This window comes from Zeugodacus cucurbitae, chromosome 3 (genome assembly GCF_028554725.1).
Source record: "Zeugodacus cucurbitae isolate PBARC_wt_2022May chromosome 3, idZeuCucr1.2, whole genome shotgun sequence".
NCBI lineage: Eukaryota > Metazoa > Arthropoda > Insecta > Diptera > Tephritidae > Zeugodacus > Zeugodacus cucurbitae.
The window spans coordinates 17,423,524-17,698,455 of record NC_071668.1 but is presented as its reverse complement, the minus strand read 5'-3'; the positions used below and the strand labels follow the sequence as shown (position 1 = coordinate 17,698,455).

Below are 274,932 nucleotides of genomic sequence, written 5' to 3'. Positions count from 1 at the left end.
ACAAACCTGACGTCACGTGATCCCTCAAAATGTAAACAAACTTTACGTCACGTGACCCCTCAAAGTGTAAACAAACCTTACGTCACGTGATCCCTCAAAATGTAAACAAAATTTACGTCACGTGATCCCTCAAAATGTAAACAAACCTTTGGTGAGGTCATTGACCTTTGGTCGGGGTTTGTTTACCTTTTGGTCGAGGTCATTGACCTTTGGCCGGGTTTGTTTACCTTTTGATCGAGGTCATTGACCTTTGTTCGGGGTTTGTTTACCTTTTGGTCGAGGTAATTGACCTTTGTTGAGGTTTGTTTACCTTTTGGTAGAGGTCATTGACCTTTGGCAGGGTTTGTTCACATTTTAGGGTGAGGTCATCGACCTTTGGTTAGTTTACACTTAGAGATGTCACTTGACATCAAATTTTCAGTTTATTTACAGATTAGAGGCCCGTGAGCTCAAGTTTGTTAACACTTTTAAGGGCAACGTGTAGGGTGGGTTTGATTTCATATCGAAGGGTAACATAGGTAATATGAGGTCAGGCTTGATTACATTTTTAGGAGCCATGTGAGGTGATTTTTTTTTATTGTTTAGCGGTGACCACGTGGGGTAAAATTTGTTCACGTTTTACACGAGGTCTGTTGAAGCCAAGCTAGAGGTCATGTGAGCTCAAGTGCATTAGAAAAATTAAAATTTTAGGAACTTCGTAAAATTTCGTAAAACTATGAAAATTTTCTCAAAAATTTATCAAAATTAAAACTTAGTTTATATCTATAGTGGATTCTCTCATCTATAATTTGCACAAATTACAAATACCGTAGCCTTAATATTTACATAGTTACGTGCAATAAAAGGTTGGAATTGAATTTCTATAATTTCCATATTACTGCATTTTTGGCCACTTTTTTGACGGGGGACAGACGCTTAACTTGAAAGTATTAAAAACTACAAGCGATAAGCTTTCCAACACTGAAGGTTTCATACATATTTTAAAAAAATGTGTATATTGTTGTAATTTGTATGGAAAGTGTCGGTCAAGCTTGGTTTCCAATTTTTCGCGTTTTTTCCAAATATTGATTTCGGGTGAGGTCGATTAGATTTTTTGCACTTTTTAGGAGATTATGAGATCACGCTAGGGTTTACGTGAGGTGAAGTATGAGACATATGAGGCAAGAGTTATTGTTTATATTTCAGGAAGTCAAGTGTAGTGGTAGCGCGGGGTCAAGGGTGGGGCAGATGATAGTGTTTGTTATAAAGGCTATCATATGTTAAGATATCTAAGCTTTCCACTAGCAAATTAAAGTTTTTCACTCTCAATATATGTATATTAAATTGAATGTGTGTGGCTCAATTAAAACCTTGATGGTGGTCAAGTAAGCGAGGGGAAGTTATAACCCGAATTCACTCATTTTTTCATATTACTAGAAAAAAATATTCCCTCTAAACAATTTATTAGAAGCACTGAGGTTCGTATGTTCGATATATGGGATCTTGAAAACTTATAGTCCGATTTTAGAATCGGACTATACAACACTATAAATATAGATATCTTCATAGTGCTTACAACGATCAGATCGACTTCAAAGTTCTGGTATATGTGAAGCACCCGGCCTGGTTTTAAACCGATTTGGCCTATTTAACAAATCATTGGGTTCCCAGACAACTATTATGAATCGGAATTTATTGAAATTGGTCGAGTAGTTTCTGATATATGTCTTTTGACCCATAAGTGGGCGGAGTCACGCCCATTTCTATTGAACCTCAGACACTCTGATATGCAAGACGTTTGCGGTTCGACTTATTCCTTTTGAAGTTCTTCAGATTCATTAGGACTGACAGAGCTTATTTTGGTATGGATTTTAACACTTCAAAAGCATTCCATATAGGGGTGTGATCTTCACACTTTATAAGATCAGTCTCCCGTCTCTTGTGCTCAAAAATAAGCAAATTTTTGGGAAACTTTCTTAAGAATCAAAAATGTCGGCTGCTACAAAGAATACCCAATCTTGAACAAGCATCCGTTGATGTTATGACTTAATTTTAATGTTTCCTTTATACTCTATTTGTGTTTTTGGATTCTATTTGAGCGCCAATTCTACGAAACTATTAACGGGCATTTAATAATAAAACTACACTCAACGAAAAAACAAATTAGGCTCACCTGTTCATTTTGAATAAATTTCCATACACTTCACGCTAATAGCACCAACAAACTTGGTTATTTGTATTACGCTCGTGTTACGACGGCGTTCTAGGCGTAAATATTTGTTGGCAAACACTGGGAAACATAAGGGAAATAGACGAGAAAATCTTACGCAAGGATACATACCACTATGTATGTATGTATGTGTGCTAGATGAAAAAAATTTAGAAATCATGCAACGGAAGCAGGTGCCACACCGAACGACAGCGACATGACTTGACAACAACAAACATACATACCATACATAAAGTTCATATACAAGAACATATGTAAGTGCCTGTGAGCGTATATGAAGAGAGAAGGAGGCGGAAAACATGAATTCACGACAAGTTGAATTTTGTGGAAAATGAGAGTTTATTGACCAACAGCGTGCTCAACACACACACACAAGTGCCTTCGAACTAGATCGGGATATGCATTAGTTATGCATGAGGTGTGGCTGCAATAAGACTTCGAGTCGTGGAAGCCCAACACATAAATATGCAAGTAGCAACAGCAGCAAGAAATCGCATGTAATACACATCGGACACAGATCTACTACACTCTTGTTGGCGGCAGCAAGAATGCGGTTGCAATGGACATGGCAGTTGCGACAAGGGCAACCACCGCATACCATACTCATGAATAAGCTGAACAAAATGTAAAGCGTTTTTTCTCTCTGGTTTGGTAAATGAGTATATTATGGCCAAAAGTGGCACATTGCTGATTTGCATAGGATTTTATGCCAATTTATTAGATATTAACGGCTTCTATTACTCATTAGCTGAGTCACACTAGCTTTTGGCGATTTATAATTGGGAAATAAAATGTGTGAAAATGAAATCAATAACAGATATACATATATAAACATATAGATTTTTCATTGAAAACTACAATCTACTATCTGGGAGAATTCATGGGGATTCTGAAAAATGTGTCTTAAAGGAACGAATACTCCTATACTGTATGTTTCTATTTTTCCTTTGTGGGTATCGAATGTTTGTGAATTAAAAAGTGGGATCCTGAATTTGTTTTTATCTTCATCTTTATTTTTATTATTATTCTTATCTCTATCTCTATCTCTATCTCTATCTCTATCTCTATCTCTATCTCTATCTCTATCTCTATCTCTATCTCTATCTCTATCTCTATCTCTATCTCTATCTCTATCTCTATCTCTATCTCTATCTCTATCTCTATCTCTATCTCTATCTCTATCTCTATCTCTATCTCTATCTCTATCTCTATCTCTATCTCTATCTCTATCTCTATCTCTATCTCTATCTCTATCTCTATCTCTATCTCTATCTCTATCTCTATCTCTATCTCTATCTCTATCTCTATCTCTATCTCTATCTCTATCTCTATCTCTATCTCTATCTCTATCTCTATCTCTATCTCTATCTCTATCTCTATCTCTATCTCTATCTCTATCTCTATCTCTATCTCTATCTCTATCTCTATCTCTATCTCTATCTCTGTCTCTATCTCTATCTCTATATCTATCTCTATCTCTATCTCTATCTCTATCTCTATCTCTATCTTTAACTTGAGTCCCTTTCTATATCTTTTACTCTAATTTTTTAAATTTAACTTATCTGTATTGAATATGGATTTGAATTTCCTGATTGCCCTGAAGGCAAGTTATCTGGATTTCTGAAACAAATGTGATACTTCTTAAAACACTATATCATCTCTTAGTAGATCTCGAATTAAAGATCGCGTTCTTAATTTGAAATGAAGATTCAATATTAATTTAAAACGTGCGATCTTCCAATAATTTTCGTTCAAGTAGTTGTGACTAATTGGATTTGTGCGTGGCGAGATATTCCTGCTAATAAAATAGTCAATTAACAAGTTCTTGTGCGGCTTAAAGTGTTGGACCATACCTGTATTGGTTAAACAAAAAGGCAGTGTGTGTGTAGTCTAAAAAAAACTATAGACCTGCATGAAATTTTCCAAAAACATCGACCGAAAATTGGTAAACGACTACAAATAAACCTGTCACGAGTTGGACACGCTTCGGGGCAAAAGCGAAACTAATTTGCGAGTAGCAATCAGAGTATGGAGATTTCATTGTAACTGGCAGTAAAGAAGTATACAAAAGAACGTTGAAAGGGCAAAATATTTAGAATATCGAAATTGAGTAAGGTCACTTGTAGGCGTTGAAAGCGAGCGGTAATTTAGTATCAGTAAAGCGTGTGTAATGTGGCTGATAACACTGGATGCTGACAGGTTTCGTTTCGTTTTTTGTTTTGGCTTTCAAGAGAACCCTGTGTGGCTTCACTGTAGGTAAATATTTGGTAAAGATAAGAAAATGAATTGGAAATTATTGCTAGATAAATAGTTTACCTACAGCAGCGTTTTTTCCTCTGAAACAAAAAAGACTACTTTGTTGCACGCTATGGCAGAGTTTAGTGGATGAAAGGTACCAATTAAATAAAAACACACACTTTAGGGACCCAAAAAATATTCACTGCAATTACTAAAGAATTTCATGAAAAATCTAAATACACCATAATTAACTTGCTGTTGTCAATTTGTTGTTAAAATAGCGTACTTAAATAGCTTTCACATGGCCCATTAAAGACACCTCTTTTTCAAGAAGTTATTAATATGTTAAGACAAATTTATTTTTTTTTTTAAATAATAAACTACTTTATTTCACTTTATTTAGTACTTTGAATATTTAAATGCATCAAAATTCTGTGAGAATTTGACTTCTCTGTTACGAAGCAAACCAAGTACGTGCGCTCATTTAACGGTAATTAATAAGCTAGTATCATATTTTTGTACAAAATAAATGTGATTGCGTTGACATATACGCGAATAACGTGACTTTTTGATAGCGTGTCGGACGCAATAAGAAATTCGGTTGTAATGGTATTACATACGGTGGTGGGTATAGAAATGTGGTCACTTAAAAGTCGTTTAAATAATTTTTTGGTCAAGTGTTTCGAATGAAATTGGGAAAGTGATCGGTTTAGGTCGAGGTCGAGTTGATGACCCCAGAGTCTGTGGTATTCTCTTTCAAAGGTCTTGGTTTAATCTTCGCGGTAGATAGATTAAGGAATAGAGATCTTGAAGAAATCCGAACTGTTGCTTACTCTATTTGTGATTATTGTATATTGGATCTATAGATAATTCTTTCGGTGGTAAATAGATTATTACTTACAATTTAATTTTCGAAATATATCCGAAAGAGGTTTGATCGAAACCCCATTTGAAAATAAATAAATTGAACCGATTTAAATGGTACCAAATCTAATCATAAATACGATTTAAATGGTACCAAATCTTATCATAAATACGATTTATGATAATAATCTTACTCTGGCGCCATCTATCGGGATGTGTTTGCATTTTTTTCATTACTGAAGTAAAAAATATACTACATAGGAGTTCAATCGGTTCAATCGTGACTATTTTTCGGAAGCAGTCTAAATGTCCGTATTATTCTGCCCGTCACTGTTGAATAAACCAAAAATAATGTACCTAAATTTTTTCCAGGAACTGTTTTTTGTAGCACCTAATTATATGTAATATCAACTCCAAAAAAAAATCTAAATATAAATGTATGCAATATAAAAATACAAAACTTCCAAAGATATTCAAAATAATATTCCCACTTTGATATGTTGGAAACCAACTCAGACACAAATCTACCTATGAAATGTACTAATGCTTCTGGGCTGGGCATAATTAGTATTCCAGAGACAGTCTATGTAATTTTCGTAACAATTGTCAATAAAAGCGCTTAGAGTAGCGGCGACCTTTCGCTTGACACGCAGAAACCCCTTTTGGTATATGAAAGAAATCAAGTTTTCAAACTACAACAGCAAATGTGCAGAGCGTAGACATTGAATGAGTGTGTGTGTAATGTAATAATTTGACTTTTCGCTTTTAATTTTATACTTATACGCACCACAAAAAAACAATAGCAATAAGAAGTCTAAACCACCTTAAAATCCCACGCTTCAGTTGGTTATAGTTAGAGAAGGGGTTACGCACACCATTTGTTGTTTTCAGGTTCTTGTGATGAAAGAGAATGCGAGCAATTTGAATATAATTAATTTAAATTAATAGGAAAATAATTTAAAAATCTACACACTGAGTGAATTTAATATTCAATTAGATAGAATAGGTAATGCCACCTAACCACAAGGGTTAAGAGGGTCGCAGATTTTCGTTAGAAGGTAGTTCATAGATTGAGTACTCGTATCTGTTAAAGCAGTGGAAGCTTTTCCGTAATGTATACTACTAGATAACCGTCTTATTCTGAAGATAATAAAATATTGGAAAAGTCTGGTCCTAATGTTTCCTAGATATTGTTTCCCTTATAATCTCATTTCTCAAGCTAGGCTATTTTTCATCTCAAAAATAATCTTTTAGATGGTAATAAAGTATTCCAGAGAGTGGCAAGTGTTCAACAGAGCTAAAAAGATCTTATGCGGAGAAGTTTTATAAATACCTTTACTCAATTCTCCACCGTTGTAATTTAGGTCTACAACTTTGTAGACTTATAGACAAATATATTTTATTTATGAAACCTCTTCCCATCCACAAAATTCACTGAATCACTCTTAGTGATCATCAGCACTTCGACTATTCGACTACATAACAAATTCGATTTACATAAATGACATGTACATATAAGCCGCTAAGCTATAGATCCGCAAAAGTAAACGATCACTTCAACATCGTGTCTTCGTCACCAGCAGTTTTGCTCTATTTTTTCTATTTAAACATTCGCTTAGATCACTTCACATTCGAAGTGAACGAACGACCTCTGTCAAGGCGACCTCATTTGTTTAAGTGACGATGTTAAAACACTGTTAAGCCGGCATTTTGTGTTGTGTTCAACACGATCGTTTGATCGTGTGTCGGTGAATGGTATGTAAGCTGCTTAAACGCTTGTATGCATTTGTTGTGTGAAAACATATAGATGTTTGTTTTGTAGCTGGCAATTGTGGGCGTGTGTTTTACGTGGATGTGAAGAGAATGATGACTTTTTGTTATTTGTTTTTGTTTTGTAGTATTAAAATAAATGTAATAGTAAATCGGGTTAGAATTTTGATTTTGTTTAGTTTACCATAGACTGATAGCTATACTTTCTAGATTACTTAATTCTCCGTTGTTTTCTTTAATTTGGATACTTTTAAAAACAATCCCATTGTACTATAGATAGAGATAGATAGATTGGATCCTTTTCAAAGGAGAACATTTCTTGGAAATCTCCGAAGACAGTTAAGTGAAAGCATTTGGGTTCTCAATAAACTACCATCTTTGAGTCCAAGTTCGCGCTTGGACAAGGTGAGCCTCCACTCCAAGTGAACCCTTGGGATACTGTTGGATTGTAGTTAATATGCAATTGATTTAAGGTTGTCCACCAAGACTGAGCCTTCTTGGTGCGAGAGGGTGTGAAGGACTTGTAAATTCTAAGTCAAGTCCAATATTAGTTCCACTTAAGAGAAGCAATGTATGAAAATATTCGTAGGGGCTGCCTAATCCGGCTACATAGACTTTGGAACCTAATGGGATCATTATATTAGAGAAGTTCTGTCGCCAGGTTTTCAGCTACTAGTGTTAGTTTGAAGGTATAATATATATAGTTCCGATTAAAGTACTTTGAGTAGCTGCTGGAAAAGATGTAAACGTTCAATTTCTTTCCCTTCGAAAATTTTGGTAAGAGTATTTCTTATAAAGAAACGAGTTCAAACGAGGTCTATCTATACAAAGAAAATAAATCAACTAGTTCGATCTTAAAACTTATATATATTTGAACTTATTACTGATTCCCGTATCTAATTTCTAAAGCATTCGAACTATTTGAATAATTACCACTTTCGAAGCACAAATATTTAAATTGCGGTATCATTAACCGAAGTGCTGAGCAATCAACCTTAACACGCGTTGCTTCCAAGGAGACTTTGGTGAGAATATACGGGTGTGCGCGTCAAATCAAGCGCATAGATCAGAGGCTATTACTACACCGTCATAGATGACCAAAGACATGTGATATGTCAAAACAACAATAACAATAATAAGACGAGATGCAGCTGCAAACGAGAGTGTGACAAAACCTTGCAGAATGGCTCAGTAAGTGACGCTCTAAGACAACGAAGCATGTGCGGAGCAAGATGAGTGCAACAAAGTGGTTGACGCTGGATTATTGTGATGGCGCAGCCGCAATGCTGCTATATAGTCTAGTCTTTATTGCAACATATTTAGTTAAATGTAATATATATTTTTAATGCGTGAATATGTGCAAAGACATCAATTATAATTTATTTGAAACTGAAAACCATAGACGTAGACAATGCACTGACCACAAGCCTCACAGCGATGGAGTTGCTCACGAGTACGGAGCTAACTCTGGCTGGCTTGTTCGCCGCTTTGTTGCAAGTGCTTGGTTGATACTTACTTAGAAGTTAATGTGACAGACACTCTACTTACATATGTACATTGCATTGTGGCATGTTGCAAATCCGAGTCGCCTGCTTATAAATCAAACATCTGCCTTTTCTTTACGCCAGCTTTGTCTGTCGGTTTGTTTTGAATGCATAAAATTGCACATAATTTCGCATTGCGTTACTCTACGCATCACTTTCTGTTTTCTGGTTTTCTTTTTTGTTTCGTTCTTTCGTTTTCACAATTTTTATTTTACTGCAAAATGCATTGTTGCCACACGACACGCATACACATGCAACATCTGCAACTCTGCATGCAGAGCATTTGGCTTCGCTGAGCGAACGTTTCGTCCGCCACACGCTGGCTGGCATGCGTGCCAGAGGTGGCAGCGTAGAAGATGCCACATGCAACAGCTAAATAGCCAATATGTAATAGAATATTAACAAAACCATATTATGTTGCATTTATTGCAAGCACGCATGCACGCACGCTCATGCAACTATTAAGCGTGTAATTCTCAGTTTAATCTTCATTTCATTTTATCCTCTTCCTCTTTGTTTCTTAGTCATAAAAACTTTTATTACTCGTTTAATTAGACACGAATGCTTTGAAGAAATATTTGATTATTCTTGGGGAAAATTTCGAAGTTCTAAGAAATTTTTACATCTTAGATTTTCAAGGTAGTAAATCTAGACATTTTGAGGTTGCTAAATGATAACCCCGAGTTTTTGAGGAATATTTTGATCTTTTTTGTATTTTCGATTTTCTGCAAAGATATCTGAGTTAGCTAGTTCCCAAATCCTATGAATACATATTAGCTCTGAACTGAACTCTGAATACCTACATCCAAAAGACTACCTAGTGCTAGATCGACATCGCACTGTTTCTTTAAAAGCGTCTTGTTGAATTAAGCGTCAGATTCAATTTCGAAGTTGAGGTTGTACCCTACATCCCCTCAATAAAGGTTTATACTCAATGCCGGTCTTTCAAAGAACTACTCTTACAAACCCCAATACGTTTTCCAATTCGTATTCTAAGGAGTATAATAGGCTTAAGACCTAATATATAGATTCTAGAACTACTTTTTTCTAATATGGAAACTATATGACGAAATCACCTTGAATAGAAAAGAATTTATACATGATCTATGCTCAGATCATTTCTATAGAGCAGTAAGCTTCAACCGTACAACATATTAAATTGTTTTTATGTCAGAGCAACTAAACTTACAAGGGGTTATATGAAAATATTTGAGAACTATAGCTAAAAGATATCGGTCGAGATCGATAGACCAGATCAGACTTCGAAGCAACAGGGTTCCTATCTGTAACATCATTTGGAAAAAGATTTTAACCCAACGAGCACCTGACGTTATTTCAGAAAACTATTCCAACAAACTCCAATATTTTTTCATATCGTATCCTAGGAAGTACAATAGGTTGATGCACTAATATCTATATTTCTAATTTTTCAAATAGTTGGGATACGAATGAGCCTTAAAATGAGAAAAGAACTACTTTTTTTTCTTATGCGGAAACTATATGAAGAAACCAAAATGAATTTAAAAGAATTTATGGATGATCTAAGCACGATTCACTGCAACATATTATATAATTTCTATGTCAGAACATCCATAACATTCTGGGACTATGTATATATAGAACATATCAGTCAAAGAGGGAGTTATAATTGGCAGCACTGAGACCTTGAAATAAACTCTCAGCCAGGTTCTGTCGATGCTGAACATTGATAGCTCCGATGGTGGTTAGATACGCTTTAGGATATAGGACGTCGAAACAGAAAGTATTGATATTGCGGGTCATATTTATATGGTGTTCCAGAGGTTCCTTTTATAAAACGATTAAAAGCATATCATCATATATAATATGAAACTCCGATAAGGCTATGCAACCAAGGCGACCCGGATTTAATGAATTATAACCAAACTATTTCTGGAATGCTTTATGTTATGTTTTGTTAGAGCAATAATAATTCATCGAAACAATTACCTTTCAAAATGGTAACTCGGATAGAGTATTGAAAAGATTTCTCTAAGGTCTAATACCATTTTTGGACTGCAGCAAAAGCAAATAACAAAGTGTGTACTTCCAATTACAAAGTAATGTTGAAATCCGTTCCAGTAAGCGACATCTGCGAATCGATGAGCGCCAAAAACTTCCTAATCGGCCTGTGTCGGAATGTGTTAATATGGCATGATGCTGAGCTATTACACATGTCGAGGCGACTTCTCCTTACAAATGCACGAAGTGACCTGAATTGAATTGAATTAGTTTGGATTGATGTGGAACAGGCGAACCGTAGCGCGACAGATGTTCTCTAAACTGTAGGTAAATGCGTACACGCGTAGTTACGAAGGTACTTGTGGCACTTGATAATACATTCTTCCGTACATACAAATAAAGGCATGTAGACAAATTCCTTTCTGCACCGACACAACCGTAAAATGACAGTTTTTCTATGCGGGACCGTAGCCCGCAGGCTATAAACATTTTGTATGATGCTTTGGCGTTTATCCGTAAATGATGAAGTGCGCACATAAAAGGTTCGTGCAACAGCCGCCACTTTGTGCGCCACGCCAAGTGCGGAGGAGCAAAGGTTGGGGCGTAGTAAAATAAGGAAGAACTGGATATAAAGAAGAGCAGTCACAATTATCTACGGTTGTCTCCATTTTTGGCGTCACCGGAGCAGATGTGCAACGACTACTAAGTACTTACACGTCACACAAAGTTGCATACGTTAGACAGGTAACCGTGTAGGAAAATTGAACGATTGGTAGCAGGGGCTCTACTTGTTCGTTTTCCGTTTGAGTTCCAAGAAATTTGACGAGTTAAGCCCCGACAAAATTCTGGGGTTTCACATGTAAGCCTGAGGTTGACCATCCAAAGTAAAGAAAATTTTCACGAGTTTTGATAAGGATAGCACCTTTTCTTCAGAGAAGTAATTGCCAAGTAATCGCAGAAATTGCCGACCTTAAATAGTCCAAATACTTTTCTAAATGGCTCCTTCATTTTTAAAATCTGCTCTTGGTTTAGCTGAGAACCTTTATCTGGTGATTTTCAAAGAGGTCTAATAAAGTAATTCGAACTTTCCTTTTGATAAAAGACGACTAGTCCTTCCTCTTTTGAAACTCTAGATAGATTTTAAGATTTTAGCCGAAGGAAAATCCGGCCTGTTCCGGTTAAATTGGCAGAACTGTCGTAGAAACATAGAACTGATCCTCACTTGGCTTCGTGACACTTCTTTTAGCTCATTTTGAAGTGAAGAAAAGTGTATTGCATTTTTCCATTCCTACAGGGCATGTATCCACATTATATATCCAAGATTGTATATGAGCATAGTAGTAAATATATTAGCAGCTCCTTTAGTGGCGCAATCAGTGAAGGGAATTCAATGCTCTGAAGAGTTCAACGGCAGAGGAAAAATTTACAAAAACAAAACCAAAAACCCGAGGCGCATAAACAATGAAAAGATATTGAAAATTGGAAAATGTCTTCGGCATGGGGGTAGTTCAGCTGCTGGGCACGCTTGTTGTTGGGTGCTAAGTAATCTCAAGGAGTTGCCGCACAGAAGAGCAGCTGCTTTCTAACAAAAAATGACAAAGACTGTGTCTGCGCCTTTGGTTGCAGAAATGGGGTAGTTACTCCGAGTGAATGCTGTACGCATGCTAACTGGAAATTTCATAGCCATGCGCTTGTCTCACACATATTCATGCATTTGTTTATCTGAAAATGTGCGCATATGAGGAAAGTTATTTGTTTTTGTTTTCGTTTATGTGTCTGCAGTGAATCTCAAGGTGCGCCTGCGCATCACATTTCCTTAAGATTCGGGAAAAAATTACTTTTCTTTGTTTTCTTTTTTTCTACATATTTATTTTATACATATACATATGTACATATGGATATGATTTTGCTTGGCATATTGACGTCTCTGCTACGTATGGCTATTTGTAAGCACTTTCATACAGAGTGCATAATTTATTGCTGTCTTCAAAGGACTAGCAAAAAATAATGAAGAAATGGAAATAAAAGAAATTAGAAGTCTGCATGAAATTTGATGCTTTCTATGATGGTCTCAAAAGAAAGTAATGAGATACATACATACATATATTGTATGTGCATATGTATGTATGTATATTGTATGGCAATGCGTATGATTTCGTATACTCCATGAACCCACTTTTCAAACAAAGGTATCTCAGCATATGTAATATAGAACTATAAAATAAACATGTACATATGTATATATTCGAACAACATTGCTCTTTTTGCGTTGCCTTCATCACAAATTATCGTGCGAAAGGTTTGAAAATCATTAATTCAGGAATTTAGTTATATGTATGTATGTACATATGGTGTATATGTATGCAAGTATTATATTTGTTTACATACATACATTCTCGTACATATATATCTAATTGGAGACAAATTTTTGCTTCGCTAAAAAAGTATTATATTACGCAGTATATGAATTAGATATGAAAATTAATAAATTTCCATGTTACCTGTTCAGTTTAGAGCTATATCAGCTCTCTTAAAGAAACGGGTGAAATACGCAAGAGTGGGGATCAGCTTTTTTGAAAACTGAAGGACTTTTACTTTTTATACTCTATACCATTTGAAACCAACCTTTAAGATCTAATACAGATCTCATCGAGTATTAAACTATACGAAAATTATAAGATATCCTCATTCTATTTTTCGATTTTTGAGAAGCTTTTATGACATTTATTTACCAAAATCGTTGATTATAGGCATTATTTCAAATCGTTTCTTCTAGAAGAAAGATGAAATGGCAGCACTTGAATCTCTTCAGATTGGTCTTCGACTCAAATGCGGCAATTTTGCTTGTTTACATACCCGTCGAGCCAGAAATGGGCCTCATCGCTGAACAGAATTTGTCTCGAAAACGTGAGATCTGCTTGGAACTTTTCAAGAGCCCATAGAGCGAATTTATAAACTTTCCATGATAAAATGCCAAATAATACTGAACCAAAATAACATAGCAGCTTGACATGACTCACGCGTAATCTGTTAAAAAAGACTATTTAAAAAAAGTACCACTACTTGGATCACCAGATATTTTCACAATTCTTACATATGTAGTTGTTCGCCTTTTTACATTTTTCAAGACCTTTTAAGACATTCTGATTACTTATATGACTTTTCGTGCTCCATTGATATCTTCACTATGCTAAAAATTTCATAGTTTGACGCAAAAAATATAGTTAGTGGACAAGTTTGAGACTTTTTACTGAAAATAGTTATTGTTCTAAGAACTTTTTGAGAGTCAACTGCCAGCAGACATGTGACAACCATCTGACAGTCAACTGATAATTGGTTTGAAAGTTGATGAATCTTTTTTCAATATCAATAATTATATTATTTTCTTTATTCTTTGCTCAATTAACGATTCATTCTTGATCATAAAAGGGTGCAAAATTTGTCAAACGGTTACTCACCTCTTCATATGTGTTTTCACGTGAGTTCGAATTCGATTGGACGCTGCTGGCAATGGAACGGCGAAACATTTCGCTGAAAATATGTAGAAAGGAAAACAAAAATTGGACACATAAAAAAAATAATGCAAAGGTCGTTGATTAATTAATTTTCTAGGCAGTTAGTAAAAGTTGTATCGAATATTACTGAAAGACTTGTAATAATAAAGTTCGATAAAGTATTTAAAATAAGATGAATAAAATATTTAAAAGGGTAATTGGATAGTTGTAGTAATTTTATGTTTCATCGTAATCATGTTTTGAATAATTATTTTATTATACTCTCGCAACAAAGTTGCTAAGAGAGTATAATAGTTTTGTTCACATAATGGTTGTTTGTAACATCTAAAACTAAAAGAGATAGATATAGCGTTATATATACCAAAGTGATTCGTGTGATGAGTAGATTTGAAATCTGTCCGTCCGTCTGTGCAAGCTCTAACATTAGTCAAAATTTAGATATCTTGATGAAACTTGGTACACGACCTTCTTGGCACCATAGGAAGGTTGCTTTCGAAGATCGGGCGAAATCGGACCACTGACACGCCCACAAAATGGCGAAAACCGAAAACACAATAAGCCATAAATAAAGCTATGAAAGTAAAATTTGGTACAAAGGATTGCACTAGGAAGGGGCATACTTGGATGTAATTTTTTGGGGGAAGTGGTTTTCAATGCCCCATATATGGAAAATTAGGACCTCAGTGCTTCTAATAAATTTATAACCGAAAATATAGATAAATAAAAATGAGTGAAATCGGGTCATAACTCTCACTAGCTCCCATATACCTAATACTAAGGTTTCCAAATTTCAATGGACTTTATACCATATATGTACATATGTACATACATATATACTGAGTATGTGAGTAATATTGAATTAAAGACATAAATTGCGAGAGTATAAAATGTTCGGTTACACCCGAACTTAGCCCTTCCTTACTTGTTTTTGCTCCATTTTTTTTTAAATAAATTATGTTTTAGACCATACAGCTTCCGAAGAAGCAAGTTTATCTTTAGTCTAAATTAGTTTTATAATATAATTTTGATGAAGACATTTATCTGGCCATTCCAAAGACCTTTTCTTAATTTTTCGATTTTCTAAAGGGAAATTTTTGGGATATTCTTAGAGTTTGGCAGACATATTTTTACCTCACAAGAAAAAAGCTTTTATGCTGAGATTTCATGAAGTGCTAATATTCTAAAAGAACCTTGGTTTCTCGGGTCTCAAAATTATCTTTATTTCATTGTTTAATAATTTTTAATTATTTATAACTAATTTCCAAGCATTTTTTAATTTAATAAAATAAAGTAGCTACTTTATACAAAATAATCTACCATTTACATTAATATCTTTCTTTTCTCTTTATTTTACAGTTGCCGCTAGCGGTAAGTAGTGTTGAACAATCAATTTACGAAATCTAATCAACTCATTAATCTTGGCACATTGTATACTGAATTTTTCATTACCCCCAACCATATGCCACAAGATACAATTTAAGTTGAGAGCACAAGATCATCAAATCAAATGTGCGATATCATAAATAACAATTAAGCAGCAACAAGACCAAGACAAGAGCACGAATAAACTATTAAAAAGAATTGGAGAATATTAAATAAACTAGCAGAATAAAGAATATAAAATTTTTTGAAAAAAAAAATAGCTTAAAATCAAGCGCTAATGACAAAACTATGCCTAATTTGTACAGAACGCATTGACACGTTACCGAAAAATGGCAAGAATGCCCATTTTCGTGAAAGATTTCGAATTTCGAAAAATCATAAACAACGCTATCTGAATGGCGGCAGAAGACGCGCATAAAATTAAGCAGACATTAGATAAAAACGAAATTAATATGAAATTAAAGCGTTCAAATAATGTCAAACAGCGAACGCGTAAACTTACCTTAAACGCTGACAGGGCGTAGGCGCTGGATTGGCTAGATTGGACCTTGAGTCGTTCAGATTCGTTGTAGATATGTTTAGTTGCTGATTGCTGCTCATGTTGTTGCTTTTGTTGCTTGATTTTATTTGATTGCTGCTCATATTGTTTTTGTTGTTTTTAGTGCTATTGTTTTTGTTGTTGTGCTGCTGCTGTTGCTGCGGCTGCTGTTGGTGATTATGTGGCATGCCACTAGGCTTGTGACTTGAATTTTTATGACCCAAAGCCATCGTCGACGACATTTTGGAAGCAACAAAAATTCAATTTAGAAGTTCTTATTGTTGTTGTTTAAATTTTTGGATTTTATTTTGTTTTTATTTTTTATATTTTTAATTTGCAAAAATGTCAGTTGTGGTATTCTGTGTCAATACACCAACTCACCAGCTCCAGCTACAAATATGGTTATTTCATTAGCTTGATAGCTTTCTAGATTTCTAAACACTTGTTGTTGTTGTTTTCACTTGCTTCACTGTTTACTGTTAGTAAACGTAGGCTGTAGACACGCGCTGCACGCTTCACAGCGATTTGTTGCGCTCAGTCGCTTTTGTTGTTGTGATTTGTGTGTGCGCTTTTTTTGGTTATTATTGTTCAACTTGGTGTTTGTGTGTTTTAATTGGTACGATTTATACGAATTTTGCAATCTTTGTGGAATTAATTTGTTAACATAACACCTTTTTTGGCGCACTTTTGTCTGTTAAATTGTTATTTAATTTTTTTAATACTTAATGATCATTAAGCATCGTGAAAATTATTGTTGAATTTGTTGGCTGCAAAAATTTTTTAGCAATTTTGCTTTTTAGCATTTTTTTGCAATGAAATAGGTAAGCCTATTTATGGCTTATGTGATTGGTGAATTGATTTTTGTAGATAGTTTCGTTATTATATATCGTTTTGCTCCAAATCACCATTTTAACAAAGCATTATATCAATTTTATTGCATCATAACCATGAACTTGAAACTGTATTTAGTTGTTATATAAATATATCAGATTCCCTAATATTAAAAAAGAGGTTTCATTGAAATCATATGAATCATAGAAGCTTCTGAAATATTAGGTTGGGAAATATCGCTCTTCCGCCTTTTTGTCTTTTGAATTTGCTATGTATATGCTCGTATCTGCCCATAATATACATCTTTGAAAGGTCGTGACATAACCTACAAAACGACGCTATGCATGCTTAGTTTGGATACTGCTTGAACAGTTATAGACGTGTAAACATGGAGTTCACTAACGCCGAAATTCGCTTCGAAATTCCTTCGATACAGGCAAATCCGCTAGAGAAACGTTCCGTGAGATTAATGGTGTTTTGGGGGATGGTACTCTATCACTTCGAACTGCGGAGGAAAACGACACCATGGATAAGACACCCGGCGGAAGACCTGTGACGACGAATACCGATCAAATCATGGAAAACATCGAGTTAGACCGGCATGTGACATCTCGTGTCATCGCCCAGGAGATGGGAGTTGGTCACGAAACCATTTTAAACCAAAGAAAACCTTCTGGACCGAATCAACACCTGCGATATGCTGCTGAAACGAAAGGAACTCCACCCGTTTTTGAAGCGGGTGGTGATTGGCGACGAAAAGGATACGACAATATGAAGCGAAAACAGTCGTGGTCGAAAGTCGGTAAATCATGGCCAAGGTGGGATTGACGGCCAGGAAGGATTCACAGTGTGTTTGGTGGAATTGGAAAGGATTCATCCACTATGAGCTGCTCCCATATGGCCAGACGCTTAATTCTACCATCTACTGCGCACAACTGGACCGCTTGAAGCAGGCAATCGACCATAAACTTCCAGAATTGGCCAACAGAAAGGGTGTAGTGTTCCGCCAGAACACACACTTCGTTGATGACTCGTCAGAAGCTACGGGAGCTCGGATGGGAGGTTTTATCGCTTCCACCATATAGCCCGGACATAGCGCCAAGTGATTACCACCTGTTCTTGTCCATGGCGAACGCCTTTGGTGGTGTAAAGTTGAACTCAAAAGAGGCTTGTGAAGTGTGGCTGTCCGAGTTCTTCGCAATTAAGGAGGGGGGCATTATGAAGTTGCCGTCTAGATAGAAACATATAATCGAACGAAACGGCGCATATTTGAACTAAATCCGATCAGTGTAACAATTTTTTAATGCATTGAATAAGGAGCCAAAAGGCGGAAGGGAGATATTTGTCAACCTTATATTTACTGAAATACTGATGAGAATTACCCTCGAAAATATAAATGTGCTCAACTTGACTTAAAGAACATTCCCACTGGTGTTTTAGATTGTTTCAGCCAGATTTGTACTATAAGAACTATATTGTTTGCAATTGTATACCAGTATAGATAGGTAGTTAGGGATGTCTCACGACGCACTTAAGTCTTTAGAAGGCCTATTGTGACTCTACCGGGACTATATTCCCTCACACTAGCATGTCCTCTCTGAACAATCCCTTGCATTCACATAAAAGATCACTGTCTCCACCACTTCTACATTTTGGCAGATTCTGCAATAGTCATTGTATGGTGTCCCCAGTTCACTGACATGCCTACCAATCAGTCAATAACCAGTTAACACTTTTACAGGAGTCCTTAAGTCGTTTCTTTTAAAATTCAATTAAGGCCACATTTGTCTGCTTGTTGAGCAAGTCTGAGTTTGTTTATACCGAGACACTATGACGTATTTGTCGATTAAATATCTACAAGTAGCCAGAGGCATGTATATTCCCTCTTTATTGGAATTTATTTTTAAGGTGGTACCTCCTTTGGCTAGTTCATCCGCTTCACAGAATGTCACTGTGTCATGGGATCTATTGCAGGTTTATCGTGAAATTAGTAATTTAAAGGCCGTCTGGCTGTCAGTAAAAATAAATATATGTTTTGTTGTTAGCACTCTCTTTGTTAGAAAAAGTAGACCCTCTTTAATTGCAGTAATCTCTGCTTGAATAACACTGCAGTGATCTGGAAGTCGGAAGGCGTTTTTGATATATGACTTTTCTGAACCAGTATAAACAGTGTATAAGATATTGGCCAGAGAATGGAATGGAAAAGAAATTAGTCACTATCTTTACTAGTTATACAATTGCAATATTTTTGTAATTTTATTTTAGTTTTAGTTCGTTTGGTGGTTTTTGATAAAATGCTTTTCGAAAAAATACTTATTTTTTTTGAAAATTTCATAACACAAAGAATTTACCGAAAATTTCTAAATCAGATACTTAAACATATGAAAATTTTTACGTTGTCGATCGATTACATAATCATCAATAGGAAAACTCATTTCATTGGCAATTACCAGCATTATTTTTTCAAAAATATTTTTCACCATATTTGACATGCCGCATGCAACTATGCCTCAATGGATGTTCAATGATTAACGCGAGCTAATAAAAACATAATCGAAAAAACCAACACGAAGCTGTTAGCAGAAATTAACTTGTTGAAAACAAGCAACAAATTACAAAAAAAAAATCAAATGCAGACAGCTTCAGTTTCCACACATAACTGACAATTCATACTACTGCTCTTTGCCACGAGAAACAAAGTAAAATGTTTGTTTATTTCTTGTTTTTGTAATGTTACAAAATTGTTGCCATATTTAGCCAACGACTGGCTGGCACATTTGGAAGATGTTACATCAAAAAAATAAAATCGCACTCAAACTTACAAGCAATTTGGCGCGGCTTGCTAGCTTATGGCTGCCACAGCGAGTTTGTTGCTTAAGTCTTTCGTCTTTTTGCACGATTTTTCGTTTTCTTTCCTATTCACTCGCGTGCGCCTTTGCGTATTATATTTAATCACACGCGTTTGCAGTCACAACACCTCACAACAATTTGCGCCAAATTTAGTAATTTTTACAACCATCTTTCGACAGTACCAATTAGGTGGCAGCGTCTAAGCGAGCCAGTGGGCAGATCACTTCATTAGGCGCTTTCGCTTTTCAATTCACACAAGTTTATTATTTTCTTCTAACTTTTTCACATAATTTCTGTGAGAACTGCACAGCCACTTTGTTGTCCGTTCGCGCATGCGCATTCGCACTGATTTCTTGCAAAACTGATTTATGTCATCCTCATCGACTGGCATTGGTTGGCCAACAACAGCCGCAAAGTCAAAGAAAAGCTGATTTGTAGTATAGCATACGGCAGCGTAAAGCGTCAGCACTTGCCAAGCGAACAATTAGTTCTACACGTCACATACGCTGCAGGAAGTCATTTGAACTTGACGTATGCATGTCCATGCCAATGCGAAATGTGAAATGCGAAGAGCGGCTGGTAGCGATATGGCGTAGAGTAGTGGAGACCCACAAGAAGAAGTGGTACTGGTAGCGGAAGCGCCGCAGCAACAGCAACCATGTCGTAATTGTTGCAATTGTTTTTGCTACCAGCAGAACAACGCAGGCGGCCGCCGCGTCTCGGTGTTCTGCCTTATACGCAACACTGGTAGCCGTATCATCTCATGGCTTGCATTAACTGCATAATGTCATTACCCCCCCTTTTCGATATACTTACACTTGTCCGAGTATTGTATTGTATTGTATTTTATTGCTGTTGTTGTCTTATGCTCATCTTCATCATAATCAACAACAACAGTAACAGCAAAAGCAAAGCTTTTTTTTTTGCTCAGATTCTCTTTCTTCTTTCTTGTTACTAAAAGCGATCACATGTCCTTCTACGGATGTGCGCTTCAGTATTAATGACATCTGCGCGCCACTATGTGCAATGTACTGCTCTGCAGAGGCAGTGATTTGCAAACTTTTTCTCGAGGCATAGAAGAGTAGATGGTTTAATGATGAGCGCATTAGCTTTTAAGATTCAATTTTAGATTTTCTTATGGACTTTCATTCCTCACAAGCCATAAGAAAATGATTTGGAGAACTAGTCTAAAGTGTCGTAAGAGCGAGAGACTTGGCAAGTCATTCAAAGGTCACTGTTACAGACGAGAATCTCAAAAGTGGGGAAATTTCGTGAGAAGAGAAATATTTGCTCACTTTGGCGGTTCTTAATTTTTTCGGAGAGTCAGGTTAGGTTAGGTTAGATAAGGTTTAGTGGCTGTCTGTCCACGCACCTAGGCCTCACACTATGATGTCCTCTCTGAACCACAGTTTGATATGTGCAACTTCCGCCACATCGTCGAGGAAACCGCGTCTGATAGTTACGATTCTTTTCCTATATAGAACCTTACATCTGCATAGAAGATCGGTGAGTCAACTTATTACTCTTTGCTTGGTATTCTGGCGGCTTTATTTATCGTTGGTCTTATAACAAAATACATCGATATGTAGTTGAGGTCGTAAAAGAAGGCTGGTCTTACCTACATGTCATGCCAGTCCAAGTCCTTATGACTTTTTCCTGTTCTCCATGTTTAAATCTTCTGCGGGTGGCAGCCATGTTCAGATTTTTCTTCTTCTCTTAACCGACATAGACACCGCTTACGAGGTTATAGCCGAGTTTACAACAGCGCGCCACTCGTCCTTCCTTCTCGCAATTAAGCGCCAATTAGTAATTCCAAGTGCATTCAGATCCACCTGGTCCACCTGGTCTTTCTAAAGAAGAGGAGGTCTTCTCCTCTTTCTCGGTTTCCACCAGCAGGTACTGCATTGAACACTTTCAAAGCTGAAGCGATGTCGTCGAATAACTCATATCTACATCTCATTGTCCATCGTCTGCGGTATTCGCCGTTGCCACCGTACATAGGACGATAAATCTTTCGAAAAAACCTTTCTCTCGAAAACTCCTCGCCGTATCATCGAATGTTCTGCACCGTAAAGAAGGACGGGAATGATGAGGGACTTGTAGAGTTTGGTTTTTGTTCGTCGAAAGAGAGCTTTATTTTTCAATTGCCTACTCAGTCCAAAGTAGCACCTGTTGGCAATAGTGATTCTGCGTTTGATTCCGAGGCTGGCATTGTTGGTGTTGTTAACGCCGGTTCCCAAGTAGACGAAACTATCTACAACTGCGCTGACTGTTTTTTTATGACGGAAGATATTTCGCCTTGCCCTTGTTCGCCATCAGACCCATAAGCTTGGCTTCCTTATCTTTTATATACCTTAAATACTTGTTTATACTCTTAAGTCTTGGGATTATACTGAAAACAATTGTTATGAAGTTATAAATAAGGCAACTGTGGGTTGTTCTCAATGATCATTACATGGTTCCAATATATGCTAGACATACTTTTGAGGACTCTGGATGTTTTATGCTAGTTAAGGTGTTCTTAGAGTCCTCATTGAGTGGGTTTATCACACATGATGCGCTGAGTACTCCCTATAATTTCCTTGAAATCATACGACCTCGAGCTTAATTAATGCAACGCCTTCTTATAAACAAATTGTTGCTAAATAAATTGTACAATTACCTCAACACTCATTATCTGCACTAAAAATGCTTGGATTACCCATAGCATACCACTAATAATTACGCGCTGGCCACTTCAGTAGCAGCAGTACAGTACAACTAAGAGTACTTAACTAAAAAAGTTTTGGCACCACCTGTTACTTACCTTACAACTTATTGCTGTTGTTGTATTTGTGACTGCAAGAAAAAATTGCTAATACGTGTCCTCAACTCATAATAATAAACCACATTAAAGTCAAAGTGGCTGTGGCTGCTACGTCAGCTGAGCCGAGATGAAGCTATGACTACTGCATTGCACTGCCGATTCTTGGCAGCTACTGATATTACCGTTGTCGTTGTTTTTGCTACCGTCCGCCGTTGATGATGGTGTATAACTTATTGTTTCTTCGCTGTTGTCCGTTGCACCGCTGTCATTGTTGGCCACTTTTCTCGTCTCATCGCTGCGGCTGCTTCCGTCATTGCGCAGAAATGAAATAATAATAAAAGAAGGGCTTCTGTGCCACTGGCAGCTGCTGCTGCGACAACAACATAATATTGTTGTTATGATTGAAGTCTGTATGTTGCGGTTGTACTTGTGCCATGCGTTGAGGGGTTCCAACATATCACGTATTGCTGTTGTGTGTCTGCTACGGACATGTAATACATTTTATTGTACTTATGTATTTATATGTTTTGTGTGGACATATACATATCTTTGTATACATAATCATCAACATAATTAACCTCTCGCACGAGTAAGACTTTGTTGTTGTTCTGCTGTATATGTATAGAGGCAGGTACATATATGTGTGTGTCTGCGGTAAGCGAACCTTATTATGCTTATGCTAATTTCGACTCTTCTAACCGATGTGTCCATAGTCATTATATTATATTCACCAACTCCCCTATATATATTTACGTGATTACTCTCTCGCTCTCTTAGAAGAATTTAATGGGGTAATCTAGGTAGGAACTTATAAAACCAATTGTATCTATTATTTTCTGGGATACAATTACGTAGGTTTCAATGAAATTTTTCTGTTAAGATAAAGTTCCGGTATGACCTTGAACGCCTCTTCGGTTAGCATAGGTTATTCTGGTAAGTCACGCATAGGCCAGTTATAGTCCTTAGCGATACCAGTTGTAATGTCGTCACGTATTCCCTGAGTAGTAGTCATCGTTTAGGATGTCAGCGCTTGACACGAATTTTAGGAGTTTATGAGGCCTCACTAACAATATCTCCTCCAACTTATGGTACAGTGGGCACCCAAATACCTTTTCTTGTTGCCCAGCTCTTGACACTTCCTGCGTTCCTACCGATCTGATAGCCTCATCTTATAAGCGTGCGCCGTTAATATGCTGTCACCAGTAAGAATGTTAACCATGGTAATACAGTCCTTCCCATCGAGTGCAAGTAGGAAACTTGTATATTTCTGAAGATGACCATTGCGGTTTTATAACCCGATAGATTCTTCCAACGCGCTTTGAACGCCTGCCGTTAATGAGAAATTTCGAATATATGGATCGAATGTGGCATTTGATTTTCTTGGAACAATAATCCAAATGTTGTACGTAATGGATTTAATAATGCCAGAGTGTATCAACTCTTTTCTAGATCTCGTATTTTAAGATGTTTTAGGATCTATTTTTCGAAACACTGCTGGAGTACAGAAATAATGAAACAAGTTTCTTCCTCCTTTAGAAAACTTCCATAACTCCCATTGTGCAATGTGCTCTCTAAAGCGTTTTGTATTCTAGATTGGGTCTTATAGCCGATACTCTATTCAACTCACTAAGATAACCCTAAAGCCTTTACTCATTCATCTATCTTCTCTCACTTCCCTTATATTCATCTCCATGAGGATTTCTTGTGTATAAGACTCCAAATTGTACTCCCAAGATTCTTATAGATTCCAAGGTCTACTAGAAGGTTAAAGAATGAGTATGGGAAGATCCAAAAATTTGATACCGTTAAAGAAAAGAAAAGGAAAAATTGTATGGAAACAACGAAAGCCAATACCTAGTATAACAAGAAACAACTAAGGAAAGGCTAAGTTCGGGTGCAAGGTTCTTTGCTATAAACATTAAGGTTATACAGTTAATCGATCTGAGATTATATTATTACTTTCTTCGGAGATTATATTATTACCTTAAGCAGTAATCCATGTCAAATTTCGTGAAGATACCACGTCAAATGCGAAAATTTTCCATACAAGCCATTGATTCCGATCGTTCGGTTTGTATGGCAGCTATATGCTATAGTGAACCGATCTGAACAATTTTTTCGGAGATTAAATTATTTCTATGAACAATAACTCACACCAAATTTCGTGGTGTAATAAAATGCGGAAGTTTTCCATACAAGCCCTTGATTCCGATCGTTCAGTTTGTATGGCAGCTATATGATATAGTGGTCCGATATCGGCAGTTCCGACAAATGAGCAGCTTCTTGAAGAGAAAATAACATCTGCAAAATTTCAAAACGATATCTTAAAAACTGAAGGACTAGTTCGTATACATACAGACAGACAGACAGACAGACAGACGGACATGGCTAAATCGACTCAGTTCAACATACTGATCATTTATATATATATTTTATAGGGCCTCCGACGCTTGCTTCTGGGTGTTACAAACTTCGTGACAAACTTAATATACCCTGTTCAGGGTATAAAAACATATATTTATATCAATATAATTAATAATTACCCTTCAGACTTATGCAGAAGGAAACTTACCGTACGATGCTCAAATAGTTAAAAAATTATTTAAACGGACGTGTCAGTTCATGTCTACATAAACTCTTCTTGACAAAAATATTTCTGTTCTTCCGCTGTTTTCCTAAGGCTTCAACCAATAATATGCCAGTAATTTGAGTTGACAATAAATCTTTGCGACTACTATTGCTTCTTCTCCATATACATAGAGTGGCTCCACTTATAGCATTAAGCCAAGCAAATCTTCTACGCATTCTCGAGCTCATCCTGTCTTGCCATATAAAAAAGGAAGATGACCGACGTTAACAAAACAAATGCGAGATAGCACAAAAAATGTCAATAAAAAAGCGCATTCTACTTCCGTTTCCACTTTGCGGTCGGCGTGTGCTGCGTGTGCGCAGCTCCTTGCCAACTCAAGTAACTTGAGTTCAATCTCAGTTTCGGTATCATTGTCATGCTCTTCCTGTTGCCATCGCCGCGCACTTAGCTACCTTCTTTATTAATGAATTCCTTAATGGAAGCTGTTAAGCCGAGAGGTATGAAAATTTGTTGCATGTGCCGGGTAATTTGAGAGCGTTGCGTTCCAACGGACGGTTGAACCGAAGACGGCGGCGGTTGTGAAGGAGCCAAGATTGCTCAAGGTTGTGTAAAATTTATTTTTATTTGTTTTTTAATTTTTATTTCTTACACACACTTGTTCTTAAATGTTGCATGCAACCTGTGAAGCCGAAACATGCCGTTACTTGTTTATATTTATGTCTAAAAAGTGGCTCTTTTGAGAGCGTGTGTGTATATTTGGAGCTGTGGAGTTTCGGTTGCTGAACGGAAGTCAAGTCGCCGTGATGAAAAAAAGGTTGCTTCTTAAAATTTCAGTTAATCTTCTCCTTTTTTCTTGTGTTGAGTATCTCCAGTTGCATCTTAATATTTTTGCCCTGAAATTTAGCACTTGTGGGAAATCATCGATTTCATGTATTATGGAATTATGAAATTATGAAACTGAGCTTGCATTATAAGCAGCTACTCACTGTGCTTACTCATCGGCATGTGTTGATTGAGCAGATTAGCTGCTGTGTAATGCAGTATCTCGTAGCATCAAATTTACTCTTCTATATTGATTTTCGTGATTTAGCAACACCTGCGTGCAATTTTTCTTCGGCTACCGTGGGTTTGCTTGGATTTCATGAGGCGAAATTTGCATGTTCTTCAAATGTGTGCTTGCATAACTGTGAATTCTGTGCGGTGGGTTTATTTCGAAGTACAGTAATTTTTCTAAATCCCACTCATGATATAATTTCCTTCTTCTTTTTTATCTATTTAAAAATTTTCAGACTTAAGATTAAGCTTAGTTTGATAAAAGGTGCGTTCAAGCGCTCATTTGTTAAGAGTGGAGGTTTACTAGAAATCTGTATACAAGTTGTGTGTATTTTTGTGTGTTAAGTTTGAGCGGAAGCTTAGTTCGACCTTATAGGATTAAGTATGTCTTGAGACCTGAACATCAATGGATTCTTGAATCAAATAAACTCCAATATTGGTTTTGATGAGTAAAGATTGAAATTCAGAAGCTTAAAAGTCCTTGACGCTATTTTCAGGATTTTTAAACGTTGTTCATATTGCATACATTTACATATATTACATGAAATAATCCCATGCAGAGCCTTACTTTATCGGATTAACTTACATATTTGCAGCTCTGAGCTCTGTATGATAAAAGATTTCTAAGATCCCAGCAGATCTCCTACTGAGAACAGTTGTGATTGTCGAATGTGAAATTGTGGAATATCCATTCCATCTCTTCGTCATTGTGCTGAGAGAGAGCTCCATGATATAATGGTTAGCGGTCCACTACAGAGAACCTCAGTTCAGCTCCTTTTTATGCTCTTTTTTATGGAAATATTCCGATCGTATTTTTGTTATGAAAACTTTTCTTTTAGAATCTCTTAGGCACTCGGGAAATCGGAAAGGTCTCGTATACATATTCTTTCCATTCCCATGGAAGGAATTCATAAATACCCTTACGAACAATTCTTTACACAAGATAGCAAATGCTAAGTTCGAATCCCTTACCAATATTCGGGGTATACTTTCTGTACTTAGTACTTTCTTCAACTTCCACATTCCACATTCAACATTCCCCAACATTTGGTTTCGGAACTTATTCTACGTAACTGGCGTAGACACCGCTTACGCGGTTATAGCCGAGTTTACAACAGCGCGCCAATCGTCCGTCCTTCTCACAGTTTGGCGCCAATAGAAATCATAAGAGAACCCAGGTCCTTCTCCACCTGGTCTTTCCAACGTAATGGAAGTCCCTCTCTTTCTCGACTTCAAACAGCGGGTACTGCATTGAACATTTTCAAAGCTGGAGCGCTTCCGTCCATTCGAACAACATGACCTAGCCAGCGCACCCGCTGCCTTTTTATTGGCTGAACTATGTTTATGTTGTCAAATAATTCATACAGCTCATCGTTCGATCGTCTGCGGAACTTCAGAAACTATATTTTATACATAAAGAAGGCGAAGGAATGCGCTTAACTTCCAAAGTGTTCTCTCAGGGCTCTTTCTTGTAATATAAATTATGTTCGAACTTTCTAGGAACTAAGAGCATTTCACATATTGGTTCTGGTTTGAATCCGGCTACCCTCATGCGTACAATTTGGATATGAATGTTATAAGGTTATTTCTTATAGCTTAAACCCTTAGTTTTTCTACTTATATGATCTATCTTTTCTTTAATAATAATAAGCTGTCACCTTCCTTCAAGTAATTAGCCAGTCAAGTCAGGTTAGAATATAGAATAAATCACTAAAAGAAACTCCGATTTCGTTTCATTTAATTGATACATTTCTTTATTGCGACAATTGCGTTCTTCTTTATTACATTTACACTACATCTAAGCTTCAAACTCGACAGCGGAAAACACAAGCGATGACGTGAACGAGTTTTTAAGCGCCTAAATCAGTCAAGTAATTAGAGAAATTTCCCACACTACTTTTTCACACACAACACAGTACATTCCAACAAGTGCATAGAATTTACAACATCAGACTTTACAACATTCCAGTATATCGTATCGTATCTATTCCTTGAAATGTGTCAAATCACCGCTCACAAAAAAAAGTAAGAAACAACAAAAGCAAAAACAACTTGTTACTTGCTACTTGGCTACTGGTTTTTTCGGTTACATAATTGAATTCCAAATGCCAGGCACTTGTTCGCTGCGCCGCCACTGTAAGTAATAGTTGGGTAGCAAAAACTCGCGCCGAAAATATACTTAAATTACAAATCAAAGGAAAATGTAATGCTTCTGCGCCGCTTTTGTGCCGTGTCATCGTAATTATCGTTTTCTGCTATCTATCGCATTATTCTTTTTTTTTTTTGTGTTGACTGTCCCTCTTTTCTTTGTATTCATTTGAGGCAGAAGCGTGAATTGGAATTAGTTTAAATCTAGTTGGGGTTAGTGTTGATGAACCATTTGTATGGGTCTCTGCAAATTTGGTTTGGTGGTTAAAATACTTGGTTTTCATTTCGTTACCCTCGGTAATTTTTCAATTATCTCATAAACACCATGATTATAATTCATTGATGAATTTACTCCCTTTTTATAAATATAAAACAAAGTTTGACTAACGGCAAAGGTCTGGAACCTCTTGAGTAAAACTACATATCGCTCATGAAAACTAGTACATATTAGCATCCTGGTAAAAGGTTTCCAAATCGTCAGATAATTAACTCTAGCTCTCTCTAAAGGGTCGAACTATTTCTTGAGTATATCACATGGCCCATGGTTTTTGAGTATCTATTGTCTTACTAAGTTCCCATTTAACAATCACTGAATGGAAACAGATGTCTCAAAAAATAATAAATGTGTATAAAGAGATCTATGAATAAGATAGTGATAGTGTTCTGGGACCCAGCATAGTGTTAGTTAGCAGTAAGGACTGTAAGGGTTGTATTAATAGTCATTTTGGAGGAATTAAAAGTTCACTTGTAAATATGGTTTTGAAACAGTGTTCTTTTCGGAGACATTTCAGATCTAATACCAATAAAAAATATAGACTAAGTTCCTATTTACAAATATACGATTCAGTTGGCACATCTAGGTTCAGGGTGGTGTCTCTTGAACCCAAATTGAGAATTGAGTTTGTTGATGATTACACAGCCATATTCCTTTTGTTTTTGGGCCCCTGAATCAGAGACCCCGATAACCTTCAATCAATTCCGATAAATTTTTCAAAAAAGCGTCCCTCATTTTGGATCCGTCATTTTGCATTTTGAAAAAAACCGACACCGGATAATCAGCGACCTCAGCGACCCTGAAAACTCTAGAGTAGCGAGATCCATATTGGTTTTCAAGGGTTGTGTCAAAACCCAGATCTGATGAACATCCAATTAAAGTAAAAAGTGAAGAAAGTATAAGACCTTAATGTCATTGAAATTAAAAACTGAAAAACGGGAGAGTACTTCGAAGCTTTCAAGGAGTTGGGTATACCGACATCCGTGGAAGGACTGTGCTTGTGACAAAGCCCTTATCGATTAGCACGCCAATTTTATATAGGTGTTATTGTTGTTGTAACAAAGTTTGAGTACATTCGTTTGATGGTGCTGAGGTCAAAATTTTGGTCGAGTTTGTTTGGTGGTCTTGACTTGGGTAAGGGAAAATAATTCCGCGAATGTTTTAGAATATGAAGATATTTGTATAAAGAGAACCGTCTGCGCGGAGGCATTTTAAGTTTAGCTTAGCACCGACTAAAGTCCAGTCTAAGTGCCAGACTATGGAAAAAGAATCTATTAATATCAATAACAATAATAATAATAATATGTGAATCAGAAATTAGAGCTCGGTTTATCGTCTTTTGCAACACGTCTACGTTCAATAGGTTTATTACAATAATAATAATATCGAGAGTGCAAGCGTAACGCAACCTAACCACACATTATAAGACATATCGTCTACATACATACAAACATATATGCCGATGTCTGAGCAGTCAACGCACCGATGACCATTAAATATATGTGCTTCTCCATAGACTTTTATGTTTGTGCATCCATCAACGTGCAGCTTTCCTCATTACTGCATTTGCAACGCTCCAGATGAGCTCCATACTTCAAATAAATGTGGGGAGACTATCGAGTCGATGAAATATTAAATATATGTGCTTCTCCATAGACTTTTATGTTTGTGCATCCATCAACGTGCAGCTTTCCTCATTACTGCATTTGCAACGCTCCAGATGAGCTCCATACTTCAAATAAATGTGGGGAGACTATCGAGTCGATGAAATTGTTGGCTTAAACGTGTGCACACATGCGCCGTCACGAGCCGTACGCAATCATCGACGAAAGCGCGTGACGAGAGCGCGCGGGGTAACGCGTACATATATGTACTCGTACATAGTAATGGAATCGGAAAAAATGCGCATACGAACGGCAGTCGCACATTTTCTAAGTCACTGATTATATACGGAAAGACAGTCAAGTCGGTCAGACAAACCAGCTGCATTTGTTATTTCACTCGTCAAGCTTCAGTGAACACACTACACATACTCTTTACATATTTTTATATGCGAGTAGCTGAGTACAGACGATTTGCGCTTTCACGGCTGCGCACTAAACACTGAAGGCACACATTTTCTGCTTATCATGCCGGTAATGATTCCTAGCGCTTTTTTCTAGCTTTGCTTTGCTCTTTTTGTTACACGCATACAAAGTTGTAGCGCAGTGTGAAGTGTGACTCTTGCAATGTCTCTCCTTAGAGGGATTTTGGAGCGGCAGAGTGTCAGCAAATGAGTGCTTGTTTGACTGACTGCCGTCATGGCTATGTGGCGAACTGACTGCCTGTCTGTCCAAGTGAACACCAGCCACCAGCCACTAGAGCCAAGCGGCTACAACCAGTCAACCATACGTCTATTCAAGCATTCATCCATCTATTCCGACTCTATGTCCGTCCGGAGTTGCGAGTATCGAATATCTGGTATCTCTAGTTGTCCGTCCGTCCGACTCGCGCGAACTCAAAGCTGCCACACTACGCCAACCAAGCTACACTATCGTCTGTCGTTCTTGTCGTCTTTGTTGGCATAGGCGTTTGAGCTCTAGCCGCCCGCTGATCCATGAAAATCAACCGTGCGCATCCATTCAAGTATTTATGTACTCGTTCATGTATGTTGTTATTGCTTTCTTCACAAATTCTTTATAGAATACAAATAGAAAAGAAAACGCATTGTTGTTGGAAAAGCGTAAACTTGCTGTACTTGCTGTACTTGCTGTTGTCCCCTTTTGAGCAGATTTCAAACAGTTTTACTTCACTTCTTATCGTATTACTCGTACTTTCCATCACTCGCTACTTCTTTTTATTAACAGCTTATAATTATTAACATTTTTGTTGTTGTAAAATCACTAACTGGTGTACGTACGTGTTGGTTGGGTAGAAAAAGTTATTTATCACCTATTAAAATTATGAGTGAAAATCATGAAAGCAAAAGTTGACTGCGTTTTAATGGATTAGCGTTCTGGGATCGTGAGTTTTGAGGGCGGTAAATATGGATAGTACAACGGAAAATGTGTCAAGGAATGGTGGAGATTTATTGAGATAGATTCTAGTATATATTTCAATTATATATTGGAACAAAATTTTCAAAGTCGTGAGTCAAAGATATATAAAGGTGATAGGTTGAGGTGTTTGAATCGACTATAAGTGACAGCGTCCGAAATCAGTCTGTTTTAAAGCAAATGCGATGATATTTTTTAAATGTAAACTATTTGTTATAAATGGCGTCGTCAAAAAGGTCTTTAGATCCTCTAATCGTACATAAGACCAAAAGCTGGACAGAGGAATTTATAAACAGGCTAAAAGTTAAAGTTATGAAGGAGGACGATTCGAAAATTGATATTTTTAGGTTACCACATAGACCTCAAGTCTTCCATGTCCATCGATGTTTTATACAATAAACCTTAGGGCCAAAATATATATCCAAATTTATGCGATCTGGTGATATTTATAGCCGTTGACAATATATTTTCGTTAGACTAAAACTTACCGATCCAAACAGGTCTGGATCGCCGAAATAACAGCCCTTGGTCGGATCCGAAAATCCGACTCAATCCAGGTATTGCAGAATCGACTGTAGCAGACTAGACTCTGACATACTCAATATACATATGTCCTTAACCCTACTCATCTAACACCCCTTTCCCTTTTGTTCGACCCTATCAGCTAGGGAGGCCTAGGAATCCCGTTAGATGACTTCGATGACAATTAGTCTAGGCTTATCGGTTCAGGAAGGTTTGAGTAACCGTTACAACAACAACAATAAAGAAAAGGAAAAATATGAGAGAGAGATTCAAATTAGGAGAGGAAAAGGAGAGAAATGGGAACGAGATAAGTGGAATAAGCTTTACAGAGAAGAAGATGGAACAGAAGAGGGAGAGGAGGAGAGATAGATAGATAGTTAGAGAAGAAGAGGGTGAAAGCTATGTAGTCTAAAGAGAGAGAGAGGGAGAGATATGAATAGAAATGGGAACGAAATAAATGGTATAACCATAATAGAGTTGTATTCCGATGAGTTCTTTCATTTATATCAGTTAGGTTCCAGCGTTATTAAAGCCCTAAGCGGGTAGTGGTAAAGCGGTTTACTAATATTGAAGCTTCTCAGTTGTTGAAACATTACCTGGAATACCATATTAGGCATCTAGTCTTCTAATTTATATAAATTTAAGAGCGTTAATGTTTTGACCTTTGTCGGGGTATTTTTATTACTTGAATTTTATTAATAATTTTGAAGGAACAAACTATTTTAGATATGACTAGATGAAGTTACTTGTTTCTAGAAAGAGAATTATCAGAAAAGTTAGTAAACAAAATCTGCTATTTGCTTATAAGATGTTTTTTGTGCTAAATTTAAGAATAAAATACTTGTCTTCAGATTACCTTCGTTGCAGAAGACTTCCTTCAGAGACAAATTTTATATTCAGGGCCAATCTAACTTATTCGCTCGATTATGTAGTACATTTTACCATAAGAACATCAAACTACACCTACGACCACCCACAACAATTCTTCCATTGCTCACGCGGTGAATCAATTTCCCAGAAATATTATCATTAATGTCATCAAACTACATTATTATCCATACTAAAATAAAATGTGTGTTAATAATTTATGTTGATATGAATCATGTTGTGAATTTTTATCGCTTTAACACCCTTTTGTTGTCATTTCTATGGAAATTTGTGGAGCTTTTTACACAAAAACATAATAAAAACCTACGACAACACAGCTAGTCAACCCCTCACTATATAAATGAATATATGTATGTAAGATATATGGGTGACTCACTTACGCCCACCTCTATCAACCCTCGCAGGAAAAAACCATATCTAATTAGGTAGAACATATTGGAAAAATTTTGTTTGTGCTACTCTTGGGCTATGAAAGTATTTCCGTTCTCATGTCATAGAAATATTAACTAAAGAATTCTAAAATTTATGCGAGCTAAGTAAACATGACTACAAGTATAGCTGATCATTTAAAAACAAAAAAATACAATTTTCGAATTTGAAGAACCCTAATTGAAATAAATGTCTAATTGTACGAAAAACTTAAAAAAGAATAAAAATATATACAGAGATCATTGCCATTGACAAACATACCCACTGCCATATTTGTCATAACATAGTATGCCACAACCAACACTGACACCACCAACCACCATCAGCCATCAGCGCTTGCACCAAATATGGCGGCTGACTGCCTTACGTACGTTCGATCACTACAGCGCTGGCTTTTCCCGCTCACTTTTTGTAGCCGCCTGGCGTATATTGCCACTGAAAGCGCTAAATCACATGTAAATCAACATTGTACGGAGAACAACAACAATAAAAACAAAAAAAATCATAAATAATAAAAAATTAATAAAAACGCGAAAAATACGCGCGCACGTGACTTGACAGCGTCGAAATTGTTTGTATATTTCATTAATGTATCTATCCAGCTAATCGTGAAATTTTGATACTCGTGTGTATGTTTGTAAATCATTTTGGTGCTATGAGAATTTCGCTTTTTTTACTAAAGTATTACAAATGAATTATTGTTAGTAGGGGTATTATGGTTGATCGAAATCAAAAGGGGTGTTGGGAAACTTTTTCCTTCGAATATTATTTTTTTTTGGCTCATATATGTAGTATCATGTGCAATATTTTGCCTTAATTGATATCGCATGCTTTTTTTCACCAATTATTGCAATCGATGTGTTTGCTTAAAAGTAAATTTATGTTTTATTTCCTTAATTATATTTTGGAAATTCATATTCGATAACAATTTTCAGTTTTACTGAACGTGGGAAAGTTGACTTAATCGATATTATGACACTTTTTAATTGGCGACACGCTTCTGATTTACTATGATTTATTGCGATTGACAAGGAATTGATTGAATTTGGTAAGCGGGAAGCTTATGTATGAAATGGATAGTTCCTCCTTTTATATATTCTTCTTCTTATTTCCGAAATCATCATTATGCTATTCATTGCGCTAGTTAGCATGAATTGAAATGAAGTTCCTATCTACATCTATCCACAAAGCAAAGGAGCTCCTTTCTCTTCGTTTGTTACCAGTTAAGAATGCATTTGCCCTGAGTCACTTTACTTTTGCTTACGATGATATTTAAAGTTGTTCCTATGAAGCTATCGTAAACACCGTTCCATTGTCTCAGACAACATATAATGCTATGTTATACTAGCTATAGTACTATACTAGCTAGTACTATACCAGCTGATCAAACAGAACAAAAAACTGTAAAACTTGTATAAACCCATTGACCTATTAGAGAAACGTCTTAGAATATTCGTTGTAAAAGATCGGTCTTTTAAGGCATTTACAAAGGAAGCTCAAAACACCCTATAGGTACCGAGACATCTTATTAAAAAAAATCGATTGAAGTACTGGTTCCCACCTTATTAAAATCAAATATTGTCCAAGTTCACATTTCCTTCTTTTTCGATCTTTGTAAAACTAAGAGTCACTAGGAAAGGTCGAAGATACGTCGATCTGCAAACAACTGAAGAAGCTTATATATAGCTCTAGATTGTAGACGACATTTTCGTAAGATTAGCATTTACGTTATGGAGTTGTCGATCTTTATAGCTAATTGTTGTTTAAGAGCGGAGCCCGAATTAAATGAGTTAATAAAGACCTTCCAGTACTAGGGTTCAATATTCATAGAATTCATGCCAACTTTAGTTCCAGAGCTAAATAAAGAGACCGATCCAATGTTATCTCTACTTCTCCAGATACATAAGTTTCTTTTTTCTATCAAATTTGTTAATTCCTGAGGGTTTGAGAGTTGAGTAAATGTTTGACGGACTAGTAAGTCAATTAACAATTTCTGTTGATTTTGCGCTAAGCCCCACCTTAATCTGTTTCAATCAGAGTTCATTTACATTTTACTATAATAAAAAAAAAAAACAAAAACAAAACAATTCCATTTTACATTCACCACAGAGTCATCCCACACAATAAACCACAAAAATCACTCATTCCTCCTTCATTTCCATGAACCGCATGCGATCGTGGTTATCCACCAAATATGGCCTGCATTCCTTCAGCCATATAAGTCAGTATCGTGTTTTTCGCTGTTATTTTTAATTAAGAATAGTAGCCGACACTGCTTATTTAATGGTAGAACAATTAATTATGAATAAATGCAATAAAATTATTGCTCAGCGCACAGGTAACCGCAAAAAAATATGTATATACATACATATGTAGATATCTGGTGGAAAATCGTGGGTTTGATTTCACATGAAATTTACAACAATGGCATATTTATAAAGATTATCTTATGAAATGTATGTATTATAGTTATAACTACTTTATTAGAGAGTTGTTTTAATCATAGGTATTAGAAGATCATTAGCTAGAATTAATTTTTCCTCGATCTCCATATCTAACGATCTATTAGCTGTGGTTCTCGAAGCAGTCATACCATGAGAGGTCGCTGCAATAAGTACTCAGCCTTGGGAACAGGCTTCGTACAGGCTAAGAAATAGTTAGATAGGATATCTCTGGTGAAACTTTAAACTTTCGCCGATCCAATAAAATTGAGATATAAGATTTCTTCATCGAATTCTAATCAGTTTGACTATAACTCAGCCACCTTTGTTTAGTATATGATAGAAATGTTCTCCCAACAATTTCCTCTTATTCTTATTGAAAGTTAAACTGATCCAGAAATAGGTTGCAAATCAGCGTCAATTGTTTTTTAGAATCTTTATGTCTTCCACTCACATATCTGAGACTTGCTCCAAATAGTTTGTCGAATATCCTATTGTCTTTTTAACTGTCGGAAACTTTATTTGAGTTAGAACTTTCCTTTCCTAATCGGAGTGTGACTTCTCTATCCAGACACCCATCCTCAACAAGTTACTTTTACGGGTTCATTGAAATTTAATGGGGTCTTAAATAGCGAAGAGAGGGAGAGAAATGGGAACGAGATAAGTAGTGTAAATTTCACAGAGAGGCGGAAAAGAGGGTGATGAAAGAGAGGATAGATAGATAGTAAGAGGGAGAAAGAAATAGTGGTAAAAGTGGGAGAGAGGAAAGGAAATGGGATCGAGATAAGCTTCACAGAGGGACATAAAAAGGTTGATAATATGTAGTAGAGGGAGAAAGATAGAGAGGTTTAAGGGAGATAGAGTAAGGGAAATGGGAATAAGATAAGTGGCATAAGGTTTACATAGAGACATAAAAATGTTGAGAGGGAGTGGTAGAGGGAGAAAGTTAGAGAGGCTAAAGAGAGAGTGCGAGAGTAAGGGTAACGAGAACGAAATACGTGTTTTTAGAATAACAGAGTTGTATCCCGAGGAGATCTTTCATTATATCAATTAGGTTCAAGCTTTATTAAGGGACTCAGTGGATAGTAGCAAAACCGAAAGTACTGATCTTGAAGATTCTAAGTTACCAAAACATCATCTGGAAAACCATATTAGACATTTTGTCTTCTAATTCTAACATTTATATAAAATTAAGAGTCTTGATATTTTAACTTTTGTCTCGATTCTTTAATTGTTGGAATTTTATTTAGTATTTTCAACTTTTATGAGGATTCTTCTCTACATATATTAATATGTAAGTAGAAGCCTCTATATGTATATATTCAAGACGCATTAAAGTAATTTAGTATTCAATAAATTATTCACATTTGTAACCATTTCCGTTTTTATATTGGCAGCACACCCTGCTAAAGTGTATGCTTGTAACACCGAGCGTGTTCAATGTGGCTGAGAATTTGCAACAATGTTAATTTTGTGGTCAGCCGAATCGACAATTGTTGTGAATGCGCCACACAGTTTGACGTCTGCCAGCAAAATTTAATTCTTTACCACAAATTCATAAGCCGACACACTTGAGTACATACAAATAAAATTATATAGGCGAATACATACATACATATATACTTAATAGCTTGCGACGCAATTCTGTTTGAGGTTATGTGCGACTTTCTGACTGTCGCACTGACAAAAGCTTTCGTGTATATTTTTTATGCCGCAGTTTTCTGCTTTTTTTCAAATATTTCTACTCATTTTAATCGTCTGTGAAATCAAATGCATTTTGTATGTGCCACTGTGTCTTCCATCAGCGCGTGTACTTGTCTTTGCTTGTTCTGCCGCCTTATCTTTTTCCCAATGTCAATTCGGTTTGGGATGTGGTTGCTGAATACTTAATTTCATGTCTCTTAAAGTCATTCAAAGTGTCTTCATGTGTCTTTCAATGTCTCTTCTAGCTACAACTCTGTTGTCTCATTGCGGATTTTTCGTTGTTGTTGTTGTCGGCATAAATTGAGTTTTAATATATCGTAAATTCTATGGAAGCGCCACACACTCTATGCAAGTACTCGTTGAGTTGAATGTGTCTCAAGTCTGTCAGACGGTCGTGCTTTAGTAAATTTGTGGTATTTAATTTGTTAATGGGAGGCTTGAAAGCGGAATTACACTTTTTTGTCATATTCCGCTAATGTTAGTTAATGGCAATTAATTGTACTGTTATGCTTGTGACCAAGCTAAATTAGTTCGTGGAAAGAATTTAAGTTTTGAGTTTTTGAACATGATATTTTTAATTAATATGTTGACGAATGTAGTCTAATGGAAATATTTTTAGGAAGAAAAAGGCCAATATTTTTTAATTTGTTGGCCCACGTGTTGTAGTTGTTGTTTTGTGTATTTAAAAAGTATCTCAAATAATTATGGAGGATACAGTAGACTTTCTTGGAATGAAAAAACTTTGGTCCCGATTACATAAGATCGTCCTTCGAGGGACCGAGGATAAAAGCTACTTCATGTTGCTCCTTAATATATTTGTTGCCAAATATCTCCCTTCCGCTTTTTTGCTCTTTATTCAATGCTTTAACAAAAGTGTTGCAGTGATCAGATTTAATTCAAATATGCGCCGTTTCGTTTGATAATCTGTTTCCATCTAGACGGGAACTTCATAATACCTCTATCGTTAAAGCCCCCCTCCTTATTTGTGAAGAACTTGGACAGCCACTTTTCACAAGCCTCTTTTGAGTTCAACTTTACACCACCAAGGGCGTTCGCCTTGGACTGGAACAGGTGGTAATCACTTGGCGCTATGTCCGAGCAATATGGTGGATGCGATAAAACCTCCCATCAGAGCTCCCGTAGCTTCTGACAAGTCAAGAAGTGTGTGGTCTGGCGTTGTCCTGGTTGAGCACTACACCCTTCCTATTGGCCACTTCTGGATGCTTTTGGTCGGTCGCCTGCTTCAAGCGGTCCAGTTGTTGGCAGTAGATGGTAGAATTAATGGGAGCAGCTCATAGTGGATGATTCCCTTCCAATCCCACCAAACAAACAGCAAAACCTTCCTGGCCGTCAATCCCGGCTTGGCTACTGTTTGGGACGATTCACTGGCCTTCGACCACGGCCGTTTTCGATTGATATTGTCGTATGTGATCCATTTTTCGTCGCCAGTGACCATCCGCTTCAAAAATAGGTCGAGTTCGTTCCGCTTCAGCAGCATATCGCAGGCGTTGATTCGGTCTAGAAGATTTTTTTGCGTCAAATCATGCGGCACCCAAACCTCAAACTTTTTTGTGTATCCAGCCTTCTGCATTAAAATGGTTTTGTGACTAATTCCCCTCTCCTGGGCGATGTCACGAGATCTTTTCCATGATTTGATCGGTATTCACAGGTCACAGGTCTTCCGCCGGCTGGCTTATCCATGGTGTCGTTTTTACCCGCTCTGAATCGTCGAAACCATTCCTCCGCAGTTCGAAGTGATAGAGTACCATCCCCCATCAATCTCACGGAACATTTCTATAGCGGATTTGCCTTTAACGAAGGAAAATTTTATACTTCTATAACTGTCGAACGCAATATCCAAACTAATCATGCATACGTTGTTTTGTAGGTTATGTCAAGACCTTTCAAAGATGTATTGTATTGCCAGATTCGAGCTCTGTAGCGCTTTATATATAGCCGCGAAATTCAAAAGGAAAAAAGGCGCAAGGGGGATATTTCAGGGATCTCCTGGAGTGGGGTCTACACGTATGGAAGCTTAACATATAGTATTGTAGTTTTCGTTCAGTCTAAGCCGATTCCTGCTTGCGACTAAAAAATATCATGTAATCTCGTTTAGATTTCTTATCGGATAAGCTCTACGCCTGAGACAAATCGGCTAAAAACTATAATTTTTCGGCTTTTCATTTGATTTCATCAAGAATACAACATAGAACTAAGGGAAAAATTAAAAATGTACCTAATTTTCAAATAGATTATTAGATCTTTGCCTAAAACAAAATTTCGGGGTGCAGCTGATTGAGACCTAAAGTGACAGCTATCAAGTTGACAGTTTCCATGACAGCTCGTTTCGCATATTATTAATGCTGTGTGAAAATTTGTTACTACAAAACCCCACTCTTCTCTACACCCTACTCTTATAATGAACTGGGAATTACTAAAGCATTAAAGAAGCTATTTAAAATGCAAGTGGTTAACCAATAAGTGCCGTTTGTTTTTGTACCAAACCCATTACATACACTCACAAGCTCTGATGGTATGTGACAAGCCAGCGATTAAGTGTTTGGAAAATTCTGCCCGCCGGACACATTTAAAATAAATGCAAACTTTTTTGACATAAACACACACACACCAATACATATATACTTACAACATACATAACATTGTAGTTTATGCTGTGTCTTCATCAACTCCAAGTGCTTCTTGTCGTTCTATGCGTTGCATGCAAATCACTTTTGATTTATCGGTTGTGGTGGCAGTACTTCCTAATTTGGTTCCGTTAAAGATAAATATCAGTAAATAAATAGTAACTTTTTTTTCGTTGTTCAAATATAAAATATTCAATAAATATGCGCCTGGTTTATTAATAAAGTCTCTTAGTTATATTTTATATTGCTGCTTGGCAAGACACGTGGCGGAGTCAGCACTCGAATAGTCGCGTAGATTTCACACCAAAACGGTTTATTTGTGTACGAAGGTGGTTATAATGGATTTATGCTGGTGAAATATTGGAAATTTGAATAGATTATTAATAATTTGGAAGGGAGAGGAGAAGGGGCGGTAATAAACTAAGTCTAGAAATCTTGACTAAATAATTTTTAATTGAAATGCACTCTCCAACTACTGGAAAGCCCTAAGTTAGGTCTCATGGAATGCTCTACTATTGCTTTATTTGGAAATTTTGTAAATTAATAAATTCATTTGGGCTCCATTTGACCTCAACCTCACATCTGCTTAACTACATATCTCTACCATTTAATCCCAAAATCTCATCTGGTTTTTGTTTTAGGGATCCCTGCGGGCTCTAAATGAAAAAAATATCGGTAACAAGATGCTCTCATCGGCTTAAATGTCTAAAAACTCCGAGGTCTTAGCGTAAGGTTCACGTCTTTTTACTACTGTTCTGTGGTCGTAATTACTTTTGGTTCGATAATCCATTCTGGTAACTTGTAAAACTTATCGGTAATATAATATTCTCGAGAACGAGAAAACTTATTCGAGGCCCCTGGAATATGAATATGATGATCTTCCTCCTCTCTCTCGTTCTCTGCACGTCTCTTTCAATCTAACTATCTCCCTCTCTCTTTGTCTCTCCTTATTGCTCTTTCTCTCTCCTTCTCTGAGTCTCTCACCCTCTCTTTCTCTTGTACTGTTTATATCTCTTTCCCTGTTTCTCTCACTTACTTACCGATAAACTCCCAAAAACTACAATAATATATATATTCTTCCTCGCTCCGTTACCTTGGAATACCCCACTCGGATAACATAACCACGCCGCGTATTTGTCATTATTAGAAAATTTGTTTTTATTGCATTCGCTTTTGTTGTACATTATTTTATAGCCAGGCGCTACTTAATAAGGAAAATTTAAAATGAAAAGTAATTTGACCCTTTTGCCATGCACAGCGCCGCCGACCACCTAGTCCCAAGCGACCAACGTTGTCATAACATTACTTAAACGCACACATACAACATTTATAAACATAATGTCTTCGCCTGCGTCTATTATGGCCCGGAAGTTCAAGTTATGCGCTAACTGACCATATATACTCATATATGCCCAACGATTGCTATGTGACTTTGCTAGGCATGTCTTTTGATGTTTGTCTGTACGTATTGCTGTATTTTGTTAGTTGTCACTGTATCCACTTGCCGCAGTGTTTGTTGTAGGTGCGCCCGCTGCCAATTATGGCTTACGTGGCCTGGTCAAAATCCATAAAAAAAAACAAATAACCAAACCATTCGAAAGCCACTTCCTTTCCGAGCGAAATGCCACATTAATTGACCTGCTTTGGTTGGTTGTATGCACAAATGTGTGTTTATTTGTTTTCTTCTTTAAATGTTTTATCATAAATTTAAAGTATTTTATTGGCGCTTTTTTTTCCGAGGCTTTTATGTTAATTTCAATGTTGAGTGATTTGGAGAACAAGAAAAAAATTATTAAAAAATTTGAATAATTCTTTCTTCATGAAGAAATTCACAGCATAAATTTTAAAATTTTGTAGAATTATTTTTTTCTTTTCCGAATTAACTTTCTTAAATAATTCTGTCTGCACGAAAAATTTCACAGAATAAATTTTAAAAATATTTAAATTTTTTTTTTCAGTTTTTATTATTTTTTCTAATTTTTTTCGTATAAATATCTTATATTTTCAGATTTATTTTTTCGTCTTTCTTTTTTCCAAGACATAATTTGTAAGAAAAAAATATTTTTTTTTTGTTTTGGTTAAGCAAATAATCCCAGCCATAATTTTGAAGTTGCTTAGTAGTTGTTGTTGTTTTTGTTTATCATTATTTTTTTATGTTTTTGTCAACAAAGCGGACATCGTTAAAGAATTTTAATTTCTATTTACATATAAACGAAATCTAAATGTAAATCTCTTTACAAAAATCCGCAAATAAATCAAGTAAAAATCCAGCTTACATTGTAGCCGAAGAAATTTACTGCTCGCTACTTGAGTACCCTTGCTACTCGCTCCCAGCCATCTTACTCGGCTGTGAACGCATTCCATTCTAGACGACCGCTGTCGCAGCAAGTTCTTCACATCCGTTTGTTGTTTTGTTGTTGTTTGGGAAATTCTCATAACGAAAACTTGCGAGCAGCGAAGAATTCTAACTATAACAACAACAACAACAGCTACGCATGTCTCACAATACTTCTAACACCGCTCTTTACTCTTTGGAATGCACAAATATTCCAGCGAAAACGCATTTTCAAAGCTTGCGTGCAAAGGCAGCAACGAAAGCAAAAAAAAAAACCAACATCTTCTAAACCCCCGAGCACTACCTTACATACTAGAAATGCGAAAATGCAAAAATGTAGGCGAAATAATCGCATGTTGAACATGACTTAGAAAATGACTTTCTCAGCAAACATTTGTTATTTGGCGTTGTGAAAACAATTATCACGCACACACACACACACACACACATACACAAGTTTACAAACAACAAAAAATACAAGCGTAGTGTTGTTGCAAATGTAGGCGAGTTGTCCATAAGCAATTATTAGTCAGTTTCCAGCTCGTAAACAAGACTAATGTGTATGCAGCGCCACGAATTGCCTTTGAAAACTGAAGACTTACGGCACAAACTTGTTCGCGCATTTGCCATTTTCATTTGGTGGGTTGTGCATTTTTGCAAATTACTTACTCGCATTTTAGCATTGTTGCTATAATTTCTTTTAATGCTTTATTGTTTCTGTTTTGCATCTCCTTTTATTGTCACCCTACAATTTGCTTTGAGTTGTGTGCTTGAGAATGGCTCGTAACTCTCTTTTATTTTTCTATTCTTCATTTCTAGTTTTCCATGTCAATTGATAGCAATCGCTTGTCAACGCTATAAGCGTTTAATTTGAAATGTCGAGGTGTGATTTGAAGCATACAGTGTGTTATATAAGTATGTGGACGAAGAGTAAAAAGTGGAAGAATGATGAAGATCCATTTTTTTATGAAATGAAAAGGTTTTTTTTTATTAAAGTTCAAATTATTTGATCGTAAGACACATACAAATTTAGAAACTCTCGAGAAAAATATCTTCAATTTCATATCTGACCCCAAGAACGAAGAACTAAATCAAGAACTAGAGTCCGAAACAACTCTAGCATAAAGAAAGAAAGGGAATTTAAGAAAATTTCGAAAACTTAATCTAATATTATATAATAATTTTGGAAATAATTTTAAGATTGCCTAAAAGATAAAACAACTTCGCATGTTTTTAGACCTCAATGCAAGTTATGTTTCTGGTTTGCTTATATGGTAGTTAAAATAGGAAATTACACGGAAATTAAATAAGATAGCGGAAGAAATCTAAAGCCTAAAAGAAATAACAATTCAAGGGAATATTTTAAAAAATAACATGGATTCTATTTCCTATACGTATACTTTTGTTGTTGAGTATATATTTAGTGAAAAACCTAGAGGCTGGTCTCAACAGAAATGTATTAAATAATTGAATGAAAATGTTTTAAGCGTCGATAGTAATAAGGGTTGCCATGCGGTCTGAAGGATTTTTCTACAATACCTAGACCGATTTCAACTATTTTTGCTACCAAGCTATGTACATTATATTCAAGATTTTACGTTTGCTTAATTTTACTAAGATATCTCACATACTAAGCGATATGGGAAATGTAAATTCCACCGGAAGTTTGAAAGTCCGAATATGTGGTATTGGGGCTAGAGGAAATATTGTCCAGATTTTGCACATTTTTGGCACAGATGCACACTAGTAAAAGTAGCACATCTCCTTTGAATTTATTTAGAAAATCTGAGAGATTTATCGATATTTTCAATAAAAATTTAACCACCAACTTCGAGGTCAGTATGATCGATAACTGGGGCCTAAAAAAGTTATAGTCCGATTTTGATGATTTTTATACGGGCTATGTCGCGCTAGGAATACAGTATTTGTGCTATGTTTTGTTTAGAACGAATCAGTTGGACTTGAAAAGTGTGGTAAATGGGGAGTAGGCGTGGTTGTAAATAGATTTCATTTTCAAACTATAGAATTGGGTTGCTAAGAAAAATGTTGGAAGCAAATTTTTTTGAAATTGGTCGAGACGTTTCTGGTTTATTCAATCTAGATATGGTTTTAGACCCATAAGTGGGCATAAATTTGTATGCAGCCCTCTTGTGCCATCTTTACCATGAAATTTTAAGTTTCTGGTATTTTTCCTTACTAAATTAAAGCATTAAAAAATGTAGGGTTCAAGATAACCTTTGTATGGAAGGGCGTGGTTATAATCCGATAATAATAATCCGTTTTTGGACTGTATATGGATGTAGCTAAAAGAAACGAAACGACGAGAATTTAGTTGATATAGCTTTAGGAGTTTACGAGATATGCACAAAAACTTAGTAGAGGAGGGTGCCAGGCCCAATTTCACAAAAATATTACATCCAAATATGCCCCTTCCTAGTGCGATGCCTTGTACCAAATTTTATTTTCATATCTTTATTTTTGGCCTAGTTATAGCCTGTTGGTTATCGCCATTTTGTGGGTGTGACAATGGTCCGATTTTGCACATTTAAAAAAAGTGACTTACTTATGGTGCCAAGCAACGCGTATACCAAGTTTCATCAAGATCTCTCAATACTCATGTTACAGTCAGACGGATTTCAACTCTGCTCGTCATCCTGATCATTTTGATATACATAACCCTATATCTAACTCTTTTAGTTTTAGGACTTACAAACAACCGTTATGTAAACAAAACTATTATACTCTCTTAGCAACTTTGTGGCGAGAGTAAAAAATTATTAAATGAAAATATTTATCTTCGAACTTCAACACCGAGAAATTCAAAACTTCAGAAATTGTTTGGTTAGTTGATTAAAACGGGAGGCAGAAACGACTGACACCAAGCGGCTGCACAAAAGCCAGCATTAGGGCCATTGTGCTCCCTAATGATGATATAACGAGTCAGAGTTCTTTTACAAGAAGTCAACTAATAGTTTCATGAATATTTGTAATAATATTCATTACATCTCAAACAAAATTTCATTAAATTCTCAAGCAATAGTCACATCATTGGTGTAGTACAACCATATCGAAGGAGGTGGCAAGTCATAACGACATTCTTCCTCGATCAGACCATTCTCATCCAGAGTGCCTTTCAGATTTAATTTGCCACCGCATTGACCCTGGAAAAACAAATAAAAATTAATGTTAGAAAATATATATTTTCAATATTTATTATTTTCAAATAAAAACCTTTACCCGATTCGAGAACTTTCGCCACACATAACTGCCCGCATGATGATTATATAACTGCTTGTATTTATGTTTTATATCATAAATTGAATCTTCATCGCAGACCTTCATCAGCTGAGTGGTGCCGGTGAGCGTGTTGATTATGCGCACGCGCCGATCACGTCTCGTCAGTCGGCCGATGTGATACATGGGATCTTGACTCCAGATTTTGCCACTTGTCTTGCACATTTCACTCAGTGCCGTTTCTAGTATTGGTGGAAAGAGCAGACGTGGGCGTCCCGTTACTGGCGATGTTTCGGTTTTTGGCATAAATGACTCCTCGAAGTAATGCGAAATGTCTTTGCCGCCAAAGGCGAGCAGATATTCGAGGTTCTTGAAGGTGGAGAGTTGATCATTATACATATATAGTTTTATATTTTGATTTTGGTTCAACTCACGCTATTCCAGTGGTCGTAACGGTCTTTTAAAAGTGGCGTCAAATCGAGCACATTTCCATGTATTACAACCCAGAAATCATCCTTTTTATTGTGCAGCACGACTTCGTCGTATAAATAGTAGCGCATATCAGTTTATTCTAAATTGTGGGAATATGTGTACTAAAATATAAGCAATATTGCTTAAAAAGAAGATAGGATGTAAAGAATTAATTTGAAATTTTGCTTTTTTTTGTTTTCTATTTCTGTTTTTGAAAGTTTTTGAAATGGAATTTGAAAGTTGTAAAAATTAAGAATGTTGAAAGCTACAGTGGAATAGGTTTATCGATTTTTTGATGAAATAAATATTTCTTAATTTTGGTTTTAATAATCTGAAGATTTCAAATCTCAAAGTAATATTTTTCAAATCATTTCGTGTGTTCGAAAAATAACGGGAATTTTCGTTTTTTTGAAAACAATTAAATTCAATTAATGCTGTTGCCTTCAAAATAGTCCACACATCTCAAACTCGAAGTAGCTCTTTTAATGATTTCTCATATGCGGAGACGGAGACTCTTTAAGGTTCCACATATTTTTTTTGGAAATAGGAAAAAGTCATACGGAGCCATGTCTGGCGAATATGGAGTATCGTTTCAGTATTAAGATTTTAAAACGAAAATCGCCAAGCTCAAAAAACATGCGTAATGTTATTTTGGAAATTTAAAAATTCCTGTTATTTTTTGAACACACGTAAATTTTGAACTCAACCTAGTACTGTCATGAGAATCGCTTTGATTTTTTTATTAACATAAAATTCACCTAGTTCAAAATAAATTACACCAAAGAGGGCGCTGTAGTCCGAAAGTATTTCAGCATTAAAGTTACTTCTCGATTTGGTTGGAAGTATGGGTGAAGTACTAGTAAGTGATAATCGTGAATTAAATGGATGTGCTGCGGCTAAGTTAAATTCAAGAGTCTCAGAGCTCTTGATCCGCTAGGGTTCTAAGACTTTTTATAATTTTGTTACATCACATGTTTGGATTGCTTCAAAAGAAATACGAAGACCTCCACTTATCCCTCGAATTTTGGTCTCAAAGAACCTATAGCGGATTCTACAAGTCCTGTGGTCGGATGTGAGCCTCTTTCCATCAGAAATAAATTTGAAAAAAAAACGGTATTGCTTCAAAACTAATATTACCCAGAAGGGGAAAAATAATAATTTTCAACGATAGCATTTCATTATTAGTTACGAGATTATCTTAGAGATACAATAAACATTGAAATTCAGTAACTTTCAACAAAGCGTACCCAAGCTAGAAGGCAATAAATACCATGACATTCTAAACTTTATGACAACTCTGTTAAGGACAATGAACCCAACACTCATCGCAACCGATAATTTGGTTTGCAAATGTTAACAAATGCAAATGCATTTCATACAACTCATTCACTACCTGTTGTCATTCTTATTGTTGTAGTTGTAGTTGTTGGCTCTTTTAGCGAAACAAATATTCACACGATGCTTTTAATAGGTAAATAGTAATAAAATTCGAAATGTTGAACGCAACAAACGAAACGACAACAATACACACAAACACCTGTAAAAAATGCAAAAAATATATGTGTGCAAAATAACAACAAAAACAAATGTAAACAAAGGTAAAACGTCTGCCTTGGCTGGCCTCTCCTTGTCAGCAAGTTATAAAGTGAATCAAAAGACTGAGGATGGCAAACGCGAAACGAGTTTAAGTACGTTTGTTTTGCTGTTGTTGTTCTTGTTTTTTTCTTTCCTTGTTGAAATCGTATTAAATTTTGTTGAACTGCGCTGCGTTGCTCTGTGGAGGGCGTAGTGAATTTCGCACGCTTTTGTTGCCTACAATATAGTTGGGCTTTTAAAGATACATATGTCCACACAAACATCATCACATAGAGCTGGAGGTATATAAACAACGATTTTGCACTTTGTTTATTTATCCTTTCCCATAGCCCAGTGGAGATGAATAGAAATCCAATTAGTACCAAAAATGGTTGCATTTGGGTTCAGCGAAGTATTCAAGTAAAATAAATGGGTCTGAGCTAAGCTGTCTTCGATTTGAAATTCCTAGGAGAGAATTCGAACAGAAAACTGGTATAAATGCAATATATTTTTTATAATCATTGGAGATTAATGCCGTATCTCTATACCAGAACAGAGCTTAAGGGGTTATATACAGTTAGAATTTTCAAAAAATCGATTTTTTTTATTTCATATTCTTAATGTACATATATTTAAGAATACACACAGAAGAACACATTTCATATCGTTCCGGTGAATATTTTCAAAGTTACAAGCAAATAAAAAATTTGAAAAGGCGTTTCAGAGTGCTTGGAAGTACAAGGTTTTTCTCAAAATGGTGTTTTCAAAGTCGGTGACCAACATTACTCGAAAACGGCTAGACCGATTAGTCTCAAATTTTAACACGACCCTCTTAAATATATTTTTTAGTAATTAATCGAAGATTTTTTCTCTCCGATAAATATTTTTTTTTTTTTTATAAACAATTTAAGGCCGAAATTTCGGTGAAGAATCGATTTTTTTTTGAGAAACCGCCATTTGCTCAAAAAATTTTATTTTGCTTATTCCTTCGATTAATTACTAGATTGAACATTATTTTAACGAAATCTGTTTGGTTTTTTAATTTCATATCCAGTTCCGAGATATAGTGGTCACCGCAAAAGGTCTTTTTTGACAGGAGCTCCTGGAGATCAGCTGTAGCTCTTTTTCAAATAAATATTTTTACTAGTACTAAGTCTTAAAATACAGTTAAAAGATACCATAAAATGTGTATAAATTTTTGGATCAATAAATTAAAAATTTTTCTCCGAAAAAATTCTGGAAAATTCACTTTTTTCGGCCGTCTAACTGTATATAACCCCTTTAACTTGGCAAACAGTGAGGTGGTTACTCGAGTAGAGGAGGGAAAAGTCTTTGACTGCTCCCATATCTCAAAAGCATCGAAAGGTCTAAATATTAAACTTATATCTTTGATATGCCATATTATGAGAATTATGTTCACTTCCTCTGGCCTCAGAGGAAATTATTCATGATGAAAATAAACGAAATTCGTTTTGGCAGACTTAAAGGCTTTTTAGATAAATCCTCAATTTTGGAAAACATGTAAATGACTCAACTCTCAATTAAATTCAATGAAAAATCGAATTCTTATAAATTTAATTTAATGCATCCAATTAGAAAATTGTATACTAATAGCCTTTTCACACAGCCAAATTAATTGATCAATTAAAATTTTGAGTTTTTGAACTTCAAACTAGCGGCTACTATTAACTCTTAAACATTTTTGTTTTTGCTTTTCATAAGAAGTTGGTAAATTTCTTCAGGTGATTGATATTTTTAGCAGCGACATCCACCGCCGTGTAGCGTGAACAACAACTCGCAGACAAAGAACGTATATATAATTACAAAGACGGTATTGCATAAAATTCAATTAAAAATACATGTCGATTTTTATTTAGTATGGTAAATCGATCTTAATCAGCATTTTAATCGACATGAGGATGGTTAATTGATCAATTAAATTCTGTGTGAAAAGCCTATAATATTATTAATTGACTTAATTAAGTTACTATATGAAACAACTATTAACTGACCGAGGCAATTTAGGGAATTTGGCAATTTAAAACCTTTTAATCTAAAGGGAATCTACATATTTTCAATAATTCATTTACTCAATTAGTAATATTATTAAAACAGAATGCTAATTGACTCAATTAACTCTATGTCTAAAATACGTTTGATTTGAGTAAAAAAGTCTCATATTGCATATGCTGGCTTCTTGTAGCCTGTTAATTCGGATAATTAAGTCGGAAAATTGTCCCTAAGAACAGTTTGTGTTTAAGATGTCTTAATTAATTAAATGACATCCTGGATTATAATTAATTCTTAATTAACTTCATTATATGATCCGATATAAACCAAGAACCATATAGTAACTTTGGGGTCATCACTATCTTCAGCATTATATAGAACATGTCTTGGTATGTTGATTGGAAGAAAAATTTACCATTATTCAATAATATAAAAAATTTAAAAAACGGTATGAAGCACACAAACAAATAATATTTAATTATGCATATTTCTTAATTTAATATTTATTTTAATACCCGAAAGCGTCTACTGGGACATGCTTGCATTTCAGGTGTCTTCTTAAATGCGTAAAAATCAAAACAAATGCAGACTTACTCCTTTTTCTATTGATGCTTGAAGGATGTTATTTTGTACCCTTTTCGTCTTCTTTCTGCGTTTACATTGCTACGTACGTATATTTAAACGCGAATTTCACAACAAACCGGTTATATTTCCCAGCCACAGTGCAACCAAACGCCTCAACTTCAGCTAAAGCTAGAACTGCGCCTGCCTTCGTTCTTCGTGATTAGTCATGTTCGATCATGTTCAGCGATATGCGATGAGTCATCATAATACCTGGACACTATAGGCTTGGGAATACATATGTACATATTAATATTTGTTTGGATCTATGATGATTTTTATATACATATGTATGCAAGTATGTATCTGTGTAGTTTTGTTTGTATGCAATATTAATCCGGTAGTTTTTCAGTCCTGCTTTTGTCTACACGTTACACTTTTGTTACCTTTTTCATCTTGCTTACTCGCTTGTTTTTTTTTGTTCATGTCCTTGATTGTTGTTGCTCTGCTTTCTCACATCTGATCGATTGTTATTCTACCCATAAATATGAATGTATATTTGTATAAATGTATTCATTTTCGAATTCAAGTGTTTAACCATCGCGAGATTCCCATCGTCGATTCGAATGTGTAGCAGTTACCTTTTTTATTCAATATGCTTAGCATGTCTGGTTTTTGCAGAGGACTTGCCGTCATTTAACACTGATTGAGTTGGATTTACATACATACTTACAGTACTTACCTTCATTTCTCCACATATCTTTGCCATTCTGCGCGCGGCTACCTTTGATTTGATTTGTCGATCTTTTGCTGCCACATAAAAATTCATTAATATTCGCCGATGCCTTTACAATGGCAGCCAATCTTTGTCAATGAATTCGCATTACAATATTTGTATTCTACCTGATAAGTCCTATTCTTCAGTATACATATGTATGTATGTGTGCGTGTGCATGTCTCTAGCAAGGTCATTGTATCTGCGCTCTGAAGGTGTGTAATAACGAAATTGAATTTATAATCAATTCGCATTTACATAAATATAGCTTATGCAGTTATGAATACAATAAAAATATATTTGTTTGTATGTATGTACATATGTATGGGTGCCTTTCAATTGTTCGCAGTACACATTATTCACCACCTTTTTTTTGTAGGTTTCCCGTTGCATTGCATTAAGAGAGATAGTAATTAAATATAATTTTTGTATATACTTATGCTTGTATGTATGTATGTTTATTCAACGACGGATATTGTTAATCAGCGACAATTAAAATAATTCGCTACGCTTGCACAAATCCACTGCTTTTAATGTGCCATTGTTTTCGTTGAAAATGTCTGTCTGTCAGTGTCTCCCTTTTTATATATATATATATAGTTTGCATATTGCATTTTATCAACTGATTATTTTTGCCACTTTTTCCCTCTGTTAATTTAACATTGTAGTTGTTGTTATTGTTTTTTGTGATTTTCAGTTCTACATTGCCAATCAACTTGATTTGCGTTAATTAAATAATTAACTGCGCGCGTTCACAAAAAAAATTAATAATTGCAACCATAAAATACTCACGTCAATTAAAGGGCGTCAGCGTTGCTATGTACTTCGCTATGTTTGTAGTTATGTTTGCTTGGCTGTCTCATATGTATATGGATTCACAATTAACCGGTTTTTAATTAATTTGCATTTAATTTGCACTATATTTAATGATTTCTTGACATGGACATACATATGTGACATGGACATACATATGTATATTAGGGTTTCCCTTAGTTGTATGGAGGATAAAAAAAGTTTCTGGATTCTCGATCGCACCCCTTAGAAATATGCGAATAGCCCAAAAACTAGTATATACAAAGTTTTGGGTCAATCAAAAAAGGTTTAGAGGTTGCACAAGGAGCTTGAAATCCTGAAAAAATAAGAATTTTTGCCATTTTTATGTCTCAGACTTCCATATTTCAAAGTCACACTATCCCTTACTGGTTTTCCATACCGTAATAAGATAATACGAATAACATTAGAACCGTTATAACGGTATATCACGAGCATGCGACGCTTGAGAATGCACCACATTAAATATACTTTCATATTTGTATTTCTGTAATTCTATCATCAATCGACCGATTTTTAAGATTGTGGTAATTTTGGAAAGGTAATAAAATACAGATCTTATTACGGTATGGAAACCAGATAGTGTGGCTTTGAAATATGGAGACATAAAAATGGCAAAAATTCTCAATTTTTCAGGATTTCAAGCTCCTTGCGCAACCTCTAAACCTTTTTTGATTGACCCAAAACTTTGTATATAATAGTTTTTGGGCTATTCGCATATTTCTAGGGGGTGCGATCGAGAATCGGAATACTTTGGAAAATAAGGGCAACCCTAATCTATATATGTATAGTTAGTTGACAACTATAAATACATATATATTTACTATATAAGATAATTGTTGGTGGCATGATTTTTCAAGCTGAAAAGTGCATTAAAATCGTGATTAATTTATGGACATCAATTATATTTACCCTCTCCACCTGGTCCTTCCATCGGAGTGGACGTCTCCCTCTTTCTCGGCTTCCACCAGCGGGTACTGCATCGAATACTTTCAGAGCTGGAGCACTTTCATCCATTCGAACAACATGACCTAGCCAGCGTGATTTTGATAGGAGCACAGACAAATTAATTACGCAGAGGTGTTAATTTTTTTCTAGCACTCTGTAAGAATTTAAGCAGATTAAAATATTTCAAGTCGTTCTTAAAAAATTGAAATAGAAAATGAACTGATTTCTAAGTAGCTAGTCTTTATTTAACGAAGTTAAGGTGTTACCATCCTATCTTAAGGGTAACACCCTTACCTAGTCTTACCTGTTCAATAAACAATATATTTTAAATCGAGTCTTTATTTAAAAAAATTACGGATGGCTTGAAAAGGACGATGAAGTAGGGTTATTGTTGTTGTAACGATTACCCAAGCCTGCCTGAACCAACAAGCCTAGACTAATTGTCAACGAAGTCATATAACGGAAGGCCCAGAAAACGAGCTGCTTCGAGAGGGTCGGACCAAAGGGGAAGGAGTGTTAGATGAGTATGGTTTAGAGGGCATACAAAGAGGTGGTTAGTGTTATGCAGGACATATATACATATGTTGAGTGTGGCAGGCACTAGTCCGGATAAGTAGGAGTTTAGTCTGGTACAGTATCTAGAACGAAGTTGCGCAAGTTTCTAGTTTCGCGAGGCAACTCGAGCTCTGTGTCTGTGATAGGGGGTGTTGTTTCTAAAAATACCCCATTCACGGGCAGAGAGTCGATGAAGGTGTTAATGACTCCTATGTGAATGGCGTTCAATGCTTGTCTATAGTTTGTCGCCTCCGAAGTCCTGTCAGTTTAGTTTTGTAGGTTGTCGACGTATTGCAGGAAGGTACACTTGATGGCTCTGGGAGGCGGCTCGGCTTCCAGTAGGTAACTGCAGGGATGATTTCTGCGAAAGCATCCCAACAAAAACTGTTTGGAGAGTATATCGTTATGCTCCTTGACAGGTAGCATACGGGCCTTTTTATGTAGGTTGTTTATTGGTCGTGAGAACTGGTCGACTGAAATTTTCAGGTCTAGACGGTACTCCTTCGTCCAATTAGTGAATAGGGTCGCTGTCGATTTGGTAGTGGAGAGTGTTAGGCTCCTAACAGTAAAGAAGTGAGAAAAGTCGAGGAGGTATACGTTTACTTTCGAACACATGTCATCGATTCCATTGCCCGAAATCAATTACATACGATAATCGGCGTAAGAAGTATCTGAGGCCCCTTCTGGGGGTTGAGGGAGTTTCGAAATATATAAATTTAATAGTAAGGGTGATAAAACATCACCCTGGGGTACCCATTGTTTAGTTCTTCTTTGCTTGGATGTTTGACTTCGAAACGTTACGCATGATTGGCGACCACTCAGATAATTCATGGTCCACCTCTTCAGACCTAGAGGGAGCGGAGATTGTTCGATGTCTTCTAGTAGCGTTGTGTGATTGACTGTGTCAAAAGCTTTTGACAAGTTCAGCGTTCCTAAGACCGTCCTTTTGCGTGGAGGTTTTTGATTTAGACCATGAGTTACCTGTGCGTTTATGATGCTAAGTGCTGTGGTGGTACTGTGCACTTTACGGAGTCCGTGTTGGTGCTGTCAGGAGTTAGGTGCAAGGCAGCCTTTCAAACGAACGGATCGCTGCAGTATATTTCAAGCGGAGGTGTTTGCTTCAATTATACTCGGTAGGCCACAGGGGCATCGAGGATAACGAGGAAGTGTACGAAATCGCCAAGAGAGACGTTAAACTATCACCAGTGAGACCACATCACGTTTTGAAATTCGCGTCAATCGCAGGCATCATTGACTACGTGATGGCACTCTATCTGGTATCGCAAAGGACCAAAATCGGTCCATGTGTGGCTCATCATGGATTATCCTAACCTAACCTTTATCTAAAAAATTTCAAATCCGTAGATAGAGGTAATAGAGGCTTTATTAAATGCGCTATAAGTGATAAAGAGTATTCTTGTTTTGTATTCCAAAAATTATTTTAAATTATTTTAAGAAATAGTCATGCAAAAAAATTAACAGGAATTCCGATATCTGCGGAATATATGATATCTTGCTTTTAAGGAATTGTAGCCAATCTAAAATTCATTAAAGTTTTTATAATTTTTCCTTAGTTTGATAGCTCTTTAATAATCAATCTGTACAACAATGAAGAAATGAAGCATACTTTTAGGTACATTCACTTTTATAATTCCTACATCAGTTTTTCTGTTTTTCAAAAGTGAAGCACTTGTTTGTGTTTTAAAATCAATCACTGGTTATATAGTAAAACACAGCGTGCTACATTTGGAATATCATAAATTTTATAAACAAAACATAAATTATATCATTTTTGGAAGATAAGCCTCTGTTGCACGTGTGATATCCAGTGTTCAAAAAGTCATACTTTTATTTTATTTTTTCGCCTTTTATCTGATTAGATTACTAATGTAAATTAATTAAGCCACTTGTTTGCTAAGTAATTCCTAAGGTGAGCTATCCAAGACTGCGGATGAGCATGTAAATATTACTTAGAATATTCTATAAACCATAAAATCCACCCTCTTCCTGTTAGGCAACAGAAGACTTAAGCAACAAACTCGATCGCCGCCAGAAATAGATTAATGTTTAAAGCCAGGTGTTAGTGTCCACAGGCCATATGAGTATATAGACACTGCTGACTGAATATTTAAAATTTAAATTTAAATTCTACAAAAAAAAAAAATGGAAAGTTATTTATTGCGTCTGCGCAGTTATGTCACACTCAAGCGCGCAGCACCCCTCCATTTAATGTCTAGGGTTCTGTTTGACTGATTGTGCTGGTATTTTGTATATGTATGTATGTAAATATATTCTGATGGATAGTAGTATATATTCTGCTATTAAAATAGCGCGCGTGCCACGATAAATAATTTTTACTCGCCGACTTCACAGTTGACTTCACAGCAACTACTATACTAGTATATATGCTATATACAAAGAGTGACGGAGGTCTTCATGGTTATAGTAGTTAGGCTGGCATAAATTAGGCATATTTTTTGTGCAAGCAAACTTAAATGCCATGGAGCCAGTATTGTATGCTTTTGATTAGCAGTAGTAACACTCTTTTTCACTGTCGATGGTGCCACCCTTCTATGTCACTTTAGTAAATATAAACTAAAAAGTGTAGACATTGCTCTTATTTGAAATTTTTTTGTAAAAATTACCTTTGAAGAGAAAAGTTGGTAATATATTGTAAAATTTATATTCTACGTATGTATATATGAGTGTGAATTAGGGTGGTACAAGAAAATGGAAATTGTGGAAAATTCTACATATATTATTTCGGTACAATAAAGAGTGTAAACATTTATTTTAAATTGGGTTTATGTAGAAAGAAATATATAAATCTAGAAAAAAGCTTCAACTTTGAAAGTTTTCTTTTGAGATTTATTGATGGTGATTTTTGAAAGACTGTTCTCGACGCTTTTACAAATACCTACTTATGTACTTGAATATGTATACTTTATGCAAACGAAGAAATCGAATTTTATTAGGTCTACAACTTTCCAATAGATGTCTCTAGGGTCAAGCACTGGTCGATTAAATCGATTTAATCGTTTTATATCGATCTTGGACATTTGTGTCAACATTAACCCAACAAAATAATTGTAGAGATCTGTTTGCATCCCCAACTTATTCTCAACTGAAAATGTCACTTTTTGAGCCGAATTCTCGACATTTGCGGGAAATTTTGCTTTTCTTTTTTAATTCCAAGAAAAGTGCGGCTGAGGCTCATCGACATTTGTAACCGTTTTTATACAAAAAAAATTAAAATTACAAAAAACAGCGTAAGCAAAGTTGTAAACCTTATATTTTCGGCCAATTACGCCTAAATGTAGGCATCATTTTTTATTACTATTTAAGTTTCTGAATTTACTAAAATTAAGGCAACTATTTATGAACAATCGAAGTTTTTTTAACAATATGGAAGGAGTATTTTTCATTCGGGGTACAAAATAACCTCAATTGACGTCATTAGATAAAAATGTTGCCTACATTTAGGATTAAACTTATAACTAATATCGACAGGTCGATACTTGTGGATAGAGATTTTACATAGAAATCATAAAACCCTACTTAATATTAAGATGTTATAAAATTGCCGTGGTTCCACGAAATTTGTTATAATCGTATTAAAATTATTTTTGAACAATACAAGATTAATTCAAGAAACTTATTTGGAAGAATTTTTTAATCGCAAATTTACTTCAATGAAAAGAGCTCAGATTATTTGTTTTCCATTACATTTCTAACCTTAATTTCCATCTTAAAATTATTTACTTACCATATCAAAACGGTACACCCTAATGTGAATATATATTTATATGTACCGAAATGTCCGCAAACGGATATAGTACGCAGCGATCTTAACGATTGTTAATTGCGGCAAGCGTGCAACAACAATTCACCGTGCCCACTATTACCCGCGCCTCTCGAGCGTGAAGTGTAGAGACCTTAACACTCCCTTATGGTGTTCTATGTAAAATTCTACTCGTAAACACATTAAAATAAATTCAGATATGAGTCCAAGCACTAGCGTGTAGAGGACTAAAGCGGTGTTGTCGCTGAATTGAAATTAACATAAATTGGAAGTGGCAGAAGAAATTGCACGAGCCATGCGCTAAGAACGTACTATACTCTTGGTGATCTTTATTACAAGCCGGGTTTTTGGAAAAAAGGGGAAAAACATTACCGTAATTTTGCTACATTACCGGCACTGAAAATTATTTAATACAATTTGTACTTTGTTTTAATTGAGGTCAGTGTCCAGTTGGCTAGCAGTCTCCCTCGTATATACATAAATAACATGTGGGTCTGTGTGTATGTATATATTGTTCTTGTAGTTTACTTTATGTTCGTTTTCTAATTTTCATTAAGATCGCTTTTTGAATTGCTGGCTTACGCTTGGGTGCTTTCAGTTGACCGTGCTGACTATAAATATATTTAGTTGGTGATACTGCCAATATAAATTTAAACTTGTTGTTGTTATAGGTTTTTTTTTATAATAATATACACGTGTATAGAATGATAAAAATAGTACTAATGATAAAATAATAAGAATATATAATCTCCATAGGCTTTTTGAATTATTTTGTCATGTGTATAGAATGATAAAAATAGTACTAATGATAAAATAATAAGAATATTTAATCTCCATATGCTTTTTGTCTCGAATGGGATGATGGACTCTATATAATACTGAAGTTACTTCTAGGCTATCATTTAGTTACATCCATATAGTTTTTACCTCTTGCCATCTGCTCACCAAATTATCCTCTCAGATATGTTCAAGAACTTTACAATGAGCTCATCTAATTACACTTCAATCGTATTGGCAGTAATTTCCAGTCATTTTCGATTCGCCATTTCTTTGCTCGTTGCATTTGAGGTTTGGTCTCTTTTCACCAAATTTTCATATATACTGCAATACAAGTTACTCTGTCGGATTTAATTGAAAATATACAACTTTAAAGCATATAAATATTTGATGTTCAACCTATCTTAGATTCTACCAGTTTATACCAGTTGCTAGTTCGAGTCGCTATGATCCTAGTTCTATACAGCTATATGTAAAAAAACGTCATTAAAGTGTTAAGATGATGTTCTAACCAAAGAAAAATGAAAAAGACTAACATAGTTTGTAAGTCATCTAGGAAACTGGCTTTTTCAACGGGGTGAGATCATAGAAAAGGGGTGTAAGGTGAATTGTTATCACTGAGCATGTTTTTGTATGTAGAACATATGTTCGGTATACAAGGATCTCACTGAGTCTGCCATTTGCGTGACTGACCTCCAGTTCCTGATTGTAAATGAATAGTAGATGGGAGAAATATACCTTGGGCAGATTATTAGCTAATATTATTTTCTAAATTTCAAGTTTGTTTCTTGCCTAGAATTTGAGCTTTGACTCGGCAATGAATAATCACGCACATAATGCATTCTATTTTTTGTCTTCATACTTAAATAAGCGAGGGGTTTTGTAATATCTAATTTTTGAAAATTCCATTTTTTTTATTTAATTTAGAATAACATTCAAAAAATTATCTCTTCTAAGCAAATTAAGGGGTTAGGGGTAGTCAGGATTTTCAAAAAATTAATATTTTTTTGCATTTTCATTAAGTGTAATATCTTAAAAGTATTCTCTGAAATTTTAAGTTGATCCGTTAATTATTTTTCGAGTTATTCGACAAATAGCTGGTGGCAATTGTAACTCGAAAACGCTCAGTCGATTTTAATGAAATTCTACAGCTTTTGGAATACAAAATTATCCTGGGCTTCTTTTGTTTTCAAAAATTTCGATTTTTTCTCGAAAATCTAGAAAAAATTCCCTGAGGCCGCCATTTTGTTAATTTTTGAAAAAAAAAAAATAAAAGCTTCGATCCGGCCCAGGATTATTTGTAATTGGCGTTGAACCGTTTAGCCGGTTATAGCCGAATCGATGAGAATTCTTTCCTTCGCAGTTCGGCGCCAGTTGAGAGACTTGTAGAGTTTGATTTTGGTTCGCCGAGAGAGGACTTTACTTTTCAATTGCCTACTCAGTTCAAAGTAGCACCTGTTGGCTACGTGATTCCGCGCTGGATTTCAAGGCTGACATTGTTGGAGTTGTTGTTATTGGTTCCCAGGTATACGAAATTATCTACGACTTCGAAGTTATGACTGTCAACAGTGATGTGGGAGCCAAGACGCGAATGCGCTGACTGTTTGCTTGATTACAGGAGATATTTCGTCTTGTCCTCATTCACCTCCAGACCCATTCGATTCGCCTTCTTATCCATGCAGGAAAAAGCAGAACAAACAGCGCGGTTGTTGCTTCCGATGATATCGATATCATCGGCGTACGCCAGTAGCTGTACACTCTTATAGAAGATTGTACCTTCTCTATTTAGCTCTGCAGCTCGTATTATTTTCTCCAGCATCAGGTTAAAGAAATCACACGATAGTGAGTCACCTTGTCTGAAACCTCGTTTGGTATCGAACGGCTCGGAGAGGTTCTTCCCAATCATGACGGAGCTTTTGGTCTTGCTCAACGTCAACTTACACAGCCGTATTAGTTTTGCGGGGATACCAAATTCAGACATCGCGGCATAAAGGCAGCTCCTTTTCGTGCTGTCGAAATCAGCTTTAATATGGACAAAAAGATGGTGTCTGCCGATCCTCTTTTCACGGGTCTTCTCCAAGATTTGGCGCATGGTGAATATCTGGTCAGTTGTGGATTTTCCAGGTCTAAAGCCACACTGATAAGGTCCAATCAGTTTGTTGACGTCGGACTTTAGTCTTTCACACAGTACGCTCGATAGAACCTTATAGGCGATATTTAGAAGGCTTATCCCACGGTAATTGGCACAGATTGTGGGATCTCCCTTGTTATGGATTGGGCAGAGCAACTCCGATGGAGTTTAGATGAATCTACAAGGACTTATGATTGTTACCGCAAGGACTTTTTTTTGGAACTGGGTCAACACAAACAGCTATAACTTTGGAAATTACAAATCTTTTTTTTTCAAATTTTCGTGACTTCAAGTCAAAACATTGTGTAATAATGCCATATTTTATTAAAATAACATGATTTAATAGCAAAAAAGTACTGAAATTATCATTTTGTCGTGTCTCTAACTACACCTAACTCCTCAAGCCTCTAATTGAGATGTTAATCATCAATATTTACCAATAATTACCAAATTTCTTAACAAGCCACACAAAAAATGTTCTAAATTTTATCAATACTTTTATAACGGTAAATGCAAGCGAATAACCTTTGTAACAACTCACTCGCTGAAAGCGAACGAGAAAATATTTACCAGCTGCCTGCAATTTCCCGTGAACTCCATATGCCCCCGACGCTGTTACCCATGACAATTATAAATTAACATCTTATTGTTAAAATGCCACTTATTTCAGTTTGAAACTCTTGCTGTTGTTGTTGTTTTGGTTGTTTTCTTTTACTGCTACCTATGCAAAGGAAATCCGAAACCTTTACGGTGTACGACGCATGTGCGCATACCAGCGAAAGCTTAGCTTAACAAGTTGCATTGCATTGCTTGTGCACAACAACACAACAGTCATTCACACATCAAAAGGTGCGTGAATGCGATGGTGGTCTCCATCAACAAATATATGTGAAAGTGTGTTCGTTTGTATGTGTTTGTCGGGCATATTTTCATAGCTGTGTTTGGTCATGCATTTTTTATTGCCATCGTCGGCGACTGCCACATTTTTGATTGTCTTGTAGACAGCAAAAAAAAAAAAGAAAGATTCCTCGCATTGTTAAATTGTTTGGTTGTTGCATTGCAGAGCAGTTTGTATGTGTGCTTTTATAGTAACGACAGCATTTATGTTGAGTGGTAATTAATCTCCGCACTTTTTTCCATCAACATCTCATACAATTTATGCGTTCATTTTGTTGTAATAAATTTCTTCTACGCTTACACATATTTCGAAAATTTCTTACATACATATATATATATGTATGTATGTATATATTTTATATTTCTCTGAGCCATGTAAACACGCTGTGGCTTTGGAAAATTCATTGGAAACGCCAAATTGCCATAAACTTCGTTGGAGCAACGCCTCTTCCATAGGCATTTTATTAATGTGATTGTTGTTGTTGTTGTGCTTTACTCTTGTCATGCGAATGACACCAGATGAGGTACCTCTTTAGCTTAACCACATTGTAGTATATCAAAATTATAAAGATCTGTGGCACTTTGGTAGACAGTTGCCCTTTCTACACACACACACACACTCTCATTATTTAAGATTTCTACAGTCCCCGCTCATATACTCATATTCTACTCTTATATAAAATATATTTGATAGCCGAACTCATGACTCACATACACTCCGTCTGCACTTTTTCATCACCCATTATACCATTCAACGCATATTTCATTATTGTATGCGTGTTTGTATGTATTCTTCTATGTTTGCATAAGTGTCTCTGCGACCATTATAAATTATAACAAAAAAATAGTTGTCTACTACTCGTGGTAAATAATTAGGCCTTCAATTGTCATGTCATTATCCCCTCGTTCACCTCCCCAAATTTTTCAAATTGTTTCCATTCTCTGGTTTCTAGACCAAATATTAATGACGTTGGAAAATTTATTATTGAAATTTTGTAGAATTTCCTTATTAATAATGAATATTTATGACATCAACTATTTGATGGCGGTGTTGTTGTTGTTAAATTGAAAATTGTAGTTTATATGGTAATTTTGAAATAAGTTGCACTTTAAGTGAAAATTAATAGAAAAATTCGGATGGAACTGAATATATTATAATTTGGCCTAGTGTATAATAAACTTATTTGACTATATTTAATAATAGTAAAATATCATCGTAATTCAAAATTATTATTGAGCAAGTAAGGAACGGCTAAGTCCGAGTACAACCGAACATTTTATACTCTCAAATTTTATTGTTGTAATTTTATTAAGTTAACACATAATTTTACCCATATGTTAGGCATAAAGTCCAATAGAATAACGAAAATCATCATATACAGTATGTCAACAAGTTCTTTGCAAAATGTAATTTGATACAAAAATCAACTTTGACATGAAATTTCTATAACAAAGGTTTAGTTTTTTATGATTTTTCTAAGATATTTCTAGTAATAGAATATGTTAAAAAAAAATAACAAAATTAAAAACAAAAACATAAGATAGGCCTCGAATAAGCAAAAACAAGAAAAAATCAATTGTCAATGAATTCTTTGCAAAAAGCAAGCACAAGTCGAAGAGATATTCATAAGAAATTAACGGGACATTTTTTTCAAAGAAAAAATCTGCACGTGCACTTCTGCGACTATTGTGGCATGTTTATTCGTGCTATTTCTTTTGAGCTGTACAGTTTTAATACGATAAAGTGATATTTAAAAATGCCAGGAAAACGAGTTGATGACAATTTGATCCAATTAGTTTATTTCCATTATTATAAAAGAAAAACACCAAAAGATTTGTCCGAAATGTTTAATATTAAGCTAAGGACAATATATTATATTATTCAGCGGATAGAAAAGGAAAATAGACTACATTTGAACATCTCTGGAGGCAGACCAGCAAAGCTTTCACGTCGAAATCACTCAAAAATATTAAAAGAAATAGATAAAAATCCGAAAACTAGCCTGAGAGATTTGGTGAATATCATTAAAAATGATTGCAACAAGACTGTTAGCCATGAGACTGTGAGGAAAGTATTAAAACTCCACCAGTACTCGTCGCATGTAGCCAGGAAAAAGCCTTTGTTATCTGTTAAAGAATATTGAAAAACGCATCAACTTCGCTATTTGTAATATTAATAGGCCAATGGAGTACTGGAATGACGTTATTTTTTGTGATGAGACTAAATTAATGATGTATTATAACGATGGACCAAGCAAAGTTTGGCGCAAACCAAAAACTGCCCTGTTACAAAAAAATATAATCCCAACAGTTAAATTTGGTAAACTTTCTGTAATGGTGTGGGGTTGTATTTCATCCAAAGGCGTCGGAGAATTGCGTATTTTCACAGATATAATGACAAAGGAGTTTTACTTGGACATTCTGAAAAATGAATTAACAAGAAGCGCGAAAAAGTTCGACTTTTTTGAACGGGAAAACAGAAACAATTTAAAATACAAGCTGTACCAAGATAATGATCCCAAGCACAAATCGCTGCTCTGTCGGACTTGGTTGCTTTACAATTGCCACAAAGTGATAGACACGCCTGCCCAGAGTCCTGATCTGAATCCTATAGAAAATCTATGGGTATCTATTTTGAAAAAAAGTGGGAAAAAGGAATCCAACTAACAAAAATGATTTGATTAAGGCAATCAACGAAGAATGGGCAAAGATATCCGAATATTACGACATAAAAAAACTTATATATTCAATGCCGCGGCGTCTACAAGCTGTATTAAAGGCTGATGGAAAGCATACGAAATATTAAAGACAGATATTTGTGGTAAAAGTTCCTTTTTCCAACTTATTTTTGCATTTTGCAAAAAATTGATTGACAGCTGGAATTATGTTGATTTTGTTTATTCGTGGAATATCTTATGTTTTTATATTGATTTTTGAAGTTTTTTTAACATGTATTACTATTTTATATATGTAATAATAATTCTGTGAAAGAAATATCATAAAAAAAGTTTCTTTCCTAATAAAAATTCATGTCAAAGTTGATTTTCACTACCTACACTACACTATATCCAAGACTATAAGCTCACTTAATTTTGCTAAGATATCTCACATTATAACCAATATATGTGATATAAACCACCGGAAGTTTGATAATCCGAATACAAGGCATATGGCAGCTAGGAGAAGTTATGACCCGATTTTAACCATTTTTGGTACAGAGACACACTATTAGAAGAAAAAGATTCCCTCTGAATTGCATTAAAATATCTGAGAAATTTACAGATATTTTCGTTGGAAAATTACCCTTAGGCACTGAAGTATTTATGTAAAATTTTATTCCGTTATCATCATTGGTGAAGGAATCAGATGGAATACAAAATGGAGTTATATGGGAAGTAGGCGGGTTATTAGCCAATTTCGCACATATTCCGTCCGTAATCAGGGTGTTAAGAAAATATTGTATACCGAATTTCATTGAAATCGGTCGAGTAGTTTTTGAGATATGGTTTTTGACACATAAGTGGCCGACGCCACGCCCATGCGCATGCACTTTGTCTTGGTTACGACGTTCAAAAAAGCCCAAGCCTTGAAAGGTATCTATTACGATAACCTCTATTTGCCTTTTATAGATGATTAATTCGTATACTCGACTTATTCTGAGTTCAATCTCACATAACTTATTAGTATTGAAGGGATATCCCACTATCTGTCTATTTACTTCTAACGAGAGACCTCTTGGTATACTAAAAATACTAATCCACAAGGAAAACATAAAAAGATCAAACTAAATTCATAGAGTTATAGAAAATCCCGAATTATAGTTAAGTTCTCTCAAAGTATTCAATGTAGAAAAGGATAAACGAAGAAAGTAGATATGACTTTAAAAATAACTGATGTAATAAAGAGTGTGATGAACATCTTCAAATATTCCATTTAATGGTCTTCGAGGCGTTGAGAAATATAAGTAGTGTATTTACTGATATTCAACAACTGAAATATCCTTTAAATGTTAATTGTAATCCGAATAATTGACTGACGAAGACTTTGTATTCATATATATAATATTATTTAATTTGTTGCGGTTTCCACCAGGATGTAAATAATAGACTCCTGTATTTGCAAAATGGCTTATAGCCTTTTCACACAGCCAAATTAATTGATCAATTAAAATTTTGATTGGGAAACCAGTTTTTGCGCTTCACACTGCCGGCTATTCGATAAGCGATCTGCTGTTATGTATTTTTGTTTCTGCTTGTCTTAAGAAGTTGTAAAGTTTCATCAGCTGATTGCTATTTTTAGCAGCAACATCTACCGCAGCTTTTTTTATCAAAAAATTCAGCCGTCTTTGTCGCAGAGTTGCATTTAATTTTCAAGTCGATTAAAATAAAATTAAAAAGATATTTATTTTGTATGGTAAATCGATCTTAATAAGCGTTTTAATCGAGCAGAGGCCGGTTAATTGATCAATTAGCTCCTGTGTGAAAAGGCTATTAAGGTGTTATATACGAGTATACAATCAAATGGAAGAAACAATAATTACTTTTAATTACTGCTTTTCAGATATGTTTTTAGCCCAAAATCGATTTTAATTACTTCGTCCATATTTTTTTTTCATATTATTATGTATTTCACTATACTTCCACATCTCATTCATTTTTTGCCAATTATTTAGAAATCGCTTCAAATTTCAGCGGCAATAAATTACCTAGAAATGGCACTTTGACGTCGGTTCCTTTGAAATTCATTAAGTTTGTGTAGCTTTTTGGCACCAAACACAATAAATACAAAGCAGTTTTCGATTTGTAGACTTCCGTTGCTCCTTGTTACTTTACCTGCAGGTAGATGAGTTTAATGGGTTCATAAAATCGATTCCAAGTAAAATAAAATTCTCAGAAATCCGCAACCGCCATATTAACTGCATTTCAAGGCCAGACAATATTTTTGTTGTAGTGTGGGTGAGAGTTTGCTTGTTTAAAACGAAAAGAGCAAAAATCATTTCTTCTGTTTGAAATTATATCAAGATCTGTATTTGTATTCTGTGTCTTCTGCTTACCAAACGCAATAAAGGTCCAACGTGTTTGAGCTTCTTAAGGGTTCGCTGCTTGAGTCTTTTGTTTGCCACTCGCAACGCGATACAAAATACAATAAATCAACGGTCAAGTGACAATTTGATGGCGGTTCCTTTGAAATTCATTAAACTTTTAGATGTGAAATCGATTTAACGTTAAATGGTTGTGTGATTTAATCTTGTTCGCAGGCATTAGCATGTGTAAGCCTTGTCGATTTCATATTTTGGATAAGCGAGACGGCAGTTTTTTCTCGGCTTTGCTGGTAGCTCCACATGCGTAGGCGATTATGAGAGTGTCATTGTTTTCTAAAAAGTGACTGAAATTTATGGCGGTGAGTTTGCAAGTCATTTAGCATATTTTTTGAAACAAAAAAATATTGTTAAAGGCTGTTAATTAGTTTTCTTTAAGCATTTAGTCAAATTTTAAAAATACAAAAAAATATTTTCTATGCTTTTTACCTCTCTTCTGTCCTTTCATTCATCCAAATTTTACCATTTGTTGACAAATCAACTAACTTTTTTCCTACACACATTTCTTACAACAAAAAATACTCATCAGCACCTTTCCTAGAAGTCTATTAAAGCTGTGTTTTGAGAAACTGTTCGGTTATTCATCAGTAGTCATTTGTTGTTTTCAGTTTTTTTAATTTTTTCCACCACAACAAATGCCGCGCACACACTTCAGAAATTCCGCTGATTTTTCCATATGCGCCGGCGCTAAGCAATTGAGGCGTTTGAGTATTTTCCACTGCAAGAAACAAAGGTCATAAACAGCAACAAAAATACTTACGTATTGGTGCAATATAAGGATGGATGACACTGATGAACATGAGTTGTTGGTAGTTTTCAGAAGGTAGAAAAATTTGTTGGGAAATGGTAATTTGAGCCGTAATTACCGGAGGCGCTGGCCCATAAATCATCGCATTAGAAATATTTGGAAATATTATACAAACTTACTTAAGTACTTATATACAATATGGAGTAGGAGTACAATTCGAATTTTTAGAATTTTTCTTTTGGGAGGAAATTTATTTATTTTCGATATTTTAGGAATGAAAGTGATAAATAGGTCTTACATGATTTTAGTGGAATTTTTATTTATATGGAAGACTTTTTAATTTTATTATTATTAATTATTGCGTTAAAATAAATTAATATATTTAATTTTTTTTTTTTCAGAAATTGTATCGAATCTAGCCGCATATTTTTAGGTGAGTTTTTTGAGTTGAGACTTTTATTATATTTATATATTTTTTTATAGTTTAACATGTTTTTTTTTCACTAAAATTGATTTTAATGTATATGGATGACGAAGAGAACTCCAATCCCAAGAAATAGCTTACATATTTGTAGTTTTTCCATATCTTCCGTAGTTTTGACGGTATAGTTTTTGACCTTTCGGCAATAAAATATCGTAGTATACTTCGATTTAACTGGAATCTCTTCCAAAAAATTTGGATTGAAAATACTTTAACAGTTTAGGCATGAAAGTCCTGTTGTCACTTAAAGTTAAAGGGTTTCATATTATTACGTATTCGTTCGACCACTTTTTCATCCACTTTTGTTATTGAAAGGTTACTCCAGGATAAACAGGTTCTGAAAACCTCAGTGCAATCAATGTTTTGTTCTTAATTAGAACAAGATGAGAGTTCTTTAGCTTAAGATCACTTATTTTGAAACTGATCTGCTTCAGAAATATTTTGGGAAATCGTTTAGTTAAGATTAGAAGTTCTAATAGCGAGGTCCGAAGTTACCATATTACAAGAAGTCAAGGGTAATGTGGCTTCTCAGTCAATGCTACCCAGTATTTATCTAAAGTTAGACTGTTTTATAAATAACTATAATTCTGGATGGATTCTGAGCTTTCAATCAGATCGGTCGAGTGTGGGGATGAATTCCACTGTTCCGTACCTAACGCGAAAATCCTATCCTCCTTTAAATGTTCAATTCGTTTTTTTCTTCTTCTTCCCTCTTCTCTTTTTTGAACTTTTGAATGAACCCCTCAAATATCCCATCACTTAAATTGTCACCAGTTCACAAATTGTCGATTACTTACTGTGGGGGAGACTTTTAATATTGTCTGCGCAATTACATCGCTGACAGACCAAATGAAGATATCGAATGACTGCCTGACAATTATTCGACTAGTGCAGCGGGTGACATATGAGTCATTTTCGAGCTTCGACGCTCATTACAGCAACTTGTCTCATACAGCTACTCACAGTAGTGGCTTTGATCTCGTCTATCATACTAAGCACGTACTTACAATATTCGACTATAGTAATCTCCTTGCATTTGCATTTGACAACCAACTATCTCCTTTGCTCCTCCATTTACTACTGCTGACTACGGCTGATGGCCACTAAAAAATTTCATTAGTCTGTGCATTAATTGTTAGGGACGAAATATTAGCAAAGTAGAGCCCGCATTTCTTCTCTTGTGCTGTTCTGCTGATAAACCGAAAAATAAAACATCAGCAATTGACGTGTCCTAGCAGCTCATCCGCCTTGATTGCCCACATGCGGCGCAGAAGTGTCTCAGTTGTCTCGTCGTCAATTGAGCGCCGGCTCTTGAGCGAGAAGCCAAAATTAATGCGTGCGTGACGGCAGTAAGTAGTACTTCTCGTTTGGCGAGGGTATGAATTAGTGTTGGATGATTAAAGCAAAGAGAAATTTCAAGTATTTAAGTAATGTCATTGCTAACTTCATGAGTGGCTAAGAGGCAGACGACCATATGCAATAGACAAATGTCAAATGATAATTGAATTATATTTTTATGGTAGATTATAGATAAGTTAAAATTTGCTGACTAACAGACGAGTGCTCATCTTTGTATTATGGAATTTATAGTCTGTAATGACTTATAATTGTATTGGTAGCTAGCAATTAGTTCCCCATCGACATATGTATATTTAAATTCAGCAGTATTCTCTGTCACTTATTGGAACCTCAGATGCTCTAAGGTCGCTTGCATCAAAACAATGGATTTAATAAAAAATAGTATAGTATTCTAGAAGGCAGATTCTAAGAACACCAAGGATAAAAATGAATCACAACAGCAATCCAAGCATTGCTTACAGATCTGACTGCAGTTTCACGAACAATTCAATGGTTTTGATCGTCACAAACTAAATTTAAAAATTATCTACAAATATGTGGAAACTATTCCCCTTATGTATCAATATTGCTAGCCTGCAATATAGGGTTCGAATAAATACACACATACCCCTGATAAATTTCAATAATTACCAGTTGGTAGTAGTAAAGAAGCCTCCCTCTCTTTGCATTTCAACTAAAATCATTTAGTTCTTCATAATTCTCTTTGGGAAACTACCAATTGCGGTTAGATAAAAATTTTCATTTAATAAATAAAAATATGAATATTTATGGTATACAGAGTACTCATTCAATTATATAATTTTCGTTTGGACTATTTAAATATTCATTTATATATATAAGGAGTTTTCAAAAGGGCTGATATTAAAGTAGGCAGGGGACAGGCTGGTAGGGTCTGCAAACGATGCCATATTTTTTCCGTTCTTTTGGCATTTGTCTTCAGTAAGGTTTGCCGTTTCATCATGGAAAGACATTTGATCCAATAACGAGACGAAATTATTAAAATTTATTACCGAAATTCGGAATCAGTGGCCTCTACTTTAAGAGGGGTTACGTCCAATTTTTGGTCGGCTCATTTCTGGCTGAACGGCTTCGTCAATAATCAAAATATGCGTTATTGATCAGGCAGCAATCCACACGTACTCAATTGTATTACGGTTTGATGCGGTTTATGGATAAGCGGCATCATTGGACCGTATTTCTTCCGTGATGATCAAGACCGGCACGTTACTGTGAATGGGAGTCGCTCCCGCTCAATGATAACCGAATATTTTTGGCCCGAAGTGGAAGATATGGACTTGGACATAATGTGGTTCCAAAAGGATGGCGCCACAAGCCACACATCGAATGTCACAATCGATTTATTGAAAACCGAGTTTGGTGAACGTGTTAGCTCACGAAATGGCCCAGTCAGTAGACCGCCCCGATCGTGCAATTTGACGCCGTTAGACTATTTCCTGTGGTGCTGCGTCAAGTCTATGGTCTATGCCAACAGGCCAGCGACGATTGATGAACTTCGTACAAATTTATGCTTGAAAACCGTTAAAAATTGAGTCCAGCTTCTGGACTTCTGAAAGCGTGCCCATATTGGCCATGCAAAAGAAATCGACTTCCCAAACCGTTTTTATTTTATTTATAAAAAAACTTTTGTAGCACTCTTATGGAAAACCCCTTTATGTACATAGATACATTTGGGCATTTACATATTTATGAGTCTGTAATAGTTGTCTCTCTATGGTGTCAACGTGACACAAATTGACATTGCCAACATATGGACATTCTTTGAGCATTAAAATTACTATATATCTGCTTGTATGTATTTGAATAAAAAGTAATAAAGCAACTGTTAATTTAAACGAATTTTAATGGCCAAACACATCATAAAAATTCAATTTCTATAATTTCGTGCAGCTGACGGCAAACCGCAGAGCAAGATGCAATCGATAGCAGATTAATGATCTCCGAACATAAAAATACAAATGTAGATATGTGTATATGCCATAATTGAGAGTATTTGTAATTTCTTTTTATTAAGAATCAGCTGAAAGTGAAGTGTGAGGGGGCACACAGACACGCAAGCCGTGTGATCCTTTGAGTGATGGGATAAATTGATAAATGAAGAAATTTTCCTTATGGCGGCGGTCGGATAGTGAAGATGGAAGATGCTTAAGGCAGATTGGAATGTGGACCAACTGATGGCGAGCAGCAGATACTTGGAGATAGAATATAAATATTTGAAAGTCTGCCACACTTCACTGTCATCACAGAATGGCAGCTGTTTCCTTTGTAGTTGTTGTACGATTTGAAAAGGATGCCGTGCAACAATGCACCCTGGTGCTCCGGTAAAATAACATTAAAGTCTGTTAAATACCAAAAAAGTATTGCGCAAGCGTGCGTGTCCAATACTCTTTAGTGAATATACAAGGGTTGTTGCTATGGAAAATCTCTTGCATACATACATACACTATATCAAACACTTTTCCAACATTCAATCGACGGCATAGGTCCTTTTTTCATGCCACTTTCGGTTTGACTCACCTCGCCTGTTGGTGGGCACATGTGCGCGTAGGCGTCTGTTAAGGGTGGCTTGAGCCGAACATTACATGTGCTTTGAGGGTTTAGAACAATGTCATTAAGTAGCATTCCACGAAAAAGTGAACAAATGAAACTGGATAACACATGGCACACACATTCGTTCGGGTCGTAAGGAAAATATTTGTATTGCAGCCACATTCATTAGGAGTTTGAATTGTGTAGGCGTGCAGCTCTCTACAAGGGACAAACTCAAATATGTTTGTATGCATGTATATGTGGGTGTTTAGGCGTAGATATGTTTCGCTTTAATTTTTATTTATTTTAATTTTTTTTATTACTTTTGCATATGTTCAACATAAGCGTGCTGTACACGGGCATTTTTGACACTTCTGTCAGCCAAATGACATGCAAATTTTTGGTCGAAAATTTTGAAAATTTCATATGAAGGCGTAGCTTACATTCTTTCGCATAATGATAATGAATTGCACTTTAGGTTTGTAATGAATGAGATTTAGATGACTACTAGGTATAGTTAGATCTTCTAGAGTACAACTGTTATGAAATTTAGTACGGGCTTGGTAAGAAGAATTAGTTAAATAGCCAAGGTAACTCAGTCCTAGGACGCTGAAATTGTGTTTCGAATTTTAAAATAATCCAGTTTTGAAATTAAGTTTTAAGCATAATCCAGAAAAATTTCTAATTTCTTTAAAATATCTGAGAAACTTAGTTTTATTTTCGGTAAAAAATTTACTAAAAGCACTGAGATCCTCATTTTCGATATATGGGGCCTTGAATACTTATGGTCCGATTTCGGCGATTTTTAAAAGGGCTATGCCACACTATAAATGTAGTATTTGTGCAAAGTTCTGTTCCGATATCTTCACTAATTAGTTATATCTCATATTCTGATAAACTTCAAACATCTAGTATATAGGAAGTAGGCGTGATTGTGAACCGATTTGGCCTATTTTCACCACATATCATTGGGAAGCTAGGAAGATATTACAAACCAAATTTCATTGATATTAGTCGAGTAGTTTCGGAGATTTGGTTTTTGAACCATAAGTGGGCGGAGCCACAACCATTTAAAAGTATGTAAACCAATTTGAGTACAGCTCCTGTGTACCATCCTTATAATGAAATTTAAGGCTTCTGGCGGTTTTCCTTACTGAATTAAAGCATTTTTAGTAGGTTTCAACATAACCTTTGTATGGGAGGTAGGCGTGGTAATAATCCGATTTCCTCCATTTTTGGACTGTATAAGTAAGTGCCTAAAAGAAACGACTGTAGAGAGTTTGCTTTAGTAACTTACAAGATATTAACAAAAGACTTAGTAGGAGGCGAGGTCACGCCCACTTCCCGAAAACAATTACATCCAAATATGCCCCTTCATAGTGCGATCCTTTGTACCAAATTTTATTCATATGGCTTATTTACTTATGGCTAAGTTATGGCACTTTATGTGGAAGCATTCTTCCTATGGTGCCAAGAAACTCGTGTACCAAGTTTCTTCCAGATATCTTAAATTTACTCAATTTACAGCTTGCACAGACGAACGGACGGACGGACAGACAGACATTAGGATTTCAAATGTACTCGTCATCCTGATCACTGTCGTATATATGTATATCCCTATTTTAGTTTTAGTTACTACCGTTATGTGGACTCTGTGCAACATTTTGCAAGAGTATAAAATTGTAGATAAAAAACCTATAAAGATATGAGACCAATTCCAATCGAAATTTGTAAAATTTTTTTACAAAGTCCACTATTGGGTGGTTAATTTTATATTGAAATACCGTTTGAAATATACCATCAAACTATTTGAGATTTTGTTATAGGAAACATTTAAAGAGAATCCTGAAATTTTAAAACAGTCCCTTTCACCTATTTCGAAATAATACCAAATCCCAAAAAAAAAATATATATATATATATTTGGCGTAGAAACCGCTTAAGCGATTATAGCCGAATCCACCAGAGCGCGCCACTCGTTCCTCCTTTTTGCTTTTTGGCGCCAACTGGAAACACCAAGTCACTTTGCACTTGGTCTTTCCACCGAAGTGAAGGTCGTCCTCTTCCGCGGCTTCCTCCAGCGGGTACTGCATCGAACACTTTCAGAGCTGGAGTGTTTTCAACCATTCGTACAACATGACCTAGCCAGTGTAGCCGCTGTCTTTTTATTCGCTGAACTATGTCAATGTCGTCGTATAAATCGTACAGCTCGTTCAGAGGACCATAAATCTTACGCAAAACCTTTCTCTCGAAAACGACAAGAGTCGTCTCATCGGTTGTTGTTATCGTCCACGCTTCGGCGCCATACATCAGGACAGGAATAATGAGCGACTTGTAGAGTTTGATTTTTGTTCGTCGAGAGAGGACTTTACTTTGCAATTGCCTACTCAGTCCAAAGTAGCACCTGTTGGCAAGAGTGATTCTGCGTTGGATTTCCAGGCTGACATTGTTGTTGCTGTTAATGCTGGTTCCCAGGTAGACGAAATTATCTACGACTTCAAAGTTATGACTGTCAATACTGACGTGGGAGCCAAGACGCGAGTGCGCCGTTTGTTTGTATGATGACAGGAGATATTTCGTCTTGTCCTCGCTCACCACCAGACCTATACGCTTCGCTTCCTTATCCAGTCTGGAAAAAGCAGTACTAACGGCGTGGTTATTGCTTAGGATGAGATCTATACACTATTATAGAAGATTGTACCTTCTCTATTTAGTTCTGCAGCTCGTATTATTTTTCCCAGCTTTAGGTTAAAGAGGTCACACGATAGTGAGTCACCCTGTCTGAAATCTCGTTTGGTATCGAACGGCTCGGAGTGGTCCTTCCCGATTCTGACTGGCGAATTTTAAAACAGTCCCGAAGTATTTGATGCAGTTTTTTAATATACTTTAAAATATCTGCGATTTCGGTATAGTAAAGCCTAAAGAGAATCTCGAAATTTCGGGTTTACATTCAAATTTTCCTCGATTTCGAAATAATATCAAATTCAAGTAGAATTCTGAAAGTTTCAGTTATTTCTAAAATTAGTTAACTGAAATTGATTTATTTTAGGAGTTTTAGTAATGTTCATAAAAAACATTCTGAATCTGCAATGGCACACGTGTGGCACGCATGCGTGCAGCATATGTAATAAAATACGGTTTTTCTGTTTATAGATGTCTTTTATAAAACTGCAAGGGTAGAAAATGTGCAGCACACCCGAAAGAAGGATAAAAGGTAAATGGGTCTATATAGGACTTGCATTCGCTTACAAGGCAATCAAGGGTTGCAAGCGAAAATGCAAGAAGGGAGAGTTGTGCCACATGCAGCATGAAGCGGACAAGTGGCAGCAAAAACATATTATTTTATTAATATTTTTACGTTTCACGAAATAAGTGGCACTGCATACATTGAAATTACAGGAAGTACTTATAGATTCGCATATATTTTTATGCTACCACTACAACAAACACTACGATTTTCCGCACAGTCATCAATTGGGCGGCTTAAGTGCGGACGCATGCGCGTATACACTTTATTTATTTCTTTTTATATTTTTGTAATAGAAATAAGCCATTCAAACGACGGCGCATGTGCGTAAACAATAAATAAAGTTTGCAAATGCACCACCAGCAACGAAAAAAAAAACAATAGTGTGCAGGGCAATTAAAGCAAAGTAAAATAATAAATGGCACTACTTCATGCAGCGGAAACTGCATTGGAGTGGCAGCAATGCGCTCTTACATACTCATGTATTCACCGCTGCTTGCCACACGTTCAAGCAATTTATGTGCAATTCAGCTAAAGGCAATATGATTTACGAGCAATTTTTAGTTTATTTTATTTCATTTCTCATGCAATGCCACTTGCTGCACTTTTGCATGAATTTGCATTTGCAACAACAACCACATGCATTTCTAAGCCATCAACTTAAAGGGAAGCCCACACACAAAAGCTACCAGCATACCTTCTTGCTATAGTATTGACTTAAACCAGTTTAAGGCATACATATTTACATATATATATAGTTTCCGTTCAATAGCACCTCCAATAAACAATAACAAATTAATTATATTATCACTCTGTATTTGAATTTGTTTAAAAAATAACTAGTTAGTTAACAGCTCTGTTGGAGCTGCGCCTGCGCACGCGCACCAAGCGCCCACCTCAGCAGCAAACGGCAATGTAAAACGAAGTTTGTTTTCCCACAGCGTTGACTTCAGTCGCGGCGCGCGTACAAAACACCTACACTGCGCCGTGTGTAGGCAGCCGCCAAGCGGGTCGGGTTGGTCAGCACAAAGGCGGTTTGAGGCGCAGTTTCGTTCGTTTAGGTATGTAGGTGGTCGTTTGCCGCCAAAAAGCGGTTAATCCAAAAAGGAAAAACAGACAAATGATTTGGTAACATCTTTACACACAATTTTATTTATTATGTGAAAAACAAATAGTTCTCTTACAAACACACAATTCTACTATTTTTTTATATGGAGCAGGGTGGTACTTAAGTAAAGTAAGAATATATTGAAGGTACTTTTTTGAAAACAAAAAAATATAATGTTTATTTAATAGAATTTCGATCATATTGTAATCATTTGTATATATTAGGGTGGTCCAAAAACCTATAATGAACATTTTTAAAACCCATTTCTTAGATCTCAACCCATATTTTGCCTCCACTATAGTCGAATATCGATCATATACAATTTTCTCTTGTGAATGAAGAAGATTTAGGGGATCCAAGGTTCAGGCTTCTCTTGAAAGACTTAAAAAACTGTAATTGTTTCGTCCATTAGTTCGGGTATATCTAGATTATTTAGTTCCTCCTTGTGTTAAGATTCAATACCATTGTGTAATTATAGGCAAAAAATATCATACATATATCCTGGTGCCAAAGAAAATTATTTATTCATTTTACTTTAGTTACTTACTGATACTAAATCAACGATGATGACTTTAAATTTTTTTGAGAAACACCCTATTGATGATATTTAAACCATTGTTGTATTTGCATTGTGTAATTTTATATACTTCCCTACTTCATTACTATTCCCTTAATTATTGTTATAAATGGTTAGACGTTGACAGCTGATTGATTTCCATAGAAGGAATTTGTGAATATAAAATAAATTGTATAAATAATAGAAAAAGAAAGATACCTACAAGGGTATTTTATTTGTTTGTCAGTTGAGTTAATTATTTCTAGTTTTATAAGTGAAATACAAATGGGATTTTGATCGAGAAACTTTTTTTAGACGCCTTTTCATATTGGAAAAAGATTCAGAGGTATTGACTGGAAAGCGAACTGTTGATAGAGGACACAGAAAGCAGTTTTGATAATTTACCATATTTCCTTAGAAATGAGTTGATTTTATGTGCCCCTCATATACTGAACTCACCTATGATAATTATAAAAAATGTCCAGAACATTCAACACGATTTTTAAAAACACTTTTGATCTACTACCGGAGGCCAAAATGCAGCTTTGATATCGTTTCGACTCAGATGTTTCCAGAGGACGATTACTTTAGGCAATTATTGTTTACAGTTAAAATTTACAGTTAAATTTCCTTTGAAGTTCCAAAGTTTCTTTTATATGGTCATATAAATAGCTCAATTGGTTTTAAATCCGTTTTAATGAACAATTTTGCAATATAAAATTGGCGTAAACTCCACCCCATTGATCTATTAATACTTGATTAATTCGCGCATTCATATAAAATTTTCCTTAATTGCTCAATTAGCAAAGGCAATTAAGTTTTAAATTAAGTAATTGAGTTTATTATTCATTCACACCCAATTTAATTAAAACAATTAATATTTTTAAAACAACTGTTAAGATTTTTTATTCTAAAATCTATGAAAATGTGGGTTCAGATCTTGATTGTGAAAAATTTTAAATTTGAGTTAAATTGTTTGTCTTTTAAAAGAAGCTAGTACTCATTTGTTGTGAGAAGACGGTTTAGAACTTGAAAAATGATAAAATGGAGTTTATCGAGTAATGACGAGACATAATGTATTAATATTGGAATAGAGCTGGTCCATTTTCACCGAAGTTGAGTTTACGTAACAGGATCCTTGAATATATACATATCTGTTTGTCAAATCAATAATTTTCCTCAAATCCAAGAAGACTAAGACCATATATTCAATGAGTGACAAGAAGCTTTGGTCTAATGGAGTCAGATGTCGCTCATAAACTCTTCCCGTATGACTTTTCCACTATCAAATCAACTGCTACGAATTGATTTTAGTAAAATTGTTTACACAAGCCTTAACTTCAACCTATTTCCTCCCCTCACTCGTTGTAAGCCTCTTACACGCCATTAATTGCTGGCATCATCAATCAATTGGCAACCGCAACAGTGAAAATTGCAACAACTGTGTGACGCAATTAAGCAAGCGCAATTTATGCCTTCAAATCGCAGTTGGATAATGAAAATCGCTGACAAATGTTGCTGAAAGTCAATGAACGACGAAAAAGATAAAAACAATATTTGCTTTGCATTTACAACAACAACTACGGTTAATGCACATGCGCAACTGTTAGAATTCACTTAGTCGAAAATTAAGCGTGAATAAGGGTGGTCCTCAGTAATTTTTCAATAGGTTGCCGAAGTGGTCGAGCAAGTTTCGAATTTCAGTAAAAAAGCATAAGTTGAAAATATCAAAAAAAAATCATAACAATAACACACATTTTAGGCGTGGCTGGAACGGCTTACGACGTAAACAAAAGCGTAAAGAACATTTTTTGTTTATTTTTTTATTTTATTTTTTTTTTTTGGCACCGGTGTTGAAATTTGTAAAGGTACTTGAGTTGTTCGGTGTGCATGCTGGCAGCAAACCCGATCTTTGCAATTTGATGCTCACGCTCGAGTGGAACGCAGAAGCACTTCTTTCACCAATACATTTTCATGAATATCATTACTTGCAGTAGACATTCATTTTCGGTGTTGAATAGTAATTTGAATCTGCTGAGCTGCCGTTAAACAATTTGTAGGCTGCAATTATTTATTGTGCACACTTTTAAGTGCATCTGTTTGCTGTTAGTTACCCCGTACGCTTGACCGCCCTACTCAGCTGCATTTTTTTTGCTTTTAATAACAGCACCCTCAGCCGGCATAATAAAGGGTGATTTTTTAAGAGCTTGATAACTTTTTAAAAAAAAAAAACGCATAAAATTTGCAAAATCTCATCGGTTCTTTATTTGAAACGTTAGATTGGTTCATGACATTTACTTTTTGAAGATAATTTCATTTAAATGTTGACCGCGGCTGCGTCTTAGGTGGTCCATTCGGAAAGTCCAATTTTGGGCAACTTTTTCGAGCATTTCGGCCGGAATAGCCCGAATTTCTTCGGAAATGTTGTCTTCCAAAGCTGGAATAGTTGCTGGCTTATTTCTGTAGACTTTAGACTTGACGTAGCCCCACAAAAAATAGTCTAAAGGCGTTAAATCGCATGATCTTGGTGGCCAACTTACGGGTCCATTTCTTGAGATGAATTGTTCTCCGAAGTTTTCCCTCAAAATGGCCATAGAATCGCGAGCTGTGTGGCATGTAGCGCCATCTTGTTGAAACCACATGTCAACCAAGTTCAGTTCTTCCATTTTTGGCAACAAAAAGTTTGTTAGCATCGAACGATAGCGATCGCCATTCACCGTAACGTTGCGTCCAACAGCATCTTTGAAAAAATACGGTCCAATGATTCCACCAGCGTACAAACCACACCAAACAGTGCATTTTTCGGGATGCATGGGCAGTTCTTGAACGGCTTCTGGTTGCTCTTCACCCCAAATGCGGCAATTTTGCTTATTTACGTAGCCATTCAACCAGAAATGAGCCTCATCGCTGAACAAAATTTGTCGATAAAAAAGCGGATTTTCACATTTCGAACCGAACACTGATTTTGGTAATAAAATTCAATGATTTGCAAGCGTTGCTCGTTAGTAAGTCTATTCATGATGAAATGTCAAAGCATACTGAGCATCTTTCTCTTTGACACCATGTCTGAAATCCCACGTGATCTGTCAAATACTAATGCATGAAAATCCTAACCTCAAAAAAATCACCCGTTAGTAGCGACAGCATCGTTAGGCTGTCCTGGTAATCCTAATTGTCTTTATGCGCATGTGTGAATTGTTGCATATGTCTATATGTTTTTAAGCCATGTGTTGGGCATCTCAACGGCATTCAATAGTGCTATTGATAAGCTGGTAATTTATGTAGGGATGTGCGTAGCAAAATATGTTTCCACATGTAGGATAAACCTATGTGCTTATTTATTTATGCCGCCTAATTATTTACATTTCTACGCCAGCCTTTTAATCACTTTCAAAGCAATCAATAGACCATGTTCTATTGGTCACTTCTCTACTCTGTACCGTTTGAGCTCAGCGTTCTTATCAAAAAATTTGCATGTGAAGAAGCGAGAGAGTATACGGAGAGCTTGCTTTTCTTTTTTTATTACACCAATGTATTTGAGTATGTTCGATTCGCTACTCGTCAAAGTTTGACGAATCGAAATCCGCTAATAATATTGACTTTGCTGTGGAAATGCATATCTTTTGTATGATTGAAGAAATTCTAACAAATAACTTCTTTTCACATCTCGGTAACCCAAGCGCCTTTCACTTTCGAATTAATTTCGACATTATAATGTCTCATATAAATTTACTCTGAATAACTCGAATCGATCCACTATTAGTTCAATTATTCATTAACCACTCTCGATAACAAACTTGGTACGTATCGGAAGTCTATTTGCGGCTGATTTTCCAGGCAATTATCTCTTAAGTAGCGAAGAATCCATATTGAAAACTCCATTGAAACACCTAAAGCCATTGGACAAAATTCTCAGAAACCCATTTAAAATTTGGTATATGTAAGCTTCACACCGCAAACCGGAATAATTCTAAGGCTTCCCTAGTCACCGAACCAAATAAAGGAGGGTCCCATCATAAAGACTTAATTGAGGAGTTCCAAATTTTGAGACCATCCAAAATCGGAGGTGATATATTTCGGTTGTAGATAGTGCCCCTGTATGACTAAAGGAGTGAGAACTAGTAGGCTTTCTCTACTCTCTCTTAAGCGAGACAGTCTATAATAGAATCAAGTTCGCTAAGACTATTTTTTTAGACAACTTCGTGAGTGGCTTTATTAATCAGAAGAGGGTCATTAGACTAAGGTTCCCCGCGAAATAGAATGGCATTTGTCCAACAACCAAAAAAAAATATTCCGTTTCGCTGTGATCGGACACTCGTATGAGCCTTAACTCGTTCCGATTATACTGTGAGCTCAAGAATAGTTTCTAGGACCCTACTAACTTATAGATTATAAATATTTCCACTCCACTACGTTATTTCGATATAATATATCTACTCCATAGGCAGCATCTCTTAAGCCGCCAGTGGGCTATAAGCCAAAGTAATTGATCAATCAAAATTTAGATCGAGAATTTGGTTCTTTACATTGCCGGCTACTCGATAGTCTATCAGCTGTTATACATTTTTGTTTTTGCTTTTCATAAGAAGTTGGTAAGTTTAAGCCAATCGTAGACAAAGAACGTATATCGTATGTCTTTGCCGCAGAGTTGCATTTCATTTTCAAGTCGATTAAAATTCAATTAAAAATTAATATAATTAATTAATCTTGTGTATGGTAAATCGATCTTAAAAAGCGTTTTAATCGAGCAGAGGTCGGTTAATTGATCAATTAGCTCCTGTGTAAAAAGGCTATTACGGAGCTCTCAATTGGTCTTCGATCTGAAATCCACAATATCGTAGAATAAGCGAGAAGAGAACGTTATTTCTACAATTATTCTTCGGTAGAGAGGCCTTTAAGTTCTGCGGTTATATCAGGTCATCAGTAATAGCTGTAGCCATGTATTACAGTCGGATATAAACTCACACGAAAATGAGATATGAAGTTATTCCTTTTTTGTTGCTTGATGATCGTTAATATCGATTTCGTAGATTTTTAGGTTAGTAATGTAAAAATGTCGAAAAGAAACACATGTCGTACCTTCTTTTACCTCCAGCTTGCATTGCGATGCTGAACGTTGTTAGGTCCTACCTAAAAATTTCATATCCTTTACAATATAATTTCACTGCTGTCTCTTGTGTCATGTAATTGTAAGAAAAGGTGTCAATTAAGCTGTCAATTTTCCAATTAATTATATTTCGAGACAATTTGTGTGACATTTTTTTCCATGTCCTTTGTGCTTTGAGGCAAATGGGTAAATGATATCCTGCAGGAAGTGTTGCACAAACACTTGGTACATGAAAATTGCTGTTATTGCTTGCGTGTACAAATAATTATATTGTATATATGTTGGATAGTTAGTTGACTTTCACTTCAATTGTTGGCCAAATGTGAAAAGGCAGTCAAGCGCACAGGAAGCAGGCAAGGAAGGAAGGAAGTGATGCAGTCAGTTTGTCAGTTTGCAGCTTGCGGTTTTGCTTTTATGCCAATAGCAGCAGTACATTATTATTAACTGCAATTTACAGCCAAAAGGACACAGTAAACTCACGCAATGAACTTGCAACATTTCGGCCACAAAAGCAACAAACAATTGACGAGAAAATGTGGCAAATATGTGTATTTGTAATTTATATATTATATGTATTTACAAGCAATTATGTATATAAAACAGTCGTGTATACTAAAGAAAGAGCCGCTCAGGCGGTCCGTGAAGACTTTGCGGCTAAAGGCCACAAACAAGGTCAACAAAACCAAAATTAACAGCTGTCCGAATGTTTATATATACACATATGTACTCGTACATACATCATGTGTTACGACAACAATTTTAAAAGTGGCAACAGCAACTGGAACTACAACTACAGCAAACACGAAAAGTAACAGCGGCAATTGGAAAAAGGGCTATGGTGGCAAAAGTCAGCAGCTGCTCATACATACACATTGAAATACACACACATGTATACAAATACACCTACGGGTATCCTTTTCATTCAATTCCTCACTTTACTACCACAAAAGGCCATAAAACGCTCAGCCATACAATTACTCAGTGTATGAGTAGTATAAATACATATGTACACGCATTGTGGTCCAGCAAAGTCATTAATTTAAATGCAGGTTTTATACTTCATACATGCAAGGCGGCAAGGCGTAAGGAACAGCTGTAGAACATGCACTTCGCCTATTACAATCACCATTACTATAATTTCAAAATCCTGTACATTCACGAAAAATGGACATTTACTAGCTGCCAGGATGCATGTTGCATGTGTTGCAACATGTTGGGTGACAAATGTTTGTTTTAAGCAGGAACCTCGAAAGGGTTTGAAATTTTACCGCATGTGATTTTAAGTAGCTGACAGCAGTTAAAATTTAATGTACAGCACGTGATAAGATCAACTTCCGGGGTATTACAGAGTGTGTTTGGTCAGTCAGAGGTGTTTGTGCGGCAGCTGATGCTGGGAAGCTATAGAAATGCTTTAGGGTTAGAATTGTTTTAGGTACTCTAGATCTAGATAAATCTTAAATATTGCAATGAAGGCTATTAAATTATCGCAATTCAGCTCTCAAAACATTTCGGTAGAATATTAGATGGATATATTTCTTGGCACATGATATTCAAGGTGTTTCAGAAAAATTTTAAAAATATATCAGAAGTATAAGATGAGGTGATATGAAATAAATCTTCCTTTTTATACTCTCGCAACAAATGTTGCTAAAGAGAGTATTATAGTTTTGTTCACATAACGGTTGTATGTAACACCCAAAACTAAACGAATTAGATATAGAGTTATATATACCAAAGTGATCAAGGTTCAAATTCGGTTGTCTGAGTAAAAATTAAGATATCTTGATGAAACTTAGTTTACGTGTTCCTCATCACCATAGGAAGGATGCTTTCGAAGATGGGCAAAATCGGACTACTGCCACGCCCACATAAAGTTTGTAACAAAGGATCTCACAATGAAGGGGAATATGTGGATGTAATTTTTTTGAGGAAGTGGGCGTGGCTCCGCCCCCTACTAAGTTTTTTGTATATATCTCGTAAACCACAAGGGCTATATAATTCAAATTCTCCAAAGTCGTTTCTTTTAGCCACTTCATAGTTTAAAAATGGAGAAAATCTGATTAAAACCACGCTCATCTCCCATACAAAGGTTATGTTGAAAACTACTAAAAATGTTTTAATTCAGTAAGGAAAAACACCAGAAACCTTAAATTTCATTATAAAGAAGATACAGAAGGGCTCCACCCAAATTGGTATACAAAATTTTAAATGGTTGTGGCTCCGCCCACTTATGGGTCAAAAACCATATTTTAGAAACTACTCGACCAATTTCAACGAAAATCGGGTAGTAATAACTTCCTGGCATCCCAGTGATATGTTGTGAAAACAGATCAAATCTGTTTACAACCACGCCAATTTTCTATGTACCAGAACTTTGAAGACAATCTGAATCGTTTACTTTACAATATATAAAGTAAGCATTAGTGAAGATATCGAAACGGACTTTTGCAAAAATACTTAATTTAAAGAGTGGCATCGCCCTTCTAAAAATTGCCGAAATCGGACCATAAGTTTTCAAGACCCTATATATCGAATATTAGGAACTCAGTGCTTCTAACAAATTACAGAAAATATAGGTAAGTCTCTCAGATATTTTGAAGAAATTTAGAGGGAATGAAATTCCATATGTATTATAATAAATAATAATTTTACATTCATTACACTGATTTTACCTATCTACAGACTTGATGATTGTGTTTATCTATATCTATTTATCTCGGGGAGATAATAAAATGGTATTTAATACTACACACCACTATTTTGCAATTCATTGAGTCTCACGCAATGAGCCCATAAATCTGGTTTACAGGCACTTGAATAAGTTTAAATATATAAATAAATTTGTTTATTTGTTAAGCTGAAAATAGTTCACATGGCTGTAGTGGCGTCTTTGACCAACCATTACCAACTGTTTCCGTGGTGTAGTGGTTATCACATCCGCCTAACACGCGGAAGGCCCCCGGTTCGATCCCGGGCGGAAACAGATATAGTTTTTTTTTGATTATTCGTTTATTTTTAGTTTAAAAGATGTTTTATATCGCTATTTCATAAATTTTTTCTCAATCAAAATTAAAAATTAATTAGACACCCCTTATAAAAACAACGTATACGCTCAGCTATAATAATTTCTATTCCTACAAATTCGATTTCATTGATATTTAGAGTAATTTGTTCATACTCATCGTAAGATTATCTCTATTTAATAACATTGATACAAATTATTCGAAAATTACTCTTTACCTCTTACACTATAAAAGATTTTATTTATTGTTGTAAAATGATTTCAACAAGTATTGACTGACTAAGCAAAAATTGATTTCAATATACCCTATTCTATTATCGAATTTCTATTACTGGAGCGTATATTTTGTAGCTGAAAGAGCTTCTGACGGAATGTGACACACACAAATCAGTGTTCAATGGTTACTTTTCGCAGTTATAACTTCACTTTACCATTCTTTACTCATTTTTATTGGATCCTTGGCTGCCATATTCCCAAAAAAATATTTCCTATTGAATTTAGTAACGGGTGATTTTTTTGAGGTTAGGATTTTCATGCATTAGTATTTGACAGATCACGTGGGATTTCAGACATGGTGTCAAAGAGAAAGATGCTCAGTATGCTTTGACATTTCATCATGAATAGACTTACTAACGAGCAACGCTTGCAAATCATTGAATTTTATTACCAAAATCAGTGTTCGGTTCGAAATGTGAAATCCGCTTTTTTATCGACAAATTTTGTTCAGCGATGAGGCTCATTTCTGGTTGAATGGCTACGTAAATAAGCAAAATTGCCGCATTTGGGGTGAAGAGCAACCAGAAGCCGTTCAAGAACTGCCCATGCATCCCGAAAAATGCACTGTTTGGTGTGGTTTGTACGCTGGTGGAATCATTGGACCGTATTTTTTCAAAGATGCTGTTGGACGCAACGTTACGGTGAATGGCGATCGCTATCGTTCGATGCTAACAAACTTTTTGTTGCCAAAAATGGAAGAACTGAACTTGGTTGACATGTGGTTTCAACAAGATGGCGCTACATGCCACACAGCTCGCGATTCTATGGCCATTTTGAGGGAAAACTTCGGAGAACAATTCATCTCAAGAAATGGACCCGTAAGTTGGCCACCAAGATCATGCGATTTAACGCCTTTAGACTATTTTTTGTGGGGCTACGTCAAGTCTAAAGTCTACAGAAATAAGCCAGCAACTATTCCAGCTTTGGAAGACAACATTTCCGAAGAAATTCGGGCTATTCCGGCCGAAATGCTCGAAAAAATGCCCAAAATTGGACTTTCCGAATGGACCACCTAAGACGCAGCCGCGGTCAACATTTAAATGAAATTATCTTCAAAAAGTAAATGTCATGAACCAATCTAACGTTTCAAATAAAGAACCGATGAGATTTTGCAAATTTTATGCGTTTTTTTTTTTAAAAAGTTATCAAGCTCTTAAAAAATCACCCTTTATATTCTTAAAAGATAATTCGAAAAAATGATGTCTGTTTCTGAGAATGAAAAGCTATAAAAAGGGATCAAAACTCAACCCATTTAAATGTTGAAACCAAAGCATCGAGATATTCTCTCGACTTAGAAGAAGCTATCTATATTGCATATTCCTAACGGTATCGATCAATCAAGCGGGCCACCATTACATCGAAACTACTGGATCAGTCATTCACATCACTGATGAGATCCAAAAGAGTGCTTTGGATATTCTCAAACCCACAAGCAAAATGATGTCAGTGTTCTTTTCTTTTCTCCAGTATATATCATCAAATCCATATAAGGCATATGCACATTAGATCATATCTATCTTAATATAGTTTAATTGTTGTTATTGTCCAAAAGTCAGAGTGGGCAGTGTTTATTCTTGTGGTTTAATTATTTATTTAGTTAATTCTTTTTTAAACTAATAAATAAATTATTAAATAAAAAATAAAATGTATAACCCACTCAAGTACAAGTTCAGCGCGACATCTATTGGTTAGCATACTATTGGTTTGCTACTCTGCTAAGCACTGTGCAAAATATTTCAGCGACATCTACTGTTTAACTTGAATGTTAGCAAACTTTTCAATTGATATATACTATATTCTTGTGCAAAAATAACTAAAAAATTAGGGAGCTTTGGTAGCAAATTTGTATTGAATTTTGGGAGCAATAGTTCGCAACTGTTTCCGTGGTGTAGTGGTTATCACATCCGCCTAACACGCGGAAGGCCCCCGGTTCGATCCCGGGCGGAAACAGAGTTTCTTTTTTGTTAATTATTTTTAAATTTGTTTTAAATATTTACTAAATATTATTTTTTGATTTTTTATTAAATTTTTAAATTTATTTTATACAAAGAATTAATTGAAAAATGAAAGTCTTTCTGTTAAGAAGAATTTTTTCAAACAAAATTCAAGTGAATTTCTTTGAATAATTTTTAAGAAAATTATTATTTTTATGGATAAATGAATTACATATTTAATGATAGTCATAAGAAATATTTGCTTGCGTCAATTTCGCAGCATAATTTTAATATAAATTGTATTGCACTTGTCACAAAATAATTAATAAAATGCGAGTAGACATTCACCAGACACCAACAGTGTAACAGTTCATAAAATAATTAACCGTAACATAGCAAAATATGAACATAACTGTACGTGTATTGTGTAAAAAATATTGTGGCAACTGTGGACATACATATACTTTTGTCTATGAATAATTGCCATCAACGACCTTGCCACACAATTGTCTTCTTACTTGAATACTCTCATGCTAGATTGCTTCATTTGAATTATGCATTTTTATGTTTTCGCACTTAAGATTCATCCGCAACCATGCCACATTCCTCATAGTTGGAAAAGCTTACATAATTTATTATTTATTTGTTGCATTCCAACACGCAATTGTTCGGCACCTGGCGTGAGTGCGGTGCACTTGCTGCGAATTTTTATGCACCGTTCATTGACTCATGCGTTACTTCATTCAGATGAAATATAAGTTTTCATTTGAATTGCAAAACATTTGGATCCAAATTAATATTAGAAAATTTCTGATCTATGTTTAAGTAGTCATTAGGAAATTCACTAAATGATTGAATAATTGATGACAGAAAAGTTGTAATATCTCTTTTCGGGGATAGTTATGGCGTTACTTTGATTAGCTGTGACTGATCTCTTAATCGGCAGTTAAAAATGTGAAATTCATACTTTTGGCATATGGTATCACGCCAACATTCCGGCTATTAATATGTTTCGTACAGCCGTTTATAAGCTGATCTCCGACTAACAGCTGCTCGGTCGACTAGAATGATTACTCTCTATGAGTACTCTTCACACCTGTAAAGCCGTAAGATGCACCTCGGCCATCGTCAAGGTTAAATAATTCTATTAACTGATTCGCAAATCCGACCCAGATATGCTCAAATTTCCAATTTTGAGAATGAGCGTCCATTGATCTCAACAACTGATGCGACAACATTGTTATAGGTATATTCTCCCCATAGACCATGAAAGGACCATGAATGGTCTCTGAACTAAGTTGCGTTTTCTTCAATTTTTTTTACTCTGAATTTCAGAACGTTGTGTTGAAATGATTTGGTTTAAATACAAAAAACAAAATTTGTTGTCATGACCTGGGAATATCACTATGTGGCGGTCGTTATTTTGAAAAATTCGTCGGAATCGCTCGAAATTCGTTACTCGGTGGTTTTCGGGGTCACTGATTACGAAACCGGTGACGGTTTTTCAAAATTAAAAATAGCGGATGCAATATTGCAAATGTTAAAATGTGTCCACCATATTGGTTTATTATTTTGACTTTTTGAAAAGTAACGTCAAATTCGTAATAAGCGTAGCGACACCGAGACCCGAGCGACCCCTAGTAACGAGTTTTGAGCGATACCGATGAATTTTCATTAATTTTGACCGCCATATTGGATCCATCATTTAGAATTTTGAAAAATCGACACCGGATTCGTAATTAGCGAACCCGAAAACCCCTCAATAATGCGTTTTAAGCGAATGCGATGAAGTTTCCATATTGGTTTTCTGGGGTTATGTCGAAACCCTGATCTGATCGGGTTAAATGTACCACGGTTTCGGATTCAGCGAGTCCAAAATTACACATAGTAAGACCCCCAGGTCATCACACAATTTATTTTGTGTGGCTGTGTTATCTACTTCAATATATTTATATGAGATTCTTGGTAGATCGGATGAAAAGAAGGGATGGATTTTTATTTGAAGAAATAAATCCAAGGTACACAAATGGGTGTCAACTGTTTATAAAGAAACTTGGATAAAATTATAAAATTAAAGTGAGAACCGAATGTTAGATATATTATAATCTACAGTTATACGACTGGAGTTATATCACAGCTGTCTAATATTGTACTATATAAGAGAGGTTATTATCGACCGTTTTAAGAAACTTTCGAAGATCTCTATACTCTTCTTAGAAACTAACCTTTATTTTCAACAATCTCCGGCGTTCGAACTATGGAACCAACCAAAAGATCCACAAGAACCCTCTCTACTGGAAAACTAAGATTGCCAGCATGTCCATTAAATAGTTTGAATGTTTCCCTGTAGATCAGCAAATGTTTACACGATTCTTTCTCGAGAAAGTTCAGCAGCACCAGCAACATGACTGCGCCAATGAGCCACCAAGCAAATCCCAGCATTTAATAGAGCGTTGCACAAATAAAAAAGAGCAGCATAATATTGCCACATTTGGTTGCTTGGCAGCAGCGTTGCTGCTGTTGCACAATTTCATTTTTATTATTTGCCACAAGTAAAAGTGTGCGTATGTAAGTAAGCGCGCCACGACGAGCAATGTTGCGAGTGCAAATGTGTATGTGTTGCTGTTGTTGTCTGTGTCGTCATGTAACTTTGTGCAAGTTGTTGTTAGTGTTTTTGCCTCATCTAATTTTTTCTATGCTCCTCAAATGGCTAAGCGGCCGACTAACGGGTTGGTTAGCTACTTGCCGCATTTGTGGTGGTGGAGCCGCACTAGGCACTATGCAGTCTGGCGGACTGGCTGACTGACTGTTTGTCTCGTAGACTGGCGCTTTGGCGGAATAGTTGGTAGCTGTCTGATGGCCCAGCATTGAGTAGTTGCGCGGCTGTTTGCTCTTGCTGTGTTGCAGAGAGTTGTTATTGTTGTGCATCTTTTTTAATGTTGCCAATCTTGATGATGTTCTCGTTGTTGTTGTTGTTATTATTATTGCTTGGCCGCTATTAGCTGGAAGACACTTTGCTGCGACTCGAGTTGGTGCATTAGCCAGTTGAGTGAGACCAGCTGGTTGATTTTTAACCGAAATAGATCGGAGCGTAGTGGATATATTTGGCGCATGGCAAATTGTTGTTGTTTGTGTGTGTTGAGTACATATTAGATTTGTTGTGTGCTTGTGTTGTTGATGTTGTTTTTTTGTATATTTTTGCGCGCATACTCGTCCCAGGTATCGGCTCGCCACCGCCCACCATCACCTTCGCCTTCTTCGCTGGTCTGCTGCTTGCCTCGGTCGCCACAAAATTCGTGAAAAGCGCATGGCTCACACACACAAACACATGTGCATTTTATGGTGCCTACAACTTGTGCGCTAACTCCCTGCAGTCGTCGCCACCACCACCCAATTGGAGCGTATTTTCTCAGCGTCACACACAGCGGAATCTCGGAATCTCGGCACATGGCGCGCATGGCTCATCCATATATCCTCTACTCGTTTGTTTGTATATACATACATATAATGCGACCAGCCCACCGCCACTCGTGTCGTCCGCACAATTTGCGCTGGCGATTTGAGCAGCCAGTCAACCAACCAACCAGTCAGCCATTCAACTAGTCGGGCAGTCAGCCAAAGTGAGCTCACTTTGTCATCTAGGCAGCTGGCGGCACCAAGCAACCGAACAACCGCACAACCGGCGAGCGGCGCACATTTTCACAAGCACCAATTTTTCCTCGACTGGCTCGCCACTTGCTGGGCATTGCTGTGCACCTAATAGCAATATCGGAAAATTCCTTTGAGGATTCAACAACAAAGGCGGAAAACTCGTATCGGCCGCCTTTGATATGAAATTTTCCGCATCAACAACAATAATTGATTGCTAGTGGGGTTGGCCTCAATGGTGATGATGTTGCTTGTTGTTGCTTGTTGTTGCCTATTGGTGGCGGTACTGGTGGTGTGTCTGATGAGTGAGCGTTGCATGGTTGGTTACGTTGATAGCTTGATTGTTGAATTTTCCGCATGCAACAATTCATTTTGAGGCGATATGAAAAAGAGCTCGAGGGTTGTCGAAAAGTCAAAGCGGCAGCGTGTCGGCAATGCCAATTGTTGTTGTTTTTGTAGTTGTTGCGAAAGATTTTCCTTTTGAACGCGCGTTTGCTGCACTAACGTAGCAACCCCTTTTGTGTTTTTCTCTTCGTTGTTGTTGTTGCTATTATTTTTCGTATGATGTTGTTGTTGTGATTTTGCGTACTATGTTGCTGGTGTTTTCGCTGCTATTTTTCACACTATGTTATTGTTGTTGTTGTAATTTTTCTTACTATGTTTCTGTTGTTATTGTTGCGATTATTTCTCATACTATGTTGCTGCTGTTTTGTTGTAATTTTTCTCAAAATGTTGTTGACGTTGTTGTAATTTTCTTGCTATTTTGTTGTTGTTTTTATATTTTTTCATGCTTTGTTGTTGTTGTTTTCTCTTTTACTATGTTGTTGTTGTTGTTGTTGCCGTACGCGTCTCATAGCATCGTTGTCATCCACAACGAAAAACGTCAGTCGGCAGCTGCTTTTCACCGCCTTTTTATTCAAATTCCTTTTAGATTAGCCGCCAACAGTGCCGCTGCTGCCACTCGCACCCATGCATACACAAGTACACACGTTTATATGTATCTTGACATCCAAAAGCGGTCGCCTGTTTTTTGCTCGCACGTCAGCAGCTGCCAGCATGCTTTGCGTACACTCATTCACTCGATTTTCACGTCATATGTTTTCCTTTGTCCAAACACAAGCACATACATACATCCACTCTTATATATATATATACACTTGTATGTGTTTCTTCTTTCCTCTTGTCTATTTGTGGCGTATTGCTGGCGTTTCGGCATTTTTCCACCTAATTTTCCAAGCAACAACAACAACTGCTACTGCGTCGGGCTACAGAAGCTGTGCGCCTGCTTCTCAATACGTGTAATTTATTCAATTTTTGAAAATTAATTTTTTGAAATCGCTTTTTAAAAAATCTGCATTTTCAAATTTTTCGGCAAAATTTTCAAATTAAAACAACAACAACAAAGCAACAGTAATATGTGTATACACAGAAATTTATACACTGAAAATTAGTGCATATACATATGTATGTATGAATCTATATATTGGATGTGTTTTCAATATGGTCTGTATTCAATTTAGCCCGTAAATTTTACTACCACTTTTGTTGTTTTTCATTTCTAAGCACATAGTTTGACTGTCACTGCAACAAATGTGATTCAAATGAATATTTACGACGCCTGAAACTATGCAAGGAATTTCAATATACTCTTCTGGTGTATTGCGAATATTAGTGATGACCAGTTGTGTAACCTTTTCGGGTTTATATTAAAATTTCTGTACCGAAATTAATCCCGATTAAATTTCAAACTATTAGTTATTCAAAAATTTGTAAATTAATAATACCGAAATTTTGAACTGCGATATAATTATTTCTAACGAGATTCTGTTATATACTTTATTAAAATTTTGAAAAATTTTATGATAATTTAATTGAATTTAGAATTCCGAAATTTCGGAATCAAGTACTTTTTAATCACAAAATTTATATTTTTAGTTTTATTTATTTTTTTTAGTTCTGAAAATGCATGTCCATCCATGAAAATTAAAATCCCGAATATTTCATCCCCAATATCATTATTTCTACCAAGATTCTGGTATATTTTTTATACAATTTGTAAAAATTGTATTATAAGGTAAATTATTATTTACCTAGTACATATTGTAATATGCTTCAGAAACCATATGTGTATCACCGGTTTTCCGAATTTTGTTTAAAAGCAATTGGTGTTCCGTACTAACGGGTGATTTTTTAAGAGCTTGATAACTTTTAAAAAAAAAAAAACGCATAAAATTTGCAAAATCTCATCGGTTCTTTATTTGAAACGTTAGATTGGTTCATGACATTTACTTTTTGAAGATAATTTCATTTAAATGTTGACCGCGGCTGCGTCTTAGGTGGTCCATTCGGAAAGTCCAATTTTGGGCAACTTTTTCGAGCATTTCGGCCGGAATAGCCCGAATTTCTTCGGAAATGTTGTCTTCCAAAGCTGGAATAGTTGCTGGCTTATTTCTGTAGACTTTAGACTTGACGTAGCCCCACAAAAAATAGTCTAAAGGCGTTAAATCGCATGATCTTGGTGGCCAACTTACGGGTCCATTTCTTGAGATGAATTGTTCTCCGAAGTTTTCCCTCAAAATGGCCATAGAATCGCGAGCTGTGTGGCATGTAGCGCCATCTTGTTGAAACCACATGTCAACCAAGTTCAGTTCTTCCATTTTTGGCAACAAAAAGTTTGTTAGCATCGAACGATAGCGATCGCCATTCACCGTAACGTTGCGTCCAACAGCATCTTTGAAAAAATACGGTCCAATGATTCCACCAGCGTACAAACCACACCAAACAGTGCATTTTTCGGGATGCATGGGCAGTTCTTGAACGGCTTCTGGTTGCTCTTCACCCCAAATGCGGCAATTTTGCTTATTTACGTAGCCATTCAACCAGAAATGAGCCTCATCGCTGAACAAAATTTGTCGATAAAAACATTTCGAACCGAACACTGATTTTGGTAATAAAATTCAATGATTTGCAAGCGTTGCTCGTTAGTAAGTCTATTCATGATGAAATGTCAAAGCATACTGAGCACCTTTCTCTTTGACACCATGTCTGCAATCCCACGTGATCTGTCAAATACTAATGCATGAAAATCCTAACCTCAAAAAAATCACCCGTTACAATAGAGTTCTAGAAACCATTGAAATTTTGTGGTGTTGTGAAATGTATTACAATGAATCGCATTGAACAAACTGAAAGCTTAAAGCTCTTCTGCCACAATCATATTATTTCAGACATTTTGACATACAGCAAATAAATTAAATTCAAAATAAACTGAAATCAAAAAACACAATTTGAAGAAAGGATGTGAAAAATATGTTGAGAAGTGATAATTATTATGGATAATAATATTTTAAGATTGCTTGAAGTTATAACTAAGTCAGTATCAATTTTCCTGCCTGTTATTCATAATTATATTTTGCTCGAATTTATTTGTATCAGCTGATGGATTTAAACATAATACAATACAACATGTATGTCACAATGCTGGAACATGGTTTCTTGGGCTTTTATTATCGTACACATCATAGTACGGAACCCATATGTCTGTCTTAGGCATTACAATCTCGAGGTGAAATTGATGACAATCTCGAGATGCCGGTATTAAGTGTTGTTTAACCACCCATCAAATTTTTGAAAAATTTCTCCATTCAATTTCAATATTATTCCTCAAAATATTATTTTTTATTCTATGAAATGTACAATCCCGAATTTAGTCCCGAATTTCTTAAACTCCGAAAAATGTAACTCATGCAGATGGTTAGTACTGAGGTGACAGTATTACAGTCCCGAAATATATAATTTTTGAATTTCAATCCCGAAATATGTAGATTGTAAATGTTTTAACACCCAAAATATAAAATGTTTATGACAATTTTATTATATCCCTATCTATCCAACTAAAATCCCGAAATTTCGAAATTTACCAAATCAATATTTTTACCAAGATTCTGGCCAAATTTTTTTTTCATTCTATGAAGCTCACAATCCCGAAATTAGTCCCGAATTTCCTTAACTTCGAAATCATCAACAATTCAAAAATATAACTCATGCGGATGGTTAGTACTGAGATTGCGGCACTACAGTCCTGAAATATATAATTTTTGAATTTCAATCCCGAAATCGGTTCTGAATATTTTTAACACCCAAAATATCAACAATCATGAGACATGCTATTAGAATATCTGTATTTTTACACTAAAGTGGAATAAAGTTATATATGTATTTCATCCAGTAGCCCAGTCATATTAAATGCAAGAGGATATCAGATGAGCTCAAAGGTATGCAATTTCCCCCCTATTTGATTAAGTCAGTCCACGGTGTTTCAGTTATCAAAGTTGTTTGTTCTTTATTCGATTCGGCACACTAAGAATTGGCCATTAGAGGGTATCATATAATACATACCAATATCTGTGTACATTTTTTTGAGTTGAATAACCCCATTAAGATTCGCCATCGAATTAGAAAATTACATTAAAAGGGTCGTAACATAAAACTAAGGGTTCTTACCGCACATCAAACTATACGGCGCGCGCTCACCGGAACTGAGTTGATTTGTTTGCGGCGGCTTCAAAGGAATTTCACCGATATGCGAATAGGACCGCAGAAATAACTGAAGATGGATTGGAATCACCCTATTTCTTTTTGGACTCTGAACAAACCACTGAATGGCAAACATTTAACGCAAACCCGAAAGACCAAATGCAAATAAATATTAGAGAGTTAAAGTGTCTGACTGAATTTGAATTAGAATTAGCAATTGGTTGTATCATAAAACTAAGGGTTCCTTCCGCACATCACAGAATTCGGCACGCGTTTCGACGGAAGAATTACAATTAATAAATGGTTCGTCGCCAGGACGACAGAAGAAGTTTCGGGCGTTTTGTTGGCGGCGCCTTCAAAAGAATTTCGCCGATATTCGAATAGGAGCTCATCATCTAGCAAAAGTGGTTTGGAATCGCCCTCTAGTGAGTGTTGTTTCTTTGTGGACGCAACAACTTTGTGGAACAAACAACTGACTGGTGAACAGATGGTGATTGACAAACATTTAACGCAAAATCCGAAAGATCTAAAGCATTAGAATATTATATTAAAACGGTAATAAGTGTGCCTTGGCAACACAATGAAGATTGCAATGGGTTTCGATATGCATAGAATCAGTCAGTAAAAGTCAAAAAACAGGTCGATACCATAAAACTTAAAGGGTTGCTTCCGTACGTTAAACATATCGGCACGCGCTCATCGGAACTGAGCTGATTTGTTTACGGCGGCTTCAAAGGAATTTCGCCGATATTCGAATAGGAGCGCATCATCTGGCAAAAGTGGTTTGGAATCACCCTCTAGTGAGCATAGTTGGTTTGTAGATCTTATAACAAACAACTGAATTCGGTTTCCTTCCGTACATCAAAGAAATCGGTACGCGCTAGCCGGAACAATTACAATTAATCAATGATTTGCGCTCGTCGCCAGGCCGACAGAAGTTTCGGGCGTTTTGTTAGCGGCGGCTTCAAAGGAATTTCGCCGATATGCGAATAGGAGCGCAGAATTGAGTAAAAGTGGACGAGAATCACCCTCGAGTGAGTGTAGTTTCTTTATGGACGCAACAACTTTGTGGAACAAACAACTGACTGGTGAACAGATGGTGATTGACAAACATTTAACGCAAAATCCGAAAGATCTAAAGCATTAGAATATTATATTAGAACGGTAATAAGTGTGCCTTGGCAACATAATGAGGGCTGCAATTGGGTTTCGTTATGCATCGAATTAGAAAAAGCCAACAAAAGGTCGGTACCATAAAACTTAGAGGGTTCCTTCGTACATTAAACAAATCGGCACGCTCTCACCGGAACTGAGTTGATTTGTTGGCGGCGGCTTCAAAGGAATTTCACCAATATGCGAATAGGAGCGCAGCGTCGAGTGGAAGTGGATTGGAATCACCCTTGAGTGGGAATAGTATCTTTGCGGACGCAGAACAAGTAACTGAATGACGAACAGACCGAAACCCGACAGATCAAACGCAAACAAATATTAGCGATGCCATAAGTGTGCCTTAGCAACACGATGAGGGCTGCAATGGGTTTCGTTATGCGTGATTAGCATAACAGAATTTTGGATATATGGAAAGATACGTACTTACATTTGTTATATGCCTTGAGCTCGCTTTATATTAGAGAATAATGGGGCTTACTGAAGTCGCCGCCTAAAAGGGTCCAATGTAGTATAATACATTCATACAGACATATGTACATACTAATCAATCACAATTCTTCACAGTTCCATACTTTCGATTTTACTTTCCAGCATAAAGAAAATAAAATTTTTTATGCTTTCCTTTATGTTTTTCCTTTTTCCTTTCCATGTTTCCCGCTCTCAAATGCACAACCTAATCAATCAACCGGAGATGGCTCACTTATAATAGCAGCTACTGCGCCGGGTTTCCTTGCATGGTTAACGGTAATTACTTTAACTGCTTTTGTTGCCGCCGCCTTCAAAAGAATTTGCCGATATGCGGACTAGGCGCACAGCAACACCAATTGGTTGTTGGGAAAATCTTCGAAATTCGAGGAAAATTGTTTTCCACCGAGCAATCGAAAAATTGTGGCAAGCTTCACGCACATTTGTTGGGGTATAGCGGTATATATGCCGGCTGACCGCAATGTGTACATATGTTTGTGTGCATTTCCCGTACACCGTTTTTACTAAGGAGCGGCAGCCGAAATAGTTGCGGAAAACCACCCCATTGCTACACGTCCACTGCCGCTTGCCCTCACCACTAATGTTGTGTCGCCTCGCCTCGTCAGGAAGTCTGCTACAATTGTCTACGTAACAACTTGCAACTTTTCTTTAGGGTCGCTGGAAAACTAATGCTTCGCTGTATGTGTGTGTGTGTGTGTATTCACCCAGACAATAACAGCGTCATACTCAACGCCTATTTGGCACATACTCATACATATTGCACTCGCATATTACCCACTAACACACTAACCCAAATAAATACAAGAAACTTTTGCCAACACATCCACCTCTATTGTTGCTGTTGTTATGGCTGCTGAATTGCTTCACTACATTGCATATTCCATATGCTGTGCGCCTAGTCCGCATATCGGCAAATTCCTTTGAAGGCGTAGCCAACAAAAGCGTCGCCAGTCGGTCGTCCCGTCGTTTGTAGTTAGTACCTTCTACATACATAAGTGTAATCTTGTTGTGTGTCTGGCTGGCGGTTTTTGGCTTTGATGAACGTAACCAACGCATTTTGCTTTTGTTTTTGTACAGCTGCTGTCTGTGCAAGCGTCGCCAATTGGCCACAAGGGTCTGTATCTCTCGACCGTGCAGAGATGGGTAATTGAAGTTTTTCCGACACAGGCGAGGGGACTACATGTACACTGACATACACATAACGCATATGAGGTGTACTCGCAGTTTCATATGTGTTTTCGGGGGTTGGGTAGCATGCGACTGCCGACGTGCAAATCTTTTTTGTTTTTTTTTTTTTATATGTAAATATGTTTTATAAACAAGAACGCAGTATTCGCGATGACAGGTGTGTGTACTTATTGTTGTTGTTGTTTTCTTCAATGAAAATGAAATATTTGCCATTTAATGAGTGTGTGCAAATATACCTTGGATGTATACACAGATGTGTGAGCTCATGCGTTTATTTCTTCGTTTACATTTGCGATATGAATAAATATTTATATACATACAGTGAAATTCCCACAAAATTTGTTTTTAATTTTGGCATGCCAAAATTCAGCTACTTACCACGCAAGCAGCTTATTTCTATAGTCTATTAGCTATTTGTATAGGGTGTTCTTTTAGAGTTTCAGAATTTTTATTTACGCAAAACTAATGAAGTGACCAAAGTTTTTTGTTTTATGATTTCGTAAATTCTTTGTAATGCAATGATTAAATCGAATTTTGGGCAAATATCTACATGGTGACGTTATATGAACATCTTCCAATTTTTTTTACTATGAACCCTTCGAAAATTTTCGAAGCCAGCTTTATTTCGTCCAAAAACGATCCAAATGTCAAACACATACGTTGACTTTGACAGTTCCGCGACAGCTGTCCCTTTAGGAAATTATATACCTCTAAAAAACACCAATTATAAATGTTAATGATAGCAAAATAGTGTTCAAAAGTTGTTAGATAAGACGGAGAGTTTCTGAGAAATATTTTTGGTTTTAGTATTTGAAGTATTCAGACTTACATAATTCTTCATAACATGATAACCCTATATGACCCTTAATTTTGGAGAATGAGACAACATGAAAAACTCTCTCTTTCCTTTCTCTTTAGCGATAAAACGCCTTGAAACATTGTTTCGCTCCGAAAACTGTGCTACATTGCCGTTACCCGGTTTGATTGTCAAATTGTTTAGCTTTGACTAGTCTAGCTATTCACTTATAACAATATTCCGCACCGTAAGAAGATATATTTACCGTTATTTAAAATGAGAATTGGATTCTGCGGTGAAAAAAAACCTCAAATATTCCTTCTCAGGATCCACATAGAGAAGTGAAACCGTACTTATAGGTGGTGCCTACTATCTATTGAAATTCTATAAATCAGCTAAAGTCTTATATGGACAGTCTCAGCTATCTTAAATCGATCTATATACAATAACAAAATTGGGCCCACCCTTTACCATAGTTACGATAGTCTAGTGTATATTATTTACGTTACTTGCAAAACTTCGAAGTTCGTTTTTTTCGAATTGAAACAAAGAAGCTACTTTCACTTCGAATTGCATTTAATAAAGTCTCCAAAGAAAAGTATTTAAGGGTTTAAGATCTCTATATTTTTTGCTTAAATGCATACTATCACTTAGGTCTTCAAAAGTCTTCAAAAAAGTATTTCATATATAACACCGTACTGGGTATTTGACCAAACAATTTTTTCCGGGCGATCGAGACATTAGTAAAAAAGTGCATTCTTCGATTTTCGAAGTTGGATTTTGGAAGTTGGAAATATTTGATTTCGAAGTTCGAAAAGAGCTTTTTTTGAAATTATAAATATTAATTAGAGGATTTAATTACAAAAAAATCCAAAATTGGGATATAATCTACATTTCACTCTTAATTTAATGGTGTATAAAATTTTTCGCTCAAGCTTATATAACAGTTGATCTTGATGAAAAAATTTGTTTGGTCCAATACCCAGAAAGAAAGTCGATTTTGCCGTATAGTGTAATTAATATCTCTAGCTTTATCATAGTATCCTTTATAGCGTTTTTAGACACAAATTAATTGATCAATTAAAATTTTAATTGAGAAACCCTTTTTTGCCTTTTACACTGCCGGCTACTCGATAATCGATCAGCTGTTATACATTTTTGTTTTTGCTTTACATAAGAAGTTGGTAAGTTTCATCAGCTGATCGAGATTTATCAGCAGCGATATTTACCGTAGCTTTTTTTAATCAACAGATTCAGCCAATCGCAGACAAATAACGTATATCGTACGTCTTTGTCGCAGAGTTGCATTTCATTTTCAAGTCGATTAAAATTCAATTAAGAATTAATGTAGATTTTATTTTGTATAGTAAATCGTTCTTGTTGCTAAGCGTTTTAATCGAGCAAAGGCCGGTAAATTGATCAATTAACTCCTGTCTAAAAACGCTATCAGTCTAACACATATCAATCTTATAGCTTCGAAGATACCGATTTCTGAATATTCCATATATAGACTATTTTCGAAGTGGTTCTTTTTTGGAGTGTTTTCTGAAATCAAAATCTAATGTTTCAAAATCTTGTATGGACTTTTTAGAATAGAATCTCCATTATTATAAGCTAAAGTTCATTTTAAATATTAGAATAGAACAGATTGCAGTATCGAGTACATTTTTCACCATAACCCCGCTATGTTGAATTATTATCGTATATGCCATTATGGACTAGTTTTTGAGTTTCCTGCCAATATATTACCCACACCACTTTAACAGCAAATACTACATACATATACAAAAACAATAACATCTGTTACATCATGTTTCCTTTTTTACTTCCTGCACCCTGCGCTGAATCCTGCCGCTTCACCACCAAACGCTCAACCCCAGTAAAGTGTACTCCTTTTGTTAGATAATCAAATTAAAGGCTTGACTACAAATGCATACACACACACTCTAAGCACTCGTAACACATTTGAACTGCCGCCTGGCAAGGAAGCGGAAAATTTCATCAAAGCCCACCGACAAACGAAATTAATTTTAAACGGAGACGCTTTTGTTGCCGCCGTCTTCAAAAGAATTCACCGACATGCGGAATAGGCGCACAGAAATGAACGCTCGTGTCTTCGAAATGCCAGAAAAATATTTAGCTCAAGTGAGTAGAGGTTGCGGCAGCTGGGTTGTATGCTTTATATTGTATAGGGGGTTATTTGAAATTCATGAATGTGTGTATGAAACGAAAAATGGTTTTATTGATGCATATTGGAAGATTTCAGCTGAAGGTCATGAGCTGCTAAGTGGTGTCATCTTCATAAGGGAGTGTCAGAGGAATGCCAATATGTGTTGCTATGAGATATGGAATTAGAAAAGTGTTTAGATTAAGTTAGGGAGACTCTTTGGCATTAAAAGGTAGTGCTATTGGTAAATTACAAGTGAGAAGAAACATTTCGAATAACAATTGATAGCATAAAGTATATTGATATATAGGGAACACTGTATTTTCAGATGGTATTATCAAGGAAATAACCTTTTCAGAATTCAAAAATATATTCCCCAGGTCCAAGTATCGACTGGGTTGGTACCGGATTCAAAAACCCCTCTTATCTTTGGATTTTGATCTTTCTTCTCTATTTACTACGATCCGTTGAAAGTCTGTATTCTAAATGTTAGTTATTATGACCGACGTGCTATCAGACCCGAGCTTATCTAGATTATGGGCTAGCATCTTTGATCCGTTGCAAGTCTATCTTCTTAAGGATTTTTTTTAAGATAGGTATGCTAACAGACCCGGTTTTCTTTATGTATAGTCTAGCATCTTGGCTCCAGAGAGTACTATAGGGTACAGTATCGTTGTACAGTTAAGTTGAGGTTAGTATTCATACCAATGGAAAAAGTTATTCGAAGCTTTAGAGGTCACGACCAACTGACTAAGGACAGACTACCATAAAATACAGATTAAACTCAACTTTTCAAGAATGGAGACCTTCGGGAAATCAGCTACATATGTACCTCATAATCAGTGAGAATTCCAATATTAGTGTTGACTCTTTAATTGTTTGATATTCCGATACTGTTAGACCAAGATATTGATCTAAATAACCGTTAACCGGTCAAAACTTCTTTCCGAAATATTCTAAGGTGTTCCGGGAACTTCTAAGCTCAGCTTGGAACCATTATTGCAATTATTATAACCAACTGCTGAGTAGAAAGAGCTAATTAATACCTGACATTTCGTCATATGGGATCAATATAATCTAAATACCCTACTGACCTTGGAACTAATAATTACCTTTTGCATAATATTGAACAAAAAATTCCAAATACCGTCAGACCACCCTAATTTGCATATTAATTTGCCATCTGCATGCAGTGTACTCTTGCTCCAATATTCATATAATTTTTTAAGTGATTTTTTGTTCATGCGATTCATAAGTACTTTACTTGTGTACCTTAAGTTTCGCTTAGAAGTTTTCCGCCAGCTTACATTCATACACAAGCACACACTCTCATACACATGAGCATATGCATGCAACCATATCATACAACATAAAAGGTGTAGCCGATGAACAAAAACAACAGAACAACCAAACACCCAAAATATTGCAATTCTCACTTGAACCATCCACCAAGAATGTGCTAGCTACGTAAAGCTGTGCGCCGGTTCCGCATATCGGCAAATCCTTTGAGGATGCCGCTCTAACGCATAAATACATATTATCGTATTAATACACATTCATATGTACAACAACAACAACAGCGGTAACAGCGGCAACACTAGGTCGGCTTTCGCCTTTGATAACACTTTACGCTTTGTTGCTTTCGTTTTCTCAGTGGCGTTGGGCTGTGTTTTTTTTTTGTTTTTATTGTTTTTGGTTTTTGATAAAGCAAACGCCGCTTTGATCACTCCTGCAGTTAACCGCTACTTGCGTGTCTGGATATATACATATATACATACACATTTGTATGCAGCAGTATAAATGCATTTAGCGCCATTCATCGAGGGCACTCACCACTCACCACACCACTTATTGCCTCTATTACAGCACTTGTGTGATTTTAATATTGAGAAATTAATTTGCGGCACCAGTTCTGAAATTGCTATCTGAAATATCAATTTGTTTCTAAATAAAAAGCCAATTTGACACCCAGCAATTTAGGCAGAATATATTTAAATTTTAGGTGTGTCTGCACTGATTATAGTACTTAATCCCTATAAGGTGTGTATTTTTGTGGCGAATGAAGTAGCAAAGAAAAATAGTAAGGTGTGTCTTAGTTCGGACAGAGTATTTCCATGAAGTTTTATTACTATAACTTATATGTACTTTGGTCCATATATTGAACATAAAGTCCACTAGAAGACTCTATTATAAGCTCCTTGGCAGTCTTCTAGCGATTCGTGAGCCGATATTATTCAATTTCGGGCCGCTAATTTATCCGAGGTAATGCGTTTCCTTCATTTTGTTAAAACATCATACATATTGACATATAAAGGGTGATCCATTTCGAGGTCCCCTATTTTGTTAATGAAAAAACACAGAAAATTCAAATTTATTGGGGAATATTTATTGTCAATCGAATGAACATTCTTTGGCATTTGGTTTTAAAAGATTATCTCTTTCAAATGTTGATCGCGGCTATGTCTTTGATGGTCCATGCGTTGAGTCCAATTTTCGATGACTCGGGATTGTCCGGATATACAAGAAGATCCCCACAAGAAAAAATCCAACGGTGTGATATCACACGAACTGGTGGCCAACTGAGTGGCCCAAAAAATGAAATTATCAGCTAACCGAAGTGTTCTCTCAATAAATCCATTGATTGATGCGATGTATTGGAAGTGAATCCGCCTTGTTGAAACCAAATGTCACCGAGGTCACGTGCTTCAATTTCAGGCATCAAATAGTCTGTTATCATGGCACGATAACGGTCGCCATTGACGAAATTTGGACCGATGATTCAATCAGCCCACAAACCGTGCTGGAAGTGGTCTCTTCAGTCGAATATTATCCAATAATGAATGCTGGGTTGCGAATAGTATGCTCAGTAGACCGATTATGTTGACCATAAGTTGAGCAAAGCGCGTGGAACACATACTTTACAGTATGTGAACTTTCGTAATAAAGTTGGACAATTCGTAAATGTTGTTTGTGGTGTAAGTATTTCCATGATGAAATGCTAAACAAAACTGAACAAATATAACATGTCAGCTTGACACGACTCACGCGTGATCTATCAAAAAATGGCTATTGAAAAAAGTACCTCTACGTGGATCACCAGTTATTTTTACACTATAAAGCCAACCGGAGGACTTAGGGTTAAGCGAAATATTGACCCAATCTACCCATTTTTGTTATCAGGGCACATTATTATCAGGAAAATATGGTTCATTATTAAAGTATCTTTCGAATTTATCGATATTTTCGGTCAGTTACACACACTTAGATCCTTGTAGTCGGTATATTAGGGCGTGTATAGGTATATATTTATTTATTTTAAAGTGAAGGAATCGGACAGTATTTAAAATGATTCATTTGATTTCGCGAGACTCTTATCGCCCCAGACTTACTTCACGGGACCCCTAGCTTGATATCGCTTGTTTCCTAGCTGAGTTAGGTAAAGGGAATTAAGGCTTAAGTTGGGATTTAACCGAGGTCGAGGATGCGAACTCACTGAGTTTCTCATATTCGGTATCTGAGACTTGAAAAGATATAATTAGATTTCGTCCACTTTTTATAAAAAGCTGCTAGCGATTAGAAGTACGATTTGTAATTTTTTTTGGTTCCAATATCTTCATTGATGTTTGATTCATGTTAGCTAAAAGTTAAAGTATTTCGTGTAGGTTGAGGTGGTTCCATATACAAGGAAGATATAATAAACATGTTACGAGCAAAATTCGGTTCCAATGCATCAAGTAGTTTGTGAGTTGCGAACTTCCTTGCAATAGTAGGTCATGCTAGGTCCATGGTCCATTTTGTGAACCCCCTATCTTTATTGACATATTTTTTAGGCAATTATCATGATTTATATCTAGTTAAGTTAATCTGGATATTCTGCATATTGGGACTAGGGAAGATGTTCACTGAATTTACACATTTTTGGGAACACTTTAATTTAAATATAAATGAATCACAGAACTAAGTTGTGAGATTTGAAATTTCAACAGAAAATGTGAATTTTTCGAATAGTTCTATTAAGGTAATTGTAGGTGGACCATCTTACGACAGTGACTTCGGCAATCTAAGGTCTCAAGCAATCAATCGTCTCGATTAGCGAAGAAAGCGATCTCGTCACGAATTCGAGCCGACTTCGTTTCATTTAACAGTTTTTAATTTTTTTGGTGTGATTTTGACTGTTTTTAACAATTTTTGACAACATTTTAATTATACTCTCGCAACAAAGTTGCTACGAGAGTATTATAGTTTTGTTCACATAACGGTTGTTTGTAACACCTAAAACTAAAAGAGTCATATATACCAAAGTGATCAGGGTGACGAGTAGATTTGAAATCCGGATGTCTGTCCGTGCGTCCGTCTGTCCGTCTGTCGGTCTGTGCAAGCTGTACCTTGAGTAAAAAATTAAGATATCTTGACGAAACTTGGCACAAATATTCCTTGGCACCATAAGAAGGTTAAGTTCGGAAATGGGCGGAATCGGACCACTGCCACGGCCACAAATTGACGGAAACCAAAAACACATAAAGTGTCTTAACTAAGCCATAAATGAAGTTATATAAGTAAAATTTGGAATAAAGGTCGCACTAGGAGGGGGCATAATTGGATGTAATTTTTTTGGGGAAGTGGGCGTGGCCCCGCCCACAAATCGGTTCTTTGTATTTAACTTGCAAACCAATAAAGCTATATAAACCAAACTTTCTGCAGTCGATTCTCTTACGTACCCCACTATACACCAAAATAGTTGAAATCGGATAATAACCACGCCCACCTCCCATACAAAGGTTAGGTTGAAAATGTCTAAAAGTGGGTTAACTAACTAACGAAAAACGTCAGAGACACTAAATTTCACATAAAAATTGGCAGATGGAAGCTGCACTCAGATTTTTTTACAAAATGGAAAATGGGCGTGGCGTCGCCCACTTATGGGTCAAAAACCATATCTCAGGAACTACTCGACCGATTCGAATGAAATTCGGTATATATTATTTTCTTGGCACCCTGATGACACGTGTGAAAAATGGATGTAATCGGTTCACAACCACGACAACTTCCCATGTAATTCAATTTTGAATCCTTCTGATTCCTTTACTTTATAATATATACATAAGGAACCAATGAAGATAGCGAAATAAAACTTTACACAAATACTGTATATGATCTGTGGCATCACTTGTGAAAAAATTGTAGAAATCGGACTATAACTTTTTAAAGCCCCGAATACCGAATATGAAGAATTCAGTATCCCATGGTAATTTTTCATCGAAAATTTCGGTAAATCTCTCTCTTATCTTAATTTAATTTAGAGGAAATATTTTTCTTCTAATAGTGTAACTTCCCCTACCTCTCATATACCTAATTATTGGATTTTCAAATTGGGTCAAATTTTATGTTATCTTAATAAAAATATATCAATAAATTGCGAGAGTATAAAATGTTCGGTTGCACCCGAACTTAGCCTTTCCTTACTTGTTTAAATATAGATTAATCTCAGAAGTAACTTGTAAGATATGAAAATTCATCTGAAATAATGCAAGGGCCATTGCCTATTTTTTCAACAGATCTATTAAGATAATGGAAGGTGTAATATCTAACGACTTTGACTTCGTCAATTTAAAGTCCCAAAGTATAGTTTTAACTAGGGTAGAATATAGTGGTAATACTTACGTGTTCTTCTATTCAAATTTTTAAAATTTATACATTACAGCTGTGCGCAAATTATTGTAACCACCTTACTTTTGCCGTACCAGTTCCACCCAAATAAAGAAAAAATTCTCATAAATAATGCACAGAGAGAAATATTTTTTTATGTTTTTTTAGTTTTTTTGTTTTTTTTTAGTTTTTTTTTTTTTTGTTTTGTTTTTTGTTTTCTTCAAGTCTTTTCCATTCCTTCATTATCATTATTTTTAAGCTTTACTTCAAATATTTAGAAATTAATAAAAATGTAAGAAAATTGTAAGACATTATAACTAATATTATATTGTGTATGAAACAACAAAAACCGTTAACAAATTGTAACGCGAAAATAAGTTTGCATATTGTGTTTTTTTTGCGCTCAAGTGTTGAGCGTTGAAAGAAAGAAGAGTGCAATTTTACCGTTATTTTTGTTACATTTGCTACATATGCATAAATATACACATTTTGGTTATTCATATAATATACATACATATTTATATGGATATATAATATATAATATATATATAGTTCTTGTACATATACATACATAGTATAAGTAAAAGTATTTTCGCTTTTGGCTTTAAATTTCTTTATATGTATATATGTATAGATGTATAATAAGTTTGTGTGTGTAGCTTGAATGCTTGAATTAGAAAATTAACAATTGCACAAATATAATTGAAGTTTTCCAGTTTTTTTGTTTTTCAATAATAATAAATACATACATTTACAATTATACATATAATAGATATACATACATTATTGTATTATTTTTTAATTTTTTTTAATTTTTTTTTTTTGTAATATTGATAGCTGCTCTTCGCATATATTTTCATTTAAATTGTATTTAATTTTTTTTTAATTCTCAAAAATTTTGCCTCAATATTGTTGACATTTAAATACATAGATATATTTAAGTTTTACGTTTGGCTAATTTGCTTAACGTTTGTCGAAAAACTCTGCTATGCAATTCATATTTGTTTTTTTTTTTCATTTCATTTTCTTAGTTACTACGTCAAATATTAGCATTTTTGCTGGTGAAATTTTTTTCCGCTGAATTTTCAACTCAAAAGTGGGGAGTTTGGACGTAAAACTCGTTAGAAGTAGATGTGAAAATAACGAAATGTTTAAAATACAAAACCCGCTCTAAAGATGTATTTTTTACTTGCTATTATTGTTGTAATGATTTTTTAAAATATTTATTTTTGCATCGCTTACAACTTTAATGCAAGTATTTTTTTTATTTTTAGTGTATTTTTTATTTTTTAAATTTTTTACTTTTATACATTTAGATAAGAAATTGTTGCTAGCAGTTTTTTATAATCATAATATTTTTTTGTTTACTTTAAAATAATGTTTGTGTGATTGTTTGTGGGTTCATAATTTTGAAGTTTTTTATATTTTTTTCTCATAATTTTCATGCCACTATTTTAATTTTTTTTTAAATATTTTTTTTAAACGTATATTTTTTGCACAACTTCCATTTAATAATTAAGACTTCGAATGACACTTTTGTTGTTGCTGCTTTTGAAATAACCGTATACATATACACAATGTCAATTTTGAGTGCATATGAAAATTGAGTATTGTGTATAGGAAATGTGAGTGTTTTTTTGTGTATTTTGAGTGTATTTAAGGAGTTTGGAGTGGATATTTATTGTTTTTTGGTTGATTTTTTGTGATTTTATGAAAATATTAATTAAAATTGACTAAATTGTCATTTAAAATGTGCTCAAATTGTTAATTATAAATTGAGTGTTTTTCATGCGACTCGCACAAAGCAATTTTTTGTACAATAAAATGTTGTAAGACTAATATTTTGATAATAATCTTGCTTTGAAATAATTTTTGAATGATTTTTTATAGTTTTGAAACTCACTTGACTCACTCAATCATTTCTTACTCAATTCTTTTGAGCATCAGAATTCGATTGAGTCACATATTTGCTAAACTCATTAAAATACTCAATACTAACACATACCCAATGTTAAATAATACCGAAACGATATGGTGTATACGTTTCAAATTTCTAATAAAAAATAAATATACCCAAAAAAATTAAATATAAATTGAGTGAGTTTTTGTTTTCATTTAAAGTGCGCTTAAGAACTTAAATGAAAATAATTTTAAAGTGCCATATATAATTCATATTGTGCATTAGACTTTTAAATCAAAATTTTCACTTTTGAAAATGACAAAAAAATAGAATGAGTGCTTTCAGTAATTAAAAAAAACTCAAATGTAGAAATAACTCAATAAAAACTCAAATGTTGAAATGACTCATTAAAATTTTGAAATATTGAAATAACTCATTAAAAATCTCAATTTGTAAATAACTCATTAAAAAACTCAAATCTTGAAATAACTCATTAAAAATCTCAAATAGTGAAAAAACTCATTAAAAATCTCAATTTTTAAAATAACACATTAAAAGGCTCAAATGTTGAAATATCTTAGTTGGTAATAGTATCGCCTTTACTACAACTATGCTCTTCGAAAAACCCTTGTGGGCATTAAAAAAAGAATCAACCTTCAATCTCAAGTATTTCATAAAATCAAATAAATGTATTTAGTTTCAAAAAAGTTAAAAAAGTGCTCTTTTACCGTTAAAATTTGTGATGTGCTTTTTCAGAAAACTCTTTTTTTTTGTGCAATGTGTTCTTTGCTATAAACAACTTGAAACGTTGTTTGACAGTTTCAATTCTGTGGTGTACGTTACGTGAGCGAATATGTGAGTGATACGAGAGAGTGCAGTCTACTTTTAGTTGGCGTGAGTGAAAACATATGTGCCGTTATATTAATGCTATATTTGCTCGTTTGCTCATTTGTGCCGCGTAGCTCTGCGCGTTTGCCGTTATTTATATGTATTGGGTGCGAGTACTCCTAATTATTACGCTGTGCATACTTTGCTCACTCACTCATGTTGCTTATGCTCTGAGTTATTACTCTCTACTCTTTACTCTTTCACTCTCAACTCAGCTACGCCTGATTTGTGTCTACGCTAAGTTGATTTAACTGTTTTCTCTGCCACACAACTGGTTGGATAACTCTCTTGCTTTATTTCTCACGTCGCAGTTGAATTTTTTTATATTTTTTTCTATATTTAGTGCTTATTATTTTGCTCGCTTTATTTGTTGTTTTTTTTTCTTTCATTTTGCTTTCAGTGATTTTCTGTAATTTTCTCTTGTGACTTCTTGGTTGACTGTTTTGCGTCTTATTTTATTGGAAAAAAATTTAAATATTTTTTTGCTACTATTTATTACATACATATTCATAAATTTACACACATTAGCTTTGTTTTTGTTTCTTAGTGTTTGCAAATTTTATTTTTAATTTTTGTTTTGTTGGTTGTTTTTGTTTTTTTATTGTTTCACTTCAGAAAATTGTGCTTTTAAATGCAAGTATGTAGTTGTATATGCTGCTTACCACTCTCTCAAAAAGCGCCATGTAGATAATTTTTTCTTTTGCAAAAAAAATCTGACTTGTTGCTTTTTTTCAGTGTACTATTATTGTTATTGCAATTTTGGAGTAGTATTTGACTACCAAGTGATGTATTAGTGCTTGTGCTTGTTTGCTTAATTAAGTACTATTTTTTGTGCTGTGTATGTGCTGTTTAATTTTTTTTTGCAATGTGCTTATTTTTTTTCGGTGTATATTATTTTTTGCTGTGTATATTATTTTTTGCAATGTGCTTATTTTTTGCGGTGTATATTAATTTTTGCAATGTGCTTATTTTTTGCGGTGTATATTAATTTTTCCAGTGTATTTTTTATTTTTATTTTTTTTTTCGGGGGATTTAATTTTTTTAGTGTTCATAATTTTTTTTTCAGTGTATTTTTTTTTTTTTTTCGGTGTATATTTTATTGTTGCCATTTATCCACATTTATTGTGCACATCTATTTCATTGAATTGAAAACATTTATTGTTATTCTGCTGGTTACATGCATTTTATTTGACATTTATATGAAGTACATTTATATTTATTTTTTTTTTAAGTATTTTTTAAGTATTTTTTTTCACATATTTTTCAAGCCTTCTATGCCTTCTAAGCAACTCTTTTTTCAGCGTTCTTTCTTTAATCATCATTTATTCATTTTGAATATTTTTTTTTTTTATTTATTTTTCGATAAATATTTATTTCATATATTTATCGCAAAAAATCTTCTCGTAGGTATGTATGTTAAGTATGTTTCTTGTTGTTGTTGTTGTTTGTGGTCTGTTAAGTGTAGATTCTCTTTTCTCTTTTCTTGTCAGCTACCATCTTTTGTCTGTTGTTCTTTCTATCAGCAAGTATTTTAAGCCTAATTTATGCTTGTACTCTCATCTCATAGTATGACACTTACGCAAATTCTGCACTCAGCCAGTATATATTTTCTCGTGCACATATACATATATATATATATTTAAAACATTTTTATTAAGTTTTTTTTTTCAAAATTTATTTAACATCTATATTTTGCGTATACATATACATATATATATATTTTATTTAAATTTTTGTTTTATTTTTCTTTGACATACAACACATATAGAGTAATATTTTGTAAGATTTCATAATATTTTTTTTTAGTGCATATACATTTATATATTTTGCTATATTTGTTTGCTGGAACTAGTTTAGCTTGTAAAATCCAGCAATTTTCTTATTAATTTTTTTTTTAATATTTTTATTTAATATTTTCTTATATTTTTCATGTGTCCGTCACCAGTAGTTACACCAAAAATGCATGAAAGCCTTTATTTTAGTTTTATTTTCTTTATATGTATAGACTCTAATGTGTCTAAATAGAATTATGCTTATAAGTGTTGTTGTATGTATTCATTATAAGCACGTTGTTGCTGCAAATTTTTTTAATTTTTGTTTATTTCTGTATTTTATGTGTCTCTTTGTTGCCTTTATTTCTCACTGTGTATTTTTGTTTTGTGTGTATATATGTATTTTCATGTTGGTATATAGTATCTGTGACAGCTTCTCCTCCTTATACCTCTTTTCCATACTTTTTATATGTATCGCTTCACTTTTTCTCTTCTCCTCTCTTTCTTCTACTTCTTCTTCATAAAACTTTTCGTTAAATAATTTGTAATTTTTTTCAAAAATGTTTTTTTTTCACTTTAAATACAACAACAATATTGACTACGTTTAATTTGAAATGAAATAAGTATATATTTAATAAATGCATAATAATTAATTTCTACACATGTAAGCTTTTAACAATTGTTGAACGTCATTTTGTTTGCTTAATAAATTATTTAATCTTTTTTTTTAAATATAATATTTTTATAGTGTATGTATATATATTTTTTAAATAATAATTTTTATCCCATCACATGTACACATATATATTTATTTATTTATTTAATTATAGTTGCTCATATTTTATTTAGACTCATACATATTTATACGTTACATCCATTAATATAGTTTTTTTTATAATTTTGTTCCTTTAATTTAGTTGCTTGAAACATAGAGAGAGAAGTATATATAATTTTTGTTAAATAATATGCGATTTTTTTTCCACTAGAAAGTTGAATTTGGCCGAAAAAAACGCGTTGTATACTCTAAAAAGTAGCTAGCTATAACTTCCGGTTAGGCGCTCTTCAACAGTTGTTTATAACAGTACTTCGTATCTACTAACACTGCCCTCTTCACCACACAACACTCTCTATCTATCTATCTCACGCTACTATGCTACTGCTCTCTCCAACTCACTCTCACACTCTCTCCACCTTAAAGCTCAACTCTACAGAAACCGTTTATTTTTACTATTATTGTTTTAGCTGTCAAAAGTTGAAAGTCATTTTATGTGCTTTTGATATTGTTTTTTAGTTTTTATTGAAATTGTCGCTGTTTACTGTCCACTCTCAGACCTCTTCCAGTTGTCGCCTACATCTGCTCATTACGCTCACCTTCGATCTCTCGCTCTCTCGCTCTCCCTTATAAATCAAAAACCCCCTGTACCATTTCTAGTTGTTTTTTTTTTCACTTTCCCTTCAACGCCTTCTCTTGCTTAAAACTATATTATTATTTTTTTTTGGTTTTCGAATTTTGTATTTAAATATATTTGTTTTTGTACTATGTCACCTGCTGAACACCCGCCCGCTAGTCACTGCAGTCAGTAAGGTCAGTTTTGGGTGCTAGTTTATAGTTTTAGTAGTTTGTTACCCAGTCGTTGGTCCGTAGTGCGTTTTTGTCATAAGTTGTATATTTTTTAGGAACTTATAATACCATATCTTGTCTAAATCTCACAACTTAATGCACTCTCTCAAGCTCCACTCTCCACAATTCATTCCAACGAGGTAGAAGTTTATAAATTATTTGTTTTGGTTTCATTTATTTCTGTATTTATTTGTTGTATTTTTGTTTCTTCTCTATTTTCCGGTTTATTTGTTTCGTTTCATTCCAATCGTACTGCTCAAAAGAGACCACTTGCTTTTCCATGCCCTGTCATTTGTTGAAATCCCATCTCAAAGTCATCTATAGCTGCTCTCTAAAGTATAGTTGGCGCCTTTAAATGTTGTGCGTAAGTACCGAAAAGCTCTGTTCTCAATCGTAAAGCTTTCGAAGATATGGATAATGATGCGCTCCAACTTGATTTATATTTTTTAGCATGTCGGCATGTTGTTGTTGTAAAACTGCGCGTGATAATACTTGTTTAAGTTGCTTGAGAGCTTTCGGTTTAGTAAAGCTTTTTGCGGTTTCTTCTTCGAAAGTTTTTAACTTTATAATGATAATTTCGTACAGCTTTTTGTATTCAATTATCGCCGTCTAAATGAGAAAGCTTTCATTTTCTGGAAAGTTGAGCTTTTCTTGTTACGTTTGCTTCAAAAGAGCGTTTGTCTTTCTGCCGCTAGAGTTGAGCTGCTTGTTTTCGTACTCAAGTGCATAGTTTTGAAAGAGCTTTCGCTTTAAATCATTGTAAAAGCTTTGGTTAAAGCATAATCATGTCAATATTTCCAAAACACAGTTTCTGAAAGTTTTTTTCGAGAAATATTTTTAAAGTTCTTATTTACTTATCAGCTTCATATCGCTTTATGTTATTTTGGCTTGTCGCTTTTGTAAGCTCTCCGAAAGCTTTTGCGTTTCCTGTGATTTTATTGTGTTTTACTACGCATCCCACCACTTACTGCCACTTTTTTTTTTTATTTAAAGCTCTTTGTGTCTAAGCTTTCCTAAGCTTTTGGAGCTTTTGGAGCTTTCATTAGCTTTTCCTTCATATAAGTTGTTAATTTTATATTTTTTCAGTGTTTATAATTTCTTGTAAATATATTTTTTTTTCAGTTTACACCATCATGAAAATGTATGCAGCATAAATGAAATTTGAACTTAAAAGCTTTTACATAAATTTTTGCTCATTTTTCATATTTTTTGAAGATGCAAAGTATTTTTATGTTTGTGTATGTATGTAAATATTAATTAATTTATTATTTTTTTAGTTTTAATTTACTTATTTTTCCTTCTTGCCACTAAATATATGCTTCTTCTTCTTCTTCTTTCTGCTTGCAGTTTTGGCGCTCAAAAATCGTACTTCGCACTTCGCATAATGTCTGTATTACAGCATTTATTATTTTTGTTAATAATTACAACAATCAATCAATCAAATTGTTGAAACTTATGTACGTATACTTCTGAATTATATATATATACTGTATATACTGTAGTTTTCTGATGCATATTTACACATATATTTCATATATTTTTTTGCACTTGAATGTGAATGTTGAAAATTACTGCTGATTTCACTACTTAATATGCATGCTTTTATTTAATTTAATTATTTTTTTATTTAAAAATTTTTTTTTTTTTTTATGAACTTTCAACGTTGCATGAAACGACATTGAAAATTTTGTGAAAATTCTTTTTCTTTTTTCTTTTGAATGCTTTAATTTTTTTTTTTTTTTACTCTTATGTACTTGTGTACATAGCATATATATATGTATGTATTATTTATGTATAATATTTATTTTTTTTTTCTCAATTGAAATAACTTAATTTTAGTTCTACCACATTTTTGTTGTTTGTTGTTTTTTTTTCATTTTTTCAATGAATTAATTCATAATTTTCGGGATCTCAGTTGGTGATGGTGTTTCGAGATCGCCACAGTTATTGTAATATTGTTTTTATATAAATAGTTTGTTTGCGAAAAATCGTGTGTCTTTGACTAGCTTTTAATTTGCTGTTTCAAGTGTAATGTTTTGTTGTTGTTGTTTGAGTTTCTTGTCAAAAACCGAAACTCAAACTGAAACGAGTGTGAAATCAATAATGCTTTTTAAAACTCAAAAGGAAATTAAGTTTAAGTCAGTTTAATGCTTAAGCTTAGTAGAGCATAAGTACTTCATAGTATATGTATATATATATATGTTCTTTAATTATATATATATACTTATATAGTTTTGCATGATTTTTAAATTCTGTTTTCAAACATGTTTTTGTTTTGCGCATAAATTTAACGAACTTTTTACCTGTATATATTTGTATATATATATGTATAATTATATATTTAATGCTTTTATAACTTTTGTGCTAATGATTAGTAACAATTTTCGAGAACGCTAATATATAATTTTAATTTTTTGTTTCATTTTGTCTATTTTGCAAACTACTTGAATTTAATGTCGCATTTTTTTTGCGTAACTTTTGTTAATAATTTATATAAACTTCATTTTAACGTGAGAATCTTTCAACTTTTTTTATATTTTATTTTTTAATAATTAAATTTTTTATTTATTTTATGCGTAATCTTCAACTATGCTGCATATTTATAAATGTTATGCCATGATGTGAACCGTATTTCATTTATTTTTTACTTCTTTATGGACTTCAATCATTCATTTGCCATCGCAGTGATTTCAATTTCATTTTCATGTTTTCAATGAAATTTCCAACGCAGTTTTTTTCATGTTTTCAATAAAATTTCGTTTATTTTCTATTTCAAATGAAGTGGATTTTTGCTATTTTTGTATGTAAATATCATATGTATGCATAGAACTGTGGAAAAACTAAAAATATTTGCTCAATTTCACTGAAATTTCACTATTTTTTTGTTGTCTTAGTTGCATGTGCGCTGAACTGAATTTAATTTTATTTTCAACTTGCCAAGTGAATGGAACTGTTATAGAACATATCATATATATATCATATATAGAACTGTTCATATTTTTTTTTTATAATTTTTAGTTTCAAAAATCTCCTTTTCTAAGCACTGTTTGTGTGTCTCCTTCATTTAGTTGATTTCGAACAATTTTTCTTCTTTTATTTTGTACTATTTCATAATTATTTACTGTCAAACCACATTTCTCCATACCTTTTACCACTCATTATATTTTTATAATTCTTTTCTCAGAATTTTTTTAATTGCGTGCTTAAATTTTTTTTTTTAATTTTGGTGCGTTGCGTTGTGTTTTTGTTGCTGTCAGTGAAGCGCTCAAATCTCGCAGATTTTTTTCTCATCCAGCAAGTTTTCCCAGCTAATTTGACAGCAACTTCAGTTTGTGCAGTGTATGAGGTGTATAGTATTTTGTACCATTGTTTTGAGTGTTACTGATAGTTTTATGTTTTTTTATGGAAGTATAAGATGATTGTATTTATGTGTTTCAAAACTATGCCACATAATCTTAAAAACCCACGCTTCACTTAAACCTTAAAATGAAATCTGCGCCTTAAATTATTGAGGAGCTCTTTTGTACCGTATAGCGAGAAGACCTTAGTCGCAAATATATTCATATTAACTGTAAAATATTGTCAAAGCTTTGTAGTTTCTGTGTTAGGAATATCACTTTTCTAATACAAGTGACAACAACAAAAAGTTGAACGAAAGAACATGAAATAAATGAAACAAAACAGACGAAAATCAATTTTTTATAAAAAACATTTGTTAAAAACGATTGAATAACTGTAATTTAAATAAACTAATGCTCACTAAAAGTGGGTATGTGTTAGTTGATCACATAACAATTGAACTTTTAAAGAAAGATTTAAAGTTATTGAATTTTAAAAGCTTTAAATCGTCGTTGATGAAAGTGTGTTTTTGTTCTTGTGTCTCATTTACTATGTATGACTTGTGTTTTAGATCGCCTAAAAAAGTATGTGCGTTTTAAGACTTTATAATCTTAACATTGCCTAAAATGCTTCAACTTCAAAATGACCGCCTTAAAGCTTTTTGTGCTTGTTTTAGTAGCATTTAATTTTCTGCTTCTTCTTCCTTCTTCACCATCTCACACTATTCTTTCTTTCCATTGTGCGCTTTAACATTTCTCTTTAGCGGAAATATGAAAGCTTGCTGAAAGCTTTCACATATATGTGAAATCAATGATTTTCATTTCCATGCCAAACTGTGCCAATGAAAACCATTTACAAGTTATTTTTGTTTTTTGTCTTTTGACATATTGTGATTGGTATTTTCAAAGTGCTTTTAAAAGTGACATTTTACATTTTTTGCTTTTGTTACGTGTCTTTAAAAGCTTTAGTACTTCAAAATGTTTTTTTTTTTTATTATTTTAATGTGCATTTCTTTGCAACAATTTTGTTGTAAGCTCTTGTGTGCTTTTGTGCATTTTTTATATTTTCTTCTTATAAATTTTTTATCATTGTGCTTTCATTTTATCATAAAAGCTTGTGCTCTTTATGCACTCCAAAATGACGAATTTGCAAAATTCTACAATTTTTAGCTGCCCTCGTAGAAAAGTTAAGTAAAATTGTATAATATGGAAATTTTGCAAATAATGAAATTTTGAAGGGTGTGCTTTTTTGTGTGCCATGAAGCTTTTGAAAATGGTTGCTCTTGGTTTTTTTTTAAGTAAATTAGTGATTATACGTGTGTTATATTCTTCAGTATGTGCACCTATTCCATGTATATGTGTAAAGTATATCTATATACTATATATTATATATGGACATACAAAAACCGTTTACACATAAGTAGTTAAGCTTTAAAGCGTGCTACAGTTGCATATATCAAATCAACATTCATACAATAAATAGCTCAATGTTTTAAGTTTAATTGTTTTTGTAAACAAATGATAGTGCATTATGTGTGGTGAAAGCTGTGTTTAATGCGTGAAAGCTCAAACATTTTTATTTGAAGCTTTAATTATTTAAGTGAAAGCTGTATGTGTGTAGCGTGTGAAAGCTTCAACTTTTGTGTGAAAATAGCGTGTTAAAGCTTTAAATTTCCTGTGTAAGCTTCAACTTGTGTGTGAAAATAGCGTGTCAAAGCTTTAAATTTCCTGTGAAAGCTTCAACTTGTGATCCAAATTGTATGTGAAAGCTGCAATTTGCATGTGAAAGCTTTATTTTGTGTATGCAAACTTTTTTCGGTGCGTGCAAACATGATTTTGACAGTGCAAGTTTGCTGTTTTTGGTGAAAACAGTTTTTCACAGTGCTTGTGCGAAAGCTAACACAGCTGTCAGTGAAAGCTCACACATTCAGGTGCTCACGTGCATGCAATCTTTCTTCGGTGCGTGCAAACATGATTTTGACAGTGCAAGTTTGCTGTTTTCGGTGAAAACAGTTTTTCACAGTGCTTTAAGTGAAAGCTTGTGTGAAAGCTAACACAGCTGTCAGTGAAAGCTCACACGTTCAAGTGCTCACGTGCATGTAAACTCTCTTCGGTGCGTGCAAACATGATTTTGATAGTGCAAGTGTGCTGTTTTCGGTGAAAATAGTTTTTCACAGTGCTTCAAGTGAAAGCTTGTGCGAAAGCTAACACAGGTGCTCACGTGCATGCAATCTTTCTTCGGTGCGTGCAAACATGATTTTGACAGTGCAAGTTTGCTGTTTTCGGTGAAAACAGTTTTTCACAGTGCTTTAAGTGAAAGCTTGTGCGAAAGCTAACACAGCTGTCAGTGGAAGCTCACACATTCAGGTGCTCACGTGCATGCAAACTTTATTCGGTGCGTGCAAAAATGATTTTGTCAATGTAAGTTTGCTGTTTGTGTCGGTGACAGCACAGTGCTTTAAGTGAAAGCTTGTGCGAAAGCTAACACAGCTGTCAGTGAAAGCTCACACATTCAGGTGCTCACGTGCATGCAATCTTTCTTCGGTGCGTGCAAACATGATTGTGATAGTGCAAGTGTGCTGTTTTCGGTGAAAACAGTTTTTCACAGTGCTTCAAGTGAAAGCTTGTGCGAAAGCTAACACAGCTGTCAGTGAAAGCTCACACACTCAGGTGCTCAAGTGCATGCAAACTCTCTTCGGTGCGTGCAAACATGATTGTGATAGTGCAAGTTTGCTGATTTCGGTGAAAACAGTTTTTCACAGTGCTTCAAGTGAAAGCTTGTGCGAAAGCTAACACAGTGAAAGCTCACACATTCAGGTGCTTACGTGCATGCAATCTTTCTTCGGTGCGTGCAAACAGGATTTTGACAGTGCAAGTTTGCTGTTTTCGGTGAAAACAGTTTTTCACAGTGCTTTAAGTGTAAGCTTGTGCGAAAGCTAACACAGCTGTCACTGAAAGCTCACACATTCAGGTGCTCACGTGCATGCAAACTTTATTCGGTGCGTGCAAAAATGATTTTGTCAGTGTAAGTTGGCTGTTTGTGTCGGTGACAGCACAGTGCTTTAAGTGAAAGCTTGTGCGAAAGCTAACACAGCTGTCAGTGAAAGCTCACACATTCAGGTGCTCACGTGCACGTGCTTGCTTTAGTGCTGAGAAGCGTGTTAATTTTTGTTTTTTAATAAATTGTTGGGGAAAGCTTTCACTTGTTAGCTTTTAAAAATTTAATTATTTTATTATTACTCGCTCTTGTGCTAATTTTTTGATTTTACAGTTAGCTGTGCAGTTGGTTTTTGTGCTTGAAAGCTTACACATATTACATCGAAAGTTTGTTTTAAGTGTATATAGCCAAAATATGTACATATATATACACACAAATAATTGAAGTAAAAATATAGATACTTTTTCAATAACAATTTTAGCTCGGAATGCATCTGATGTGGTATTTTCAAATATACATACATAATTAAATTGGAGTGTTTTGTAAATATATATATGTAGTATATATATGAATATATATGCATATATGTAAGATTTCATTTAAAGTTAATACATTTGTAAATATTTGTGTTTTTTTCTTTGCACATAAATATATTTGAATAGTTTTGATATTTTTTTGTTGTTGTAATTCATTTTTAAGGTACACATTACACTGATATATGACATATATAGGTTATATGTATGTATGTATTTATCGTATATATATATATATATCTATATAGTTGTAGTTGCAGTTGCCTGCTTGACAAGACATTGAAACATATATTTGTTGTTGTTGTGAATATATGCTATAGTTGTGTGATTTTTAAATATTTAATATTTTGCACATCACAAATGAAATTATTTTTTTTTTTAGAAATCCATTAATAACACTTATACATGCATGTTGTTGTTGTAGTACAGAGTCATATTTAAAAGAATGCATTGAAAATTATATTTTGCTGTCGGAATTGTTGTAGTTGGCTGTGCGCGTGTGTGTTGTGTTTGTAGTAGTGATGTTTGCAGAGCTTTCATACGAAAAGCTTTGTTGTAGTGCTGATTTCGAAGCTTTCATACAAAAAGCTTACTTTTTTAGAAGTGAGCTTTCATACAAAAAGCTTCCTTTTTTAGAAATGATGCTTACTGAGCTTTCATTCGAAAAGCTTCCTTTTTTACAAATGATGCTTACTGAGCTTTCATGCGGAAAGCTTTGTTGTATTGATGATTTCGGAGCTTTCATTCGAAAATCTGTTTTTATGGTAGTTCTTTGTGCAATTGTTGTTGTCTTGTACATATATACGCGGTTATTTCAAATAGTTGTTCATGCACATCGATAATACAGTTATTTATTTTGTTTATGATAGTTATATATATTTATATATATAATTAATTAATATTTTTTGTTTTTTGTTGTTTTGTTTTTTCAAATAAACATTCATAATATGTATATATAATATAATAGTATTTGTATGATAATTTTACATATGTTTAACAATATTTTTGCATTTTCTTAATATTTAATAAATAATTTGTGTTTATGGTTTTTGCTTGCGGTCTAAATCTCTAAACATATCATATTTTTTTATTTTCACTTTAATTAATTAATTTAAACATGTAAATATGTGTGTGGGTTTGTGTTTTGTGTTGTTCAGCTTGCTAGCCACACAGGCGCCATTTACTCTCATAAGACGTACCGCTCCAATGGGCTGGATTGTAATGATTTATTGAAGCGGCGACGCGTTAATGGGAGAGCAAAATGTAGCGTCTAAGCGACATAACTGAACGTATATAAGTGTTTAATGTTAAATTTTCAATTGATTAAATTTTATGTCAATTAAATTTTATTTTAATTAAATTGGAATACGATTTTTTGTTGTTATGCACAGTTTACGGAAACAATTTAACAAGCTAATTTTTATATTTTATGTGATTTAAGAAACCTAAAAATTTCGATAGCTTAAAAATTTCCAAAAAAAAAAATAAATTTCCAACTTCTAGCCAACCATATGTAGCCCGTTTCGAACTCGCCAGCATACCACGTGCCTTTAAATTAACTGTATTTACGAAAATTATAATATTAATTGTATAAACTCCGCTCTTCAAAGAAACCAACTCACTTTTCTTGAAATAATAAAATTTTTCATAAATAAACAACCTCTCTGCCGCGCAGTCTCACGCCGCACGACCAACCACACACCGCCGCCACCGCTTAGCGCATTTACTTGTTCTTCGCCGACTTTGATGGAGTTGCTGGTGCTGCTGCGGCTGGCTTTGAGTCCTTCACCTCCGCTTTGCCAGCCTTTTCGCGCTCTTTCTCACCACCGCCATTCTTTTGCTGCTGTTGCTCTTTCTCTTTTGCGCCAGTTGCTGATGGTGCCGCAGCTGCTGCAGTCGGTTTGCCCGCGTTCTCTTTCGTCGCTTTGGATGTTGTTGCCACCGTTTCTTCACTGCCTGCTTCCTCTTCCTTCAATGTGCCAGTTGTCGTTTCCTTTGCCTCCAATTCACGTTTCTCATTTGATTGATTTGCCGGTAGGGCCTTCAGTATCGCATGCACTTCTTCGGCTACTGCCATCAGAACGAATTCGAATTGCTGTCGTGTAGCTACCAGTCCAGCACGTTGATCGCGCAAGTGTTCCAATGTGGCGGCGATATCGATTTCACGTGCTCCCTTATTCATGCGTCCCAAGACGAGATCGAGCAGTATGTAGGCGCCAGTTCGTCCAGCGCCGGCGCTACCATGCACAACAATCGGACAGGAGCGACCGCGATAGGACTTGTTCACTTTTCTGGAAGAGAAATTAGAATGAAGGACTTTAATTTTTAATCTAAATTTTTTGTTGAGCATGGATCCATATTTGTTGAGCTCAATCTACAACTACTTCCTCATCTTTCTTTGTCTTTATCTCTTCTCTCTATATCTATTTCTATCTGTACCTTTGTCTTGAAATCTATAATCTCATATGCTTATTCTTCTAAGTCAATTCCTTACCTTCGGAAGTCCAATAAGGCTTTAGCCTGCGCCGGCACACCACCTTGTGGCCAAGAGAGGAAATGGAATTGTGTCACTGTGCGTGTTTCGCTGGTTCGCAAATTTTTCAAATAGAAAGAGCGTACCAAGTAATCATCGCACCAAATGTGTTCGCTAACCAAGTGAACCTGTAAGAATTTTACTAATTTAGAAAGCTCTTAAACTCTTAATATATCCATTTCGCACTCACCTCGTAGATGTGATAAACCTCGGCACCCTCCTCCGGCCAATAGCGTGCACAAGCAATTTCGCCATTCTCTTGTAAGCGACACAGCGATACAATAACAACAGCACCTTGTTCCCAAATCATTTGCCAGAAGTGAGCCAGAGTCGTTGGTAAGGGACCTTGAGCGGCGACATAAGCCGGAGCGCGTGGATCGTGGTCGGTCTGAAAGGGTAGGAGATGAGAGATTTTGAGAGGATCAAAAACATGTTGATCTGGGAGACCGTTTAAAGAATAGGATAACAGTTTGGAGGAACGGATTATTAAAAGTCCGAACTAGTGAGACCTCCCTAAAATTATACTCACAATGGTCGAAGCATTGATGTAATCCAAACCCTCAGCATTGGCCAAGTGATTGAGGACCACACGCGAGTGATCGTAGGGTAATGGAGCGCCTGGTCGATTCAAACTAGCGCACTGCGGTTGTTGTGCGGCATCGCGTGCACTCGGTTCGGCTTCATAACGGCACAAAGCCTCCCATTCACGCTGCAAGCGTCCCTTATTACGCAAATGATCCTCCATGTAAGACTAAAGCATTGGAATGTAACGTAAGTTTCACTTCAAAATCAGAGCCACTGAGTCTACTCACCAAAACCATATGCCCGGTAGAGATATCCATATTCGTTAGCGCCGGTTCCTCACTCCACGATGAGGTACTCGAACGTGACGATGGCGGTCGATCGTTTTCCTTGCTCAACGATGTTATGCGTCCACTTGCTACCGGTTCGGGAGCACTCTTGCTGGCCATACGTGCACGACACAGATCTTGATAGTCTTTGCTGCAACTCTCGGCGCCACCGATGCCTGATTGCAAGCCACCCAGCTTATCGCGTTTTTTGTCATGTCGCTTGATCAGTATGAGTGTTATGAAAATCACAATCACCGCAGCAGCACCAGCACCGGCGAACATATAAGCCATAATATGTGTCACATCGGGTCCCTGTTCGGCCAGCTCTATGCGCGATGACGAAACGCCATCAGCATCGTCTTTGATCTTGTCGCCCACGCCAGCATGCACAACGGTGAAGCCCAGACGTCGTAGTATGTTATTCTTTACGCCGCGATTGTCGTTGATGACGCGCGCTATGTCGGCGGCGGTCTTGTGTTCCGGGTTGTTTGAGTCCACCCGGAAAGAGACTTCGTGCGGTTGAACGCTGTGTGGAGAGATTGAATGCAAAGAATTTCTTTATAGGCTTATTATTATTGAACTTACGTTAAATAGGTAAAGTATCCTTGCATATGTAGTATATTGGCCAATTCGTTCATGATCCGCACACCGTCACTCCAGCTATCAATGCTGTTTGGAGAAAAGCAAATATAGTTACATGGGTTTGTTAGGTATTGCTTCAGTGTTGTCTACTTACGGGTTCTTGACGAACACATGCGCATATTCGGTGTCGACTGTGTGCGGAGCATGATCTTCATCGGAGTGATCCTTCAGCACTTTCTTCTTCTTACTGCTCTCTTTACTGCCTTTGATGTGCGCCGGCAGCACTTCCTTATTACCAACGCTAGCAACTTCGGTTTTATTTTGCGTATCCTTTGCGTCCACAGCATTTGGCGGTGGTCCGATCAATGGACCCGGTTTCTTCACATCCAAGCGTTCGTGTCGTGTAAATCCAAACATGCTTTCGAGCAACTCTCGTGCTTTGGCTTTGCGCACCTCCTCCTCATCTTCGGACACATAGACGAGACCACCCTCCGTAAAGACTGGTCGCGGTTTTTGTGCATTACGCGCATAAGTATTTGAGGAAAGCATCGCTTCCTCTTCGAACGGTGTCAAAGAGTTGCGTATAAGACTCTCCTCGAAAGCCAATTGTTTGCGTTCGGACTCGTTGGCGAAATCATTGGCACTCGTACGCTTGTAGGTTGGCAACGACAACGGATCAGTTTCATCGATCGCATTCGCACTGAAGTCATTATTCACTAACGGTTCCTGCTGTAATCCCTGCTCTGCGGCCAACTCGCGAAAGAACGAACGTTGCACCGGCTTGGCTTTAGCTTTGATTGCTGCTTTGCTCGGAGTACGCTTGAATGAGCTGAAATGTTCAGGAAAATACAATTCGTTGGAATCATTCGACAACTCATCCGGTACAACAACGGGTTGTGGTTGTGTTAATGGTAGTACACGCGCTGCTGCTTCACGTTCGCGCTCAACAACTTGTTCTAGTTTCTCAATCGCGCTACTCGGTTTACGTTGATACGGTTGTGGATCCGGCTCAGAAGCTGCCAACATCTGATAGAGTTCCAAACGATTACGCATTGCATTTTCCTGCGCCGCTTCCAACTCGGCTGCTTGCTCCATCTGTTCGCGTTGTATTCGTGCACGTTCGTTCTCCAAGTAGGCATCCATTACACTCCGTGCGAGTTGTGGTGGCTCTTGTGTGTCAAATTTTTCGAAATAAGCCAGTTCTAGCGGATCGTGTCGCTGTTGTCGTTGGTCCTGCAGCTGCAACTCATGCAATATGGTATTCAGACTATTGCCTTCTTCTTGCATACGTTCTGGTGGTCTCTGTTGCTTCTTTAGTGGTGGATAGAAATATCCGCCATCAACATATTCCTGTTCGGGTGGTGTAAAGCGTACGAAAGCCATAGCGCTAGCAGGGTCGATATCAGTAGGTGTGGGTGCCAAGTTTGCGCAAAGATTCGGTGGTAGCTGGGTCTGTTTCTGCAGTGAGTAGAGTGTACCTTGTATGCGGCATTGTACGTAGGGATGATCCCAACCGAGTCCGGCACCCTGCAACTCCTCCAACATTGTGGCGAGTGTACGGGATTGTTCCTCGGTGAGGGGTGTTCTGTAGAAAGGGAATGGATGGGTTGTATATGTTAGTTAGTTTTAGATTATAGGAATCATTAGGAAAACTTACTTCTCAATATCCTCCACATCTACGCCAGTCGTCGGTATGCATTTTCCAAAGATGTTGTCTGGGTGGGATTGTAAAAGATTATTGTTTAGTTTAGTAAGTAATCAAGGTGATATTTGTGTTTTAAGTTTAGAGTACCCTCACTGTCTATTTATAAATTCCGGACTCCTGAGTTTTTGACCACTGGAGCTCCGGTGGTTGTTTCTTATTTATTTCGAAGTGTATATTGCAAAGTTAGCTCTCAGAATTTAGTCTTTAGTCCAATAATATGTTCAGCAGTCTTCATGGGTAAAGCTATCACCGCTTTTGAGTGGATCAATCCGCGAGAATCTCATTTAAGTAGTAGTAGTTACAGTTCTGGCTGGCTACTCATATACAAATAAGACCTTTGCGATACCTTTCTTAATGATACCTTTAACGGCAGAATATATTCAATTGAAACGCAATTTTTATTACGGATTTTCATACCCAGTCTTGGAAATTTTACAAGGCCATTTTTTCGATTCCAGGAGTTTATCAAAGGGCAGTGATTTGTGCTTTAAGAAATTGTACTTTGAAATATGGGATAGGACAAACGCAGGAGCATCGATTATTGGTAATACCAATCTAAAGATATAGTGGACTCACATCACTGCATGGCTTTTCAAAATTTTGCGGTCCACTGTTGAATGAGAGAACACTTCAGTTGAAGCCTAAACTTGCTTAAACTTTCAAAGAACACCAACCATTATCCCTACTTAATACTTAACTATTTAATTATTCACCAAAATAAATTACTCACCATCAAAACAGACCTCGCTACCCTGAAGGCAAAGTGTTCGCACAAATTGGCAGCCTGTAATAGAGTAAAGAAGAGAAAACAAATGAGATTTGAATTACATATTCATACACATATAAGTACGAACACTTGAAATGCTTTCAGTCAATCAGAATAATGTTTAGTCATTGGTTATAATAGCTCAATTGTCCGAATGGGTTTGTATGGAGTATTATATACAAATATTTTGAGTGGCAAATTGCCATCTCCTTTGCTGAAATTACTCGCCAATTTTACTATTTATGTGTGAGAAATCCCAGCTGTTACTCTTATGTTTTTTTTCTTCATTTTAATGGTTTGTTTGTGGCGGAAGGATTTTAGAAAGAGAATATTATAGCCACTTTTCTTTGACAGCTTCGAGTTTATCTTTAAGTATACCGCATTTTATGCGGATGAGCCGGAAATTAGTGTTATTTCCTTTAGTTCTCGAGAGAATACCTCTTTCAAATATTTGATTACTGTTTCTTTCAGTTGAATTTTATGTAACTTCATTCCCTTTTTGTAAAATCTTATTCTAAACATCATATACCCCAGTCAAATAATTATATGTGCATTTCGGCTTTTGTTTATATTTCTTATTCACTGTTATTTTTTGGATTTCGGTAAATGTGGAATAAAAGGTTGATATGTTACCGTTACTATGCAACGAAAATTGTTTCATACTTTTCTCGTTCGTTGTACAGTTACATTAAGAATGTGCTTGTGAATTGGGTATCATATAAAAAATGTATATGTGCAAAATCTGTTTAGCAGATCTTTCTTACTGATAGTGTCGCAGCAAAAATTTTTTGTGCTAAAATTTGTTTTCAAAATTATTGTAGGTGAATTAACTTAATGAATTATTAAACATTTTATTACATTCATTTAACTTTAAGCCTAAAATGCCTCGTAGTACTAGTTTATCAGCCAAGGAACAAGTAATAATCATAGGAATGCATGAAAGCGGTTCCACAATGGCTCTAGACCAAAGCGACATCGGAACTATATCTCAAAATTTCTTAAAAACCCCACTAATTATGGTATAGTGTGACGCAGCGGACGAAAAACAACATTGGTGAGCGGTGCGAAAGGATGATTCGACGGCTAGTAGTTGCGGACTTGATAAGCAGCGATCAAATATGGACCTAATTAATACAGAAAATCACAATAAATATGATTTTTCCAATTATACATAAAAATCAGTTTCTGTAACACACCTCCATGGCACCTAAACCAACGCTAAAGACTCAATAAAGCACATTTGAAGTTTGCAAATAAATACCAATTCTGTGCCGATGAGTGATAGAATACAGTCTTTAGTGACGAAAAAAACTTAAATTTGATCGGCTCAGGTCATTGCAAGAAATATTGGAGAGATTCGCACCAGGAACGGCGGTCCTACTACTAGCTATGTTTTGGAAGCGGTACCTTGATTTCATGGGCTTCATTTTGCTGCTGTGGAAAGCTATTTACATGTTTTATATTCACTCAAATGAATGCTAATATCAATGTAGATCTTTTGGACAGCGAGTTAATAAAATTTGCTGGCAATATTTATGGCATATAACTGGACATATCGAAAGGATAACGCTTCAATCCACACGAAGAACATCTTTAACGACCGGAAAATTCCCGTATTACAATGTGCAGCATTGAGTTCGAACCTAAATCCTATTGAGGATCTCTGGGAGAACCTCTCTGCTACGGTTTTCCACAACGGAAAGCAGTTTGAGACAGTACGTCACCTTAAATTAGCCATAAAGCAAGAATTTGCCAATATTTACATAACTATTCTACAGTCAGTAGTTAATTCTCTGATTAAGCGGCTTAATTTAGTTTTAAAATATAAGGACAATTCTACTTACTATTAAAATAAACCTTTATTTCAGTTAAACTGAAATGTATAGGCTTTACTGGAACAAATAGTAAAATGCACATATAAATATTAACCATTAGCCTAAACTTCAATTCTGTTTTATAATTTAAAAAATTTTTGAAATTTGTTAATTTTTTGTTTTTTATATCATATACATATATTAATAATAACAAACCTGTATACTCAGAAATATTTTGCAATTTTGTAATCTTTAATTTTTTTTGCAAAAAGTTCATGCACATATAATTATTTGACTGAGGTATCTCTACCAAAATCTTTGCTTATTCTAGATACCTTCATATAGCAAAGATTTCGAACTAGAATCTAGAATTCTTAAAATTTATGGAATGCTAATTAGGGTATCTCATCTTGTCATATCACTGGACTATTGGACTAGAATATGTTTTTTGAGTACAGATCAATAATACTTCTCTAAAACCAACAATAAAAATTTCGGGTTTTAATTTTTTGTCGATTTTGGAGTTTCTTATCTAATAGCGTTTTTAGACAGCCAAATTAATTGATCATTATTATTATTGAGAAACTCTTTTACACTGCCGGGTACTCGACAACCGATCAGCTGTTACACATTTTTGTTTTTGCTTTTCATTAGAAGTTGGTAAGTTTCATCAGCTGATTGATATTTTTAGCAGCGACATCTACCGTAGTTTTTTATCAAGAAATTAAGCCAATCGGAGACAAAGAACGTATATCGTACGTCTTTGTCGCAGAGTTGCGTTTGATTTTCAAGTCGATTAAAATTCAATCAAAAATAAGTGTAAATTTTTATTTTGTATGGTAAATCGATCTTAATAAGCGTTTTAATCGAGCAGAGGCCTTTTGATGGCCGGTTAATTGATCCATTAGCTCCTATATAAAAAGGCTTTAGCAAGAAATTTTAATTATTGAAATTGACAGTAATGCTTTTCGTCTAAAGCATATTGGAGGAATTTGTCTGATGTGGTGAAAGTTATATGCCTCTCTCATGTATAAACTTTGCAAGTTTTCAAGAAAGAATTTCTAGAATTGACTACTATTATTTTATATAATTTAACTGTGAAGTTTGGATTGCTGAGAATCGAATGAAATGGTAGTTGGAGTGTTCGAAGAAATGATTTAGAGGTAGATCTTAATAGTCTTTAGCCGCTTTAGAATGAATTTTGGACTTAATGAGAAACTTTCACTTGTTGTAGTCATTGTCTGAGGGTAGATCTTTCCTCAGCAAACATTTTAACTTTTGTTGGAATATCGTCTTGTATAAAATAATTAAATATATTGAAGATTTCTAATGAGAGGACTTCATATTCAGGTCATTCATGATGACCTGAATGTCCGGTGTCAAGTCTTTAAATTCTAGTGCTCCCTCTGGTGTCGATAAGGGATTATTAGATAAAATATGGAGTTCGATGACCATTAAATTAAATTGTATTACATTTAACAGGGTTGTATTCAAAGTCACCGATTTATCAAACTCCCTTTCATATAATAAATATACATATGTATATATGTAAATACTCAATATTATTGTTCAACTGCCATTTCTAAAGGGTAAAAAAGCATGAGCTCTACTTTTTCTTTGATTACACTTCACTACGCATTCAGAAAATATATTAAAAAACAACAACAATAACAACTGCGACCAATGAACACAATCCCACATCAATTTGGCTTAAATAAAGGCCAAAAAGCGTTGTCTAACGAAAACAAATCTTTGAAATATTGCACAGCACTCTGCGCTATTAAAAGCGTAGAAGCGCGTGAAAGCCTCAAAGCTATATACATTTATACATACAAACATACATATATACATGCATAGTAGCATAGCTGGCGCGCCGCTTAATCCCACGCATGGCGCAAACATATCAAAGGCGCCATGTCAAAGCGAAGCGGCAAAGCAACGCAACGCAACCGGTGACTTATATTTGTCGAGTTAACCGAGCTTACGGTTTTCATCACTCAGCACGCCCCTCCAAGGCAAATATACATTTACAAAGCGGAAAGCCTACGCTCAACACCTTCACATGCCTAGCCATACAAACTGACTGTGCTACTATTGCATATTGTTGTTATTATTGTTGGCTTTTCTCTCTCTCTTCCCACTTATTCACTGTTGTTTGCTTACACATACGAGTATGAGTGCCTGTGTTGGTATGGGCGTGCGTTTGTTGTCGCTGCAAGCATTTTCGGAAGTCCTTCAAATCTAAAGGCATCACTACACCACAAAAGCAACAATAAACAACCAAACAACAACGTTACAACTGAGTTATTCTTGCGGTTTCAACGCTTCGCTGAGTGTTCACCACAGATAAAGTAAATCTATGTGCCTGAAGGAGGAAAAGTGGGTGTGTGTGTTTGTGTGTGTGCACTCAAAGGCATATAATTGCATACTCATGGCTACGCATTGTTAATCCTGTCAACCTTAGCTGTGTTGCGGCGCCCAAAAGCAAACTTGGTTGCCACCGAAAGGCGTATATACGAGTGAATATCTACCATAGCCAGTTTGACAGCGGCGCCAATCCGCTGTTTGTATGGTGCGTGAATGTGATGACAGGCGTGTATTTCGCGCATTGTTGTGCATTTCGGGCCGTCGTTGCTGTTGTGAGTGGGTGGAGGTAGGCAGTTGGGGTAAATAAATCCTCACATTTTTTGTATTATAACTTTATACTTTAGTACTTTTTTTTGAGAGGGTGATGTTTTGAACTTCAAAGAATATCTTCTCTGCGCTTAGAAAAGCATAATTTATGTGATTGTGGAGTTTAAACGAATTTTGTAAACTTTTGCTTTTAAAGCCTCTTAGATAGACTAGCTTATAATCATTATTAAATTTTTAATCTCAAAGTCAATAGTATATTAAACGTTATTTTTCTAAAAACATCTATATCAAGCGAGTTTGAGTTCGTTGAAATCTTCTTCTATACCCTGAAACCATAATGTAATCATAGAATATAATTTATCTTTTCTGTAATCCTTATATGGACTTGGATCGTTAGCTTTTGTTATATCCTTCCGGATTTTTTTTATACTCTCGCAACCTGTTGCACAGAGTATTATAGTTTTGTTCACATAACGGTTGTTTGTGTCACCAAGAAATAAAAGAGTTAGATGTGGGGTTATATATATATAAATGATCAGAATGACGAGTGGAGTTGAAATCCGGATGTCTGACCGTCCGTCTGTCCGTGCAAGCGATAACTTGAGTAAAAATTGAGATATCTTAATGAAACTTGGAACGCATGTTCCTTGAGACCATGAGAGGGTTGCTTTCGAAAATGAGCAAAATCGGTCCACTGCCTCGCCCACAAAATGGCGAAAACCAGAAACACATAAAGTGTCATAACTAAGCCATACATAAAGTTATAACAGTAAAATTTGGAATAAAGGATCGCACTAGTAAGGGGCATATTTGGATGTAATTTTCTTGGGGAAGTGGGCGTGGCCCCGCCCCCAAATCGGTAATTTGTATATATCTCACAAACCAATGAAGCTATATAAACCAAACTTTCTGCAGTCGATTCTCTTACGTACCCCACCACACACCATGAAAATAGTTGAAATCGGATATTAACCACGCCCACCTCCCATACAAAGGTTAGGTTGAAAATTACTAAATTTCACATAAGAAATGGCAGATGGAAGCTGCACTCAGATTTTTTTACAAAATGGAAAATGGACGTGGCGTCGCCCACTTATGGGTCAAACACCATATCTCAGGAACTACTCAACCAATTTCAATGAAACTTAGTTTGTAATAGTTTCCTTACTTCCCAATGATATGTTGTGAAAATTGGCCAAATCGCTTCACAACCACGCCTACTTCCTATATACCAGAACTTTGAAGACAATCTGTATAGTTTACTTTACAATATATAAAGTAAGCACTAGTGAAGATATCGGTGCAGAACTTTGCACAAATACTATGTTAATAGTGTGGCAGCCCCATTCTAAAAATCGCCAAAATCGGACCATATGTTTTTAAGGCCCCATATATCGAACACGAGGACCTCGGTGCTTCTAACCTAATATTATGGTTTCCAACTTTCAATGGACTTTATGTAATATATATGACGAATATGTAGGTCAAATTGTGTATTATATAATATAAATAATGTTAAATAAATAAATTGCGAGAGTATAAAATGTTCGGTTACACCCGAACTTAACCCTTCCTTACTTGTTTCAATATGCATTATGCCATTCGATTTGCGCACAAGCCATGGCGAATGGCATGAATTTTTGAGCTTCCCATATTTTAAAATGTTAATTTACTCAATAAATACGATGTTAGTCTCAGATGACAGAGAATGTATAACATCTTACATATGCATGACAAGTGACAGCTTTTCTCACAACGATGACAAAAAGTTGACAGATAACAGAACAAGACGAATAGCTTATCAACGATGTCTTATAAATAATGGATATGTACTGAAGTGTGACTAATGACCACTGAAGGGTGACATGTGACACTTATCATTTGGACAAATCAGATGAAACAGTTTATGAATAACATTCGTACAGACAGAATATATAAAAGTGGAACTGTAAATCGACAAAAAAGTATCTGAAAATGAAACATAATCATCTCACAATATGTCAAATGACTTGTGGTGAACCAAGTTATTCTAAGGGTGAGAGATATATATAAAGCTGGAAGAAACAACCAAGAAAAGAGAAATAAATATGTTGTTAAACTAATACCAGGGATTAACGTTACGTGTGACAGATTATTAGTATGGGCACTGATCGGATTAACCACGTATTACTCTCGTATGACAACTTGTAACAATCCAATATTGCTGAAAATTGTATGATCACATTATCACAAACATATGTAATGGATGACATATGACTAAAGATCGGTGACTATTGACGGATGACAAGTGAAAATTAATATGAAATAAATAGGAATAAAAAATAAATAATAATTAAAACGGATTAATATGTAAAAAGTTATCTTAGACATAAGAAAAAAGCAGCGAAAAGTAAAACATGATTGATGACAAATGACGACAACAAAGAATCTGTTCTTGTGTAGACTTTTCTAAGTCAGAGTCTATGCCACTTTAAATATATTCTTGTCTTAACGCTGAAATGCTTTTTTTGAAGAAATAATTAGTTTAAAAAAAAATGTAGGAACCGCAACCCGGACCCCTCAAACAGACACGTGTTATACACAACAACTATCAGATGCTTTCACTCGCCTGCTTGCGTGCTTTCATTTCAGCTGTGCTACGCTTTTAATTACCCAGCTGTCCATTTATCTGTTGCGCTTACTGTATTGCGTGCGTGTGTGTGTGAATATTTGCCAAAAAAAATCTGAAACAAAAGACGAATAAAGGAAATGCCAACGTCACTCATACGCCATGCCGTCCCTTATGACAGTAACAACCATTGACGTCAGTTCAGTGAGTCCGTCTTTTTGCCAACGCAAAGCTGTCATTCCAGTTGCGCCTAAAAGTTTGTTTTATATTTTTCGTTAACATTTTTTTCGGTTCTTTTCATGTGTGTGTGTATTTGTGTTTGCTGCTGCTTTTCAGCTGCTATTTCCTTCCTTTTATGCTTTCATCAGTCACTCAGCGGCGACACACATATTACACTGTCACGGTTGTCGTTCGCATTTTTGTTGTTTTTTGCTCTTCTTTTTTTTGTTATTCGCTTTGTTGCTCGAAATATCTGTGTATGCGTGCTATGTGTGTGTGTGTTTTGTGTAATATCCGCTCTGTGGTTTTGTGTGGAAATCACTTGTGTCTAATTTACAAGCACAAATTTGTATATACACTTGTCTCTTTATATATTGCAAACATGTTTGCCTATTAAATTACACTCTCTGTTCTGTTCACTATGATTGTATAATTTTAGCCAAATAAAGTACTTACCACCTAATTAGTTGTGTCTGCATTGTTTTGTGGGTGAGAAGTCACTTTGGCTATTTTGTGTGTGTTTTATGGAGAAATATTCTCTTGTTTTTGTTTTTTTTTTGTTTGTAATGTGATACTTTAAGTACTTCGCACCTCTAAATAGCACTAAGTGCTATGAGAAGCCAAATTATATTTAGATTTTTGTACTTTATATGAGCTTTGAGCTATTTTGGAACACTACTGAGTGGTATTTTGGATACGGTTCCAGTTTGAATTGGTGTTTTTGAGTAGTTTCTTATTAGTCAGCATTTGGTAAGGATATTTAGCGCATTTGTTGTCTTTATCTTACCTTTGAAAGGTTATTGGAATGTATGATGGCGGATAGGAATAATTTTTATTAGCCTCTTTGTAGACAAAGCTATAAAAATTTACAAAAAGCTACCAAGCCATTACCCAGTGTCTAACAAACAAGATCGACGACCAACAAGAATAATGCTTTATAATTCTTCTCAAACACTAGAGAACTTTCTATGCAGAGTAACACTTCCCCGCTGAACCCTCCCCAAGGGTGCCGACTGGAAAGATATACCACGACTGTAACAGGAATGGGCTAGAAGTCGGGCAGCAAGTCGGACTGGCAGTCGGGGGGTTTCTAGGCAAGGACTAGGTCTAGGGAAGGTCCTCAAAAGCACAGCATTTAACGATGATGCCTTACCATTGTGGATGGTACAAAAAGGGCTGGATCAAGGAGTCATGCGACTTGTAATGAGGATCTGGCTGGGGGCCTTTAAATATCTCAGTCTCAAACGGAGCTTACGGATACCTGGCGCCCTCCGTAATAATATAGACTTACTTGCGCAAGCGGACCTGATTTCCCCTACACTCGTGGGTTCAAGAACGAATTCAGCAAAAAAAAAAAACATGGAAAAAACAACATGGGTGTCCGGCGCTCCGACAACAAAGGAGGAGCTCACGGAGAAGCTCCATAAATCCATAGATTGCGCGAAGGCAATTCAGCGACAAAGGTCAGCTGAAGAGGCTAAGCCGTCAGCAAAAATATCGAAAACATGGGTTGAATTCCCCAAAAAATCATTTGCGGAGGTGACCCGAAACCGTATCATCCTGGTTGAGGGAGATCCCGAGGGTAAAATCCCCAAGACCCAATGGAAGTGGGTACAAGCCGCTCTGACAAACGTGGCGTTGGAAATGCTATTAAGCAATCCTGACCCGCCACCTTCTTGTACAGATGCCGGCTGGTATCAGTGCCAAATTAAGATATTAACCTGTGACGACGAGAAATCGGTCCAGCTATACAAAGCCGCTATAGCTAAAGTGGGGGAAGTATATCCCTGAGCTAAACTGGTAGCGGTCGATTCCACCCAGACCAAGGACAAGAATACGGATCCCAGCTACACCATCGCAGCCGGATCAGATAATGCAGTTCATCAGAGCTCATCGATTTTTGTATAACTTTTGACTTATATAGCGATTTCTCGTATGTTCGCCAACGGCTCTTTAAGGTTCTCTTCATTTTTAGAAGAGTGTGTAGACACCAGCATCAAGGTAGTTTAAATGCTAACCTCTCACAATGAGGAATGAGTAATAGATTTACTCGTAAAATTAGAAGTGAAAATCCGAACTTGCATTTTTTCCAGTTAAGCTGTTGTATTGCGCAGAAAGGAAGTCAATACTTTAAGTTTTATTAGTACTCATAAGTAAGACTGATTATAGCTAAATTCGAACTTCTGCTGCTCAACTTATGATTGGCTACTCAACAAGAGTACGTGGAACTTTCGATAAAAGCTTTTCGGAGAATGGCAATATAAGTTCGTCTAATCGCTTTACTGCAGCTGCAGTAAATATTAATATTATTATTAACCTACTAGCATTCTATACATAGAACTTACATCCACTTTCACTCATCCCAGCTTTATTAATATAACAAATAATTAAGCTTTAAGCTTGCTGGGGCGTAAAGTATCGTAAATCTTAGCAACAAAGCGGCGAATTATTATTAAAGCAGCTGGATTTATATATTTACTTACACACATCTCTTTTATTTTTGCTTTATTATATTTTTTTTATATATTCGTTTCTGTTGTCATACACCCCCATATGTTTGAACCTTCGACATAAAAAATCTCCCCTTAAATACTTTTCATTAAGTACTTCTCCTGCACTTTATTGCCATTTAACTACCGAGTCTTTCAATATTGTTTTGCTGCTTGCTTGCATTTTATTGCGCTTTCGTCACCGCCCTTAACTCCTTTAATAAACAATTTTTGCAATTTTTTGCCTGCTCAACAAAGCAATATTCACCGACGCTAACGCGCTTTGTCGCACAACACACCCGCTGCGTGCGTACGTACCTAACCATGTCAGTTATGTAACCTTGACTACCAGACTAATTGCTAAACGCATACATAGAAACACCTACAATTGCACAGTACACAAAATAACGGCACACAAACGCACCAACACGCATATAAAGGTATTTGCGCCTAAATGTATACTTATAGCAGCAACTAACTAGGAGCTGTTAGAAACAAAGCCAATGCAGCACAACCACACAGACAACAACTAATTATTGTGTGTATTTCTGCACCAGTTACGAGTACATACGCTGTTAGTTGCCTGTTTGCCTGACGTCCCATGACGCCTCCAAAGCGCTTGTTAAACAGCGCTCATTTACTATGGAATATGCCTGAAATACTGTGTGGAATACAAGTTGATTGTGTGGATTGTGTGGCTCGCATGTGTGTATTAGTAGCGTATTTGTGCTGTGAAAAGTTTGCGCAACAACAACTCATTTAAGGCAGCAGCTCAAGCCCCTGTGTGTATGCTTATGCGTATGTTTTATGCGGGCGTTTATCTGCATCTAATTGCTGTTATGTGTTCGCTTACATTTGCCACCTTGTTGTTCAGTGATGTTTTCATCAACCATCACGTTTCTTGTCACTCTGCCCTTCTTGCGCTCATCACTCTCCTCGCCATCGCTTTGCTTCACTGCTTTGCAATTATTACGCTTGACAGCGCTTTGATGTCAGCTACAACAATGGCTTTTGACTGTGGCAACCACGGCGTAGTGCGCCACAGGTGGCTAATTACTATGTAAATTTGTTCCTAGTAATTATGTAGCCAAACGCATACTCGCATGTAGTCAAATTGTATATGTAAATACGATGCGTATTGTATTACCAAGAAGCCACAAATTTGTTGCCTTGCTTGCTTTTGTGCAAAAGTCAAATTATAGAGTACATCGTATGTCTTGAGATTGGTTTATGGCTGCTGTGATATGATACGTTTTTGTTCGATTGCTGTTCCTTGCATAATTAGTTTCTGAGATAAACACGCAGGCAGTTGATTGAACATAATAACGTAGTGGTGGAAGGCATATGAATGAGTGGTCGATGGTATAATGCATTAATTAACTATTATGTATCAATTTTGATATTTGTTGTAATTTCTGTGATAGCAAGCAGAAGCTTAATTGGAAATTTTGAACTTTCATATAATTGGTGAAAGTAGAATACATACAAAAGTAACTTTCATAGCTTTTAAAGAGCTTTCATTCCAAGCTTTTGAACTTTCATATGGTTCTCGGAGGTGAAAGCTCGGAATTTCATATATTATGTCTGGATAACACATACAGATGTACATACAAAAATAATTTTTATAGCTTTAAAAAAGCTGTCATTCCAGACTTTGGAACTTTCATATAGTTCTCGAAGTTGAAAGTTCGAAATTCCATATATTATGTCTGGATAACACATACATATAAAAATAACTTCAATAATTTCAGCTCCTGAGCTGTCACCTCGTTGCCAACAGCGGAAGGACAACACGATAACACACAAATCTGAATTATTGTTTTACTATATAACATCTTGAATAGTAATCCCAAGTTGTTTCGCGAGCTTTTGATCTTTATGATATGACTGCATCCTAAATCGTTCTTAAAGCTTTCGGAACTTTCATATCGTTAATGGAAGTGAAAGCTCGGTATTCTATACATACATGTATGTACTACATATTTTTTAGTTTGAGGAAAGCTTGACTCTTTAATTTCTGAGTTTTCACGACGATGTTCAATGCCGAGTTTTTCAATTTTTTTATAATTTTTGAGTTTATGAGCTTTCACATCATTGTCGAGAGTGAAAGAAAATAGTTAGTTTATATGTATGTAGGTACATTGAGCTTTCGTAACATTTCTAAGCACGAAAATATATTTATTTTTTATCAGTTGTATTTGTCAATTTCCTTGATTGTGACCAAACTTTTTTGGAGCTTTAAAGCTTTCTTGGCGGTAGCTTCTTATTCCCAATGGAAAATTGTTATACACATTTTTAATATTGAGGAACATGAAGAAGAAGAACTTGAAAGAAGGCTTGTGTTGCAGTGACTTGTGAATGAGGTTCCATAAAGTATATTATTTTTTAACATTATTATATTTTCTGTAATTCTCATCCAGTTCATGTAAATGCTTTTAAACACTCTCTGTATTATTTTACGGATTTATTTTAATTTCTACACATTTTTTCATTTAAATTATTATAAATGTACTCTCTCGCTTCGTTAATTTAACATCCTCCTATCCATTGCGCTTGAATTGCTATTGTGAAATTGATAAGCCACAATTGTTTGTTTAATTTTCGAAACAACAGAAAAAAACTAAACGAAAAAAGCTCCAACTGCCTATTACATCATTATTAATATTTTTTAGTTGAGCTTTTAATCAAACAAAAGATAGCACGACAAGTGTTATTTGCTGTTTTTGAAATATTTGCATGTAAAAAATAAAACGAAAGAGATTTCATTTTCCTCCATATTTGCATATTCTTTTGAGTTTGTTCTTGTGTTTTATGTCAACTTGACAGCACGACAATATTGAAATATATCTATGTCTGTCTGCCAACCGTATTTATGAGGTCATCGATGTCAAGTTGAAACGATGAGTTGTGCTACATCTAAATTGCTTTCAAAGCCGATCAACAGCGGGTGGATATAACATGACATATTTATTGGAAAACAGTGGATAACTGTCTAGTTCGTTGAGTGAATAATGGATTTGTGTTTTGTGAAATAGTGGCGGACAGTTGGTGTTAGGTAACGCGGTTGAAGTGACAGTGAATCGTAAAATATGATGAAATAGAATGAGATTAGACAAATATGGACGCAGCTGGTTGAGTTAAGAAACGCAATCTGCGTTTTGATTGATAAATGCAGAAGAAAACGAAGGAAGTGGTAATAATTTAAGAAGGAAGTAGAGGAAGACTTGAGTGATATTGGAGTTTCGAAATTGATTAGTGAATATTGGATGAAAGATATTTGACACTAGATGTTGGATTGGAAGGATAATGGAAAAGAGATAGATTGGTATTGATATTGATATTGATATTGATATTGATATTGATATTGATATTGATATTGATATTGATATTGATATTGATATTGATATTGATATTGATATTGATATTGATATTGATATTGATATTGATATTGATATTGATATTGATATTGATATTGATATTGATATTGATACTGATATTGATATTGATATTGATATTGATATTGATATTGATATTGATATTGATATTGATATTGATATTGATATTGATATTGATATTGATATTGATATTGATATTGATATTGATATTGATATTGATATTGATATTGATATTGATATTGATATTCATATTGATATTAATATTGATATTGATATTGATATTGATATTGATATTGATATTGATATTGATATTGATATTGATATTGATATTGATATTGATATTGATATTGATATTGATATTGATATTGATGTTGATGTTGATATTGATATTGATATTGATATTGATATTGATATTGATATTGATATTGATATTGATATTGATATTGATATTGATATTGATATTGATATTGATATTGATATTGATATTGATATTGATATTGATATTGATATTGATATTGATATTGATATTGATATTGATATTGATATTGATATTGATATTGATATTGATATTGATATTGATATTGATATTGATATTGATATTGATATTGATATTGATATTGATATTCATATTGATATTAATATTGATATTGATATTGATATTGGAACTAGTTTCTAGCTGAAGCAAGTGCAATTTTAATAAAATGTCGGGTATTAATAATTTTCTAGGAAAAAATTCTTAATATGAGCAATATGCGTAAGCTTCCAGCTAATTTTTTTTGCAATTTCATAGTCTGACTTCCTTTCTGCATAAATTTACACAACAATTGTCAGCTTCCAGATTGTGTGCCAGATTTAAAATTGAAATTCCAGGCATTGCCTTCTTGCTAAACAAACAGGAGCCAAATCATTGAGCGGAAAATGGAAAATTTATTGCTTCCAAGACAAACATACACATACATACATTTTGTATTTATTCGCACTCAAAAAAAAAACTAAAAATGGATAATTTCGTGTCTTCTGGCAGCTGCTGCCTTATCCTCCGGCGACTACGCCATCTCCTAGTCAGAGTTATAATTTCCTGTCTCCTTTTAAAGAGGAGCAGGGGGGCACAAACAAAAAGTATATTTGTACAAACTTGTGCGCTTGTTTGGTTTCCATTTTCTACAACAAACAGCTTGCGAAGAGCAAGCAAAGGCTACACAAGCATTTGCTGGACACTGAGCGTCGCCAACAGCTGCTCACACTCAAGTCTGCATTACTACTAAATGGGAACGTGACACAAATTAATTGCCATCGTGTTACAGTTTTTTTTCACTTACACACATTACTGCAACAACAACAACAACGCACCATTTTCTATCTTCATTTTGATTTTCCGCAGAAAAATGGACAATCATAGTAAGCGCGCGCCAGAGATATAAAACTAATTAAGAGCTATGCTAACTGAAGAAAAGCGAGAAAGGAAATAATAAAAAAAAACAAGAAAACCGGAGCCGGATATAGTCAAGCAGCGGGATCAAGTGACTACTTGGTATAGAATGAAATGAAATGGGTTTCAGTAAGCGACAATTTCGAAGAAGAAGCAGCAGCATATGATTGTAGGAGGAAGACAAAGCACAGCACACTTGCAAGTGCTGTGATGGAACTGTGCTGCTTTTCATTAACACAATAAGCGGAAATCGAAATTCAGGTAACTGAGTTTTTGCCGGAGTTGCCATTTCTTGGAGCAATTACTTCCTCCAACGCGTTGTGTTGGCTTCGCATTCCATGTAATTGAGTCACTTTTTATGGAATTTCACAAATTTAATTTTTCTTGGAAAATATTCAAACATTTTCGCAGAAGTGTGTTATTAAATATTTGCGAAATTGTTTCGTGGATATTACGCATGTGTGGGTGTGTGCCATATTTTAATTAAACTAAATGCTTACATTTCTGAATTTATTTGCATATATTTCGTTTTGTAATTATGTGAGCGTATCTTTCATGGAATTCGTATTGAATGACTAAATTTTATTAAAATTCTACGTAATAAGTTTTTGTTGTATTTGTAGTAGATACATGTTTTACACTTCAACCACGTTTAACATTTAACCTCATTGTTTGTGAATAATTTTTTTTTTATCGAACTTAGGCTCTGTGTAACATTATCGAAAATGTATTTTTTCAAAATTTTCCAGAAAAATAGAAGAAAGGACAGTTTTTGTTAAAGGATTTTTCGTGTATACAGAAATTTTTAGATATTTGCAAAAAAAAACGGAAAAAAATATTTCTATGTATAGTTTTCGATATTACAAATTTATTCGAATTTAATTCGAATATTGCAATTTTCATTTATTTTTCTTTGTGATACCACCGGTTTAAAAAAAATTCTATGAGAGAAAGCTGTCTAAAATGTGCTTATTTTGATTGTTAAATTTTAATAATAATTTTTTATGTATAATAATTTTTTTTTTACAAAACAGGTGGCAACACTGATCATGATATTTTTAATCGTTTTTTAATTAATGCATCACCAATAACACCAATGAAATTTGCTTATTTTGATTGCTAAATAGCAATATTATTTTTTTAAGATTTTAATTTTTTTTTTACAAAACAGGTGGCAACACTGATCATGATATTTTTAATCGTTTTTTAATTAATGCATCACCAATAACACCAATAAAATTTGCTTATTTTGATCGCTAAATAGCAATATTATTTTTTTATGATTTTAATTTTTTTTACAAGACAGGTGGCAACACTGATCATGATATTTTTAATCGTTTTTTAATTAATGCATCACCAATAACACCAATAAAATTTGCTTATTTTGATTGCTAAATTGCAATACTTATTTTTTTACAAAACAGGTGGCAACACTGATCACGAAATTTTAAATTGTTTTTAAAATAATTTATTGCCAATAACGCCAATAACGCTTATTTGGTAAATTTTATGGAAATTAAATTTTTAAACATGTGGCAACACTATTTCAAAAATAGTTGTAATTGTCTACTTCACTTAATTTTTTAAGAATTACATTCATATTATAATAATCCCTGTATCCTGTCCCTTTTAATAAGTTCAAAAATGTAAACAGTTGGCAACTCTGTTACAAAAATTAATTTACATTTGAAGCTTCCCGATTTATATGATTTGAAAACTAGTTCCGTAAAATGGTTATTGATTTGAAAACATTTGAACTGAATTGAAGAAATCCACATATAAATATTAGGCAATTTTTCGAAGACTTAAAGAATTCAGAAGATAAGATGAAGAGCATTTTAAGTAGTTTAAATCTTATAAAGGATTTTAGAAACTTTAACAGTAGAATTTTTGTTTTCTTTAGGAAAATTTGAAGTCTAGATATTAGTTGTAACCTTCAAATACATTTTTTCTATTGAAATTTCTATTTGAAAATTAGAATTTTTTAAGAAAATATCCACATCTCTTCAAGAAAATATTTTTTTTTTATCAAGAAAGTAAGAACAGATGTTGAATTTTCTCCTAATTAATTAATCGACTCAAAATGATCTAAAAATTATTTAGAAAAAAGCTTATATGAGTTTATTAGTAATGCGCCCAAATGTAGGCATCATTCGAAAAAATGTGTTGTTATTACAAAAACTACTGCATCAACAACAAAATAAATTAAGTGAAAAACTATGCGCGAGTCATAAGCTTTTGAAATATGCGCAAGTTGAGAGTGAATCTGTGTTCGAAGTGCCACAGCGTTGACATCTCCACATTTCATGTGCGTCCATGTTCGTGCGATACGCAAAATTACCTCATAACTATGCGGCAGCACGAATCTTTCAAGCAGGGAAGCAAACAAATTTGTAGCGAAGCAAGGCAAGGTAGGCAGGTGGACGCAAATGACTAGCGGGGGGGGAGGTCAACAATCAGTCGCTAAAATGCTAATGGCATTTTCTGGTAACACACCGGAGTGTGCCACGGCAGCTATACAACTATATTCAACACAGAGATGTGTGCGAAAAGCGAAAACATAAAGTGCAAGCTTTGCGAAAAAGTGCCAAGTGAAATGGAGTGCAAGCGTTGAAGCGAACGCTGCAATGACTCAAAACTTGTTTCGCATTTGAATGCATAGTGGCTGCCACGCCGCAGCGAGTGTTGCTGGCAGTTTAATTCATCAATTGCGTAATGTGCGAGAGTGAACGGTCGCAGTGGCAGTGTTAATGGCCTTCCTGCATGCATTCTGCGTCAATTCAAAAGCGTTTGCCATTTTTCGCTTACGTCACGCTCAGCACTCGCACAATTGAGCTGTTTGCTTGCAGTGCCATTTGTTTGCTCTTTATGTGTCCGAGCGGGTGTGTGTGTATGTGTGTGTCAACATTTGTGCTAGTGCATAAATTTCGTGCGTTAAATAGAAGCATACACTCAGGCGCTTTGCTTGAACGCATTTCAAATGCATTTCCTGCCAAATTGCGGGTGTCCATATCCTGCGCGCGCAAAGCACAGCGCTCAACACTTGCCAATTCAATTACAACTCTATTTTCATTTCAATTGCATTTGGTTTGCACGAAGTCCACAATAAGGAAGTAGCTGTGAATGCTGCTTTTATGCGGTGGTTTTTTTGATTTGAATTGGTTTGGTTTGAAAAACTTCTGTTATTTTAGTGAGATTTGAGTAAGTTATTTTCTTTTAATTGTTTTATATTTTCTATCATATCATCACAGTGATATCATCAGCCTTTTTTTGATTAAGAGTACTCAGACTGTAAATATATATATTATATATAACCTTAAAAATAATAATATTTCATCAATAATAATCCCTATGATAAGGTCAGATAATGAAGACAGAAGTATAAAAATATCCTATTTTTATTGTTAACCACAAATAAGTTATAGAGTCTTAATGCTGGACTAAAAAGTCTGACATAATTGTGTTGTGTCATGTTTTCTCACTTCAGAACTTTATACGTTGTTTCACTATATACAATGCCTTAGTAATAATCAATATAGCCTTTTCACACAGGAGCTAATTGATCAATTAACTGATCTTTGCGCAATTAAAATCTCATTTTTCTACATTAATTTGTATGTAATTGAATTTTAATCGAGTTCCAAATGAAATGAAATTACATATAAGTTCGTTGCCTGTGACTTGTTGTCCACGCTTTAAATTTGGCTGTATTTATTGATAGAAGAGCAATAAAATAGCGACGATAGATGTTGTGGTTATTGATAAAATAGCAATCAGCTGATGGAACTTACCAACTTCTTATGAAAACCATAATAACAAGTAAGGAAGGGCTAAGTTCGGGTGTAACCGAACATTTTATACTCTCGCAATTTATTTATTTAACTTAATTAATATTATATAATACACAATTTGACCCACATATTCGTCATATATATTGTATAAAGTCCATTGAAAGTTGGAAACCATAATATTAGGTTAGAAGCACCGAGGTCCTCATGTTCGATATATGGGGCCTTAAAAACCTATGGTCCGATTTCGGCGATTTTTAGAAATGGGCTGCCACACTATAAATACAATATTTGTGCAAAGTTCTGCACCGATATCTTCACTAGTGTTTACTTTATATATTGTAAAGTACACGATTCAGATCGTCTTCAAAGTTCTGGTATATAGGAAGAAGGCGTGGTTGTGAAGCGATTTGGCCTATTTTCACAACATCATTGGGATGTAAGGAAACTATTACAAACCAAGTTTCATTGAAATCGGTCGAGTAGTTCCTGAGATATGGTTTTTGACCCATAAGTGGGCGCCGCCACGCCCATTTTCCATTTTGTAAAAAAATCTGAGTGCAGCATCCATCTGCCATTTCTTATGTGAAATTTAGTGTTTCTGACGTTTTTCGTTAGTGAGTTAACCCACTTTTAGTAATTTTCAACCTAACCTTTGTATGGGAGGTGGGCGTGGTTATTATCCGATTTCAACTATTTTCATGGTGTGTAGTGGGGCGCGTAAGAGAATCGACTGCAGAAAGTTTGGTTTATATAGTTTCATTGGTTTGCGAGATATATACAAATAACCGATTTGCGGGCGGGGCCACGCCCACTTCCCCAAAAAAATTACATCCAAATATGCCCCTTCATAGTGCGATCCTTTGTACCAAATTTTACTGTTATAACTTTATTTATGGCTTAGTTATGACTCTTTATGTGTTTTTGGTTTTCGCCATTTTGTGGGCGTGGCAGTGGACCGATTTTGCTCATTTTCGAAAGCAACCCTCTCATGGTCCCAAGGAACATGTGTTCCTAGTTTCATTAAGATATCTCAATTTTTAGTTAAGTTACAGCTTGCACGGACGGCCTGACAGACGGACAGACGGACGGACAGACATCCGGATTTCAACTCCACTCGTCATCCTGATCATTTATATATATATAACCCCATATCTAACTCTTTTATTTCTTGGTGACACAAACAACCGTTATGTGTACAAAACTATGATACCCTATGCAACAGGTTGCGAGAGTATAAAAATGTTTAACAGCTAATCGATTATCGAGTTGACCAGTAGTGTGAAGGGCAAAAACCAGTTTCCCAATTAAAATTTTAATAGATCAATTAACTTGGCTGTGCGAAAAGGTTATTAGACATTAATAATGGGTTTTAATATTTTTTTCTCCGATTACTATTAGTTTTGCGTAGTACATTTGTTGTCCATATCTTCATTTTCGGGACTAAGTTGTTGATAAATCGATATCTGTATTTATAAGACATAATTGTTCCAAAGTTGCATCCAAAGAAACTATTTAAAAACAGATTTTCAGGTTTCAAAATTGAGATTCTGATTTATATATTTACTTCTGGCATAAAATTCAATATTCGAGTTGAAAATTTACTTGATAGCTGTCCCCGGATCAAAATATTAAAAAGCGTACTTTTCCTAGGATTTTGTTTATATTTGGGAATATATTAATCATATGAAATATGATATTGGCCAATAGATAACGCTTCATTCGAAGTAACTATCCTATTTACCTTGTGTTCGTTCATATTTATTAGGAATAGTTTGCCAATTTCAGTCAAAAAGTGGTGTCGTAAAAGGTTATATATTGTACATGATATGACAAGTTTGACTATGACTGCCAGATAATTTGACATAATGAAAACCATATATAATAAAATAAGTACCATATTGAGTAGACATATGGAGTTAAGTCTATTAGGCATTTAAATTTTTGCACTCCCGCAACAAATTTGTTAAATCGGTTAATAACCACGCCCACCTCCTATACAAAAGTTAGGTTGAAAATTACTAAAAGTGCGTTAACTCACTAACGAAAAACATCAGAATCACTAAATTTTACAGAAGAAATGGCTGAAGGAAGCTGCACTCAGATTTTTTTACAAAATGGAAAATGGGCGTGGCGTCACCCACTTATGGGTCAAAAAACATATATCAAAAACTACTAGACCGATTGCCGTGAAATTCGGTATATAATATTTTCTTGACACCCTAATGACACATGAAATGAAATCGGTTCACAACCACGACTACCTTCCATATAATTCAATTTTGAATTCCATCTCATTCCTTCACCTTATAATGTATACGTAAGGAACTGATGAATATAGCGGAATAAAACTTTACACAAATACTGTATATCATCTGTAGTGGAAAAATTTTCGAGATCGGACTATAACTTTTCAAGGTCTCCGATATCGAACATGAAGAACTCAGTGCGTAAGGGTAATTTTTCACCGAAAATATCGGTAAATCTCTCGGAAATTTTAATTTAATTCTTCTAATAGTGTGTCTCGGTTCCATAAATTATTAAAAACGGGTCCTAATTTCGCCTAGCTTTCATATATCTTATATTCGTATTATCAAATTTCCGGTTGAAAATACTGCATATATCAGTGAATATGTGAGATATCTTAGGAAAATTAAGTGAGCGTATAGAGCGTACCTCGGTGATGAAAATTAGTGAAATCGGTCCATGAGTTCCCTAATCCCTCATATACTATATATGATGATTTTCGTTTTTCTATTGTACTTTATGACGAATATATGGGTCAAATTGTCTAAATTCTAATATTAATTTCAGTGATGTAATTTCTCTTTTTTTCAGCTTGTTCTCACATAAAATATACATGGAAATATAACGAAGGACACAAGAATTGTTGTCTTCAAGAAATTTAATAATAATCAAACGTTACAAAAATGATCCTCGACATACTATAAAACAATTTGCTCGGCTTGTACTTACAAATCTACATAATAAATCTTCAATTTATTGCTAATATTAAATGTCTACCCACATTGACATGACTAATAACTGCGCTGTCAAGTTGGACTGGTGTAATTTTTTCGATTAATTTGAGAGACACCATAAATTATCACAAAACACACATAAATACAACTATATTTATATAAGCATGTATATGTTTATGGAGGAAGCATATGTAAACACAGCTGGACGGCACAGCGCGTTGGCTGTTGGATGGTTTGGTGGCCACACGAGCAATGAGTTTAAGAAAATATGAAATATTGCGAAATTTGTGTAGAAGCACAAATATAAGACACTAAGGAAGAGAACAGAAAAATTTACACAGAAAAACATATATCTCTTTCGCAGCGCCACATAGTGTATTAAAAGCAAATTTGTTGTTGTTGTTGTTTTTTTGCAACAATTTTGATGTTTCGCTGAAAGAACACACAACTTTTGGGGGCGTATTTGATGTGACATGTGATTTTTTCATTATTTTTGAATTTGCTGTTTGTCAATTTTTGTTTTTTTCATTTCTGTTTCGCCTTGTCTTTGCTAGCAAATGTCTTCATAACGGCATTGTCAACATGTGTCACTGTGGCTGTGGAACTATTAAGAAAAAGCCAGTGGCAATAATTTCTACGAGCGTGTCAATGCGTATATATATCTCTGCCTTTTTGTGGGTGTTACGGTATGAATCCCTACACCACTATGTAACAACAGCGCTTGCAGCGAAATCGAAGCCAAACGAAAAAAAAATTGCTATAAACGATGTGCGTCGCCATAACAAGCGTCATTAATCAAAACAAAAGAGACAGTGAAGAAGAGGCGTGCGCTAGCATAAGGTGAGGGAGGCGAAGTAGCGCCAAGGGAGTGGCACTCATACACACTCCCAAAAACCAAAGATATATGCGCACGATAACGGCATGCTGCTGCTGCTCGTAGTACATGAGCGTAAAAAAGTGTGGAGTATGCTGATAAATTTGCAGCAAAGCATAAAGCATGACAGTGGTTTGCGGCGACCAAAGGCAGCCTGCTCTGTGCGCTGTGCCAGCTGGTGTGCTGGCATGGTAGGGACAGTCGTCGTGCTGCGTGCGGGTCCTTGCCTGAGGCTTGAACGGGCAGCATGCGTACCCTGACACAGCTGCTGCTAACTGAACTTGAACTGCTGACTCTTTGTGTGCAGGAGTGCGCGCGTGCTGCTTATATCCATATTCATTTGTGTGTAAAATGGTGTGCAGGCATTCCCTACCGTGGCAGTGGCAAACGTCAACATTGTACAAAACAGTGTGCGGCGGTAGACAAGGCAATGCTAGCAAAAAACAACAAGAGATATATCAGTAATGGCAGCCTTTTAGTCATACTTGCTTTACAACAATGCGCTGTATGTCCATGAACACCTCTCCAATGGGTAGCCAACACACGCACACATACATATAAATACCTACATGTAGATAAATATACATATATACATATAGAAATAGCTCAGCATTGCTTATAAGCACTCCTTTATATACTTATTGCTTTCCTGTATATATATTTATATGTATGTATGTGCATAAAATATAATGTGCACCCCAGAATGGATGGCATAATGCCATTCACTCGCTATCCAACTCATTTATCGCTACAAAGTAGCATCAGCTTTAGTTTGATTATCTCTACTTAGCTGAGTGTGCTCTTTGTTGTCCACCATTTGTAGTCTCAGCAGATTTTATGTAGTTTTTGTTGTTGCTTCCAGCACACTTTATTGTGTTTTTAAGTCGTTGCTTCACTCATACTTAATGCATTGTTGTTGTAGTTTACTTATACCTACATATATACCGTAGTATATTAATAAACTCGTTATTTTTACTATTATAGCGCCTTAAAGTATACTTTTGGTGTCTTGTTGAATTCAGCAATTTTTAACACTTCATTTTCCGGTTGGACGCGTGGTCTTAATCGGGGATGAGGGCGTTTTTTTGATAAAGGAAGGAGTAGTTAAAATTTATATATATATTTTGTAAAGTCTTAATGCACATTATCGAAAGTTACTCTCTCTTTTTCATTTTGGAGCTTTTCTTTTCAAACTTTCGCTTATATTTTTTATACTTATATAAAGTATGATATTCGGAATATTTATCTCAAATTTTTACTTTTACGTCTCAAATTATACATACTTTTATTATAAAATCGAAACTATAGGCTAAAATCATCAACTTTTAGGTGCTAGTAGGATGACAGCTGACAGATGACAGTATACATATGTATAACATGTGTCATATTACTGTTTGCGGAAAGCTTCGGTATTAAAAGGAATTCTTACTGTATATTCAGAATGAAATCACAACGAAAAATCAGTGACAGCTTCTAACTGACAACTTACAAAGGATATGCGAACATTTGTCATTGTTTTAGTGATCAAAAGTAAATATGACCATCCACTCTGACAGATTTTGAAGCTAAATTATTTAAAATATGCAATTTTGTTAATTAAAAATTATACATTTTTTAACCTAATGTGATAAATCCTCAAATCCAACTAATAACTAAAAATTTATGACAGATGACAGCTGACAGCTTTACTATGGCATTTGATGCCAGGAGTTTTGTTTTATATTTTGTTAAATGCAATGGAACTAAAAATAATTATTTCGCTTGAGATCACAAATAAATCATTAAAGTCTAGTTGACAACTGACAGCTTATATATGATAAGTTGTAATTTGCCTTATTTGTAATGATAAAAGTAAAAAAAAGTGAAACAAGTAGGAAGCGATTTGGCCTATTTTCACAACATATCATTGGGATGTAAGTAAACTATTACAAACCAAGTTTCATTCGAATCGGTCGAGTAGTTCCTGAGATATGGTTTTTGACCCATAAGTGGGCGACGCCACACCCATTTTCCATTTTGTAAAAACATCTGAGTACAGCTTCCATCTGCCATTTCTTATGTGAAATGTAGTATTTCTGACGTTTTTCGTTAGTGAGTTAACCCACTTTTAGTAATTTTCAACCTAACCTTTGTTAGGTGGTGGGCGTGGTTATTATCCGATTTCTTTCATTTTTGGACTGCATTAAGAAGTAGCTAAAGGAAACGACTGCAGAAAGTTTGGTTTATATAGCTTCATTGGTTTGCGAGATATATACAAAACACCTATTTGATGGCGTGGCTACGCCCACTTCTCCAAAAAAAATTACATCCAAATATGCCCCTTCATAGTGCGATTCTTCGTACCAAATTTATATACATAGCTTTATTTATGGCTTAGTTATGGCACTTTATATGTTTTCGGTTTTCGCCATTTTGTGGGCGTGGTAGCGGTCCGATTTTGCTCATCTTCAAAAGCAGCCTTCCTATGGTGTCAAGAAATAAGTGTACCAAGATATCTTAATTTTTACTTAAGTTACAGCTTGCACAGACGGACGGACGGACGGACGGACGGACGGACAGACAGTCATCCGGATTTGAACTCCACTCTTCACCCTGATCACTTTGGTATATATAACCCTATATCTAACTCGTTTAGTTTTGGGTGTTACAAACAACCGTTATGTGAACAAAACTGTAATACTCTCTTAGCAACTTTGTTGCGAGAGTATAAAAAAAGTAGCAAATGAAATCTTAACCTTTTATAGATGAAGCTAAAAATCTAGTTAAATGCTAAAATAGTACAACAAGGACTTTTCTTATAAAAGATTGTACCTTCCACAGTCACATTGTGATATTTTACTAAGTTTGGCATGGCAGTCAAATCATAATTTATTCCTTCTGCAAATTCTGAATAATTTTTCTAATAATATTTTCTATCTGCGTATTGGCGTACGACTGACAAACTTCTGAATCTGAAAGCTTTCGCTTAAGCACTCACAAAGCACTTCGAATTCCAGACAAACTTCTCAAGTTGCAAGGAATTACATATATTTATTTGTTGAAAGAATATAAAAATTCCATTTTTCTTGCATCACAAGCAAACACAATTTAAATCGTATGACTTCGAAGCTTTCAACATTAGCATAGCGCTTCCACTGGCTTTCGGCCATTCGTTTGCAATACAACGCTTCGCATTCCAGCAAAATAATACGCCAGCCAGCTGGCGCCGCAGTCAACGGAGTGTAGAGAGTTTTTCAAAATGATTTATATTCACACATTTCATTCATAAATTCACAACGGCGAGTGGCAGCAGAAGAGCAGCCGTAGCGGGTCCACATGGACAAGCTGTACTTTTAACTTTTATTGCGTTGCAGCAATCGCGGCGCGGCACAGTTTGTGCTGTACTTTGAATTATTTTTCTTCTTTTCATTTGCCAATTCCCTTTAACGGTCATTTCTTACCCGCATTCAATTTGTCTTTTGAACTTTTTTTTTGTACGGCTCCTTTTGTTTTCGGATCTCTCCTTTTGTTTTTGCTCTCTCCTTTTTTTAGTCTTTCCCTTTGTTCTTTGTTTTACTATCTGTCTGCATTTTTCATGTTGATTTATGACTTTGAAATTTCAAGCGAGAATTTCTCCTCTCGCAGCCCTTCGCTGGTGGCCAATTAAAACGTCCGTCAAATGCTAAGCGGCTCAAATGGCGTAATGTCTATTCAATTGTTATTTGACTATAAATTGAAATGCTGAAATTATGCCAAAATAATAATTAGCCTCATTATGCGCCAACAATATTGTTGAAATAATTGTTGGCATATTAATTACTCATTTTTGTTTGCCTCTTTGTTGTTGGTTTTGCATTTGGAATTAATATTTATTTTCTACTCTCCACTTAGCAAGGCAATTATTAGTGACTTTCATCATGTCAGTTCACTTTTGAAGTGAATTGAATGGTTTTAATTAATTTCATCGCGCTTTGTTAATAAGTAGATATTTAAATATATTTAAATACGAATATATTTTATTGCTGATAATTGATAAACTTAATTGATTGCATATTGCCAATTAAGCTCGTCAATTTCGCTTAAATTTAATTGGATAATTATAGATGGTAATAATGGCAGAAAAAATGGTCTCGTTTAGAAACAAATAAAACTAACATGAATTCTACATTGGGGCCCATAAGATAAGAGAGAAATTAGTAACTATTTTCAAACAAAAAATGTGATCAAATGCTCGTACCAATAAAATCCAGGGCAAACAATTATTCTCTACCTCAAGTAAACTTTGCCATATCTTCTCATTTCGTTAAACCTTTTCCTAAGTCTTTCAAGGCTTTTAATTTGAAAAAAAAAAATCTTAGTCAACCAAATACATTTATTTCTATAATGGTATTAAGCAATGTCTGACAATGAGTTACAAAAAACATAAATAGTTTCAGCAGATAGTTGAAGCTCTGTTTTAAGCATATTCGACCCTCTGCAGAGAGCAAGTTTGCAGAAGAAATCGACAAAAATTTTAACTCAAGTTACTTAGTAAGATTGTTCTTATTTCTTTGATGTAAAATTCTTTTCTGTTTAGCTATGATATTATATCTGAATAATATGAAGAATATATGAAATTTAAATCGAACAATTAAACAATTATGCTTAATAGCTTTTTCGCACAGGAGCTAATTGATCAATTAACTGGCCTTTGCTCGATTAAAGCGCTGATTTAGATCGAGTTACCATATAAAATAAAAATAAATAAAATTTTTCTAAATTACTTTTTAATCGACTTTTAAACGAGTTGAAAATGAAATGTAATTCTGCGACAAAGACGATAAAAGAAAGCTACGGTAGATGTCGCTGCTAAAAATATTAATCAGCTGATGAAACTTACCAACTTCTTATGAAAAGCAAAAAAAAAAATCTATAAGTGCTGATCGATTATCGAGTACACGGGCCACTGTAAGCTCAATAAACACCTTTATAATTTAGGCTTGGTCTCGTCGCAGACCTGCCGCCTCCGTGACGTGGAGAATGAAATCCCCTACACATACTATTGGAATGTGTAGCGCTTCACAGGAGCAGAATTTTGGGATATACCATCCCAACAGAGGGGCGCATCGTCTCCTTACTCCCACCATCCCGGAATTTGTTAGGGAGAGGGCACAATAGAACACGGGTCGCAGTACATTCCTCTATTTATTGCTATTCTTTTCTAACCGGCAGTGCGAAGGACAAAAATTGATTTCTCAATTAATATTTTAATTGTTCAATTAATTTGGCTGTGCGAAAAGGCTATAACGATATATGCTAAAAATTATTAGATATGATAAAACTTAAAAACGTGATACGATCTTCCTGATAGGTGGCGCTATAATCAAATAATTTCCTAGAATCATATATAAGGGCTCGTATTAAGGATTAACAAGAGCAATTTATTTATTATTTATTTTATTATGATATATATGAACTAAAATCGAAGAATACATATTGTCGAGCGCTTTAAAAACTATAAAAAATATTAAAAATAGCGCTAGATGGTGCCAGAGTCTAATTATAATCAATAAATACATATTTAGAAGCGAAAAAAGACCAGCGGACATGACTTAATTGGACATTTTTTCTAGCTCAGCACCTTCCGTAAATTTTCTTATGTCTGAATCTATATTTATCGATATATTTGTTATCAGTGAAAAATTTTGAATTGTTTTATCAATAATTTTTTCTTAATTATTTTCATATCGAATTATCTAAGCTTTGTCTAATAAGTAAATTTTTCTTGTATTTTTCAGATTTGTGTGAAAAATGTTACCTCCGAAGCAGAATGAAGAGTAAAATTCCAAAGCATTGGTAAGTGCGACCTCTTAAGTAGAAAAATTATATTACATATGTTTTCTCTAAATTAACCGCTTTAAAATTTGACAAAAAAGTATTCTTCTCTCTCTCTGCTTTTGTGACAAAGTCTTTAAAGCGCCTTTAAAACCATTCAAACGAAATTTTTAATACACCTATAAAATACCCACACATGCGAGAGAGAAAGCAAATTATTATAATTTTGTTTTCACATTCACCTGTGTCGTAAAAGTAAAAATCATGCAAGTAAATGGCTGTGCGTGGGTGTCTGTCTGTGTGTGTGAATTTCCTGTTCAAACATCAGCCACAAATCAACGCAGGCACACAGTTTTGCACGTATTTACGCGCGCATATGATGAACTCACCGGTGGCTGGCAGTGGTGTCCTAACAGCAACGATCTACAAGAGCGCACACACATACACTCGCTTGCCGGTCGACTTCACTAACCCACTAACCACGTAGATAAACACAAGGGAATTATATATATTTTTCACATCAGATACACATACATACATATATCTGTAGATATATGTGTATGTATCTGCATGTGGTTTGCAAAAAGCTGTGAGAATTTATAACGGATTTTTTTACATTTTCATTGCATTTTTTATGACACAACTTGACTGTGGAATTTCTGAATGAAAATCGCTATAACCAAAGTATAAACGTAAAAATTGCGTTGTTTCTCATATAACGGTATGTATATATTACTGCAAATTTATATATTTTATGTGTGTGAGAGCTAGCACGCTCAATATGGTCCCAATGGTGAATTCTTACTAGTTTGGAATTGGTAGAGCTGTTGTACTTGGGGAGAAAGTGTACTGTTTTGTGGTATTATTGAAACTGGCCGAACTGGGTTTACGAAAACACTTTTCATAGAACCATGGAACCGAAATCATACTGGTTTCTTATGAAAATGCCTATTTTGCAAGGATAACAAAAAAAAACAGAGAAATTATATGGAAGTTATATGAAAGTTTAGGTAGATAGGTAGGTATAGTGGATGTCAAACGACGAACCTTAGGCCTTAGGAGTCCCATATTCCATTCCAGATTAGTCTGCCTGTCAGGAATTGCTTCCACTGAGACTCAGCCAACTCTATAACATATTCGTCGATTAGGTGTTTGCAGGTGGCCAAAGGCATGTACTATATATCCCTCTTTATCGGGTTCTAATTGTAACGTTGTGTCCAATCTGGTAACTTCGTCTGCTTCACAGTTACCTGGAATATCGCTATGTCCTGGAACCCATTGCAGATTTATCGTAAAATAAGAAGCTAGCTCGATCAACAGCTCAAGGCATTATATGAAAGTTTAAAAAGCTTCTGCTTTTGATAATAGCTTTTCAAGATATGTTTGAAGCTTTTAAAAGTTGTGCTTAGTTGAGCTTTTGTTGTATTTCATTACACATTTCTATATACGTAATATTTTTCTTAACAAATCGAATTTTGCCCAAAGTGGTGTCTTACAAAATACCTCTTAGAACTCTCTCTGCAATACTTTCAGTATCATATTTTGAACATCCTATAATCCAAGACTGAGAACAAACTTTTACAGAAACTCCTAGGAAGTCCTCACATAGTAAAATGGCATTATAGTTTTTATAAACTCGCGTCGTCAACTTAAAAGCTCACAAAAGCTCTTGTACACGATACCCTGAAGAAAAGTTCGGAATTCTTAAGAGAGAGAGAGAGAGAGAGAGAGGGAGAGGGAGAGGGAGAGAGAGAAAGCAGAGTGAAGAATGAAGAGGGAATTAAGGTTTTTGAAAAGCTGTTTGGCTCACACTTAAAACTTTTATTGTTTTTTGGAGATCATATAAGCCTCGGTCGAACCGCTTATTTCTTTAGAATAGACTTTTATGGTCAAGAGAAGATATTTTTCGATGCTAAGGCTTCTCGTCATTGAAATATCGAAATTAGCAACAACTTCACTTAGAGTTTTGAATTGAGTTCATAGTAGTAGGAATATATAGCGAGTTGGGTCCATACAAAAATCAAGTTGGCAGCTATAGTTCCGTATAAGCTTAAGAATAGCTTAAGTTTCATAGTAAAATTTACCAACCAATAGTCTAATGATGCCCATATGAGATAATATCGGAAAAGGAAACCATTCCACTAGTTCAACTTTCTGCTACAGGGTTGCATATTTGAAATTTATATGAGAATTTATATAATTTGAGTGTATGAGCTTTTATATGTATTCATACATTTATATTTACACAACGCCGTCGGCATGTACGAACCGTTCACCATATGTTGGACTCAGCATATGAAGCACCACTAGTACACACAGATATCTATGCATGCGACTGTGGCTTTTAGCGCATGGACGCTCAAGTGCCTGGCAGCGTTTTAATATTCTCAATGGTGATATTCTAGCTAGTAGAAGGGCAAGGTGATGGCAGCAGGGTGCGAGTTACAACTGACATAACTGTGGTGTAATATGTATGAATGTGCCTATAATGGTACTAGTGTTGCTGTTGTTGTTGTTGGCGTGCTGCGTGCTCTGTGCTGTATAAGTATATTACGCCGCCGAAAAAAATTGCAGTAAAGCCGAGAAAATATAGTGTAAACCAGCTTTGTGGTTTGCCAACTTAACGCCAATGAGAAGCTGAGAGTTTGAGGGGGGCGGTGGAGTAGATTTTTGCACAAAGTGTGTGGGGGTGGAGTGTGTGTGGGCTTTTTGTGAGGTATTCGAGTGTGTGTTAACTTTGCTCTTTTTCCCACTTTGGACGCCAAACAGTTGTTGCTAGCTTTTTTGGGTTTTTTATTTGTGTGTGGGTGTGCTTATGGGTCCATATATGTGTGTATATTTATTTATATTTATAAGTGTGTGTGTGTGTGTGTGTGTTAATGTGTGCTGTGCCCTTTAGGTATTTGCGCACCTCAATAGGCTTTTTACTACCCAAACAATATTAGCATTATTTCTACAATATATTATACAATATTAGCATTATTTATATTGGTCGCAAGCGCCTAAATACACATATAAATACAGACATATACATATGTATATAGGTTCATACATAAATATAATGTTTATGTGCTTCCTCTTGGCATGTTTCGCAAATAAAGCGAATAGATAATAAAAATTTGAGAAATTGCTTATTTCGCATGCACGGAAGAAGCAACAGGGCAACTCACAAGAAACAACAACAGCAACAACAATTCTTTGTTTGCTCAAGCTTACTTCGAGCGCCTCTTAATGCGTGGGCTTTCGCAAATATTTATTTATTTTTCCATTAGTTGGGGTTCTTGTGTGCTTTTTCATTTCATTTATTGCCCCTTTCCCGTTTTTTGTTGATTTGCATTAATTTGTATTAATATATATATATACTTTTTCTCAATAATTTGTTGTTGTTGTTGTTGTTGCCACTAAATAATGTCCGGATATTTGCTGCGATTTTTTATTTTATTTTTTACTCCAACACCCCAACCCTTAATTGAGGCCGCAAGCAATTTGTTAGCAAAATAAGCAATGTCAAAAGAAAATCGGAAAAAAACACAACAACAACAACAAATTTCGAGTATTGGCGAGAAAAATTAGTAAGAATTGTGCGCGTGAAAAAAAACCCCAATGGCTACAATCATTATTATTTCTTTTATAATTTTCCGCATCATCAAGAACTAAAGACAGGCTCACAGGCTCTCAGGTCCACAGCTTACAGCCTATGGTGTGGTGGGCTGTGCAGTCAGTCGTATCAATTGCTGTGCGCGATTTCGTTGATTATGTCTGTATTTCGTTTTAATTTCGGCGCGAAAAGCGTGTTCGTTTCCGCATTGTGCTGGCTTTGTGGTGGCGCCGTTAACCGGAACTGTGCAATGGTTGTATGTATGTATATTTGTATGTAAGTATGGGTGTGTATGTTTGTGATAAATAATTTTGCGCTCGCCACCATCGTATTAAGTGAAAGCGAAATGAATCGTTCTGTGCCATTGCACACAAATTGATTGACGGTAAAATAAACCACAAAATTGCGTGAGCATTAATCACATGGTAGATATTTGTATATATATATACATATATATTTCAATATATGTATATATGTATGTGAGTTTGTTGTAATACGGCATTAAGGCGACAATCTTTGCAATTTGCTTTTTGTGAGGTATAAAGTCAGCTGGAATGCCTTTGATGGATGGTTCAATGATATTTTGTATGCAGCAGAACTCGAGGGAAGCTCAGAAGCTGAAGTTTATATGTCCTTTCCAAAACTTAAAGCATGATAATTTAAAAGCTATATAAAGGTTTAGTCGACTAAGTTGAGTTTGTGCTCTATATTTAACTAGCAAACTTAGCTTCGAATAATAATTTTCAAGATCTACTACTGCTTTAAAAATGCTTTATAAATATTAAAAAGAATATGTGGACCTCGAGCATGCAATCCTTTTTTGCTTTTCAGTTTCATATTAGCTCCATTTCCACAATTTTCGTAGGGTTTCGGATTGTATCCGATTCTTTTATGTGGCCTCAAGTTATCTCTTGAGGTAGGTAGGTTATGTGGTTGTCCGTCACCGCACCTAGGCCTTTTTGAGGTTAATTGTGACACCACCGTGACTAGAATCCTCTCATACTATTAAGTCCTTTTTGAATCACACTGTGATCTTGATGAAATAAAATAATTCACTTGCTTGATATGTCAAATTCGCTCACATCATCGAGGAAACCGTGTCCGATTGTTGTGATTTTTTTCTGTATAGAGCCTTACATCCTTACAACCGCATAGTTTCTTCTTCTTCTACCTCTCCGCAGCTTCTTCAGTAATCATTACTAGGGTTCCTATGTCATTCCTTTTATATTTCAATAGGCGACATATACGGCTCTTGTTCCACTCAGGCCAAGTTTGTATGTTTGTTGAGCAAGTCATTGATTGTTTCCACTGAGATTTAGCTGTATCTAAGGTGGTATTTAAGTATCTAACGTGGAGCCCAGTTAGTATGCTTCGCACATCCCTATGTCCTGGGACCCATTGCAGGTGTATCGTACAATATGATGTTAGTGTCATTAATAACTCCAAGCATTATTTCACTATCTTTGATAATATTCTATAAGACTTTAAAGATTTAAAGCCGATTGGCTATCCGAATATATATATGTTTTTGGTCGTTAACACTCTTTTTGACAGAACTAAAGAAGAGAAGGCTTTTTTTACTTGCCGTAATCTCCGCTTAAAAGACAATACAATGATCCGGTACGCGGAAGACGCTTGTCCCACTCTTTTTTGTCTAGTTTTGATCCTTCTGTATAGCTACTTACTTGTTCACCTTGTCCTTTTCCCACTCCTCTCTAGAGGGGTAAGGCAATGTTAAGGTCAGAGTTTAGATTCATTTCTACAGGTCCATAATCTGAGGTAGAAATGGGAACTTGCCGCATATAATAGAATGTCGCTTATGGCAGCTTTGCAGTAGGGAAGATTCTCTCAGTCTGAATCCCGATTTCTTTCGCGGTTGCTGAATTGCTTACAGAATTGCTATCTCTTTAACCAGCAACAACTTGGTATGTTAGATATCTTACTTTGGATTTCTTTCTATAGATTTTAATTCTTATATAACCTAATCCAATGGAAGTATATCTATATATCAGACAAGCAAAATATGAGTTTATTTTTTTAAAGGAAGAAGTTTATGTTGAAAAACCTCTCTGATTGAGGAGCATATGCTTCGAATTGGCTGAATTATTCTTCCGGTTCCGGGATCGGACTTGGTTCAAGCAATATTTTAGTACTAATTTTTAATCATTCTACCTTGAGAAGTCTCAATGTTATTTATCGAATGGATCAGTTCGAGAGAGATCTACATAATCGAGATTTTAGGTTACATACAATGTGTGCATTTTCAAAACTATTTTAAACAATATTTCACATTTGGAGGTATAAACGTTTTATATTGCTAATAAAGATTTCTAAGATTTGTTGAGATAATAAACATCGTAAAAAGTGGATCTTATGAGAATCCTGTGTTAGTTTATTTTAACTCTTGACCTTCAAAACCAATAAACTTGATATGCTAATGAGTTAAGATTATTTCTTGGTGGATATTCTAGTCATTCGGTAGAGAAGTAGTGAAGAGTCGGCCGTTACTCACTCTCGAGTCTCTCACAACGCAGGGTTACCATTTACCAGTAAATTTTCTCAAACTAACTCAAATTTACAGTCGAATAATAGTATTTTTAATTCGTTAGACTATTTGTAATAGTTGGATTTCAGTTTTGATCTTTTATATTATGAGAAATTAAAACTGAAAAGCTAAATCTGTGAAAAACAATCTAGACAAGTTGAGCTATGCAACTCATTTTATCTTTGCTTCTATGGGCAAAATTTGACAAATTTTGGTTGCTAAGGGCGACAAGTACGGACGGGCGGAAGGTTTTTGATTGTTTGAACTATCTCTGTCTTCGCATTTAAATGGAAACACAATAGAGCACCTCGATTGCTTCGCATATATTAGAATTTCTATCAACGCCTCCTAACTAATTGCTCTTCTGTCTACTCATCCTTTAAACATTTCACACCAGCTAAGATTCAACGCAATTATCCACACATGTCCAACATTTTTTTTCTTCACTTCCAGCTAAGATAATTACAATAATTACGATTGCTTCATCTACATTTCTGTTCTTCACATCTACTACATGCAGTATACAATTACCAATTCATCTGTACATCTCTTATGTAGTTTTTGTCACGCTCTTGACGTTAAACCCAAGTCTTGCCTTTGTCGGTTTCGAATGAGAAAAAGTGCAGAAAGCATCTACCGAATGTGTTCGGTGCCATTTCATGGATTAATGTCATGTTTGCCAGCCTTAATTCGATTGCTGTCATTACGAATTGGCACTGATGATAATGTTAAGCTACGAATATCAGATTAACGTGAAGCAGATGGTTTTTACGTTTATACAACGGTATATCTATATGTGCGTATATGTGGAATACAGCAGAAACCGCATATGGTACTATATGTACATATATGAACTTGTGAAACAGGGGTATATACAAATCTATATTCTTGTGGTGACTCTAAATAATATTTCTGGCTTGCATATGTATGTTTTTGTAGTAGATTGTGTGTATATATGTATTATATATACACTTAAGGCGAATTAAGCCATTATTTCCTTTTACTATATGTTTATACAGTTAGTATACTCTCGCCTGTATGTAAGCACTTACTACAAACATCAATTTTATTGCGGTAAATATTGAATTTCGCTGCCTTTTCGATGAAATGCGCAGAAATTTATTGAATCGCTTGAGTGACTAAATTTGTATACACAGGTGCTGTCAACTGCCCACGCGGCGTTTGAACACATAAGCCTGCATAAGTACGGTTATACGTACATAGGTTTAACGTATTCTCGATTAATTATATGTGCATAGATACTTAATTTGAATATACATACTCCTCTTTGACAATATTGGTAGTGCAATATTTAAACAAGAAAAAATCCAAATAATACATGGTTTTAGAAATATTAAGTATTAACCTATTTATTATCGGGCTCTATATGCTGCATATGTTACCCTAAGAGTTCAGAATTCAATAATATTAAAGCTCTTTTGAGAAATAGTTTTCGAATCGCATAACAAATAGAGAAATACTTTACTAGAATCAATTGCTTCTATATTCAATTTTATATTCAAAATATTGAATGAATGCCTGAATGTAGGCAACGATTTGGTAAGATATTTGGAAGTATTAACCTATTTATAACCGGGCTCTATATGCTACATATGTAACCCTAAGAGTTCAGAATTCAATACTATTAAAGCTCAATTGAGAAATAGTTTTGGAATCGCAGGAATTTTTAAAAATCAAAATCTTGAATGAGCGCCTGAATGTAGGCAACGATTTGGTAAGGTTTTTGTAAATCTTTACACTTTAACTCAAAATATTGAAAAAAGTGATAAGTGAACACTTGATTTTCAATAAATATATATACACTTACCACATTCGATACTTCATAACCTCCAAAATCATTTCTTAAATTTTCAATTCAAAATTTCTTTAGTAGTATATGCATAGTATGATGAGTGGAGCTCCTCTAACACTCTTACATAAATACATTCACCTTTTTACATATATTCGAATATCCCCTCTATACACAGTCAGCTAACTTGTGTTTTATATCGAATTTCAATGCTCTAACGGTATTTATAATACATTGAAGCTTTATCAACTCTTTGCATTTCACAGATAATTAAATTTTGCTTATCTGCGGGCGGTTGATTCACATTGACATTTGTATTAGGGGGTTAGGCTTATGTATAAAATGTGGTACAATAATGTTGTGAAAGAGTCCCTAAATATTTTTTTAGAACATACATAGGTATGTGTGTGAAATATAGCCATATATAATATATGTAAATACTGTTTGAGATGAATATATAGCATACAAATATCTATCTAAAGAATTCAATATGTCTCGAAAAACAGCAGAAAATGGATTTAAGAAGTTTGTGGTTTGCATATTTACTGCGAAGCATATGAAGGCTTGTAGATATGTACTATAAGCTCATATAAATATGGTTTCTATAGACACGCGTAGATAATGAAACGGAAGCCTTTATTATCTCGGTAATAACATTTGCCGTAGCGTTAAAAAAACCTGCACATGCTTGCATAATTTTTTATGTCTTCTTTTACATTAGGGTGACACAAAAGAAAATAAAAAAAAAAAATGCAAAATATACAATTTTTTATTCTTTTATAAGAGAAAGCAATGTTTTTATTGCGAGCATTTGGCTCTTCCATTTTCACTGTTACTTTTTTATGAGTCGAAACATTTTAGTATTTTTTCGGGCATATTTTCAGGCGTTTAAAGTGTTGAACTTCTTAATAATATGTTGAGGAATATTGACTTTACTTGGTAGTTGCCAAATATATTTGTGAAATATTTTCTAAATTACTTTAATTAAGTGAAACGGCTCAATTGCTTAATTTAATTGTCGTCACCCTAAATGTAGGCAACGTTTTCAACCAAACACTTCAATAATGAAAATATGAATATCAAAAGATTGATTTTTATGAATTGTTGTTTGTAATTGTTGTAAAGTTGCACATTTTCATCTTTATCACACTCTCTTCTTCTGTTAAAGAGTTTATTATTCATGAGCATGCTCGATAACAACATTTTCAGCTTTTACACAAATTAAAAATTCACTGTGTTTTCATAAAATAATTACATATAAACATAGTTGCCGTAATTTACACACAAACAACACACTAAGTATCCATGTGCACGCTGGCAAATTGAAAGAGAATACTCTGGCTCTCATTCAATTACTACTTCAGTATTCAATATACTTACAAGTTGACGTTCAATATGTTTCATTTCAATTAAGTTTTTAATTAAATATGATAGCAGACGCACTTACAAATGGTTATACATTATGGAAGAGAATGACAATTTGCGTAAGAGCAAAGCTAACGATTTTCATACACATACATGGAATGTTTACACTTTCATATATTATATATAAATATATGTTTATACATATTTACTAGTTTCAATTAAGTCCATATATACATATTATATAACAGTTAGTAGATTGCACATCATTTGCATATCAAAAAGTCGCCAAGTAATTAAGTGAATCAACATGAATATGCGAGTGGGCTTACTGTAATTACGGCAATAAGAGCAGCTGTACATTACTTCCTCTGTATTTGTTTGTACACTCGTAGTTATAAATATTTATGTGAGATAATGTATACTAATTTGATGTCTATTTTCATTTGCTCTTTTGTGGTTACACTTTCCTAATTATCTAATTATTTCATGAATTAATTAATTAATTTATGTTAATGGTATACTAATTTATATAAAGAATAATTGCATTATGAAATATGAATAATATTTTATTAACAATTATTATTAGTTACCCAGTTGACTTGGTTGAAATGCGCCTAAATGTAGGCAAAATGTAATACTAATTAGTACAATACTATTTAATCAAAGTATATATTAAGGGTTATTCATATAAAAACTCTAGTTTTATCTTTTGTTTTCAAAGTATATAGTTTTCTATTATTTTTTAATAACCCACTTAATCTAACGGGGAATTAATTTTTAACTATTTTTATGTTTTCTAACTCTGATAATTTTCGTACCATTCTAATCGTATAGAAAACACTTTATTATCACCAACCTCGACTTCATTTAAACTTCATTAAAATAGCAAAACCTCCTGCAACCAAAAAACATTTTAGTCACGTCAACAAACTGCGCGCAAGTGAAGCGGGATGAATAATTTAATTGAATTCATCGAGACACATCAACTTTGATGTGCAACAACTTTTCATTTATTTACCTACAATTGATTTAGTTAACATTTGTTTCATTTGTTTTCAATCAACACTGATTGATTGCCATGTCACTGCATTCTGATTGACAAAGTCCCATAGGGGGTCAGAGAGGGGGGGGGGCAACAGGAACTTTGGCAAAGAAATTGCAGAGAATTGCATTAAAGCATACAATTTCATATTATATTTTGTATGTCTTCGTGTGCAGTTTTCATGCGAATGTGTTTATTTTTGCAGCTCACTACATTTTCGAGAATGTTTGTTGTTTTTCGTGGAAATTGGATACATTTCATATACAAGTTTCAGTTGAGTAAATTTTCAAGAATAATCAATAAGTGTTTGCGAATGACATGTGATACATATGTATATTATGTATTTTCTGTTACAGTTCCAGCTAAACGTTTATGTATCAATATATTATATACTGATTGTAATTGTGATAATACACGAAATCTTCAAAAATACTATGATTTTTAAACGAGACTCTTTTTAAGTATGTTTAGTTATATTAGATTGATTTCCATGGTACTTAAACCTTTACTTTTACTATTTTTTGTAGACTGAATCTTAGTAAGGACACTACGTATACAGTTCTGTAACTACTATGGCTGCTCGTTACTTTATTTTGGGTCATAACCCCACCCGAGTCTGTTGTTCGGTGGAATCTAAAAGTAGTTTGTTAAAATTCATGTATCAATATATTAAACTAGCCTGTACAGGTCTACAATAAGGCTTTTATGAAATAGTGATATTTGTTCATTAATATAACAAAGCAACCAGCTTATTCCAGGATTAACATTATTAGTTTGTATCCACTTTCCTCCGAAAATGAAATACGACGAGACGGACGAAATACGAACTGACAGACTGCGGTTATTTAGGCTTAGAGCAGAGATGTAATTTTGAGCGAAAGTTAGAGGTTTAATCTTTAATATGTAATTACTACTGAATTACAATATCTCGACAATCTCAATAAGAACTCCAAAAATTGTCAAAACAGTATTTTATCTACCGAAATTGCCTTTACCGACTCCTTTCCTTCACAGGGACTGGTTATCGTCTGAAGACAAAGTTAGCAGAATAGATGGGTTTGAGGAATTCAAATTGTTCTCCATTAAAAAAATTGGTTTACGAATCAATTATTCTTTTTAGCTTACATCCGTAACTTTAAGATTGTTCAGCCGTCATATTAGATTAATATTCAACTAGCCGTATAACCTTTTCGCACGGTTTTTTAATTGATTAACCGGTCTTTGCTCGATTAAAGCGCTGACAGAAACTGTATTTTATCAACCGAAGTTGACTTTATCGACTCATATCGAGAGATTCTCGTGTGAACCCAGAGTTAGCTAGCTATAATACTTTATATAGTCATGTGGAGTATAAAGTGTTCTCCACTAAAGAAGTCGGCTTCGATTTAGTGGATCTTTTTAGCTTACATCCGATACTTTAAGATACTAGCCTTATAGCCGCATGGGTGTTAATTGATAAATTAAGGGGTTATATACAGTTAGACGGCAGAAAAAAAAGTGAATTTTCCAGAATTTTTTCTGAGAAAACTTTTTAATTTATTGATCCAAAAATTTATACACATATTATGATATCTTTTAACTGTATTTTAAGACTTAGTACTAGTGAAAATATTTATTTGAAAAAGAGCTACAGCTGATCTCCAGGAGCTCCTCTCAAAAAAGACGTTTTGCGGTGACCACTATATCTCGGAACTGGATCATCCGAAATGAAAAAACCAAACAGATTTCGTTAAAATAATGTCAAATCTAGTAATTAATCGAAGGAATAAGCAAAATAAAATTTTTTGACAAAATGGCGGTTTCTCAAAAAAAAATCGATTCTACACCGAAATTTCGGCCTTAAATTGTTTATAAAAAAAAAATATTTATCGGAGAGAAAAAATCTACGATTAATTACTAAAAAATATATTTAAGAAGGTCGTGTTAAAATTTGAGACTAATCGGTCTAGCCGTTTTCGAGTAATGTTGGTCACCGACTTTGAAAACAACATTTTGAGAAAAACGCGTTTAAAGTTTGGACCTTGTACTTCCAAGCACTCTGAAACGTCTTTTCAAATTTTTCATTTGCTTGTAACTTTGAAAATATTCACCGGAACGATATGAAATTTTCTGTGTGTATTCTTAAATATATGTACATTAAGAATATGAAATAAAAAAAATAGATTTTTTGAAAATTCTAACTGTATATAACCCCTTAACGGACATTTACTCAATTAAAGCGCTAATTTAGATCGATTTACCATGCAAAATAAAAATCTAATTTTTGTACATTAACTTTTAATCAAAATAATGATTTTGATTATTGATAAAATAGCAAGCAGCTGTTGAAATTTACCCACTTCTTATGAGAAGCAAAAACAAATATGTATAACAACTGATCGTTTATCGTGTCGACCGGCAGTGTGAAGGGCAACAACTGATTTCCCAATTAAAATTGTAATTGATCAATTAGTTCGGCTATTATGAAGACAAATGCTAGATTTTCTCTTATCATATTTAATTTGAAGATCTAACTGCTGCTGGATATGTCTATTGCTAACACAGGTAACCCACACAAGCTGTTGGTCTACCGCTTTAATAGACTTGTCGCACAGTTTAGACTATTACAAGTCAGGTAGTCTAAGCCCTAATTGAGACGCCTATTGATGACAATGAAATTTTGGGACAACCATTTTTATCGAACTCATCGAATCATTAATTTAGAAATTCAATAATTCAGTCTAATCATAAGCCACATCCTGCATTGAGTTCTTTATAACCAATTTTACTGTAGTGTCCAACTTTTTCTTTTGTTAACATAATCCAATAACAGCGACTATATTTCAGCATAAACGTCATCGCTTACTTTCGTTCAAGAGGTAACGTAGAAATTCAATTACTGAAATTGGATTTGAAATCGAGACTTGTATTGTATATTGTGTGCATTCAACTCCAAGTTATACAATTCGTGGAATTGCTGCGATTTTTCCCGTTTTCTTTGGATATGATTTCATATTTTACAATACTTGGAATCTTTTTTTTATAAGTTTTAGTTAGAATTTTATTTATTAATTTTTTTATTTTATTTTATATTTTATATTTTTGTAAAGTTATTCAGTCGAACTGATGCAGTAGCTTTTCCATTGCATACCTGTATTTAAGTGCGCACTCCTCCATACATATCTATATTTAGTTGTTTGCGCGTGTGAGCGCCTAAGTTGCTGCTTCTGTATCTTCTCCAAAGTTTTCTCAGCTATTACACTTATACCTGAATTCCTTAAGGCTAGCGCTAGCTCAAGAAACTTTCGCTTCTGCTTCTTTTGCTGCACAAATTGTTCAAGTGGAAAATCTTTGGCTTTCGCTTTAACTCTCAAGCTTTGTAGCGTTGAGTAACAGCGCTTTGTTAAGCCAAACATGTGCTGTACATTGAACAAATAACTGTTTATATATATATATACTGTTATATATGTGTGTGTGTGTTTGCTGCACGTTTGTAGACACGCAACCGTTGAGTAAACACTCAGACAGTTGAAGAGGCGAAGAAGTCAAGCCCTTGTTGCAACTTCACGTTGTAGCTATACAAAGCTACTCAAAGTGCCTTACACATACGGTTGAAAATTGTTGAAGAAAATACTGGCTGGAATGTTGTTGTTGTGTAGCTGTATATATACAAATTTATATGTATATATTCTTGTTTGTATATATATATGTGTTTGTGTGCTAGTTTGCATGACTGGCAACCAACTATGCCAACTGTGCCGCTGTACATGTTTACTCAAGCCTGCTCAACAACTCGTCGACCAGCTCTGGCTTGGCTATGGCACGTCCAGGTGCCCAAGTGGCAACTAGTACCAGCTGCCGAGCTGACTGTCCGCACGTGGACGCTTCGCTGCACTTAACTGCACAAAATGGGCACAAATGTTTACGATTACATTTGGGAGTAGCAAAAGCGAAGCAAAAAGTAACACGAAAAACTCAAAATTCCATCAAGTGTTGCGCTGTGGCAGCCAGGCAAATAAAGAATCTACAACTCAAGCAAACACATTCGCGCCACAAAGGAGGCTCAACAACTCAGGTGTGCGCAAATGTCTTTTATTTATTTTTCATTTTCACCATTTGCACCTGAAATGCTGCACCAAAGGTGCCCTAAATTGTGCAACAGTTCTCGGTACTCACTGTTTGTTGTTGCTGTTGTATTTCCTGCTTTTTGTAAGAAACTAAGAAAATATTTGCGCTCCACACTCGCAATACTCGCCGAGTGAAGGCCAGTGCCTGTCATGTTGCTTATCCTCTTTACAAGCTGCACACACACATGCATCCAGCTCACCCTCCTCTCACTCTCACACTCACTGCTTCAGATAATCGCTGCAATTTTCGTTAATGCATTTCTAAGCATTGGATTATAATTGATTGCATTCGATGTGTGCGCATAATAGTGTAGCATACACTTGGGCGCACAAGCTGCTGTATGTGCTTCGCAGCTCAAGTATTGGCACAATAAGTTATGCGCTTACAATAACTGGCAGCTTTAGCTTTAGCTTTACTCTCGTTAGCGTTAGTTGGTTGGCTTTTTGCACGTCAAGTGAAATTACATAATAAATATTTATGGCGTTCGTACGCGAAGACATTAAAATCAATCAGTCTTAAGATCACTTAATACACTTAATCCATTTCGCCGTGGCAGTAATTATTTGCAGGGATAATTGAATTTGTTTATTGTGCTAGAGATGTGAGTGCTCATATCGGTGCTTAATTGTGGAGCATGTTGTGTAGTGAATGTTCGATAGTTATTTGCAGAAGATGCCGTTAATATCCTAAGTGCTTCAGTTGTGGAATGGAAGAGTTATGTTATGAAAAAAATTTGATTTTTTTTTCATACGAAGCACCGTTTTGGTTCAAGTTTCATAGCTTGATCGAATGTTTTTTCATGGAATTATAGATATAACATAAATATACGATTCTTTTTTATCGATCTTTAGTAAAAATTATCGAAAATTGTTATCGAAATTCGAAAAATATTGACTGTTCTAAAAATAACGATTTATCAAAAAATATAAAATAATTAAAAATGTCGATAAAACAATCGTATATTAATCGAAAAAATATATAATCGATAAAAATAATTGTCGTATATATAGAAAAATTTATGTTTTTGTTGGATTAAATATGAGATTTAAATTATTTATCACTTTTTATAGAAAAAAATTAAGTACATAACGTATTTATTTGAAATGTTATAAAGTATGTATTCATAAAAATTATCGATTAAAATCTGATACTTCAAGTTTATACTTATGCACTATAGTTTTAATAGCCTAGACAATAGCTAAATGCGGAGGCAGTGGATAACTGTATTTTAAAATGTAAATGACTTATCGTAAACGATAACATTTCGATAAATCTTCTGTTCGAATTTCGAATGAAATTTTCGCTAATAATAATTGTTAAAATTTCAAATTCAAATAGAAATATATTAAATTCATATTCAAGAAAGTTTTTGAACAATCTGTTAAAAGTGTTATCGATTAAATAAACTCATCACTGAATTTAAAAATTAAGCCAAAGTAGCAAAGAATGTTTAAAGTTCACGAGTTCCAATATCTACCGATACAAAATATGATATCCGTCTAGCCAAACTGTTCTTCATAAAATTCATCTATCTAGCTAGGAAAAAAGATGGACTTCACGAAAAGAAAATGACTAAACATTATGAAATTTGAGTTATAATTATGTACAATGAGTTCTTCTTCTTCTTGACTGGCGTAGACACCGCTTACGCGGTTATAGCCAAGTCCACAACGCATCTCTCCTTTTGGCAGTTTGGCGCCAATTAGTAATACCAAGTGAAGATAGGTCCTTCTCCGCCTGGTCCTTGCATCGTAGTGGAGGCCTCCTTCTTCCTCGGCTTCCACCAGCGGTTACTGCATCGAAAACTTTCAGAGCTGGGGCACTTTCGTCCATTCGAACAACGTGACCTAGCCAGCGTAGCCGCTGTCTTTTTATTTGCTGGACTATGTGTCTATGTCGTCGAATACTGTTTAAGGGACCATAAATCTTCCGCAAAACCTTTCTCTCGAAAACTCCTAGTGCCGTATCATCGGAAGTTGACACCGTCCACGCTTCTGCACCATAAAGTAGGACGGGAATGATGAGGGACTTGTAGAGTTTAGTTTTTGTCCTTCGAGAGAAGACTTTACTTTTCAATTGCCTACTTAGTCCATAGTAGCACCTGTTGGCAAGAGTGATTCTGCGTTGGATTTCCAGGCTGGCATTATTATCGGTGTTGATGCTTGTGCCTAGGTATACGAAATTATCTACAACTTCAAAGTTATGACTGTCAACAATGACGTGTGAGCAAAGACGTGAATGCGCTGACTGTTTGTTTGATGACAGGAGATATTTCGTCTTGTCCTCATTCACCACCAGACCCATTCGCTTCGCTTCCCTATCCAGGCGGAAAAAAGCAGAACTAACGGCGCGGGTGTTGTTTCCAATGATATCGATTATCGATTATCGATATCATTTCCATGAAAATCAATAGATAATATTATAGCCTATTCACAGAGCCAAATTAATTAATCGATTAAAATTTTGGTTGAGAAACCAGTTTTCGCACTTCATACTGCCGGCTACTCGTTAACCGATCAGCTGGTGTACACTTTTGTTTTTGCTTTTCATATGATGTTGGTAAATTTCATTAGCTGATTGCTATTTTTAGCAGCGACATCTACCATCGAACAGTATTAATGCTATTTTATCAAAAAATACAGCCAATCGCAGACAAAGAACGTATATATAATTACAAAATGGGGCTTTGTCGCAGAGTTGCGTTTCATTTTCAAGTCGATTAAAATTCAATTAAAAATTAATGTAATTAATTAATCTTGTGTATGGTAAAACGATCTTAATCAGCGTTTTAATCGAGCAGCTGCCGTTTAATTTATCAATTAGCTACTGTGTGAAAAGGCTATTAGGTATACGCGTTAAGTTTGATGTGGTAAGTTGTGAAGTGGTGAGTTTGAAAAATTGAAAAAAAAAAATATTTTTAATTATTTGGCATGAAAATTAAATTTCTCTAAAAAAAGGTAATGGAAAATTGATATTTTCTCAACTTTAAAAGTTCACCTCTTCTCTATTTAACACATCACACTTAAGTCACAATCCTTATCTTTCCTATTGAAAACCACATAATCTCCAACTCAGTAAATCTTGGAAATCAATGATCTTAGGATTATGATTATTAAATGCAGAGAAATTAATTTTTTTTGCCAAAATCCACTTAAAAACTGAAAATTTCCAAAACATGCTTGAATTGGCTTATAATTTATCGGCTATTGGTTTATATGGTTTGAGTTTTTCAAAGAAAAATATGATAATTAGGTATATCAATTGTGGTTTAACGAGATTTATGTGATTGTTGTGGTTAATTTGTGCTAGAAACACATATCCAACTTATAAAGCACGCAGCTCCAAATCAAGCGATTATTTTGAGAAAATCAATTTGCCAACCAAATTACACCGGCGTACATACACACACATATGTAAATGTCTATAATCGACCACAATGGCATTCGCTGCGCCAAAGGGTTATTAACGCATTTAACGCAACCGCAGCTGCGCAAAGCAGCCACGCCGCCACCACATACGCACACCCACACAGCAACTAGTTCGCATGGCATACCTGATTTGAGCAGCCAACGTCAAAATTATAGTATAAATTATTAATGAGCGTCAAAATGTAACCGCAAGTAAAACTTGTTATACGCAAACACACGCACATATATGTATATCAGTGCTTCATATTAATATCAGAAATACCAGTTGTACATGGCGTATGAGTAACATGTGAAACCTCAACGGTGCTCACCTGCTTACTTATGTTAAATCATATACATATGTATATATATGTAAATAGCTGCCACGCCACGCTATAGCACTCGCCGAATGTCGAAATGTTGCAGAAATTAATTTCCGCTCCGCTTTCAACAGAAAGCCCACGAAGGAGTACGCGTATTCAAAGAATTTGTAAGCGTAAGCGCTGAAATTAATAACGCATAATTTTCGCCAAAAATTCGCTGAAGTCTTTTTTTCCCCGCATTTTTGCTAACGACGAAACGTAAGCAGCTTGATGCATACAACACTCATACATACATTGTGTACAGCCGCAACGCTGCTGATTATGCCCTCGCTGCAGCTGATGATGTACTTATTTATGAGAAATTCTCACGAAATAGTTTTGATAACAAAATATTTGGTTAACTCTACGCTGTGGCATCAACTTGGTCATATCATATTTTTGGCAGGGAGCTTGGTAGCTGTCGAGTTGGTAGCAAAGTACGTAAAGTGATTATATTTGTGGTGAAAGAAAAGTTGACAATATTTTGAGCGGGTTGGTTGTTGTTTGTGTTGTAGATACTAAGACCGTGTTGGTTCTTTGGTGTTGTTGTTGCTTTGGGTATAGATTTCATACAACTTCCACTTGCTGTTGTTATTTTTGTAGATTTTTTAACATTGTTGTGCTTCAGACTGCTTGCTGACAGCGATAGAAGTTACCTGACACTCTTGGAAAGTATCATAACTGCCGAAACTTGGAGTTTTCGGTTGCACAAAGTGTGATATTCATATTTTTCAATTAAAATTTTTGCAAGTTTAAATTGTATTTTATCACATTTCTGTCTCTCTCTCTCTCTCTTTCGCAAAGAATTTTAAATAAAAGAAATCTGTGTAGTATAAATCAGCTTGTCGAGGTATAGTCTTATCCTTATGAAAAGGATCTTCAGAATCCTCTACTGAAATTGAAATTCCTTGCAATAAGTATCTCTAGTCGAAGTGAAGTTAGCGGAAGGGCTTCAATTGGTTTATATTTAGTTAGTTCTATTTATAAAATATAAAATATCTTCCTCCCTCTTCATGTATTGTCTGAGAATAAAGCGTACGAAAGCTTTGGATGGTGAATGGTATTAGAGTTTCTCATCGTTGGTATCGTTGAGCACCAGGCCGAGCTGACAAATTAAAAGTTTACTACATCGTTTGACTGAAAAACATATGGTGGACCGGCCTTTTGCTTTATGCTTATATATTAGTCTCAGGAACTATCCTAATAATTCAATTATTTTTGTAAAGAAATTAATGTACGATCAAAAGATCCTCAAAAGCATTAATAAGAATGAGAACAAGGAGAATTAGCAATAAAGAAATAGTCAAAGTCCTCTGTAAACAGCCAAAATGGAATTTTTTGGAGAATACCTCGAAAATAAAGAAGAAGCGGTCATAGTTCCGAGAAATATTATGTAGTGGATTCGTTAAATTTCTGAATATGAGGTGTGGATTTATATATGGATTATCGGTCTGATATTATAATAACTAGACGAAGACTACATTATTCAGAAATTCGCGGTGAAGTGTAGGGGCTTCCAGATCTAACGGACTTACGGAAACCGGAGCGGATTTGTGACCATTTAACGGCTAAAAATATGGTTCCATCAGAATTTAGCAATATTCTATACTCTCCAATCCAAGAGAGACTGGATCTCCAAGTATAAAGGCCTGTTTTTCGCAAAATAGCCCGAATTTCGACTTTGCATAACTAGGAAAGAACTGCTTTCTATTAATTTCTTGACCAGTTCTCCCTCGATGAGACTTAATAATATACGGAATCATATTCGACTACGGCTCTTGCTCTTTCATTTAATTTATGGGATACTAAGCTCATTGCAAAAGTGCTCTGAACGGCTGATGCCAGGTGACCTGTAGTAGGGTTTCATTACCACTTCGAAAGATCTTCTTCAGGCTTCTGTAATAATTTATTTTCTAAAAAATAAAGTCGTGCTAATACCCCTACGTCCTTTTGGTACTCTTTATCATACCAGATCCGTGAAGCTTTCAAATGAAACTGCTCCCAAAAACTCTAAGCTTTGGTGCTTTAATGATTCAGTGCGATATTGAAATGAAAACCTTTTCAAACTACATTAATATCTCTAGAAATTCTCCGCTCGCACCTTTAAAAGTATTGAAATAACAAATAGCACACAGCGTGTGAAAATATACCGTTGCCATCGTAGAGTTTGACGCAATTGTAGTGCGCTTTACAAAATACAGAGAGGTGCAAACAAAGCTTGCGAATCACAAAAGAAAATAAATTGCATTTAGTAATTGCAAGTGCACATATATTTCCCCGGCATTGGCTTCTCGTATTTCTTTTATGCAATTTGTATTTCTTGTTGTTGTTGTTGTTGTGCGAGTATTGCATTATTATTGTTTTTGTGTTATGGTTTCTGCTGCTGTATTGCGGTTGCCTTTAATTAAATTCTCAGTTTATCTATTAGCAGCAAAGCTTCCGACACGTGTTGGCTTCTATTGTTGCAGCATTTTCATTTTCAATTTAATTTAATTTAATTTATTTAATTGCATGTTGTTTTGCATATACATACTCGTAGTAATTGGACAAATAATAGACATATATAGTAGAAATGGCATGCGTGTTAAATGAATAAATGAGTATATGGAGTTTGAAAAGGAAACACAGATTACAAGCCGGTTTTGTGTCGAATTTCTTTGTTCTGACTCAAAGTAATTAGTTTGCTGAGTTGTTGGAGATCTCTCATTAGAATTAGACACTCATTAGTAACATAATTACAAGAAAACCCAGAATCAACTTGCCAATGGCCTGGATAACTCATAAGTTTATCATATTTTTATTTGAATATTATCTCTTCGCTATAAGGCTCATTTGAAGTTGTTGTGGAACAATATGATCGCTTATATTGTCCTCTGATTAACCAACAGAATATGGATGTATTTTCCGAATAAAGAGAAATCTCACTTGTGCGTTCTTTGTTGGATGCCTTGGACCCGACTTGCGTGATTGAGTTATGATTGGCATAGTGTGAATATGGTACTACTTCTAATAGTCAATTCCTTGAAAAAATCCTCTCTAATTGGGATACAATTCGAGCAAGTCTCCTAAAGTGAAACTATCACCCCTATAACGAGTGTCGACTGACAGTAGATAATCAACTACTGACCGATTGTCGACTACAGGTACTATTGTAAGTGTCGATCAGTCGCTCAATCAACGACTGTAAATGCTTTTCAATCGCTCATTTGTCGACAAACATTTTTTAAACGTTAGAATTTGTTGAAATTTGTCGATCAAGTTACACAATAGAAAAATCAAATATATTCGAATCAATCGACTGGAGTCTGTTCTACGGCCAGTCGACCCTCGCAATAGGGGTGTATATATTGTGTAGTCTGAGCTTTTTACCTTCCTCATTCATAATACTGCACCCAGAGTTTCAATCAAGTTAAAATCAAGAAAACATTGAGTGGCAAGATGTTAGCTTTATCTCATACTGGTTCTTCTGTAAGAATAATAGTTTCAGTATTATATTATTCTTTAGGCCTTTGGCTCTTCATATAAAAACACTTGTAGGTAATGATATTAAAATTTGAACCTTCCTCTTGAAAGCGTATATTTTAAGGACTCTCGCATTATTCCGAACTAGATCATGAAATATTTTTCAGACAATATGGTATTCTTCATATTGAATAGTAGGATTAGTTGAATGAAAAGAAAGTATATTAAATGGTTTCAAATTATTCATCGATAAACTAATTTATTCTTTGGTTCATTTAATCCCTACTTTTGCTGATCTAGTATTTCTCGGTAAATATTCTCGAGTCTGGAAAATATTGTCAATAGGAAATGGTTTCAGGGTTGCCACGAGTTTGTAGATAAAGAAAATATCATCTACCTTACTTATTCTCTCATTTAGTCGTTTTGAAGACCTTATATGGTTTGTGGAATATGGTTTTATATATGTTCCCCAACTAGATATTGATATAGATACTTTTCTATAGATTAAATAGTATGATGGTTATCCGATGAGTTTATATGAGAATCTATCAACTGGCTTGGCGAAGCAAACATTATAGCTGAGCTGATTAATAAGAGAGGCGTAAGGGAAAAATATATATACTCGTCTTCTTCGAACACCGATTCTTACTTTTTGATTTTTGGACTTCTTCATTATTTTTGCCTTTTTACAGATTATCATACTCTGCTGGGTTGTTTATAGATCGCTATAGTTATACTCGGGAATTCTTAAGATATTGAAAAGGGGAAAAGAATCATGGAACTATTTCTACTACGAGGGAAAAGCATTGATCTGTAGTGTATCATTGGTAGTCATATAACAGCCTCATATAATTGTTGTTTAAGCAATATTCTCATTTATCTTGTTTTTAAATTATTGCTCTCGAGTAGTATATATTTGGAACCTTCACTGATGATTTCCAACACATTTATTTATTTTTTGTTTAACACTTGGCAATTAAATCAAATTGGCAATTAAATTCACTTGCGAGTAATCGTTCTCAATTGCAAGCGCCAGTATTTACGCTCATACCAACCTCACTTCATGAGCATCCACTTAATTAGTGTTAAGTTCGTATTAGAGTTGCTTTTGCATGCAAGCGTTTACACGGAAATCGGCACTTAGCAAAAACACACATGCATATGAATAACCAAAGCCTGTTTTGTTGCTGTTGCCATTATTGTGCACGCGTGCGTGCAAAATTAAAATGCACACACATAACCCAAAGGCTTTAGAGAGTAGAATATAATTTTTGTGTAAACATGCAAGTTCATATACATACATACATATGTGTGTCTGTAGGGTTTTATGAAACACTCTATGTGTGTGTGTGTGTGAAATCGTTTTGAGGTACCATTATGGGTTTCGCATTTAGCATTGCACACTTCGTGCTCACCAAACATACATATCTACAGTGCGAGGTTGACGGTATTCATATCTATATATGTATGTATCTATATACTATGAAGAACAAACAGTTATATATGCCAGTAAATGTCGGTCAGACACGTGTAATTGCCTGGTTTTTTTGTAGTATCTCGTAAACGTTGGTTTCACATTGAAAAATGTGTATTTATGTATTTGTACTATCCAGTGTACCCTATTGGGAGCTCATAGCAGTTCCAGAAAATAAGAAAGTCTGGAAATATAATTTCAGTTTTATGCCGCGAACATAAGGCCAATTTCTGCTCAATAATAAGGTCGAGGTTGAAAGTATTCTCCACTATATAGTTACCTAACATTACACATATCTTTTTCAACCAATGTTTTTATTTCTAAACTGATTTGAAACTATAACATTTCAATTTCTGTTCTCAATTGTTTATCATAAGAACAGAGATCTGTAAATTTTCATCATGTATAGTGTTCTACCCAAAGGACTATTCGAAAAATTATTCGATATACCTAAAGTTATTCATTGAGACTACTGATCCAATTTTACCCGCATTTCTGAGAAAAAAGAAATTTTAATAAATTAAGCAAGAAGTCCAACATATCAAGGGTATTATTATCGGTGCCGAGTCGTTAAGAATAATGGAATAATGGATCCAGCCAATCAATGCTTGGAAGGGGTTCTGTTCCTGTAGCGTTCTGTGGAGTCTAAACCCACCCTGGTTGAGTGCTGCTCCGTTAAGTTTTATATGGGATCAATTATTATTGCTGAGCTGGTTAATCGGAGAGACAATAATATATATATCTTCTTCGGACTCTGAAGCTTGATTTTTGGCTTCTTCTTTATTTTTTCCTTTCTATAAAGTTCAATTAAAACTAACGAATTTCGAACGAATCCGATGACGTTTTAAAAAAAGAGTCCCCCATATTGGATCCGTCATTCTGAATTTTGAAAAATCGACTCTAGATTCATAATCAGCCACCCCGAAAACTGCCGAAAACGAGTTTCAAGCGAATCCCATGAAGTCCTAATAGCTCTGTCCGCCATATTGGTTTTGTGCGGTTATGTCAAAACTCTGATCTGATGGGGTTAAATGAAACTTGGATTCGGAATCAGCGACCCCAAAAACATAACACACACACAGTGTACCTGCGACCTGGGGGTCGGTCTCGACAATTTTTTTTGTGTTTGAAAGAATTCGAATTTTTTTGTTCACATTATGCCTGTGTTCAGATATGGCAACTTAATGGAAAATGTTTTCCAATAACAAGGTACAAAAATTTAAGGATATAAAAATGTCCGTAGTGAGTAGTCTTGTATGAAAATGATGGTCAAAACCAAAAGTGCAAAAGTGTCTCAAAAGGTTTCACGTCTGAACTCAGCCTATCCAGTACTCAATATTACTCAGTTAATATGAAAGATACCCTCGATGGTTTTATATTTTCAAGAAATACAAGTCTCCAATAAGTTTAGAAAGCACTAGTTGTTTTCAAGATGTTCTTTGTCAGCAATTCGGTTGTGGACAACTCCTAAGGTCGTAATATTGAAACAATTTGTAAGCTGTTAAATATTGGATAAGGCTGGGTAGGGCTTTATATTTAGCAAACCTGTCAGGACCTAAAATCTTCTTTGAAGAGTTTTTTGATAAATTAACCACAATGCCATCATTTTTGTGGTACCCTAATCACTTCATTAAGTGACCTATCTCGCTGGATTTGAACTTTCAGTTCGACTTATATTCTCTTTACTCGGATTTTTACTCCTAAATTTCCCTCCAGGGCATTTACTTACATTTTCAACATATGATAATGCATGTGAGTGTACATGTGTACTAGATCGTGTAATCTCTTGCATCGCTTTTGTGCCACTCTGTGTCACGGTTGTCATGGAAGCAGAACACAGCGTGTGCGCCGGCGCGTGCAAGCGCGTTATGCCAGCAAAGCTGCCAAAACCAATGCAACATGCAGCGCGACCCAAACGAGTGGGCTTACCAAGCGAGCAACAGTTGCTATGGCAGCAAACGGTTTTGCAACGCAGCGCTGCTGGTTTAGTGTGAAAGGCGGCAGACGTGCGCGCAAATGTGTGCAAGTGATGGGCGGGCAGGCGAATATGTGTCTTTATGTGTGCGCGTGTAAATAACCGTTATGTGCACTAGTAAGCTGCATGTTGAGCATTACGCAGTTATGTAGTTGCCTGTTTCACGCTATTATTGCGTTTTGTTTTTGTTTTTTATTTGTATTTTTAATTTTTTTGTTTTTAATTCGCACTCGAGTGTGCGGAATAAGTTCCGGTGCGAAGAGCAAAAATGAAACAACAGTTGGTAATAGAAAAACAATTTGAAATACAGTTTTTTTAGTATTGTTTGTGTGTGTGTGTGTGTAACATGTTGCCGCCATCAACTGTCAGCACCTACCTACCCGCAGCTTCGTTGTTATTGCAGTTAAACTGCGTCGCCAGTAAACCTGGGATTTATCGATTCAGCACGCGCGCGCTTTGGGAAGCGCCTAAATGCATGCTTACAAGCGCATAGAAATAACTGTCATATTTGCATACATGCTTTGGTGCATATGTATAACGTTTTGTCGAAATAGTTTCAAATACAGTAAAAATATCGCGCTTGTTGCAATAACTCGCTGCGCTTCCTGCCATAAACAGGTATGGCAAATACAGAGTTGCATTCATATTTTTATACGTGCATATGTACAAGCATATGTATACATACAAACGTATATTTGTCTATTTTTATACTCTCGCAACAAATGTTGCTAAGAGAGTATTATAGTTTTATTCACATAACGGTTGTTTGTAAATCATAAATCTAAACGAGTTAGATATTGGGATATATATATCAATATGATCAGGGTGATGAGTAAAGTTCAAATCCGGATGTCTGTCTGTCCGTCCGTGCAACGAATAACTTGAGTAAAAATGAAGATATCTTGACGAAACTTGTTACACATGTTTCTTGGCAACATAGAGACAGTTGGTATTGAAAATGGGTGAAATCGGACACTGTCACGCCCACAAAATAACGAAAATCGGAATTTGTCAACATCGGACTATAACTTTTCAAGGTCCCTGAAATCGAACATAAAGAACTCAGTATCAGCGTCGGGTAATTTTTCACCGAAAATATCGGTAAATCTTTCAGATATGTATCATAATTTAATTAAGAGGGAATCTTTTTCTTTCCAATAGTCTATCTCTGTACCAAAAATATTTAAAATCGGGTCATATCTTCTTTATAATTATAGATTTTTCAAAAATACGATGGCCTTAATACCTTATAAATCGGTTAATATGTGAAGTATCTTAACCAACTTAAGTGAGCATATAGCCTTGGATATAGCGTACCTTTTTTTTTTAAATTAGTGAAACCAGTTCAGGAAGTACCTCAACCTTCATATAGTAATGATGATTTTCGTTATTCTATTGGACTTTATACCGAATATATGTGTCAAATTGTATGTTTCCTTAATAAAACTATATCAATTAATTGCAAGAATAAAAAATATTCGGTTGCACCCGAACTTAGTCTTTCCGTACTTGTTCATATACATATATATATATATACAGTCTGTTTACCCATCAACGGGATATCCGTTTGTTAGTTCTGCACACTGTTGCATATTTGTGCCCCATTTTGAGGCACATATCTATTGCAAGTATATGCAATTGCAAATAAATTTACATAGATATGTTGTTGTAGTTGTTGTTGTTGTCACATTGTCACTATGTCACTATGCACAGCGGAAGGCAACAGTTTTGTGTCGGTGTAAATTGCAAAACGCCTCGAGTGAATTTGCTCATGCGGCGCTTGAATATGTGGACAACTTTCTATAAACATACATACATACATCTATATATTTATGGATATGCATATATATCCATGAGCATATATAGAAACCAGAAAGAATGTATGAACGAGGAAGTGAATCTGAGATTGATACAAAATGTTTTTCTTCAACATACTATACACCAATGCACACTCATACATATATACAAATGCTCCTTCATATCACCACTGGCCCACAGGGTATTCAAAAAATCCAGTATTGCATATTTTTGTACTCCAGCATGCATTTATGTATGTATGCCTACAACTGCGCCCGAAGCCAAGCCTACGTTGAAAATTCGTAAGTTAATTTTTTTCTGCCGAAAAGAGACACGTCAATTTCGATTGCGCAATTTTCATGGCTTTTGGTCATATTCGAAATTTGATATCCAATACAGTTTGCAATCGAAAATGTGAAAATTTCGCAATCAGATTTTCTGGGAATAATTTCTTTAATCTGCCGCTGCAGCTCAAATGCAATGCAATTATTTTTCGGCTGAAATAATATTTTTCTCAATAATAATTGTGGGTATTTACTCACCATATTTTTTTTATACTCTTGGTAAATATTCTTTCACTTCCGCCAAGGTAAATATTTGGTTTTTATTCGTAAAGGTTCTTCTTTGAAAAAGTCTCTTCCATCGGCTAAAATCACTCATAGTCGACAAACTTGATTAATATGTATGGAAACTTTCTTAGAAGCCAGTGAAACATGGGACTGTAGTATGAATTTCATAAAGGTCGTTTCGCTGTAAGGACTAAGGTTATATAGTTAACCGATCTGAACAATTTCTTCGGAGATTACATTATTACCTTTAGCTGTAATCCATGTCAAATTTCGTGAAGATACCACTTCAAATGCGAAAATTTTCCATACAAGCCATTGATTCCGATCGTTCAGTTTATATGGCAGCTATATGCTATAGTGAACCAATCTGAACAATTTTTTCGGAGATTAAATTATTTCTATGAACAATAACTCACACCAAATTTCGTGAAGATATGTAGTAAAATGCGGAAGTTTTCCATACAAGCCCTTGATTCCGATCGTTCAGTTTGTATGGCAGCTATATGATATAGTGGTCCGATATCGGCAGTTCCGATAAATGAGCAGCTTCTTGAAGAGAAAATAACATCTACAAAATTTCAAAACGATATCTTAAAAACTGAAGGACTAGTTCGTATATATACGAACGGACGGACAGACGGAAGACAGACCGACATGGCTAAATCGACTCAGTTCAACATACTGATCATTTATATATATACTCTATAGGGCCTCCGACGCTTCCTTTTGGGTGTTACAAACTTCGTGACAAACTTAATATACCCTGTTCAGGGTATAATTACAAATATAATTATTAAGGCATAGAATTATTAAGAAAGGGTGTATTAAGGTATTTTGGAGGTGTTTTCATTAATAAACAACCGACAACGAATCGATTCAAGTCATCCAACTATTTATATTTAATACCTTATTATTTTTCGATACGATGTACGTTCTTTATCTGCGATTTGCTGAATTTTTTGATAAAAAAAAGCTTCGGTAGATGTCGCTGCTAAAAATATCAATCAGCTGATGAAACTTACCAATTTCTTATGAAAAGCAAAAACAAAAATGTAAGCAGCAGATCGGTTATCGAGTAGCCGGCAGTGTAAAAGGCAAAAAATTGTTTCTCAATCAAATTTTTGATTAGGATTTAGAGTATCCTTCTAAAGGAATAGTGAGAAAAAAATTTATTATAGATAAACATAAGTCATTCTTCGGATTCTTCGGTCTCTGCCAAATGATCCAATCTTCAGACAATAAAAAATAAGACTTTTTTTCGAAAAAGCTACGAAGTCTTCCAAGTATTTAACGTTTCACGCCGTTATATAACAATGTTGAAAATATCCAGAATCTATGATTTCGATCCTCAATATTATAAACCACAGTGTTGTTTGAAATCACAAATAAAGTATGGCTCATCCATTTGTAGTTTGAAAACTAGTCTCTCTTTTGAATCATTCGTCATTGCCGCCTCTGAGGCCCAACACCACACCGACTTAGTTAATACGTCTTTTCTTGTGTGATACGACAACTGTCCATAGCTGCATATGCGACAACCCACACCGAACAAGACGAGACAAAAACGCAAGTTCACTTGGTGTAGATTAGAGCAAAATATGTTTTGTGTCTTATTAGTCAAAGACGTTTTTGACTAATCCGGTGTGGGTTGAGCCTTAAGCTTCGACCTACTTCTGTACTTAACAAATTTGAATCACTTTTTTTAAGCATTTTAAATGATAAGTTTGACTTTTGAAGTATGTCGCCAGAAGGACGCTGTATAACGGGACTTGCTCACAAGAGCTAGTAGAATCTAAGCTGTGTCATAACGACGTTGGGGAGAGAGAGTTAGAGAAGCGAATTATTGATGCTTCTTCGGCTAACTTATAGCGTTGATCAGTTGAGTTAGGGAGGAAATAATAAACAATATTCGTTCTTACGGAGTTTTCAAAGCTAAAAAGTGTCATACATGAAGGCGATATTAGGACTCATCTGTAGATGAAAAGTTAATTATGATTCGGAAAATGTGTAAACTTCGGAGAAATTAAAATTTAAAATGAACTCTTCAGAGAAATGGAACACATGCAAATTTGGGTAATTTTAAGAAATTATCCCAACGCCACCAATTTAACAAGAAAACTTTCTCGCTTTCCGACCGCAAAATATTTAATATCAATGTGGGAGTTGCAGCAAAAATTTTAAGCAAATCATGAAAAATTCTCAAATTTCAACGAAAACTTTTCCACATACACTTGAGTGCATGCACAATTGGTACATATGACTTTCAGATGCAATGGTTGCACGTGTAGTAGAAGCAATACGAGTATGCAAATGAATGCCAGAAAAACATAAGTTCAAAGGCAAAATCAGCAGTGTGGCAGACAGTCATATGAATGTGCATGTATTTGAAAATAAGTTTCATAAAATAAAATTCACAAAAAACAGAGAACTCCTTTTTGGGGCACAAACACCAATGAACATATGGAGAATATAGTGTACGTGTATCTGGCTGTGTGTGTGTGACTTAATGATAGCAACACCAGCCAACAAGTGCAACGGCAACGGCAAATGGCAATGACAGCAAATGTACTTTTAACAAGTTTATAAATGCTCCACAATTGTGGGCCAACACATGACTATGCCATTCAACTAGAACACGTACATACACATATGCTTATATTAATACATGTGTATTTAAAGTTTGCCTGAAACTAGGCTGCAGACAGCAATGCATATATTTCGCTATCTACAGACATGGGTACATATACATTTACATAAAGACTCGCATATTCAGTTTTAAATATGCTTACTTTAAATACACTCGTCTGTGCATTCACAAATGCATGACAGCACAAGCGCTCACTTTGCCCCGTCCTGTCGCAGTCTCTGTATGCATGTGTGAGTTCCTTTGAGAGCTCACAACTGCATTGCTTGCGTGGTATATCTGTTCCTCATAGTGTTTCTGTATTTTGCATTTGTATAATTGATGCATTGCAGTAGTTGAACATTCACTTCCTTGCTGTTTTGTTTTAGGTTTTTACAGTTGCGCTATGTTTCGGCTGGCTCGACATGCTCAAAGACCATGCGGGCAGACATGATTAATGAAAAATTTTCGGTTCTACCCGAAAAACACGTGAAGTTTTACTGCATTTTAATAGAAAAAGTGTTGAAAACAAAAGTGTGTTTGCAATTATTGTAGCAGCAGTCAGTTAGAACTTTTGCTTTCAGACACATGCAGACTTGTATTTACAATACATATTTGTATGTACATGTATCTATAGTTGCAGTGATTTTTATGAACCTCGAAAGTACTTGGCAATTTAATTAAAAAGTGGTTTCTCGGAAATAAATACTTGAATATTGAGAGCGTACATTATAATATATAATTATTCCATTCTACATAATTGCGCAAATTTTTATATATATTAGGTCTACAACTTTTCTTCAAAATGTCGATGTTACAAATATCGATGAGCCTCAGCCGCACTTTTTTTGGAATTAAAAAAGAAAAGCATAATTTCCCGCAAATGTCGAGAATTCGGCTCAATAAGTGACATTTTCAGTTGAGAATAATTTTGGGATGCAAACAGATCTCTACAAATATTTTGTTTGGTTTAATGCTGACACAAATGTCCAAGATCGATATAAAACGATTAAATCGATTTAGTCGACCAGTGCTTGACCCTAGAGACATCTATTGGAAAACGGCGGAAGCAAAGTTGTAGACCTAATATATGTCTATAAAATATTTTTTGTAGGGCTGTTGTGCATAATATTGCCTTCGATTTGTGTTATTTGTCGTGGTGAAGTATATTTGTAAGCCCACTGATAAAAGCAAATACGTAGAAAGCAATAATAAGCGAGCATATTTCAGTGTCAGAAGCCAATTTGCATTCTGTGGGTCTAATGGCCTCACAGTTTCCAGAATTAATGTAATTGTTTCTCAATTTAAACTTTGCTCTTTATATCATTTTTACACAGAATCAATTAATCGGCCTCTGCTCGATTAAAACGCGAATTAAGATCGATTTTCACACATAATCTAATTGATCAATTAATCGGCCTCTGCTCGATTAAAACGCGGATTATGATCGATTTACAAAATAAAAATCTACATTAATTCTTAATAGAATTATTTGTAATTATAAATATGTATGTTCTTAGTCTGCTTACTCCCAATGGCCTAGGTGCGTCGTTTGACAACCACTTAACCTAACCTAGTCTGCGAGTTGTTGTTCATGCTAAGAATAGCAATCAGCTAATGAACCTTACCAATTTCTTATGAAAAGCAAAAACAAAAATGTATAACAGCTGATCGGTTATCGAGTAGCTGGCAGTGTGAAGGTATTCAATATAGTAAAACATACTAATTAGATACTATTACATAAAATGACCCTGGGTAATTACAAACAACATCCTAATTTCTAACCCCCTTTAAGTAGTACAATGCTAAATTGAGTTGATTAACTGAAGAAATAAAGAGTTAAACGACTTTTCCCATTCAAAATAACTTAATTTGTATACATTTCAGACAGTCTAATTTAGTCCATTAGCAATTTTTTCAATAAATTAAAGTCGACAATTTGTAAATTGACTTAATTTAGTCAATTAGCAATTTTTTAATTATGTTAAAGTCGACAATTTGCTAATTGACTCAATTAAGGAACAGTCTGAGTCGTATATAATATTTGGGAAAACATGCTCAAATAAAATTGATAACTGCGAGATAAATTCGAGATTAATTTTATTAGTTTATAACTTAAATAATGTCCTTCGAACAAATATTGAAATCAATTTTATTGATTATTGAATACAGCCTGGATTTGGACTTAATTAGTTTGGCTCTATATCTATGGAACGAAATATATATTGAATAAGTGTCTTAAATATAGTAACAGCCGATTTAATCAAACAAAGCTTTTCAACTTTTATTTATAATAACATTAAGTTTCCATATTAAACAAACCATCTTCTGCTCCCGCACAGGTCTTCACAGATTTCATAAAGTCTATATGCATAAATTTATTGTCAATTAGATACTAATTAAGCAATTAGTTAATTGTTCAAATATAATGTGTTGAAATTCTCTTAATCGAATTCTTTTAGAGAAATAATTTCCTACAGTATCTATTTAGATTCTTCAATGGAGAAATTTAACACAGTTTCATAAAGTATTAAACTGCATAAAAATCAATTGAGTGCCCACTAATGTATTAAATTAATATCTAAAATAACAAATCATTAAGTTATCTCAATAAATTTAAAATCATTACAATAAATATCCTTAAAAAAATATAGTTGCCGTACATAAATTCCAAAACACACTTTCATCATATCAACTATGCACCTACAAACATTACACAACGCTCATATAATTTTAATTTTCGCCATGGGAAATTTTTCGGAAGCTCATTAAATTGTTATGCCACATTTGACCTGATTTCAACCACACAGATAGCCGTGCTTAGTACTTAGGTCTGCACAAGTTACAGCCTGCCGCCACGGCAGTCTTCGGTTGAATCGTAAATCAAATAGTCTGCAATGTTGAGCGCCACCACACCACATCGCTCCGCACCGCTCCACCTCATTTGATTTACCTATTCTGTTTGTGGCCACCACATTCATTTATACCGTTATGGCCACAGTATGTGTACTCCCCGTCTGCTATTCTAATTTTGTATTTCTACCCTAACCTAACTTCGTATGGTCCCTGCTGAGTTGTGCCTCCAACCACTTGCTGTGGCTCCTACGTGCATTTGGCGCATGAACTTAGTTGAGTTGGCATTATAATGTAGTTAAATTGAAAGCAGTACCCAGTCCGGTTGTTATTTGATCATTTGTAATTGTAATTCCATTTCTATGAGTTCGATGTGCGCCATGTGGGTTATAGGAAACCCACATATTTATTTGCGCTCTTGTAATTCTAAATATATATGTATGTATTTGTGTCAGGCACTCGCTGTGTAAACATAATTATGTAAGTAATTGTAAACTGGTTTCCAATTACATTTAAAACTAAAAACATTACTCTACGTACGTACTCGTATTTGTATTATTTGCTGATTAAATCGTATTCATTTTAAATTTACAAAGTAAATAAGTACAATTATAGCTTTCATGTAACCATAAGAGTGTGGGTCTTAATGGAGATATAGCTATTTATAAATGAATTTAAATAGAATGAATGGATATTATTAAATTGTTTATAGGAATTAAAGCTATATTCTTATATCACAAAGAGAAAACGAAGAAAAGAATTTTAAGAAAAATAAATTAGTTTCAATGTAGTCTTCTTAAGAAATGTCAATGATTTAAAAGCATTGCGCCAAAAGGTATGCTTTTAAAAGCATTACATTGCCTACATTTCAGCATTACTTTGCCTACATTTTAGTGTACGCTAACAGACTCAATTAATCCAAATTTAAAATTAATTCTATTCAATAATCATTTTTCCTTGATTACTAATTTATTTAAAATTGTCTTATATAAAATTGTGAGTTGTGGTTATACTGAAAATATATAATGAATTCATTTTTATTTATATTTCAGATTCAATAATGTTTCGGTTGGTGGAAAAAACAATTATGAGTCAATGTATTGGTAAGTGCTTGAAAATCTATTAAATATTAAATACTCGTATTATAAATATATATAAATTAGTTAGAACACTGATTAGATTCCACTCCAAAATATTACCGAAATATTAAGAAAGAAATTCAATAGCTTCTTTGACATTAGAAATATTCGTGCGGTTATGTTTAGATATTATTAACGAAAATCTTGAGAACTATTGTTAACCGAGCATTTTATACTCTCGATATTTGTTGATATTGTTTTATTAAGATAATACACAATTTGATCCATGTATTTGGCATAAAGTCCAGTAGAATAACGAAAATCATCATATATGGTATATACGCTCACTTAAATTTGCTAAGATATCACACATATTAACCGATATATGTGGTATAGAGCCCACCGGAAGTTTGATAATCCGAATATAAGGTATATGGGTGCTAGGGGAAGTTATGACCCGATTTTAACCATTTTTGGTACAGAGATACACGAGATTAAAAGAAAAAGATTCCCTAAGAATTAAATTAAGATATCTGAGAGATTTTCGTCGAAAAATTATCCTTAGGCACTGAGTTCTCCATGTTCGATATCCGATTACGATTTCGACAATTTTTCCACAAGTGAAGCCACAGATGATATACAGTATTTGTGTAAAGTTTTATTCCGCTATCTTCATCGATTCCTTATGTATACATTATAATATGAAGGAATCAGATGGAAATCTAAATTGAGTTATATGGAAAGAAGTCATGGTTGTAAACCCATTTGGCCTATTTTCCATTTGTGTCATAAGAGTGTCAAGAAAGTGTTATGTACAGATTACATTTCATTGAAATCGATCAAGAAGTTTCTAAGATATAGTTTTTGACCGATAAGTGGGCGACGCCACGCCCATTTTCCATAAAAAAATCTGTGTGTAGCTCTCTTCTGCCATTTCTCCTGTAAGATTGAGTGTTTCTGGTGTTTTCCATTAGTGAGTTAACGCACTTTTAGAAGTTTTCAACCAAACCTTTGTATGAGATATTTTCAAAAAACCTATTTAGGGCCGAGGCGACGACCATTTTTCCACTAAAATTACATTCAGATATACCCCTTCCTAGTATGGCAAATTTTACTATTATAATTCTATTTATGGCTGAGTTATGACATTTTATAGATTTTCGGTTTTCGCCATTTTGTGGGCGTGGCAATGGTCCGATTCACCCATTTTCAATACCAACCTCCTCAGGGTCCCAAGGTACACAAGTTATCTATTGCTCGGACACACGGACGGACCTTTTACTGTTATACGCATTAGAACTAACTTATTTCAACTTACGTTTGAATCAAACTCAACTTACGCCAGAACTAATATGAATTTAGTGAGGGTTTCATATATAGTACATTTCTTCGAATCGCAGTCTTGTTCTCTGGTAGAGGAAAAAGTTAACTATAATATGAAAGAGCTTGATTCTTCATACATATGTTTCGGGAATTGTTAAAATAGGTATGTGACAGAAGAATTCCATTTCTGTTCAGTGTTTGACTCGCATTTAAAATCATATTTTCATATGGATCCTGGTTGGTAAATTTTCGAAATTTCTACAAATAGTTCTTTTGTGTATATGTATGTATATTCCAGAACTACTGTTAGTTCCCAACCACAGTACTCCAATGTAACAATAGTTTTCCATGAGCACACATCACGTATGTATATATCTACATAACGCTACACATATGTAGTTCGTGCAGCAAATGAATTTCGCAAATAGCAAAAAGGCAAAGTCACCAGCCCAAAAACCAGTGCGGTTAGTAATTTTGGACATCAAGTGGCACAAGTGTAATTTAGACGCCCCGCAGTAGTGCAACTACATTGTGCCAATATGGGTGAGGGGAATTTCAACACATTGTTTTAGACTTTGACTCGAAATGCAATAAACCGGCACTCGGCACTTGGTACTTCTACCATACCTACACAGAAACACAGATAAATGATTCACAGAAGCATACTTTCGAGCGCTTGGTACGCAATCTCTTTGTGTCGTCGGCACACTACATACTCGTACATAGTGCTAGTGAATAAATAAATTGCTTTGCTACTCACCGACATTGCCTTCGCCACGTGCCGCTGCATTTATCGACAGCAACAACAGCAATTGCAACATCAACGTGACGCTTGTAGACGGACGATGCAACCATTTAATTGTTGCATGCAACGAGCAACGCCAGCTGGTAGTTGTTGGCTGTTGTTGTTGCTGCTGCTGTTGTGGTTGCATCGCCGACTCTTGCTCCTGCTGTTGCTGATGTGGCAATTGCTGCCATTCTGTCGTGGCTTGTTGTTGCTCTATCGCTTGCTGCTGCTGTTGTTGCTGAGGATGTTGTTGTTGTTGCTCTTGTTGGTCTTCTTGCAGTGATGTTGATTGCGTTTGTTGTTGTTGTAGCTGTTGCTTTTGCTGTGGCCTAATACATTGTTGCCTTAATGAGTTCTGCTGTTCGTCTTGTTGCTGTTGCTGTTGTTGTGGTTGTACATTGCATGCCATGATAATGGGCCCACCTACAAAAAAAAAATGAAAACAAAGCGCAAATGAAATGTGGAAAAAAATAAAGTTGTTGAGAAAATGGGAGTTCGAGGCGGAAGAAATTTTTCAATAAATAACCTTTGGTGCTTACAAGTGCGGAAAATATGTGTTTTTCGTTTAATAATTAGGCTTTTGTAGGATATAAAACTCGCTTGTAATTTTCTTTTTTATGACCGTTGAGGTTTGATCACCTTCGGTACGATTTTTTCGTGCTTTAATCAAGTATATTTGAGTGTTGCCGCTTTGATAACCTTTTAGTGTCAAAAATACATACAGATGCTTGGTATATAGGTTGACCTAGAAACCCAAAAATTAATACTCAATTTATACGGAAATTATTTAGCTACAGCTAAGTATGCCAGTTTGTTTATACTTAGTAGCTTTCTACAGTCATTGGGACCAATTTTTCATCAAATATATCCAAAATCTTCTAACATAGCTCGAAATATAACATCGCCTTTAAATAAAATGGATTTTTGGACTATAAAACACATGTATTTCAAATTTCATTCAAATCCGTCGAGCCGTATTCGAGTTGCTTTAGGCCCAACCTACACCGGATTAGTCAAAAACGTATTTTGCTCTAATCCACACCAAGCGAGCATACGTATTTCGTCTTGTTCGGTGTTGGTTGTCACCTATGAAGCTGTTCATAGCTTGTCGTATCAGACAAGAAAAGACGACTTGACTTCTCCGGTGTCTCAACCCACACCTTAGGTGACTAATGCCATATTGTACTATTTGAGAAAGAAATATCTTAATTTTTATTTTCACGATATTTTTTTCGTGTAAAAAATGAAGTTTGTTCAGAGAAATATTGATATTTGAATTCGAATATATTAATTATAGTGTGATCTTATTAAGGACCTTATGTCAAAGTCAATACTAGGAAAACTCTAGTTGAACAGCGTTGATGCCAGTTAAAGTATCAAGTGTCTTTCGGGTGTGATTACGGGTTGGTCTGGGAGTCAATTTTGAGATATATCCTGAGTCCTCAAAATAACAGGACACATGTCCCTTGGTATCCTTTATAAGTTAGTTAGAGGTTGAATGTAAAAAATTCAGGATAAGATGATAAATCGACGGCAAAAAATATTGATTTTTTTTCACGGACGAAGAAAATTGTTAATTTGAGAGACATGAAAATTTCGACTAAATAATTTGAGAAAAGCTCTTACGTTCTTACGAATCAAAAACAGCTAATTAACATTATTTTCCCGACCTATTAGAATAAGCCTGATGTTGTAGGAGTATACCTATTTCTTTCCAACTATGTACTATAACTTCTGTATATTCGGAAATATATGTAAGTATATGAGTATGTACTCGAATATTATTTTTTTTTGCCTCGCGTCATTGTAATAATCCCGTTTATTACCATATTCCACTGAGCCATCAGCAACATTATTGGCTATTGTCGGCACATCTTCGTTGCTTTAACACCGTTGCCGGCGATAAATTCTCATTTAACACATTGTTGTTGTTATGATTTAACGGACCGTTATTTGGCTCAACAATGTATGTGATATATGTATGTAACTGTAAATATATCTGACTGTGGGCGCTCTTTATTTGGACATCCGCTTGCCATAGCATACGACCCACCTTTCAACACCCACAGCCACTAAAGCTTGTCTGCTCGCAACCGGAAATATTTCGACGGATGTTGTGATGTGTTCAATGCGTCGTTGTGTCGACAATTTTGTTTGTGTAAGCGAAAGCAAAGCACAGCAATAAACCCGCCTACGACCTCCAATTGTTGTTGATATTTGCTTTCGCTTGCACTTCTCTACCCCCACCGAGCACTATAACACATAGAGAGTGCTGTCAAAATAGTTTTGCCAAATCGGTAGCCGAACGCATACACACACAGTGAGTTCAATTCTATTTGGCATTGCCAAATATCCAGTTAGAAAGTACCCTAAATAGAAGGCTATAAAGTTAATTGTTTTAAATGTTTTTATGTCATTCTTTATTCGCCATATCCGTGCAGAGCTATGTCGAATTAACTGTGAGATCAAGTTTTATGTTTACAGTTGGATGTTGTAGCTTTTTTAAATCTTAAAGTGTAGATAAACTGAGTTTTGGTTTTTGATTTGGTATTTTGGGTAAACTTTTAAAAATTCACTTAATAAATCTACAAACATTTATTTAACTTAAGAATAGCTTTTTCCTCTCCCTTAGACTTTCCAATTAAAAAATATATATAATTTTATAAACTTCTTCAGTAAAGCTTTAAGCTCTTTCAGCGATCTAACCTTTTGCGCCTTCAAGAATAATCGTCGGAACAGCATATATGAGGATGGCCAATATCTCCCCTCCGCCTTTTTGTCTTTCGAATTTCCGCTATGTATAAAGCGCTGCTCGTATCTGGCCAAACTATACAGCTTTGAAAGGTCTTGACATAACCAACAAAACGACACTATGCATGATTAGTTTGGATATTGCGTTCAAAACGTTGATGACTCGACGTGTAAACATGGAGTTCAGTAACCCAAAATTCGCGCTATTTTTAAGTTTTGGGAGATGGTACTCTATCACTTCAAACTGCGGAGGAATGGTTTTGACGATTCAGAGCGGGTGAAAACGACACCATGGATAAGCCAGCGGGCGGAAGACCTGTGACGACGAATACCGGTCAAATCACGAAAAACATCGAGTTAGATCGGCATGTGGCATCTCGTGACATCGCACAGGAGATGGGAGTTAGTCACCAAACCATTTTAAACCATCTGCAAAAGGTCGGATACACAAAAAAGCTTGATGTTTGGGTGCCGCATGATTTGATGCAAAAAAAAACCTTCTGGACCGAATCAACGCCTGCGATATGCTGCAGAAACGGAACGAACTCGACCCACACGCGACAGGGGATGATGACGGGCAGGAAGGTTTTGCTGTGTGTTTGGTGGAATTGGAAGGGAATCATCCACTATGAGCTGATCCCAAACCAGCCAGACGCTTAATTCAACCATCGAATGTGAACAACTGGACCGCTTGAAGCAGGCGATTGAGCAGAAGCGTCCAGAATTTGCCAGCAGGTAAGGTGTGGTGTTCCACCAGGACAATGTCAGACCACACACTTCATTGATGACTCTCAGAAGCTTTGGGTGCTCGGATACAAATAATCAACATTTGTTAATAAAAAATCAGTGACCTTATATGAAAGCTTTACCGATTCTAGTGGAAGCTTTCGTTTTGCTAAATCAATATTGAGATGACGATGCACCGATATTAGTATCGGGCTACGATATCATTTGGTAGTAAGATTTGTAGTTTGTCTCAAAATAGGGCACAGTTTCGGGGTTTGCTTCTATTGCAACAGTTCTTCTAAGACCTGACAGATCCAGTGAATACACTGGTTTATGACCGGTCGGAATTGATCGATTGTGATCTCGCTCATTCTACAAAGCTCTCATATACCAAATTAACATTTCTTGATGCTGGTGAGATCAAGGAATAAAGCTCAGGCTCTGCTTAACGATAATCTTCTACTTCCAAACATACCTATTTTAAGCACACGTTTGCTGTGTTCCACATTCGATCTCGTCACATGTTGTCTCAAAATCGTAATAATATTTATTTAGTGAGAGCCCATTAGTCTTCATGATCTTTATAGATAGACATTATATGGGTGGAGAAGAATATATTGATCATTAACTTAAATCCTTTATAAAGTTGAGTTCGTGTGCAGTTCGAAAGTTTACTAGACTGGGTCCTCTTCTGCATATTGTCGAGATCAGAATTATATCTTTAGTAATACGATATTTATTTACCCAGATAACTTGGATTTTGAAAATTTTAGAATCAACGCCTCTATGGTTCTCAGATAATGGACCACGAAATTGAAAGCTCTTCGACATACAACTTATCCAGAACGAAATTTGAATTATTCAATGAGTCCATTTGTTCATTAAAGTACCGAAATATCCTCCAGTGCATTAGCAGAACGCATAAAAATACATACAAACTCACAAAAATAAAATAAAAATATTTATTTCTGTTTGCATATCAAAATATTCTAAATTTATGCACATTGCCCCATTTGTCCGATGGCATCCATGGTCCATATCAATAATTTCTTTCACAAAACATTATTTTCTTGCTGGTTCGCTGCGCAATTAGATGAAGTTGTAGTCGATTTGGTATTGTTTTTGCTATTGTTATCTATTATTGTTATTGCAAACATACAAATCGTTGCAGTTGCTGTTGCAAGTTGATTAAGTTTATATGTATGAGGCTGTAGTTATATGTCATAGTTCTAGCTATTGATGACGCAAGTTTGCCTTCCGGCCGCCTGTTTTATTTGTTGTTGCATAAATTTATTAACAATGAAAATTGCATTTATTGAGTCGCAAATATTGTGAGGAACACATGCAACAACAAAAAGCCACTCACTCACTACACTTTCCAAGCAACATTGTTGTGAACTTTGTTGCCGCACTTGCGTAATGCCCATCGGTTATTTAATAGATATGTACTCGTATATGTGTGTGTATATGTGTGTGGGTGCATGTATCAACTTTTATTATTGCTGCATATTTTATGCAGATTTTTTTATGCACATACATACATACATATATTTTTAGTAGTTGCTCGTACTTTGTATTTTTCTTCGACTGTCCATCACGTTTATTAAATTTCATTTTGAATTTAATTTCCTCTCTTCGCAATTTTCCGTATATAAATATATTATGGCGCGCAACTTTTGTTTTTGTTTTGCTTTAGTTTGTTTCATTGGTTGCAATTTCCTCTGTTTTTTTTCCTATTAAATTGCATTTACTGGCTTTCTTCTTTCAGAATACTATGTGCAGGAAAACTAGATATTTAATTGTATTTCTTGTTGGGCAATTGTTTCTCCGCATGAATTTATTATATTTATTTTGCGATTTCTTACGCTGCCGATGTCGTCTTCTGACACCTGACAAATATTTTAAATAGTTCGCAAATTCTTTGAAATGAAGTTTTTGTATGGAATTATTTTATCAAACAGACTAAAAGACAAAAAAAAATATTAATCAAATATCCTTTAAATGTTGCCTGCAGTATTAGATGATTTTTCTTTAAAGTCTCTAGAGTAAAAACAAATACTAGGCAAGACCTAAATGGTTTTCAATAAGAGCGCTACAAAAGTCGATGCCGTTATGAATGGAACTCGATTTCTTTTGCATGGCCACCGCGGGCACGCTTGCAGAAGTCCAGACGCTGAACCCAATTTTCGATGGTTTTCAAGCAGAAATCGATATTCGTACGAAATTTATCAATCATCGTTGGTTTGTTGACATAGACCATAGACTTGACGTAGCTCCACAGAAAATATTCTATATAGTCTAGTCTTGTGGCGCAGTTGGAATAACATATTGTCCAAGTCCATATAATCCATTTCGGGCCAAAAATATTGGGTTATCATTGAGCAGTGCTGTAGCGATTCCCATTTAAAGTAGTGTGCCGGTCTTGATCATCATTGAAGAAGAAGTCAATGACGAAATCGGCCCAGAAACCGCACCAAACCGTAATTTTTCGAGATGCAATGGTGACTCATGGAGTACGTGTAGATTGCTGTCTGACTGGTCAATAACGCGTATTTTGTTTTTGACGAAGCCATTCAGGACTACCATAAGTTGGACGTAGCGCTCTTAAATTTGAGTCCACTGACTCCGAATTTCGGTAGTAAATTGTAATAATTTCGACTCGTTGTTGAATCATATATCTTTCCATGTTGAAATGGCAAATCTTACCGAAGAGAAATGCCAAAAGAACGGGAAAGAATATGGCGTCGTTTGCTGCCCTATCGGTATACTTTTGAAAAACCCTTTACAACACAGTACACAACACCTTTTGCGACCTGATAGTAAGTATTCTTATATACCCTTACACTTACTCTTACACTGTATGATCTGTACGATTGAAAACACAAATGCAGTACTTACTTACTTATGAAAGCACAAGAGCTCCACTCGTGAATAAAAAAGCTGGATAGGATCCTGCTTTGTACTTCTTCCTTCTTCTTTAACATAAGGTTCTAAAGTAGTGACAAAATATTGGTATATAGCTTTGGAGACGAAGGAAGTGGGATTGAAATAGTCGGCATAGTAAAATTTTAGGATCTACATAGCTCGAGCCTTTATCAAATGAGATCGTAGAACTAAATATGAAAATCTTGAACTTTGTGGACCGATAGGCTATAGTAGTTGGAGGAGCATATATCGGTCAAGTTACTGGATCAGACAGGCAATGAAAATCATCCGCACAATTTATGCCCAGTTCTTATGAAACGTATTATCTGTTCGAAGTTGGACAAATCTTATAGAACTCTAGAACACTCTATTTGTCTTACTATTCTCAATTTGTAGTTTCCCTCTTTGCCTTAATATTCTCTATTAAAAAATATTTTGGTTTTTTAAGAATGAGTTCAACTTCGAGTAGTATCTTATGTCTCAGAACACAGCGGAAACAAAGATGATAGCATTTAAATAGTAAAAGACATCAAGTGCTCAAGCCTTTTGTTAGAATATATCGAATCTCTTCCGAGAAATGCAATAATTTCGGTAGCACTAATTTTGGCGAACCATATGCATTGGACTGGATTGATATTAACCACCTAAACAAGCTTGTGACAGGCTTAAAGCACTTTGTCGACTCTTAAGCGTCTCTGGTATTCATATTTAGAAGTTTGCGGCAACACAAAGGACTGTCGATTTTAGTTATCAAAGTGGGATTCCTTGTATCAGTCCTTTAACCTAACCTAAGCTGATCTAAAAATGTCACTATATTCGATAACTTATGTGGATGACTTTAGGAGCTTCGGTATACCGAAAGCACTGAATATTTTTCGAACTCATTCATTCTTCTCTTTACTTAACACATTATTCATTACTTTGTTCTATGCTTCACTATGTATATAGCCTTAGACAATATCGAAACAATATAATAGATGTAGAAAGAAACATCATCTCGAGATATTACGTGTTTTATACTTCAACCATTAAATATTTTCCTCTTGAAAATCCTTTTTCACTTGCAGCAAGTGGAAATTTCGTGCTCATAACTTGCATTAAAAGTCAATATAAGCATTTTAGCAATTTGTTGCAATGTGCCATGCGTTGCCATGGTGTCATATAACACTTGAAAAGATTTGCTAAAAGAAAATCCATTTCCTCCACACAAGCGCCGCGGGCGTACTTGCTGTGCGCTGCCTTCATCAACTAAAGCGGATTAAGCTCCTACAACTATGCGGCGCTAAATTTTAATGCTTTTTATTTGAATTATTTCTTTCTTTTTTTGCATGCTCGTTAAGTCATTTAAGCTGTGCACGCTGCGCTCACTCGCTGTTGGAAGCTAGAACAAATCAGCTGCATAAATCTTTGATCAAATCTATACTCGCACATGGAAAGCTATTAAAAGAACATTTGTTTGTTTGGTTTTTAACTTTTACGATGGCACAGAGAGTTGATGCGAAAAGCACTTTTATGATTAGCAAAGCACTTAAGCTTGTAGTTGTGTGTATTTCTATAGAATTTTATAAGCGTTTGTTGGCCATGAGATTTTTTATTCGCTGAGGATGTGTATAAAAATTAAATTTTTGAGTTAGTGGATTTATTATGTAAATGAGTGAAGTGAAAGTTGTTAATTTTTTGTTGTTTATTAATTATTATTATTATTGAATTAATTTTTATTAATTTTTAAATTTTTTTTAAATTAATTTTTATTTTTTTTTAATTAATTAACCAATTTTCCACGCCTCTAATTCTAACAAAATAAATATTATCATCATTTCAGTCAATATTTGAGTTTAGAATTCACAATCAATAATTAATTTTCGCACTTTTACAACTGCAAACACACCATCACATAGAAAATGTTACATTTACATATTCAATATGTTATTCTAAATAAATTACTCAAATAATAATAAATTCACTAATTTATGCATAAACACGTGCGCTGCCAGCATTTAAGCATATGCAGCTTGTTAATGCGTTCGCATTATAAATAAATCAGTAATCGAAAATATGCAAATAAACAAATATTTACCAACACTGCAACTACAACACGTTCATTACACCAAGTGCATTCGAACGCAATGGATATTGTTTGTGTTGTGCTGAAAATTCGCCATAATCACAGCTAATGCAGTCATTGATAATTTGTTGCTACAGCAAATAAACATCACTCATTTCATTGGATATTCGCAATTTGAAGATAATAAAAATTACTTTTCATGCGCTTCACTTGTGTGCGTGTTGTTTTGAATTTGAAAAATATTAGAGTTCAAAAAATAATTACAACAAAGTGAATATAGAATAACAAATGAAGCATTAAGCTTGGTTGCAGTCTATCAGTAAAATCCATTTTAATTAGGCATGTTCGGAAATATTTCATTCTAAAAGGGGTCTTTAGAGATAGATATTGTCCCAGAGGGATAGCTGTCTAACTAACTGTCAAAATGAAGACAAGTCTTTAACAGTAATATTACATATATTTTGAGAAATGAGTATTTAATGAGTAAACAACGGATCAACATTCAAAAATCGTGGAAAATTATATTAATTGATCAATTAATTTTTTTGAAAATTGAGAAACCAGTTTTTGCCCTTCGCACTGCCAGCTACTCAATAATCGATCAGCAGTGTTATACATTTTTGTTTTCGCTTTTCATAAGAAGTTGGTTGATTGATATTTTCTCAATAACCACAACCATTATTTCCAGCAGCAAAAATTAGATTTTTTTGTATAGTAAGTATCGAACTAAATCAGCGCTTTAATCGAGCAAAGGCCTGTTAATTTAAACTGTGCGAAAAAGCTATCGGCCCTATTCCCGTTGTCGTTGTCGTTTTAATAGTCGTTTCTAAGTCGTTGTCGTTCTTATCGTCGTTTCGTTCCTAAATTGGTATTCTTGAAGTATATCGTAACGCCTAAGAAAAGTTATCGAAATTTGTCTACATATTTTATATAGTATACTTTAAGGAGCTCTTTTCCCATATAAAAATTTCTTTCTTATGCAACGAGACACATTTTTAAAGCAGTCCTTAATGGATTTTATGCTATTCTATATTGACTCTAAACAACGTTATCACTTTAATTATTTTACTTAAGTACAACAATGTTAGTCTTCCATCTTTATTTGATTTTTTAAAAGAAGTAGTGGTGACATCTGCGTCCTCCAAACTTTTTTCTAAAATATGTTATACTTCCAGCGTCTCATGCTCCTTGCTTCTGGCTAATCCGACTACTCTAACTAGTGGTCCAGCCAAAGGAGACATGGGTATCTGTTTAATAACTCCTCCTCTTGTTGGAGTACTATTTTTTTCTTCGTTTTGAATTTTAAGATCTTTCATATCTTAAATATATTCTTAAATATTAAAAATGCAGTTTTATTAATGCCAACAATTTCCGACGAGAGATGGCGGTGGAATGGATTTATTTTTTTTTTTTAAGAAAAAAATATCCCTCCCAAAAAAACGAAATTTAAAGGATTTATCCCTTTTCTAAAGTCTTTGGCATATGCAGGATATTTTTCCATTTCAGAAATTAAAATTTCAAACTGTTTCCGATTTGGAATTTTCATCTTCACTTCAAATATTCCTTCAAACAACCGCGTCGTTTCTATGTCGCTCACAATTATAGCAACGACAAAAAACGACTGTTTCTATAGTCGTTTCAAATTGGGGAATCTCAATTTATTTTCGATAAATGTCGTTAACGCCAACAGGAATGCCAAATAGGCGTTTTTAAGTCGTTTTAAAACGATAACGACAACGGGAATAGGGGCGTATAAGTCTCATATTATTGTATCTCATCATACTCAATTTTTAATACCTCTGAGTATGAAAATCCTTTGACATTCCAGTCAATATAATCGAGTTTAGACTTCAATTTGCCTTTGTACCAAAAAAACTAAAGATATTTTATTCTCTGGCTTTTAGACCCCATGTTGGTTTTTTTTATTCTGTGACCATCATTGATTCTAAAATTTCAACTCGATTATAATTCGATTAAAAATTGATGTAGGAAATAAGATATTTATTTTGTATGGTAAATCGAGCTAAATCAGCGCTTTAATCGAGCAAAGGCCTGTCAATTGATCAATTAGCTTCTGTGCGAAAAGGCTATAAGTCTCATAATATTGTATTTCGTCATACTCAAGTTTATAAATTCTCGGAGTATGAAAAACCATAGTCATTTCAGTCAATATAATCGGGCTTAAACTTCAATCTGATTTTTAAATGAATTTTAATTTTAATTAAATTAAATAATTAAATTGAGCCCCATTATTACTTAAATGGCTGAAATTCTCTCCCATAAAGGAGTTTGTTTGGACAAGGCTTCAACAGTTTCCGAAAAATTAAGGGTTCACACGGTTTTATACCTCATACGTTCGATATAGGTAACTTGTCTACTATTAGAAACATATTTTTGAATTCATAATCAAACTAAAGATGCGTTGACTGATCTTTCGGAGACAGTCCAAGCTTTTCGTCTATAATTGCTTGACTTTTGAATAGTTAATTATCAAAAAAGAGGTTATATAATGCGGATGACCTGTAGGTTAATGTAGTCTTGCCACTAGGTAGGCAGCAGAGATGGTTTCAAGAAAAGCATCAGAATTGATAATTTAAAGTTGTTGGTTAGTAAAGCTTAGTATCACTACGAAAGCACTATTTATGACGCTGTACTTATATAATTCGCATTAATCCTTTCGTAGAGGGAATAAAACATAGACTCTAATTTATTTGTGATTTATACCAGCATGCTTAACACTAACGACCATACTTACGATAACTTAGACAATTCTCAATTTTTCAAAAGTTCCACATCCACTTTACTGTCATAATTTCAGTTCGATATTACACTAATAAATCCAGTTTTTTATTACTTTCTAGCAGTTTGTCAAACATAAATTTTGCGCATAAATTTAAAGTCAACAATTTCTTTGAACACGACTCCACATTCGCCTGCAACGCTGATAAAGAGCAGTTTTTAATTTATTAACCATTATTTCCGTTTAAGTGTAATGAAGTGAAGCATGAAAATTATTCTCTTTTCGCGCAACATTTTAATAACATCAAATTAAAATGTTGCATTTAAGCGGAGGGGAGTGGAGGCGTCGGCACAGGAAATCGCGAAATGTGAAATGAAGAAACGCCGGAAAATGCGTAGGAAGCGGACAAGCATGAAATACGCACGAAATTAAGCGCGCTGTGCGAGAATGTGTCCATACATACACACATTAATAAATGATCATTAAGAGCGGACAGTTTGTTATAGTGGGTGATTGGATTGGATAATGTATGGTATAAGATGAAACTACTGGTAAAAATGAACGCTATAAATAGGTATATGAGTTTACATACAGATCATGTTGCTTTCACAAAAGAAATACCATGCAAATTATTTTAAAAAGTTATAGTCTAATTGGTCTAATTGGACTTTTTATTCTGAAAATAGTATATGTTTCAAAGATAAAAATGTCAAGATTTCTCTTAACACATTACTAATTTGACATCGACAAAATAATCTCACTCACTTTCTAGTTAAATGACTTAGCGAAACATGAGCTGAGATATCATATCTTATTCATAGGAACTGTCGTCATATTTCGGAAGTTTTCAATCTCCTTTTCCTACTTTGAAGCAACATCGAGAAAACTTTCGGCTTATAAAATTATCGAAAGTTTGACATGATCTATCGAAAGTTGAGTACCAGTACAAATACAGTTGTCTTTCGAAGCATATTTTCTCTCATCTCATTTTACTTAACTTAACTCTAAACATAACCTCAAACTGATTCTCTTAAAACAGCTTGGGTTTCAGACGCTTTTTGCATCAGTTTGGGAATCCTTAAAACGATTGTTTTTTATATCAGATCATTCTTCAGATTCAATTTGAAGCATATACATAGTTATTCTTCAAAGTGGGAGTGGTCACAATAAAGGAGTAATTGTAATCGACTAACCGAGCGAGTTGATCTATTATCTTTCGGTTTAATGTATATTTTATTCCGATGCTTCGAAGAGAGCAAATTTAGAGAGGCATAAATGTCGGATAAGTACAACTCAGTACAAATATAGAAGTCAGTGCACATGGCGGAATCTTTCTCGTATTCGCTATAGGTTCAATTGATTCAAATGTGATTAATATGAAATAATTGCTTATTGGAACTCTTAATTCAGGGTTGTTTTAGGTCTAATTGGTTCAATTTTAGGATATCAGAACATAATACAATAATTACTAAAAGTTATAAACAAAAGCATATTATTTTTCATCCATTCCAAGTCTTTCGGTAGGTACTTTCGTCGGCTAATTACTCTAACCTTCATCGCTTAAAACCTTTTTTGTCCTATCACACTTCTTGTAAAGATCTATTATAAATGTTTTATAGGATAATCTTGGATTGATGGAGCTATTCGTATTACTTATTGGTCTACAACTTTGCTTCCGCCGTTTTTTTTTCGTAAATTTAAGTTTTTTTTTTGTAAAAAACAGTTACAAATATCGATGAGCCTCAGCCGCATTTTTCTTGGAATTAAAAAGGAAAAGCATAATTTCCCGCAAATGTCGAGAATTCGGCTCAATAAGTGACATTTTCAGTTGAGAATAATTTTGGGATGCAAACAGATCTCTACAAATATTTTGTTGGGTTAATGTTGACACATATGTCCAAGATCGATATAAAACGATTTAATTAACCAGTGCTTGACCCTAGAGACATCTATTGGAAAACGGCGGATATAAAGCGTAAATTTAATTACATAAATTTGATTCGATTTATCTATTCAAATTGACTCATCACACAGGAGTTTATTGATCAATTAACCGGCCTTTGCTCGATTATATCCTTGTGGTTATTGATAAAATAGCAATCAGCTGATTAGACTTACCAACTGCTTATGAACAGCAAAAGAAATAATAACAACTGTTCGTTAATTGAGTTGCCGGCTGTGCGAAAGGCAAAAACTGGTTTCACAGTTATAATCTTCATGTAATTAATTAAGCTGACTGTGCGAAAAGTCTATTATCTACATATAACTTCTTTTTTGTGGGAATCAGAATGTGTTTCTTTCGAGTCACCCCGTATATTTACGAATATTGCATATTTATTGAGGACATATTTACTATAATTGTAGAGGTTCAAGCATACGTGAACAATAGAGGAAAAAATTATTGTGAATTAATACAAACATATGTTGATATGTGAAGCTTCGTAGTCCTGTGGGTATGCGCGTACATTTCATGTGAGGATTAATATCATTCAACAGCATTTGGGATACACCAATTATTTATGTATTAATTACCGCATTTTTCACATATAAATTTACATATGTACATATGAAGAGTTGAGCTTAAGTACATACGAGTATGTACGAGTAAATAATCTTTTCCAGCAGCGTCTGCCACATCGCTCACCACTAATGAGTGCTGTGGGCCTGCACTGGTGTGACTGATGAAAAACTAATTAATTTTTATTGTTTTTGCATTAAATTATGCAAGCAATTAAGTAACCGTTAAAAATCGTACGTGAAATTGGCGACAAAATGAAAAGTGTGGGTATAAGTAAAAACCTCAATTAAAGTCATTAAGAAAAATAAATAAAATGAAAAACCGTAATTTAACGGTAAAATGCCACTGGTCCACACAAGTTTATTAAACAACACAAAATAAATAAAATAATTACTAACCACTAAGAGCAGCCGGTTGGTTACAAGGAAAAGGCAGCACACAGCAAGTTAAAGACACCGTTAAAAACCAATGAGAATAAATTTTAAACAGCAACAACAACAAAAATAACAATAAAATCATGTAGTGCAGAAATTATAGCAAACCGCTTAAGCGACATGCTTCGTTGGCGTTAGCTATAAAAATTGTTAATATGCAAATTAATGGCGAACTTTGCTAGCCAACAACAACAAACAACATGCGCAACAATGAACAACAACGAAAATGTCGCAAGCACATTGTGAACAACCACACACAACAACTGAGCAGCAACAACAACAACCATTTTATAGTGCAAAAATAATGACTGTAAATGACAAGAAAACAGTGCAGTGGCTAATGAAAAGCACCAAGTTAACAGTAGTGCAAGTGCAACAATAACAACAATGAAGGACCATCGAAGGACCTTTAATGAAAATAATGCGAAAATTAATTGCAACGTTCCTCCTGTTCTTCCTTTGCTGAAATGCTGGGGATTCGCATTGCATTATTTGGAGAAGGAATGGAGAAGCAAAGGGGGTTCAGAAGGAAAATATGGCTCTTGTGCATCTATTGTTTTGGATTATTTCTTAATTTAGATAGTGCTGATGATTCTAACAGCAACATCGAGAGAATTTAAAGCACGAATTTATTGAATATTGTAGATAGTCAAAAAGATCCAGTGGTCCGGTAGCCTTCTCAAATTTCGTGCAAAACCGCCCCAGTTTCGATAACCATGTCAAGAAGATAATCCTCAATTAGAAATAGAAATAATTAACGGAACGGGTGTATAGAAGAGATGGGCTCAGACTGTATGTGGGCCTGGTGTTAAACTCGTTTCTGTAAAATTAATTTTCTCAAGGTTTTCTAGTTAGGGTAAGATAGTAGTATTATGAACAATTTCAAGATGTTTGATTCATTCTTGATTGAGAGAGTAAAACATGGTAACCTCAGTGAGTGTCTCTTTTCATGACGAATGATTATGAGGCAAAGCGTTTTGGTTATCCAATCGTTTGAATTTTGATATCCAGTATGTTATGTTGAGGATTACAATAGTCTATGTTTTTAAATTGTAAGAATTTGATCTGTTTTTGAATAAAAAATCATGACTAAAATCCGATGACCAGGAGTTGGAGAGCATATATTTCAATAGCCACATTAAAAAGATACTATTCCCGGAGAATTATTATTAGCGGATATATAGGAGAGAGAGCATCTGAGTGTAAATAGACCATTTCGGTAAATGAAATTACACCACGGCTTTTCAGTTAGAGGAGATTAGTGGTAGTAGAAGAGGTGCAAAAACGTTTGCATCCTCCTTGCTTGAGTGAGTCGATGATTTTATATTTCTAAACTTGATCTTATTCTGAATGAAAATTATGACTTCAATTCAACGACCACGACAAACCGCTTTTCTGTACATCTGTACGACTCTGGTTAAATAAAGATAACAAAAATTTGTGAATAGCTTATCGAAAATCTACTTTCAGTTCCTATGAAGAAGACAGATCAAACTTTTAGCCAGATCCCCATAAGGTTTTGATGATTTGTTTTGGGAAGATGTCGGTTATAGTTTAATATAGTTAGGCAAAATCTCTCACAGTCGCTTCCCTTACGGAAGCGATTAAAAGTGCGTTAACTTACTAACGGAAAACATCAGAAACACTAAATTTTACAGAAGAAATGGCAGAAAGAAGCTGCACTCAGATTTTTCTTAAGAATTGCAAACTTCGCCCACTTATGAGTCAAAAAACCATATCTCAGGAACTAATCGACCGATTTCAATGAAATTTGTTATATACTATTTTCTTAACAAGCTGATGACACGTGTGGAAAATGGGCGAAATCGGTCCACAACCATGGCTACTTCCCATATAATACCATTTTGAATTCCATCTGATTCGTCCCCTTTATAAGATTTACATCAGAAACTAATAAAGATAGCGGAATAAAACTTTACACAATTACTGTATATCATCTGTGAGTTCACTTGTGGAAAAATTGGACTATAACTTTTCAAGGCCCCGGATATCTAACATGAAGAACTCAGTGCGTTAGGCTAATTTTTCACCGAAAATATTGGTAAACCTCTCGGATATTTTAATTTAATTCAGAGTGAATCTTTTTCTTCTAATAGTGTGTCTCTGTACTAAAAATGGTTAAAATCGGGTCATAACTTTCCCTAGCTCCCACATACATAATTATTAGTTTTTCAAAAATACTAAGCCCATTGAATACCTTATAAATTAGTTAATATGTGATATTAGCCAAATTAAGTGAGCATATAATCTTGGATATAATGTATGTTGGTGAAAATTAGTGATATCGGTCCTGGAAGTACCTCAGCCCCCATCTACTATATGTGATGATTTTCGTTATTCTATTGAATATTATGCCGACCCCTTGTAGGTCAAATTGTGTGTTATTTTAAAAAAATTACAATCAATAAATTGCGAGAGTATAAAATGTTCGGTTGCACCCGAACTTAACCTTTCCTTACTTGTTTTTGACCGAAATTCACACAAAACCAACCCACTGTGCAACACAACGGCACAGCGTGCAAATTAAAAGTGACGGATGGAGGGCCAAAGTTCGCCAACGTTTAGCGTTACTGCGCTGGTGGCAAATAGGCGAAAGCGCCAAAAACAACTAACAACAATTACTAAGTGTACTAATTACAACAACAACAACAACAGCAACGGCAAGTGTGAAAAGAAAAATAATGTCGCAAGTAAATACGAGTATATGCCTTTGTATATATGTACATACTTATGTGAGTATATGCATTTACCTCTAAAATTGCGACTGCCTATATACAAAGTGCAGCAGTTGCCGCGCTTGCAAAACTTGCCCAACTGCCGTTAGCTGCCATGCCAGCTGACAGTTGCGCCACCATTTTTACTGTTATCATGGTGACTTTCTGCGAAAAGCGCTGTCATTTGCCTGTCGCCTGCAGGCTGACTTTGTCTTATTTACTTTGCACTAAAAGCCAGCATTCTTTTTTGCGCTTTCCAATTTCGCAAAATAGTTGCTCTGCGTTGGCAATATGCTGCTGCTGATACAAATTGTATCGCTGCTCTTTTTCAAATTTTTTTTTTTTTATTTTCTGAGCATCTGACACTCTGCCGACATTTTATTCATTAAGCCCTTTGCCTCACATTTTACTTTATTTTTTTGCAATTTCACTTTCAGTCCTCATTTTTCACTATTATTTGCCGCTTTTAATTTATTTTACAATTTCCCTTTTATTAAATGCTTTGCGCTAAGTAAAATAAAAAGGCGCAAATAAATACTCCCTCGTCATTGGCGTGGAAAATCTTAAATCGCTTGGCCGGAAGTAATTTACTGTCGCTTCCGGTCGTGTGCTGACTTCTAGTTGCCTGTTCGCAACAAAGTTTTGCTCGGCTCTTGGCCAAAGTGCAAAATTGCTATGTACATAAGTAATTTGGTAAATGAAGTGAAGCGCAGGAGCGAGTGTGTGTTTAAGAGAATTGTTGCAAATAGAGAGCAAGTTAATGAAAATGGCGCGTAGCGCGAAGAGAGAGAATGTATACACTGATAAGCTGATTATAACCAAAGACTTGTGGTAAATAAATAATATTAATATCACTAAAATTTGTGGAGAGAACTTTGTTCAGCTTTCAGTGAAAGCTTTTAGCTTTAAGATTCTTTTTGAAGTAAAGGGAAGAGTTATATTGAGTAACTGTAATTTTCTATAAGTATAAGTAGTTAGTATAATATTTAGTATGATATTCTGCCATTTTTTTCATCAAAATTACCGGATTTTATTCCTAGATCTACTCTCAAAAGTAACCACTTCGAATTAACCATATGACGCAATATTTGGGGGATGGGGTCATATGTAGAAGTTCACGCAAGTGAGGAAAGTTTCTGATTGCCATTCACTTGGGAGTGGCCAGGAACGATTCTTTTGCATATGACTCAAGCAGCTCACGACTTCCGGTTTTAGACCAAGTATCCCCTGGGTAGCTAACAGACATCCGTTTGGAGGCGAGCTAAAGTGAGAAGGCGAAGCCCGCTTGTGCGGTTGTGCGTAGGGCTTGGGACCCACCACATAAAAACGAATAACCAGTGAATAAGAAACACAGGCCTCGGATGAGAAACCCCCCTTTTGATGACGACCACGGCAAACGTATAAAGGACTATGATTTGAGGGCATGCACCTGGAATGTCCGGACTCTTAATTGGGAAGGTGCCTCTGCCCAGCTGGTTGATGTCCTCATACAACTAAAGGCTGACATCACCGCCGTCCAAGAAGTGCGATGGACGGGACAAGGACGGAAGAAGGTGGGTCCTTGTGACATCTACTACAGCGGCCATATAAAGGAGCGCAAATTCGGTGTTGGATTTGTGGTGGGAGAGAGACTACGTCGCCGAGTCCTGGCATTCACCCCGGTGGATGAGCGTCTTGCCACAATCCGCATCAAAGCGAGGTTCTTCAACATATCGCTGATTTGCGCCCACGCCCCAACGGAAGAGAAGGACGATGCGACCAAAGATGCTTTCTATGAGCGCCTAGAACGCATCTATGAGCGCTGCCCCCGCCACGATGTCAAAATCGTGCTTGGCGATTTTAACGCCAGGGTGGGTAAAGAAGGTGTCTTTGGCACAACAGTCGGAAAATTCAGCCTCCATGACGAAACATCGCCAAACGGCCTGAGGCTGATCGACTTCGCTGGGGCCCGAAATATGGTTGTCTGTAGTACCAGATTCCAGCATAAAAAAATTCATCAAGCAACGTGGCTGTCCCCTGATCGAAACACGCGCAATCAAATCGATCACGTTGTGATAGACGGAAGACATGTCTCCAGTGTTTTAGACGTGCGTACGCTCCGAGGACCAAACATTGACTCGGACCATTATCTAGTAGCAGCAAAGATACGCACTCGCCTCTGTGCAGCAAAGAACGCCCGTCAACAAACACAAGGAAGGTTCGACGTCGAAAAGCTGCAATCACAACCGACAGCCGAACGATTTTCTACTCGACTTGCACTCCTGCTCTCGGAGAGCACTCATCAGCATCTCGATATAAGGGAGCTGTGGAACGGCATCTCAAACTCATTGCATACCGCTGCAGCCGAAACAATTGGTCTCCGGCAACGCCAAAAAACCAGTTGGTACGATGAGAATTGTCGTTCCGCAGTGGAGAGAAAACAGACTGCCTACCTCGCAACGTTGCGATCGACCACAACACGTTCGGGGTGGGATAGATATCGAGAACTGAAGAGGGAAGCGAGACGCATTTGCAGACGTAAAAAGAAAGAGGCCGAAATGCGTGAGTATGAAAAGCTTGAAAAGCTGGCCGACATGGGTAATGCTCGAAAATTTTATGAAAAGATGAGGCGATTAACAGAAGGTTTCAAGACCGGAGCATTATCATGTAGGGACCGAGAAGGTAATCTGGTAACGGATGTCCAGAGCACACTGGGATTATGGAGGGAACACTTCTCCGACCTGCTCAATGGCAGTGAAAGTACAACACCAGGAGATGGCGAACCCGATTCCCCAATCGATGACGATGGAATAGATGTTCCATTACCCGACCATGAAGAAATTCGAATAGCAATTACCCGCTTGAAGAACAACAAAGCGGCGGGGGCCGATGGATTACCGGCCGAGCTATTCAAATACGGCGGCGAAGAACTGATAAGGTGCATGCATCAGCTTCTTTGTAGAATATGGTCGGAAGAAAGCATGCCTGACGATTGGAATCTTAGTGTGCTCTGCCCAATCCATAAGAAGGGAGACCCCACAATCTGCGCCAACTACCGTGGTATAAGTCTCCTCAATATCGCATATAAGGTTTTGTCGAGCGTATTGTGTGAAAGACTAAAGCCCACCGTCAACGAACTGATTGGACCTTATCAGTGTGGCTTTAGACCTGGAAAATCTACAATGGACCAGATATTCACCATGCGCCAAATCTTGGAAAAGACCCGAGAGAGAAGAATCGATACCCACCATCTTTTTATCGATTTTAAAGCTGCCTTCGATAGCACGAAAAGGAGCTGCCTTTATGCCGCGATGTCTGAATTTGGTATCCCTGCAAAACTAATTCGGCTATGTAAGCTGACGTTGAGCAACACCAAAAGCTCCGTCAGGATCGGGAAGGACCTCTCCGAGCCGTTCGATACCAAACGAGGCTTCAGACAGGGTGACTCACTATCGTGCGACTTCTTCAATCTATTGCTGGAAAAAATAATACGAGCTGCAGAACTAAATAGAGAGGGTACAATCTTCTACAAGAGTGTACAGCTCCTGGCGTATGCCGATGATATTGATATCATCGGAAGCAACAACCGCGCCGTTTGTTCTGCGTTTTCCAGACTAGATAAAGAAGCGAAGCGTATGGGTCTGGTGGTGAATGAGGACAAGACGAAATATCTCCTGTCATCAAACAAACAGTCAGCGCACTCGCGTCTTGGCTCCCACGTCACTGTTGACAGTCATAACTTTGAAGTTGTAGATAATTTCGTTTATCTGGGAACCAGCATTAACAACACCAACAATGTCAGCCTTGAAATCCAACGCAGAATCACTCTTGCCAACAGGTGCTACTTTGGACTGAGTAGGCAATTGAAAAGTAAAGTCCTCTCTCGACGAACCAAAATCAAACTCTATAAGTCGCTCATTATTCCCGTCCTGATGTATGGCGCTGAAGCGTGGACGATGACAACATCCGATGAGACGACTCTTGGGGTTTTCGAGAGAAAGGTTTTGCGCAAGATTTATGGTCCTCTAAACATTGGCAACGGCGAATACCGCAGACGATGGAACGATGAGCTGTACGATTTATACGACGACATTGACATAGTTCAGCGAATAAAAAGACAGCGGCTACGCTGGCTAGGTCATGTTGTACGGATGGAAGAAAACACTCCAGCTCTGAAAGTATTCGATGCAGTACCCGCTGGAGGAAGCCGCGGAAGAGGACGACCTCCACTCCGGTGGAAAGACCAAGTGCAAAGTGACCTGGCTTCACTTGGTGTTTCCAGTTGGCGCCAAAAAGCAAAAAGGAGGAATGAGTGGCGCGCTCTGGTGGATTCGGCTATAATCGCTTAAAGCGGTTCCTACGCCAAATATGTATGTATGTATGCAATTTATTTTCAATACCACAATATCTTTTGACTTTGAAGCTTCTTAATGAAAAAAATAAATAGTGTTTCATTCAATGTTGGAAAATTTACTCATTTAGTTCTCTAGTTTTTATTTCACAGCAAATAGAAATATTTTCAGGTCCCTAGTTGACTTTATTTTCTATAGATCCACAACTTACAAAACGCTTAGAATATTACTTGGTACTAAATATTTATAAGTAGATGAAATCAGATCATAAGGAGTATCCTGAGTTCCGCTTACCCCTTTGAATTATTGTGAATATCTCGCATAATGGCGAGATGACTACATAAAACAAAGCGAAGATGTAACGTAGACGCGATCTTTCAACCCTTCTTGCCATTTTAGTTCATATCATATGATGTTCTCTTTGCTGATTTACTCTCTCTTTTAATATAAACTTCGCTTCAGTGGAGCCACCATCGACGCGGAGACGTAAAGTACATGATTTTCAACGAAATAGCCTTTTCACACAGCTAAATTAATTGATCAATTAAAATTTTGATTGAGAAATCAGTTTTTGTCCTTCACACTTTCGGCTTCTCGATTAGTGATCTGCTATTATACATTTTTGTTTTTGTTTTTCATAAGAAGTTGTTAAGTTTCATTAGCTGATTGCTATTTTTAGCAGCGACATCTACCGTCGTGTAGTGTGAACAACAACTCGCAGACACAGAACGTATATATAATTACAAATACAGTCTTTGTCGCAGAGTTGCATTTCATTTTCAAGACGATTAAAATTCAATTAAAAGCTAATGTAGAATTTTATTTTCTTTGGTAAATCGATCTTAAACCGCGTTTTAATGGAGCAGAGACCGTTTAATTGATCAATTAGCTCCTGTGTGAAAAAGCTATAAGAGTTCTATATAACTTGTGAACTAGGTACATACATTATCTATTAATAATATTCCGAATATGTTTATTGGATTCATTCCATTGGGTTTCATTTCTTAGAGGGTGAAATAAAAAAGAAGAGAAAGAATAGTATATTTGCATTTTCACGAATAAATTCTGAAAGCATGGGTGTGGCAAACTACTGTTCTTTCTTAACATGAACACTTATTTGAAGATTTTGTCTAGATCGTCTAAACCATTGAGAAGTTCGTCGAACCGCAAAATTTTGATGCGAACCAGAGTACAGTATTTATAATGACATCTTTTTGAAGATTTGAGATTCTGAATTTTTTGTTGCTATAGGAGGCTAATACCCTGAATCCATCAGTTGTAACTAGTATAGACTAAACGTCTTTTGACTTTCAATTCCTATCTTTAGAAAGTTTCATCGCAATAATTTTTAATAACGATCTTTCATATCTCAATCTCCAATTATTCCTTTTATTATCAATAAATTGTAGGGAAGGTTAACTGTACTTCTAATTGTTCAAAATGTTTCTCAAAGTGCTGCTCTGGATTTCCATTACAAAACGATATTATCTGTACTTACAACTTATTACATAAATTAAAACCATTAAAGTAATGTCATCTTATCTCTTCAAAATTTAATGCGTTGCTTCAACTCAACTTCACTCAAGCGCACTACAGTTCGAAGGAAAATAAAAAGTATGCAATGGAAATAAAATAAATTAAATTCGAAAAGACTTCAAAAGTTTGGAGTGGCAGAAAAGTGAGTAAAGTTGCATTGTGTCCCGAGATGTGACACACATTTCAAATTCACTCACTGTTAACTTCCTTTCGTACCGTTCGCCCGCACCACGATCCTTCTACCAGCCTCACCGTCGCAATACTCGAAGTACCATGACACGCGTGTAAAACTTTTGTGGCAGCACGCTGCAAAAAGTGCAAGTGCGAATAATTTCAGATATTTACGAACGCCACTAACCACTTACATCGTTATCTGCTACATTGCAAATAATGCGTTCTCTCCACTTCGACGTACATTCGAATACTTTGTTGGAATATCAAAATATCAAATATGAATGCAATCCACTCATTTCTGCACTTCAAATGACAGCGCTAACTATCGTAGTGACGCTATGAATTGAAAGTACGAGACGCCAAGTGCACTTGTTCTCCTCCCTCGAACGCAGTGATACGTTGCTCACATGTGCGAAGAGCACGTCCAAATGTTTTCGCACTAACTTCGTTAAGTTTTTGTGCGAATGGTAGTGAAGATTTAGCGGTACTTTTGTGGGTAACGCGTGTGTGTGTGTGTGTCTAAAAGTTATAATAATCAGTGGAGAATGATATGTGGTTCAATGAAAGTTGCTATTGCTGACGAAAGTATCATAGAGGTCATCAACTGGTAGATTCTTCGGGCATTGTGCTCACAATTCGTGGCATTGAGAGTAAATGCATTTGTTGATGTTCAAGATGACTTCAATAAATTCGCGCTTGAGTGGAGTCTGATACCCTAATATAGTGAATAAGCCAATTGCTTCAGAGCTTTAGTGTCCTGGAAGCCAATAATATACACTGATGACGTCATAATAGCGTACTGACGCAGAGATAATCCGCATATTTCAAGAATACAACAGATCACGGTAAAGGGCCTTTCTCTGTGTGAGGTTCAAAGACGTGTTATGTAGATAATTTAGAAACCCCAAGAAGTCATAATTCTAGGATCCCATCAGTTGTTTTCTTCTTCTTCACATTTCGGACCTCTCTGCTTAAACCTGGTTCAAATTTTTTACCGTACTGTATTGACCACTTTAGTTGATGAGCTTGAGCACTTATAATCTTGGGGAAAAGTTTTCGAAAACTTTGGAGATACTTCAGAAGTTCTAAAAACTATGTAGAACCCAATAATACTATTCATTTTTGAAGAGAGGTTTGGATCGAAGTTTCATATTTGCGGAATACTGAGAGATCTTTACAAGAAGAATTCCATTTACTCATATTTATGGTGGAAATTTTGAGTTCTCAGATCGAGGAATCACTCCATGAGACATAACCTTATGATTCCTTTCAATCATTGCTTTTCTTCAGCAATTCATCCCGATTGTTCAACAAAAGTACAGTCATCCCTTAAGTTTTCTCACTTGGTCGGTGCGTAACGAACATTCTCATTTCATCATTCCATGGTGAATCAATGTCAATTTCAAGCAAAAATTAAGTGTTACATGCCAATTTCTGTAACATGTCAAATACTATGAAGCTTTCTGAGATGTATGAATACTTTCCTTGAGCTTGTTGTATGAGCACAACTAGTCAAAGAAACTTCTATGAAAATTGTACAATATTTTGCTCAATAAATTGCTTGATATGATGGCAGCGACTAACGTAACAGTATTTCATGCGGTCGCTGCACATTCACGATAAACGCTACCCACTGACACAAGCATAATTGAATTGAAAACCTTGCAGAGTTGCATGCGTAGTTGCGGATATTGGACGTTGGCGTCGGCGCCACTCCAATCACTTCCCGTGCACAAGTGTCTACAATTTCAACAGTACGCATCACCTCCAGTGCTACGTCCTACTGCATTGCAAGTTCTGCGTGGTCCGTAATCACTTTACCGACTCCTCTTTTTCCAACTCGAAAATTAAATCTCCTTTCTGCCCGTTAACATCCACTGCGGTTGCAAGCAGTTCCCGGTTGTCTGTTTGCATTCGGTATGGTTTGCGGCAGCATATTTTCACTTCATTTGCAAATGCAATTTTTAACTCGCACTCGCTGAAGGCAGTACAACTGGACTCCGGCACGGACAGGACATGTGGGTGTCCTGTAGTAGTCCGTGTGGAGTGCGCTTTAAGTGGACTTTCATTCGCTGCCGTCAGCCGACCCGGTAGCTGCAACGCTGACTGTTTGCTGCAAATAATATAATTGTCCTACCGCAGTCAACGTGCCGTTTTTAAATTCAATTTTCAGAGTTTTTGCTCGACCACCCAACGTCCGCTTACACCTACCATTTATCCAGCCGTAAGCGGCGCTGCAAGCCTGCTCTCATCTCCATATCAACTCGCTTCAACACATTCACCACGCTTCCGTTGTGGTTTGGTGGAAATAAATAAATGCATTTTGGTTAATTTAGTTTATGAAACTACATTAGTTTAACTTTACTTACTTTAGCGACTAATTGTATTTGTAGTATTTTTTTGGCTTCTTTTATTTTATTTATTTGACACTGCAAGCATCGTAGAGTTTACTAAAAAACGGTTGAAACGATTCACGCAATATTCGATTATTTTGGGGATGATCGAATTTTATTCTCATCGGTTTAATTTAACAATATTTGGATCGGCGAAACTTGAATTTGATAAAAGAGGATTCTAAAAGGTTGCCTTACAAAATAGTCCGTATTACTCTAAGACATAAGTTACCGATTTGCCAAAATTTGTAAAGTGGCGAAACGAACAAACAATTGGTATAAATCAAGTAGACTGGTATAATCAAATAAAGTAGAAAGGAAGTAGCAAGTGATTATACCATGTCAAGGAGATATGTAGCTCTATATTTTCTTGTTCTAACTTCATACCGATAAATTTATTAAATTTATGTAATATTATCTAAAGACGGCAGAGCTCAAATGTCGAAAGTGAATACGTGACCAATCGAATAATCAATCAGACGCTTGTGGTATAAGGGGTGTTATCTTTTGTTCATTAAATTCAATTGAAATGAAGTCTTAAATCAAGTAAGATCTATAATCTATAGGAAACTTTTTCTCACAATACATTATTTGAAAAATTAACAGAAGTAGGCCTGAGGTTATCGTATATTCCTTTGTACGAGACTATCACTTCAAAGACTGTTTATAACTTATTGCCGACAAATCTATCGATCTCTTTGATATTAATTTATAAGAATATGCTTACTGATTATGGAGAATTATATTATATAGTTAGGCTGCTAGTCAGAATCACATTGAATTCAACAATAATTTGAATTTTTACTAGAGTAGAGTTTTGCGTACATAACTTGAAGAAGAGACGTTGGAAGAGGGTCTTACCAATTTTTCGAAATGTCGAAATGAGGTTGTGGAACAATACCATATGGACAATATCTTTCTATTGCTCGTATGGTGATTGATTTTAAAGGGGCTTTGAAAAGGAACTCTGCAAATGTAGATCGATAGGGACAAACGTGGCGTTATGCCACATTTCTTCCCGCGCTTTTGCCATTTCATCATGGAAAGATACACTATCCAACAACGAGCCGAAATTATTAAAATTTATTACCGAAATTCGGAGTGAGTGGCCTCAACTTTAACAGCGCTATGTCCAATTTATAGTCGTCCTAATCGTCCTGTTAGAGCAATCGTACTGTCAACAACTGAGCAGCTAGTGAAAAATTTGAACCCACAGGCACAGTACAAAATGTTCTCGTTCCAGTGAGACAAAGAAGTGCCCGTAGTGTAGAGAATATTGCTGCCGCTAACGCATCAATTGTGGAAGATCTAAATCAGTATCTCACACGTCGTTCTCAAGCGTTGGGCATCTCTCTGACAACGTTGTGGCAAATTTTGAGAAAAGATCTTGGCCTACATCCTTAGAAGATGAAATTGATGCCAAAACTGAAGCCGCTTGACCGCCAGAATCGTCGTATATTGGGGCTGATGAGTGAATTGGGCTGAGCAACAATTTGAAAATGATCCGGATTTTCATCGGAAAATCATCTTCAGCGATGAAGCTCATTTCTGTCTGAATGGCTTGTCAATAAGTAAAATATGCGTTATTGGTCAGGCAGCAATTCACACATACTCCATGAGTCACCATTGCCGGCGGCGTCATTGGGGCCCACTTCTTCCGTGATGTAAATAGGAAACGCTAGCGCTCAATGATAACCGAATATTTTTGGTCCGAAGTGGATGATATGGACTTGAACAATATGTGGTACCAACAGGATGGCGCCACAAGCCACACAGCGAATGTCACAATCGATTTATTGCAAATCAAGTTTAGTGAACGTGTTACCTCACGAAATGGCCAAGTCAATTGGCCGCCTCGGTCGTGCGATTTGAAGCCGTTAGACTATTTCCTGTGAGGCAACTTCAAGTCTACAGTCTATGCCAACAAGCTTGCGACAATTGATGAACTTCGTACGAATATCGAGTGTGAAATTGCAGCAGTATCGGCCGATTTATGCTTGAAAACCGTCGAAAATTGGGTTCAGCGTCTGGACTTCTGCAAGCAGACCCATGGTGACCATGCAAAAAAAATCGAATTCCATACACAATAACATCGAACATTTGCTTTCACAGGAATAAAGAATTTCATTGATATCTCAAACCGTTTTTTTTTATATTTAAAACTTTTTCATCACTCTTATCGAAAACCCCTTTATATTAATAGATTGCTGGGTGAACTCACGGTATTTTCTCCTTTTGAGTTATTTTTCTATTTTTAGATATTAAAATAACATTCAGATTCTGTTAAGACTTTTGTAGAATTGCAATCTAATATTCTTCTAAATTGCTTACGCTAAATAAAAGTATTAAATTCCACAATTTAAGATCAAAAGCAAAAAAGGTTCGGTTTAGCGGATAAGACGTTCATTAATTCAAACTCCTTAAGCATATTAACAAAAAAGAAAAGATACACTTAAATATTCAAATTTCAAAGCGTCTACCCTTATTTCGTATGTGAAAATGTATCAATTTAGGCGCCGCTGCTGTGGAACATAATCCTTTTTCGCACAAATGTCCTTTTTGGCAAAATATTTAGTAGAGCTTTGAAGATGAACGCTTTGGGGTTAACAAATTAAAGGTGGCCCGACAATGCGGTCAACTGTATGCATATGTATAAAATAACTGTATATTTATACTATATATATAATTCTTGTACCTTATAATCGCCCCAATCCGCACTTGAGCGCTCGGCGATTTGTGAAAGCCACAATTTGTTCAACTAAATTATTTCAATGAGTTCTTCGGGGGCATTCAAGTTGCGTGTAAAAAGCGGTAAATCATTTAGGGTTCCTACGCGCTGGCGGCCACGACTTAGCGCGGCGATGACTCCTTCAACTAACCTCTCGGGCTATAAAAAAAACGTATAACCTATGCAAGTTATCCTTCCTTTTAAGTTATTCATTTTTCCCTGGCTGGCTGACTAAAAAAAAATACTAAAAAAACACTAAACTTTTCAACAAACAAATCCTATTAGATTAATGGCGTTGAAAGTTTAGCCAAGGAGTTCACGTTGTGCAAAATCTGCAAGCAATTAAATAAGCGACAGTGGTCAAGCGAAAGCGGCGGAAAATGGAAAAAAATGAGTATGGCACGAAGAAGAAGTGATAGCGTTGGACAATTAGGAGCGTTGAATAGTGAGGTTGAGTGTAAATGGTGGTGGAATGTGGAAGGGAAATGGAAATAGTGAAGAGCATAAAATTTTAAAAATATTATAGACTTTTCCATTCTGAAGTGAATGAAATTCGATTTTGAGAAAATGAATTTAAATGGAGGAACCTAAAAAAAAAAGGTTTCAATTATTGTCTGATAAAAGTATATTAAACGCTTGTTCAGATTTAATTTCAGTTTAGTTCCACAAATCAAAATTGTATCTATTGAACGTGGAAGAGTCTTCTATATTGCTTCTGTTAGATAAAATATCTCTCAAGTAGACTGCATATTTTTTATATATTAAACGCTCACTTCATCTTTTGATAAAACCCAACTCGGAACACCAAGCTTCTTAAATTTTTGTGAAAATCATCAATTGGAATATTCCAAACGTTATTCATTAAGCTTCTCCCTCATACATTAGGTCATAGAGTTTACAAGGAAATATTTCTCAAGTTTCAAATGAAACTGAAAGGATCATATCGTCCCCTCAATGTAACAATAGCTCATACGCCATTATTTTTTTATTGCATATTTAGAATCTCCATCATTGATTCTATGTCTGGTCAAAATTTCGTCAAATTCTACTTCCACAAAGTGGGTCAAAATGTCATTGAAAAAAATGGTGTATAATTTCATATTCAAAAATTTCCTTCATTTCTGATTTGACAAAAACTTTAAACTCGATTTTCTCAAAACCCAAAAAAAATTATACGCTATTGTTATATTGAGGGGACGATATGTTGCTCAATTGATTTCACAAACTGGTTACAAGTAACAAGAAAGTTACCCAGTTGAATTAAGTATAAGAGAGTTGTATTAAAGAGAGAGAGATACTGCATTAAAGAAGTGTAACCTCTTGCTATTCTTACTCTCTTGATTATACCAACCAATGTGAGTTATGCCAGTTCTACTACATGTTCGATTGGCCACTTTAAAAAAATTTAAGAAGGGTACTTGCTATTATTGAAAGGATGGTGTAAAGACAAGATAAACTTCTAACCACTAAAGATAGACTGGGTAGGGAACTTGGTATACAAGACCTAAAGGAAGAGCTTTCTCATGAGTATGAATCCCATAGTAGTTTAAAGATTTCAAAATTGCTTCCGTATTTCATGGCGATGTTATCAGGGACAGTGATATTGAAGTCTATATAAATTCACTATATTAACATGAAGACATTTCACCCAGAGGCCAAACAATTATCCAAAAAAATTTGTACTTTCCACCATAAATACATACTGTTTATGGACCTCCCCTGAGAGAGAATATAAAATGCTCAACAACTCTAAACAAATTTGAAAGCCGCTAAAGAAATTAGTGATTTCACTGTCTAAAGTGACGCGAGTACCCTCAGGCTATGATGTGGAATGAGTATCTGACCAATACTCAAGTTCATTGACGAGCTAAAATAGTTAAAATAAAAAAGAAATATAAAATGGTCACTTCCCAACAAATAAAATGGAAAGTGAAAATGCAAATGAAAAAAAGTTTGGAACAGCAGCAAAGGCAAGAGCTAGGCACAACTTGGTGAAAATAGAAATGAAGCAGCTACGAATAATGCCAGCGGCAAATTCGAATGAATGAAGCGCCACTACAACTACAATAAATAATAATAACAACAAAGAGAAACAGAGAATTTGCTGCAAGCGCTGACAATTATTTTTATTTTCACCATTTTTTTTCGTTCGCATTAACTGTCAATTTAAGAAGTTCAACGAAGTGAATATCAAAAACTTTAAACAAATACGAAGAAAGTGTGGAGTAGGTCGAAAGAAACCGCAGTTGCAGAGTGTCTAGTAAAGGGTGCAAGTGACAGCGGTGCGTAGCTCCGGTTGGTTTCCTTCACCTATTGAGGCGACGGATGTTGTGGTTAAATGCTGAAAGTTGTGGGTGCAGAAAGTTTGGTTTTACGAAAATCGAGAGATAAAGGGTTAGGCTTGAAGCGTATGCAACGTTTATCCATCTTTCTCTCACTCTCTTTCTCCCTTGTTACTTATTTTTTTTTTATTTTTTACATTTTTTTACTGAAAAGTTTCGAATTCACAAAAGCGTAAGCGATACAACTCAAGTAGAATGCGAACTAGCCAACTACTGAACAACAACAACAACAAGAACAACAGTACAACTGCTTTGCGCGAATAACATCGTACAGCCTTGACTTGTGATTGCCGCCACCCAACTCGTTGTCGAAGTCGAGGACTTTGGGTTATTTAAGTGTTGCAACGAATGCAAATATGTATGTATATATCGCTTCAAAGACATATATATTTGCAGATATACATATATACACGTATTGAAGTAGTTCTACATATAACCGAACATTTGAGTTTAAATGCGGATTTGCAACAGCGGAGGCCAGCAGTTAACTCTGTGAGCCTCTATGCACCCAGCAATGCATATCTCCAAGCATACATACATACATCTGTACAATATGACTTCACCTTCCATGTAGTCATATTGTTGAGTTGCTGACTCATGCAAATACCTACATACATACATCTACCATAAGCTTGCTTTCGGCCGTCTGCGCTCTGCTCTACTCTCTAGTGCAAAGTTTTTCATGAAAAATGAAACTTTTCGCAAAAAAAAGGAAGAAAATCGCAATAAATATGACTTCAATGATTGTTGCACACTGTGCTGCGCTTTGTTGCATTTGTTATTGTACGTTTTGTTTTCGCTACACTCTCGATAACTCTTCTCCACATACACCTTACCATATATGTAGAGCTCTGTAGCACTTCCTGTAGCTCTTGTCATGCATATATTTCCACGAAAGGTGATCATTACTCCTGTCTGCTGACGTTGAAAAAATATCTTGGCAACTATTGTTTATCCGTAGAGGAAATGTTTTGCTGGCGTTGATAAAAAAATGCAGCTCAAAGTTTTATAGCTTTTTATCACTTTGGTGGCAAGTGGTAAACAGTCAAAAAATTTTTCGAAATATTTTTTTGTGAATTAAGCGAAATAAATTTGCAATTTCTATGAGCTATTAAACTTTGGAAGACATTTAAAGCAAAAGTGCGGAATTTTTGTGGAATTTATGTAGTATGATTGCGATTTCTCCTTGAAAATTTGGAATATGAGTTGCGTATATCTTCCTCTCGAATCACAAAGCACGTACTGGAGTAGCACTGCTATTTCCTATAGAGAGTTCTCCAATGATTTTGATATTTTCTAATATATTAGATTAGATTATATATTGGGGATTGCACAGCGACCTAAGGTCTATTGTGCCCTCTCCAGTTAACACAGCACTCCCTGCAACCCCGTCACGTCAAGAAACCTTAACGAAAAACAAAAACCTTGCAGGGCTGATGGATGCGATACTACCTCTTTGGGGATACAGGGCCCCAATTGTATGTCCTCTTTTTCTTCGCGTTCGCCGGGCAGTCAAGGAGTAAGTCCTCTGGTGTCTCCGCTACCAAATCGCAGAATCGGCAAAAATCCGAGAAGTAGATTTTGCAGATGACATCGTAGTCTGCAGTGGCCGGTGTTGAGTGCCACTAGTTGTCTCAGTTTGTTCCTGGGGACCGCCCTTAACTGTTTGAATCTTTTCAGATTGTATTCTACGAGGAACAGTCTGAAGTGGCGAAGTCCCTGCATGTGCAGCCAGCGGCGATCCCTGTTTGTCAATTCCTTTGACAAGAATGTGCCGACTAACTGCAATGAAGGGCTACGGCCCAATCGACCTGGTAGCCGCTGCCTTCCTTGCCAGTTGGTCCGCAAGTTCATTTCCTTGTATACCTTTATGTTCTGGAACCCTCTTCTGTTTGTTAAAAAAAAGAACTCCTAAGTTCACTCTTTTTTAAATAAAGTAACGATCTTATGGGTTGTCTCTTTTGTAAGTAAAAAATCGATTTCCTAAGTTCTCTTTATTTTTAAATAAAAAAGCGATGTCCTGGTTCTATCTTTAATAGATAAAGAAACAACCGCTTGGGTTATCTCTTCTTAAAAAGCGAGCTCGTCAATTATCTCTATTCTAGATATTTAGGCTTAAGCGATCTCGACACTAAATTCAATATGAGCCAAGAACTCTTCCATTGTCAAACCTTTCATAAAATAAACTCATTGTTATAAACCTTTTCCAAAGCTAGTAGACAGATAATATGAAGCACAAGTATAATACGGTCTTTTGTGGATAACCACACTTTTCTGTAAAATGATATTGTTTCATTGAGTGTTTGATAAAAGCTGTTTTCAAAAAGGGCCACATATAGGGACTGTATAAGATCTTTGTAGAAAAACCGTTCGAAAACGTTGTTTCGGAAAAATTTAATTATAAATCCTCATAAATTGATCGATATACAAAACCACAGTTCATCCTATACTGGTTATTACAATCTTGGCTTTTATAACAACACTTAATGACTAGGAGATATCTCATTAGTAAAGATCTGAAAATATGTATATATTGAGCTTCTTTTCAGGGATCTAATCGTTTAGAAGCTGTTAAACCATCGGCCAGGATTCCCTTTAGTTATTAGTGAAAGTGTTTTCTCTGTTCTAGATGTCGTAAGGTATTATTGGTTCCTTCAAGTTCAGAATGTCTATTACTTAAATATGTATGACCTTTAGTGATTTTGGTTCAATTTTTAATGAGCTATAGCGTTTGTTTTCATTTGGTGCAAAATTTTATAAGATATTTATGACTTGATATAAAGTGTTGAAGAAACGAGATGATATAAGACTGTCCTTCCCACTTTCTATAGTATATGGTGGTTTTCTTCAGTGCATTAGTTCGTGAATTTTAGTAATATTGAACCTAAAGCCATCAAGAGGTTTAGTACGTACCATAAAGCGAGTTCTGGAACTGCCATTAAAGCTTCAGAAACAGGAACAAGGGGTATTACATTTCTTAAACAGATATTTTGAAAAGCAGAAATATATTATTTATATCAAATCTATGTAATGTTATCATGGGGGGTTTCCGTCATATATACCTCCTTGTATATTATTTGATCCCAGTTTTCGAGAAATGTATGTGCTGAAGCATTCCTTATCGCATTTTTTATACAATCTCCTTGAAAGTCCCTGAAAAAGTTTACGCACATAAATCTTTTTGTTAGAAATGGTTTTCTAACGAAGAAATTTTTGATTTTAATTAAATTTTACACCTACACACCTACAAATCTGAACATGAAAAGTAAAAGCTGAGCTCATAAACTCTGAACGCTGCACGATACATTGAAATTAAATCAAATATGATTAATTACACTTAGAAAAGTTGCGAAAACATTTCGCTGGAAACGGTACAAGAGGCGCGACTAGGGTATAATTAGCCTTAACGAGTAATGAACTTGGCAAAGCCAAGGCGGAAAAAAAGAAAACATTGTTGGAAACTTTTAATTGCCAACAGCGACGACGTCTCGGTACTACTTGAGAGGCCAACAGTAGTTGTCCGATTGAACCGACAATATGCGATTGACATTCAACACGACGCGGCAAGCAGCGCGGCAACGAAGCGTAGAAAATTGTGACGATTGCAAACTTTCGCTAACTACCGTTAATTGTATTAATATGGTTAATTTTAAAAGGAAAGCGAAGCTCGAGCACGCAGCTCGTTTGAAGAGAAACTACTTGATTATTACGCAATACAAGTTACGTCGGGGAATACAACAAACATATATAATATATGTGTGCGCGTGGCCATAAATCGAGTGTGGACTCGAGTGTGCTGTTCCTCTCATCATAACTGTTCGCTTGTTGTGACGCTAATAAATAAAAGTTGCAAACATCTTGATCTACGAGACGAGAGGACAAAGTTTGATTAGAGCATTGGAGCGATAAAAGTGCAAAAGCGTCCAAAGTCCAATGGAAATGTGGATGTGAAATAATTTTAAATTGAGGCAAACAAAAATCTCGTAAAACAATTTGAAGCAAACAATTCAAACAAAGTTTTCGACGAACATTTTAATTAAACTTTCAAATAAATAACTGCAAGCCACGGCCAACGCACCTACACTTGCAGCTGGCAGCTATAGATGAGCATGGAATATCAAAACAAAAAAAGAAAAAGGAAATTTTGTGCCCACTTGTGGTGTGGTCAGTGGGGAATTTAAAAATTTTAAATAGGTAAAGTGTCGATTGTCAAGTTTGAAAATAACTAAATATCAACAGTAGTGTGAAAACCAATTTGGAATATGCTTGTACTTCAAGGTTAGAAATTTCTGTTTTAAAAAATGAAAAATAATAAATTTGGTTCTCGAAAGTTTGGTCTGAGGTTGACACAAAAAACTATGGTTCATTTTTCTAATTAATTTTCACCAGAACTAATGAAAACATGCACTTAAATAATGTACCAAGACTGAACTGACTCATTTCAGTAGGTATTTCTAAAAAAAACCCCATCGTCTGGAATCAATCATAAAATCTTTGAAATAATTTTAAATATTAATCTTAATGTTGAGAAACATCGATATTAATGCGGAAATATTATCGTTTATTTCTTTTTACGAAAAATATCATATAAGGTGATTTCTACGTTTGAATTTGTATATATCGTCCGGATCTGATCTTTAGATTCGATATTGATTTGGAAGCAACACTAAACCTTGTAGATATAGCTGAAATTTCAAGTCAGACCTCTTAATTATCCGGATAGATCTCATGCTTTATTATCCTGGGACCAATTCGATCCGTATATCTGATCAGCAGTTAGACTTATCATCTGGATATCCGAAATAAATGGAATATTCTGTTATAAGGAGACCTTTACGAGAAATCCAGGTATTGGATAACTCGGATACATGGAATACTCTGTTATTCGAAGAGCTTAATGAGAAATTCCAATATCAAATGATCAGCATAAACAGATTATATTGATATATGTAGACATTAATTCTGTTAAAAATTCTGTTATACGGAGACCTTAACGCTACCGAATAAGCCGGATACACGGAATACTCAGTTTTAAGGAGACCTTAACGAGAAATCCCGATATCAGATGAGCCGGATAAACAGAATATTTTGTATTCCGAGACTTTAACGAGAATTCTGCATATCGGATAATCCGGATAAATGGAATATTCTTTTATCCGGAGACTTTAACGAGAAATCCGGATATCAAAATATGATATCAATGACTAGTGGCTTATATGTCAACATTTCAAAAGCGTTCCAATGTTACATAAGGCACATTCTGCTTAAAGATGTATTTTATTTAATTTTGATAATATTTACAATTAACGTGTATAGTAACATAATCGGAGTAAAACGGTTATCCGTTACATTGAAGAAATTAATATTAACCGATTATCCACATTATCCGATTTTTATCCGAACCAGCGCATAACACAATTTTTGTTTAATGTTCGGTAAATTTAGACTCAAAATTTTCATTTTTAATGAAGATTTGTTTGAACTTTTAACAAACCCACTCAACACTGCCTCAACTTGGCATGTGGGTGTCCACTTGTTCAGCGAAATTTTTAAAATTCTAACTAAATTACTAAACACCCACAAACGCCAACAACACCGCTGGTATTGCCACCCTGCAACACTTCTTGCCGTTTTCGTAATTTACAAGCGTAACTTTTTTATTCACTCTCCTGCTACTCATCACTTTGATAGCCGCTTACCACTACTCACTCCACTCTACTCTCTGCAGGCTCATAATTTCTGATACTGGGTCTAGTTGCATACATATTGCCAAAGAGTAGCCTGCTGTGTTGCCTTCTAATTTTCATAAGAATTTGTGTCTTATAAATTTGCTTTGTCTCAACTTCACCTACTCCTCTCACGGCTGCAGCGCTCTGACTCTATGCACGCAATTTTGCTGGCGTAAGCAAGCCACTTCTACCATTTCTCCTTTGTATACCCTTGCTCCCCGCTCTCCTCGCTGGCATTCCAAGTGTGTCTTACATTTATGCTTATAAGTTAAGTTGCTACTTTTTTATTGCGTCAACTTTTGTAATTCCCAAAATATTTCGCTTCTACTTCTCTCGCGCTCCACGTAGCGAGCTCAAGCTTTGCATGCTTACAAATTTTCGGGAAAACAAATGTGCACAGATACAAATACTTCCCTGTGTAGTAGAGTATGCGTAATACTTATTAACAAAGGAAGACTTTTAAGCACCGCACAATAAGAAAATTTTTCGCATTTTCTCGGATTTTTTCGTAATTGTTTTTCTTGTATTTAGAGTAGAGGTGCCTCAGCACGTGTTGAAATTTGTATTGCTTGCTGTTTTTATTTACTTTGTGTTTTTGTTGTTGCGCATGTAGTCTTGAAATAGCTTTTTGCTCTTTCAAACGTTTCAACACAGGTTTTTTGGTAAAAGTTTTATCGCTTCTCCTTCACTAAGAAGGCAGCTGTTTTTAGTAAGCGTTAAATAGCGAATTAAACAAGTGCAGAAGCTTTGAATTTATTTACTTTTTAAAATAAATGGATGTGGATTTGGTAAACAGCTGCATTAGATATGCAGATGGTGCTCAAGTTTATGATGAATTAGTATGGTATGAAGTAAATATGGAAATTTGGGTAACGGTATAATAAATATCATATAGGAAAAAGCTCAAACTATCTCAGTAAAAATGAATTCTCGAAGAGGCTTATGTTAGAGCTCAAATTGTCAGGTTCCAAACAAGAATAGTTTAGCCGATATATCCTTAATTTTTTTAAGTCGGGAGCAACATTTCTTTTCTAGACTCTGTTTGTTGGGAACCTCGCCAAATCCGTCTCAATCTGAAATTCGTTTTACGGTTTTACGGCTGCCAATACCACTGCCCGACTTTAGCCCATATCTGTTTATGCTGAAACCCTCCTTTCTTTACCGGCGGATTGTTTGTAAAACTATGGAACTTATAACTCCAGATTGTGATAGAACTAAAGAATCTGTCCAACACTTTATGCCTATAATTCTCATTTCCAAATCCTTGAAATTATCACTAAAATAGTGTCTAAAGAATAACCTTTGAAGAGGTGTAGCTTGGCACTCAGCTTGATCGTTAGGTTAGTTACGTGTAATCCACTGTCGGCCCTTTTTCTAAATTGTTGTTGTTGAAACGGTATACAGTTTACGATTGATTGGGTTAATACGCAGATCTCTGACATGAATGAAGATCTAGCCAATTCGCTACGTTCGCCGAAGGTGTGGCTTCCAAGTTGTTTGAACCTCAATCTGGCAAAAGCTGGACATTGGAAGAGGAAATGCTTAGATGATTCCACCTCGCCTGCCTCGAAACAGCTTTGGCAACATGCATCTACCAGGTTCCCAAATCTCAACGCATGCCTGCCTATTGGAGAATGTCGAGTAAGCACACCAATGATCGTGCCGAGATGGATTTTAATAAGACAAATCACTTCAAAGGACCTTTTACGCTCCACAGCGGCCCAAAACGACCTCGCACAGGTGCTGGTTGTTGACCAACTCTTGGCGAGTTTATGCGATGTCTGCATGTCCAGCGCTCTTGCGCAAGTGGACCATGGGCTACCAATTCGCTCCCATTCCGACGTCAGTGTTGCTTGGGTACTCTCTCTTGCAAGCTGGTCCTCTTTACAGTTACCAACGAATCCGTGGTGACCGGATACCCACACGAGTCGGATAACAAAATAGCTGAGATCTAAGCAACGGTATACAACATCAACCAAATAATTTTAAGAAATTCGGCCGAGTTGACAGTCCTTGGCCGGATTAAAATTTGTATCCGCTCTGTTTAAGGAGACACGATTCTCATGGGAATAGTTCCGAAAGGGTCTTCGTATATGCCTACTTGTGGCTTCAGTCAATGATAAAGAAATGTTTTCATCGTTCTGCTGCCTCTTCTCCTTGAGTTTTCTCTCTTTAAACTGCTGTGTGTCAATATATTAATCTAAATACAGTACCTGCTACATATGCTTCTCTAACCTAACCAGAACTGATTTGTCACTGCTGCATTGTCTCTTATTGAACATGTCAAAGCAAATAAATACTCTCTCTTCATGTTATCACTAATCCTTTCCTCTCTGCTGACCTTTTTTTCTTATTTCGCAAAATATAGTATTTGTCCTAATAACTACCATAAGCCGTAGAAACAAATCCACTAGATCCCCAAAAAGCACGTGGCCTATGCAAAATCTGCTTTGTACGAGTATGTGCGAATTTGTGTGTATTTGAGTAGCAAAAATTTATGGATGATTTTCCTTCCTAATCCATAAAGGTTAATTTGAAAAGAAAATAAAATGGCAACAGTAGGCAAAATCCCTTAATGATTTGTAAGCCATTATTTGTTACCTTTTTCAGCTTTGCTCCACATATACACAAGTACACACATATAAACAGTTATGTACTTGTATATAGAAAATGGTATTTAATATATGTATTTTCATACAAATCTATTACACGCATGATTTCGATGTAATTTGCTACCGACACAGGTCATTTCACTGTAGCAAATTACACATCAAATGCATAGCATAGCATACATACAGGCGCAAGGACCCAACACAACCTCCAACCTACAACCCACCGAACTTAAAGACCTCAACGACCTAACGACGGCCTTTGTTTGCGCCACGCCAACACACATTTACTTGCAAAAATACAAATTCTGTCGTAGCCACACCTGCTGGCCAACAACAATCCACCTCCAACATATACATTCAGTTGATAGTATCCATGTGTGTGTGCTTGTGTATTGGTGTGTTGAAAAGTAATCACCGCGATGGCGTGAATGAATTAAAAATCAATGAAGAATTTGAAAAAAAAAACGAAAACTGCGCTGCTGACAAAACTTTAATTAACTGACAAATGTGTGGGGGGAAGAACGGTCGACAGCTGCAAGTGGGGCGTCTAAATGGCGACAGGATTAACAAATGTTCGTTAAGTGGGCGAAATTTATTAGTAAATGAAAGAAATTCGAAGGTGGAAAATTACCTTAATGAATACAATGTTTGTTAGCGTGTGAAATGTGGAGGAGAATGTGCTAAATCTTTATATTTGTTGCTGGGATAAACTTAAGCTTTAAATTCACAAATGGTCAAACTAATATAGCAAGTTATTGAATAGCTGTAGGAAGGAAAGAAAATGTATGAATAATAAATATAAGTTTAAGTGATTTCAGTAGTCGGTATGTTCTTCTAATCGAATTTACTAATCCTAATTATACTCTCTTTTAAAATTGAGTGAGAAGTATGCCTATTGAAACTAAATTAAATGTGAGCACGGCACATTGATCTATATTTTAAAAGGTTTTAATATGCAAAAGGAAATTAATCCTTTTTCATTTTGTTCTACACATTATCTCTACAAGCTGATTCATCAAAGTATATAAATAAATGGGTTTTCAAAAGGGACGCTACAAAAGTTGACCGATAGAGACAGCAAACGACGTCAATTTTTTGTTCCGCTCTTTTGACATTTCTCTTCAGTAAAGTTTACCATTTCATCATGGAAAGATATACGATACAACAACAAGTCGAAATTATTAAAAATTACTACCGAAATTCGTAGCCACTGGTCTCAATTTTAAGAGCGCTACGTCCAATTTCTGAAGAGGCCCATTTCTGGCTGAAAGGCTTCGGCAATAAGCAAAATATGCGTTATTGGTCAGGCAGAAATCTGCACGTACTCCATGACTCACCATTGCATTCCAACAAATTACAGTTTGGTGCGGTTTATGGGCCGGAGGCATCATTGGGCCGTACTTCTTCCGTTATACTCAATACCGGCACGTTACTGTGAATGGGAATCGGTGCCGAATGACCGGATATTTTTGGCCCGAATTGGATGGACTTGGAGAATATGTAGTTCCAGCAGGACGGTGCCATAAGCCACACAGCGACTGTCACAATCGAATCATTGAAAACCAAGTTTGCTGAACGTGTTGTCTCACGAAATGGCCCAATTGATTTTCCGCCTTGGTCGTGTGATTTGACTATGGTCTATGCTAATAAGGCAGCGACGATTGATGAACCTCGTACGAATATCGAACGTGAAATTGCAGCAGTATCGGTCGATTTATGCTTGAAAACCATGGAAAATTTTCAGCGTCTGAGCTTCTGCAAACGTGCCCATGGTAGCCATGAAATATATATGTTGCCTAGTAGTAGAGTACGACTCACCAACCTAAACTTATGCCTGGGTTCACTGATTACTGTTTAATTCGAAATCTCTCCCGCTTATGCCTTTCCTGTGAAGATTTTAAATCGTTTTCGGAATATAAATTCTGTCCATTGAGAACTTAGATCGTTTTGAGGGTTCGAAACTAAAATCATAGAAATCTATACAATTCATAATGCTCACTGCTGTTAGAAAAAGATTTTGGAAACTCCCAGAATGAACGCTTTCAAAAGACTGATGAATTTTATGATATAGAGGTGCGTTCAAAAAATTACGGGAATTTTCGTTTTTTTCGAATGAAATATGTACTCATTCTCTGATTTAAATAATTTTAAATGTTCCCATTATTTATTAACACACCTTGTACAATATTTTGTCAAATATTCAATAGGAAATAGATAAAATATTTACCACAATTTCTTATTTTGGTTGGAGTCGATCTTCAGACTCTTTATCTAGTCGCGAAATATTTATTTTATTCAATGAAATTTAATTCAGCTTTTTGAGGCTTAAAAATATTGTCTCTCATTCCTCACGTCCGCTTTTTTCAATTACTAATCGTTTAACTTTTTCAACTTTACATTTTCTTCATTTCATTGTGTGATTCTCTCACACCCAGCATGTCAATCATTTGGTCATTCATATGTTATTGCTGTGCGCAATTTAAAATCTATAAAATTCTGCACACACACGTCTGGTTCGTTTCATTTGTTTAACTGTTTGTCATTTTGAGTTTTCACTTACAGTTACACACACTCCCAGTGATATTGGCGTGTTTGTGAAGCGCACGTTATTATTTAATCCCTTTGTGGCTTACAACAACAACAACAGCAAATATCAATACCACCGCCAATATACTCGCTATTGAATGCGGCTGTAGCGGAAAGTTTGTAATAAAAAAATGAAATAATCAAAATGGCGAAAAGCAAATTGAAAAGTGCTCGTAAAAATTGCGATCACGTTCATACCAATCAAGCCAACACAATGAACTTGCCGTGTGCGCAATATGAACTCAACAACCATCACCATCAATTGTATGTGTGTATGTATATATGTATGTATGTGGGCCAATCACATATACACATGCATCTACAAGCATATTTGTGTATAAAATGTTAAAAAGATTAGAAAAACAGCGAAAAAATGCAAATAAATGGGGGAAAAACTTGCCGACGCAAATGCCAAATGGCCGGGCAGGTGTTGAGCCTGACACGACAAATAAATGGCTCGTATGGCGTGCAATTTTTCAATTGTCAGTCAGTCTCACAACCACTTTTACACATGCCTGGCACATTTTTTTTCTAGCGTCGCTTTTTACATTTTCTATTTTTGACACAACGGTGTTTCAAGTGTTGCTTGAAATTTGAATTTGAATTCGATTGCGAATAAATTGTTTTAATAAAACTTTTCAGCTGAGACTTACGACCGACTGCCTTGTGCAGACAGTTTAGAAATGGAAATTTGTGCAATCAGTGAAATTAGCATTTTTTTGTTGAAGTCTGTTAATTTCGTATTTTTTTTGTTTCTTTTTGTTGGTAGAGAATTTTTAATGTCTGCTAAATTATCAAATTTGAAGTGGCTTTCGTTTCTATTAGCTGTCTAGTGGACCTGTGTGAAGAAGACATAATGGTATTAAGATGTAGAGGAGTAATTGCTAACAAAATTACCGACTTCATAGTTCTTTGAGTGCCATTAGACTAAAATAGTAACAAATATTTTCTAATGATAACGTAAATTCAGATTCTTATTAGATCATCAATATTTCTCCTCAGCATTTACCATTATAAAAATGATGATGATAATAAACCATTTTAAAACATATTAATGAAATCTTTTGTCAACTCTACGTCAATTTCCAGAAGTGTTACAAAATTTGTAGAAATGGATTTTATATATAAGAAGTTCAATGGGCCTAATCATTGCATCCGTGGCGAATTCGATTTCGATACGACAAAGATTTTCGATTGAAAATGTTCATGCAATCATGGATTCCGTCGATAAACTGCTTTACCTCAAACTGTTCAACGACCTTTAGCGGCAAATGCTTTTTGCTTTGTTCAAAAAAAAAATTAAAACTGACCTTTAACTATTGTAAAATGTCTTCCAAAAAATTATTTAATTCGCCTGAGGTTCTTTGAGAAAATTCTTTTGCTATTTCGAGGGGCAACTTTATTTCGCTTTTAAACATCTTTAATTTATTTTGTTTAGTATATTTTTGTATCTTGGCTCTAAAATATCCATTTAGAACATAATTTAGACCGTCATCAGTAATTATTTACATAAAAACTTCCAAATTTTTTATTTATTTTAGATTTCGGCAACTCATTCACCAACGGTTAGATTTCGACCAAAATTTTCGATTTTGCGGATTCCATGATTTCGTAAATAGCGACATCTATTAGCAGCGGAATGTATTTTTTCGCGTCGGTAAGTGAGTTCAATGTGATCGTAAATTTTATTTTCGATACGGTTTCAATGATTCCGACGTAAAATTTTTCGATAGAATCGAACCATTTTTCGATCGAAATCCGGATTCAATGATTAGGCCCAATATAGGTACGTATGTATATATCGTACGCTAATTACGAGTTGCTTTTCATCTTTAAGTATTTAATACAAAAAGACATTATAAACAGAGACTGCTGTTAATATACTTTGGCCTCAAAATCAAAATTAATATTTCTTGAAACTTTATTGTATATCTCAAAATAAGTTCCATACGCTCCTAATAAGAAAGTTATCATAATTTAGCAATTTAACCACTGTTTGTTCTTAATTTATCAGACAATAATTCAATTAACTAATGGCACAATTGGTGTTTAATTGACAATCAATTAATAAGATATATAAATTCAAAAAAATGTGGAGTGAATTATATTTTGATTTTACTGTAGTAATCGATAGAAAAATTAATATATTACTCATTATATTCACGCTGAACTTTTTAGAACCTAAATCAAACATTAATTTTTTAAACCAAATTGAGTTTGTGTGAACACCAAACAAGTTGACGCAATTTATTTCTTAATTGCCTAGCTATTTGGCTTCATGTAGGTATTTTAAAGTATCTGCTGCTTCTTTTTTATGAAAAATTGTAGTAAATCTGATGACATGTGTAATTTTGATGCAATTAAAGACAATTAATTGTTTCTGAAATGTTGAAAATCAATTACTAGATTCACCAGTTAGTTAGCGAGTGTATTTCGCGAATTGAACTGTTCATGGCAACTAGCATATGTTTGTAGAGTGTTGTCATATTTTTAGCAAGTGGCCTATAAAAACCGGAAATATAGTAGAGCTTAACCAAAATGAGAAAATATTATACATATTTCATGAGAGAACGACAGATGTTGTAGCCAAATGTCATATGTATATAGAATAGATATTTATTTAGAAGCATTGAATACTAATGCTTTTGTACCAACTTTATCGATCCGATTCAAATTGTATCAACGATCGGTAGGTGTTAAAGGGTATGAGATGGTTAAGGATGCTGGTTATGGTTAGAAACTAGTCAGTTGGTCAATTTTAAGAGCATTCGCAGATTTTCAGTTACCACGCGGATATTTTTTGGAGAATTTTTGGAATAGTGGAAAAAACGTATATTCATAAAAATACAACAGAAAACAGGGAACAACCAAATTGCTTTATTAATTGCTGGACTTTACATAAAATATTGCAAATTAACAATTACAATTTGCTATCTTATTATAAAAAGTATATATGTATCAATTAACAGCAATTCAAAGAACTATGTAGTAGATTTATGACAGGCGGAGATGACTGACTATATTGATATAACTAACTAAAACCTTAAATAATAGCTATTACATGCATAGGTTGTATAATACTACAATGAATAGTTATGAATATCAGTTAGTTATCGCCAATATTTGGATTCCATTAGTTTTCGGCAAATTAAGTAGATTTGTATGTATGTATATAAATACAATTATTGGCACAATGACGAAAAATCACTTGATTATCCACAGCATATTCCAGTAAAAACCCATTATTTGATAGATAAATGAGGAAATAATGACGCCAATGCGATAAAATTAAAGTATTTCATTAAGCATTACTCACTATGTCCCTGCTTATTTATCATTATCAATATTTAATAATAATTTTTTTATCATTATCGCGATAGTATACTTGAATAGTTTAATGGATTTCCCAAACACTTGGCTGTTAACGCAGCAGCACGCCCCAATTGCGGCATATGTTATCTTTATGGCACAGCTTTCAGCAGATAATAGCCATAAATCAGAAATTTCGAAAATATTGCAATGTAATTACGGTACAGTTAGTAATAATTTCACCATTTTACCATGCAACTAATTAACTTTCGCTTAATGATTTCGAATTTATGGGCTGCAATCAGCAAGCGACTGCATAAATGTGCAATTAACTGTTTTATCGAGTGGCAAACAAAAAAAAAACAATATTTTAACAACATTTCATATTTATGAGATTTTATTTCAACAGGTCGCACACCAGTTGTGACCCATTTAAGGCAGACACACACGCGCACATATATGTATAATATACAGACAGCGCATAACTTGACACCTCATCAGACTGATGGCGCTTCTCATGACTTCAAGTGTGCTCAGCCGAGCACAATGAGGTCCTTAGGCAAGACAACGCTGACTACTTTTAAGTTTTTCCCTTTTCTACTTTTATTTTATTTTCGAAATAAAGAAATCACAGTTCACACACACACACACACACGGATGTAACATATGTATGTAAGGATGTATGTATGTTTGTACTTACCATTCAACAGCTGCTGCCTCATTACGGCTAAGTTGGCGGCGATAAGCGTGTTGCATATTGTCATACACAGTTGATGATGTGTGCACAAAAACTGCCATATGTTAGCAAGTTCGATGCAATGTGGAATGAAAATTTTTATGCCAACATTGAATATCAAAACCAACCCACCAACAACAACAAGAACAATAGCAACAGTTAATTGCGTTTCGTAGAGACAATGCAGATAGTCAACAAGTTTCTCAAAGCAAGCAATATGTGTGTGAGCGTTTCCTTTGCTGACGGCTTGACGGACTATCTCAAGCGTTGTTACCGTTATTGAATGCTGCGTGCAGAGTTACTGATTACTTTCACTTGACTGAGGATTTTTTTATTTAATACTACTACTATATGTTAGGATACTTGCACCTATTTAACCGCTCAACTCGAACGTTTAGTCTGCGCTCACCAGGTTGAACTGATGCAAAGCATCAGGTTGTGGTCGCAATGAAGCTGTTTTAGCACTAGCACACGACAGGCCAACACGAGCGCATACGACGAGTTGACGAAGCAAAACGACAAGTGCACGCTTTGGTGGTAGGATAGCGGTAAAGTTGTTGTGATTCGTTGGCTGTGTGTATTCGGGTGGGAGGCAGCTACGAAAATGTTGAGCGTAGGCGGTGCAGAACGCGCAGACGCCGCAAAGTAGTGAGTGATAGACTAGCTATTGTGTCAAATATGGCGGTGGGACACCCACTAGTGTATAATATAAATGTATATGTAGTTGAAAAGCTTTAAACAGCTGTTTGCTTTGGTAAGCTTTGTGCGAAAGCTTAAAGCAGATAGCAACAGGAGGCATTTCATTAGTATATATAATAGTATAACAGCTAGGTAGTTTAATTTAAGATGTATATTTATAATAGTTTGGAAAGCTCGTTAACTATTCGTCTTCAAAAGCTTTCGTAAAAGCTTTTAAGCTCACAAATGTAGCTTTAAAGTTTCGGCTTTGAGCTTTTTGTGGCGAATGAGGTAAGCTTCCAGGCCACTGCGAATTTATTTTCATAAGTGTGTTAAGTATATATGTGTGGTAGAATTGTCATCATAATTCGTCGCTATGGTGAAATCAACAATGACGTATTAGTACTATAATAAAAGGGTTAGTGATATTAATTTATGTTTGGTTATAGTCCCGAATAATCTGTAACATCAAAATTATCTTCGATATGCTACTAATTGGTACAGAAAATTTTTTCTAGCAAAAACCTTTCTGAAAAGTTTACATTTCTAAAAGCCTCAAAGCGTTTTATTAAGCTGGACTTTTAGAATGAGCTAGATCTGTTTAAGTGCATCAGTCTATAACTATTTAATTATTATGAAAAATACTATTTAGATATTTAAAAGTTAATCAGGAAGTGATCCAGCCGTTGGAGGATGGAGTCATATCTAGAAGCTCACGTATGTGAGGAAAGTTTTTGACGATCATTCATTTGGGAGTCGCCAGAAACGATACTTTTGCATGTGGCTCAAGCAGCTCACGACTTCCGGTCTTAGACCAAGTATCTACTGGGTAGCCAACAAACATCCGTTTGAAGGCGACCTAAAGTGAGAAGCCGAATCCCGCTAATGCGGTTGTGCATAATTTTTGGGACCCACTACATAAAATCAAATTACCAATGAAAAGCAACAGCATCGGATGAGAGACCCCAATTTTCAAAACTCTACAAGTCTCCCATCATTCCCATCCTACTTTATGGTGTAGAAGCGTGGACCATGTCAACATCCGATGAGGCACTAGGAGTATTCGAGAGAAAGGTTTTGCTGATTTATGGTCCCTTACACATTGGCAACGGCGAATACCGCAGACGATGGAACGATGAGCTGTATGTGTTATTCGACGACATTGACATAGTCCAGCGAATAAAAAGACAGAGGCTACGCTGGCTAGGACATGTTGTTCGAATGGACGAAAGTGCTCCAGCTCTGAAAGTATTCGATGCAGTACCCGCTGGTGGAAGCCGAGGAAGAGGGAGACCACCACTGCGGTGGAAGGACCAGGTGGAGAGGGACCTGGCTTCGCTTGGTATAACCAATTGGCGTCAAACTGCCAAAAAGAGAAATGAGTGGCGCGCTGTTGTGAACTCTTTAATAACTGCGTAAGCGGTGTCTACGCCTGTTAAGAAGAAGAAGATCGAGCTTTGAAGATATTGCGATCTCATTTCATATATTTAGCGCATCATTTCTCTTTGAATTGTCTGAAGAGTCAATCACGCTACTAACATGAACCAGCAACCTCAGAGAAAGTATATATAACCATTTCCTATAACATATTCCAAGTTTGAGAAAATGTTCGAGGTTAAGAAGATTCGGTTGTAAATTTCTACCATAGAAAATAAAAGATTCCAAAATATGTAAGAGATTCCCTCGATTTCAATTATTACATTCGAGTGATTATAATTATGATAACTGTTCAGATACAGTTGGTAAATACCACAACGGTGGTAAATATTATAACGGTGTTAAACGCATATACCGACTCGAATAGGTCTTTTTCCTCTAACATGTAGTTATAAACAAATATAGATCTATACACACAACTATAGTACCACCACTTTCATAATAATCTCTCTTTATGTTCTCTCTTTTTAGGCGCTAATACCTACTTGTATTCCTGAATTGTTGCCATTTACTGTACCAAACATTATCCGGCTTGCCTTCAAATAACGTATACGTCAGGCAATTGAGGTGAGTATATCGTATGTCAGTGAAATTTGTCCGTTACGCTCTCGCTTAATTTTACTGCTCAAATTGTCTGCAGCAAAGCGCTACTTTCACTGCTCGCGCCATACGTTCACACGCAGACCAGGCGCCCACTCTGCGCCACCCCTATACTTGCATTTTCATGTTTTGGTCTGTATGTATAACGGCACTTTCGCTTTTAACCACTTTACTTATGCCTTTCAGTTTCGTTCGTTTCGCTCTTTTGGCCAAAAATGTTGCCAAAACTCTCTCTCGCCACTCACTTCACTTTCACACGTTCATATGTATATGAATATATAACAGCCTACATATGACTTGTGCTGCTTGTTTTGTACTTTTTTTCTTTTCTTTTGTGTTCTTTTTCCACTTCTTTTACCGTGCGTAAATGGCCGCCAACATTGTGCCGCTTGGTAGCTAAAAATAGCTGCCACATCCATTATATTTCATTGAGACGCAAATTGCTTTGTGTGCTCGCTGAAAGTTGATCTGCCGCTGGCTTAGCTTATGCGCGGGATTTTTTGATGAAAATCATTACACTTGTTCCTTGATTCACAAAACAAAAAGGAAAACAAACTTTTATGCACGGTGAGTTGAGAGTTGCTTCATATGCCACGGGGCGTATACGTAATATTAATATTCAGTATACCTGTATATCAGCAAGTAAATACTTGCATATGTTTGACGCAGGAAACTTCCATAGTATTTTGCCAACCAAGTTTGCCCGTCTCTGTCGATTTCTTTTGTTCGACTCGCTAATCTGTAAAGCTTTGCGGCTCTGGGCTAGATATTCTAAATAGTTCTAACAGTTCCAAATTATTATTTATACACATATACGGAATAAAACCCGCCGGAAGTTTCAAGTTCATTATATATTAGTATATGGGGACAAGAGAACATAATACGAGCTGCAGAGCTAAACAGAGTAGGTACAATCTGCTATAAGAGTGTACAGCTGCTGGCGTATTGGCTCCCATGTCACTGTTGACAGTCATTACTTTGAAGTTGTAGATAATTTCGTATACCTAGGCACCAGCATCAACACCAATAACAATGTCAGCCTTGAAATCCAACGCAGAATCACTCTTGCCAACAGGTGCTACTATGGGCTGAGTAGGCAATTGAAAAATAAAGTCCTCGCTCGACGAACAAACACAAACTCTACAAGTCGTCCCCCCGTCGTCATTCCCGTCCTGCTTTAAGCGTGCAGAAGCGTGGACGATTTCAATATCCATTTTCGAGAGAAAGGTTTTGCGGAAGAATTACGCCAAGATTGGCGCCAAACTGCCAAAAGGAGAGATGTGTGGATACTGTTGTGGACTCGGCTATAACCGCGTAATCCGTGTCTACGCCAGTCAAGAAGAACATATGGGGACAAGAAAAAGTTTTCACCCAATATTTTCGGTCAAAAATTAACCAAAGAGGGCCTCATGGTCGAAATAAGTTATGCCCCGAATACGACTAACGTTGAGTGAAAAGTGCAGTACCTGCAATGCCGTTTTATTATGATATTTTCCAATTTTTACACGGCATCACACAACATCCTCTTTACAGTAAATCTTAATGCTTCTGACGTTTCTTTGTAGGCACTATTAAATTTGTACTCACTCCTAGTAATGTGAGTACTCTGAAAAGCGCTTTAGAGATATTTATGTGCTATATAATTTTTCGATGATCTGTTACTACGCCGGCATATGTTTTTAATAAAATCTGGATATTTCTTTTATGTCCAAATACTTAGATAAGGTTAGGTTAGTATGTAGGTAGATCTCCAGTAAGCACACCAATGATCGCGCCGATATGTCCTTACTAAGAGGAAGCAGTTCAAAGCTCCATAGCGGGGCAAAACGACTTTGCTACTGCACAAGTGCTGGTTGTCTGTATGTTCGATTCCACAGTGACCGAGTACCCACACGTGTCGCATAGCAAAAGAGCTATAAGCTATTGATACAGATCTAAGACACTCCTTAACTAGCCTAGAGTGTACTCTAATCGTTTTCAATGCTAGTATAGCCGCTCTGCTGTCGCAGTGAATACACACCTCTCTAAAGGAAACCACCATATGGAGCAGTGTGTCCACTGCTACTCCAAATACTTTAGCTCTAAAAAAATATGCATTTCCTTCGGAAATATCTTTAAATAGGGGTCATATTAATGGGAATTATCATAAAATCAAATTAACATTTTGCATTATCCATATATCCTTTGTATTCTCCTGAGTATTCGCTTACCCTTTGATGCCTTCATTATTTTCTTGGTTAATACATTATCTATCAGAATAATAATAATAGTTTTATAACGTTCTTTTCGAGCCTTTTAATGAATTTTTTTTTGGAATGTGAATATAAACTAACGGGTGATTTTTTTGAGGTTAGGATTTTCATGCATTAGTATTTGACAGATCACGTGGGATTTCAGACATGGTGTCAAAGAGAAAGATGCTCAGTATGCTTTGACATTTCATCATGAATAGACTTACTAACGAGCAACGCTTGCAAATCATTGAATTTTATTACCAAAATCAGTGTTCGGTTCGAAATGTGTTTCGCGCTTTACGTCCGATTTATGGTCTACATAATCGACCAAGTGAGCAAACAATTAATGCGATTGTGACCAAGTTTCGCACTCAGTTTACTTTATTGGACATTAAACCAACCACACGAATGCGTACAGTGCGTACAGAAGAGAATATTGCGTCTGTTTCTGAGAGTGTGGCTGAAGACCGTGAAATGTCGATTCGTCGCCGTTCGCAGCAATTGGGTTTGTGTTATTCGACCACATGGAAGATTTTACGCAAAGATCTTGGTGTAAAACCGTATAAAATACAGCTCGTGCAAGAACTGAAGCCGAACGATCTGCCACAACGTCGAATTTTCAGTGAATGGGCCCTAGAAAAGTTGGCAGAAAATCCGCTTTTTTATCGACAAATTTTGTTCAGCGATGAGGCTCATTTCTGGTTGAATGGCTACGTAAATAAGCAAAATTGCCGCATTTGGGGTGAAGAGCAACCAGAAGCCGTTCAAGAACTGCCCATGCATCCCGAAAAATGCACTGTTTGGTGTGGTTTGTACGCTGGTGGAATCATTGGACCGTATTTTTTCAAAGATGCTGTTGGACGCAACGTTACGGTGAATGGCGATCGCTATCGTTCGATGCTAACAAACTTTTTGTTGCCAAAAATGGAAGAACTGAACTTGGTTGACATGTGGTTTCAACAAGATGGCGCTACATGCCACACAGCTCGCGATTCTATGGCCATTTTGAGGGAAAACTTCGGAGAACAATTCATCTCAAGAAATGGACCCGTAAGTTGGCCACCAAGATCATGCGATTTAACGCCTTTAGACTATTTTTTGTGGGGCTACGTCAAGTCTAAAGTCTACAGAAATAAGCCAGCAACTATTCCAGCTTTGGAAGACAACATTTCCGAAGAAATTCGGGCTATTCCGGCCGAAATGCTCGAAAAAGTTGCCCAAAATTGGACTTTCCGAATGGACCACCTAAGACGCAGCCGCGGTCAACATTTAAATGAAATTATCTTCAAAAAGTAAATGTCATGAACCAATCTAACGTTTCAAATAAAGAACCGATGAGATTTTGCAAATTTTATGCGTTTTTTTTTTTAAAAAAGTTATCAAGCTCTTAAAAAATCACCCTAGAGGTCATTAAAGATTCTTGATACGTCTGGACAACATCTCTAGTTAAAGAAAATTTAAATTTTTTCTATTCTATTTTCACCAATTATATTTACTCCGTGTTCTATAAATTTCAACCCAAAAGCAAATACTTTCCTTCAAAAATCCTATAGTATGAGTGAACTCTCTTCAACACTTTCTTAACTGCGTATATTTTATAAATTTTAGAGAGCTAAGTAAATGTTCTTTCGAGTCAATGTGTTAATTCAAAGCTGTAGGAGATAAACTTGGCGACGCAGTTTGTGGTTAGACGGTTCCCATAAACCGAACTTCCGTCTGTATGTTTACAGTATGAGAGGAATTAGAGTTTCCTTAGTAGAAAGTGAATGCCGATTCGGAAAATATTATCGCTCGAGGTTAGGATATTATTTGAAGTCTGAGTTATTAATCATCTCTACTCTTAATCTTTTGATCATTTGTTTAAGGATGATTTTTTTTTCCAAAACTGAATTCAATTCTTCGAATAAGACCGCGATACAACAAACAAACTGCTTTAGTAACTCCTGGGTTATATAGTCTGTGGTAAAGATATTTTTAATGTCATTATGATTAGGAGCCAAAGAGTCTTAGGTGTTCTACCTTGCAACTCTGTTATAAATAGACTAAAGTATTAGAAGTAGTAATAACAGTTAATTCGGGTGCTTAAAACCGATAGTCGTCGTAAGAAGACCTTGTCTTAAAGGTGGGTATTATAGACCATTGAAGAATATTTAAATGATTTTCAGCTTTATTTTAAATTACTTAACAATTACTTTGCAATTACATTGTAATTATGCGCTTCGACCAAGTTACGTTCACATTAATTGTACCATTTTTCCTGTAGGTCTACATACAAATCTACATAATAACTTCAATATTTGCCAACAACTTATATGCAAGCACACACACATATTGCTGCATAAATTTACACATTATTAGTGTGCGAGGCATTAAGTTGTCCGTCCCGTCCATTGTTAGCTAATGATTCGCAGCGTACGCATTCGTTTTGTGGCTTAGCATTTATAATGTAATAACAGCCCACAACGACAGCCGCCAAAGCTGTAGCCGCAGTCAATCTCAATAACACTAACAATGGCGGCAACCTCAATATCAAAGTCAACAATCCATCAGCCACGGCGTGCGTTGGCATGAATGTTATTAATTTTTAAATGTCACAGGCAAATTCCCATCAAGTATTTGGGTAAATATACGCAACGACGACGGAAGTAATTTTATACGCGTTGCTGAAACGGACTGCTTGTGCGGGGGCTAAGCGGGCTTTTGAGGCGCTTGATTGCCTTTTCACTTTTGATTTGCAAATATTTTTACTTATTCATGATCTACTTTCCCAGCAACTATGCAATTTCTTTACTTTAAAACGATTTTTATTTTCTTTTGGCCATTTTGTGTGGCGTCTAAATGTGCTCAATCCCACTAAGTGGCGTTTAACTGTATATATGTCTATGTATTGATATCCATATACATACATACATAAGTGCGTATTTATTTGAAGGCATTTCATTTTTTCTTTTTGTTTTTTTTTCTCATATTCCAAGTGCTTGTGTGTATTTGTGAAGTTAGCAATCATTACCAGCGGAAACATTTATTTGTGTAAAATGGTGTGACCGCTCGTTGTCAAATGGTTTTTGATTAATATTATGGGCGCATGCGATTGACGTCAGCATGTCCGAAAATTCGAAAAATTATGAAATGAGGGAGAAATAAAGTTGTTGAAAGAAGACGGTAAGGCAAGTGAGCAATAAACATCAATAAGGCAATTATTTTCAGTAGGTTTAAAGCAAAAAGAGCTTAACTCGTTTTTAGTAATCTCAAAACAAACTCTAATAGAACGATTTCTTCATCTGATTAGATATTTAAACTCTCCCAATACTTTAATAAGCCCTACATTTCTCTTTTTATACTCTCGCAACAAGAGTTGCTAAAGAGAGTATTATAGTTTTGTTCACATAACGGTTGGTTGTAAGTCCTAAAACTAAACGAGTTAGATATATGGTTATATAAATCACAAATCAGAATGACTAGTAAAGTTCAAATCCGGATGTATGTCTGTCTGTCCGTCCGTTCGTGCAAGCAGTAACTTGAGTAAAAATTGAGATATTTCTTGGCGCCATAAGAAGGTTAAGTTCGAAGACGGGCGTAATCGGAAAACTGCCACGCCCACAAAATGGCAATAACCGAAAACATGCAAAGAGCTATAACTAAGCCATAAATTGAGCTCTTGAAGATCACAATATGAAGGAGCAAATGTGTATGAATTTTGTTGAGGAAATGGGCGTGGACCCGCCTCTACTAAGTTTTTTGTACATATCTCGTAAACTACTAAAGCTATTTCAAGGAAACTTTCTGGAGTCGTTTTTTTAGACACTACATTATACACTCCAAAAATGGAGGAAATCGGATTATAACCACGCCCACTTTCCATACAAAGGTTATGTTGTAAAGTACTAAAAATGTTTTAATTCAGTAAGGAAAAACACTAGATAACTTGAATTTTATTATAAAGAAGTTACGGAAGAGCTGCACTCAAATTAGTATAAAAAATTTTAAATGGGCGTGGCTCCCCCCACTTATGGGTCAAAAACCATATCTCCGAAACTATTCGACCAATATCAATGAAATTTGGTTTGTGTTAGTTCCCTTGCATCCCAATGATATGTTGTGAAAATAGGCCCAATCAGTTCATAACCACGCCTACTTCCTATATACCAGAACTTTGAAGTCAATCTGAATCGGTTACTTAACGACGTATAACGTAAGCACTAGTGAACATATCGGAACACAACTTTGCAAAAGTGCTGCACTTATAGAGTGGCATCGTTCTTCTAAAAATCGTCGAAATCGGTCCATAAGTTTTCAAGACCTTATATATCGAATATTTGGACATTAGTGCTTCTAACATTTTTTTGACCGAAAATATAGTTAAGTCTTTCAGATATTTTGAAGAAAGTCAGAGGGAATATGTTTCTTCTAACAATATGTCTGCGTGCCAAAAATGAGTGAAATAGGGGCATTACTTTCCTATCTCCCATATAACTATTAATAGGGTTTCCAACTTTCAATGGACTTTATACAATATATATGGCGAATATGTGGGTCAAATTGTGCGTTATATTAATGAAATTACATGTGAGAGTATAAAATGTTCGGTCGCACCCGAGCTTAGCCTTACTTGTTTCTTTTAATAAGCCTCAATAACTTCAAAACTTCTTTGCGTTCTGTATTTGTGTGCTTTTGAGTGTCTCATATAACTAGAGCACGCATTCTAAATTATACATTTTTTTTAATATCTTTTTCATTAAAACTTTCTCGCTATTTGCTGTATGAGAAATGTGATTTCATTGCACAACAAGAAAGTGTCATTTTTCTATTGTCATCATCGCACTTTTACACATGACTGTAATAACGACAAGCATGTACACAATAAATAATGGTAGTGTGTGTGCTTAGAGAGCAAAAACTCATTTAAACTTTTCCGTAGAACACAAGCAGTTAGCGCAACAATGTGCATACCTTTTATAGCTTTAGACATTTTCAAATGAGCACATTACTTTTTTGCATAGAAATTTATGCATTAGATGTTTGTATGTATTTTTATACCAAGATGGGATTATATATATGTATGTATGCTTACATTTAATTAAAAAAAAGTCTTTTTTTTTGCTGATAGAAAGGAATGACTTTAAAAATATCAAACTTCGGTCTTTATATAGAGTTTTCAAGGCCTTTGATATAGGTCCCTAGAAAATTAAGATTATTTTTATTCAATGTAGATATTTTAATACTATTAGTTATGGAAACTTTATATATACATACTTTAAGCTCAATAAATTCTGCTATCTGCAGTTTTTCAGTGATAGCATTCCAAGAACAATATAAGATATTCAATAGCAAATGCAATAAAAGTTCACGTTTTAAAATATAACAAGTAAGCAAGGACTAAATTCGGATGGGACCGAACATTTTCTACTCTAGCAATTTATTTATTTAATTTTATTAAGATAACACACAACTTGACCCATATATTCGGTACAAAGTCCACTAGAATAACGAAAATCAATATAAATTGGATATTAGGGACTCGACCGATTTCAACTATTTTTGCCACCACATTATATCCTAGATTAAGCGTTCACTAAATTTTGCTAAGATATCCATGTTATATATAATACATATATAAATACATATAGTTTAAGAATCATATTATTAGGTATATAAGAGTTAAGGGAAGTATTTATACTATTTTTAGTAAATGCAAGCAGGTGCAATTCGAAGACCATTTTCACTCATTTCCGTCACAAAGCTACACTATATCCCAAATGATACGTTCACTTTATTTTACTAAGATATCTCACATATTAAACGATATATACGGTATAAAGTCCACCGGTCCAACTGGAAAACAGTATATATGGTATATAGGGCTAGATGAAGGATTGGCCAGATTTTGTCCATCTTCGGTACTGGACACAGTAAACATCCTCTGTGAAATTTTTTAGAATATCTGAGAGATTTACCTATATTTTCGGTAAAAAAAAATGGGTCACAAGCAATGATGTCCTCATTTTCGGTATCTGGGGTTTTGAAAGTTTATGGTCCTATTTCAGCGATTTTTAGATGGGCGATGCTACATTATAAATGACGTCCTTGTTCCGATACCTTCACTGGTACTTAATTTATACATTGTAAAGTAAACGAATCATATGGACCTAAAAATTGTGGTATAAGGAAAATAGGCGTGCTTGTGAACCGATTTCGCTAATTTACAAACTGTAGTATAAGGATGCCAAAATAATGATACGAACCCAATTTAACATGAAGGCTTTTAAGGTTTCTGGAGGGGGGGTAGACGTGGTTATAATCGAATTTCCTTCATTTTTAGACCTTGAAAAGGTATAATCCGATTTCGACAATTTTTAAATAAGCAATGCCATACCTCCAATGTAACCTTAGTAGAAAATTTTATACCGATATCTTTATTTCTGTTTGATTAATATATTGCAAAAGAAACGAATGAGAAGGGATTTGATATTGTGTTCACTTATTGTGGTCACTCAGTAATAAGGAAGCTTAAAACCGAATTAAAAAAATAGGTTTGGGTGAAAAGCTGCTTCTTCGCTATGCTGTCTTTCAAGCTTGATACTATTGATTATATAATCTCTGTTACCATACCTCGTAATCCAATTTCTTACTAAATGGAAATGGAAAAAAGGAAAAAAGTTCAAAACGTTAGAAAAATCAATCTCTGCTTGCTGCTCAGCAGAAATTGCAAAAACAGCGGGTTACACCAGTACATGAATAAAAAAACTTATCATAAAATTAATTTTTTTCTAACACTTAACACTTTTTCTTTTCATTTCCAGCTTTACGGAAACACCACACAAATCACCAACAACAGCAACCAGCATTATGTGTTTAAACCCTCAAAACCGCCGACATGACATCAAAAACTTTTCAACACAACACCGCAACGTCAACGCAACAACATCACAACTCAGTACTCGAAACGCCAGCGCTGAAGGGAAACGACGGCAAGGCGTTGTGACAGATGATTAACGTATAAAATGCGATCGTATAACGATGAATGCCGACTCACGTAATGCAAACGCAATTTTTCAAACAATAACGACGAAAAAGCGAGAAAAAAAAACAAAAACAGCAACAACAACTGACGACATATATTACTTCTGCCGCAGCGCCACAAACAGCAACAACATTAGCAACAGCGTCAGTGCGCACCTCCTTCGTGGAGACACACACACACAGAGACATTTGAAGAAAGCACAGCGTTTGGCGTGCAAAACTTTTAAGGACATTTCAGTATGGTGCCACAGCAACGGTGCCAGACATTCTATGCGAGATTTTGATGCAACACACACACACATACGTGAGTATATATGAGAGCACGTGTACATCGGTGTATGCGTGGGACGACAAACATACAGATGACAGCGGAAACGCATTGGTATGTACAGTTATTTATACTCCTATATATATATTTTCCATATCCTATATGAATCTAAAACAATTGAATATGTGTCTGCATAGATCAACACATATATATATGTATGCATGTATGTGTTAGTACTCATTTTCCTGTTGACGTCACATCCTTACGCTCCTTACAAAAAAAAAATACAACACTTTAAGGACAAGATGCTGTCAGCGGCATTTATTTAATGGCAACTTGTTGTTGCTGTTACTGTTATTACACTACTGTCACTCTTTCTCAAGCACATTTGTTTGTGGCAGCATCATATTTGTTGCATTTCTTTTATTTTTAAAACAAATGACTACAAGAAACGTGCTTGGCAACATATGAAACACATTGTCCTCGTCTTATTCTTCTTTTTCTTCTTCTTCTTATTTACATAAGTGCGTGTATATTTATTCATATGCGTATGCTTAGCGCGAGTGCCAATGCGAGTGCGAGTAATTAGCATAAAAGCTGCTGCTGGCGCTTGATAATAGCTACAAGGACGTCTGTCTTGTATTGCTGTATGTGAAATACCACACACACTTACCTCTGTTGATATTCACTCAACGCTTAACTTAGAAACACAATTGTCAGCTGCCTCAATATGGTTTGGTTTCACTTAAGATAACACGAGGTGGCAACATTGTTCGGCAAACACGTTATTGTTTGGGAAAAAATGAAATGAAAGACTTATTTAGAAGGGTTCTAACTCGGCCGTTTCATGCCAGGCAAGCTTTCAAAAACTTCTCGTGCTTTTTACCGCATCTAAATTTTCTGAAGACTTTTCAGATTTAAAAATGTACAGGCTAGGCAGCAGTGTTGTCAGATATGCTATATTTTGAATTTTCATAAGCGAGTTGAGAGCTTTTCATAGAATTTAAAACAGAAGACAGCTTATTCTCTTGTTAGATCTTGACATTTTCTCCTTCAATCATCAGTTTTTCGAATAAGCGCTGCTTTCGACTAAGTTGGCATTATGTTTTTATTAAGACTCACACAAACACAACACGTGCCTTGGCAATTAGCTTTCCATAACACTTTTCTAAAGTCTGTTTTTAATTTTCCAAAAATATTCAATTTAGAGAATAAGGTTCCGTATATTTTTATAAAAAAGTATACGCTTATCAATGTGTTTAAGTCAACAAAGCTGAGTTAGAGAACAATGAAGATCCCTTTGATATTATCTTTATCATTACCTTTTTCGACATAGACCATGTCTTTTGATGAAGGTAGTAGTTAAAGATGAGCATTTTCTCACCGAAATGCAGTATCTGATATTAAGTTTCCTTCTCTTTCTGTCAGTACTTCAGCTTAGATGGCAAACAACAGAAATTTAATTTCCTTTAAAGAAAGTACTCGATCGAATGTTTCAAAGTTCTTTATATTTTCAGCTATATTTTAAGATTTTTTTACAAAGATATCGAAAAATAACGAAGTTATGTACTGTAGGTAGGTGCCAAAAAAAGGTTCCCCAACTACTGACATTATTCCGGCCGAATGAGTTGCTGAAACACCACAATTCAAAAAAGTTATTAAAATTTAAGGTATTTCCTATAAATTACCTCTGTACGATTTTTGAAAAATATCAAAAGTTAACAAAATGACGTAGTGTAGATCTATAATTTTTTAGATAAAAAAATGTTTGTTTGTTTCGTCGAAAAAAGACCTTCTTTCGTAATTTTTTTTTAGAAAAACTTATTGCTGTAGGTTTATTTTACTTATTATTATATGAAAGTACAACATTTGAAGGATACTTAAAAAAAGTTTTATCGAAAAATAGCGAGGAATAACGGATTTATCGTCGATCTCTGCAGGCACCTCGAAAAGAAGTTGTTGTGCGGTGACCAGCCTACAGCATCACTGGATCATCCGAAACCAAAAAATCAAAATGCTTTCTTTAGTTTATTAGTTTATCTTTTAATTGACGTCGAGTTTTTTTTAATTTTTCAATTTTTAAATTTTTGGTACCATTTTCAAGCCAAAATGACGATTTTAGACGAAAAAATCGAGCTATTCGAAGTCCTTCGAGAGCTATGTATATGTTTGTTCAAAATTTTAAAATTTCAAAACGATCGATGCAGTAGTTTTTTCTGTAGGCTGGTCACCGACTTTAAAAATGACATATTTGAGAAAATCGAATCAAAGTTTTGTACACTCAGCGCAGGTAGTTGGAGGTACCGTTATTCAACCTGCTGTAACTTCGTTAGTTTTTCTCCGAATGACCTAAAACTTTGACACAATATTCTTGTGATGTTAATGGTTCAGAAAAAAATAAAATGAAAAAATATCCCTCTATTGGTGATCGATTCTTATTAAGGGAGTACCACTGTTCAAATATCTGTGACTTATAGCGTTTTCTTTTCTAAAAAAAATTAACATTTATTCTGCCCTGTACTCGGATTTTCAAATTGTGAGTGAGAGTTGACCAGCATAATAGGAAGACATTTTTTTGTTCTTTTATCATGCAAAAAATGGAACACATTCAAAGAGGTTCTGCAGCATTTGTATAATGTTGAAATATAAAGAGGCAGCATTTTCATCGAGAAAAGAAAACGCTATTAGTTAAACTGTGCCCATAATGGACCTATAATTAGTGCAACAGTGTATTGCATGAAAAAGGTAAAACTAAAATTCTTCCTATCCCTATCATGGATCTATCTCATTATCATATTTTTTATTCGGTAATATTTTATCGCGAAAAAAGGACAAACTTTTTTTTTTTTTTTTTTTGTTTTTTATTTTGCCATTGTAACTAGTTAATATAATACAAACTAACGAACAATTTGTTTTGCTTATTGTTTCATATAAATAAATAAAAGTTAAGGATTCTGTGCTTGTATATAGTGGAGAGTCTGGCTACTGCATGAGGTGGTGCGGCTTTTTGCGTTTTAGTCTTTCTTTCCATTCGCTTGGAGCGACAAGAGCAGAGGCTTCAGTGTTCACATGATGTGAAAGTCTTTCCATGTGAGATTTGGCATATTTATGGATTGCTACGGCAATTGAATCAATTCCGAGATCGCGTTCAAGGTCATGGCTGCGAATGTACCATGGTGCATTGACGGCGCATCTTAGGACTTTGTTTTGAAATCGTTGGATTTGTGCAACTGTGTTGGGACTTGAGCAGCCCCAAAGTTGAATACCATAAGTCCAAACTGGTTTGAGTATTTGCTTGTAAAGTAGGACTTTATTAAATATGGATAGAGCAGAGTTTCTACCCAATAGCCAATACATGTTTCTGTATTTTATTTCTAATTCTTCTTTTTTCTTTTTAACATGTGCGCTCCATCTAAGTTTTGTATCTAATGTCATACCCAAATATTTCGCAGTATTGTGATATGGTATTTGTACACCATTCATGTATAGTGGCATATATCTAATACTATTGTAAGTGAAATCCACATGTACTGACTTATTTTCATTTAATTTTATTCGCCATTTGGATGTCCATTCATATATTTTGTTTAAATGTTGTTGCAAGTTGACAATTGATGCAGTTTGCGTTCTTCCGACAGACAAAACAGCAGTGTCATCTGCAAATGTTGCTGTAGTGCAATTGCCATCGTTAGGTAGATCACACATAAAAAGTAGGTAGAGGATGGGACCTAACACGCTAAACAAACAAGGACAAACGCAGCAAATATTAAATACTAACCTCACATTTAAAAAAAAATATAAACCTCCAAACAAGTTCATAAAATTACCCAGCATTGAAGTATTGCTAAAGTTTAAATGAAAATATACCGTTCTCTATTAAATTTATTAACCTTTTAGTATTATATTATGTATGCAAAACAGCCTTAAGCTATAGGACAATTCCTTTATTATTTGGGTTAAACAAATTTACATTATGCCTACACACTGACGTCGGCGTATTAGTATGTAGAATAGTCAAGAAATGACAAAATCTCCTGATGGATGATTTGTTGACACTTCTTCTCCCAAACATTTTATAATTGCCTACTTCTTTTCTTGCTCATCACCCTCATCAAATATTTATTTCCATTGAATTAGCTACGCCGAAAACATAATAAAAATTTGTTTTGCGTCACTGGAGCCCTGTTGCCTTTGGGTGCATTGTGTATTCGTACAGCCGAATTGACGTCACATATATTGCTTGATAACTTCTTGTTTGAACAGTGCAGACGGCATAAGTGAAATTCTTAAGGAAATGAGGCAACACATCAGCGGATATATAGTGAGTTTTTTTCTCGGAAGTCATTGAAATTTAATAAGCCATTTGTTTAGCCCTGCATGTAATATGAGCAAACATTCTGCTTATGGCGACAAATTTTGCATATTTTGTTATGGCTTTTCATTTGGCTTATTGCGAAGTGAATAATTTTTTTGTAAGAACCCAAATTTTCTTATGCAAATATGTCTCAGTTCTTTATATAATTATATATGGCCAAATCCAATTGTTTTGTCCATTTTTTCCACTTTTAGACACAGAGTATTTACCTTATAGAAAGTTGGGTATGTCTTGGTCAAACATGGTAAAAGCTTTGACAATCATATTCAACACTTTCTGTTAATGGTAATGTTCGGCTGAACTTCAACTTAAACTTCCTTTAAAGCTTTCTTTAATGAGGCTAATATTCTCATGGAAATTCCTTCCTTGATTTCATCTATTAGTTCCACTCGATTAACTTCATGAGTCTTTTTATACACAAATTCTCGTATTGCTTTTTCTGAGTTCTTTCACTACTAAAATTATTTATAATGATGATGAGCTTTTTTATCTTTTGTATTTTTAAGATATTCCTCTTATAATAGTTCAAGTTCTGTAGTTTACTGGCAATATTCCGTCCTTATTATCCTTAACTCCATATTCTTGCATGTCTTGCATAACTAAACATTTATCAAGAGGTCTAGGGTCTTTTGAATTATTCTGAAGAACTGCCGGCAAAAATTAGTGAAGATGAATAAAAGGAAGAACTCATTTTTAACACAAGCCATAAGACCTATGTTATGTATATTTACTCTGACGTTAGAGAAAATTTTGAAATAGGAATGGAATAAATGTTCACTTGTTGAATTACTTCGGTTTGGGTTTTTTTTTCGAATTACCATTTATGATGTTTGGACTTTCGATAATTTGCAATCGACTTTCTCAAATCTGGTAGAAGTACTGTTCTTAATATTTTTCCAAATCTTGACCAAATATTTAGTCATTGAGTCCGCAGCGAATTCGATTTCGATACGATAAAGATTTTCGATCGAAAATATTCATGCAATCATTCATTCCGTCGATAAATGCTTTACAACAAAGTGAGAACGTAAAACTGTTTTATCGATATTTATCGACAATTGCGACCTACTTGATAAATTAAAATTTCTCTGCTTTTTGCCTCGATTTAAAAAGTTTAAAACTGATCTCCTCATCGAGTGAATTTACAGTTACTTAAATGCAGGGCCCACCCCTTGTTTTAGATATGCGTTGTACGTTTTTGTTGTTTGTTGTTTGCAAAAAATATTTATTTCGCCTGAGGCTCTTTGAGAAAATGATCTCGCTATTTCAAGGGGGACAGTTTTATAACGCTTTTAAACATCTTTATTTTTATACTCTCGCAACAAATGTTGCTAAAGAGAGTATTATAGTTTTTTTCACATAACGGTTGTTTGTAACACCCAAAACTAAACGAGTTAGATATAGGGTTATATATACCAAAGTGATCAGGGTGAAGAGTGGAGTTCAAATCCGAATGTCTGTCTGTCCGTCCGTCCGCTTGTGCAAGCTGTAACTTGAGTAAAAATTAAGATATCTTGATGAAACTTGGCACACTTATTTCTTGGCACCATAGGAAGGTTGCTTTCGAAAATGAGCAAAATCGGGCCACTGCCACGCCCACAAAATGGCGAAAACCGAAAACAGATAACCGCCATAACTAAGCCATAAATAAACCTATGGGAATAAAATTGTGTACAAAGGTTCGTACTATGAAGAGCGTATTTGGATATATTTCTTTGGAGAAGTGGGCGTGGACCCGCACGATACTAAGTTTTTTGTACATATCTCGTACACTACTTGAGCTATATCAACCAAACTTTCTAGAATCGTTTCTCTTACTACCTTATACAGTCCAAAAATGGAGGAAATCGGATTATAACCACCCCCTCCTCCCATACAAAAGTTATTATATATGGGTAAACACCAGAAATTTCATTATAAAGAAGGTACAGAAGGGCCTTCCCAAATTGGTATACAAAATTTTAAGTGGGTGTGGCTCCGTCAAAGACCATATCTCCGAAACAACTATACCAATATCAATGAGACTTGGTTTCTAATATTTTCCTTACATCCCAATGATATGTTGTGAAAATGGGGCAAATCGGTTCACAACCACGCCTACTTCCCATATACCAGAACTTTGAAGTCGACCTGAATAGTTTACTTTACAATATGTAAAGTAAGCACTAGTGATGATATCGGTGCAGAACTTTGCACAAATACTATGTTAATAGTGTGGCAGCACCATTCTAAATATCGCCGAAATCGGACCATAGGTTTTTAAGGCCCCATATATCGAACACGAGGACCTCGGTGCTTCTAACCTAATATTATGGTTTCCAACTTTCAATGGACTTTATACAATATATATGACGAATATGTGGGTCAAATTGTGTATTATATAACATAAATAAAGTTAAATAAATAAACTGCGAGAGTATAAAATGTTCGGTTACACCCGAACTTAGCCCTTCCTTACTTGTTTTAGTCTGTTTTTGTCTCTTGTCTCTAAAATACCCATTTAAAATATAATTTAGTTCGTCATCAGTAATTGTTTATATAAAAACTTCCAAATGGTTTATTTCCTTGAAATTTTCACAACTCACTCATCAACGGATAGATTTCGATCAAAATTTTCGATTTTACGGATTCAATGCTTCCGAGATTAGCGACTTCGATTAGCCGGGGAACGTATTTTATCTATGATATAATCGTAAATTTTATTTTCGATACGGTTTCATTGATCCTGACGTAAAATTTTTTGATCGTATCGAACAACTTTTCGATCGAAACGGATTCAATGATTAGGCCCGTAATCTAAGCTTTTCGTAGTAGTTGGTCCAACTAATATCTATATATATTATTTCCAATAATCATTCATGTCAAAAATTTTGAAAAAAAGCGCGGAGATCAAACTCTGATCATCAATATACTAATGAAATTCATTGGAATTTGTTAGAATTTCGCTAAAGGATAATTTAAAAGCACAAGATGACTGTAATACCAATTTCGGTTGAGATTATATGTGACATCAAAAATAGAATACATTTTTGTGGCTAACACTTCATATTAATACCTTGATACCACCAAATTCAAGCAGCTTTGCTCACAAAGCCAACTAAAAGGAATCACTCCAACCAAATCACATAGATTATGTGCTTACACATCATTTATTCATGTTTGTGCATATTACTGGTATCCACAAGAGCCAAAACATATCTATATAGAAATTGCGCTTGTACCTGTGTTATTAACGTGACATGAAATTTCCTAGAATTACTTAGCTGTGAGCTTGTAGTTCTGCAACACCTGTTGCTGAGGTTCGTTATGAAAGTTCAAGGGTTATGTTCACTTTCGCCAAATACATGCTTATGTACCTATGTACATATGTATATAAACAGTTATTGTTACATATTTTTATTTGGCTCTTTCACACTTATACATATTTAGAAATATGAATACGCGATTTTATATGCGCATGAGCCAAAAATCCACAATACCTGCCAGTGTACATATGTACATATACATCAACATTGCATACATATTCATTTACAAACACTATAATGAATATGTTCAGTGGAATTACAAATATAAATAATACAAAAACAATAGCTTTTTGCTTAAAAGTCCTCATAAGCCATTTGTGTTTAGCTATTTTTAGAAACTTGTGTGACTAAACACCATTAGCCAGTATTTAATAATAGAAATTTACTTGTTTTGCTATTGGATCTTTGATTAGGAAATAAACTTGTTGTTGTTATGGCCGGTTATCAATGTCATAACAAGTAGTTGATCGCTTGTAATGGTTGTAATTTAATTAAGCGGACATGTGGTTCTTGGAAAGGATTAAATATATCATCGGCTTGCCTAAACTAATTTATATAAAATTTAATTGTAATTTACTTCTGGTACTCCAAGTGAACTTTAAAGTTACTACTTCATACAATTTATTACAAGGAATAAGATCATAAGTCGATTGAGAAGACACCTAGCATTATATAAGAAAAATAATTTAGGTTTATCTAACGCAGTATTTTTCCTACATTCGTAAAGTTTTGCTTCCAACTCATACTTCTTGGAATCAGATTTCTAAGCAATAATTAATTTTCTAGACATTTGGTTTAGCATCTCCTTTTATTTGTCGTTTTGGCCTCAGTAATTTACCTTTCGAATAAGGGAAAAAGTTATAAAGCGTTTTTCGAAAGAGACACAACAAAAGTAGATGGATAGGGACAGCAAACGACGCCATGTTTTTTCCGCTCTTTTGACATTTCTCTTCAGTAAGGGTTGCCATTTCATCATGGAAAGTTATACGATCCAACAATGAGTCGAAATTATTAAAATTTACTATCGAAATTTGGAGTCAGTGGGCTCTAAATTTAAGAGCGCTATGTCCTACGCAGCGGTGAGGCCCATTTCTAGCTGAATTAAAGATGTGGTTTATGGGCCGGCGGCGTCATTGGGTCGTACTTCTTCTGTGATGATCAAGACCGGCACGTTACTGTGAATGGGAATGGCTACCGCTCAATATGATAACCGATTATTTCTCACCCAAATTGGCTAATATGGACTTGGTCAATATATGGTGCCAACAGGACGGCGCCACAAGCCACACAGCGAATGTCTCAATCGATTTATTGAAAACCAAGTTTGGTGAACGTGTTATCTCACGAAATGGCCAAGTCAATTGGTCGCCTCGGTCGTGCGATTTTACGCCTTTGGACTATTTCCTGGGGGGCTACGTCAAATCTATGGTCTATGCCAACAAGCCAGCGACATTTGATGGACTTCGTGCGAATCGACCAATTTATGCTTGAAAACCGTCTAAAATTGGGTTCAGCGTCTAGACTTCTGCAAGCGTGCCAGTGGTGGTCATGTAAAATAAATCGAGTTCCATACATAATGACATCGAATGTGCTTTCACAGGAACTATTTAGCGTTCTTATTGAAAAAACCCTTTATTTGTGTTTATATGTATCTATAATTTTGCCTACTCCCATTAATGTAAATACTCCCTAATATATATACTTCATTCGTTCGAATATATGTAAGTTAGCTTGATATAGCGAATTATCTTAATGAACCAAGAAGAGTATTCTACCTTCAATAGCGATTTTGTTCCTCATCTGCCTCTACTTACATTATACTTCCACTCTATCAAATCGTCTTAACCATTGCTATGGTATCCTGAATAATTAAGTCTATTCACCACTTTTGTAATCAAATTATTTTAATTTACATATTAACGGCCTATTTTTCCGTAGTACATATTGATAACATTAAGAAGCATTGGAAATAATATGCCTGTTAATGTGAGAATGGGTCGCAACAAACCATTGGTATTCGTTTCCTGATTCAAAAACTCAACTCAATTCAAAGTTGATTTAACTACAATTGCATATTTTTTTTCAATATTATTCCAACAACTAAGAAATATGGTATGAATTTATAGCTGATTTCCGGTTGCAATAAATTTTTTAATATTTTAATTTATGCATTTCTTTGTAGTTCACTATGTTACTATTATATTATTATATTATTATTTTTATCAAAATTATATTCTTATTTTTAGATATATATATTAATATAAAAGTTAAATAATATGACTTTCTTTTTACTCACCTCACTTTTACATTTATCGCGCTGCTCATGTAGTTTCTTATTCCATTTTCTGCACAACCCGTTCGTGAAGACATGCAAATATGGTTGTTCTGAATAAGTCGTTTCCGTTTTTCTTTTCACTTTTTGTTTACATACATCAGAATGAGTTTCTCTCTTTTTTTAGATTTCACAAACTTTTCTTCTCTTTATGATGAAATATTTTTTGTTTTTATGTTCGGTTAAGTTATTTTTTTACGATTTATAGATGATTTATTTTCTTATTTAAATGATATACATATGTTTTCTATGTGTTTAACACTTTGAAGAGGTCACTTTTTGTTGTATTCTGTAACAGTTGAAAACATTTTTTTTCTTATCAAATGATCATATTATATAATTTAGCACAAATTGTTCAAAAAAAAAGTGGAAAAGCGCACATATAGAAGATTTTCTTTATTAAGAGGAATTTGAGAGCACACTATACTTTACCAGTATACCACCAAACCGAATAAAATGTATATTGGGCCTAATCACTGAATCCGTTTCGATCGAAGAATTTTACGTCATTGAAACCGTATCAAAAATAAAATTTACGATCCCATTGAACTCAGTTACTGACTTGAAAAAATTCATTCCGCGGCTAATAGATGTCGCTAATTATGAAATCATTGAATCCGCAAAATCGAACATTTTTGTCGAAATCCAGCCGTTGGTGAGTGAGTTGTGGAAATTTGAAGGAAATAAACCATTTGGAAGTTTTTATATAAAACAAGAAAAAACGTTAACTTCGGCTGTACCGAAGCCAATATACCCTTCACAGGTACATTTCTTTTAGTAACTATGTGTTTAAGCAAATCTAAAGACGTAAGAAAAAGTAAGTAAAAGAAAGAAAACGTTTTACTAATTCTTTTTAGCCGGGTTGTTTGCTAGAAACATTAAGGTTATATAGTTAACCGATGTGAACAATTTCTTCGAAGATTATTTTTATTACCTTAAGCAGTAATCCATGTCAAATTTCGTGAAGATACCACGTCAAATGCGAAAATTTTCCATACAAGCCATTAATTCCGATCGTTCGGTTTGTATGGCAGCTATATGCTATAGTGAACCGATCTGAACAATTTTGTCGGAGATTAAATTATTTCTATGAACAATAACTCACACCAAATTTCGTGAAGATATGTAGTAAAATGCGGATATATATGATATAGTGGTCCGATATCGGCAGTTCCGACAAATGAGCCACTTCTTGAAGAGAAAATGACATCTGCAAAATTTAAAAACGATATCTTAAAAACTGAAGGACTAGTTCGTATATATACAGACAGACGGTCATGGCTAAATCGACTCAGTTCAACATACTGATCATTTATATATATATTTTATAGGGCCTCCGACGCTTCCTTCTGGGTGTTACAAACTTCGTGACAAACTTAATATACCATGTTCAGGGTATAAAAAATAAATTAAAGATGTTTAAAAGCGATAGCCCTCGAAATAGCGAAATAATTTTCTCAAAGCGCCTCAGGCGAATTAAATATATTTTTGAAGAACTTTTACAATAGTTAAAGGTCAGTTTAAATTTTTTTTAACAAATCAAAAAGCACTGACCCTTTATCAGATTTGTCTCATTTGTCGATAAAGCTCGATAAAACAGTTTTAGGTTCTCACTTTGTGGTAAAGCAGTTTATCGAATGAATGATTGCATGAAAAATTTCGATCGAAAATCTTTATCGTATCGAAATCGAGTTCGCTGCGGTTTCAATGATTAGGCCCGTTGTCTCTTTTTCCCCCTATGACGAACTTATTTATTTCCGCCATTTTATTTTTTATAAATTTTTTAATCGTAAATTTCCATCAATTCCATCTCGCACTGGATCAACAGTCTTTTACGCCTTTAGAAGCTGGTAAATACTAGTTGAACAAATATTATATTGGAAGATAGAGCTAAAGTATCTGTTTATTATCACTGCAAACTTTTTGTGACTTTTTTTTACAGTTACTTTACTTTTTCAGTCACTTTTCGAATCACGATATTTCAAGCTTGTCACACTTTGTTGGGTTAATCACCAGTGCTAGATAAAATCCGATTAAAATTTCAAACATACTCTTATAGATTGAACTTGAATCTTATTGACAAATGAGTTCTTAGCCGTTAAAAAATACATATTTTTTATTATTCTCTATCTAAAGTTCAATCCACTTTTACTCAACTTTCTTTCATTCAACTCACATCCTTACCTTCACCAAATCATCTGTTATTTTCTACGATTTTTAAACCGAAAATAAACAAAAAAACTAAATGATAAATTTCTCCGAAAACTAAAAATACGTATTATCCACCAAAACAAAAGCACAATTTATTGGTAAACCGCAGGAAAGTCAACTGACGGCAACGGTTGAGCTTATCTTATGAGCGACTCGTAGTCACGCGAATGCCAAGTGGGCGACAAAAAAGCCTTAAGCATGCAAAAATTCACCAACACTAATACAAACACATTACGGAGCAAAAAAAAAAAAATTCATGATAAAACCAAAACGTTTTGAAGCCTCAACACTTGACAGAATTTATGTGCCTGTATTGGTGAGAGAGAGCGCGCTGTGGCACACGCCGGCTATGGTTGGCAAGTGTTGAGGCGAGTGGTAGGCAGGCAGGTTACAAAAAATGTTTTTTTTTTCATTAGTTAGTGTGTTAATGTTGCGCTGATGACGTTTGAGCCAAACTCTCCATTACCAAAAAATAAAAACAAAAAAACAAAAAAGCGAAAGCCCACTCGAAAAAATTACTTTATTTATATATACGATGTGTATATAATTGCATTACTTCACTTCACACCATTCCGCAGCTCCTCAATTGCAGCTGTTAGCGCACTTTTTCACCACACTCACATGCAGACTCTCATGCACGTATCATGATCGTCACTCAACTGCGCAACTCCTCGCTGTCGACACTGTTTGACTGTTCTTATGTGTGGTGCTACATTGCGTATGAGTAACATTCTCTCAACAAAATTGAATTGAATGAATAAATGAGTTGCTGACTTTGAGTGGGCTGACGTGTGCTACTTGTGGGTGTTTGAGTTGTGTTGTTGTATTAGTGATTATTTTGTACGGTCTATATTAGTAATTGAAATGTTGCTATAACCGGCGGTTCGAGACTATATGATATCTACGGAATTTATGTTTTTAATAAACACATGTAATAGATATTAACTGTAATAAGTGGTATTGTTAGTAGATTTTGAATAGAAAAGCTAGCTTAATTTGAAATATGTCTTATTCAATATAATAATATAATAATTGTACGGTTTCACTTTAAATTATAAAAAAGAGGTTATGAAGAAGATACTTGGCGGTTTCAGACAAATCGTTAGCATTTTCATTTAAATTAATTAATGCTACTTGATCTTTCTCTGGTAATCTACTTACTATGATTGAATTAATCTATACTGACCCTAGATCGAAATTGTCTCTCCAGCAGTGGCGGATCCACGGGGGGAGGGGGGTCGGTTTTGGTGTTAAAACACCCCCAAAACACATCAAATTATAAGCAATTATAATAAGTTAGAAGATTTTTGTTGTTATTCATATAATTCGAACTTTCTGCATATTTGTACAAGCTCAGCGATTAATTGAGGATTACACGGGATCTCACATTCCATGTTATATTTTCCTTGGTTTCTGAAAGAATTCTTCTAGTATTTCATCAACTGACTGATCAATATCCCTATGAATATTCATTGATGCTAGACCATTAAGCCTATCTTGACCTGTCGTTTTTCGTAAATAGGTTTTAATTTTCCTTAAACTTGAAAAACTTCTTTCCGGTGATGCTATTGAAATAGACAATAACGCTAATATGCGTAAAATCTTTGAAAACATTCCCAAAAGACGTTTTGTTCACTGCTTCTAAAGCTTCTAGAGCATTCCGAAAATGCTTGCCTGAAGTTCGCTGTTTCCACATTTTCACCTCCGCAAGAAAGTTTTGTTCTGAACCCCTTTCATAAAAAGAAAATATTTCTCGCGCTTTTTTTAGCGTCAAATTAGTTCTTTGGGAAAAATACAAAAAAAAAAAAAAACGTGTCCTATTATAACTGAATTTTCGCGAGGGAACTGCTATATTAAAAATACGTTGAGTAATAAAACTTTTCGTAAACCCCCCCCCCCCCCTTAAAAAAAATTAGCTGGATCCGCCACTGCTCTCCAGTATCCATTCGGTTTTGCATTTTTGTTTCTTCAACTTAGTTATTTAATCAACAATCGTAGTGACGAAATGCTGAATTTATTTTAAGAACGAGTAAAGATTAAAGTATTTTCAGTATTTATTATTGAATTTTACCTGCTTTAAAGTCATTTATAAAATTAATTCCAGCTTATTTTGCACAACATGATTTAATTATCTAATTCTCAAAAATTGTGCTATCATTAGCACTCAAGTGCTCATATTTGCATAAATTACTGCATTTTATATGGAAAGTTGTGGTTATCTACCTATCAGCGCAGACATGCAAATGGCATTTAAGTTGAAAACTTTTTCTTGTCTGCGTATTTAGCCACATTCGGTTATCATCCATATTTATAACATATAATTTTAGCACGCGTTGTTGTTGTTTTTATTTGCTTTTCACAAAAGGTGTTGCTTAACTGAAAATGACAGTGGCGAACCGCAATTGGCATGCAACGTGTTATATTTATAACGCGAACATTAACTAAATTCGTACGCGAATTATGTAAAAGAATACCAAAATTTAACATTCAAAATTAATTTGGGAGACAAAATCATTGTTTTTTCGAGAGAGACTTTAGAGCTTATTGCGTTTAGAATTTGGAGTTTAGAGCGTCTTACAATATCAAACTACATAATTATAGAATAATTATAATATTTATATGGATTATGTAGTAGATATTAGCTGTCATCGATTGGCTAACTGCTATAGACAAACCAATCGAACAAACTTTCCAAATTTCCATACAAACTGGCAGCACTGAAATCGAATTGTATATACTTGGTCACACTGAACTCTTCAACCACCGTCTATGTCTAACGTTTTCTGCAACAAATTTTAAAGTTTTTTATTCAATAAATTCAATACAAAAATACTGACGATTTATCTTCGCCTGCCCTTTTCAATTTAAAATTTTTACCAAACGATGGCAGCTATTGTTGTGGTTTTGTCAATCTTTTTTGAAATCACTCTATCATAAAACCCATGAAGTCAATAATGTATTCGAAATTTACTGCAATATCTGCTTATAAGGCAAGTTTCTAAATATTAATCATAATAAAGGTTTAGAGTAAGTAGGGTGCTTTGTTAAAAAATCAATTTTAGCATTAAATTTCTTACTGCTCTCAGACAAAGTGGCTAAAGTAATTCTTTAGAAAGTCGTTTTTCTAGTAACTTTTCAAAAATTGCTTTCAATTAATGCCTAAACATTTTCCATTTAGCCAAGTATCATCGGGTTTGCGCATCTAATGTTGCCATCGTTTTTAATATCAGATATAAACTTTTTACCGTATGACTGCTTAAATCAACTCTCTCCAATAAGAACTTTTCTGTTTTCTTTGTAATTAACCAATTATGAACGGTTGTACTCCGTGTATGGTATATACAAATAATTCATTATAATTTTTTCCTGAACATGATTTGAGAGTTTACGGATTTTCATTTTTTACGACATAGAGATCAATATCAATATTTAGAGATGAAATGTGTACATTACCAACAGAGCTCGATTATTTTTTTTTCTTGTAGTTGTTGAGAGTCGGATCGGCAGCATATAGGTTGCTAATATAACTTTAATAGAGACTAAGCTTAGGTGAAGTATGCATTGAGCTATCCAATACACTTCACACAAAGAGAGGTGATGTTATTCCGTTTAAGTGGGACAGAAAATTACCCGTGTAAAAAATCAGATTTTTATACAAAACTCATTATTAGTACCAATTTCTATATACAGTGGAACTTCTCAAACTGGAATCACCATAATCCTCAAGTTATAGAATTTTTTATTAAAAAATAAAATTAAAAAAAAAAAAACTTTAAAATATAGATTTCTACACAGTTTTATTTATTTATTTCGCAAAAAGTTTTATGAACTCGCGTTAAAACATGTATTTTGTAATTTTGCTTCTTCCAGCTTGCTATTGTTTAGCTCTTGACGTCTGTATCCCAAGCCTATATTACATGATTTATGCAATCCTTAAGTGTAATATCATTTTTTTGTTTTCCGCCATATGATATAGAAAGACTCTTTTGTCTCGATAGTAAAATTTTAAATTTTGTACGATATCCTGGTAGAAAAATTCTATTTATGGAAGGGAATTTCTAAAGGGTTCAAATTATGGAGAGCTTCGAGTTAAGGAAGTTTGAGTTATGGAAAGAAATTTGTATGAAATTTGAATTCTAAACGCTATTGCCACTCCAAAACTTCGAGTTATGGGGATTTTCGAGTTATGGAAGTTCCATTGTATACACCTATTTCTATATATTCGTACAGTGAGAATTTACAATGCTGTTTTTGTTGTAAAAAGTAAAAGTAATTTTAGTATTGAAATTGTTGCAACCTTTTCACTGGCTTTCAAATCTATAAAATTTGAATTTTTTTCATTTAAACCTAAATTAGAATTTATTTAATTCAATTAACAGCAATGTATTTGTGACGTATTGTCGTATGAAATGTTGTATTTATTGCAAAAAAGTATACAATTAAAATGAAAAATCAGTGTAAAACCATGTAAAAATGGTAACTGAGAGGTGTACAAAAGCACCGTGTAAAAATGAGATCAACTTCGTACTAAAGATATGAAAACAGAAACTAATATAAAGAGGAAATATATGCTCTTGCTTTAATTTTTAAAGTTGCTTCAAGAGAGATTAATCTTTCAAATCGGTGAATAGTGCCGTAAGAAGTAACTATTTTAGTTTTTTTTTCTTTGGACCTTAATTTATTGGAAAAAAAATGAATTTATATATGGCACGAGAATAGAAAGTATATGTGGAGACTCATATTAGTTTTAGTATGCAGGCGATTTTATATTTTCTCGACAATTGTCCTTATTTCATAATGCCACAGTTGGATCTTCGGAGACATCGCTTGCACCAGTTAACCAACTGATGCGAGTTCTCACAAAAAATTCTTTAGCACTGTTTGAGTTTCTATATAGAGCATAGCATCGCTTGAATTAATAATTTTCACCTAGACATTGAGACGCATCACACAACCGCAATCGATTCAAAGCGCAACTCACTGCTTCAATAAAAGCTACAGCTGTGCAACGCCACTGGACGACGGACGAAAGTGGTCATAGAAAATAAATGAAAATAAATAACAAAACAAAATGCCCACACAAATTGACCGTACGAGTTATGGCTATTGCAACAACGAGAACAAAAACAACAGCAAGTAACCAACACAAGCCTCAACGTGGTAGGTGGCCACACAATGAATGAATTGCCAAAGGTGTAACTGTTGTTTTCGCTGCCACTGCCGCTGCTGCTACTGCTGCTGCGCATCAACTTACGCAAATACGCGAACATTGTTATTGCGAAGTATGGAGCAAGCACACACACACATACACTAGGTGCTTAAGGGCGTATGAGCAACCGCACCGCACAGTTAGCAGCAGCAGCGATGGCGATGCCACAAAAGCACAGCGGAGGTGAAAAATTATTGCATTCGTGGCATCGAATTGATAAGTTAAAAATAGTAAGACGGGAAGTATGTATAAATATATCTGGGTAACGGTGCTTTCACGGACTATTGTGGCTTGAAAGGTTACCTGTGTGCCTGCCCGTGGGCACATGGCTTGGGTTTCACTTGAGTTTCTGTGCTTGTATGTATTTATTGGCAAATATATGCAGTGGTGGGCGTTAGCGATGACGATGATTGTGGTGATTTGCAGATATTTTAGGAGAATAATGAATAGCAAATCAGAGCAACCCTACACGCCGTGGCGAGCTGCAGTGGAGTTGTATAATGTATAAAATAACACTTTCCCTGAGTAAAGTGTGTGTAGCGCAGCTGGCATGGCGAAATTAGCTGGCAAGCTGAGTTTCTGTTTCTGTTTCTGTTTAGGTGTGAGTATTTTAGGTGTGTAAACGCGTTAGATTTCACAGCTGCTGCTAATGTGTTGTTGAGTTTTGCAGTTTTTGTTACATATTTTATATTGGAGATATGAAATTTGTTGTAAATTTAACGGAAATATTCACACTTTTAAGAAAAAATACACTTAGTAGTAAGTACTGCCACTAATCAAAATGTTTACACTACGTACTGTTGACGTTGACATTCGAACGCGTTCGGCCACTTGACTTCAGCTGCCTTTTCCACTACTCCAGCTGCTAACTTTTCACACAATACAACACGAGCCAGCCCGTGTACACCAACAGAACTTAATACGTCATCACCGCACAGACACAAGCGCAATGTTGCACGCACACAATAAAAAGCTGAATACACTTACAGCAACTTTGTGGGCTAGAATTTTTGTAGGCACACACACTCAAATTCGAACCAAAAATAATAATAATATTTCAAAGTTATTCGCCAAACACCACAATATTGTTAATATTGTTTAAAAAATTCAGTTTCAGCCCAAAACTATGCTATGTTTTTTCAACACTCATGCTTTAAACACACACTTATTCGCTTGTATATGTGCGCTTTTCCACTTTTTTCCAAAAAAAAAACCATTTCTGTCAATTTTTTCCCACTTTATATATATATGATTTATATGCCGACCTTTGTATTCGTACGTACACTTTCGTTGAAAATTTGGCATCAACCGAAGGACTGCTCATGTCCTACTGAAACATCAACGAATGATTTTATTTGGTGAGCTATAAGCAGCAGTGAGCAGCAAACGACTCTACATATAGTCGCACAACAAAACCGTGACGACTCTCTACTTCGTGCGCAGCGAGCAGCGACTACGTTAACTATGTATTTGTTGTATCAAATTGCTGTTCGGTATCTTGTAGCGCGATAACAGCACACTCACGCACCGCATCGCAAATGCCAACAACAAGAATTCTACTTTGTATACCATATACTGTTTGTCAGCGTGAAGTCGTGGTTAGAATATACACATATATACATATATAGGGCCGGTAGGAAAAATTAAGGCAAAAAACTGTGTCTCTTGAAACCTATTGATTTAACTTCTAAATGTTTTTTTTAATGTAATTACTCCTATTGATTCGTCTATAATCGCCTGCTTGTCAAAGTGCGCTAATTCTATAATTGGTTTGTTGAAAATAATTGAATTTTAAGGGGGTCATCCCATATGACGGTCTGTATTTAGTGATTTTTAGAATTTTTTCTACGATCAGTAAATAGATAGGTTTATTATAATTTATTAACATATATTTCGACAGTATAAATATACATTTTAAACTACAACTATTGAGCAGAACATGAGTTATAGCGTTCTGAACACCTGGTCGAAAAAATGAGCTCGCACTTCCTCCACGATACCGGTTGATTGGCTTATCGGAAACGAAAAAGTTAGCGGAGTTTTAATCTGTAAGCTTAAAGGCATGGAACGCACGACGATAAAGTGAATACACCACAAATTGGATTTGTAGTAGTTTTTTGCTATAAAAAATCGAATTTTTTGGAATCTATAAATAATAATATAGCGTTCCATGCGTTTACATGTAAATTTTAAGTCATTCAGTCAAGCCGTTTTTGAGATACGATGGAGGAAAGTTTTTAAAACACGGTTTTGAGAAAAACTCGTTCAAAGTTTCCAGCTGCCAACTGAGCGCTTCGGACAGCTCCGTCTTGTAACTGATGTATTTTTAAAAAGACTTTGAATTTCTGAAAATCACTTTACTGCCGTATTCTAGACATGTTTAGTAAGCAATTTATGATAAAAAAAATGTTTTTTGAGTTCATCACATGAGATGACCCCCTTAATAATATTATAGATTTTTTCATTTTACGTTATTCCATATTTTTGAATAATTATATACCACAGATCCTTAAGCCTGGGTATATTGAAGAAGTCAAAACATCCATAATTCCATTTATTTCATTCACAATTGTATAAATTTGTCTAAAATCTGTAAAATAAATCTTGGTAGCATCGATACTCTCTTGTAACAAATTTCACTCGCTAAGTTCGTCGTTGCTTCAAACGACTCTTGTTTAGATTTATTTTACTTCACAATCTGTATGCAAAAAACTTTGTAATATTCCCTGCTGGGTGCTCACTAATATATAAATATATACCCATATATAGGAAAATCTATATATGTGTGAGTATTTGTCTGCGTGAATTATTCGGCATCCGCAGGCATGCGATGAAAGCTCGCGCTTACTCGTATTTATTTATATATGTATGTATAAGTACAAATTAAAATATACATATCTATGTATGGTTTTCGAGTACTTCGCTTTTGGAGCTTTTATTACGTAGCTTATTGAATTTTCACTTATGCGTTATGAATGGAAGCGTGCACTTAGGCTGTTACTGATCAGTGTTGTATTGTAGCTTTTTTGCGCAATTTTCACAACTTTTGTTGAGAATTATAGGCTTTTTATATTTTTGTTATTTCGAAATTTTTTGGTATAAGGGAATATTTGGTACGGTAGTTCTCGGTCAATCTATTGTTGGCATCAGTACTTTTTAGTCGGCGTATTCAAGTGAAGTAATATTTTTTGTCTAGAATAACGATGACTAAGATGCTAGCTAACTCAGTGACAACACATTTCAAATCGGACTCCATTTACTGACATGCTGATAAATTTTTTTTTCTGATCAATGAAAGTATGATTGACGGCTTCCAGTTGCAATAGAATCAAGCGACAATCCTTTCAAAATAAATAGTGATAGCTTCATTACTCCCGACATTGATGAAGACAGCAAATAGTTTGTCAGTGATTCACTCACTAGGAGCTCGGCCTAGATCAGTTCTGTTAAAAGATTGAATAAAAGAGTAATTTTGATTGGTTTAGTGAGAAGTATTGGTACTACTTATTTCACATTATTTTCTGCTAAATTTTGAAGAGACCCGGAAATCATAAATAAGTAAATGAGATCGGATAAAGAATAATTATTAATATCTTCCCAAATTATTTCTCTTTTATTTCTCTTTTAAGTTATACTATATATTCCGAGGTGCGCGAAAATGTGGAAATTTTCATTTTCTGTAGAGGTATGTAGCCACATTTTTATTGAATACTTGGTATACATAGTACATGCATAGTACAATATCTAATCTGTAAAATCAACTCAAGAACATAAAAAATACTGATAATTGTCAAAGTAATGACATTTTACACAAATCGCGTTTTTTTTTTCAAAGAGACTTGCAGTGACTACGATTCCAGTCCATCAGCTCAACTGAAAGCATAAAACCAACCAACTTCATTAGTATGTGATGATCTTGAACAATTCATTGAACTGAGTAAAAAAATGTCTGAAAACGGGGACGATTTTCTCAAAAAGGCTACTTTTTTGATCCCAAAATGTAAACGAAAAAATGAAATCGTTCAAGGACATGGCAAATAAATCACGAACAATTTGAAGAATTGAAATCGGTTGAAAACTCTTTCAGCAAGATCGTTTTCCGAAAAAGATTCGCGATAATCGCGTTTAAAGTTCCAAGTAGACTTTTGCCTAGTGTAGCGGATCCATATGCAAAACACTATAAATTCGCTTCTACTGCTTAAATTTCTATAAAAAATCTTTGAGATAACATTCTTAAGAACGTATATTTTAAGAAAAAATAATAAAAAAATTGCTTTTTTACCGTAATCAATATGTACATATATACATATACCAGTGTGAATTTTCAATAAATCTACTTTTTTATTCGATGGTTAATACTTTCAACAATATCCTGTGAAATCGGTAAGGTCGTATCTTGAATAGTTTTTGAATGGCAGAGTCCCAAAGAGCGACCGCTCGCAGGAATAAGCAGCCATAGTCGAAACATTAAACGCGTTTTTCTAAAAATGACATATCTCACAGCTGCTGACATCATAACTCAACGAGAAATAGACCGATCGACTTCAAATTTCAACTAAATGTTCTTGAATATATTTACTCTACAATAACCAACGATCTATTACAATTTGACATTAATAAACTGCAATTTTTTTCCTAAAAAACGACATTTTTTTCAGAAGTACGTCATTTTGTTAATATTTGATAAAAATGGTAGGTCATTGTATAGGAAATATCTTCATCTTTAATACCCTTTTTAAATTTTTTTGTTTGAGCTACTCATTCGGCCGGAGTCATGTCAGCAGTTGGGGAATTTTTTTTTTGAACCTCCCAAGACAGCACATAACTCCTCAAATTTTTGTAAAAAAAATCTTAAAATATAGCTGAAAATATGCCTTATTATGTCTGAAAAACTTCGAAAGATTCAATCGAGTACTTTCTTTAAAAAAAAGTTCATGCCCCCCTTGTATAGCCCCTTAATTAAATGCTGTAATGATTTAAATTCCTATCTGGACCATTTAATAATTTTTTTATTTTATCCCCAAATTTTCTTCTAAATTGTCATATACCTTCATTTTCGTTAATATTTTGAGTTCATTAATCTGCAATGACAGTTGATTTACCAAGCACGTGATCACTTAATTTCCGCTATTTTCTTGCCGCAGTAACTTCATTAATTTCGACGCTATTGTTGTTGCTCGTTAACTAGACTACATTGTATAGAAGAATATTAAGTCAAGTTCACATGTACCTAATTAACCATTCGCATGTAAAATTGTAACTTCACGTAGCTATACATATGTCTCTCGTAAGTATGTATGTGTGTTGAATTACAAGAGATTCTACGGCAAATTATATATACAAACAAATTCAGAAAGCTTTTCCACCAACTAAAAGCTGCTAAGCCACATCGATTTTTCACACTTTATTCGCTGTCATTCACAAAACAAGCAGCAGAGCTAATTGCAAGCGTATATGTGGCTATGGATATATATATGTACATATAGCAGACAACAACAACGATAGCGAATGCGTGTAATAATCAAAAAAGGTAGGCAAGCAAATGAGCGTAAGCATGAAACCAACACCATAACAATCGAGTTAACAGATGATAGCTGCAATACACACACACACATGCATACATTCATACATACAAACATAGATAATTTCTAATAAAATACCGATATACATAATGCATACATACAAACAATGGCGCATAACAACAAGTTAACGTGCAACAGTTTGATAGAGAGTCTTGCAGAGCATTTATGTATATATACATATGTATGTATCTAAGTGTGTGTGTTGTCCTGCAACCAACAGACGTGGTATTGGTTAAGTTACAACAACCACAAGCCACACTTGGTGGAGCATGCGCACTATAACCAGAGAGCTTGACTACCTTATCGCTCAATCGCTCGCTCGCTGGCTGTCCGACTGGCATGCAGCCTGTCTCAGTGTCAATGGCAGCCTGTTGCCTGTCGCCCGCTTGACGCCTGCCTTGTGGTTCTCCAGCGGGCACACCACACTCTCGCCCACTTTTGCCTTCTCGCGGTCTCTCAGCAGCTGGCACTGGGCATGTGGGTGGCGTAAATAGGCGCTGATAACGCGTAAAAAGTAGCTTAAGAGTGCACACTCTACAGTGAAGGCACGAAGTCTGTATATTAGGGGCACAAACGTTGCTGACTACGCGCAGTTATTTACATACATACCGTACATAAATGTGCCCATGCGTGATAAACTCATAATGGGCGCTCGTAAATTTTCGAATGTTGATGACATTCACATACCTGTGCGGGCATTTCTACACCGATGCATACATATATAAATGTACTCGCGTACTTGCGGTTAGCATCCTTAATAACTATAAAAATTATTGCTTACTCATATTCATAAATGCCATTGGCTTTGCACGAGTATACATATTTTGCATTTCATAATTTTTATGCGGTTCACTCATTATGTGCTTGTTAAAGGCGACAATTTGCAGCTTTGCCTCTATCTCAACCACTGCCACATACATACATGTGTATACATGTAGATATGGTATGTATATAATTGTTTTTTGGTAACTTTTGTGGTAAATGTTATCCTGTTGCAATGCTGTGGTTGAGTGTAGTTAGCTCTCAGGTTATCCAATTTTAAGTTCTTCCGCTCTGGTCTGTGTCATGTTGCACCAAAATAGAAGACATGTGAACATATGTACGTATGTTTGTATTCAAGTAAGTTTCTTGTGGTTAAATTAAACAGTTTCACACTAATTTCCAAGTAGTGTAGACGATAAGCCCAAATACAGGTATTGGACTGTCAACAGGTATTGGTGCATTTGATAGTCAGGGATGTGAAAATTTGCAGATTTCAGTCAAAAACACACCAGTCTCATACTAGATCTAAAAAAAGTAGCAATAATTATATACAGTGGAACTTCTCTAACTCGAATCGAACTCGTTGGAGAGACTTCGAGTTATAGAAATTTTCATTAAAACTTAAAATTTTCAAAAAACTGTAAAATATAGATTTACCCATATTTTTATTTATTTAATTCGCATAGTTTGTTTTGTCGAAAAAAAGACCTTTATTCGTGATTTTTTTTGAAAAAATTATTGCTGTAGGTTTATCTTACTTATTATTATATGAAAGTACAACATTTGAAGGATACTTAAAAAAAGTTTTATCGAAAAATAGCGGGGAATAACGGATTTATCGTCGATCTCTGCAAGCACCTCGAAAAGAAGTTGTTGTGCGGTGACCAGCCTACAACATCACTTTCTTTAGTTTATTAGTTTATCTTTCAATTGACGTCGGGTTTTTTTTTTAATTTTTTCATTTTTTCAATTTTTGGTACTATTTTCAAGTCAAAATGACGATGTTAGACGAAAAAATCGACCTATTTGTTATTGTAAAATTGTTAGTAATTAATTATTTTTGGAAAAACTCGACGTCATTCGAGAGCTATATATACATATGTAGAATATTTGTTCAAAATTTCAAAACGATCGATGCAGTAGTTTTTTCGGTAGGCTGGTCATCGACTTTAAAAATGACATATTTGAGAAAATCGAATCAAAGTTTTGTACACTCAGCGCAGGTAGTTGGAGGTACCGTTATTCAACCTGCTGTAACTTCGTTAGTTTTTCTCCGAATGACCTAAAACTTTAGCACAATATTCTTGAGATGTTGATGGTTCAGAAAAAACAAAAAAAAAACAACGTTGTCAAACCTTAGTCACCGTTAAGACATGCATTTCTTCTTGTAAGCAATTATATTTGCTGACGATTTGAAGCTTCATTTCAGGGCTTATAGTCGTAATCAATCAATATATATTATTTAATTTAAACTTAAATCGCAGTAGATTCTAATCAACAACAAAATAAAATTTGAATCAGTGATCCTGTTTTGATAGTTGCCTTAGCTCTCACTTTATCTTAATTTTCGTCGTTGTCTTGATATGTAATTTATATTTTTTCTTGCATTTTCTCATTTTGTATTCCTTTTCAATTCTCACATATGGAGCTCCAACGAATAATTTTCAATTAACAACTGTTTCATTGAATTACACAACCTTTAATAAAGGGGTTTTCAATAAGAGCGCTACAAAAGTTTGGTATATCAATGAAATTCTTTATACCTCTGAAAGTACATATATTCGATACCATTATATATGGAACTGGATTTCTTTTGCATGGCCACCACGGACACGCATGCAGAAGTCCACACGCTGAACGCAATTTTCGACGGTTTTCAAGAATGAATTAGACGATGCAATTTCACGTTCGATATTCGTACGAAGTTCATCAATCGTCGCTGGCGTGTTGGCATTGACAATAGACTTGACGTAGCCACACAGGAAATAGTCTTACGGCGTCAAATAACACGACCGAGGCTTCCAATTGACAGGGTCATTTCGTGAGATAACACGTTCACCAAATTTGATTTTCAATAAATCGATTGTGACATTCGTTGTGTGACTTGTGGCGACGTCCTGTTGGAACCACATATTGTTCAAGCCCATATCATTCAATTCGGGCCAAAAATATTCGGTTATCATTGAGCAGTGCGGTAGCGATTCCCATTCACAGTAACGTGCCGGTCTCATCACAGAAGAAGTACGGTCCAATGACGCTGCCGGTCCATAAACCGCACCAAAACTTAATTTTTACGGGATGCAATAGTGACTCATGTAGTACGTGTGGATTGCTGCCTGACCAATAACGCATATTTAGCTTATTGACAAAGCCATTCAGCTAGAAATGTGCCCCATCGCTGAAGATGATTTTCCAATGAAAATCCGAATAATTTTCAAGTAGTTGCTCAACCCAATTCATGAACATACAACGATTCTGGTGGTCCAGCGGCTTCAGTTCTTAAGTCAATTTGATCTTGTAAGAATGTAGACCAAGATATTTTCGTAAAATGCGCCACAACGACGTCACAGAGATGCCCAACGCTTGAGAACGTCGTATGAGAGACTGATTTGAGTGTCGAGAATAAAGTTGAAGCCACTGTCTCCGAATTTTTAATAATTTCGACTCCTTGTTGGATCGTATATCTTTCCATGATGAAATGACAAACCTTACTGAAGAGAAATGTCAAAAAAGCGGGGAACACTATGGTATCGTTTGCTGTCCCTATCGGTCTACTTTTGTAGCGTCCTATTGAAAACTCCTTTACCAATGATTACAGCACAGATTGATATCATCTAATTTCTTTTCATTCGACTAATTAAGGAAAAAATAGGAATCAACTGAGTGAGAAATGTATATATCTAGACTATCAAAGGTCTCTAATTCGTTCGTTCTGGGATGTTCTATTTATTCAATCTAAATCTTGTTCATTGTAAGATAACTTAAAATATTTTTTTATTATTCTTCTATTTGAGCCCATATCATAGCATGTGTAAGAGTTTTTAATGAAAAAATGTAAAACTGCCGACTATTATTCCTAGATGCGCGTCAAGATTTCGCTGATCTAATAAAAAAATTTATTTTTAGTTTTAAATTATACTTTGTAACTAATTCCTTTAGAAAAATGGCAAATTCGCTTATATTAGGCAATCATATTTAGGGTTTAGTTTATTTTATTTTTGTTGTTTGAGTATCTCACGCCTGTTTTTATTCAACAAGTTAATGGTTAATTTTGTGGATAAAGTACACTCTGCTTATCAGTTCTTAGATTCATTCTACGTTATGGAAAACCGTCTTGAAATCTTTTACAAAACATGTCACTATACTTATATTTTTGGCTCCCAAAAATAATTTCGCTAGCTATATTCAACATCGATGGCATTTCGATGCTGAGACAAAAGGCGTTATAACAAAATGGTGTATTTGTCTCACAGCCTGCTTGTGTTTCTCTCTCACCACAACCGCATAATCAAAAAACCGGAGTTTTTCCCTACATAAATTACAATAAACGTGCCTGCAGACAGGATTTGCCACAAATTTTCCACACCGCGCCGCAACAAGTTGCTCAGTCCTCCCCACTCACACTCCCAAACTTAGCTGGAG

General features: G+C 35.2%; 2 protein-coding genes and 2 non-coding genes across 5 annotated transcripts; 2 read left to right on the top strand and 2 right to left on the bottom strand.

The window, feature by feature from the left end:
- Positions 1 to 45,538: 45,538 nt before the first annotated feature.
- On the bottom strand, positions 45,539 to 46,535 carry LOC105220568 (cytochrome b5 domain-containing protein 1). The gene is made up of 3 exons (XM_054227096.1): positions 46,261 to 46,535; positions 45,830 to 46,195; positions 45,539 to 45,753 (listed from the first exon to the last, which is right to left on the bottom strand). The coding sequence occupies exons 1-3, from the start codon at positions 46,384 to 46,386 to the stop codon at positions 45,622 to 45,624; spliced, it is 624 nt and encodes a 207-aa protein (XP_054083071.1). The 5' UTR covers positions 46,387 to 46,535; the 3' UTR covers positions 45,539 to 45,621.
- A 37,784-nt stretch (positions 46,536 to 84,319) lies between these two features.
- Positions 84,320 to 84,392, top strand: Trnav-aac (transfer RNA valine (anticodon AAC)). Its single transcript has one exon. It is a non-coding gene; the product is annotated as a tRNA-Val (tRNA).
- A 2,192-nt stretch (positions 84,393 to 86,584) lies between these two features.
- Trnav-aac (transfer RNA valine (anticodon AAC)) lies at positions 86,585 to 86,657 on the top strand. The gene has a single exon. It is a non-coding gene; the product is annotated as a tRNA-Val (tRNA).
- A 20,732-nt stretch (positions 86,658 to 107,389) lies between these two features.
- On the bottom strand, positions 107,390 to 266,337 carry LOC105215047 (uncharacterized). Of its 2 annotated transcripts, XM_054227637.1 has the most exons (12): positions 266,212 to 266,337; positions 257,491 to 257,815; positions 189,881 to 190,330; positions 125,670 to 125,723; positions 124,892 to 124,949; positions 123,389 to 124,819; positions 123,238 to 123,321; positions 122,614 to 123,178; positions 122,331 to 122,552; positions 121,992 to 122,189; positions 121,763 to 121,929; positions 107,390 to 121,559 (listed from the first exon to the last, which is right to left on the bottom strand). In XM_054227637.1, the coding sequence occupies exons 3-12, from the start codon at positions 190,314 to 190,316 to the stop codon at positions 120,992 to 120,994; spliced, it is 3,783 nt and encodes a 1,260-aa protein (XP_054083612.1). In that variant the 5' UTR covers positions 190,317 to 190,330; positions 257,491 to 257,815; positions 266,212 to 266,337; the 3' UTR covers positions 107,390 to 120,991. The 2 variants fall into 2 exon arrangements, with proteins under 2 accessions (XP_054083612.1, XP_054083611.1); XM_054227636.1 differs by lacking the exons at positions 257,491 to 257,815; positions 266,212 to 266,337 and adding an exon at positions 235,242 to 235,717.
- Positions 266,338 to 274,932: the final 8,595 nt, after the last annotated feature.

Excerpts from the sequence above, each read along its gene's own strand:
- LOC105220568 (XM_054227096.1), bottom strand. The coding sequence starts at position 46,386 with ATGCGCTACTATTTATACGACGAAGTCGTGCTGCACAATAAAAAGGAT. Across the intron at positions 46,196-46,260 it reads GTTACGACCACTGGAATAGC|AACCTCGAATATCTGCTCGC; the intron begins GTGAGTTGAACC and ends TCCACCTTCAAG. Across the intron at positions 45,754-45,829 it reads GGCGAAAGTTCTCGAATCGG|GGTCAATGCGGTGGCAAATT; the intron begins GTAAAGGTTTTT and ends TTGTTTTTCCAG.
- LOC105215047 (XM_054227636.1), bottom strand. The coding sequence starts at position 235,305 with ATGACAATATGCAACACGCTTATCGCCGCCAACTTAGCCGTAATGAGG. Across the intron at positions 190,331-235,241 it reads GAGGCAGCAGCTGTTGAATG|GTGGGCCCATTATCATGGCA; the intron begins GTAAGTACAAAC and ends TTTTTTTTGTAG. Across the intron at positions 124,950-125,669 it reads TAGCGAGGTCTGTTTTGATG|ACAACATCTTTGGAAAATGC; the intron begins GTGAGTAATTTA and ends AATCCCACCCAG.